This window comes from Engystomops pustulosus, chromosome 7 (assembly GCF_040894005.1).
Source record: "Engystomops pustulosus chromosome 7, aEngPut4.maternal, whole genome shotgun sequence".
NCBI lineage: Eukaryota > Metazoa > Chordata > Amphibia > Anura > Leptodactylidae > Engystomops > Engystomops pustulosus.
The window spans coordinates 155,294,850-155,573,716 of NC_092417.1; the positions used below are offsets into that span (position 1 = coordinate 155,294,850).

The 278,867-nt window shown below is 44.4% G+C and overlaps 6 protein-coding genes, 5 long non-coding RNA genes and 21 other non-coding genes across 53 annotated transcripts; 18 read left to right on the forward strand and 14 right to left on the reverse strand.

Moving 5' to 3' along the window:
- Positions 1-12,690: 12,690 nt before the first annotated feature.
- On the forward strand, positions 12,691-24,657 carry STX5 (syntaxin 5). Its single transcript, XM_072118453.1, has 11 exons — positions 12,691-12,852; positions 17,489-17,703; positions 19,219-19,289; positions 19,619-19,674; positions 20,108-20,178; positions 20,733-20,849; positions 21,656-21,712; positions 21,834-21,915; positions 22,095-22,195; positions 23,348-23,469; positions 23,578-24,657. Exons 2-11 carry the CDS (start codon positions 17,503-17,505, stop codon positions 23,735-23,737), a joined length of 1,038 nt encoding a protein of 345 aa, XP_071974554.1. The 5' UTR covers positions 12,691-12,852; positions 17,489-17,502; the 3' UTR covers positions 23,738-24,657.
- A 1,594-nt stretch (positions 24,658-26,251) lies between these two features.
- On the reverse strand, positions 26,252-34,803 carry LOC140071130 (protein RD3-like). The gene is made up of 3 exons (XM_072118454.1): positions 34,584-34,803; positions 29,619-29,932; positions 26,252-28,580 (listed from the first exon to the last, which is right to left on the reverse strand). The coding sequence occupies exons 2-3, from the start codon at positions 29,921-29,923 to the stop codon at positions 28,271-28,273; spliced, it is 615 nt and encodes a 204-aa protein (XP_071974555.1). The 5' UTR covers positions 29,924-29,932; positions 34,584-34,803; the 3' UTR covers positions 26,252-28,270.
- A 9,588-nt stretch (positions 34,804-44,391) lies between these two features.
- On the forward strand, positions 44,392-68,429 carry NXF1 (nuclear RNA export factor 1). The gene is made up of 21 exons (XM_072118455.1): positions 44,392-44,568; positions 52,309-52,516; positions 53,022-53,163; positions 53,599-53,682; positions 53,778-53,882; positions 54,233-54,310; positions 56,196-56,265; positions 56,346-56,434; positions 56,589-56,696; positions 57,639-57,748; positions 59,753-59,789; positions 59,981-60,049; positions 60,935-60,990; positions 61,471-61,581; positions 61,657-61,715; positions 61,825-61,940; positions 63,128-63,167; positions 64,059-64,131; positions 64,425-64,607; positions 64,769-64,829; positions 65,421-68,429. Exons 1-21 carry the CDS (start codon positions 44,541-44,543, stop codon positions 65,457-65,459), a joined length of 1,866 nt encoding a protein of 621 aa, XP_071974556.1. The 5' UTR covers positions 44,392-44,540; the 3' UTR covers positions 65,460-68,429.
- A 28,394-nt stretch (positions 68,430-96,823) lies between these two features.
- On the reverse strand, positions 96,824-96,895 carry LOC140071447 (small nucleolar RNA SNORD31). Its single transcript, XR_011849143.1, has one exon. It is a non-coding gene; the product is annotated as a small nucleolar RNA SNORD31 (small nucleolar RNA).
- Positions 96,896-107,413: 10,518 nt separating this feature from the next.
- On the reverse strand, positions 107,414-107,483 carry LOC140071450 (small nucleolar RNA SNORD31). The gene has a single exon (XR_011849146.1). It is a non-coding gene; the product is annotated as a small nucleolar RNA SNORD31 (small nucleolar RNA).
- A 311-nt stretch (positions 107,484-107,794) lies between these two features.
- On the reverse strand, positions 107,795-119,727 carry LOC140071133 (uncharacterized). Its single transcript, XR_011849048.1, has 9 exons — positions 119,686-119,727; positions 118,952-118,971; positions 116,204-116,228; positions 112,540-112,571; positions 110,841-110,884; positions 110,383-110,424; positions 110,164-110,223; positions 109,615-109,654; positions 107,795-109,188 (listed from the first exon to the last, which is right to left on the reverse strand). It is a non-coding gene; the product is annotated as an uncharacterized lncRNA (long non-coding RNA).
- LOC140071440 (small nucleolar RNA SNORD29) lies at positions 110,283-110,347 on the reverse strand. Its single transcript, XR_011849136.1, has one exon. It is a non-coding gene; the product is annotated as a small nucleolar RNA SNORD29 (small nucleolar RNA).
- On the reverse strand, positions 110,606-110,734 carry LOC140071460 (small nucleolar RNA SNORD22). The gene has a single exon (XR_011849155.1). It is a non-coding gene; the product is annotated as a small nucleolar RNA SNORD22 (small nucleolar RNA).
- On the reverse strand, positions 112,829-112,900 carry LOC140071444 (small nucleolar RNA SNORD26). The gene has a single exon (XR_011849140.1). It is a non-coding gene; the product is annotated as a small nucleolar RNA SNORD26 (small nucleolar RNA).
- Positions 119,728-124,900: 5,173 nt separating the features above from the next.
- LOC140071132 (uncharacterized) lies at positions 124,901-130,506 on the reverse strand. 3 transcript variants are annotated; one of them, XR_011849046.1, is made up of 8 exons: positions 130,447-130,506; positions 129,170-129,215; positions 128,708-128,749; positions 127,919-127,958; positions 127,545-127,567; positions 127,196-127,323; positions 126,515-127,000; positions 124,901-125,031 (listed from the first exon to the last, which is right to left on the reverse strand). It is a non-coding gene; the product is annotated as an uncharacterized lncRNA (long non-coding RNA). The 3 variants fall into 3 exon arrangements; XR_011849047.1 differs by lacking the exon at positions 124,901-125,031 and adding an exon at positions 125,039-125,218; XR_011849045.1 differs by lacking the exon at positions 124,901-125,031 and having other exon boundaries at positions 125,239-127,000.
- Positions 127,082-127,153, reverse strand: LOC140071451 (small nucleolar RNA SNORD31). The gene has a single exon (XR_011849147.1). It is a non-coding gene; the product is annotated as a small nucleolar RNA SNORD31 (small nucleolar RNA).
- LOC140071453 (small nucleolar RNA SNORD22) lies at positions 128,935-129,063 on the reverse strand. Its single transcript, XR_011849149.1, has one exon. It is a non-coding gene; the product is annotated as a small nucleolar RNA SNORD22 (small nucleolar RNA).
- Positions 130,507-148,662: 18,156 nt separating the features above from the next.
- Positions 148,663-152,280, forward strand: LOC140069012 (protein kinase C delta type-like). Its single transcript, XM_072114357.1, has 10 exons — positions 148,663-149,108; positions 149,461-149,567; positions 149,709-149,879; positions 150,062-150,153; positions 150,273-150,335; positions 150,670-150,808; positions 150,905-151,096; positions 151,268-151,396; positions 151,579-151,798; positions 151,952-152,280. Exons 1-9 carry the CDS (start codon positions 148,715-148,717, stop codon positions 151,714-151,716), a joined length of 1,425 nt encoding a protein of 474 aa, XP_071970458.1. The 5' UTR covers positions 148,663-148,714; the 3' UTR covers positions 151,717-151,798; positions 151,952-152,280.
- Positions 152,281-156,753: 4,473 nt separating this feature from the next.
- On the forward strand, positions 156,754-213,648 carry LOC140071134 (uncharacterized). Of its 20 annotated transcripts, none has more exons than XR_011849050.1 (26): positions 156,754-156,796; positions 157,075-157,099; positions 159,158-159,203; positions 159,382-159,414; positions 159,753-159,796; positions 160,080-160,125; positions 160,417-160,458; positions 160,964-161,005; positions 161,164-161,223; positions 161,835-161,874; positions 162,230-162,252; positions 162,472-162,609; positions 162,805-162,894; positions 164,364-164,422; positions 164,757-164,834; positions 165,053-165,142; positions 170,232-170,277; positions 170,637-171,056; positions 172,674-172,715; positions 195,431-195,490; positions 196,031-196,062; positions 196,413-196,445; positions 196,674-196,801; positions 196,903-197,362; positions 198,759-198,870; positions 198,966-199,143. It is a non-coding gene; the product is annotated as an uncharacterized lncRNA (long non-coding RNA). The 20 variants fall into 20 exon arrangements; XR_011849053.1 differs by lacking the exon at positions 170,637-171,056 and having other exon boundaries at positions 196,903-197,013; positions 197,298-197,362; XR_011849052.1 differs by lacking the exons at positions 170,637-171,056; positions 198,966-199,143 and adding an exon at positions 213,512-213,648.
- LOC140071443 (small nucleolar RNA SNORD26) lies at positions 159,006-159,077 on the forward strand. The gene has a single exon (XR_011849139.1). It is a non-coding gene; the product is annotated as a small nucleolar RNA SNORD26 (small nucleolar RNA).
- On the forward strand, positions 159,482-159,610 carry LOC140071458 (small nucleolar RNA SNORD22). Its single transcript, XR_011849153.1, has one exon. It is a non-coding gene; the product is annotated as a small nucleolar RNA SNORD22 (small nucleolar RNA).
- LOC140071461 (small nucleolar RNA SNORD22) lies at positions 159,839-159,967 on the forward strand. Its single transcript, XR_011849156.1, has one exon. It is a non-coding gene; the product is annotated as a small nucleolar RNA SNORD22 (small nucleolar RNA).
- Positions 160,167-160,295, forward strand: LOC140071452 (small nucleolar RNA SNORD22). Its single transcript, XR_011849148.1, has one exon. It is a non-coding gene; the product is annotated as a small nucleolar RNA SNORD22 (small nucleolar RNA).
- Positions 160,511-160,639, forward strand: LOC140071455 (small nucleolar RNA SNORD22). Its single transcript, XR_011849151.1, has one exon. It is a non-coding gene; the product is annotated as a small nucleolar RNA SNORD22 (small nucleolar RNA).
- LOC140071441 (small nucleolar RNA SNORD29) lies at positions 161,041-161,104 on the forward strand. Its single transcript, XR_011849137.1, has one exon. It is a non-coding gene; the product is annotated as a small nucleolar RNA SNORD29 (small nucleolar RNA).
- LOC140071449 (small nucleolar RNA SNORD31) lies at positions 162,652-162,723 on the forward strand. Its single transcript, XR_011849145.1, has one exon. It is a non-coding gene; the product is annotated as a small nucleolar RNA SNORD31 (small nucleolar RNA).
- LOC140071445 (small nucleolar RNA SNORD31) lies at positions 164,894-164,965 on the forward strand. Its single transcript, XR_011849141.1, has one exon. It is a non-coding gene; the product is annotated as a small nucleolar RNA SNORD31 (small nucleolar RNA).
- LOC140071456 (small nucleolar RNA SNORD22) lies at positions 170,384-170,512 on the forward strand. The gene has a single exon (XR_011849152.1). It is a non-coding gene; the product is annotated as a small nucleolar RNA SNORD22 (small nucleolar RNA).
- Positions 171,643-171,754, forward strand: LOC140071462 (small nucleolar RNA SNORD22). Its single transcript, XR_011849157.1, has one exon. It is a non-coding gene; the product is annotated as a small nucleolar RNA SNORD22 (small nucleolar RNA).
- Positions 194,909-195,037, forward strand: LOC140071459 (small nucleolar RNA SNORD22). Its single transcript, XR_011849154.1, has one exon. It is a non-coding gene; the product is annotated as a small nucleolar RNA SNORD22 (small nucleolar RNA).
- LOC140071442 (small nucleolar RNA SNORD29) lies at positions 195,310-195,373 on the forward strand. Its single transcript, XR_011849138.1, has one exon. It is a non-coding gene; the product is annotated as a small nucleolar RNA SNORD29 (small nucleolar RNA).
- LOC140071454 (small nucleolar RNA SNORD22) lies at positions 209,848-209,975 on the forward strand. The gene has a single exon (XR_011849150.1). It is a non-coding gene; the product is annotated as a small nucleolar RNA SNORD22 (small nucleolar RNA).
- LOC140071448 (small nucleolar RNA SNORD31) lies at positions 211,710-211,781 on the forward strand. Its single transcript, XR_011849144.1, has one exon. It is a non-coding gene; the product is annotated as a small nucleolar RNA SNORD31 (small nucleolar RNA).
- A 21,465-nt stretch (positions 213,649-235,113) lies between the features above and the next one.
- On the reverse strand, positions 235,114-239,187 carry LOC140071136 (uncharacterized). Its single transcript, XR_011849069.1, has 3 exons — positions 239,015-239,187; positions 237,695-237,801; positions 235,114-235,380 (listed from the first exon to the last, which is right to left on the reverse strand). It is a non-coding gene; the product is annotated as an uncharacterized lncRNA (long non-coding RNA).
- Positions 239,188-246,101: 6,914 nt separating this feature from the next.
- Positions 246,102-248,682, reverse strand: LOC140069013 (protein kinase C delta type-like). The gene is made up of 8 exons (XM_072114358.1): positions 248,482-248,682; positions 248,210-248,301; positions 248,028-248,090; positions 247,557-247,695; positions 247,269-247,460; positions 246,969-247,097; positions 246,568-246,786; positions 246,102-246,414 (listed from the first exon to the last, which is right to left on the reverse strand). Exons 1-7 carry the CDS (start codon positions 248,677-248,679, stop codon positions 246,649-246,651), a joined length of 951 nt encoding a protein of 316 aa, XP_071970459.1. The 5' UTR covers positions 248,680-248,682; the 3' UTR covers positions 246,102-246,414; positions 246,568-246,648.
- Positions 248,683-276,271: 27,589 nt separating this feature from the next.
- LOC140069016 (uncharacterized) lies at positions 276,272-277,276 on the reverse strand. The gene is made up of 3 exons (XR_011848675.1): positions 277,153-277,276; positions 276,752-276,970; positions 276,272-276,587 (listed from the first exon to the last, which is right to left on the reverse strand). It is a non-coding gene; the product is annotated as an uncharacterized lncRNA (long non-coding RNA).
- Positions 277,277-277,365: 89 nt separating this feature from the next.
- Positions 277,366-278,866, reverse strand: LOC140069014 (protein kinase C delta type-like). The gene is made up of 5 exons (XM_072114359.1): positions 278,666-278,866; positions 278,394-278,485; positions 278,212-278,274; positions 277,741-277,879; positions 277,366-277,644 (listed from the first exon to the last, which is right to left on the reverse strand). The coding sequence occupies exons 1-5, from the start codon at positions 278,828-278,830 to the stop codon at positions 277,405-277,407; spliced, it is 699 nt and encodes a 232-aa protein (XP_071970460.1). The 5' UTR covers positions 278,831-278,866; the 3' UTR covers positions 277,366-277,404.
- Position 278,867: the final 1 nt, after the last annotated feature.

Here is a 278,867-nt window from a genome sequence, read left to right on the forward strand (position 1 = left end):
GCACAGAATGGGAGACCTTACATCATACAGAAATATGATGCAAGGACTCCCTGCTATTCAAACAGCAGTGGCAATGCTGCAGATCATGTGGCAGACAGGGAGTCCTTGCATCATATTTCTGTATGATGTGAGGACACCTATGCACTGCACATACGTGCCCATTTCTACAGGCTGCACACTTTTCTCTGCAGCCATCATTACCCTGTTACAGCTCCTAGGTCACTTCCCGTCTTGGGTGTGGGTATTGGGGGGGGGGGGGTGTCTATTCACAGACATAAATTAATCTGAAAAATCTAGATTATGGTGAGTTACTGAAACACAAGAAACTGCAGACATTTTATTACAGAAGTTAAAATGTACTACATTCATAAAGTTGGGGAGCACCTTTAATATGTTTGTGTATGTATTGTTCACATTGTTGTCTTACCACATCCCGTCTTACATTATCTGGGATTACGGAGCTGTACACCTCGGCCGCAGGCTGATGTTTGGGAACAGGTGGCAGGGAATTTAATGCTTGCTGAATAAGCATGTCTTCCTAATCTCTTGCTAGTTACAGCACAGTGATAAGTACCATTGTGTGTATTTGTATTTATAGAGCTGGAACATTGCCTGAGCTCGGCGCTCTCATGAAGACGGCCCACGTGCGGCTTTATACTGGTGAATCATACACTTCTCCAGAGAAGTTTCTCACAGTCTGGCAACCCTGGTTTTCCATTCAGTACACTCAGGGATTAACGTATCATAGCCCTGAGTATCTTTTGTGCCTTTTCAATCCTTTACTAATATGCAACACCCCTGCCAATGCGTAGACAAGGTGGTTGTTGCAAATAGCGCCCTCTCCTTCTCAGGATCTATCTGGTGAGTCTGCACAACTCATTCAGAAGTCACTGCTAGGTAAACTTAGTAATTGCAGCTGAAGCCGCTGCCTGGTAAGGCAAGGGTTAATAATACCAAATGTTACTGTCCAATGATGTTCTTGTAAAACAAGCTGGAAGCTAACTGGAGAAGTGCTTCCATCTGACTAAAGGAGTATATAAACCCCTGGTGGGCGGGAGCATAGGGGCTAATGTCTTAGTCTTAGGGCTTAGTCTGGTTATGTCTAGTCAGAGTGAGCAGCACATGTCAGTGCTGCTACAGCCAGTGTCCACTACCAGGAACCACAGGTGCCTCAGGCCATTGCCTAGCACCCAGGGCAAGTCAGAAGACTTAAGCCCAGAGCTGAGATCCACCACCCGGACTCAGCTCCATTTCTACCAGCCCAGCCTAAAGCTACTAAAGCTACTAACTGGCTGTGAACCAGCTCTCCATGACTCTTTCAACTTGCCGAACCTGCTGCTAAATATGCTGTTATTGTTTGGCCGTTGTCTGTAGTTGAATAAAGAACTGTAAGTTGATTTGCACAACGTTGCCTCCGTCTGATCCCTGGATACAGCTGCTTACCACCACGGGCTTCCCCATCCATCACCCAGGGACTCATCCTACGTACACCTCAGGGGTTGCCCCAGGAAGAACCAGTACATCCGCCTCTCCCTCCATATTTCTTGCACACACCACTTGCTGGAGACCTGCCAGGCTGTGGGACAGGCCTCCGGTCCCCATACCAAGCACCGTGACATCAGCGTGCCCAAGGCCAATCTGGTATTCTGGGCCACAGCTGCCTCCAGCTAGATAGATCGATATGATACTTTATAGAAAGGAAATAGATAAGGAATCAATTGACATGAGCGGGGCCTATATAAAATAACCATGAGGGGGCTATTTGGGATGATAAACTAGTGAGCGTTTTAAGGAACAGGAGACTGTTTTAGTTTCTGAATTCTGACGGGTGAGTTCACTGCAAAGGGGCCCACTGTGGCTCTGTCGCCCAGGGGCCTACTGAAACCTGGAGCCGACCCTTGGTAGATAGACAGATAAATAGATATACTGTACTCTATATTCGTCCCACTGAATTCACAGACAAATCTTTAAAAAGCACCCACTCCATGATCACAAAATCCTGACAACATTACTAATAATTGACACTACACAGACATTGACGATATCTAGTGCCTTACAGGATATGATCTGCTCGCCAGTAAGAGGACTTCATTACCACTTCTGAATTCCTCATTAGATGTCGTCAATTCTATCCAGCACATTTCCACGATGGGCCCCTAAAAATACTGCAGTCACTTACAGTATCGTGTCCCCTGGATAACAGCACTTACATACCCATCATCATTATTATTATATATATGCATTGTGTTTTGAAACCAAGTGCGAACACACAAGGTAAAACAAATTACCAAATGCATTTGTGTAACTTATTTATCTATAAAAATAACAACATGTATTTTATCTTTTAACCCCTTACCGCTCTGCGCTGTAGCAGTACTGCGCTGAGTCCCGCGAATAGCGCTCAGCACAGTACAGCTACTGCGCAGAGACGATGCCGGTTCAGCGCTGCACAGCAGCCGAACCAGCATCGTTAGCCGCGGGAGTGGGCTCCGATCGCGGGTGTTTAAACCGTTAAATGCCGCGGTCAACGCGACCGCGGCATTTAACATGCCTTCCGGGGGTCTTTACCCCACGATCGCCCCCCCCCCCCCCCGCACCGTTTTCGGGGGCGATTGCTGTTTTGGCACCTCTGGGGTCCGATCGGGACCCCAGAGAAGCCTGAAGGCAGTGCCTTTAAGATGGCGTCTGTGACGTCATCTTAAAGGCAAAGTGTCAGCCTATGCATCTGCATAGGCTGGCACTGCTAATACCCTGCAATACATTAGTATTGCAGAGTATTATCAAGAACAAGCAATCAGATGATTGCTTGTTCATATCCCATGGTGGATCATGTAAAAAAATGTAAAAAAAAATGTTTTTCAATAAAAAATTACTTTATAAATCACTAAAAATGCCCATAAGCCCCAAAACATATAAAGAGACATATAACGCACAAAAAAGTCTAAATCATAACACAAACCCCACATATATAGTATCACCGCGTCCGTAACAATCCATAGAATAAAACTAAATAACTATTGAACCCATATGATGAACGCCGTAAAAAAAAAACATTAAAAACCTGCCAAAAATTATGATTTTTACCTATTATATCCCACTAAAAATGCAATAAAAAGTGATCAACAAAGCATATGTACTCCAGAATGATACCTTTGCAAAGAACAATATGTCCCGCAAAAAAACAAGCTATCAACCAGCTCTGTAGCCAAAAACGTAACAATGTTATGCCACTTGGAAGACGGCGATGCAAAAATGATAGATTTTTCCCCACATTAGGGTTTTATTTGGCAAATTTAGTAAAACATAAGAAAAAATATTCATGTCTGGTATCCCCGTAATCGTATCGACCCATAGAATAAAGATAACAGGATTATTAGGATATACAGTGAACACGGAAAAAAAAGAGTAAAAAATCCAGTACAGAATTGCTGCTTTTCTACTCATGACCTCAAAAAAAGTTCCTAAATTTTCAACAATAGGTGATACCAACCCCAAAATGGTAACAATGGAAAAAGCATCTCATCCCGCAAAAAAAATGCCGTCACATGGCCCAAATAACGGAAAAGCGAAAATTTTATAGCCTTCAAAAGGGGGCAACGAGGAAACTAAAATCCTGGCAGCTGCAGGGCGCTCCTTCCCTTCTGCACCTCGCTGTGCCCCCATAACACAAGTAATGTCCACATGTGGGGGGTCGCTGCACTCAGGAGAAATTGTAGAACAAATTTTATGGTGGGTTTTCTCTTTTTATCTTTTGGAAATGTGTAAATTTTAGGGCTAAATGAACGTATAACCGACAAAATTTGACCATTCTAAATTTCACCGCCATTTTGATTCAATTACTATGAAGATCTCAAGGGGTTAACAATCTTTGTAAATGCTGTTTCTGATAGTTTGAGGGGTGCAGATTTGAAAATGGGTTGGTTATATAGGGAGGTTTTGATGCTAAATATTTGAAATTTAATTTCAAACAGTATTTATCCCCAAAATAGTAAATTCTGAAAATACGGAAAATCGCTATTCGATTTGTAAGCCGAGCGACATCAAAATAAATTATCCAAACATTTCAGAAATTATGAAAATGTAAAGTAGACAAATGGGAAATGTTATTCGGCAAGTTATATAGGTGGTACATCTATCTGCCTGAAAACGCAGTGATTTTGAATTTCGAAAATGGCAAATTCATCATTTTTTTCCTTTTTTTGTAAATAAAAGCAAAACTTATCAGCCAAAATTTACCACTAAAATGAAGTACAACATGTGGGGAAAAAACAATCTCAGAATCACTTTGATAAGTAACAGAGTTCAAAAGTTATAACCATATAAAGAGACGCAGGTCAGAATCCAAAAAATGGAACTGAGCCTTAAGCTGTAAAATGGCTGCGTCCTTAAGGGGTTAATGTTAATAATAACAAATAATATGAAACACAAGTTCCTACCACTATAGCCCATATGTGCCTGATGCATTTCTCCCAATGCATTTCAAAACACAATAGAAACATATCATGTGACCATAGTCTTATTAGTCTTTACTAGAGATGAGCGAACATGCTCGTTCAAGCATTAGCGTACTCGAAACTGCTCGTTGCTCGGACGAATACTTCGCCCGCTCGAGAAAATGGCAGCTCCCGCCGTTTTGCTTTTTGACGGCCAGAAACAGAGCCAATCACAAGCCAGGAGACTCTGCACTCCACCCAGCATGACGTGGTACCCTTACACGTCGATAGCAGTGGTTGGCTGGCCAGATCAGGTGACCCTGGGATAGACTAGCCGCTGGCCGCGCTGCTCGGATCATTCTGTGTCTGGATGCCGCTAGGGAGAGAGCTGCTGCTGGTCAGGGTTAGCGTTAGTGTGCAGGTAGATTACTGTTAGGCAGGAGTGATTCTCCAAGAACCCAACAGCCCTTCTTAGGGCTACAATAACGTTATACTTTTTTTTTTTTGTTTGCTTGTGGCTGGGCTTGCTGGCACTAGTAGTGCAGCTAGTACCATATTGTGAGGAATTTGCAGGGGGACTTGCTACCGTTGTGTTTAGCTCTTAGTGACACACATATCCACCTCAAACACCAAAGTGGGAAAATTTATTAGGGGTTTGATTTCAATTAGGCACAGTCTGCCAGTTTCTTTTTATTTTACGTTTATTTTTTCATAACTCAGCGTCATCTCATCAGTGTGCTTTCATACTTGGCTAGAAAATAGCCATAGGAGAATCCAAACGGCTTACTTACGCCTACAGTAGCGTTATATATATTTTATTTCTGGTTGATCTGCTGGTGGCTGTCCTTGCTGCAGTGCATATACTAGCCAATTGTGAGCAATTTGTAGTGAGACTTGCGACCGCTGTGTTTAGCGCTTAGTGACGCACATATCCATTGCAAAGACCGAAGTGGGATAATTTATTAGGGGTTGGATTTCAATTAGGCACAGTCTGCCAGTTCCTTTTTATTTTACGTTTATTTTTTCATAACTCAGCGTCATCTGGCATAGCAGTGTGCTTTCATAGTTGGCTAGAAAATAGCCATAGCAATAGGATAGCATGGTTTTAAAAACTAAAAAACACAAAAAAAAAAAAAAAAAATTAAAGTTATAACTTTCATTTTCAAAATGTTTAACCCGAGGGCTAGGGGTAGAGGACGAGGGCGGGGACGTGGGCGTCCAACTACTGCAGGGGTCAGAGGCCGTGGTCCTGGGCGGGGTGAGACACCACCTGCTTATGAGGGAGCAGGGGAACGCCGCAGAGCTACACTCCCTAGGTTCATGTCTGAAGTTACTGGGACTCGTGGTAGAGCACTGTTGAGGCCAGAACAGTGCGAACAGGTGATGTCGTGGATTGCCGACAATGCTTCGAGCAATTTGTCCACCAGTCAGTCTTCCACGCAGTCCACCCATGTCACCGAAATCGGCACTCCTCCAGCTCCTGCACCTCAGCCTCCTCCCCCAGTCTGCCCCTTCCCAGGAAAATTTGGCATTTGAACCGGCATACTCTGAGGAACTGTTTTCTGGACCCTTCCCACAGTCACAAACCACTTGTCCGGTTGCTGCTGAGCAATTTTCCGATGCCCAGGTTTTCCACCAGTCGCAGTCTGTGGGTGATGATGACCTTCTTGACGTAGTGGCAGAAGTGTGTAAAGAGGTGTCCGACGATGAGGAGACACGGTTGTCAGACAGTGGTGAAGTTGATGTCAGGGCAGGAAGTCCGAGGGGGGAGCAGACTGAGGGATCGGAGGATGATGAGGTGACAGACCCAAGCTGGGTTGAGAGGCCGGGTGAACACAGTGCTTCTGAGACGGAGGAGAGTCCTCGACCAGAACAGGTTGGAAGAGGCAGTGGTGGGGCCAGACGGAGAGGCAGGGCCAGAGCAGGTGCATCAGCGCCAAATGTGTCACGTAGTGAAGCTCCCGTGGCGAGGGCTCCCGCGGCGAGGGCTAGATTTTCAGAAGTCTGGAGGTTCTTTAAGGAAACACCGGATGACCGACGGACTGTGGTGTGCAACCTTTGCCAAACCAGGATCAGCAGGGGTTCCACCACTACTAGCTTAACTACCACCAGTATGCGCAGGCATATGAATGCTAAACACCCGAATCAGTGGCACCAAGCCCGTTCACCTCCGGCCGTGCACACCACTGCTCCTTCCCCTGTGTCAGCTGATAGTCAGCCCCCTGCCCAGGACCCTGGCACAAAAACCCCATCGTTGCCTCCACGATCCTCCACAGCATCCACCAGCGTTCAGCTCTCCATACCCCAGACGCTGGAGCGGAAAAGAAAATATAGTGCAACCCACCCGCACGCCCAAGCCCTTAATGTCCACATCTCCAGATTGCTTAGCCTGGAGATGCTGCCCTATAGGCTAGTAGAGACCGAGGCCTTTCGCAACCTCATGGCGGCGGCCGCCCCTCGGTATTCGGTCCCCAGCCGCCACTACTTTTCCCGATGTGCCGTCCCAGCCCTGCACCAGCACGTGTCAGACAACATCATCTGTGCCCTGACCAACGCCGTTTCTGACAAGGTCCACCTGACCACGGACACGTGGACGAGTGCTGCCGGGCAGGGCCACTATATATCGCTGATGGCACATTGGGTTAACTTGGTGGAGGCTGGGACCGAGTCTGACCCTGGGGCTGGTCATATACTGCCGACGCCGAGGATTGCGGGGCCTACCTCGGTCCAGGTCTCAAAGGCCTACTATGCCTCCTCCTCCTCCCACCCCTCCTCCTCCGAACTACCATACGTGGGCATGGCGCCATCAGTCGCTAGCTCTAGGCACAGCAGCAGTGCCGTCGCTAAGCGACAGCAGGCGGTGCTCAAACTGCTGAGCCTAGGCGATAAAAGGCACACCGCCCAAGAACTATTACAGGGCATCACGGCGCAGACTGATCTGTGGCTGGCACCGCTGAACCTGAAGCCAGGCATGGTTGTGTGTGACAACGGCCGTAACCTGGTGGCGGCTCTGCAACTCGGCAGACTGACACATGTGCCATGCCTGGCCCATGTGTTAAATCTGATAGTTCAGCGTTTCCTCAAGACATACCCCAATCTGTCAGATTTGCTCACGAAGGTGCGCCGCATCTGTGCGCATTTCAGGAAGTCCAGCACAGATGCTGCCACTCTCAGGGCAGCGCAGCGCCGCCTCCAACTGCCCGCTCACCGACTGTTGTGTGACGTGCCCACGAGGTGGAATTCAACATTAACCATGTTATCCAGAGTTTACCAGCAGCGCAGAGCGATTGTAGACTGCCAGATGTCAACTTCCACCAGAACTGGTAGTCAGGTCAGTCAGCTTCCTCAAGTCTACAATGAGGAGTGGACGTGGATGTCTGATATCTGTCAGGTGCTGAGTAACTTTGAGGAGTCAACACAGATGGTCAGTGGCGATGCCGCCATCATCAGCCTCACCATCCCGCTGCTTGGCCTGTTGAAAAACTCTCTGATCAGCATGAAGTCGGAAGCTTTGCGCTCGTCACAAGAGACGGGGGAAGAAGATTCCCTTGTTGATAGCCAAAGCACCCTCAGGTCTGTTTCTCAGCACATATCGGAGGAGGTGGAGGAGGATGAGGAGGAGAATGTTGGCGAGACACAAGAGGGGAGCATTGCTCAGACCTTCACTGTTCAGCGTGTATGGGCAGAAGAAGAGTTGGAGGAGTTGGAGGAGGAGGAAATGGACAGTCAGGCCAGTGAGGGGAGTGAATTCTTGCGCGTTGGGACTCTGGCGCATATGGCAGATTTCATGCTAGGCTGCCTATCCCGTGACCCTCGCGTTCAAAGAATTTATTCCAGCACCGATTACTGGGTATTCACTCTCCTGGACCCACGGTACAAGCAAAATCTTTCCACTCTCATCTCCGGAGAGGAAAGGAGTGTGAGAATGCATGAATACCAGCAGGCCCTGGTGCACAAGCTGAAACAGTATTTCCCTTCTGACAGCGCTAGCGGCAGAGTGCGTAGTTCTGCGGGACAAGTAGCGAGGGAGAGTAGGCGAGCAGGCAGCTTGTCCAGCACTGGCAAGGGTACGCTTTACAAGGCTTTTGCCAGCTTTATGTCACCCCAGCAAGACACTGTCACCTGTCCCCAGTCTCGGCAGAGTAGGGCTGATCTTTACAGAAAGATGGTGAGGGAGTACGTAGCTGACCATACCATCGTCCTAAATGATCACACAGCTCCCTACAACTACTGGGTTTCAAAGCTGGACATGTGGCACGAACTGGCGCTGTACGCCTTGGAGGTTCTTGCCTGCCCTGCCGCTAGCGTCTTGTCCGAGCGGGTTTTCAGTGCAGCTGGTGGCATCATCACCGATAAGCGTACACGCCTGTCGACTGACAGCGCTGACAGGCTGACGCTTATTAAGATGAATAAAGCCTGGATTTCTCATAATTTCCAATCTCCACCAGGTGAAGGAAGCTCAACCTGAATAATTTATGCACTCCTCCTCCTCCTCATTTTCCTCCTTCTCCACCTCTTTGTACACTAAAGCAGAGGAAACTGGCTATTTTTTGACAGGGCCCACTGGCTCTAGCTATAGTACTTTATGCATTTAATTTTTCTGGAGGGCCACCTACCCGGTCCTCTGTTTTAAACAATTTTTGGGAGTGCCACATACAGGCACTCAATCTATTCAATTTTTCTGGAGGGCCACCTACCTGCTCCTCTGGTTTGAAAACTTTTTTGGACTGCCACATACAGGCACTCAATCTATTTCATTTTTCTGGAGGGCCACCTACCTGCTCCTCTGGTTTGAAAACTTTTTTGGACTGCCACATACAGGCACTATCCAAATTAAATTGTCTCCATAGCAGCCTCCACACGTTGTCTCCATTGCTACCTCCAAAAGTCGTCCATATAGCTGCCTCCATACATCGTCCCCTTATCAAACGAGGTGTGTCAGGCACAAATTTGGGTTGTTTTCATGGATTCCACATCAAAGTTGTTAACTTTGTCGCCACCCTGCTGTGTTATCCACAAAATATACTGGCAAACTTTTATCATGTACCGATATTATTTGAGCGCTTCTTGCTCACCTCCTTTGGTTCCTCTCTGCCACCCATTGGTTTGAAGCCTGAGTCCATTTAGGGTATGTCGCCATGCCACTCTCTAGCCTGCTGCCGCTGCCTCTGCATGCCGTCCCCTATAGTGTCAGGGTCAATTATTGGATGTTTTAGATGCTATCTAGCTTCATTCTGTCACTCTGTCATGGCCATGCTGTTGCCCATAATTTTGGCATAATGGTGCGATTAAGCAGCCTCAGAGGCATCCATGCATGCTGCCCCTGCTGTTTCCTGTCCATTTCCGTGGTGTTTCCATCCTTTTCTGAGGTTTCCAGGTGTTTGGCCAAGCTTCCCTGTGCAGAGCCTTGGTCCCCTTGAAAAATGCTCGAGTCTCCCATTGACTTCAATGGGGCTCGTTATTCGAGACGAGCACTCGAGCATCGGGAAAAGTTCGTCTCGAATAACGAGTACCCGAGCATTTTAGTGCTCGCTCATCTCTAGTCTTTACGCTTCCCCCCACCCTCAGTGTCTATATACAACCTCTTTCCACCACCCGCAGTGTGTATATACAGCCCCCAACCCCCATTATCTATATACAGCCCCTCAACTCGTGTCTATATACAGCCTACTTGCACCACCCCCAGTGTCTATATACAGCCTCCCCCCAACCCTAGTGTCTATATACAGCCTTCCCCATCCCCATTATCTATATACAGCCTTTCCCCAACCCCTTTATCTGTATACAGTCTCCCTACCCCTGGTATCTATATGCAGCCTCACTGCCAGTGTCTATATACAGCCCCACCAACAGCCAGTATATACAGTATATACAGTATTTGGTCCTCTTGAACTTTGCTACCTTTTGTCACATTTCAAGCTTCAAACATGAAGATACAAAATAGTGATCAACAAGTGGGACACAACTGTAAAGCGGGAAAAAAATTAATTGGATATTGGATAGTGAAGGATGAACCAGATTATCGAAAACCATGATCCAGTATTCAATAATACTTTTGATATATCTGGACCATTTTACCATGGAATTTCTGTCTTAAAAATATAAGATACAATAATTTTCCCACTTTCCCACTGAACGAACCATGGACATTGCCACTATCAGAAAAGAAAGAGGTGACAGCATGCGGCCCTTCATTTATTTCACGTGGTGAAATTTGTTCATTTGTATGAAATAGTTATGTATTATGTATTGTTTTTATTGGCTGAAAACATAGGACAGGGAGATTGTACAGAAGAGAAAAACATAAAGCCTAATGTGTCTTAATTTCTAACATTAGAGAGAAATGTCGGTGCTGGACAAAGTGGTCATGGTGGTCGGGGCCAAATGCAGAAGAAATGTGAATGCCTACAGTCAGAGGTATAACCTGTAGGACACTAAAAATAATTGTACTGTATTCACTGAAATAGTCACAAAGCTCCTGTGCAGCCATGCATTGCTGTAATATTGGTGTACATTCCTTAGGAACAAACTTCTTTATAAGGCAGTGGTGGCGAACCTATGGCACTGGTGCCAGAGGTGGCACTCGGAGCGCTCTCTGTGGGCACCCATGCCATCACCAGAGATGACTCCAGGTATCTTCCTGCAGTCCCAGACAGCCCAGGACTTGCTGTGCACAGAGCTATTTTAAAGTGACAGCACTCCCTGGGACTACTGGAGGAGTGGGAAGGTGTGGACAGATCTGGATTATCATTTTAGCTCCTGCTCCGGCCCCAGACAATTCTTCCTGCTTAGGGAACCCTAATGAGAATGTACAATGATAATCCAAATGTCTCCTATTTTCTGCTTTATTGGTGTCCTGAGGGTGCTGATATGAATGAAAGCTGTGATAGAGCAAGAAGCTATATCACAAATTAAATTTCTGTGTTGGCACTGTCCAATTAATCATTGGGTCTTTGGTTGTAGTCTGGGCACTCTGTCTCTTAAAGGTTTGCCATCACTGGGTCTTGTTAGAGAAAATATCACAGTTACCACCCAAATCCTTTGTACAGGACTCTGGACAGAATCATTGATCAAGTATTAAGCCTAGAAATATTAATAGGATTTGGACATACAGGCAGAAAGAGCTCTTTGGGGGACAGTCTGGAGGAGAAGGGTTCATGGAGTTGTTCCCTGGTCCTCTCATGCGTTTTAAAATTGTACTGCAAAATTGGATAGAGTAATGTCTAATCAGGGAACACTGGAAACCAATATTGTGACTCTTTTACGTCTTATATACCTTTATGATGTACTTTAAGACCCAGAACTGGATAGTGTTGTTCCTCATGAAGAATGCTGAAATGTAACTTCTGGTGGTATCTGGGATGGAGCCTTAGGGGACCTAGAAGGAGTCTAGTACTAAATATTTTAATTTGGGGACTGGTACAGAATTTGCATTAGTTCCCAGCAGCTTTGAGTGGGAATTGGCAGTTTACTGCCCATGATGGTCATATTGGATGTCATAATGATGTCAGAGGATGCATTATTTGGCAGCTAAGAGGCACTCGCAGTCCAACATTCTGCCAAACTTGGGCAGTCCCGGAAATTTGACCTCCCCCAATCAGGTATTTATCCCTTGCATATATTAAAGAGGGGGCACTGCATATATTACAAAGGAGGTGTTGCATATTTTAAAGAGGGAGTTCTGCATATATTTAAGAGGAGGCGCTGCATATATTAAAGAGGGAGCTCTGCATATATCAAAGAGGAGGCGCTGCATTTATTAAAGAGGGAGCTCTGCATTTATTAAAGAGGAGGAGCTGCATATATTAAAGACGGAGCTGTGCATATATTAAAGAGGAGGAGCTGTATATATTAAAGACGGAGCTGTGCATATATTAAAGAGGAGGAGCTGCATACATTAAAGATCGAGATCTGTGTATATTGAAGAGGGAGCTCCCAATATATTAAAGAGGAGGAGCTGCATATATTAAAGAACAGTATCTCCATATATTAAAGAGGGAGCTCTGCATATAATGGTTAATTTCCTAATATACTGTGCCCCACACTTAAACACCTTACAAAAAACATAAGGTAAAGTGGCCAACCCCTTTAACAGCACTGAAAGGGTCCTGGGGAGGTCTCTTTAAGTAATGGAAAACAATGTGATGTATAGGATGTGGAGACAAGGGGTGTAATAACGTCACCGCCCAACCAGAGACCGGGAGATTACACTGCGCTACGACACCACAGCTCTACTTCCGGGTTATTATATGCCCTCCCTCTTCCCCCTGCGTCATCACCCGGCGCCGTGAGCTGTACAGGAACCAGTGACGCGTGAGTACGTGGCGCTGACGTCAGCGAAACCCCCGGCATAGACTGAAACGGCGATCAGCGGCGAGCAGGGGAAACAGACGGAGAACTGTGACGCAAAATAAGAACCGTAAGTACAACTCACCGTGACTGTAGGTGTATGCGTTACAGAGCGGGGGTCACTGCTGTTCTTTAGGGCTTTCGGGGGGCTATAACGATGACGTCATAAGTAAGAGTCGGGGTCAGTAGCGGGTAGGGTGTGTGGTGATGTCATCACTGGTCGGGGGAGGTAGTGAATACAAGCAGCACGGGTGACTGGATGTTATGGACTGTACCCCTGAATACAGCTGGACTCATAGTTTTGTTTTTTTTCATGGCTTTACTTGATAATGGGAAGCTGGGAGTTTGTGTTTTATACAGGGGATTTCTTATAACACTTATCCACATGCTTGTCTACAGGGACTCGGAAATGGATTATTGAGGGGAGGGGGTTTGAAGTCTCATAATCATAAGAATGGGGGTCCTCCAGTCCCCTGAGTACATGGAGCTGTAGTTATTGCATGTTATCAGTGCTTAGCGAATGGAGTAGTGGTCACATATGTGCCAAGGCAGGAGACTCCAAATCTTGTGATCATAGGGGTCACCACACATAGGTCAGACGCTTCTCCTATCCTATGTTATCAAAGCTCCACACCGGGCTATGGGTATTGCATGGTTTTATAATTTAGCTCCTATAGTTTCTATAAATCCAAGCTGCAATACCAGCACAAACCACGGTTAGGTGTGGCGCAGTGTTTGAAATAGTGGACAACCCCATAATTACTTAAAGGGAACCTGTCACCACATTTGCACATATACAGCGAATGACGGGTTCTATAGAGCTCTAATAACTGACTGACCCCCTTCTTCTAGCTAAAAATTGTTTCGCTTACATCCACATAAATCACCTTTTATCTTATATTGTCTGCTATCAGAGGAGGCGTGTCCTGCTCATCTGGCCCCTCCCATCTTATCCTCCTTATTGGTCACAGTTCAGGTCATGTGACCAGAGTGACATCATGTCAGGTGCTTGGACTTCTACTCCTCTCCATCCTCCATTGAGGCTGCTGTGATTTCATGGAATCGCATACATGGGGTACAGTTTGCTATTATTAGAAGGCTTAAGGACCTGCGATGATGTCACTCTGGTTAAATGTTGTGAATGTAACACAAGGCACCGTTTAAAATTATTGACACAATATTTCCCTGTACATAGAGCTCTATATGTCTGTAGTTGAATATTAGCAGACGGTCCCTAAGTACAAGAAGGCAGAGCAGTGATTTGAAGAGGCACAGAGCTGTCAGTCAAAATAAGGGGGTGTGGTTCACTGCCAGCCTGAGAGAGAGGAGTCAATAACACCAGACAAGAGTCACAAAAGCTTATTTGCATATCAGAAAAATGGCTCTAATCAAGGTACAGGGCCTCACTGGCAGCTAATTTCAGGTGATATGGGGAGGACTTGTAACTCTTTATCAGCAGGTTTGGTTAGTCAGGGTGGTCAAACTCTGGTAACAGGTCCTTTTTAAATATTTTTGGCAGGGACTAAACTTGGGTTGTTAGGTAGCTCGGGGGTGGAAGCAGAGGAGAACCTTGGTGATGAGACCCTTGGTGTTTTAGTGAAAGGGCAAATGCACCAGTGACAAATGTTGACAATGCTCTGGACTGCACAGTGACCTATCACGTGTGATGTCTTTCAGTGCGATGTCTTCCCAAATAATTGCAAAAATTGGAGAGGCTGGTGTACTCTGCTACTCCATTCACTGGTCCATGTTTATCAAAACTTGTGCACATTGTCTTTTTGGTGTGCAGGGTGCGGCATATTCATCAAAACTGGTGGCATTCTTCATTAATCTGGCGTCCCCTGCACTGCTCCGGAAGTGTGCACTTTTTTTTTTTTTGGTGCAGTTTGTTCATGATGCAGAATTATGACACAAACTCCCACTAAGCAATAACGCACCCCTTTAGGTGCACATTTTTCTGTCCTGTCGAACACAGTGTAGACACTTTATAAACACATGTGTAAGCAGTTTGCACGTTCTTTCTAGTGCAAAGTCGGACAGAAAACTGGTGCAAACCCTTTAATAAATGTGGGGCCAATGTCTTTGGAACTGGCGAAAATAGCTGAATTCGGCGCTCAGCTTTCTTTGTCAATATCATAGAGCAGCAGAAGCCTGCGCTAATAACTTATCTGGGGTACAACTGTCACCTGTTGTCATGATCTGTGGGGTCCCACCGATAACTTGTGACTGAACAACCCCTTTAAGTGTATGGGATGTATGTATCATAAATCCTATGCATTACACTGTGAATAGGACTCGCAGCTAATCCACACTCAATACACAGAGTGTGCTGGTAGCCGGAGGGTCAGCTGATGCCGGATGTAATGGGGAGCCAGAAAATATACAATACATTTCAATTCAGTATTCTTGCATCATATTGTATAAGTCAAAAATAAATCAACTTTCTTGGAGCTCCTTAAAATTTCTTCAAATTCATTGAATCTTCAAAAGATTTTTTTCACTGTTGTAGCATCACGACTTAATGTCTTATTCTCACAGAAGATTCTGTCTAAGTGATTCAGGGTCCAACCACCCAAGGGACCTTAAAAAGTTTCTCCTCAGTAAGCCAGACCTACCTCTACCATCTGCACTGCAGCTTTTCCCCAAATGTTATCAATGAAATTGTCAGCTCTTCCAGCAAAACAGATGGGTCCCTACCCATTTCCATAGACTGAAGTATGAAAGTATGGTGATACAGAGAAATGTTCTTCTGTCCGCCACTTATAGAGATCCTGTATAATGTATAGTTATATCTATAGGATGAAGTGGATCCTGCCTCTGGTACCTGCTTGTGGTGTAAGAATGGGCCAGTAAACTCCATATAAATTTCACAGATGACGTCAGTCGGTGTCCTGTCTTTCCTGTGCAGGATACCATTAAGCCAGTGGGACAACAGAACAGCCCCCTAAATGTTTGCCAAATGTGTGAAGGGGTTTCTAACTTTCCCAGTGGCAGATGTATGAGATTAATGTAGCAAAGAAAATCCCGGCACTCACAAATAAATGCAAATCGTGTTTTAATGGTAAGATAAACTTACAGCATGAAGTGCAGGGACACAAAAACAGGAACGCGTTTTCGGCTCGATGCACGAGCCTTTGTCAACCACCTGTGGTTGACAAAGGCTCGTGCATCGAGCCGAAAACGCGTTCCTGTTTTTGTGTCCCTGCACTTCATGCTGTAAGTTTATCTTACCATTAAAACACGATTTGCATTTATTTGTGAGTGCCGGGATTTTCTTTGCTACTGATTCTGAGGCCCAGGCCGTACCCGGAGCACCGCACACCTACAGAGTGCCGTCCATCTCCTGTTGTGTCGTATGAGATTAATGGGCCCGCATGTTTGAGAATAATAAGCCCTGTATGTTGTTCTGAAGGAAATGAACTGCCTGTTAGTGGCTTTGTCCTGTTTGCATATTAAAGGGAACCCGTCAGGGCAATTTGGGACACTGGACAACCCCAAAATGTCCATAAGCAAAATAAAAAGTTGCCTCGTTCTAGAGCTGAATGTGCGTACTACACCCCAGCTTCGCTGAGCATGTTCTGTGGGAATGGTACTTGTGCAATGAAGCCCCAACTTAATTGAATTACTGCTAGGGGGAAACCAGAGATGGATCCAATGCGCCTCATTGGACTCTTCTCTAGGTAGATATAAAGGATTTTTATTTTTATAGCAGGCACAAAGGGACACTGTTGCGATTTGGGACACTACAGACCTGTAGTTGGTTTAGTCTCTCAAATGGCCCTGACAGGTTCTCTTTGAGTGTGTATGGAATCTGAAGGAATAGTTGGCAGCCTACAGCTACTTGCAGGGTGGTTGGCTTTAGGATAAAATGTAATTATGTAATTTACTCCCAGGAGTTTGCTGACTTGTCAGGTTTTGGGTTGTTTGAATGTCATGGGTTAAGTCTTTCCGGATTTACTTGCGGATAACATTTTTCCTAGTTTAGCGACCTAAACCAAACAGAGATTGTATTATTCTTCCACGGATATTTGCATAATGCTTCGGTATTACTTGCTGGAGGACCGAGAGACTGTCATAAATCCTTTCCAGTAATGGACAGTGAACCAGACCACCCCTCACTTCACATAATATGTATAATTATAAGTCTTAACTCTATTAACCAGTTAGTATCTGCCCGAGTGTGAAATTATTGCAATTAAGGATGAGAAGTAATTTTTACGTGCCGTCATATTAGGGGGGGTTTACTGCTGAGGGATATTTTTTAAGGTAAAAACAAGACTCCTAGGAGAGGCGGTAAGAGTCCTGATTACTCCGCCCACCCACAGGGATTGATAGGGAAAGTTCTGATTATTCTGGAAATTCAGGTTTATCATTGAAGCTTCCATCCAAACTCTGCAAAGTGTTAGTATGTTCTCTCTGTGATTGCGTGGGTTTCCTCCCACACTCCAAAACATACTGGTAGGTTGATTGGATTGTGAGCTCCATTGGGGACAGGGACTGATTTGATAAGCTCTGTGCAGCGCTGCATAATCTTTGTGTGCTATTTAAATAATTATTATTATTACGAATGCCTTAGGATCACCACCTCTGTCATAGTGAAATGACCCACTATGAACATAGTGAGAGATGAAGAACTATTAACAGACTTTGAATGGTTGGAAAACTTTGATGTTCCTGTGCCATATTAATGTAAGTTCTCTCCACAGCTGGCCCAGGACCCATGAACGCTCGTAAACGTCACGGTTCCCGAAACACTGAGAACGGAGTATACGTAGGACCCCCACAGACACAGGTCCTGCCCTCCCAAGCCTCCTCAGAAGCTTTACCTCCCCCTACTCTTGTCCCACCAGCTGATAACATGTCTTGCCGGGACCGCACTGCTGAGTTCATGTCTGCTTGCAAGTCTTTGCGTGGACGCCAGGTTAGTGATATGTTGTATGAAAGGACATTACATGATAATACCCAGAATACAGGTAAAGTTTAGGCCAAATATACAGTTATTGGTTGATGATGAATGGAAGGGAATGAGGATGTCCAGACACCTTGATATCAAGTACCTCCATTTAGCCTGTGCTGTGCAGTGGAGGAAGGAGAACATGTCTGTGACATATGAAGGTCATAAGTCATTACCATTTTAGGAGAGACCTGACAAGGAAGAGCGTAAATAAACTTAAAGGAGGGCAACGTATATGTTCACTATTAATGTTTAACATACAAGCAAACTTGTTCCATGCACTTGCAAGATTAAGGCCCCTTCCACACTTGTGTTGCAGATCACGTCAGAGTTTGATCAGGGTGCGATCAGGGTTTGGTCAGTGAAAAACGCGCATTTTGCATCAGAGTGCAATCAGTTTTCAGTCAGAGTTTGTTCAGTGTCTCAGTTTTTCACGCGCGTTTTCAATGCAATTTCAATGCGTTTTTCACGCGCAGAAAATGTGCGTGAAATGGACTCGGGACTGAGCTCTATCTTTTCTATGGCAATTGATGCGTGAAAAACACATTGCACTTGCAAGTGTCTCAGAGTGCAATGCGTTTTTGATGCATCTCCATAGACTTGTATGGTGCGTTTTTCACGCGCGTGACTTGCAAAAGTAGAGCATGTCGAGATTTAAACGCATGTTAAAAAAAATGCGCGTGTGTGCGTGAAAAAAAATGCAAGTCTGAAAAGACCCATTGATTACAATGAGTCAGAGTGCAATGCAAGTTCTGCGCATCAAAAGCACGCACAGAAAACGCGTGTGAAAAACGCAAGTGTGAATGGGGCCTTACTGGACCAAACTTAGTCCGTATACTGGATTAAGTCATGTCCGTTTAGTTTGTTGATTCTAGGTTCAGCCTGGTAAATGCTGCAATCCCACGGATATAGATTGATGAACAAAATGGTGGGCGACGGGCTTTACAAGCCAGAAATGTATGTAGAGTTGTAAATTTCCTCATTGCATCTTTTTTGGTTGCAAGGGGATCTCTGGCCCCAAAACTCCAGCTATGTGATCTTTGCCGTCATGCTTTACATTATGGTTGGAGACAAAGCAGGCTCCTCTATAATGAAGCGCCTGTTCTTCCGGACTGCAGGCATTGCAGTTATTTAATGGAACTCTCCAGTCAAAGCCGATTCATTGCATTATACCTTGTACAGCGCCTGAAGGGAGCAGCATGATTCTAGGCTCTAGGAATTCAATGGACATTAGTTCGGCTCCTCCCTTCACACCCTGCACCATGTATTATTCAATGAATTAGCTTTGACTGGACGGTTCCTTTAATTGAATAAAAGTGGTGCCTGGAGAGACGGCGGTAACCACAGATATCTTCTTCAGCTGTGACCATAGAGTAAAACCGCTGATGGGTCCTGCAACTCTCTCCAACCAAAACCGGAAATTTGTAAACCCTAAACTGACTCAAGTCCCCTATATAACAATCCCTTTTCTTTGATTCACAGAATGGTGTGCCACCGTCCAATCCCACTCTGAGTGCTGTGAAACAGAGAAGTGACTTCACTCTTATGGCCAAGTAAGAAATATATTTGAGAGTAAATCTTATACTTTTACTGAGATTATGGCCGGCTTACTAGTGCATTGGTGGGGTTACTGAGATTCCTCCAATATTTTGGCTGTGGTAGTACTCCTTTAGGATTATCATATCTAGAACAGAGAGGAGATGTTGTAAGTAGGGTATGGTGTCAGTCACTTCCTGCAGAGATACAGACCCTTATCCCACTGACAAACCCACTCCCTCCCATCTCAACAAAATGTGCAGAAGTCCAAGATAGTTGATAGTGATGTACACAGCATCGTTGCCATGTACAGCTGGTTCATCTCAAAATTCTTTCTTTCTTGCAGACGCATTGGGAAGGACCTCAGCAACACATTTACCAAACTGGAAAAGTTGACGATATGTAAGTATAGGGAAAAAATTACTTTTGACAAATCCATATCTTCTATGTATATCCCTAGTAGAAATGAGCGGATTCTGACATATTGGTGGAGAACACCCACCGGCCAATCGTAGCCATCACTAGGGGCAGCAGTTTACCACAGTGGCTGTTTGTCCGCCAATATGTCTGGGTCAGGCACCCGAACCTGACCATTGGGTACGCGCAGCTCTACTCCCTAGTACTGAGCACCAAGTGTTGTCAAAAGTAATGCAGGGTACACAGGGATCCAGTCTCCAGTCTGGGGCTATAACTTGTTTATAGTAAAAAATGTAACTTGTAACTTGTCTTGGAGCCAGCCTGACCGGCTGAAATCTCTGTAGTGCTCTGTCTATTCTACTTACAATTTTCTTGTTTTCAATTTACAAAGAATTTACCCATTTTCTCCTCCTTATAGTGGCTAAAAGGAAATCTCTTTTCGATGACAAAGCTGTGGAAATTGAGGAACTGACGTATATTATCAAGCAAGTAGGTGTCTGTATAGATAACAACTTGTATTTATAGGGAGTTTGACAGGTCATACCTGCCTTCTAAGCCAATAATATGGACTTTCATAGCCACTAATGTTTATATCTGATCACAAACAGAGGTAGTTATATGCAAATTAGGCTGTAAGTGCACCAGGGGTGGGGCCAATTTCACCAAACAACAGACAGAAGTGCTCCAGCCATGTTAGTGGGGTAGGTAGACAAATATGACAGATCAGACCTGCTTTTGGTGAACTTGCAGGCTTATTTACATATAAAAGATGATCCTTTATAGGTTTGTGGCCACTGTGGTTTATTTGGATTCTCTTTTAAAGGCGCTTTCTAGATTGCCTGGAAAAAGCTTGTCAGGCAGGGATAAAATTGTTCGTAGTTAGTTGTGTAAACATCTGGCTGAACCTGACGTCTTGGCGTTTACGTGGCATCTCCTGCAGCAGTCATGTGATCACACAAGTGAGGGTTCTAAACCTCATGACACTTTTGCTTCTAGCTGTTGTTCTGCCCTATAACACAAGATGTCTTCTTGTATATCCACAGGACATTAATAGTTTGAATCAGCAAATAGCGCAGTTACAGTCCTTTGTGAAAGCGAGGGGCAGCCAGAGCGGGCGGCATCTCCAGACTCACTCTAATACTGTGGTGGTCTCGCTACAGGTAAGAAAGTCTAATCTGGCACCATCTTGAGATAAAGCTCACAGATGTCTTCTTAAAGGGGACCTACCACCACGAATCTACCTATAAAGGTAGAACGGGTGGTAGGTGGAAAATGGGACGTAAGGATAGTGCTTTTTGGGCTAATCCTTATGTCCCGGCTATCCTTTTGTAAACTTTAATCAGTTGATATGCTAATTTAATTAAGCGGCTACTGGGGCGTGGAGTAGCCGGACATGAGGCTACTAGTTGCGGCTACTCCACGCCCCAGTAGCCTTGTTCCTCCGCCTACCATGTAATCTTCGGCGCGCAGCACCTCGTAGCTGCGCGCCCTCGTCCGAGCATCCGGCGCATGCGCAGTAGCGCCGGCCTCGGAGCTACGGCCGCGCACCCGTAGGCCTGCGTCCTGCGCAAAATGCAGGATATTCGCACGAGGGATATTCGCAGCTCCTCGTAGCTGCGCGCCGAAGATTACCCGGTAGGCGGAGGAACAAGGCTACTGGGGCGTGGAGTAGCCGCAACTAGTAGCCTCATGTCCGGCTACTCCACGCCCCAGTAGCCGCTTAATTAAATTAGCATATCAACTGATTAAAGTTTACAAAAGGATAGCCGGGACGTAAGGATTAGCCCAAAAAGGGCTATCCTTACGTCCCATTCATCCACCTACCACCCGTTCTACCTTTAGAGGTAGAATCGTGGTGGTAGGTCCCCTTTAACTGAATTTTATGTTTTACTTGCTAAATAGAAAGTGTAATAACGTCCATTGTCCCTCCTTCTTACAATATACATTCTGTTTTTTGTCTTTTCAGTCTAAACTAGCATCAATGTCTAATGATTTCAAGTCTGTATTGGAAGTAAGAACAGAGGTGAGTTACGTTTCCAAAGTTCTGTACTTTGCAATAACAATTTAAAATGAGAGAGGTAGGATTTTTTTTTTTTTCCCCCCTGTATTTTTACATTGGGTTTTTTTTCCCCCCTGTTCAATAGAATCTAAAACAGCAGCGAAGTCGCAGAGAACACTTCTCACAGGGGCAGGTTTCCTCTCTCCCGCTCCACCACAACAGTATGGGTAACTATGTCCAGATATTTTATACACCCTCTTAGCTTCTGTGTATGTTCTCCATTGCATCTTTCTGTTCTCAGCTTTCTCCAGGTTTTGGATCTTTTATATTCAACCGTCTTGTGCTGTCACTTTCACTGTGGGGTAATGAATAGTTTTTATGGTTGTGTTTTTTTTTTTTTTGTCAGGGCCATCCGTTCTCTTTCAAGATGATTCCCGTAGACCCGGTGATGTGACAATAGAGATGGACTCTAAAGTCAGTCAGCAGCTGCAACTCATAGATGAGCAGGTAAGGGCAAGAGAACATGGTGATCATTCAGCGGATTAACACTATGGGCATAGTGCTGCATCATAACATATAAATGACTTTACTTCCAGCATAATACATGGTGTTATGGGGGTATAAAGACATCTGGTTCATAATGAAATGCAACCCGCAGTTTCACATTCATTGTAGCATTTTGTTTACAAATTAAAATTTAGATTTGTGGTTAAAAGTTTTTAACCCAAGCAGAAAAAGAGATGCACAACGCTGGGGACACAACACAGGGCGACATAAAGTTTGAAATTCTTTTTCATTCTTTAGGTAGTAAGAAGAACACCCGTCCCCACCCACTGACCCCCTTAATGTGACATTTCAAGGGCACAAATCCTCTCAGATTTAAAAAAAAAAAAAATCTTACACCACACCCTGTAGCGGTCATTGGCTGTGATCTGTTTTCCGCCGGCTCATTGTTTCCAGGCTCTTGGCTCTGATCCATAAGTAGGTCTGACAGGTATCTCCACCAGGACAGATTTGTATAGACCAGGTCAGACCTTGGCAGCCTGATAATTTTCTGCAGAAATATAGTATATATGGCCAGTGGCTTTTTTTATTTATTTATTTTTTATTTTTTTTTATACACCCTTCTCGCCCTTCCCACTCCCCAATTTGAAGCGTGGGGCAGAAAAGATGGGGCTTCCTAAATGCCTTGTCTGCCAGAAAAACTTTGTGTTTTGATCCTGGTATCATTTTAAAGGGTTGTGTCTACCCACAACTGATTGTGTCTGATTGGCGGAGATTGCCATAGATTGTCCATTGTATCCCAAATGAAAGTAGTGACAGGTCAACTGCCCCACCACTTTATTCACTGTGGCACTGACAGAAATAGCAGAGTACTGCGCTCGGCCATCTCTAAGTGCCATTGAGGTGAATAAAGCAGTAGGTGAACAGTGACCAGTAACCAAAGTTATATTGGACTATTGTTTTTATGATCCATGGGGTACAACCACAGGGACCCTCACCTGTGGATAGGGGAAAATTATTAGTGTATATACCTAATTTAATTTCAGGATGTACTTATGATTTACTTGGCAGTGAAATGATAAATCATGCTGCTGATAATGTATGTTTTGCCAAGAAAAAAATTGCACATCGAAAATTTTATTCTTCTTCTTCCAGGACTCATATATTCAGAGCCGAGCAGACACCATGCAGAACATAGAATCCACTATAGTTGAACTTGGCTCCATCTTCCAACAGTTAGCTCATATGGTAAAGGAGCAGGAGGAAACTATACAAAGGTGAGGGTCTGCCAAACCCACCACATCTATATACCCCTAGCTATTAACCTCAGTAACATGGTCCTGGGCTGTTTATCACCTATCCCTCTATTATTCATCTTTTTTCAGAATCGATGGGAATGTGGAAGATACACAATTGAACGTGGAAGCTGCACACTCGGAGATCCTGAAATATTTCCAGTCCGTCACATCAAACCGCTGGCTCATGATCAAGATCTTTCTTATACTTATTGTTTTCTTCATCATCTTCGTGGTCTTCTTGGCCTGAGACTCTTGCCCAAAACAAATCGAGACTATCCGCACACTTCATGCTACCTCCAGACAGCCCAGTCCTACACAATGGAAGGAATATCGGAGACCGTCATGGCTTATGTGTTTTGTATGAGGACTGGGTGCGTGTGTGAGGGACAGCAGAGGTGTGTTATAATGTGACATCTTATGGTTGGGTCCCCCGTGGTCGTATTACATCCATGGGGTGCTCATACGTGGAATAAACTGTGCAAATATGCGATAGTGTCATAAGGAAGGATGAACGGTTGATGGCTGTGTGTGTGTGAGAGTGTATGTATAGATTTATTATACGCATTATATACATATAAATAAGTTTTAGCCTATGTAAATTTATATGCACAAAGAGTCATGGGTATAAAGTATGCAGATGTGTAGTGTGAATGGAGTATGTGTGTATGTGAACGTATCTGGGAGAGAGTATCGGGGGCAAGAGGGGGGGGCAGTTTACATCTACCCAGGCTGAGACATTTGCCAACATTATAAGAAGGGTTGTGTATGAGCAAGCGTGATGCAAGAGCGAGCGACTAACTAATCTAAAGTGTCTTACTGGAACTTGACCAGGATCGGCCGGACTCCTCTGACTTCATTGTTGTTTTAATCTCCATATTGACTTGTTTTGTTTTTTAAATTATTCAATGTCCTTTAACATTAAAAGAAAAACAAAGAAAAAATACTACTACACCAGGCAAAGATTTACCCTCTTACAGGGGACGATCCAATGGGAATGGATTGAATGACCTGTAGAGGAGGTTACTTTTAACATTCCATAAAAAACACGGATGACATTAACCCTCCTCTCCCCTGTTGATATTAGGGGTCACAGTTTTGACCTTTAAACAATGTACAGATTGTATATAGCTTGGAATGCAAGAAAATACAAAACATTTCAGCTCAAAATTGTGTCTCATATCTTTTTAATTTTTTTTAATGGTTGTGTGTGTTTATAGGATAGGCCATCATTGTACTGTATTAGGCTACATTCACAAGATGAATGCCCGCCGTACCGTAGTATGGTGGGCATACACTGGCGTTGCTCACCATTGCCCCCCTCCATAGTGATATATGGCGCAAGGCCCCATATATTCCAGGGAAAAATAGGACATGTCCAATCTTTCTCCCGGCTACGGAATGGTGCTCCACGTATGCTGCACCGTACCGCTACCATATGGTGCTGTGCGCCCATTGCCATGTATAAGGGACGTATATACGTCCCCCATATGTTTGTGTGAATGAAGCTTTAATGTGAATGTTCCACCAGGCTCAGCCATAAGCAATATGTACTTGTCTGTGGCTGTTACTGTACTGTAGGGAGCTGCCTCTTTGTCCTGCATATTTTTGGGTGTACCCAACACGGGCCAGCATTCACCGTCTCCTTCATTCTGCTGATCAATCTTAGTAATTGATCAGCAGTATTTGAACTGTCAGCAGAAATTGACCTATAAACCACTACTCGTATGTTAAGTGGCTAAACATCTTCCAAATATTGTGTGAGGTGCAGGGTGGTGACATCATCCAGAAAATAAACTGTGAAATAAGAGGTAAAGTGGTTGTATAAAGTCATGGTGGAGTGCTTAGTGCTGAAGTCAAGCTCTCCTCACCTTCCCACCTAGGAATATAACTTGTGAAATCCACAGCCATTGATGAGCCCATAGAAGTAAATGGGGACATGTGTGGTGGCTGTTGAATCAATGGCTAAAATGTCAAAAATTCATGTTCGGGTTCATTGAGGCTCAGTCTATCTTGAAAGGTGACCAGAATGTGTACAGAAGTCATTACATTAACTTGAGATGTGGGATTTCAATAAATGAGTCCTAAAAGGCTGCTGTAAAGAATATCTCTAAATAATGTTTCTGTAGTCTAGAAATACTGTAAAAAACCGGATTACATTTTTGCATACACACAGTGTGTACATCGGGAAAGATCCCGGGGTAAATATACTGTGGGGAGATTTATCAGAAGTTTCTGAGGTACAACTGTTTTAGTTTCTCAAAGAAATCGATCAGGGCTCAGCTTTAAATTTATAAACAGCTGTGGGGAAATGAAAGCTGAGCTCTGATTGGTTCCCATGAGCAACTAGAAAAGTCCTTTGACACTTCTGATAAATCTCCCCCATGTACCCATAGACATATACTGTCAGGTGGAAGCATCCCGCTTTTTTTGGTCTTTTTTCTGTTGTTCTAATCATTCACTTCTTTTGCTGTATAAAATCTACGATAAATTTAGGATAAATGGCACATATAATTCTCTAGAGTACGCTCATTCCAAGGAAAGTATTTACGTTGATATGTACATATATGAAACCTTTTTTTTTTTATTTTCTCTTTTTTTTTTGCCCCTCGACCCTGTTCACCAAGAAACTAATTTGCATAAAAGTAAAACAATTAGATTTTTGCACCCTGATATCTTACACCTTGTTTCCCTTTGAAACTGCAACCACCAGAAAACTCAGATGAAATTAATCTACACACAAGTATAGGCTACAACAAATCAATTTTTAGGAAATATATAAACCACATTTTATTAGAAAACATATTTACAAAGTTCCATTGTCACACAATATTACCTTTTGTAATACGTATTTCTATAACCAATATTTTACCCACCTTAACCCCCAAGTGACACTATTTCTAATATCATTTTTCTTTCTTTAAAAAAAGAAAAAAACATAAACAGTGGTCAATTTAATTACAATCCGAAAATAAGAATTGGACCTTTCCAAGGGGGAAAAAAAAATATTTAAATTTTTCCAACACAACATGGTTTGGCCCCATGAAAAACTTAAAGGGCATCTAGCACCAGGATGAAGGATTTTATGCAAATGAGCCTGAGGGGCTCCATTAACACATATGGAGACTGGAGCCCCTCAGGCTCATCTGCATACAGTCTTTCATCTTGGTGGAAGATGTCCTTTGAGAAGGAGCTAATTTGGTGATGGGAAGCTCCTAATTTGCTTTCCATATTAAATAAGATATTACATACAACGATTTTTCTGCATGCCCAGTCACGTGAAATACATGGATCAGGTTTGCCAGAGCTATAACCGGGGAATACTTGAGGACTAGAGGGTCATACATATATACAGCCTTCCATGGCTAATGTCCTTGTACCCTAATAGAGCTTTTGGATTGCGATGGATGAGATTAGATTTCATCTTCTTGTTGGGGTTTATTACCCTTTATTTAACAAAAAAAAATACAAAAATATGTAGATAAGCCAGATACAGCAGCATCAAAGAGCCCTACAGTGCCAAAAAGATATAGGGGGAGATTTATCATCACGTTTCTGAGGTAAAACTGTTCTAGTTGCCCAGGGAAACTAATCCGAGCTCAGATTTAATTTTATAAACAGCTGTGGGAAAATGAAAGCTGAGCTCTGATTGGTTGCCATGGGCAATAGAACACTTCTGCTCTAAGAGACTTATGATAAATCTCCCTCATAAAGTATATAGATAGCATATAATACAGATGTACTGTATGTACAGAAGGAAATATTTACATATTTATAAAGATGGGGGTAAGTAATACTGGGGTCTGACTTTTTTTTTTTTTATCCCATCCAATACTCTTGTAATAAATACAACTAGTATTGAATTTGTGGTCCAACAAATGACATTTGTCCGTTGTCCACATGGGTCACTCTTACACCCCTGTTCTTGTGATCGCTGTGGGTCCCAGTTGTCACATACCAGGATAAGTTATGTGTTAAATATCATATTTGGACAAGCAGTGGGCACATTAAGGATGTTTCAGAATATTGCAGCTGATATTGTTTGGGGAATGCATCCTGACAGGACTCCTAAGAGAGATGGTAAGAGTCCAGATAGATTAACACCTCCCCCTGTATTAATCTGTAAAGACAGATGGTTGTCAACCACTGTGTGTGGGCGGGGTAATCAGAACTATTACTGTCAATAATTGTGTGTGGGCAGGGTAATCAGGACTCTCTCCATCAATTACTCCGTGTGGGCGGGGTAATCAGGACTCTCCCCATCAATCACTGTGTGTTTGCGGGGTAATCAGGACTCTCCCCATCAATCACTGTGTGTAGGTGGGGTAATCAGAACTCTTCCCATCAATCACTATGTGTGGGCAGGGTAATCAGGACTCTCCCCATCAATCACTGTGCGTAGGAGGAGTAATCAGGAGTATTTTTGGATAAAAAAAGTAAAATTCATAAAAGGCAGTCAGCACAACACAGGAAGATGGCCTTCATCTTCCATACTGATCACAGAAAATGTTGTGGTCAGCATTTTCTATTGGGGACGTCTAAGACACATTTAGATGACCTATTTTCAGTCTATATTAGATTTTTTTTTCTGCCTAAAACAGGAGCAAGTCCCACTGGAAAAAAATTGAAAAACCTTTCTGACAAGAAAGATTTTTCTCTGATAAAATCTGCTCCTGTTAGAGGCAGGACATACAGTGATCTAACATGGACCAAAAACACTGCCATGTGAATGAGCCTGGACGGTGTACAATGGGTTAGCTGAAGACTTTGGTACACATTAAGGTTAGTCGCAATGCACTTCGCTTGTCATGGTAAACTCTGGCATACTTTTGCTTCTTGCTCTACCAGAAGACACCAGCTCACTCTCCGTATCTGAGCCATGTGCATCTTCCAGATGGAAGGGATTAACACGCAGACGGGAAGGCTTGAAGCTGAATGTGGCCAGGCTTTTGGCTCTTCTGCGCTGTGTCATGAATTTATCCTGCATCTTCCGTTGCTCCTCTTCTTGATTGACAAAGTCCTGTATCACCGACCGAAAGAGCCGTGGGATCTCCACACCATCAGGCTCAAACTCCAACATCAACCTTCGAAACCTAAAGAGGAAAACAAAGCTCAAATGTTTAAAGTGTATTGATATTTAACTATGTATTATCTTCAATAGACGTGGTGCCTGGCGTGAGCTTGGACAAACCAAACATTATGGACTGAGCTGTTGACTTCTCCATCCACAGTGTTCCTAAGGAAAATCTATTTTCAGTCTACATAACGTGCACTATACACCCTAAGGCTATATTCACACTGCCGTTGCCCGCCCGTACCATACCGTAGCGGGCAACGGCAGTGCACGGGGAGAGGAGGAGCCCCTCTCCATAGGAAGTAATGGCGCACGGCGCCGTACTACGGGTGAAGATAGGACAGGTCCTATCTTTTTCCCGGGTACGAAGCGGTACGGTGCCGCACGTGTGCTGCACCGTACCGCTCCCGTAGGGCGCCGTGCGCCCATTGCCGTATACGTCGGCCGTATATACGTCCTCCATACGTTAGTGTGAATATAGCCTTAGGGTGAAGACGCACGTGCCGTTTTTAGGCCGTTTTTAGTTAGTGCGTTTTCAGATTGTAAAAAACGCATGCGTTAAAAAACGCATCATTTTTTTTTAAATGCATGCGTTTTTGTCCGTTTTTTCGAATTTGCCCAATTAAAACCGGACAAAAACGCATGCGTTTTCAAAAAACTGACACGTTTTTAAAAAACGGATGCGTTTTTAACGATCTGAAAACGCACTAACTAAAAACGGCTCAAAAACGCTGCTCACCCCCGCCCCTCTCCATAGGCATATACAGCACACAGCGCCGTATCAAGTATAAAGATAGGATAGCACATGTCCTATCTTTCTACAGGCTATGGAGCAGTATGGTGCCGCACATGTGCTGCATCGTACCGCTCCCGTACAGGGTCGTGAGCCCATAGAAGTGTATGGGGGACGTATCGTATATCGGCCGTATGTAAACTGTCTCCGCTCTCCCTGCCAAAAATACATGTATTTTACGAGATTTATGAAAGGTATGTGTCAAATAGCCCAAGTTACTGACTAAAACATTAACATTATTCACTAGATTTACATATACATTACCTGAGTATGGCAGGACCACATTGGGAAGGACTTATTTTCGAACAAAGGTCTCTAAGATCCAGCTGTTCACCGGGGCTGATTTCGAAGCCTTGGCGAGGGATAGAAGCCAGCCATGTGTAGTCTACTCCATTCTTCACTCGTCGATACTCAATGAAACGCTCTCGCTGCTGCTTTTCAGCGCGTTTTAGGTGGGATCCCAATTCTAACATTAGAGTCTCTGTGACTAGCTCTTCACTACTCCGGGGAGCTAGCTTCACTGCAGAACCATCTGGGTCATTCCAGCCGAAGAGCCCTGCGAGGAACATTTTATACACCTAGAAAAAAACACAAATAACATGTTAATATGACAACAACATGAAAGTTGTTTTCATTGCCCCACATACAATAAATATGTTAAATCTACCACACATGTCCTACAAAGTTAACAGGATCCAACTACACCTCGGTCTACTTCGAAATAAAAGACTGAAAGAGTCACACGGTCCACTATCTTAGTGATGAGACCCCACAGATCACGAAAACGAGGGGTTTGATGTGGTCCCACGTACCTTCGTCAGACTGTTCTGCTCCATTGATCTCTATGGAGCTGATGGAAATCATGAGTGGGCGCTCGGCAATTTCCGTCAGCTCCATAGAGATTAATGGAGCAGAACAGTCATGAACGGAGTCATCAATGGAGGTACATGGGACCCCATCGGACCCCTCGTTTTTGTGATCTATGGGGGTCTTGTCACTGAGACCCCCACTGATCAGCAAGTAAGGCCCTATCCCATAGATAGGGCCTAACTTTTGTTCGTGGGAAAACCCCTTTAAGCAAACTCCAATGTCTTCTCGTAAAAGTCAACATATTAGTCAACATACAATAGTAAGATCATAATCATCACCTCAAGTGTCAAAAATACTCATTGGGGCAAATTTACTAAGGGTCCGTTGGAAGCATTTCCATCAAGTTTCGTTTTTTTGTTTTGCGCTGAATTACCCCGGGTTTTTGGCGCACACGATTGGATTGTGGCGCACCAGCGCAGGCTTTCATACGACACAAATTGCTTATTTCATGCAACTGATTCGGACAATGCGCAGAATTTAGAAATCAAATTGTGTCGCACGATCAGCACTCACATGCACCGGGAAGAAGAAGGTGAACTCCGGCGAACCACGGCCAGAAGCGACACATGCAGGAAATTGGACAACAATCTAAGTGAATCGCGGCAGCTCCGAATCCACGTTGGACATTCGGGATCGGCGGCGTCAACGAGACGGGTAAGTAAATGTGCCCCACTGTGTTCAGACTCAGTTCCTAACTCTTCTGGTGACCTTGTAATAAAGACATCTAATAGGAGGAGCAAGGTGATGGGCTATGTAAGGATACCAAATAGGCGGGCATCGGTAGGAGGGGGTTCGGTGGAAAGAATGGTACAGGGCCAGGTTTTTTACTAAAACCCTGGGACCAGATTCCTAAATAAATTTTGATAATGACTAAGGGCAGCAACAAGAATTTCATACATAGGGTGAACTGAATTCATATGTTTAGGTATTGCAGGTCCTGCATCACCATGATTAGCTGGCTGTAGACCAAACCTGTGAATATTGTCCCCACCAGATACAGATATGAATACCAAACATTTTAGATGAGTTGTGAGCTCCATTATACATCTGCTCTTGCTGTAAACATTCCCTTTTGTTCTCTTTTCCATCGCTTCCAGACCACAATGACAACTTTTCCTGATAACTGCAGTTTGTTGTCACATCCTTGACCTCCTTCTTCTACTGCTGGCAATAGACTTTATGGCAACACAAATAACAACCGACCACAAACCAGACCTCCAAAATAAAAACAGATCCACAGAGAACCAACTATACTATCACAGTACTTAGATTCCACTTGAAAAATACCGACCCAATACACTTGGGAGTTCTTGATACTCTGACACCTATGTTCTTGCATGAGGATATAATGTGACGGTAGACTCAGGGTCAGTTACTCTAACCATTAATTAACGGTGAGTAAAACCAGTCAATTATTAACTTAATTATTTATAAGGCAGGTTTTGCTTGTGGTCATTTTACAAACCAATGCTTGATAGCAGAGAAGTTTTCATAATTTTATGAGGTGTATTATACCTCCTAAGTATAGCAGAATGTTAATTATTAACAAACCCCTTATTGCCCCAGGCCTCATTTTTGTCATATTCGTCGTCCGAAGAATAAACTATGGGGCACATTTACTTACCCGTCGAGAGGAGTTCACTGAAAGTGGATTGTCCGATGATAATGGACTGTGCCGCGATTCACTAAGATCCTGCGCCCGATATCCTGCATGTGTCACTTCCCCGCTCAGGTCCGCCGGAGTTCACCTTCTTCCTCCCGGTGTATGTAAGTGCTGGATCTTGCGACACAATTTGAAAGTCAAAACCCGCGCTCAGTCCGAATCAGTCGGCCCATCCCCCAATTTGTGTCGCATGAAAGCCAGCACAGCTGCGCCCAAATCCGATCATGTGCTACACAATCCACAAATACCTATCTTAGCAGTGCAAAACCCGAAAACGTCATAAAATCCGACGAAAGTGCGGCCACGGACCCTTACTAAATAAGCCCCTATGTGTTTGAATGGGACACCAACCTGCAAAATTTTGCTAATTATGAAAATCCACTGCAAGAAATTTTTAAAACAAGAACTGTGTGATGTTAAAGGGGTTGGTCGCTTTTCAATAAATCTCACATATTAGACATGCATGTATATGTACCTGTGTCTTTGCTTCCTTTGAAAGGTGAATCCTTTCCATGTTCCCACCATGCTGCCCTCTGCATACACACACAGCTGCCTTCTCTGTCTCTTCTCCTGAACATCCATGTGACATCATCCTCTCTCTTCCCACAGTCCTCCATACATACAGAGACAGGTAGAGGGGAGGGAGCAGGATGAGTCATACTCTGCTGCTGCAGCTCATCTTTCTATTCAACATTGCTCAGAGATATAAGTAAAGAAGCATGGAGGATCTGCACACAGCACATCAGAGATTACCCACAAGGCAGTAAAGGCACATTTGCAATTTTTGTAAAAGAGTGAACAACCCCTTTAATGAAGAAATATCTGGTACCCAACCGAGTAGTCAACGCTCTGCCAGACTATCCTATTAAATGTTTAAAAAGAAGCCTCTCTACTAGCAATGCATTGAACTAAGTTGTCCATTGTGCCATGTAGAAGAATACTCTATTGCTGTTCAGTGAAAACAAAATTAGTCCCTGCATCAAAGTCCACTCCATTCTAGTTAGAAGGACAACCATGCAGCTCTTCAGGATTTTGGATTAGAGCTTGGTCAATCCTTTACTATACTTAGGGATTAGGATGTCAAGGGACTGAGGAGATTTTGATTAAATAAATCTGAGGACATAAATAAATCAGTTAAAATGTATAGTTAGGGTATAAAAAGAATTAATCTTCAGTTCCTAGGATGGAGATCCTCCCTAAGTACTTTTTGTCAAATGAACCTATTTGGATTCCCAAGTTTGGATTCAAGGCAAATTAATCGATCATATTCATGATATGAATAGAGAAAGAGTCCACATTGGGCAGAAGGAAGGAGGGCAGATTTGTATAATTATTTCAGTCTAATACTTAAAGAGGTTTTCCCACAAGCAAAAGTTAGGCCCTATCCACGGGATAATCTCTATGGAGCTGACGGAAATTGCCGAGCGCCGCGGTCCGATGGACGCCTCATTTTCGTCATCTGTGGTGGTCTCATCACTGAGACCCCCACTGATCAGCAGGTTAGGCTTTATCCCATGGATTCATGTGTAGTGTTATAAAAGACTAATGGAAAACTTTTAACTCACAGAAATCATCTACATATTTCTAAAAAAAGAAGGGTAAAACTATATAAGATGTAATAAAAATAAAGAATAAATAGGATTTGAGACAAATCAATGAACAAAAATTTAGGACAACTGTAAAATCTGTGCCAGTGTCATCATCCTCCGTCAGTCTCTATCAGTAGAGTACTTCTGAGGATGCGCAGAACGTGTCCTTATGATTCCTGCAGATCTGCTCCGGTTCATCAATAGTTAACCTGCTTTTACTGAAAGACTCTTGCTCCCGTCATATCACCCCCCTGCTGCGCTGTGTTGTCTAGATTTCAGAGCTCTAATCAATCATATCCTGGGGCTCGGGACTCTGAAATCACATGATAAGTCTGCCTGCCCTTAGTTCTCTGCCTGCTGTAGACTTAGTTCTTAGTAAGCTCCTGTTATCCTATTTTTTCTTTACTCTGTATTCTGGTATTCTGACCCTCTTCCTGTATTCAGACTAACCTTCTGCCTTGTGATTTTGTACCGAGATTGTCCTCTTGGCTTTGATTCAGCTCCGGAGACTATTCTTCTGTTGATGTCCATATTTCGCACTTCTGGTACAGAAAGGGAACATTGACTAGTTGTCCCTTACTGCACAGAGTAGGCAATCAGGTAGGGACAGCCGGTAAGGCGATTTAGTGTCAGGGCCCACTGTCTCTGTCACCTGTGTTCCCACATCCTGTATTATAACAACCTTTAGAAAGGATTCAATATTACTAAACTTCTCCCACAGGTCATTTTTTATATAATACATAAAATCTCTATTTCAGGGGTCGATTTTGTTCAGTTCTCTTTCTCTGCCTTAGATTGTATAGGTACTGGTGTGAAGTATTTATGTTGGTGCTGAATCCCTACTGATCTGAAGGGTTTCTTGAGGGAATTTCTGAATCAAAAATGAAAAAACCCTAAATGCAAAATATATACCTTCTGTTTTTATCTCATCTATTACTACTTTGGAGTAGATTGCATGGTATTGTTTTATAAACAATTTAAAGGTTAAAAAATTTAAGGTTGTAAAATTCAAATGAGATACTTAGATTGTGAACATATTGAATATATGTCTCCAGGAGACACTATATTATCTTATACTAAAAAAACCAAAATGTAAAAATTCACTACCTGGATTGGGCTTCGGCCAAGTTCTCCTTCCCTGTCTGGTGACTTCTTCCTTCTTCAGGTGTAATAGTTCCTTATCGAATCTTTTTCTTCCCTTTGTGTTGCTTTTTTTTCTGAATCCTTTGTTATGTTCTGGTATAGAATCCCAATGTGTATCTCTCCTATTTGCAGTCTTGTTTTTCCCTTTAATCTTCTCTTCTTCCTCCTCCTCTCCGATCTCCCTCACTACTGTCATTTCACCAGCTCTACTTTTAAAGCTCCATTTAATACTTTGTAATCTGGGGATTCCACCCAGTCAGCACAATAGACAGTGAGAGACACTGGACTTGTTATATAACCAGTGTATATTGGGGCATGTACCTCTCATGTCTATGGAATACCGCAGAATATACCATCAATGCCAGGGAATTGGTAATACTGGGTCATTACAGATATGACAAAGATTAAAAACATCTTAAGGACAGGGATACTTTCCATTATTTATATTATTTTTCATTGTAGCCTTTAAAGAGCCATCATTTTTTTATTGTTACATTTGTTAAACATTTTTAAAATGTGAAGTCAATGGGGCACATTTACTAAGGGGCATGCGCCAGTTTTCTGTCAGACTTTGCACATTCTTTCTAGTGCAAACTGCTTGCACAGGTATTTAGGGGACACATATGTGAAACACGTGACCCTTTTGTGGCGCAGCTGCACTATTCTTCGCGAGACACAAAATTTCGGCACTGAACGGGGCGTTGCGTTGCTCAGTCGGACCGTGCAACATGCAAAGTCCCACCATGTTAAAGGTGCACTATAAAAAAAAAAAGTGGGGCACTCTGTTGGGGCAGCACAGAGGGAGCCAGATTCATGAAGAATGGGCACCCGAAATCCTGAATCTGGCGCCCCCTGCACATAGTGCAGTTTGCACTGTTCTTAGTAAATGTACCCCAGTATATCCAGATCGGAGCAACTTTTTATGGGATAAGCCACAAATTTGGGTTACACAGAAATCACTTGAGGTTTGGGTTTGATCAGTTCCATAGAAGGAGTCCTATCTTACTCCTAGGGTTTATTCACATATCCATTTTTTTTCTAAATATGCTAGGAAAATACACGGATAGAATACTGATCCATTATTTTCTATTTGCTGTTTCACACTTTAATTTTTTTCAACTAATTTTAAACCATCAGGGTTTTTTTGCAATTGTGAAAAAAAAAAACGGAACAACAGATGTCATACAGACAAGGGAAAAAATCCTGAAAGGAAATGAGAACCAAAGTAATCTTTTTATAACGGACAAACATCTGTGAATAAATCAGTTCTTGCTCAGATGCAGTGGTTGACAAACACTATTGTTTCTTTAGTTGCCTTTTTGTTTTTAATGCAAAAATAATTACCCGTATATACTCAAGTATAAGCCAACCCAAGTATAAGCCGTATAAACCCCCAATTTTAACACAAAAAACTGGAAAAACCTATTGACTTGAGTATAAGCCGAGGATGGGAAATGCATTGGTAACAGCCTCCCAAATATATAGCCTACCAGCCCCCTGTAGTATATAGCCTGCCAGCCCCATGTAGTATATAGCCTGCCAGCCGCCTGTAGTATATAGCCTTCCAGCCCCCTGTAGTATATAGCCTTCAAGCCCCCTGTAGTATATAGCCTGCCCCCTGTAGTATATAACCTGCCAGCCCCCTGTAGTACATAGCCTGCAAGCCCCTGAAGTATATAGCCTGCCAGCCCCTGTAGTATATAGCCTGCCAGCCCCTGCAGTATATAGCCAGCCAGCCCCTGGTTGTATATAGCCAGCTAGCCCCCAGTAGTATACAGCCAGCACCCAGTAGTATATAGCCAGTCCCTGTAGTATATAGTCTGCCAGCCCCTGTAGTATATAGCCTGCCAGCCCCCTGTAGTATATAGCCAAAAAACAAACAGTGTACTCACACTGTATGGGGGACGTATATACGGCCGGCGTATATGCGGCCGATATACGTCCCCCATACACTTCTACGGGCTCACGGCACCCTACGGGAGAGGTACGGTGCAGCACACGTGCGGCACCGTACCACTCCGTAGCCCGGGAAAAGATAGGACATGTCCTATCTTTTCCCGTATTACGGCGCCGCGGCCATGTATCGCGCTGCCGTGTGCCCGCCGTGCTACAGTGCGGGAGGCACACGGCAGTGTGCATGTAGCCTTAAAAGGATATGCATGTGTATCTTTAATTTTAAAAAAAAGCTCTGTGGAAACCCAACATTTAGTGGAACCAAAAAAAAAAATTGATAAATGAACTGTGATATAATATTGTTTCAGCGTGCATTTACAATTTTAGATTTTCAGACATAATTTTGGAGGACAAAATCAGCATTGGATTGAAAATAAAAATAAAAGGAATAGCGTTGGATATTTATAATCTCTCTTTCGTTGGGACACACCTGGCTTTGGCTTGCAAAATCCTGAACATGTCAATGTGTCTGCTGATTGTTGAGCCAAGTGCCTGTTATGTGATCCTATCAGGGAGACCAAGCAGTAGTGATATGTCTTACCATGTGCGGACTGAAAGTCATGTGGATCAGTAATGTAATCCCTGGTGTCATTGGCGCACAATCATATCTACAGCTGCCAAGAGCTTGGGAGCCTTACGCAGGGCACCTGAGCACAACATGTGTCTCCTAAGCCATTGGCTATAAAACCTTGATGTGGGCAAAATATACAGCAATAGATTTATCCAACCGATTGTCACACCATTAACATGGAGTATCTAGTAACTATTATAAGAACTCATTTTTGCTATTACGTTTTTTTAACATTCCCCCACACACACCTCAATATTAATAACTACTAACCTACAGAGCTGTACAAGGGCTTGTGTTTAGGGATAATTGGAGCCGGTGGTCAGGTTTAACCTCCTGACCCCGAAATATTGATCCATCTAACCAGGGTGGGTTCAAGGTTTCAGCAGGCCCCTGGGCGGCAGAGCCTCAGTGGGCCCTTTGGCAGTGAACTCAAATGGCAGCATTACAAATTTAGAAACTAAAATAATCTCCTGTTCCCTAAAATATTCCTTAGTTTATAATACCAAACAGCCCCCTCATGGTTATTTTATATAAGCCCCCTCATTGTGGGCTCCTCAGCAGCACTTGCCTAGGTATGCCTAGTGCTGGCATCGGGCCTGCCCCTAGCAGCTAGCCATGGCAATGATTGGCCATTTTTAGAAATGTAAAGTAAAGCCCCTGGTTAGATATGTCTTTTACCTTATCAGCTGTCATTCCTGTCCACAAAATGGCCGGAGATGGAGGGTCATGTGATCCTAACTGTCCATGACCAATCTTCCTTCCAGGACCTTATGATAATATTCATGAATACAATATTAAGATCCTAAAAGATAGACATGTCATGGGCAGTAAGAGACATGACCCTCCATCTTATGGCTTTTTATGGACAGGAATGACAGCTGATGAAGGAAAAGTCATTTTCTGAACCAGGGGCTTTACTTTACATTTACATCTATTAATAGATATATATTGTATATTAGATATATACAGGTGGTCCCCTACTTAAGAACACTCTACTTACAGACGACCCCTAGTTACAAACGGACCTCTGGATGTTGGTAACTTACTATACTTTAGCCCTAGGCTACAATAAACAGCTATAACAGTTATCACAGGTGTCTGTAATGAAGTTTTAGTGTTAATCCTGATTCTTATGACAACCCAACATTTTTAAAATCCAATTGTCACAGAGACCAAAAAAGTTCTGGCTGGGATTACAATGATAAAATATACAGTTCCGACTTACATACAAATTCAACCTAAGAACAAACCTACAGACCCTATCTTGTATGTAACCAGGGGACTGCCTGTATTATATATAGATGTATATTGGTAAGTTACCTAATAACACAAAGTAAAATGGTCTAAATGCTCTATTCATCTCTATGGCGCTGACAGATATAACTGAGTGCATGTCCGGCCTGACGCTCCATTCATTTGGAGTACAACAAAGCCCCATTATAGTGATCTGTGGGTAATCCATGACTTTGCTACCCACCTATCAGCAATGTATATCCTTTCCTGTGAATAGAAAAAAAAACTAGATGTGTCTGGACAATCCCTTTGGTTTAAACAAAGTACCTTAAAAATAAAAAAATAAAAATATTTTAAACATAATCAAAAATACATAAAAAGGCAAAGTGCATAATTTCCTTGCTGGCAAGAGAGAATTCAGCAGAAACTTCAAGTATTATCGGAAATGTCAGATATAAAAGGAATATTACCATTTGGAATATTTATGGCAAAACTACAGTATTTCCATAGATAAAAGCCCCATTAGTAGGGAAGCTCAGCTAATTCAAGGAGACATATACAGGTGGAGACAGAGCCACACGTGAACGACCACCTCTCTGTACTTGGTAGTGGCAATACAGAGCTCGGAGGACCCCTTCAGACATACTGGTGTGCCCCCACTGGCAAGATCTGCTGTTCTTTTAGCTTCTTATGCCCTGGTTTCTTAGAAAAAAGGGTTGTAAAAATTATGCAAATGAGCCTGGGGGGCTCCAGGCTCCATTAACTCCTATGGAGCCTGGAGCCCCTCAGGCTCATTTACATAATTGTAAAAACCAGGGCACAAGAAGCTAAAAGAAGAGCAGATCCTGCCAGAGGGGGCACACACCAGTATGTAACTGTGCTTGCTTTACAATCCTTCATCTGGTGATAGATGTCCTGTGTAAGAATTAAATCCTGCTAATATATAATAACAGTACTGTGGCCATATTAATACAAAAGCCACATTTCCATTACATACTAAATGCAGTGATATAAAATTGAATACAAATTTGTTCCAGTGGAGAGGGTAACTATTTGGTTTGTTTACTGAAGATGACCTTAATCTAGCGAGAAAACGTATTAAACTGCTAATGAAGTGATATAAGACGTGGCTTTCCTATTACTGCAGCGATTAAGGAGTATAATCCCAGCCAGAGTCACAGGGAGGGCAGCTCTCCATCCTATTATACAGTAAATGAAATGAACACCAACACGTAGAAGCCAAGCATCAGGGAGACGCAGTTAATTAGATTTGTCTTCCATAATTAACCCTCTTTTACTACTCTTCATCCGGATTGGAGCCAATTTTCATATCACATTAAGTGCTGGTTTTATTTTCTACTTTTTTAAATACAGTGGATTGTTTTTCTTCAATTATTTTTGGGAAGACCACTTTAAAAAAAAAAATTAGGGTTTCAGTTTTTGTGACATTTCTTATTTTTGGGCAAATAACATTTTTTTATTGGAAATCGGATAGAAGTTTTCCATTTTTGGATATTTAAACAAACCCATCCCCCCCTCCCCTCCTCTGCTTGGTGGGTAGAATCTCCGGGTATCCTTATAGAGCAAGTGTTCATATTACTCGGATCCAGTGTTCGTCTGATTGTGAGGCCCGAGAAAAAGTCCATTCAGAAAACCCAGAATCTTTTCAGGCTTCGCATATTATACATTATACAGTGGTTCAAATAGTAATATTCATGGGTAAAAAAAGAAACATTTTTATTTTTAACATCTAGTAGCGTTTGTCGGAGAGTCATAGATCTACACCCACGTAAGTTTTTGTGACATTTCTAATACTGTAAAACTACTGTATATACTGGAGTATAAGCCGAGGCCTCTAATTTTACCACCAAAAACTGTGAAAACCTATTGACTTGAGTATAAGCCGAGGGTGGGAAATCCATTGGTCACAGCCTCCCAGTATAGCCTGCCAGCCCCCAGTAGTATATAGCCTGCCAGCCCCCCAGTAGTATATAGCCTGCCAGCCCCCAGTAGTATATAGCCTGCCAGCCCCCCAGTAGTATACAGCCAACCCCCTTTAGTATACAGAAGCCGGCCCCATGTAGTATACAGCCAGCCCCCAGTAGTATATAGCCAGCCACCAATAGTATACAGCCAGCCCCCTGTAGTAAACAGCCAGCCCCATGTAGTATATAGCCAGCCTTCCCCCTGTAGTATACAGCCAGCGCCCTGTGATGTACAGCCAGCCCCATTTAGTATATAGCCAGCCAGCCCCATGTAGTATATAGCCAGCCAGCCCCCTGTAGTATACAGCCAGCGCCCTGTGGTATACAGCCAGCCCCCTTTAGTATATAGCCAGCCATCCCCCTGTGGTATACAACCAGCCAGCCCCCAGTTTGCCCAGCAAACTTACATACTCCCCTTCGGGGGAAAAACGCTTATACATGAATATATACGGTACATGTTTTTTTGTAGGTGTGGGGATTAATATAATTATGGTAATACCAAATTTATATACTTTTTTCAGGCAGTCCCTGACCTAAAGGGGATGTCCATTTTCAGCAAATCATTAATATTGTTTGTGCGGTGAAAAAGTTATACAATTTTCCGATATACTTTCTGTATCAATTACTCACAGTTTTTTTAGATCTCTGCTTACTGTCATTCCATAGGAAGCTTCATTGTTTACTTCCTCTAGATAAACACCGGTCCCTGGTCAGGTGATGTCACACAGGTGAACGGCTTGTTATATCTTTGGTCATATATAAGGTCTTTTGAGAAGAAAAAGAAAACTTGTGCACTCACCACGAACTGTGAATATCTTTTATTTATGCCATACAGGGAGCAAAAACGTGCCAGACACCAGCGAATTACGGACCATTTTGCGCGCTGATCTAGCAGTTCTGGGACTTGTGGTACTCCAAAAGTAAAAAGTCTGCTTTTTCTCTTGTGTGGCGGCTGTGCCAGTTCGATTTCTTCTTTTTTACCTCTTTGGTCATACAATGTCACACAGGTCAACGGCTCGTTATAACCCTGGTCATGTGATGTCACACAGGTGCACAGCTCGTTATATCCCAGGTCATGTGAGGTCACACAGGTCAACGGCTCGTTATATCCCTTGGTCATGTGATGTCACACAGGTGCACAGCTCGTTATATCCCTGGTCATGTGATATCACACAGGTACACGGCTTGTTAGATCCCTAGTCATGTGATGTCACACAGGTGCACGGCTTGTTATATCCCTGGCCATGTGATGTCACACAGGTGCAAGAGCCATTATTATCATAGAGAGAAACCAGTGTAGTGTGATAATAATGGCTTGTGCACCTGTGTGACATCACATGACCATGGCCAGATTTCTATCCACTTGAAGTAAACTTAGAAGCTTTCTTTAGCATGACAGCAAGCAGAGATGTAGAAAAGTGTGAGGAATTGATACAGAAACTATATTGAAATATTGTATTACTTTTCATCACAAACAATATCAATAATTTGCTGCAAGTGGACAAAACCTTTAAGTGGTTAAACATCTTTACTTCAATTATGTGAACGTTGCTGTTTCTTATAAATGCCAAAGTTTACTTCCACTCTCACAGACATATTCAGCATCTGATTGGTAAGGGTTATTCCTGCTTCTTACATGAGAAATTCTCACTTCTCACTAGATCTTACTTTTACTTCGCTTTTCCAATTCCCAAGAACAAAAAGGGAAATTGTAAAGTTACAGGTAGTGGCTGGACCTCCATGCTGGTGCTTCTTCAGTTCAGTGTCACATTTTTTCTTCAGTTGCAGCAGGACCCGTCCTCGATGGGAAACAACTTGACAGTACTATGAAATCACAGCATCTTGCAGCAGGAGCCTGTCAACAGATTTGACAAGGAAAAACTGGAGTATTAAGTAGCAGTCTTGGAGAGTTGTATGATCATATATGTTTTAGCAGCAGGACTGTGAAAAAATACTTTAGTATATAAAGAGTGTAGCTGGACTTGGAATATTCACACTAGAATACACCCATGTATAAGATCCATGGCAAAAGTCTGGGTCGTAATGTTCAGACCCAAGAAATATCATATGCTCCATATACACCCCTTTATATGCCCATGGAATGCACGCCCTACAATTTACAAAACTAAAACCTATCACTGCATCCCCTTGAGTTGGGCTCCTTTACTCTCTACTATCACAAACTTTGAGCAACAGGCACAATGTGACAGTCATTGCTGCTGCCTGCAACTACAGCAGTTCCTTGCTACAGCAGCGGTTGCAGGCTGAGGCTGGTTCATGGAGAGGACAGTGTTATATATTTAAAAACCTCTGATCCGAGGCAACCACTTTTAAGGAAACCTACCACTACGGATCTACCAATTAAGGTAGATCCGGTGTTAGGTGCATCTAACGAATGTAAGGATAGTCCTTTTTAGGGATAATCCTTTACTCCCCTCTATTTTTCCTAGTCCTTAATCAGGGTAATATTCAGATTTTCTAAAGAGGCTACTGGGGTGTGGAGTACTCAGAGCTGAGGCTAATCCATGCCCCAGTAGCCTCTGATCATCCTATCCAGACATCTTCAGCGCGCATCTACAAGGAGCTGAACATACTTGTCCGTGAAGCCAGAATTCTGTGCATGCGCAGAACACAGGACATCAGCTGCGCAATATTGGCTCCAAAGCCGGAGCTACTGCGCATGTGCAGAATTCCGACTTCACGGACGTGTGCAGCTCCTTGTAGCTCTGCGCTGAAGATGTCTGGGTAGGAGGATCAAAGAGGCTACTGGGGCGTGGAGTAGCCACCCCGTGTAGCCTCAGCTCCGGCTACTCCACACCCCAGTAGCCTCTTTAGAAAATTTGCATATTACTCTGATTAAAGATTAGAAAAAATAGAGGGGAGTAAAGGATTAGCCCTACAAAGGGCTATCCTTACATACGTTAGATGCACCTACCAGTGGTAGGTTTCCTTTAAGATGAGGATCCTGTAGCAGGTGATACGACACATAATGGCTTCACAACGGCTCTATAACATGCTGCTTGAATATGGAACTTAATTTCTAATACATCAAGTTCCCTTTAACTTTGTGACCCGGACCTTCATTGTTTGGGTCAGTGCTGAACATTGCATGTTCTGGACCCAGAAACCAGACTTCAGTTTCTGAAGTTAACACATTAAATGCAAAGTTGACATGTAGACACCATATGCGCATCCCCTAAATTACCTGTGGTGCATGTGTGGCACCATTTTCTTGAGGATTGAAGCTCCGCCATAACATCACAAGGAGTCACAATCACTGGGAAAATGCGGTGTGCACATGAACTCCAGATTGCAGGATCTTGATGGTGGCCATTTAGTTATGTAGCCGGAAAGAAATTCAAAGGGTCCGCTCATCCCTATGGTCTAGTTGCTCTAAAAAAAACTTTGTAGAGCAACTTAGTTTTTAAACTGTACAAAAACTTTTTGATAACATTTTGAAAGACAACAATTAGACAACTTCTTACAGAGAAAGTCCCTTTATTCCGTTCTGGCTCAATTCTGTTTGTGCACTTAAATAGCTGCACTATATAGTTGACCACTGCACCCAAACACCACATTGAACTATGAAGACACAGAAGTATGGCAACAACTTTTGTTGCAAGTTCATTTCATAGTTCATTTATTTATGTCCTCCTTGTTCACACTACAGAAAAAAAAATTACAAATATACTTAGAGGCCAAATGACACCCCCCGATAATTTGCAATGGACCGATCAAACAAGGCGCCAGACCACGTGGTTACTATAGCGTTTCCCGAACTCCGAGCGGCGCGTGGGTCATACCACTCTACTGGCAGGGGAGCACCGCGTGAGTGACTGCTCTCCAATGCCAGGCGATTGTTCTTCATGCGTCACGTCCGCTGGGGGTTCGGCCCGGTTGCTACGGTGATTGGTGGGGAGGTGTATGCGGGCTCTTCGCAGGAGGAAGTGACGTTGGTTCTCCAGAAGTAACAATCTCTTCTTCAGAAAAAAATTTCTGCTCTTCCCCGTGACCGGCAGATAGCCATCCTACGACCCCCGCTCCTACACAACCGTGCGGGGGCGCGCTCTATATAGAGAAGACCGAGTCACGTGACCCCCGCAGTGCACGTGACCGCCGACGTCACTGACATCCCGATCGCATTCTAGCTTCTACCGTGCGGGCGAGTGAGAGCTAGAGATGGCGGACGGCGGCCGCTCCTATGTCGGTAAGTGCCGTAGATGGGAGCGTCCTTCTAGTGGCTGATGTGACTCATCCGGGGGGTTTATTGGGCGATCTACGATGATGGAGCCGCGGAGGGTGAGGGGCGGCAGGGCCTGGACTGGAGGGGGAGGGGGTCATTATGGCGGCGGCCTGGGGATCTGTATACACTAACAGGTGGCTGTCTACAAGTAATGTTGTGGTGTCACAGAGTTACTGTATCTGTGTCATGGGGGTGCACAAGAAACTGAGTTACCCTAATGACTGTGAGGGAGAGGGCCGTGGGGACTGGATATTTGGGGGGAGCGACTGTGGGGACCTGGTAATTGGGGGGGGGGGGGGGAGCGACTGTGGGGACCTGGTATTTGGGGGGGAGCGACTGTGGGGACCTGGTATTTGGGGGGGGGGAGCGACTGTGGGGACCTGGTATTTGGGGGGGGGGAGCGACTGTGGGGACCTGGTATTTGGGGGGGGGAGCGACTGTGGGGACCTGGTATTTGGGGGGGGGGGGGAGCAACTGTGGGGACCTGGTATTTGGGGGGGGGGGGAGCGACTGTGGGGACCTGGTATTTGGGGGGGGGGAGCGACTGTGGGGACCTGGTATTTGGGGGGGGGAGCGACTGTGGGGACCTGGTATTTGGGGGGGGGGGGGAGCGACTGTGGGGACCTGGTATTTGGGGGGGGGGGGGAGCGACTGTGGGGACCTGGTATTTGGGGGGGGGGAGCGACTGTGGGGACCTGGTATTTGGGGGGGGGGGGGGAGCGACTGTGGGGACCTGGTATTTGGGGGGGCGGAGCGACTGTGGGGACCTGGTATTTGGGGGGGGGGGAGCGACTGTGGGGACCTGGTATTTGGGGGGGGGGGAGCGACTGTGGGGACCTGATATTTGGGGGGGGGAGCGACTGTGGGGACCTGGTATTTGGGGGGGGGGAGCGACTGTGGGGACCTGGTATTTGGGGGGGAGCAGCGACTGTGGGGACCTGGTATTTGGGGGGGAGCAGCGACTGTGGGGACCTGGTATTTGGGGGGGAGCAGCGACTGTGGGGACCTGGTATTTGGGGGGGGGGGAGCGACTGTGGGGACCTGGTATTTGGGGGGGGGAGCGACTGTGGGGACCTGGTATTTGGGGGGGGGAGCGACTGTGGGGACCTGGTATTTAGGGGGGGGGGGAGCGACTGTGGGGACCTGGTATTTAGGGGGGGGGGGGAGCGACTGTGGGGACCTGGTATTTGGGGGGGAGCAGCGACTGTGGGGACCTGGTATTTGGGGGGGGGGGGAGCGACTGTGGGGACCTGGTTTTTTTATGGGGGGGGGGGAGCAGCGACTGTGGGGACCTGGTATGTGGGGGTGGGGGAGCAGCGACTGTGGGGACCTGGTATTTGGGTTCTTCATGTACAGCTGCCTTGCCACAACTCCATATGTGTTACAAACGCTGGCACTGCCATGTGTTCAGTAGATATTGCTCCCCTGCTACACACCCAACTCTGTGTTCCAGGATACTTTATGTTCTGGGGGACACCATATCCTTGTATATAGGGAAGTGTGTGTCACCATTCAACTGTATATTGTACAGTATGTGTGTGTGTTGGGGGGTTATATGTCTTGTATATACTGCAGTATGTGGTGGTCACCATATCTCCTATATATTATATGGGGGGCATATCTCCTGTATATAGTGCAGTATGTCGGGGGGCACCATATCTCCTGTATATAGTGCAGCATGTCGGGGGGCACCAGATCTCCTGTATATAGTGCAGCATGTCAGGGGGCACCAGATCTCCTGTATATAGTGCAGCATGTCGGGGGGGGGGCACCAGATCTCCTGTATATAGTGCAGCATGTCGGGGGGCACCAGATCTCCTGTATATAGTGCAGCATGTCGGGGGGGGGCACCAGATCTCCTGTATATAGTGCAGCATGTCGGGGGGGGGGGGCACCAGATCTCCTGTATATAGTGCAGCATGTCGGGGGGGGGGGCACCAGATCTCCTGTATATAGTGCAGCATGTCGGGGGGGGGGCACCAGATCTCCTGTATATAGTGCAGCATGTCGGGGGGGGGGGCACCAGATCTCCTGTATATAGTGCAGCATGTCGGGGGGCACCAGATCTCCTGTATATAGTGCAGCATGTCGGGGGGCACCAGATCTCCTGTATATAGTGCAGCATGTCGGGGGGCACCAGATCTCCTGTATATAGTGCAGCATGTCGGGGGGGGCACCAGATCTCCTGTATATAGTGCAGCATGTCGGGGGGGCACCAGATCTCCTGTATATAGTGCAGCATGTCGGGGGGGCACCAGATCTCCTGTATATAGTGCAGCATGTCGGGGGGCACCAGATCTCCTGTATATAGTGCAGCATGTCGGGGGGCACCAGATCTCCTGTATATAGTGCAGCATGTCGGGGGGCACCAGATCTCCTGTATATAGTGCAGCATGTCGGGGGGCACCAGATCTCCTGTATATAGTGCAGCATGTCGGGGGGCACCAGATCTCCTGTATATAGTGCAGCATGTCGGGGGGCACCAGATCTCCTGTATATAGTGCAGCATGTCGGGGGGCACCAGATCTCCTGTATATAGTGCAGCATGTCGGGGGGCACCAGATCTCCTGTATATAGTGCAGCATGTCGGGGGGCACCAGATCTCCTGTGCATGTATATGATGCTGGTGATAAATGTACAGTGACTCTGATTTCCTAGTAGAACTATTGGTGACTTCTGGGAATATACACAGCCCCCGGGTTCCTGCTCCGCTGGGACGTGTTGTTTTGTCACTCTGCTGCACTGAGTATATAATAATCCACACACATAAAATCGGGAGGATCCCAGGGAACATTGGATACATAGTGATGACCTATCCTTATGGTGGGTCATCAGTGCTAGATGTGTGGGGGTCATCTGCTTCCCCCAATAATAAGCTGTAAGAACCAGCGGTGGCTTTGAGACGTCACTGCAATTCTTCTTTCAATATGGCTTATGTTAGCAAAGCGCAAACGTTTTCTAAAAACCTGAAGAACCACATGATATAGGACAGTGATGGCGAACCTATGGCACTGGTGCCAGAGGTGGCACTCTGAGCCCTTTCTGTGGGCACTCAGGCCATCACCAGAGAGGACTCCAGGTATCTTCCTGCAGTCCCAGACAGCCCAGTACTTGATGTGCACATAGCTATTTTAAAGTGCCAGCTGTACCTGGGACTATTTCTGCTTTATTGGTGTCCTCAGGGGCTGGTATCAATGAAAACTGTGACAGAGAAGGGAGTATAAATCACAAATTAAATTTCTGTGTTGGCACTTTGCGATAAATAAGCGGGTCTTTGTTGTAGTTTGGGCACTCGGTCTCTAAAAGGTTCACCATCACTGATATAGGATATGACATTGTGGCTGCTGCCAAGCCCTCAGCCCGGTGCCAATCCTGCCTGAGTCATGTGTTAGACTGGTTGCACTTCCTACTGGTTTATCAGCTCTGTGACCCGATGGCATTCCCCGGTGTCGGCTCATAGTACAGAGAAGGGACTTTTAGGATATCTTACACTTAGCACCTACTCTGTAGCAGTTGTGATTTATCAGAGTGGGAAAAAGCTTCAGGGAGCAGTGAGAGTCCAGCTAGTCCAGCAGTGTGCCAGTCCTCGTGCCAGTCCTCGTGTGTATAAGCTGAGGCATTACGTCAGGCCAAGCACTTAGACAGATAAAGCCGCAGTCACAGCCCATTACACTGAGCCGGGCTGTAACTAGTTCTAGCTGCTCCTCGCCATGACGCCGGTGACTCTCATTACTATGGTTTTATAATTGACTGCATTCTGAAGAGAAGACAATGCGTGCTCCTGAGCCAGCGCCGTATCATTATATCTCATGGTTACCTTCATGTCATGTCATCTCAGTGAATGGGAAATCTGCAGAAAAATATGATTTTTATTGATGAAGAATTTTTATACACTGTCAGCTTCTTATCCTCTGCTATATACTAAATAGTGGTGATTGTCCCAGTTGTTTTCCAGAATCCTGGCCCCTTCAACCAGCTGATTGTAGCAATACTCTAAGTCCCTTATGATGCATAACAGTGGTCCCAAATCGTGCGGATCAGCTACTAACAGTTAAATAGAACAGGCCTATATTACCCTGATGATTACACACATGCCCTGGGGGTGAGGGACATGCAACCCCTTTAAGATGGACCTTCATTCTGTTATCCAGGATCATTGTCACGTACTATACACTTTTCATTGGTTTCAGGTTGTTTTATACTTGTAAACCCTGTAATGTATGGTAATCTAACATCACAATGAAACCCGATAAACCAGGGACACTTACTCATAGATCCTGACATAGATCCATGACTGTGGTAATCTGCTTATATTTGTTACCCATGACCTCCTTCTTTCTAAAATCAACTTTTCAAATTATGCTAATGAAATGTAGCCATATGGGCTGTTACAATGATCAGAACACGTCTGTTTTCCGCCTGCGTATTCAAGCAGCAGAAAGTGCAAGGGGGGAGTTTAAAAGTGCTCCTGCACAGTGTAACAGCCTGTAAATCTACAGCAACGAGGGTCTCTGGTAACGCCCACCACCCCCAGGAGCTCATTTTAAAAATTGATTTTAGATGGAAGGACTCCATGGATAATAAATATAAGAGGATTACCAGAGTCACGGTGCCTGGATCTATGAGTAATGTCCCTGGTTTATCATGATGGATTTTGATAGTATTAGTGATTCAAATTTTTAATTCTTGGCATATCTGCTCGCAGTCCTTCTTACAAGATGAGTTTATCAGCTGTTTTTTTAGCTGCACAATCTGTTGGTAATCGGCCCCCCGTTGTGTGAAGTTGCCATAGAGATGAATAGACGACATCTATGGGGATATGATGAGTAGCAGGGGACGGTGACGTGCAGTGTTAAACTAGTAGTGCACGTGCCTTGTAGACATAACCGTACATAAACATACAGGATATTAATAAAATACGTGAATGCATTTGATTGACTTGGGTTTTGCTTTTTCAGCACTTAACAAGTTAGATAAAGTTTTGTGACTTTTCTGCAGCAAAGAAACCTGTACAGGTGGACTGGGTCACAGCAGCCGTATTCTGGGAATCAGTGTTACAGCGCGCTTCATGTTTCTAGATGTTCTGCAAAGTAACATATGGCAAAAAATGTTAGGGGTAAAGGGGAACACGATCCTTATGAAGGGACAGTGATCACCATATATTTGGTATCGGCTGCAATGTACCAGAACTGTTGTATTCGAAGGATTAAAGACAGCAGGCAGTATGTGCCACATGTACCGTGCCTATATAATGGTGCGTGCAGGTCCTGCGAGGTATCAATGCCAGCGTATTCCTTTAATTCTCTGACCTATGAAACCTTAGCCGCTGCGCTGTGTACACTTTGTGTTATTAATATTTGCAAGGTAAACTTTGGGAGATCAGCTGCTGCCTGGTATCATTTGGGGTTATTACTGGCCGCGGCCATGAATGGGGGTTTTATACTGTCTATAGATCTAGGGTTGTGATCACATTTGCAGCAGACATTTAAAGGGTTTGTCAAGTGCCAGTAGTGAGACCCCCCACAGATACAGAGAACAGGGGACCGTACCCCAAATGAATGAAGTGACAGGTCGATCATGTTCACTCTCTGTGGCACTGACAGAATAAGACTAGCACTTGGTTCCGCTATCTCCATCAGCGCCATAGACCTTTGTGACCAGCGACACGTTTCATTTGGGTTACAGTGGAACCCATTTTTGGAAACCATAGGTGCAGCTATATGTCACTATAAAACTGGTGTCCGCTCTCATGTACTGAAACTGTGCTGTAATGAGCTGCATGTTCTATTAGGACGTATAACGACAACATCCAATATCCAGCATATTCTATCTTATCCTACTATATAATGGTGTGTGCAGGTCCTGTGAGGCATCGAGGCATTCCTGCCCAATCTGCTCCCTGTTCCTCCACTGCTTCCAATTTTTGGCCTGTGCTAGACTACAAGTTCCCTGGGTGGTGGATGGTTTGGGGTTCACTGAATTTGCTTCATCCAATCAGTTACCTCCATGGACCAGTGGAGGTCCACTACCTATACTCAGGAGAGCCAGTTACTATAGTCCCTGAAAGTAACTCCAGATGAGCGGACCCACAGTCAGATTCGACCCAGACCTGGACCTCCCTGGCCGATCATAGCCTTGGCTATTTGCTAAGGGGTGTCAGTTTGCTGAATTGGCTGGTCGACTGGGAACCTGGCATTATGCCCTGGTCAGGTGGCAGAACCCAACTATCGGGTCCACTCACCTCTTATGACATCCATAAATCTGTAAAGCTCTGATTCCCGGCGCCCCATTGTTTGTTCCCGTCCCTGGCAAAGGAATGAACACAGCATAAAAATGGAAGTCTAGCTCCGTTTTCTGTGTAGTGGGCTAGTCTGGTAACTGCAGGTCATCTCACATTGAAGTTAGGCTAAATTCAGACGAAGGCGTGACCTCCATACCATAGCACGGCGGTCACAAGGGGCCTGGAAGAGGAGCTGCCCACCCCCGCCCCTCTCCACAGCAATGTATGGCGCATGGCGTCGTATTCTGGGGAAAGATGAGACAAGTGCCATCTTTTTTCCGGGTACAGAACGAGAAACACGTGCGGCACTGTACCGCTCCATACGGTGCTGTGCCCGTATTGCCGGCCTGTGGGGGATGCATATGCGACGTATATAATTCCCCCAATGGACGTCTGAATAGGAATAGAGGTGCAGTATCCCAAGTTTATTCTGTGATACTTACAGAACTGGAGGCAGCTGTAGTGGGGGGGGGGGGGGGGACGCATCTGAACCATATTGATCAGGTATTGAAAACCTATAAAACGTAACACTTGTTTAGGGATCCTTTACTGATGACCGGTATACCACTTGTACAGTGTATGGACACCTTCAATGGGTGGGAAGAGATGTATTTTTGATTCGCTACCCCACTCCTTCTGCGCAGTGACTTTCTATCTTTCCGATGTCTTTTGGGTGTCCGGTTAAGTTACACTTTGTTTAACCAAAATAGAAGCACGCTCATCGTTGACAGGAGGATATGTGGATGTAATTGCTTTGGTTTCTTTTAGTTTGTTTTGTAACACATGCAAACTTTTTTACAAATTTGTCCAAGCCGTCCCATGTAATGTCTGTCGCCACAGCCAAAATAAACCTTGCATATATTTTAGGTCTTCTGGTTTGAAGTGAACCCATCACTGAGAAAATGAAATCTGCAGGGAGCATCTTGCAGAGCAGGGGAAGCTAAGACTGTGCAAGCTATGTACAATCTGCTCAGCTCCTCCTGCTCTATAACATGCTGCCTGCAGATAGGACATTATGTACAATCTGCTCAGCTCCTCCTGCTCTATAACATGCTACCTGCAGATAGGACACTGTGTACAATATGCTCAGCTCCTCCTGCTCTATAACATGCTACCTGCAGATAGGATACTATGTACAATCTGCTCAGCTCCTCCTGCTCTATAACATGCTGCCTGTAGAAAGGGCATTATGTACAATCTGCTCAGCTCCTCCTGCTCTATAACATGCTGCCTGCACATTGTACAGTGAAAATGGAGTGGAGAAGGCCTGATTCACTGTGAGAGAGACCTTTTTGGTTTTTGAGCGATGGTCTTACGTGTGCACAACTTTGTATAGGGGATAAAATACTAACCAGTTAGCCTTGTATTATTATATCTTTGCTACCATAACCAGATAAATTTTAATAAAAATGTTTTTCCTCCAGATCATGATGACCGGTTTGGTGGAGGCCATTTCATGAAAAAACGGAAAGGACGTGGCCCCTTCCGGGTCAAAATGTACAGTGAAGGTCCAGAGTCCAGGTCAAAGTTTCAGAGCCGAGGTGGATACGCACCCAATCCTCGTTCCAGGTTGGATGATGAAGATGGAGATATTCCTATGAGTGAGGCACATGACTCCGGTCGCTCAAGATTGTAAGTAGACAAAGAAGGGTGAGCTGATATTTGGGGTATCAGGGGTAACTAAAAGAAACTTACCACCCACCCATTGAACTTGCTGAAATTCCTTTTCTTTGTGCCAAAACAACCCAATAAGATCTGCCACGTGTTAATCCACCTCTATGGATTTCTGACAACCACTTTAATCAAGATAATAATTATTAATATCAGTTCATTGGAGGTCTGACAACCACCAATCTGCTATTGAGTCCTACTGCCTAGAAGAAACACAGAACAAAACCACAAGAACGGCTCCGTTCTCTGTTTAGTGACCAAGCTGCCTTACTGCGGCTTAATTTCCATTAATTTAAGATAGTTACCTGATCCGGCCACAACAGAGAGAAAAGAGCTTCTCTTCCAGCATTGTTCTCTGTTTTGGCTTTGTATGCTGAAAGCAGGCAGAATCATTCAAAGGTTTGGGGCCGTTCCTGGGTAGTAAGATATGTCCACAATAACCTGATTGTATCCTGGATCCTTCCAGCAATCCTTACAGTCGTGGAGGGAGGAAAAAGGATGACAGACAAGCAAGAGACAGAATCAATGCCCATGGAAACTCTTCTAGAGACATGTCTCATCACCCAAGAAACGAACCTAGAGAGGATAAAAGCTGGTTCAAGGTCACGGTAAGTCAGGTGGCTAAAGGTTAAAAAAAACTGGGCCTGAATTATGGACCATGCAGATAGATGAGAGCTTGCTGATCAGTAGGGGGTCTGCTTACTAGAGGTTTCCTTAGTCTCTAAATACACTTCCACTTTATTCATTCATTGAATGCTGGAGGTATCAATGCTGTTCCAAAGCCCCATAAGACAATGGAACATGTGCTTTAATTTTTAGTTAGGGGAATCGTGACCCCACGCCCAAGTCATTGTTGGAATACCTACTGGTTCTATCTCAACAATCAACAAGTTCTACTTTTTTCCTGGATGGGAGACAATTCATTGAAACAACCGCAATGCTTCTCTCAGTCCAATGATTTGTTCATAAAAGCACATAATATAATCTAGAGTTTTCTTCATTTAAGGAAAGCTATAATCCATTTTTGTTTCTTCCAAAATCAGATTCCTCATGGGAAAAAATACGATAAGGGCTGGTTAATCGGTCTTCTGCAAAGTGCCTGTACCCTACCATTCACTCCTGTTGGTGTAAGTTGTCTCTCTCTTTTTTTTTTTTTTATTTTAACTAAAATAAATGCCAAAAATCATTTGTCATATTTTCATGTTACATTTTCTTTCTTTAGTATTTTTGCGATCATTCCCGGGCTCATTTTTATGTGGAGGACTCTGCGGTGGCCAAAGCTTTAAGACAGATTTCCCGGACGTTCACAGACCGAGAAAACTTCAAGGTAAGAATTTTGTAGTAAATGTTCACCAATACTACACTGGTGGCAACAAAAAAGTGGAGGTTATGCCAGTTGGGTCACTTCTTTTCTTTGCACCAGCTTTCCTACTGCCCATGCATAGTCTGCAGCTGATGGCATGTCCATGAGTAGCAGTTTTTGAAGTGGACCTGCATCTGTCACACGTTTATGGCATAGCCCGTGATTATGTCTCCCCTTAAGATTTCCAATGGTCTTCTAGGAGTGGAACAATAAAGTTCGGTAGCAAAATTCCCATATGCAGTAATACAGTTGTATTGCAGTATATGGTAGGAGTGATCAGACGCGCTGCAGTAATTTTCATGTATCTATTTCAGGTTACAATTTTGACACGTCCATGTCCACCACCTGAGATGCCAAAGAATTTGGCAGATGAAGAAATCCTACATTTAAAGGTATGTCACATAACAGTAATTGCTTGTTATCTGGACTGTTTAGAGGTAGCACTGGAATTTATTAAAGGGAACCTGTCACCAGGGGCCTCATTTTCACTATAGACAGGTTGCAGAATCCCATCAAACCTGCAATGCAAATCTGCCTTTTTCAAGCATTTGAATTAAAATATAATTGTGTGTTTTAACTTAACCTGGCTTCCTGACAAAATCCTCTGTGTAGTGCCAGGGGTTGAGCCTTGGTTTGGATGCATCTAAAAAAAAAAAAAACAAAAAAAAAACATGTGACTTACCTGTGCTGCAGACTCCTCAGCTTGGCCCCCACCTTTGTGCTTTTTTACAGCCAGCTCCTGCCTCCCCACTGATGTCAGCTTACCAGGCTGTGAGCTCTGCTCCTGTGAAGGAGCACAAAGGGGCGGGGGGTGGCTGAATGCTGAGGAGTTAACGGCACAGACAAGTCATGTGGTGTTCTTGGAAATGCATCCAAAGCAAAGCCAACCCCTAGGACTTCACAAAGGATTTTGTCAGGAAGCTAGGTAAAATTAAACATTACTGACAGTCTTTTTTTTTTTTTTTAGACTGTTTTAGTTGAAAGTAATGAATGGTACCTTGGAGTCTTTTATATAAGAGACTATGGGTGTTGTGGTCCCCCATCACTGGTTATGACCAGCTGGTCAGGTCTGGGTCCAAGAGAAATCTGTGAAAGTGAAACATTTTATTCCATCGCACCACTCCCCCCCCAAACATGATTAAACTTGTCTGGGAAGTTTCTGTGTTTAAATATTAAGGATATGTATGGTAGCATCAGATTTCCACATCCTCACAATGGGCGTAATGAAATTGTACCATTTTGAAGCGATACACTTTCTGGGCTTAAATAGCGATTCCTGTAGGAAGGTTTTATGGTAGTGAGTCATGGTAGGCATCATCCAGTAGTAACCAGAGAAATAATTTTTACTTACTAAAAACTAATTGCAAGGCAAGAAAACCGGGTGCAACACTAGATCTCTTAAAAGCAAGATCCCACCTATAAACCACCCAGTATATGGAAATAAGATCCTTTCATCTAGACATACTATGAAATCTCTCTAACCTCTCAGCTGATCCTGCCATACCTCACCCCTCCACCTTCTGCCCTGTATCTCTTCTAAACAGAGAGATAATCTTTTAACTAGGATTTTAAAATATATATATTTATAATAAAGCCATACTATCCTGGTTGGGAGGAATAGTGAAAGAATAGCGACATATTTTGGTAAATACACATTTTAGATCTATTTTTATTCAGAACTATCCCCATGAAAATACTAAAACCCTTCTATAATAAACGTAATGCCCGACTCAGGAAATTTACCTAAATGTCGCAGAATCTCCTTGGATATAATGACCAATACTAAAGACGCAGGTGGTTTGGGAGTACCCAACATGTATTAATAGACCAACTAATCCACCAATGGAAAAACTCCACATATAAAGCCTGGATAAAACTATAAACCAGACCTCAAAAACAGAATAATCTCCTAAATGTGGAGCCTCAGACTGTAGCTCTTGCAAGCAAGGCCCTCACTCTGATTGTTGCATATGACTGTTTGTTTGTGCTCTATAATGTCTTATTTCAACTTAGACATTACTAGCAACAATACTTCACCTTGCATATAACCACAAATATAGACGAGAAAAGCCATATATGATCATATCATCATATGCTCCAGTGGTTTCCGGAGTTTAAATGTAAAACATTTGAATGTATATTACCTCTTTTTGTGTACTGTATAACAAAAATGTTCAAAAAATTATTAAAAATGTAACATATGGAGGTATTGGAGATTTTGGGCCCCCTCTGTGCCATAGGCCATTAACCTGTATAATTGCCTCTCTGATGTTGTAGAACTGTATGCAGAAACGATATGATGGTGCCCAACAAGCTCTGAACATGAGATCCATTCGATTAGATCCAGGTAACCAGAAAATCATCTTTCTTCCCCCACACTTCTTTCCCACACCACACATCGCTTAATTCCCTTGCCTTTTGTTATAGACCTGATTGAAAACAAGGTAGACATCATCCTGAACCGGAAGAATTGTATGACCGCCATGCTGCAAATCATAGAAGAGAACGTACCAGAGGTGAGTTTCTGTCTTTTGTATGTGGACCATTTTATACCCAAAGCTGTGAGGCTTATGTGTGGATAGACGGCGAAATGCATACAACTTCAAAGTCATTGGTTTCTAATAATCTGGTTAATATGTAACTGACCATCTTGTTTTTCCATGTAACCAGCTGCTGTCCCTGGATCTCAGTAACAACAAACTCTATAAACTGGATCATCTGACAGATATTCACCTTAAAGCCCCAAATCTCAAGCTTATTAACCTGTCGGACAACTTGGTGAGTGCATTTTTTGAAGACTTTGTGTTACTATCCATTACAATTCCTTTTGTTTCAGTCCCATTGATGTGTTAAAAAAAACATATCAATTGGCAAAAACATTGCTCCTTACTGGATTCTTTCCTTCACTTTCCAGGGGGGTTCTTCCCAACTTATGAAATTATGAATAGGGGTTGACAAGCTTATTGGTGAAAATCTGACTGTTTGGACCCTCTGGTATAGCGATAATGGGATCCAGAGAATAGGATTTGATGTACATCCTCTTTAAAGGGGTTGTACCAACCATTTAAGTTGTCCTCTATCCACAGTGTAGGGGCTTATGAGCTGGTCAGTGAGGGTCCGTCTCCTGAGACTGGGATAATGGGAATCCTGTTCTTATAATGGGTGGAGTCATGGTCGCTCTGCTGCTCCACTCAGTGTGTTTTTTTTTTTTTTTTTTTTTTTTTTAATTTATTATTTTTTTTAAATTGCTTTATTGGCACAGAAATGAAACGGTACAGCATCACACAACAAGGAACATTAGCTGAGGGACATCAGAGATAAAATCATACATCACTATGCAATTATTCATCAAGTGTGATAGATGGCTGCTTTTGTGCAGAATTTAATAAACCCCTCCCCAACATATACATAGAACAGTAACCAGCCTGGTCGAGTGGTGTCACGGGAGCAATAAAGTTAAAGGGCTCCATTCAGTTCTATGAAAATGGCTGAGCACAGCGCTCGGGTTACTCCAGAACTGTTGTAGACGGTGGATAGAGCAGCAGGGCACACATATTCCCGTCCACTCCACCTCTCAGTCACTAGTGACAACAGGATCTTAATTCTTTGGATCACTGGAGGCCCCATTCCTGTGATTGATGGGAGACCAACTTCTGGAACCCTTGAATTACCTTTCATGGAGGTAGTGAAAATAACCCCCCTCCTCTTTCCTATGTACAGCTGAGGTCCGAAAAGGATCTGGATAAGATTAAAGGACTCAAACTGGAGATGCTTTGGCTAGATGGAAACCCACTCTGCAAATTCTTCAAAGACCAAAACCTATACATCAGGTCAGTCTGGCACTTGGCCCCAATCTGAAGAAACTGTGGTTGTAGTTTTTGTTGTAATTTACTGAGGTTGGGACCACTGTCTCTTCTCACCACACACACCCGGGGCAGACGTACATGTATCAGTCCATATCACCCATGTGTGTGGATCCCATTGACTACCAGTTGGCCCTCACATGTTTAGTCAAGTCTTATCCTGATAAAATTACTATGATTGATAAGATGTGCTAATATGTTTACCTATACCCAAGGCAGCATGTCACTTGCGGAGAGAAAGAGCTGCTCCTTATTTATGGTACTGAGATGTCAGCTTACGAAAGGGCATCATCAAACCTCCCGTGGCTTTGTATGCTGAGCCGCCTACATGATGAGACTCCAGCAGGGAGGGGGCACAGTTACTGGAGGCTTCTTACTACATATTATTTGGTATAATTAGTCTCTTGAGGCATACTGTAGTGTCCCCCATGGTATATGACCCTTCTATATATAGAACTGATCAGCCATATTGGCATAGAGCTACCTAATGTGATATTAACATTGCCTCATTTCTATAGCATAGTGTTTTAAACACACCTGCAACACCCCTATGTATTCCTTCCTGATGACAATCCTCAGTTATTCCTTCTTTTCCTCATTCCTTTGATCATCCATCTTCCATTGTATGTGACTCCTACCATGACACCTTCCTTCCTCGCTCCACATGATACAGCCTTTATCAGTCCGCTAAATTCTTTCCGGCTGCTCTATCCGGGTCTTCCTCCGGCTCCTCCCAATGCTCAATTTTCGCCTTTCGATCAAGATCACTTGTAGACCCGGTGTCCGCCAGTAAAGAACTCGCACTCTCCTCCCTCTTTTAAATTTTTTCGTATCGCACAGAGGCTGTCTGGTCTATGACGGGTAAGATTCCCCAGGCGGGAGCAACCTAAGGCAGACCTAACCACAGCCCAGAGAAGATGAAGACTGAAGCAGGAGGGCGGAGAGTTAAGCCCAAAGTGCGTCCTTGTGTATGTGTGTTAACCCTTGTGTGTCTGGAACCCTCCCTGCCAGGAGGGTGGGCTGTATGCCCTTAAAGACCTAAAGGGGTGGAAAATAATTCCTACAGATGGGCCTGGTAGTCCAGGCAGTAGCGCTCCCGTGCGGAGGAGCCGTAAAATGAAGTAACCCGTTTTTGAATGTGGAGCAAAGACCCTTATAATAGGGAGGAGCTGGAGGTGGATGGCGCCAGATGCAGCGTATGGTTTCCTAGTACTGGCACAGGCTGTACCCGTGGTCATCACCCCTCTCTCTTCCCTACTGGCATCTGCCACCTTCTTGCCATCCCATGCCACACATTGCCACATGCATATACATCCTCTTTCCATTGTCCTTCCTTATTTTATGTTTTTTGTTTTTCTGTATCATCACTTCTATATCTACTTCTTTTTTTATTATTTATTAGGATTGCCTCGAGGGTTTGCTTTTCACTGTGTTTGTATGGTAGCTCACTCTGATCAATGAGAACACCAAGGTGGTCAGAGTAATATGTCCCGGCCGGCCACGTACTTGTGCTCCCTCTCTCTTTGTCGTACTCTCTATATGACCCTGGCATTATCATGCCCTGCCCGCGCTGTGAGCTGACCTCCTTAGTATGACCACAGAGATTCTTCTCCTTGTTGCATATCAATACCGTTATCCACAGCAGATTTGTCACTGTGTTACATTTTACAGTCTGCTCTTGCATATTGTATCTGTGTGTGACAGTAGCCTGTATATGACGGATAAATAAACCCACAAATCCGATGGCTTTTATTCCCCACCTCGCACATAAGTGTGTCCTCCAGCAGAGACATGGCAGAGGGCAAGGCTGCAATTCTCCCTTCCCATTGCAGAGACCAGGGGTTCACCAGCACCTGCTGTCAGGGTATTGTAGAGGCTGTGGTGGGGTCTGGGTTTATGGTTTGCCGGAACTAATGTTCTCTGTGTTCCTGTTTTTGTCCGTGGACCTGCGGATTTTGCCCTGGATGACAGTGCCATGCGAGAACGATTTCCCAAACTCCTGCAACTGGTGAGATCAACGTGTATTATCTATGTAGGCATGTGATGCCTTGTCTATAGGCAGCTAAGTCAGTAAAATTAACTTCTTCTACTTCTTTTCTTATTCCTCTTAACTCTTCTACCTTCTTTTATCTTCTATTTTCTATTCCTTCTATTTTTTTTTTCTTTTTTCCACTCTTTTGTATTTATGTTCTTGAACAGGATGGACACGACCTTCCTCCACCGATCACATTTGATGTAGAAACCCCAACCACGCTCCCTCCTTGCAAGGTAAGATTTTGCTCAAAACTTAGGTAAGGTCCAGTTTCAGCAAATAATTGATATTGATTGTGTTTCTGTATGAATTCCTCATGGGTTTCTAGATCTTTGCTTGCTGTCATTCTATAGGAAGCTTCTTTGGTTACTTACAGTGGATACTGTCACATGCGTGCACGGCTTGTGATATCCCTGGTCATGTGATGTCACACAGGTGCACGGCTCGTTATACCCTTGGTCATGTGATGTCACACAGGTGCACGACTTGTGATTTCCCTGGTCATGTGATGTCACACAAGTGCACGGCTCTTTATATTCCCGGTCATGTGATTAGTCTCTTATATACCAAGCGATGCACCTATGTGACATTTATATAAAGGAAAAAGAAGCAAAGTCCAGCTCACCACTCAGACGAGATGTTCCCAGCGCACGGACACAAAATCCCCCATAGACTCAGGGCAGCAACGAAAATGTAGAAAAGATCCTATTGTTGTGCACTGTCTGCCTTGATTCAAGTTTTTAAAGAGGAACGAATAAAGAATATCAGCTATTTTTATACCTTACGTGTTTCCTGAAGCGCTGGTCTTTTCTACATTTTCGTTACCTATGTGACATTACATCACTAAGGAAACACACACAGTGAACAATGCTGTAATTCAATAAGAAGCTTCAAGCAGAGAAAGAAAAAAACCACAAGGAATAGATCTAGAAAGTATATTGGAAATTGTATAACTCTTCACTACACAAACATCGATTATTTGCTGAAAGTGGACGACCCCTTTAAGTTCACATACGTGCTTGAAAGTTGACCATAAAATGGAAAGCGTAATGAAAAGTAGAGATGGTTATGAACTGGGCTTTACTGATCAATGTCTTATAAGTGTCCATGTCTATTTTCAGGGAAGTTATCTTGCCACAGATGATATCAAAGCATTGATTTTGCGATTTCTTCAACAGTAAGTAGATCTGGACCTTCTTGTTAGACTTTCTTTAGCAATACATCACATCACTTAGACTTGAACAAACAGTGAGGGCCATTCCTGTATTCATTCTTGATGAAACCATTTGTGGCCCTTGCACTAAAGTTTTGCAGCATTGGGGATACTGGAGTGTAGTATCATATTTTCTGGACTTTATCATTCACACATTGGAGATTTAGGTTTGTTGTGACCTTTTATCTGGGGCTTCTATTTACACCACTCTTGTACCGGAGAGCCTCAAGACAAGAAAAGGAGGTACCTACAGACTGCCGAAAGATTAAGATCTTGCCCCCCCTTTTTCAGTGTTTTCTATTATATTTTGGTGGGGAAGACGATACAAGGTGCTTTGAAAGATTGTAGTCTGATCACTGCCATGACCAATTCCATCAAACTTTTTTTTATTACTTTTCTTCTTCTGCCTCCAATCCTGTATTTTATACACTTGAATCCCTGTAGATATTACGCCTGCTATGATGGTGACGATCGCCAGGGTCTCCTAAACGTTTATCACGATGAAGCTTGCTGCTCGCTCAGCATTCCTGGCCCGATTGGACAGAATCCCTCCAGGTCAGTAATTTTCCTTCCCCGCAGAATTTTTTTTTTTCCTCTGTGTTCTCTCTAATGTGACGTCTCTCTACATAGGAGCAGTCTTGGAGATTATTTTAACAGCAGCAGAAATATTAAAAGATTGCGTGATCCTGGTAAGAATTGAGATTTCTATTATTATTGTTGTTCAGCTATTTCTGCAGGATGAGAATTACTGGTGTTAAAGCAAAGCTGCTCAATTCTGGTCTTACTTTTCCCCCCTAGCATTGCGCTATAAGCTGCTAAAGCACAAACGCCTTAGTGTTGTCAGCTTCCTGAATGAGCTGCCTCGTACACAGCACGACCTCAACTCCTTTGTTGTGGACGTCACTGCTCAGACCGTAAGTTTAAGTTTTTTATACCTTTATTTATTTTATTTTTTTAAATGATATATTTCTTTATAATTTTCAGCATAATGCAATAACTTGTACATTAACTTTAAAGTATTTAATTGACTGTAACTCGCCTGTTACCCTTCCTTCTAAAAGGGAAGATCAATTCTCTCAACATAGCCCATATGGAGGGGGTCCCCAACTTACATACGACCCCTAGTTACAAATGGACCTCTGGATGTTGGTAATTTACTGTACATTAGCCCTAGGTTACGATGATTATCTGTAACTTTAATCAAAGGTGTTTGCAATTAAGCGTTATTGTTAATCCTGGTTCTTATGACAACCCAAAAGTTTTAAAATCCAATTGTCACAGAGACCAAAAAAATTTTGTCTTGAGTTACAATTATAAAATCTACAGTTCCGACTTGCATACAACCGAATTAAGAACAAACCTAAAGAACCTTTCTTGTATGTAACACATATATGTATAGGCAGCCCCTGGGTTACGTATAAGACGTTCTCTAGGTTTGTTCTTAATTAGAATTTGTATGTAAATCGGAACTGTATATTTTATAACTGTAAACCCAGACAAAATCATTTTTTTTTTTTCTCTGTGACACTTGGATTTTAAAACGTTTTATTGTCATAAGAACCAGGATTAACAAATCTTAAATGCAAACACCTTTGATAATTCTGGCTGCATCCACACGTCTGGTGCGGTGGAGAGGAGGAATAGTATCATTCTCCCCGTAGAGAATAGTAGCGCATGCTGTGCTTACGGCAAAAAGATAGAGCAAGTTCTATCTTTTTTGCGCCCACAGCGGAGCCCGGGCACCATAGACAACTATGGGGGACGTATATGTGGGACGTTTGTGCATAGGTCCTTACAGCTGATCATTGTAGCATGGGACTAAAGTACAGTTTATTACCAACATTCAGAGGGCTGTTAGTAACTAGGGGTCGTCTATAAGATGGGGACCACCTGTATATATGTAGTATGGCCGTCCGCTGCACATAACACTGCCACTGTGTAATGGCCACATGATTTTGTAGGGAAGTCTGAAGTGTTGCGTTAAAATACCCTTGGCAATTTTGGGTGGAAATGGTTAGGGCCTCTTGCAGTGACCATAACTCTGCACTCTTGATATCATCAGTTACATATCACTAATGGGGTGTTTTTTCTTTCTTTTCAGCCTACGCTACTGAGTTTTGTTGTGAATGGGGTATTTAAAGGTGAGAGACTTGAAGTGGAAAGGTGACCTGTCCCGTAATATAACATAATGTCTCATTCTGCTGCGAAAATCTGTGCTGAATTCCACCTAGCAGTGAGATCATTAAGTGGTCATCAGGACCTTTTATCAAAAACGTGTCTACATTTTGGGTCTCACTACAAACATTCATACGGCTGTGTAGAATAATGAATACATATGCAGCAAGCTCCCCCCGTGTGGTGCCAACATACGGAATTAATTCTTCATACTTAATGGGGCTTCAAAAACCTGGCTGCTTTCTTTCAGAAACTGCGCCGCACCTGACCATGGTATTGTAGATCAGCTGTATATAGATGAATGAAGATTAACTGCAATACCAATAACTACGCCACCTGTGGACATGAAAGGGGATGTTTTTGGAAGAAAGCAGCCATGTTTTTCATCCTCTGAACAAACCCTGTGTTTGTGACCATAAAGAAGTCGTAATGGAAAAGTGATTATGTTGGTTCTTGCTTGTCAAACCATAAGGGGACTGTGCCAAAATAGACTCTTCTCCCCTTCCCATAATGTCTAGTACGACCCAGACAACCACAAGCATGATGTGGATTGGGGTGAAAGGCTACCTACACCTGAACATTGTCTTTCTTTGGCCTCTCATGCACGTATATGAAGTTACAGCCCAGGCTGCAATTTTTTTGGAGCTGGTCCTATTCCTGCCCATTTTCGCAGTCTTTTCTGCCGTTATCGGCGGAGGAGCGGACCACACAGACCACGTGTTACCAGGAGGCGTACATGGATGCTCAGGAGCCAGAGCCGACCTGCGGATAAGAATCTGTTATGGCACATGTCATTGCAGTTTTAGAATAACTAGGGGCCACTTGCACTGAAACACATATTTTCTTACTCCTTTTAGTTGAGGGGCAATCAAATGATCCTGTTCGTGCATTCTCACGGGTCTTCATAGCTGTGCCAGGTCCTGATGGAGGGTAAGTCAGAATTTATCTCTTCATTTTTCTATTACAGAACTGCTGGCTGCAGTAAAGTGTTGTATGTGCATCCTCAGACACTTTGAGCCCAAATCTTTTTACCTTTTGACCTCTCTTAAGTGACCCTTTCTCATTAAGCCATAACCACCTCCCCTGCGGGAAGTGACAGACAGGATTGTATATGTCTCTCTGGAAGGGCTCTACTTCTAGGGAAGTTAATTGTAACTTTTACGGAATCTATCCTATTATATGTCATATAACTTTTTTCATAACCCTTTATTTGTAATCCTCAGGCTCCTCCTAGTGAACGACGAGCAGTTTATCAGGAATGCCAGTACAGAGGAGATTAGGAAGGCATTTGCCACACCAGCGCCCACCCCTTCCAGCAGCCCCGTACCCGTGCTGGCACCAGCGCCCCAAGAAATAGTGCAAGCGTTCTCCGTGTTCTCCGGGATGAATGCGGAATGGGCTCAGAAGTAAGATTTTACATCTCTGTCCAGCAAATGTGTCAAAAGGAGCGAATCCTATCAAAGCCTCTTGGGCGGAATCACTCTTGATACATTGTATGAGCCATATTATAGCAGTCAGAAAATGTTCAGTACATTATCCTTCTATAATCCTACATCTTCTCTATCAGGTGTCTTCAAGACAATGGATGGGACTTCGACCAGGCAGCAAATATTTTTTTGAAGCTAAAGGTAAGAAAATTAGAAGAACTTGGGTGCAGAACAGTCCGGATGTTGTCTGGTATTAAAGAGGTTGTCCCATTATATAAGTTATTAGAGTAGATAAGGCTGATAAGGGTAGAGCTGTTGGGACCCCCCACGTATCCCCAGCAGGGAAGAAGCAGCAGGGCGAGCATACACTCCACTTGTATGGCAAAGATGAAAAGCGCCGAGCACAGCTCCCATTGACATGGAATAGCAGGGAATCGATCTAGACATTAGTGAGAAAGGGATCACCATTTTCTAGATTGCTAGGGGTTGTTGTGAATGGTGAGGGTCCAACTGCTGGGGACCCCCCTTACCAATCAGCTAGTTATCCCTTATACTGCAAGGGCAATCCCCTTTCAAACTGAAAGGGTCCACTCACAACTTAGGAATAGGTACAGTGCTGTATGTTAGGGGGGGAGCAGCCATGCTGATCTAATAATGTTCACCCCCCTTAAAGAACGCATAGAGTAAGTAGAAGTGGTGCACATTTGGGTACGAGACACTTCTTGATATCTTTTTTTTATGGAAATGTACAAAGTTTTTAGATCCGTAACCTGTTTTATTTCCCATTTGCAGACAGAGGGTAAAATCCCTGAAGTTGCCTTCATCAAGTGAACTCTCCACCTTCAGTCCTTCCTTGGTCGTTTTTAAAAAGGTTTCATGTAAATGCCATAAAAACTATTTCGGGATACAAGGACACGAGTGTTTTAATTCCCGTCTGACTGGGGCCCGATACCAGTTGTTCTTATACCAACCAACCTCCAACAACAGGACAATCTACACTTGTACATATATTTTGTTGCCCCCCCATACCCCAATATAAGGATCAGATGAAGAATACTAATGCCGTGCTCCATGCAATGTGTCACATTTTTCCTGGATCTTTCCAGTTGCCAGTAATTGTTATTTTTCAAGGTGCGACAATGAATGATTCGCAATATTTGGCATTTGATGGACACGTGATGCCCAAATATTCCAGGAGGGGGGGGGGGGCGTTATACAGCATCATGAATTGGTTTACTGACATCACAGAATTGGCCCCAAAGAATAAGCCCATAGGAACTCGTCAGACTCCTGCGCGTTGGAAGCCGCCGGCTGATTCCTTTCTGTAGGTTTATTTTTGTGGGGCTGACACGCTGCTCATACCCCAATCTTACACAACTGACCCTCCCCTGTGTATAGCAACGGGGGGGGGGGGGGGGGGGTCACAATGTACAGTGCTCCCACTGAAGATTTCCATGTAGTTTTTTTAAGTTTTTTTTTTTTTCTTTTATTACAATAAATCTGTTTATTTATATTGACAAACGGAACGCAAAAAAAAAAAAAAAATGTATTTCAGAAAACAACAAACACTGAACGCGGCGCTTTGTATTTTGTAGGTTTCGTTGCTGCGATGCTTTACACATATCCGTTCAATCCACACCCAATATATTTGTGTCCTATAGTTTTATTACCTGTAATCTAGTTTTAATTGGCTTGTGTTTTTTTTTTTTTTTTTTTTTTATTTATATGTTTTGGGGGTTTTTTAGTATTTTTTTTTTTTTTCTTCTTTTACTATAACTTGTCTATAAGAAGTATTTTTCACAGAACCACTTACGGGAAAGTTACAGTTCTCGGGCTGGGTTGAAAGGGTGAGGGGCTCTCTTGACAGTGAGTGATGTGTGTGTGCTGATTGGGGGAGGTCAGGGGTCAAATGGGGGATTATTTGGGATGTGCAAAGTTCTGTATTTTATGTGGTTGAGAGTTGCGTGTGGATATGTATGTCTGCGCTGATACTAATCTATCTATGATTCCACATCACTGTGATCAGATAAGGCAATTATTAATCATTTAGTTCATTTTCTTAAAAAAAAAAAAAACCAAAAATTCTACATGAAACCCCGAGAACGAGGGCTAAATTTAGTTACTATGAATTCATTTTTCTATATGTAAATTGCCATCTCTGTGTCCCAGTGATTGCTGAGATGTTCCTTCTATGTGTGCACCCAGCTTTTAGGGTGCCTTTACATACATCGGGGATCTATAGATTGTTGGTTGCAACATCTTTTGCTCCAGCATGAAGCTATGGAGCCCCGGATGGGTGCTGGGTGCTACCTCCAGCATGGCTCCACCTCATTAGAGCTATGTAAAGGCGCCCTAGCAGTAGTGATGTGTAATATCCTAATGTAAACCTTGTACTCAGACTGGACACAATGGAGATCTCCTCCTTATCCTTCCTTTCTAGTATACACCAAGCCTGTGCGAGTCTATGAAATGGAATATCTCGTGTACAGAAGCCTCCGTTATCTTGTCAATTTATCTTTGTGTTTTTGCAAATCCTGGGTTGTCTGGTTTTAGGCAAAATGGGTCAAAATGATGGAAGATGCAGAAATGGGTGGTTTATATTTTGGTTTGGGGCTGGGGGTGACTTGAATGGGGCCGGGTGTATGTCTGCATGAATGTGTAGTTCTGGAGTGCAATCTGGACGTGTCTGTGGTGGGTGGGCTGCAATCTGGACGTGTCTGTGGTGGGTGTGCTGCAATCTTGGACGTGTCTGTTGTGGGTGGGCTGCAATCTGGACGTGTGTAATGGTGGGTGGGCTGCAATCTGGACGTGTGTTTGTGTGTGTGATGGAGGGTGGGCTGCAATCTGGACGTGTGTGTGTGTAATGGAGGGTGGGCTGCAATCTGGACGTGTGTGTGTAATGGAGGGTGGGCTGCAATCTGGACGTGTGTGTGTGTGTAATGAAGGGTGGGCTGCAATCGTGGACGTGTCTGGTAGGTGGGCTGCAATCGTGGACGTGTGATGGAGGGTGGGCTGCAATCTGGACACGTGTGTAATGGGTGGTCATCCGCTCGGTCCCTTCTCTGCCCATCGTTCCAGTAATTTTGGCAGTGGATGGTTTGAGCTTTTTCTATACAGTTTTCAACAGAATGTACAGAATTAGATAAACACGGCTGCTGCCTTCCACAAACTGTGAGACCCCCAGCGCAGGTTTGGTGTGATGTCACAGTAGAAGTCTGCACTAATCCTGTTTTTTGGAAGAGGTCGGCCTTGCTTTTCTAATTTAGTAGAACTCCTTTAACTTTGTAGCTTGGGTTGTGTCATCTACATTCCCCATGAATGATATTTATGTGTCCGATATTGTGGCATTAATGTTCATTGACCTGTATTATGTATGATTTATAGCGCTACACAATGCAGTGCCCCCTACTGGTCATACTGTAGCACTGCACTGGTCATATCTCACAGACAACTCAACGTCATTTCCCAAACATTAACTAACCAAGACCTTGCATTGCCGTTTACTCTCCAGATCCGAGCTCTGGTTTCTGTCGGCAGGAATGATTATTTTTGGTTGGCCCTTCTAGTGCCTCTATTTTGTTGGAAACTCCTCTTGTTCCTTTCAGAGCAGACACTACCAATAACTTTGTGTATGATTCTTCCTCCCTAATGGAAATGTTCATAATTTGTATCTGCCTTCCCCCGAGTCCGTCACATTGTAACAAATTCTGATTTATTTTGTATCGCAACATTGACCTGTATAAAGTAAACGAGCTCACTGTGAAATGTTTCAATAAATGTTATTTTTTCTTTGATAAAAAAGTGGGTTTTTCTGTTTTGTTTCCTTTCTTAATTTTTGGTTCACAGGTTTTATTTGCATGGAAGAACCTGAAACATGTAAAGGCCTCCTGGAGTCTGGTTAATTGGTCAGCTGCTCACATCTCCACTAGTAAATTCTGATTCTTCTCCCCAACCACAGTGTATGAGTTGTACCTAATGTACCTACGTTTCTGCAGGTAGGTTCACACCGGACACAGATGTTACAAATCTGAAATTTTAAGGGATCTTCCAGCCAAATACTACCGCGTCATCCTTGTCCTATTCTTCACTGACCCCTGCTCATCAGCTGATTTCAGCACCGAGAGAACAGAGAGAAATAGAACTTTGTTCTCTGTGTAGTGGCTGACCATGGAATAATAATAATAGTTATTTATATAGCGCCATCATATGCCGTAGCGCTTTATAATTCATAGGGGGCATGTGCAAATATATTACATTAGAGTACAAATATTCATATGGAACGGTAGGAGTGAGGGCCCAGAGCTTAGTCTAAGGGGGGGGGGACACAAGAGCTATAACGGCTTGAGTAATGGTCCATCCATTCTTTATAAGGGTACACTATTACATTTAATAAATGACAATTCAGCCACTTACCCCACTGTTATCAGCTGCTATCTTTAATGTGCAGCATGTTGTAGAGCAGTGATGGCGAACCTATGACACGCGTGTCAGCACTGACACGCGTAGTCATTTTTGCTGACACGCGGCCGCCCAGCGCCCGCTGTCCCCCCCCCTCCCTGTGTAATGTGCTGCCACAGTGTAATGTGCTACCCCTATGTTAATGTCCCGCCCCCGTCCTTGTGTTTCTGTCCCTGTGTAATGTGCTGCCCCTGTGGTAATGTCCCGCCCCCGTCCCTGTGTTTCTGCCCCCTGCTTACCTGTCCGGCGCCGCGTTGGTCCGCCCACCTTCTGCAACTCCTCCGGCTCCTCCAGGCTGCAATGCGCGCTGCTCGTCACGTGACTGAGGTGACCTGACGTCAGGTCACGTCAGTCACGTGACCCGAGGCGCGCGGTGCAACCTGGAGGAGCCGAGCCGCCTGCAGTAAAGCTACAGGGAAGAAGACATCACTGGGTAAGTATGTAAGTTTATTATTATATTATATTTAAAGGGAGGGTGCTATGGGTAATTTAGTAGTAAAGGGAGGGCGCTAGGGGTGTTTTAGTAGTAAAGGGAGGCCGCTAGGGGTATTGTAGTAGTAAAGGGAGGCCGCTAGGGGTATTGTAGTAGTAAAGGGAGGCCGCTAGGTGTATTGTAGTAGTAAAGGGAGGCCGCTAGGGGTATTGTAGTAGTAAAGGGAGGCCGCTAGGGGTATTGTAGTAGTAAAGGGAGGCCGCTAGGGGTATTGTAGTAGTAAAGGGAGGCCGCTAGGGGTATTGTAGTAGTAAAGGGAGGCCGCTGCTGGACATGTTATTACAAAATTAGGTTTTTCCTAAAGGTGACACAGCACCCGAGTTATGCTCGTTTTTTTGGCGAATTTTGACACACCTAGCTCAAAAGGTTGCCCATCACTGTTGTAGAGCATGAGGAGCAGAGCAGATGATACGATACAACTAGAGATGAGCGAGCACTAAAATTCTCGGGTACTCGTCATTCGAGACGAACTTTTCCCGATGCTCGAGTGCTCGTCTCGAATAACGAACCCCATTGAAGTCAATGGGAGACCCGAGCATTTTTCAAGGGGACCAAGGCTCTGCACAGGGAAGCTTGGCCAAACACCTGGGAACCTCAGAAAAGGATGGAAACACCACGGAAATGGACAGGAAACAGCAGGGGCAGCATGCATGGATGCCTCTGAGGCTGCATAATCGCACCATTATGCCAAAATTATGGGCAACAGCATGGCCATGACAGAGTGACAGAATGAAGCTAGATAGCATCTAAAACATCCAATAATTGACCCTGACACTATAGGGGACGGCATGCAGAGGCAGCGGCAGCAGGCTAGAGAGTGTCATGGCGACATACCCTAAATGGACTCAGGCTTCAAACCAATGGGTGGCAGAGAGGAACCAAAGGAGGTGAGCAAGAAGCGCTGAAATGATTTCCTCTGTGAACAAAAGGTTGACAGTATATTTAGTCGATAACACAGCATGGTGGCGACATAGTGACCAAGTTCCATAACGTATCTGGTGAAACACCCGAAAAATGAGCCTGACACAGCTCGTTTGATAAGGGGACGACATTTGGAGGCAGCCATGGAGAGGACTTCCATTATTAAGAGCGACAGTATGGGGCATCCATATTGCGCTTCTATGATTGCAACTGCAGGTCTCCAGCATGGCGGCGACAGACGCGCCGAGTTCCACTATGTATGTGGTGAAACACCTGAAAATTCTGCCTGACACAGCTCGTTTGATAAGGGGACCATGTATGGAGGCAGTGAACTAGTAGTAGATTAAAGGTGCTGCAGTTAAAACTATGTTAGTTGGATCTTGGGATGGAGCTGGCGCTCCGCTGCCAGGCGAGCTTTCGCCAATCCAAGCCCCTGTCTCTAGGCTACTCCCCAAACAGCACTTCTAAGAACCTTTTGTATAAGATCAAGTGTAGTAGCGTTCTTATAAGTTTAGGATATGGCGGGTGAGGGGAATGTAAACAGATGCGCAAGAAGCGCTGAAATAATATCGGTAAATGGTAAAAGTTTGGCAGTATATTTTGTGGATTACACAGCAGGGTGGCGACAAAGTTAACAAGTTTGATGTGGAATGCCCTGTAATAGCTCTTGGGCGGTGTGCCTTTTATCGCCTAGGCTCAGCAGTTTGCACACCGCCTGCTGTCGCTTAGCGACGGCACTGCTGCTGTGCCTAGAGCTAGCGACTGATGGCGCCATGCCCACGGATGGTAATTCGGAGGAGGTGGAGGAGGGGTGGGAGGAGGAGGAGGTATAGTAGGCCTTTGAGACCTGGACCGAGGTAGGCCCCGCAATCCTCGGCGTCGGCAGTATATGACCAGCCCCAGGGTCAGACTCGGTCCCAGCCTCCACCAAGTTAAGTGTAGTAGCGTTCTTATAAGTTTGGGATATGGCGGGTGAGGGGAATGTAAACAGATGCGCAAGAAGCGCTGAAATAATATCGGTTAATCATAAAAGTTTGCCAGTATATTTTGTGGATAACACAGCAGGGTGGCGACAAAGTTAACAACTTTGATGTGGAATCCATGAAAACAACCCAAATTTCATGCCTGACACACCTCGTTTGATAAGTTGACGATGTATGGAGGCAGCTATATGGACGACTTTTGGAGGTAGCAATGGAGACAACGTGTGGAGGCTGCTATGGAGACAATTTAATTTGGATAGTGCCTGTATGTGGCAGTCCAAAAAAGTTTTCAAACCAGAGGAGCAGGTAGGTGGCCCTCCAGAAAAATGAAATAGATTGAGTGCCTGTATGTGGCACTCCCAAAAATTGTTTAAAACAGAGGACCGGGTAGGTGGCCCTCCAGAAAAATTAAATGCATAGAGTACTATAGCTAGAGCCAGTGGGCCCTGTGAAAAAATAGCCAGTTTCCTCTGCTTTAGTGTACAAAGAGGAGGAGAAGGAGGAAAATGAGGAGGAGGAGTGCATAAATTATTCAGGTTGAGCTTCCTTCACCTGGTGGAGATTGGAAATTATGAGAAATCCAGGCTTTATTCATCTTAATAAGCGTCAGCCTGTCAGCGCTGTCAGTCGACAGGCGTGTATGCTTATCGGTGATGATGCCACCAGCTGCACTGAAAACCCGCTCGGACAACACGGTAGCGGCAGGGCAGGCAAGAACCTCCAAGGCGTACAGCGCCAGTTCGTGCCACATGTCCAGCTTTGAAACCCAGTAGTTGTAGGGAGCTGTGTGATCATTTAGGACGATGGTATGGTCAGCTACGTACTTCCTCACCATCTTTCTGTAAAGATCAGCCCTACTCTGCCGAGACTGGGGACAGGTGACAGTGTCTTGCTGGGGTGACATAAAACTGGCAAAAGCCTTGTAAAGCGTACCCTTGCCAGTGCTGGACAAGCTGCCTGCTCGCCTACTCTCCCTCGCTACTTGTCCCGCAGAACTACGCACTCTGCCGCTAGCGCTGTCAGAAGGGAAATACTGTTTCAGCTTGTGCACCAGGGCCTGCTGGTATTCATGCATTCTCACACTCCTTTCCTCTCCAGGGATGAAAGTGGAAAGATTTTGCTTGTACCGTGGGTCCAGGAGAGTGAATACCCAGTAATCGGTGCTGGAATAAATTCTTTGAACGCGAGGGTCACGGGATAGGCAGCCTAGCATGAAATCTGCCATATGCTCCAGAGTCCCAACACGCAAGAATTCACTCCCCTCACTGGCCTGACTGTCCATTTCCTCCTCCTCCAACTCCTCCAACTCCTCTTCTTCTGCCCATACACGCTGAACAGTGAAGGACTCAACAATGGTCCCCTCTTGTGTCTCGCCAACATTCTCCTCCTCTTCCTCCTCATCCTCCTCCACCTCCTCCGATATGCGCTGAGAAACAGACCTGAGGGTGCTTTTGCTATCAACAAGGGAATCTTCTTCCCCCGTCTCTTGTGACGAGCGCAAAGCTTCCGACTTCATGCTGACCAGAGAGTTTTTCAACAGGCCAAGCAGCGGGATGGTGAGGCTGATGATGGAGGCATCGCCACTGACCATCTGTGTTGACTCCTCGAAGTTACTCAGCACCTGATAGATCAGACATCCACGTCCACTCCTCATTGTAGACTTGAGGAAGCTGACTGACCTGACTACCAGTTCTGGTGGAAGTTGACATCTGGCAGTCTACAATCGCTCTGCGCTGCTGGTAAACTCTGGATAACATGGTTAATGTTGAATTCCACCTCGTGGGCACGTCGCACAACAGTCGGTGAGCGGGCAGTTGGAGGCGGCGCTGCGCTGCCCTGCCCTGAGAGTGGCAGCATCTGTGCTGGACTTCCTGAAATGCGCACAGATGCGGCGCACCTTCGTGAGCAAATCTGACAGATTGGGGTATGTCTTGAGGAAACGCTGAACTATCAGATTTAACACATGGGCCAGGCATGGCACATGTGTCAGTCTGCCGAGTTGCAGAGCCGCCACCAGGTTACGGCCGTTGTCACACACAACCATGCCTGGCTTTAGGTTCAGCGGTGCCAGCCACAGATCAGTCTGCGCCGTGATGCCCTGTAATAGTTCTTGGGCGGTGTGCACTGCTGCTGTGCCTAGAGCTAGCAACTGATGGCGCCATGCCTACGGATGGTAGTTCGGATGAGGAGGTGGAGGAGGGGTGGGAGGAGGAGGAGGCATAGTAGGCCTGAAAGACCTGGACCGAGGTAGGCCCCGCAATCCTCGGCGTCGGCAGTATATGACCAGCCGCAGGGTCAGACTCGGTCCCAGCCTCCACCAAGTTAACCCAATGTGCCGTCAGCGATATATAGTGGCCCTGCCCGGCAGCACTCATCCACGTGTCCGTGGTCAGGTGGACCTTGTCAGAAACGGCGTTGGTCAGGGCACGGATGATGTTGTCTGACACGTGCTGGTGCAGGGCTGGGACGGCACATCGGGAAAAGTAGTGGCGGCTGGGGACCGAATACCGAGGGGCGGCCGCCGCCATGAGGTTGCGAAAGGCCTCGGTATCTACCAGCCTATAGGGCAGCATCTCCAGGCTAAGCAATCTGGAGATGTGGACATTGAGGGCTTGGGCGTGCGGGTGGGTTGCACTATATTTCCTTTTCCGCTCCAGCGTCTGGGGTATGGAGAGCTGAACGCTGGTGGATGCTGTGGAGGATCGTGGAGGCGACGATGGGGTTTTTGTGGCAGGGTCCTGGGCAGGGGGCTGACTATCAGCTGACACAGGGGAAGGAGCAGTGGTGTGCACGGCCGGAGGTGAACGGGCTTGTTGCCACTGAGTGGGGTGTTTAGCATTCATATGCCTGCGCATACTGGTGGTAGTTAAGCTAGTAGTGGTGGAACCCCTGCTGATCCTGGTTTGGCAAAGGTTGCACACCACAGTCCGTCGGTCATCCGGTGTTTCCTTAAAGAACCTCCAGACTTCTGAAAATCTAGCCCTCGCCGCGGGAGCCCTCACCACGGGAGCTTCACTACGTGACACATTTGGCGCTGATGCACCAGCTCTGGCCCTGCCTCTCCGTCTGGCCCCACCACTGCCTCTTCCAACCTGTTCTGGTCGAGGACTCTCCTCCGTCTCAGAAGCACTGTGTTCACCCGGCCTCTCAACCCAGCTTGGGTCTGTCACCTCATCATCCTCCGATCCCTCAGTCTGCTCCCCCCTCGGACTTCCTGCCCTGACAACAACTTCCCCACTGTCTGACAACCGTGTCTCCTCATCGTCGGACACCTCTTTACACACTTCTTCCACTACGTCAAGAAGGTCATCATCACCCACAGACTGCGACTGGTGGAAAACCTGGGCATCGGAAAATTGCTCAGCAGCAACCGGACAAGTGGTTTGTGACTGTGGGAAGGGTCCAGAAAACAGTTCCTCAGAGTATGCCGGTTCAAATGCCAAATTTTCCTGGGAGGGGGCAGACTGGGGGGGAGGAGGCTGAGGTGCAGGAGCTGGAGGAGTGCCGATTTCGGTGACATGGGTGGACTGCGTGGAAGACTGACTGGTGGACAAATTGCTCGAAGCATTGTCGGCAATCCACAACATCACCTGTTCGCACTGTTCTGGCCTCAACAGTGCTCTACCACGAGTCCCAGTAACTTCAGACATGAACCTAGGGAGTGTAGCTCTGCGGCGTTCCCCTGCTCCCTCATCAGCAGGTGGTGTCTCACCCCACCCAGGACCACGACCTCTGATCCCTGCAGTAGTTGGACGCCCACGTCCCCGCCCTCGTCCTCTACCCCTAGCCCTCGGGTTAAACATTTTGAAAATGAAAGTTATAACTTTCATTTTTTTTAACTTTTTTTTTGTTTTTTTTTTTGTTTTTTTTTTGTGTTTTTTAGTTTTTAAAACCAAACGATGCTATCCTATTGCTATGGCTATTTTCTAGCCAACTATGAAAGCACACTGCTATGCCAGATGAGATGACGCTGCGTTATCAAAAAATAAACGTAAAATAAAAAGTAAATGGCAGACTGTGCCTAATTGAAATCCAACCCCTAATAAATTGTCCCACTTCGGTCTTTGCGATGGATATGTGCGTCACTAAGCGCTAAACACAACGGTCGCAAGTCTCACTGCAAATTCCTCACAATATGGTAGTAGATGCACTGCAGCAAGGCCAGCCACCAGCAGATCAACCAGAAATAAAATATATAACGCTATTGTAGGCCTAAGTAAGCCGTTTGGATTCTCCTATGGCTATTTTCTAGCCAAGTATGAAAGCACACTGATGAGATGACGCTGAGTTATGAAAAAATAAACGTAAAATAAAAAGAAACTGGCAGACTGTGCCTAATTGAAATCAAACCCCTAATAAATTGTCCCACTTTGGTGTTTGAGGTGGATATGTGCGTCACTAAGAGCTAAACACAACGGTAGCAAGTCCCCCTGCAAATTCCTCACAATATGGTACTAGCTGCACTACTAGTGCCAGCAAGCCCAGCCACAAGCAAACAAAAAAAAAAAAAAGTATAACGTTATTGTAGCCCTAAGAAGGGCTGTTGGGTTCTTGTAGAATCACTCCTGCCTAACACTATTCTAATAGAACAGCCTAACGCTTTCCCTGACTAGCAGCAGTTCTCTCCCTAGCGGCATCCAGACACAGAATGATCCGAGCAGCGCAGGCAGGGGCTAGTCTATTCCAGGGTCACCTGATCTGGCCAGCCAACCACTGCTATCAATGTGTAAGGGTACCACGTCATGCTGGGTGGAGTGCAGAGTCTCCTGGCTTGTGATTGGCTCTGTTTCTGGCCGCCAAAAAGCAAAACGGCGGGAGATGCCATTTTCTCGAGCGGGCAAAGCATCAAGCTCGGACGAGTATGTTCGCTCATCTCTAGATACAACTTTATTGATCCACTGTTGGAAATAATTTTGTATATAGTGTTCCAGCGATTGTTACACAAAGACCGTTTTAACAATACAAATACAGAAATACTTTGAGAGGCCCGTTCTTACATGTTGCTAGTTCCTTGGTTGCATACATAGTTACAGGACATTGCACTATAGCACAATACAAGCTACATGAACACATTACATTATATATGTGGAAACAATTACACTTTACAACAAATAGAGCCAGACACGTATAGGGGATACTACACCAGGGCTGCTGGTGCGACCATAACCTGGTTGCGACCGATGTCTGGTTGTGGCTGCCACTGGAGCCTTGGTGCAGTGCCCCCCTGACTTGCGGTAAGGCTCTGGTTTTTATCACTTACATTTTAGGTGCTCTGATGAAGCTGCTACTGGTGCTCTGGTGCAACCAGGTGTGCAACATGGAGCCCCCGCTGCTGATGATCCGCTTAGTGGGGAAAGGGGGGAAGAGACCAAAGTGGTGCTGCAGGCGTTTCAAAAGTCAGAGCCAATCAAAGTGCAAGTCCACAAGATTCGAAGTGGGAAGGAGATGGAGGAAAGGAGTTATTGTGCTTTTCGGATAACATTTTGAAAGACTAGAGTTAGGCATCTTCTTACAGATAAAGTCCCTTTGTTCCCTTCTGGTTCAAATCTGGTATAATTCTTGTGCACTTAGAAAAGTTGCACATTGTTGTCGCCACTCTTGTTTGCACTGGCGATTGAGCTCTTAGCCTGTATGGTCCGTCAAAGTGAGGAGTTGTCGGGATTTCAGTATGGGGCAAGGGAAGACCGTATAGCGTTGTACGCGGATGACATCTTACTGTTTCTGACCGAAGCGGACTATATCTTGCCAGTGGTGCTGGATATGATTGTACGGTTTGGGAGATATTCTGGACTGATGATTAACTGGACTAAGTCTGCTCTTATGAAGATTGACCAGGTGACTTTGCCGGCCCTCTCAGTGTGAGATATTCCTAATAGTAACGGAATTTAGGTATCTAGGGATCCAGATTACCGGGAAGGTAGAGGATTATATTGAGTTAAATTTGCAACCATTACTAGGGATTTTTAAAAATAAGATTTTAGTTTGGAATAGGTTACCCTTATCAGCCCTTGGTAGAACGAACCTAATTAAAATGATTCTAATGCCACAGTTCTATATTCTGCACAATGCCCCAATTTGTTTCGGGATTTGGTGTGAAAGAAGGGGGTTCCACGCATCAGGTTAGAAAAATTGCAGCTCCCCAATCACCAGGGTGGTCTGGCACTGCCAAACGCATGGTTGTATTATTTAGCAGCCCAGTGTCAGCATATGAGTGGCTGGGCCAGGGAGGAAAGGGTGACTGACTGCCTGAAAACGCTGTTGCACTTGGGAGGAGACATGGGCCTGCTAGCTGCCCTGGAAGCAAGGAGGTTTCAGGGGATGGCTAGGGCTAGACTGACGTTGGGGTTGCTGCAAAAGGTGTGGAAAGTATAAAAAGGTTTGCTGGGAGTAGAAAACTATACTAAATACACGCCCTTGTGGGACAACCCCGTCTTGGGGGAAGTATTTATGCTGGAGGATATGCAAAGGTGGGGTAGCTAAGGGGTGTGCTTTCTATACCAGCTGTACTCTGATGGGGTATTGAAGTCTTTCCAGCAATAAAGGGAGGATTTTGAATTGCCGCAGTCCTGGTTTTTTCAATATTTGCGGTTGACACATGCTCTACAGACACAACCCCAATCCGGTTAATTGGAAATCAGCTCTATGGGAGTGTTGGAAGGCATAGTCAAGGCTCAAGGGACTAAAGGGGTAATTTCCCTGTTGTATGGTTTCCTTCTCTCCAAAGTATTGGGGGTTCCTATGGCCGAGACTAAAAGGAGATGGGAGGTGGAAGTTGGGGAACTATCAGAGGAAGAGTGGGCGGAGGCGACGGGTTCTCGTAGTGTCTTATCCATGAATGTTGCACAAAGGAGGTCTCAGTTGTTTTTACTGAACAGAGTATATAGGACGCCATAAGTCCTATGGAAAATGGGATTGAGGGAGGATGCAAGGTGTCCCCGGTGTCAAGAAGAGAGGGCAGACGGATGGCATATGTTTTGGTCGTGTGCAGCACTAGAGAGCCTGTGGAAGGAGGCAGAGGATTTGATGGATCAGATATACACTCACCGGCCACTTTATTAGGTACACCATGCTAGTAACGGGTTGGACCCCCTTTTGCCTTCAGAACTGCCTCAATTCTTCGTGGCATAGATTCAACAAGGTGCTGGAAGCATTCCTCAGAGATTTTGGTCCATATTGACATGATGGCATCACACAGTTGCCGCAGATTTGTCGGCTGCACATCCATGATGCGAATCTCCCGTTCCACCACATCCCAAAGATGCTCTATTGGATTGAGATCTGGTGACTGTGGAGGCCATTTGAGTCCAGTGACCTCATTGTCATGTTCAAGAAACCAGTCTGAGATGATTCCAGCTTTATGACATGGCGCATTATCCTGCTGAAAGTAGCCATCAGATGTTGGGTACATTGTGGTCATAAAGGGATGGACATGGTCAGCAACAATACTCAGGTAGGCTGTGGCGTTGCAACGATGCTCAATTGGTACCAAGGGGCCCAAACAGTGCCAAGAAAATATTCCCCACACCATGACACCACCACCACCAGCCTGAACCGTTCATACAAGGCAGGGTGGATCCATGCTTTCATGTTGTTGACGCCAAATTCTGACCCTACCATCCGAATGTCGCAGCAGAAATCAAGACTCATCAGACCAGGCAACGTTTTTCCAATCTTCTACTGTCCAATTTCGATGAGCTTGTGCAAATTGTAGCCTCAGTTTCCTGTTCTTAGCTGAAAGGAGTGGCACCCAGTGTGGTCTTCTGCTGCTGTAGCCCATCTGCCTCAAAGTTCGACGTACTGTGCGTTCAGAGATGCTCTTCTGTCTACCTTGGTTGTAATGGGTGGCGATTTGAGTCACTGTTGCCTTTCTATCAGCTCGAACCAGTCTGCCCATTCTCCTCTGACATCAACAAGGCATTTCCGCCCACAGAACTGCTGCTCACTGGATGTTTCTTCTTTTTCGGACCATTCTCTGTAAACCCTAGAGATGGTTGTGCGTGAAAATCCCAGTAGATCAGCAGTTTCTGAAATACTCAGACCAGCCCTTCTGGCACCATCAACCATGCCACGTTCAAAGGCGCTCAAATCACCTTTCTTCCCCATACTGATGCTCGGTTTGAACTGCAGGAGATTGTCTTGACCATGTCTACATGCCTAAATGTACTGAGTTGCCGCCATGTGATTGGCTGATTAGAAATTAAGTGTTAACGAGCAGTTGGACAGGTGTACCTAATAAAGTGGCCGGTGAGTGTATAAGATAAGGCTTCCTCATGATCCTAAGGTTGGTCTACTGAGCTGTATGGATGGACAACAGGGGACTCAGAATGAATGCTTGGCTGTGGCAAAATTTCTTTACCAAGTCAGGAAAAGCATAGCTAGGCACTGGTTAGATGCGGATCCTCCAGGGTTGGAAAAGGCGATAAATATGACAAACAAAACTATATGGATGGAAATGAAGGTTTACCAGAAAAGGGGTAATCTCAAAAAATTTGAGAAACAGTAGCTTGACTGGGTGGAGTTTCCACGATTGGCAACTGAGGAATTGCGGAGAGGTTGTTCCAGGTTAAATTTGGGGAGTATACTGGGGCAGTAAGAGTTATCCTAGTATATCGAGGGCTGTATTGGATGCGTGATGACTAGATGGATTAAGGGATGGGTGGCAGACCAGAGAGTTGTTGGGTGGGGGAGGGGGGGGTTGGAGGATCTGGGGATTGTTATATATGTTTATACTGAATATACATTTGCATTAATGTGCACTGACTACTGGCAATTTTTGTATTGTGCATATTTATGCTATAAGTGAAAGCAATAAAATTTTCTGATTTAAAAAAAAAAAAAGAAAAGTTGCACTGGATAAGACCACGGTCACGTATGACTTGTATTCTGCAATTTATACTCCCATTAGTTACTACCTGGGGTTAATTAAGTGCGCAGAGAAAGGAGTTGGGAAATCTCCAGGGAGAACAGGGAAACAGAACACTTTCATGTTTATGTGTAAATGTTTATCTGCAGGCAGCATGTTATAGAGCAGGAGGAGCTGAGTAGATTGTACATAGTGCCCTATCTGCAGGCAGCATGTTATAGAGCAGGAGGAGCTGAGTGGATTGTACATAGTGCCCTATCTGCAGGCAGCATGTTATAGAGCAGGAGGAGCTGAGTAAATTGTACATAGTGTCCTATCTACAGGCAGCATGTTATAGAGCAGGAGGAGCTGAGTAGATTGTACATAGGGTCTTCTCTCCAGGCAGCAGATATGTTATAGTGGCCCTCAGTCTACTCACCGAGCCCTGCATGGGTCATGCAGCTCACAAGAGTATTGTGACCCACCATGTCTACCAGGTGGGAACCACTGCATTGGTCATGCATCCTGCACAATACCCCCTGCCTTAGGGCACAGAATCGTGGACATGCTCTCAGCTCAATGCCAACCACAGGGATGCATCAGCATTAGACTGGTTACCTTTCCGAGTGCAACAGATTGGGCAGCCAATGGTGTGTCAGAAATGGGTGTCACCAAGAATCAGTAAGTTGGTGTATCCCCGGCAAACTTTTGCCGGTGTCATAGCTTGATGGGTGCCAACGCCCTTGGCACCAAAGAACTATCTACAGCGCACACCCAGTCAAAGCGATCTACACTGCGGTACCCCAGCCCCCAACAACCAAATGTATGTCTGCAAACTGTGTACTAAGATGTAACATCACATTTGTATTTGTTTTGTTGGGTAATTTTCGTGTATAATGTAATGTCTGTCTGTGTGGGGGGGGGGGGGGAGGGGTATGGGGCTCTGGTGCCCCTCTTCTAGCTGGGCCCGTGACTGGAACGCCAGTATCCCCCTATGATGGCCCAGTGTTCAATAGGATGAATAACAGTGCAACACATTTGACCGTATCATTTACTCATCTCTTTATTATAGCGACACAAAAACACAGTAATAAAGCGGCTAATGTCACCTACAATACTTAGCATATTATCTCCTCTATTATACAAAAACATAACCTTCGCATAGCAAAATATATTATATCACTGGAAAATAATTGGTCCAAAAATACTAAAAAAAACTGCATTTGATGACAAACTGCCATAAAGGCAGTCGTTGACTGCTGGATTGTTGGAGAACGTAGAACCATCACTTTATGTTCCCATGAGTGTTACGTTACGTGCGTTACCCTTGAACAGTGAATGTGCCATGCCATGTGTATAGGCCACCGCTGAGGCCAATGATTGTCTACAGCAATGACCTATTCCGTACCTTATGTCATCTGACAACCAATGTACCAGAGCTTTTATGATCTGACGTTAGGCCACTGGTACTGAGACGTAGGATGCAAGTAAGTTCATTTTAATTCATGTTTAACAGCTTTATATACCTGGAGAACCACTAAAGAGAGCTACAAGGGATATTTGGTTATAACAAGTTATATCCAACTCAATGTATAGGTGATAAATGCTCAATGGGGGGGGGGGGGAGCTGGGGGGGGGTGTCCAACCACTGATCACCAGCCCTTCTCTGTTCACCCTGATCATGGTCTTGAAAACCAAGAAACATGGTGGAGATCCACTAGCATTTGACCTATAGTTAAAGGACAGATCATAGTCCCACCCGTTGGACCAGCATGTGTGTTTTGGGGAAGCTCACTTTAGATTTAGGCTAGAAGCACAAGACCCCAGTTGGTCTCTGAATCATGGACCATGCACTTTCTGGCTTTCACGGGACGATCGCCAGGGCCGGAGAGACTCTAAGCATCATACTGATCCATGATATAAGGATACAGCACTATGGTCGGTCCATGTTATTTGGCCTGCGCATGGTCCCTGATTAGTAGACTGACCACAGTTGTGTGCCTCTGGTCTTATACAGTGATGAACATCCCTAGAATAGGTCAGTAAAAGGGTTTTCCCTACCAAGCAAGTTAGGTTGTATCCCCGGGGATGGTATGGGATGGTATCTCAGTGACGGAGCCTTGCCGCTCTGCAAGATGAATGGAACAGACGTATAAGGATGTCCATTCTGCTCCATTCATCTCTACGGAGCTGACACAGAGATTGCCAAGTGTTACCCCGTTGGACCCCCTGTTCTCGTGATCTGTGGGGGTCTCTTCATTGTGGATAGGGCCTAACTTGCTTGATGGGAAAACCCCTTTAATATCAAATCAGTGGCGTTACAACCCCACACACCACCAATGATCATCTGGTTCTATGCAGTGGACTCTTCTTCCTGATGTCACGTCCATCAGTGATCTGGTAATGTATGTCCAGTCTATGGGATAGGGAATAAGTGTGTGATCCGATAAGTGTTCAACTGCCTGGACCTCCAGTGATCCGGTCAACTAGTTTGTCTCATTTGAATGGAGTCGGGGTGGACATGGTTGGACAGAACTCCTCTATGGGACTTACTAGATAGCTACTGTTGAGAAAATTGGTTGAGAAGGTCTTCTACTGCTTCATTGGCGTGAGGTACATCCAGACAATTGTTCTCATGATTGCTGGGGTCTCAGAGGTGGGATTCCCCCCCAAAATTTCATTTATCCCCTATATTAAATTTAGGTGATTCTCCGTATTTCCATGCTCTGTATTGTCCACTATCCACAGCTTCCGGATCTTCACGCTCCAGGCTGTGTGTACCATAAGGTAACCAGAAACGGGGGACAGAGTTTTGACGCTGCTTCCTCTACATTCTCCGTCCCTTTATCAGGACACACGGGTTGTATGCAAAATTCTGCTGCATTTTGTGCTTTCTGGAATGGCAAAGTCACATCAAATCTCTGCCCGCATAGTGGGCTCAGGAGCTTGCGCTCTTTCACGTCTGCGTTGAGCTGCTGTTGGTCAGAACCATGAGGATTAATAATGATTTGGCAGAATAAGAGACTGGCATCCAACATCACGAAAGCCATTTCCAGGATTTCCTCATCTTGGCACTTTTGAGACAGGAACCAGCAATAATATTCTGAATCTGCCGGAGAAAAGTAATAAAATGTGTTATTTATAGCACCGATGGCTGCTACTAAAATATGTGTACGTGTAATGTTAACATTTTAAAGGGGTTGGCCGGTTTACCTCATGTACCTCATGTGCGTGTGTAACAAATGATTATGGGAGTGGGGGGTCCCTGCTTAAAGGATTATTATGGGAGGGTGGTACCTGCCTAAAGGATGATTATAGGAGGGGGGGTTAAATGCCTAAAGCATGATTATAGGAGGGGAGTTCATGACTAAAGGATAATTATGGGAGGGGGCTACCTAAAGGACTGCACTTGTAAGGGCAGGAGTCAATCCTGTGGGGTTAGGTACCAGACCGGACCAAGGGTCTTCACTTCAAGTGGAGGAATCCTGCCATGGAACCTTCTGCACTTCATGTCACACTTAAGGGCTTATTTAATAAGGGTCCGCGGACGCAATGTTTTTGGGTTTTGCACGGCTATGACAGGTATTTAACAGGTGTCTGTGCTGGAATTGTGTCGCACACAATTGTATTGTGGTGCAGCGGCGCTGGCTTTCACGCGACAGAAATCGAGGGGCGGGCCGTTGGACAATCCGACGAATTCGGACTGAGCCCTGGATTAAACTTTCAAATTGTGTCACAATCGCCATGTGTGACCGCACCCTTTGTGTTTTGGAGTGACGGGGCTCGGTTGCTTTTCAGTTGCTTCTTGTCTTGCGCTGGTTGTTCTTACGAGCCAATTACCGATTTGAACATATTTTGCAGTAAAGTTTCTGCTTGAATTTAATCCCTTTTGAGCAGTTCTTGGATTGTCTTATAGGTGATAATAGTCTATTGATGTCTGCAGCTGCTCAGCATTTATGATTTCTAATTGCATCGGCTTCTTTTCGCAGGGTCATAAGCTCAACCATGCCGCAAACATGAGAAGGCATTGGCCTCCAAAATTTGAGATCCCAATTAAACTACTGGTAAGCATCTGTGAAATGTGCTGGAAAAACAAGTATGATCCATAGAGGGTTCAGCACTCATCTGACACAGATTAAAGGGGTTTTCCCACAAACAAAAGTTAGGCCCTATCCACGGGATAGGGCCTAACTTGCTGATCAGATCAGGTCTCAGTGATGAGACCCCACAGATAACAAAACAAGGAGTCAGTTGTACCTCTCAACGCTCTGTCAGACTAAGGCCGGTGGCACACGTGGCGTTTTGAACCCGTTTTTGGGCCGTTTTTAAGCAGTCTGTTAAAAACCGCATGCGTTATTTGAAAACACATCCGGTTTTACAAACTATCTTAATTAAAATGGGTCAAAAACAGATGCGTTTTTTAACTGACTGCTTAAAAACGGCCCAAAAACGGGTTCAAAACGGCACGCGTGCCACCGGCCTAATTGGGCAGCTCGGCAATTTCTGTCAGCTCCATGAAGATTAATGGAGCAGAACGGTCATGCACGGCCATCTTCTCCATTAGTCTGATGGAGCGATGAGGGGTCCGGCACTGGGCCCCTCGATTTTTGTATTCTGTGGGGGTCTGTGGATAGGGCCTAACTTTTGTTAGTTGGAAAACCTCTTTAAGGAGGATGGCCTCAATTATACAGTCATCCCCATCCACAGAATACCAGGTTTCCAGCAACTGTGAACATCACTGATCACAAGAACAAGTGAGCAGGAGGTTGAACATATAGACTACCACTTCATTCATTTTTTTATGGGACTGACTGGCACGGTGGGGGTATTAGTGGGGATCCCAATCCTGGGTGCTGTGCTTGGTTATCAGTGGAGGCTGGCCTAAATTATTCAGTCATCCCAGATCCACAGAATACAGGGTTTTTAGCAGCTGTGATCACCATTGATCATAAAAACCGGTGAACAGCAGGTCAAGCAAATGGACTGCCACTCCATTCCTTCTTTATGGATCTGTACCTGGCAATCATTGAGGGCTCCAGCAGTCATACGCACACAATCAGCAAGTTATCTCCTGTCCTATGGATAACTTTACATCCTATGCTAACATCTTGGTTCCAGATATCAAAAGACATCACACTGGGGCACATTTACTTACGCGGTTCGCTGTAGTTCACAGAAAGTGCATTGTCCGACGAGAATGCACTGTGCCGCGATTCACTAAGATCGTGCGCCCGATATCCTGCCTGTGTCGCTTCCCCGCTCAGGTCCAACAAGAGTTCACTTCTTTATGGTTCATGTACTGTATGTGCATGGCTTGCGACACAATTTAAAAGTTAAATCCCACACAATTAGCACGCCCCCGAAACTGTGTCGCATGGAAGCCAGCGCAGCTGTGCCAAAATCCGATCAAGTACACCAAAATCCCAGCGTAGCCACTTGCTAAATACCTGTACAAGCCGTGCAATCCCGAAAAAGGCGCACAGTCTGGTGAAAGTGCGCTCGGCGACCCTTAGTAAATGAGCTCCACTATGATGCAGGTGGTTTCACTGTTCCTTTATATATGATATTAGTTGCTCTTTTCTGCTGTACATATGCTCATGCTGCGAACTCGACCCTCAAATATCTTCTATGCAAACCCGATATTCTACCAACACAGCACAAGATCCAGTGGAAACTCTGTAATACTTCCAGCCTACATTACCTGGAATATGTATGTTACATTAATTCATTGCACAACTAAGGCATGGAAAATCCCAGGACAAGTTAGAATCTGGGTCACTCGGAACTTTTACCAATTGTTCCAAGTTCTAGTACATGATGTTCTGACCAGACATCCGCTCCTCCGACAGAGACCTGATAGACATGCAGCCTGGAGAAGGCACATAAACACAGGGATAGTACATGCAGAGCCCTACTTTTGGTGGCTTCAGTAAACAGCACGCTGCCTCTTCGCTCTCCAGCAAGGAGTCTGTAGTAAGTCAGGGTGGCACAACGCAACGAGCACACACTTGGCCGTGGTGGATTAAAACCTCTGGGGCCCAATAGAGGGTTCCCACACTTTTCTCTCCCTTGAACCCCACAAACCTGGGCCCACAGTGTTATGAGGGCCCACCATAAGCAGATTGCTATCATTCTATGAAGAGCCCCCCCAAATGTGCCTTCCCTCTGAAGCACCATATTAATAACCTTGGCATGGTCCCAAGTAAGAACTGGCAGGCGTAACACATGCAGTGCCAGGTGGCATATTAACCCTTGCTATAGTTATATATTTTTTAATTATTAAAAGATAAGACTGTAGCCTAAAAAAAAAAATTGCTAACTTGTGAATGACCCTCATACAGCACTGGATTTTTCTTTCTGTTTGGAAACATATTTAAAGGAAATCTATCATCAGTAGATCTGGTGGTAGATTCCTCCTGGCCACCTCTGCCCTATTCTATAATTAAATAATCCTGGAACCAAATCTAACCTGTTACAAACTTTATTTTAGTAATATGTAAATTAACTGCAGAGGCTACTGGGCGGGGTGTAGCCTTAGCCCCCAGTGCCCAGCCAAGCTATTACAAGCCCCTGTGGCCTCTGTGGTTCATTTGCATATTACTAAAATAAAGGTTTTAATAAATTAGGTTAGGGTTCCAGGTTATTAAATTACAGATTAGGGCAGAGACAGACAGGAGGAATCTATGCCAATGCCTCATCTACTCAATTTCTCATGATTTTGCATATGACTGAGCTGTACCCAGTGTCCAACTGGCGCACCAGAGGAAGCTCCAAACCAATACTGAGCTGAAAACCCAATTTGTAAACTGTAGAAATATCCAGAGACTATAAAAGTTTGCTCAAGGAACACCAGTTTAACATTGCTGGTGCCTGGCAAAACCCATTCGTAAATTATTTAGCAACTCCAAGGTGGAGCTTCAAAGATTTTTAATTTATTTTGTACTATATTTAAAGATTCCACACGTTTGGTAATATTTTCAAACAAGTCAATTCCCTCCATGAACACTATAGTTTCCGGGTCCATCTAACAAATACCTTATATACTGGAATATAAGACGACCTGACTATAAGCCGAGGCACCTAATTTTACCACCAAAAACTGGGAAAACCTGTTGACTGGAGTATAAACTGAGGGTGGGAAATGCATTGGTCACAGGCTCCCAGTATATAGCCAGCCAACCCCTTTCAGTATATAGCCAGCCCCCTTTAGTATATAGCCAGCAAGCCCCCTGTGGTATATAGACAGCCCCCTTTAGTATGTAGCCAGGCAGCCATCTGTGTTATATAGCCAGCCAGCCCCCGTGTAGTATATAGCCAGCCCCTGTGTAGTATATAGCCAGCCCCCGTGTAGTATATAGCCAGCCAGCCAGCCAGCCCCCGTGTAGTATATAGCCAGCCAGCCCCCGTGTAGTATATAGCCAGCCAGCCAGCCCCCGTGTAGTATATAGCCAGCCAGCCAGGCCCTGTGTAGTATATAGCCAGCCAGCCAGCCCCCGTGTAGTATATAGCCAGCCCCCGTGTAGTATATGGAAGGCCCCCTTAAATATATGGCTTGCCAGCCCCCAGTTTGCGCGGCACAAAAAAATAAATTAAGTTCTCCCTTTTCGGACGCCACAACGCCACTCTCTACTTTCTGCAGCTCCAGATCAGCGTCGGATCCGGGCACGTGGCCCAGTGGCTCACACTATGATGTCAGCAACGGCATAAGTCATAGCTGGGTGGTCGCTGCATGTGGACCCGCCGCTGGCAACCGAAAAAAAGAAGACCTGTGGGGGACGCTGAACTCGCCATACTCTTTCTCTAGACTCGAGTATACATATTGTGTGCTGAAAAACTCGGCTTATACTCCAGTATGTAATATATATGGTATATACTTTTTTTTTAAATGGTTCTGAACCTTGTTTTAACCTAGAAGACACTTTTTAGTTTTAGAGATCTTGTAAGCTTCACTGATTTATACCTAATATCCACCAGACGGAAAGAGCAATACCTGAATTTTTGGAAGAGACTTACTGCAAGTGTATTGCCCTGTAGCACAGAGAATGTGCATTTTGCTTAGTAATCATACTGGCTTATGTTTCTTGGAAAAATAGTTCTAATAGGAGTCAGCTGGCCAATCGAAGATACAAGAGCTCAAGCTTTTGGAACATTATTACCTGGTATTGCTGAAATAAATTTGCTCTTCACGAGTGACTCCATTTTCTGATCTTTGGGTCAATGAGGAATATTTCTCTGCTAGATAAATTTCACACAACATCCTAATAAGAAAAAACTTTATGGGGGGCGGAGCTGACCGCTGCGGAAGATGGCAGCATAGATCCGGAGCTCCGTGCGCTACACATGTGACAAGCATTTCACAAGCAGTGCTACAAAAAACGATCACGGCAGCGTTGGCCCCGGTCATGAAGGAGCTCTCGGAGATCAAAGCAGAGGTACGCCACGTGGGGCACAGGGTGGAAACTCTGGAGTCAGGGCAGGAAGAACTAGTGGGCTTTGCTGAGGCGGTAAGGAGCAAATTGACAGCCAAGGACAACCAGATAAATCATACCTTCCTGATGCTGGAAGACCAAGAAAACAGGAGTCGCCGCAAAAACGTCAGGCTAAAAGGCCTCCCTGAATCCTGGGCTACAGAAGCGCTGCCAAGCATCATGCAGCAGATATTCACTATGCTATTAGGGGCAGACCGCTCTGGAAAAGTGACAATCGAGAGAGTGCACAGAGCCCTTAGGCCCAAGCCAGCCCCATCAGACCCACCTAGAGACATAATCTGCGGGCTCCTGAGCTATGTCGACACGGCAGCCATCCTCAGCAAAGCGAGAGAACATGGCGACTTAGAATATGAAGGCGCTAAAGTGGCCCTCTTTCAGGACTTAGCAGCCACCACTCTGGCTAAAAGACGCCTTTTCAGGCCACTTTTGACCAAACTGCGCGACCTCAACCTACAGTACAAGTGGCTTTTCCCGTTTGGCCTGCAATTCTCTAAAGGGAACCAGCAAGTAGTGATCAAACACCCGAGAGACCTGGAGAAAACCTGGAAGCTTCTAGGAATTAACCCCATCAACATTCCCTCCTGGCTACCGGCAGCTGACGAGATAGAGCTACCTCTGCTGAAAACACCTACTCCCTGGCAGTTAGTGGCGGCGCCGAAACCTGTGAGAGAGAAGAAGAAGAGATCAACTTGGAAAGAGGACACTTGAATTACTCGCATCGGACAGGTTCAACTTACCTTTCATCTTACTCCCAATGTGTCCAAACAGTTTTTCACTGGTTCTTATCTCGTTTATGTAGTAAGATGCTCAGCCGCCATGCGGTATTTTGTTTAAGCGTTATTCCCTCATTAATAAGTTAAACACTTGTATAGCTTAGTATTTCATTCACCATTTGCCTCAGTCTGTATATGTGACGGTCAACAAGCCCAAGCTGGCACGAAATTTCGGTAAAACACCTGTGACCGTTGCTACACTATCCAGCCCAAAATCCAGTTTTATTTTTTAGCAGATAGCTTAAGCAGATAATAGGTCTCGCCTAAAATGGCGACGCGACTACCTAGTCCAGTAGTGCCCCCCAGCGCATTCAGGCGCATTGTCGCAGGTTGTACAGACCACTCTCCAAAAGTGGGAGCTCTATGCACCTGTACCGCGAAACACCCACGGAGAGATCATGGGTTTGTTTCATTTGTTCACGTGTTCTTTTCATTGTTTTATGTACGTCTTTCTCTAGATTATGTTCATGGTAACAATGTGGTAGCTTCCCCCCATCCCTCCCCTCCCCCTTTTTCCTGGTCTTACCTTCCCCCCCCAGGCAACACAACCGAGTAGAGCAAAGAGGTGCAATTCGCAACCGGACTCCACACCCATGATACGTATGTGATGGCGACCCTCCAGATTACCTCCTGGAACATGAAAGATCTCAACTCCCCTGGTAAGAGATCTCAACTTTGGCTCTTATTACGGCGCTTTAACACTGAAGTAATTTTACTTCAGGAAACCCACTTTAAAGAAAATAGGATACCAAAACTACCGCTTAAGATGTATGATCAGTGGTTCCATAGCGGCAGTTCTTCTGCATCTTCTAAAGGAGTCTCCATAGGGATCCATAGGAATACACCCTTCACATTAAAAGATACATACAAAGATGCTGAGGGACGGGTCAATCTAGTAAAAGGTCTATTAGGAGGAATGATGTTTACTTTTGTTTCACTGTACGGGCCAAATAGGGGCCAATGTGCGTGGCTGTGTAATGTATTAGAAAAAATTAAACTATTCACAGAAGGAATCCTTATAGTAGGTGACCTGAATGTCACGCTGAATCCACTAGAGGACTCCTCCACTGGACACTCTGCTTGCTCTTTTAGGGCTATAAAGCGAATTAAGGTGGCTTTGGGGGATCTCTCACTGTTGGACTCCTGGAGAAGTTTACACCCAGGAGATAGATCTTACACCTTCCACTCTGTCCCTCATAATACATGGCAGAGATTAGACTACCTCTTCGTACAATCAGACCATATTGAACAGGCCTTGTCGGTGGAGATAGGACCAAGCACGATATCTGACCATGCGCCTCTTTTGATGTCCTTCCTCTTACCGCATATCCCGGCTAAAGAGTGGACATGGCGACTAAACGAGACGCTTCTTGGAGACGAATCTCTAGTAGCGGAATTAATAACTAAGATGTCCAAATCTTTTACTGACAACGCCGATACTGAATTAGATCCAGTAACCCTGTGGGAGGGTCAGAAAGTTGTCGCTAGAGGGTTCCTAATGGAAATGGGAGCAAGGGTAAAGAAAAGAAGGTACGCGAAAATAGAGGGGCTGCTAAAAAGAATCTCAGACCTAGAAAGACAACATAAGCGATCTAAGGCCCTGCAGGTGGAAGATGATCTGAAATTGGCCAGAGACCAACTGAAGGACCACCTTAACATCACTATATCAAAGATTTATTTAAAAGCCCAACATAAATTTTACGCTCACGGGGACAAGTGTAGTAGAACCATGACCAGTCTCTTGAAAAAGGCACAGGCATGTACATTCGTCTCTACAATCAAAACATCAAAAGGGGATAGAGTACACAAAACGGAAGACATAGCCCAGGCTTTCCAAGAATATTATACAGGCCTATATAATTTGAGACAACGAGAGACTAGCCAGGATAGAGGAGTGAGACTGGAAAATATTCGAGAGTTCCTGGGGAAGGTTCAGCTCCCACATTTGGGTGAGGCGGACATGGGTCCATTAACACAACCGATAACAGAACAAGAACTGGGAGAGATCATTGCGTCTATACCAGGGGGAAAGAGCCCGGGCCCAGATGGGTTCACAATACTTTATTACAAGAAACTAGGCTCCTTATTGACTCCCCACTTTACGAACATGTGCAATGCATTGCTCAAAGGGCAACATTCACTTCCATCTATGCTTTCAGCTCATATTACCATTTTACACAAAGCGGGCAAAGACCCTGAACAGCCTGGGAGTTATCGCCCAATTTCCCTACTGAACGTAGATTTAAAGGTATGGGCTAAATTACTGGCCAGCAGACTAACATCACTGCTTCCACGTCTTATAGCGGATGATCAGGCAGGATTTGTCAAAGGGAGGGAAGGCAAAGATAATGTATCCAAAGTAATCAGAGCCATACACTCAGCTAATTCCTGGAAGACCCCTCTAATCCTTCTCGGCACGGATGCCGAGAAGGCATTTGATAGGGTAGATTGGCTCTTTATGAAGGAGGTCCTCCTAAAGTATGGCCTCCCGAGTAGCTTTGTGGAAGCTATCTTCTCGTTGTACAACGGGCCCTCTGCACTTATTAGAGTCAACGGGATCTTGTCACCCACCTTCCATATACGAAATGGAACGAGGCAGGGTTGTCCCTTATCCCCCTCCCTCTTTATACTCTGCCTAGAAGCTATGATTCAATATGTACATCAAGACAAACGCATTAAAGGGCTTAAGATGGGAAATTCCACATGTTTACTGGCGGCCTTCGCCGATGACTTAATTTTCCTGATTACCAATCCATCTGAAGCCTTACCGATTCTCTGCAAACACTTTGAGTACTTTAATCAGATTGCTAACTTTAAAGTGAATATGAGCAAGTCAAATTTTAAATATATCCCTACCAGCACATCAAGTCAAAAAGATCAAACCAACGTCCGCTTTTATTTGGCAAAATGACTATTAAATATCTGGGAGTCCAGCTGTCTAGAGACCCACGTAATCTTTATAAACTAAACTTTACTCCACTTCTAGACACCATACAACAAAAGCTAACAGACTATAATCTGCCAAACATCTCGTGGATGGGTAGGAAGAACGTGTTAAAAGCTTATGTGTTACCCAAGATACTCTACCCCCCCTTTTGATGCTCCCAATAACAGTACCAGGATGTTTTTTTTCCAAAATTAAGAAAATGTTTTCGAATTATCTATGGAGAGGGAAACGTCCTAGGTTGGCACACTCTGCTGATGCGGAAAAAGGGGAGAGGAGGTCTGGGGGTACCGGACGCAAGATTCTACTACTGGGCTGCACAGGCGGTGAGAGGGTTAGCATATAGAACACAAGAGAGCTCCTCAGTAATTCCCAAGTCAATGGGGCAGAGAGAGATCACTGACGCTAGGAGGGGCGTGGATTCCACCTCCCTGGAGACAGAACTTAGACTGCCTGGACAAACTGACGAGACACACTCCAGATGTGGCATGCAGTAAACAAGAGATTTGAAGTATCCCCTTTCCCATCCCCTTTAATGCCAGCTAGTCTCCTACCTTACACAATATCTAAGAAGTGGTCTGACGTGCCTACCTGGTGGGCGGGATTTGAGGACCTCACACTAGGGGAATTTCTTAAAAAAGCCGACACTATGAAAGACTAGGAAATTAAAGATAGAACAAAAGGGAAGGGATGTTTGCCACTCATCAAGATGCAGCTCAAGTCAGTGTGTAGGGAGTTCCTAAAGAACCACGGTGCTGTGAGAGAGGCAACAACTCTAGAAATATCTTTAGCGGTAGGCGCCCCCACGGCTACAAAGGTGTCATTTCTACATGACATCTTGTTATCTAAGAAAGCACCAGATTACCCACTTTACATTTCAGCTTGGGAAAAGGAGCTGGGCCTTACCCTCACAGATAAGCAAAAAAATTGGGTACTGAGACACTCCTACGGTTTCTCGTTGTGTTAGGCTACAAGAAAATCATTAAACTATTATCGAGGTGGTACAAAACACCAGAATCATTGTTCCACTGGGGCCTGCACCCTTCAGGGGTATGCTGGAGATGCGGACTAGAACTAGGCTCTTACACGCATTTGTGGTGGTCCTGCTCTCCAATTAAAACTTTTTGGCTGGAGATCCAAAGCAGAATTCGCACCATATGCTCTGCTTCCCCCCAAATAACACTACCCTTAATTTGTATGGGATGGGCGTCAGATGATACTAAATTAGATGGGAAGTCTTTTTACACACCTTATCGCGGCAGCAAAGGCGCTGATACCCACTTACTGGTTACAACTAGAGATGAGCGAGCACTAAAATGCTCGGGTGCTCGTTATTCGAGACGAACTTTTCCAGATGCTCGAGTGCTCGTCTCGAATAACGAGCCCCATTGAAGTCAATGGGAGACCCGAGCATTTTTTTAATAAAACTGAACAGTAAAAGAACAGTGCAAAAAAAAAAATTCCAGATGTTTGCAGATGTTTTACTTGTAAGAACACATTGAAATAACACTATTCTTCACTTTGCAGGTGTTCGCGCGTGTCTCCCGCCAAGTTAGGAGATGTGCACGAACATCTGGAATGTGAAGAATAGTGTTCTTTCAATGTGTTCTGCACTTAAATGGTCCTGTATTCACTGTTTTTAATGTTTTAATTCTATTCTTCACATTGCAGGTGTTTGCGCGTGTCTTCCGATAGGTTCGGAAATACGCGCGCACAGCTGCAAAGTGAAGAATAGAATTAAAAAACATTAAAAACCGTGAACACAGGAGCATTTAAGTGCAGAACACATTGAAAGAACAATATTCTTCACATTCCAGATGTTCCGAACATCTCTGAACCTAGCGGGAGACACGCGAACACCTGGAAAGTGAAGAATAGTGTTCTTTCAATGTGTTCTTACAAGTAAAACATCTGCAAACATGTGTAATATTTTTTTTTACAATAAAAATACATTCAATTTATTTTATTAATTTACTGCTCGATCTCGAGCCGGCGAGATACTCGTCCGAGTAACGAGCCGGTCCGAGTATGCTAATACTCGACCGAGCAGTATACTCGGACGAGTATACTCGCTCATCTCTAGTTACAACCCATTGCACCACCCATCTCAGCTTGGGAGGAGAAAGTGGCTCAGATTTGTCGGATGGAGGAACTTTCGAGCTGGGCGTCTCACACTCACGAGCAATTTGTCACAACATGGCAACCATGGATAGATTACAGAACCAATGCTAATAAAAGATAATGGCTGTGATTGTAGCGTGAGCACACACCCTCCGAATAGCAAAAAACTAAGCAACATACCCTTTTCTCCCCCCAAGCAATGGACAGTACTATAACACAACACACTTTCCCTCTGACCTACCTTCCCCATGACCTCTCCCCTCCCCCCATGTACAAAAGCTACCATAAGATTAGATCCTACCATCACGATCTGGTTATATTTGTTCACGATATTTTGTTGTTACATTTGCTTTGTTACTAATTCCTTGCAATGTCATGAGCTCAAAAAGGTATCGTGCAGGTATGGAGTATGACTTTCTGTTGCACAAACGCTTAGTTTATCTGTAAATGCCCGCGAACCTGATGGAGATAATACTGAATATATATGTTCAATTGTTATAGTAGAACCATTACGGGGTATGCTATGTATTCTTGCATTGAACAAACAGACATTGTACATTGTATGAATCCTGTTTTTACAAAATTCTTTAATAAAAAGAGAATTGATAAAAAAGAAAAAAAACTTTATTACCGCTCTAGTTTAACCCCTTTGCGTTGTAGTTTTTAGTTCATTTTTTTGCCCCCCATGTTCATAAATCAACTTTTTCATTTTTCAGCGTACAGAGCTGTGTGAGGGCTTATTTTCTGCGTACCAAAATTTTACTTCTCAGTGATGTCATTTATTAGTTCATGTCATGTACAGAGAAGCTGTAATAAAAATTCCAAGTGTGGGAAAATTGGCAGAAAAAAACCCCCCACTTTTGCAGCACTTTCTTGTGGGCTCAATTTTTATGTCTTTCCCTGTGTGCACCAAATGATACATTTTTTAATTGATAATTTTGTGCTTTTTGAAACAAGGTTACACGTAGACAGCACATACACTTATCCAATTACACCATAGGTACATAGTAAAATAGATCATCCGTACATCTGGCATGACACTCCCAGCCAGCGATCTCCCCTTCTCCCCCAGTCCGGTGTCTTACATTTCATGGGATATACATTCAATGGATGCCATTACCAAATCTTATAGGACTTCCCTTAGTGCGACCTCTGGCCATGTGTGAATGCAGCCCAAATTTGTTCCAGAAGAGCAACACTCTTGCCAATTTTTTACATGTTTTGCCGAGTATAGAATTTTCAGCAATACAAATTAATAACTCAAAATTTTATTCACTGGCAATTACTCTTTATATAGCACCATTCTGCAGCACTTTACAAATCAAAGGGACATATACAAATATTACAGAGTACAGTCAGTCATATGGAACTATAGGAGTGAGGGCCCTGCTCACAAGAGCTTACAGTCTATGAGGAAGGACACAAGCTATAAGCTTATAAAGAATGGCTGGGCCATTATACAAAGGAGCAGGATACAATAATTTAATAAGAGAATCGCTAGTGTTCTGGATAAAGGCAGGGGTGACACCCAGCTATATACTTCTGTACAAAAAGACAATACCAAAAACCAAATCTGCTGATGGGGTCCTCTTTCCCCTCTATACTACCCCCAACAGAGAAAAAAAAAAAAAAAAAAAAAAAACACCCCAAGAGCGCAGTGTCCTTCAGGGTAATGGAGCAAAGCATCCTAAGGAGGAGCTGGTGGTCCACAGTATCGGATGGTGCTGTGAGAATAACCACCTTTGGATTTAGCAATGAGGAGATCATTGGAGACTAAGCAGTTTCAGTTGAGGGCATAGAGGGGAAAACAGATTGTAGGGGTCAAGGAGGGAGTTAGTAGCACCAACTAGTAGTTTAGTTTCTAATCTGTAATCTCCCTTTCATCTCCAAACTCTTGATACACTTGGTCTAGTCACAACTAAACCGCTAACTACCACCTAAAGTTTCATACGAGCACAAGACATCCTGCAGCTTCAGCTGAATTCATCAAGTTCACTATTCGGCTTCTGTCCCTGGGATACATGGACTCCATGTCTGGGAATATCAGCTGATACCAGAGCAATGATTTAAGCATCAGGAAAGCTATGAAGAAAAAAAAAAAACAAAAAAAACAAGAGTCACTCCATAAGATCAAATGTTCATTTAACAAGATATTGGACAAGTGATGTTATAATAGCTCAGAGAGTACCATTCAGTCACAGATCTCAGACTGGGGCGGTACATGGAGGATCATCACAGCCATCACTGACACTCACCCAAATGTTGTCACCACCTCATCCTGCAAAGAGAAAAGAATCCATTAGACAAGAATATTAAGAATGTTCCTTATTCTCATTAAAGGGATCTCTTCAGGATAGAGACGATCCATGTCACTGCCAACACAAGTGCCAGCTCAGGGTATAGTGGATTATTCATCACTGGAGACCCCCTTTCACATACCCTACTACCCAACTAATACTGTCTTGTATCTTCTGATACAAGTCACTTGCCAACTAGGATTTTGATCATGTAGTTTATACTGAATACAAGGTCTTGTCATTAAGAGTAGGTTTACAGCCCCTTTCATGCTGCTGTTGTGGGGACATATATGACCCCTTAGACACTTATGGTGCCCAGCTGCAGTATGGTACACATGTGTCACCATACTGTGCAAGGGAAAAGGGCTTGCTCTTTTTGTGTTTACTGCCGGGCACCATGCCTTGCTATAGAGGGGCAAGCAGCGTTCATTGCTCTTCTCCAGTGAGAATACAGCAGTGTGAAAGCGGCCGATCCTATAGCATTACACATATGGCAGACCTCTTGTACAGAACTTTCAGAGTGTATTCACAGAATGTAGTAGCTCGGAGTAGTCACCCAAACATGTAGGCCACTAAAAGCCTTACACCATTATGAGGCAATATGAACAGTCCTTACCTGTAAGTTGCTCCAGTTACCAGGAACCCTGAAAGATGGAACCAGTCATTACCAGTGCAACACAAAGGCACAACATCCTACCCCAAGCTGTCAGGATCCTTGTTTCTCATCAGCATTATTCAGACGAACGAGATTCTCTGATCATCATGTCAGCTAGATGGGCGATCCAATAACTAGACTACTACACAGCTTTGTCTTTAGTTTGTATACGGTCACTTTCATACGTCTGTATACCCCTAATTTTGAATTACTAGGTTCTGTAGGTTTGTTGTTGAGTTTGTATGCAAGTCGGAACTGTACACTTTATTATTGTAACCCCAGACAAAAATTTTTTGGTCGGACAATTAGATTTTTTTTTTTTAAATGTTGGATTGTCATAAGACCCAGGATTAACAATAAATCTTAATCCTAGGCTAAAATAAGCAGCTGTAACAGTTATCAATGGTGCCTGTGATTAAAGTACAGTAAATTACCAAAATCCAGAGGTCTGTAACTAGGTCGTATGCAAGTCAGGTGTTCTTAAGTAGGGGACTGCCTGTATTTGTTTGGCACATAAAGGAGAACTAAGATGCAAAGAACTCCTTGTTTGACCCACTCCAGATCTTTGCTTGCAGATACAGATGGATACTGAGCAGAATACGGCCATGTGAAGGACACTGGCAGCCGCCTGATGCATCAGTTCAGCTGTAGAGGTTTTATATTAGGGATTACAGTAATCATTTATATTGGGGCCATTGTATACTGCTAAGTGCAAGATAAAAACTGATCCAAACCCAGTGCAGCTGAAACATGTTGGAATCAGACTGGGAGGTAGTAAACATTACCCATTTAACTCCACATTAAGGCACTTTAGTAAAGATACATATTCCTACCTGTAACATTAACCCCATAAACCAGTTATAACTAAACTTAAGAAATGATGACATGAGGCTTCCTGTTGGGCAGAAAAGGTCACAGCTATTTATTGCTGATAAACACAATTATTATTATTTTAATATTCTCAAAATCAACCGCAATCTGTTCGTTTCTTTGGAAACCATAGCTGCCGAAGTGGTTTGTTCATCCGGACTCCCGAACCACCACTTCGACTTCCGAAAAAATCCACATCAATTCTCTTTTCCGCCAGCTGTGACTTGAGATGATCACCGAAAACCATTATTACTTTAATACTCAAAATTAACCTTACAATCTCCGTCCGTCTCTTTGTAAACCATAGCTGCCCGAAGCGGTTTGCTCAACCGGACTCCCGAATTAGCACTTCGACTTCCGGGCAAATTCCATATATCAATTCTTATATTCCTTCAGCTTATTACTTAATACTTTTAAAAAATTAACCACAATTTTCATCCATCTCTTTGTAAACCATAGCTGCCCGAAGCGGTTTGCTCAACCGGACTCCCGAATTAGCACTTCGACTACCGGGCAAAATCCACATCAATTCACATTTTCCGTCAGCTGTGACTTGAGATGATCACTGAAAACTGAAAACATCAAAACACAAAAACCAAGTAACAGTAGGAAGGGAGGGAGGGACAGCTTGAAGATGGTGCAGGCAAGAGGAAGTGCAGGCCCAGTGCCCGCCCTATAAAGGCTCAGCTATGGGAGGGACTGAGCAGCAGCAGCAGGGAGGAGAAAGGAAGCAAATACCACCCCTATTTAAAGTGCAAACGTCCCATGTAATAAATTGCAACACTAGGACACTCCCAGTCAGTGGGCGCCCTCCTTATGCAGTCGGGGGCACCCTTCAGACTGGGAGGTAGTAAACATTACCCATTTAACTCCACATTAAGGCACTTTAGTAAAGATACATATTCCTACCCGTAACATTAACCCCATAAACCAGTTATAACCAAACAACTAAGAAATGATGACATGAGGCTTCCTGTTGGGCAGAAAAGGTCACTGCTATTTATTGCTGATAAACACAATTATTATTATTTTAATATTCTCAAAATCAACCGCAATCTCTGTTAGTTTCTTTGGAAACCATAGCTGCCGAAGTGGTTTGTTCATCCGGACTCCCGAACCACCACTTCGACTTCCAAAAAAATCCACATCAATTCTCTTTTCCGCCACTAGGAGCTCCGAGTACTCCTACTCGGAGCTCCGACCCCCACCCAACAGGAATAGGGCTCGCTCAAAGCCAAAAACAAGCAACCTACAAGAAAGGACATAAGCCTCAGTAACAGTAACAAAGGACAAACCAGCCTCGAGCCTGCACATAAGCAGACCCAGGCTCTCCTCCCATAAAACTTACAACGGGAGATTTCAGTCTGCCACCCTACAGGACTAATACCATCTCCAGCCGTGAGAAACCCCAGAGGAAGTAGCCCCTGTAACAGGCACCTAAAGGACCCAACAAAGCAAAGAACACCCTGCGACGTTACTCAGCAGTCCAGCCCCTGCACGGCCCTCCCTGATCACACAGTACGCTGCTTTATCTGTAAGAAATCTCTGATATGTCTCTTGAAAAGACCAGAGGGCCTTACAGGAGACGACTACCTAAATCCTTGCCTATGATGTACAGCGCTACAGCGCACGTTGTAAATACAGTATAGATATAAATGCTATACAATGAGCCTGCTGGTCTGAATACAGACAGACAACGCCCTTCTGTTATATATACAAGCACAGCATTACAGGCTATAGTCATATCCATTATTTAACTGTTATCTGCATGTGGTAACAACTACAATTCTTGTATACAATATAGTGGGGACAGGTAAGACACTATATAAAATGCACAAAGGACCTGACTATATCCATACGGTCCGTTTATCTGCAGAAATAACTGGGTTTGTACTGGAAAATCCACTGCACATGGCACAGACAAAGCCTGGTGCAATCACCAGTAGTCTGCTATAAGCTTACCATATATTACATGTCCACTCGTGTGTAGTGATCTCACAGCATATCTGATAAAGTCAGTGTGATAACTTACTTTTTTCCCAGTAATGATGACTACATAAAGCAAATCCACACCTCACAGTAACAGCCCCACCCACCAATATAGTGTAGAAATATATTTTTATTTAAAAGAATGAATATACAAAGAAAGTTGTACAGAACTACAAAGACACAGCAAGTAACAGTGGCAGGGAAGTTTTTAGTTTACTAGACAACCCCTTTAAATCTCCATCAGAACTCCAGCATGCTAAGAGGATTCTTCACTGTAGTTCAGATGAACGAGATTAATGAAGTCATCACTTGGAGATATAATATACACAGCCCCAGCTATTCTACGGCTTCTCACTAGTGGGAATAAGGGGGAAATAGCACTCACCTTTTAAGAGAGACCTTGATCAATGAAGTGGATGTTTCTTGGATTGTTCCCATTCCCTATAAAAACCATTCACAGTATTTGAGGTCCCATACATTAGATGTGATTGTATTTTGTCTTATACCAGGCTTTAGTGCAGCATTACCAAAATCAGGTATATGCTTGTTTATAGAAGAAGTCACCACTTATAAGGCAAGTTGACAAAGATCAATACAAGGTTTCACAGCATATAATTCAAAGAACTAAAAAGCTATTAGATTATACAAGTCAGAAAACACAACACACTCAGAACCATTTTAGTTCCATGCCCCAGTCAGTTCCCAAGTTCTCTTCAGAAAATGATCACCAGTCTGGACATGATATCACTGGCTTCATTAGTGTCTATTTGCACCACTTCTGTCCGATGAGTTATTGGAGACTAAACTATTGCTACAAGCCAATTTTTGCAAAAAGGAATTGAAAATTTAATGGAAATAAAACTTAGCTGAAATATAATGTTACCAAAATTCTACCATTACTGCACTTTACACAGGACTGAACTGGCAAGTATATACCTACAGATAAGGTAAAGAGATCCATGAACCATACAGGGATTTGAGTCTCTGGATAGTCTTTCCAGTCTGCACTTTCTAATCTTGATGTACAGGCACAAGTATTTGTGGACACATAGGTAGTGTTTTAATGACTTTTTGCACAATATTAAAAAGATTTTAAGTATTGAGGGGAATATCCAGATTTATTGAATAAAGATGGTTAAGAATAGAGATGAGCGAGCACTAAAATGCTCGGGTACTCGTTATTCGAGACGAACTTTTCCCGATGCTCGAGTGCTCGTCTCGAATAACGAGCCCCATTGAAGTCAATGGGAGACTCGAGCATTTTTCAAGGGGACCAAGGATCTGCACAGGGAAGCTTGGCCAAACACCTGGGAACCTCAGAAAAGGATGGAAACACCACGGAAATGGACAGGAAACAGCAGGGGCAGCATGCATGGATGCCTCTGAGGCTGCTTAAACGCACCATTATGCCAAAAGTATGGGCAACAGCATGGCAATGACAGAGTGACTGAATGAGGCTAGATAGCATCTAAAACATCCAATAATTGACCCTGACACTATAGGGGACTATGCATAGGCAGCGGCAGCAGCGGCAGGCTAGAGTGTCTTGGCAACATACCCCAAATGGACTCAGGCTTAAAACCAATGGGTGGCAGAGAGGAACCAAAGGAGGTGAGCAAGAAGCGCTCAAATAATATCGGGACATGATAAAAGTTTGCCAGTATATTTTGTGGATTACACAGCAGGGTGGCGACAAAGTTAACATGGAAGCCATGAAAACAATCCAAAATTCTGCCTGACACAGCTCGTTTGATAAGGGGACCATGTATGGAGGCAGCTATATGGACTACTTTTGGAGACAGCTATGGCGATGACGTGTGGAGGTAGCAATGGAGACAACGTGTGAAGGCAGCTAAAAAGACGACGTGTGGAGGCTGCTATGGAGACAATTTAATTTGGATAGTGCCTGTATGTGGCAGTCCAAAAAAGTTTTCAAACCAGAGGAGCAGGTAGCTGGTCCTCCAGAAAAATTACATAGATTGAGTGCCTGTATGTGGCAGTCCCAAAAATTGTTTAAAACAGGACAGGGTAGTTGGCCCTCCAGAAAAATTAAATACATAGAGTACTATAGCCAGAGCCAGTTGGCCCTGGCAAAAAAATAGCCAGTTTCCTCTGCTTTAGTGTACAAAGAGGAGGAGAAGGAGGACAATGAGGAGGAGGAGTGCATACATTATTCAGGTTCAGCTTTTTTCACCTGGTGGAGAATGGAAATGCGGAGAAATCCAGGCTTTATTCATCTGGATAAGCGTCAGCCTGTCAGTCGACAGGCGTGTACGCTTATCGGTGATGATGCCATCAGCTGCACTGAAAACCCGCTCGGACAACACGCTAGCGGCAGGGCAGGCAAGAACCTCCAAGGCGTACAGCGCCAGTTCGTGCCACATGTCCAGCTTTGAAACCCAGTAGTTGTAGGGAGCTGTGTGATCATTTAGGACGATGGTATGGTCAGCTACGTACTCCCTCACCATCTTTCTGTAAAGATCAGCCCTACTCTGCCGAGACTGGGGACAGGTGACAGTGTCTTGCTGGGGTGACATAAAACTGGCAAAGGCCTTGTAAAGCGTACGCCTGCCAGTGCTCGACAAGCTGCCTGGTCGCCTACTCTCCCTCGCTACTTGTCCCGCAGAAGTACGCCCTCTGCCGCTAGCGCTGTCAGAAGGGAAATACTGTTTCAGCTTGTGCACCAGGGCCTGCTGGTATTCATGCATTCTCACACTCCTTTCCTCTCCAGGGATGAGAGTGGAAAGATTTTGCTTGTACCGTGGGTCCAGGAGAGTGAATACCCAGTAATCGGTGCTGGAATAAAATTCTTTGAACGCGAGGGTCACGGGATAGGCAGCTTCGCATGAAATCTGCCATATGCGCCAGAGTCCCAACGCGCAAGAATTCACTCCCCTCACTGGCCTGACTGTCCATTTCCTCCTCCAACTCCTCTTCTTCTGCCCATACACGCTGAACAGTGAAGGACTGAACAATGGTCCCCTCTTCTGTCTCGCCAACATTCTCCTCCTCCTCATCCTCCTCCACCGATATGCGCTGAGAAACAGACCTAAGGGTGCTTTGGCTATCAACAAGGGAATCTTCTTCCCCCGTCTCTTGTGACGAGCGCAAAGCTTCCGACTTCATGCTGACCAGAGAGTTTTTCAACAGGCCAAGCAGCGGGATGGTGAGGCTGATGATGGCGGCATCGCCACTGACCATCTGTGTTGACTCCTCAAAGTTACTCAGCACCTGACAGATATCAGACATCCACTCCTCATTGTAGACTTGAGGAAGCTGACTGACCTGACTACCAGTTCTGGTGGAAGTTGACATCTGGCAGTCTACAAATCGCTCTGCGCTGCTGGTAAACTCTGGATAACATGGTTAGTGTTGAATTCCACCTCGTGGGCACGTCGCACAACAGTCGGTGAGCGGGCAGTTGGAGGCGGCGCTGCGCTGCCCTGAGAGTGGCAGCATCTGTGCTGGACTTCCTGAAATGCGCACAGATGCGGCGCACCTTCGTGAGCAAATCAGACAGATTGGGGTATGTCTTGAGGAAACGCTGAACTATGAGATTTAACACATGGGCCAGGCATGGCACGTGTCAGTCTGCCGAGTTGCAGAGCTGCCACCACGTTACGGCCGTTGTCACACACAACCATGCCTGGCTTCAGGTTCAGCGGTGTCAGCCACAGATCAGTCTGCGCCGTGATGCCCTGTAATAGCTCTTGGGCTGTGTGCCTTTTATCGCCTAGGCTCAGCAGTTTGAGCACCGCCTGCTGTTGCTTAGCGATGGCACTGCTGCTGTGGCTAGAGCTACCGACTGATGGCGCCATGCCCAAGGATGGTAATTCAGAGGAGGTGGAGGAGGGGTGGGAGGAGGAGGCATAGTAGGCCTTTGAAACCTGGACCGAGGTAGGCCCCGCAATCCTCGGCGTCGGCAGTATATGACCAGCCCCAGGGTCAGACTCGGTCCCAGCCTCCACCAAGTTAACCCAATGTGCCGTCAGCGATATATAGTGGCCCTGCCCGGCAGCACTCGTCCACGTATCCATAGTCAGGTGGACCTTGTCAGAAACGGCGTTGGTCAGGGCACAGAGGATGTTCTCTGACACGTGCTTGTGCAGGGCTGGGACGGCACATCGGGAAAAGTAGTGGCGGTTGGGGACCGAATACCGAGGGGCGGCCGCCGCCATGAGGTTTCGAAAGGCCTCGGTCTCTACCAGCCTATAGGGCAGCATCTCCAGGCTAAGCAACTTGGAGATGTGGACGTTGAGGGCTTGGGCATGTGCGTGGGTTGCGCTATACCTCCTTTTGCGCTCCAGCGTCTGGGGTATGGAGAGCTGAACGCTGGTGGATGCTGTGGAGGGTCGTGGAGGCGAAGATGGGGTTTTCGCACGGGAGGTGTTTGGGCCGGGGTCCTGGGCAGGGGGCTGACTAGCAGATGACACAGGGGAAGGAGCAGTGGTGTGCCCGGCCGGAGGTGAACAGGCTTGGTGCCATTGAGTGGGGTGTTTAGCATTCAGATGCCTGCGCATACTGGTGGTAGTTAAGCTAGTAGTGGTGGAACCCCTGCTGATCCTGGTTTGGCAAAGGTTGCACACCACAACCCGTTGGTCATCCGGTGTTTCCTTAAAGAACCTCCAGACTTCTGAAAATATAGCCCTCGCCACGGGAGCTTGACTACGGGCAACATTTGGCGCTGATGCACCAGCTCTGGCCCTGCCTCTCCGTCTGGCCCCACCACTGCCTCTTCCAACCTGTTCTGCTATAGGACTCGCCTCCGTCTCAGAAGCACTGTGTTCACCCGGCCTATCAACCCAGCTTGGGTCTGTCACCTCATCATCCTCCGATCCCTCAGTCTGCTCCCCCCTCGGACTTCCTGCCCTGACAACAACTTCCCCACTGTCTGACAACCGTGTCTCCTCATCGTCCGACACCTCTTTACACACTTCTTCCACTACGTGAATAATGTCATCACCCACAGACTGCGACTGGTGGAAAACCTGGGCTGGGTGGAAGACTGACTGGTGGACAAATGGCTAGAAGCATTGTCCGCAATCCACGACATCACCTCTTCGCACTGTTCTGGCCTCAACAGTGCTCTACCACGAGTCCCAGTAACTTCAGACATGAACCTAGGGAGTGTACCTCTGCGGCGTTCCCCTGCTCCCCCATCAGCAGGTGGTGTCTCACCCCGCCCAGGACCACGGCCTCTGACCCCTGCAGTAGTTGGACGCCCACACCCTCGTCCTCTAGCCCTCGGGTTAAACATTTTCCAAATTAAAGTGTAAACTTGAAAAAAAATAAATTTTGTGTTTATTTATTTAGTTTATTTTTTTTAACAAAACGATGCTATCCTATTGCTATGGCTAGTTTCTAACCTACACTGACAGCACACAACTGGATTTTGTGCTTTGCAAGATGAGTTTGAGCTATAAAATGAAATACAGCTAAAAAAAAAAAAAAAAAAATCAGCAGACTGCCTAATTCTACTCAAACCCCTAATAAACCCCACTTTGGCGTTTGAGGTGGATATGTGTGTCACTAAGAGCTAAACACAACGGTCGCAGGTCTCCCAGCAAATTCCTCACAATATGGTACTAGCTGCACTACTAGTGCCAGCAAGCCCAGCCACAAGCAAATAAAAAAAAAAAAAAAAAAAAAAAAAAAAGTATAACGTTATTGTAGCCCTAAGAAGGGCTGTTGGGTTCTTGTAGAATCACTCCTGCCTAACACTATTCTAAAAGAACAGCCTAACGCTTTCCCTGACTAGCAGCAGCTCTCTCCCTAGCGGCATCCAGACACAGAATGATCTGAGCAGCGTGGGCAGGGGCTAGTCTATTCCAGGGTCACCTGATCTGGCCAGCCAACCACTGCTATCGACGTGTAAGGGTACCACGTCATGCTGGGTGGAGTGCAGCGTCTCCTGGCTTGTGATTGGCTCTGTTTCTGGCCGCCAAAAAGCAAAACGGCGGGAGATGCCATTTTCTCGAGCGGGCAAAGTATTCGTCCGAGCAACGAGCAGTTTCGAGTACGCTAATGCTTGAACGAGCATCAAGCTCGGACGAGTATGTTCGCTCATCTCTAGTTAAGAATAATGGTTGTAGAATTTATGGCATTAGCAATTTCACAAGCATCAGAAACAGTTTGATGCATTCAGGCTGCTGTCACACATTTGCATTTTGATTCCATTCTGTAATTGTACCAAAATGCACTGGGCCAGGCTGTGGCTGATTCCATATGCGTTTGTTTGTAAACGCATGCAATCAGGAACAAGCATTAAGTGTAAATGCAAGACACTGGGTGCCGATTGTATCCAAACATATGCGATCGGCTGCGGCCCGGCTTAGTACATTTTAATTCCATTACACATTTGCATTTTGATTCCATTTTGTGACAGCAGCTTAAATGCATTAACATGTTTAAGTTTCTGCTTGAGGCTGAGCCCCTTCCCATTCCATCTGGTTTGTGTTTTGAAATGAACATGTGAATACAGCCTTAAACTCCATGATGATTCAGCAATTTTATGACAGGTTATTACTATGGAACACAATTCTCCAACACTTTTATAAGATTGTCAAAATTCCAATGCATTTAAACTGCATGGAAAGGTCATTTGCCAATCCTGCAGGTAATATGCAACATGTATAGGTAGCCTTAGACTGCAGGATTGATAAGCTGCCCCATTGTAGACCAAAGATGCAGCTACACATTTATAAGCAAGTCAATTACAAGGAAGTTGCAAGTTTTAGATTAAATTTATGGGGGGAAGTTAGACACAGGCACATGACACTAACATTTGTCATCTTGAAATCCTATCCAAGGGTTCTCCATTACTGAACACTGGCCATTCCAAGGCTTGGAAGACCAGAAAAGCTACAAGGAAAAAAAAAAACACAAGTTACTCTGAAGTATAATGTGCGAATGGCAAAAGCTAAGAAACTTGATGAGCTTTTACAATACAGAAGCTCAGAGAGTACCATTCAGTCACAGATCTCAGACTGGGGCGGTACATGGAGGATCATCATAGCGCAGTATAATATATTACTAATACTGTTCTATTGTGGCAAAACTCACCCAGGATCTGCTCACAACAGGCAGAGTCATTACACGTATTCTCCATCGCTAAATTCTTGTCAGATTGAAGCCTTGTGACTAGCAGTTTTGCCAGAAAATCCTGATATGCTGCAAGAATCTGCAAAAAAATAAAAAAAATAACAAAAGGTTTGCTACATGCAAGATCGTAGTCAGCCCTTTAAAATTTAGAAGCTCAGCTGAGCACTTGCCAGACTTCCAAATAGAGATTTGCCAAGATTTGGTCCCCATGGATTGATTTCTGCAGCACTGCCAAGTTTGGCCCTTGGGTGACCAACTTTAATATCTATAATACACCTGGTGTGGATAACTTGTTACCTCTTCCTTATAAGGTGAAAGACAAGAGGACCAGCGTCGTGAATGTTTGCATCTTAGCATCTCTATAGTTTCCCCTTTACTCTTGTTGCTTCCTTATGTTTCTTATTGTCCTAGAGCTCAGGATGGTACCAGTCATCAGGTCTCAGACTGGGGCGGTACAAGGAAGGATCATCACAGCCCAGAATAATAGTGTTTTATCACCATTACTTATATTGTGCAATAGTTTAGCTACTTTACTATTCTAGAAGGGACACTTACCTCAATGTTGTCAGTCTTTTGGCCTGTGCAGTGACCTGGACATGCCCAGTATACATCTGGCAGTCTGTCACTATATGTTTGGTCACCTGCATAGCTTAAACCCCTGTTTTCTCATATATGTATTCCCTTACCTAGTCTTTCATGCATCTTTTGTAAGCACATGTGAAGGTATAGGCCCAAGCCTAGTGTGGGAGTAGTTCATTCTCCATTTTAGATTTCCATGTGGTAAATATTGCTAATTGCATCTGCCATTGACACTAATGTTAGTGCCCTCCCTTCTATATTATGCAATATTACTGTAATATTACATCATCTGCACATGGTCAAGCTGTGGGAGTGGATCTTCTGAATCACCTGACCTCCAGGGCCAGTCAAGGCTTTGATTGCTCTGGAAGGAGGAGTCCCAGGAGCAGCCCTCTGGATAGAGGGTCTGTAACCCTGTAGTTTTTGGGGAGACACACTTCAGTGTGTGGTCAAGTAGGTCTGTGAGGAGAAAGAGCCATAGGCCATATCCTTTGCAAGCCTGTTCATCACCCGTTTACCCAAGTTAGCAGGGATTACTACGTGCATCCTCTTTAACCGTCTGTGGGACAATACATAATATATATACAGAGCCCATAGCAAGCTGTCTTGGAAGTTTGAGGGTCATCCCGCCAGCAGCGCCAAAGTTTGTTCGTATTTAAGCACGTACCCTGTCTAATAGGAAGTAAAGTCATTGGGAGCAGGTATTCTACTCAGCTCAAGCAAGCATAGTTATTGCTAGTCCAAGCCTCTGTGAAAAGACTCCGCTCATCTGCTTCAGAAGACCACTTACCATCAGCTACACCATCCAAAACGACTGTGATCTGGATTTCTCGTGTCCTGCCAATAAAGAGCAACGGTTACCCCCGAGACTGGGCGTCTGAAGTCTTCATTGCTACAGGTACCTACGTGGGGGCGGGTAATCGGGACACACAAGGAGTGTGAGTGCCACCTGGGATTGGGGCCCATGTATTCCCTCGGATATAGACTACCACCGTGTGACACCTTAAAGGCCCAGCACCCCAAATACAATCCCGGGTCACCACACCTGCAAAGAGGAGAGAACAAGCCATTAGACAGCTCAATGTTAGGCATGTTCCTTATGGACATTAAGGGGATCTCTTCAGGATAGCGACGATCCTTTTCACAGCCAACACGAGTGCCAGCTCAGGGTATAGTGGATTATTCATCACTGGAGACCCCTTTATATACCTTCAGACAACAACAGTACAGGGACAATAAGTCCCTTATTTGCCTACCAAGATATGGCACCATTATATACACCCACCATGTAGTTATTGCTACTTCAGGGTGACGTCATTCAGAGTAGACATCCTATAGCAATTTACACATAGGAAACCTGTTCTACAAGAATTTGGCCAGTGAGTATTCAAGGCTATGATTCCATGTTGTATTGTAACCTAAAGTCACCCAAACATCTTCCCCTTTAAGATTCAGTATAAACCCTCCTTACCATAATGATGTTCTAGCCATGGCAGCAGTCACCTGTAACCCTGAAAGATGGAACCAGTCATTACCAGGGCAACATAACAGTAATTATAATGTACAATATCCTCCAAGCTGTCAGGATACAGATTTTTCATCAATGTCAGACGAACGAGATTCACTGATCATCATGTCAGCTGGATGAACAATATCTTGGTACATATATGACGACTATTCTCCCTACCCAGGACATAGTACCCAAATACAAAGTTAGAAAAGAACAATTTTTTAGGTACTGCTCATTTCATTAGCAGCAGTCTAAGGCTATATTCACACGTATTGGGGGGGGGGGGGGGGGGGGAAGATTGCCTTGTATGGGGGACACATGCGTCCAATGGATGTATGGTGCACTATAGGAGTGGTACGCACCATACAGTTCCGTAGCCGGTGCCAACGTTTGCCAGCCATGCTACGGTACGACAGGCACCGTCTGTTTAAGAGCGCTTGGTTTACAATCCTTCATCCTGGTGGTAGATTTCTACAAAAAACTGCAGTCTATGTTTTAGCCAAGACTTACCAGAAAGTTAGGCCACGTAGAGATGTAATCTTCATTCTGCATTACTTTTGTATCCACCTGCTGGAGGCAGACTATGGTCAGATTTATACTGCATACAGCAAAGGCTTCAGAGAACAGATGCTGCTCAGTTGTTCATACATTTTCAGTGTTCATCAAAGTGAGCTAGTTATTTTCATCATCACAGCCCTATAGTCTGCAGGACACTATACAGCTACATACCTGCAATACTTTGCCTATATAGCTCCATGTTCTCCAGTAAACCTGCAAGGAAAGGCAAGAGGTTAGAGTTACACAAGAGATTTTATCTTAAGATTCTGTTTAACTAGTTGGCATTTCACAGCATTTTTTTTGTTGGAGCTTAGCTATACAGTCACATTAAATTCACAAAATTATAGTAATGCAGATTAAGCTGCGAATCACAGGGGCACTAAAGTAAACTCCAACCCTGATCAGACTGTCCCAGCTGGAACGTGGCCTCCTTCCTCTCCTCCTGAGGTAACCAGTGGGTTCAACCTTTTCAGGCTCTGGCACCGTACAGGAGGTCGGACGGGTGAAGGTTTCATCATTTGGGCTGAGGCTTGGTAAGTTATCCATGGCCAGCGCCTACTAGAACTTGCCTCACATAAATACCCATTTCTACTATGACCCACCACTTGTGCCATTACTAGCATACCCACCCATCCTGTGCAAGTCATTGTCTTCTAGACTGATAACGGGCGTCCTGTGGAAAGAAAAGCTGTTTAGTACAAGATTTGTGGGAACAAGGCGCTATAACAATGGCTGCCTCATCTCAGAATTAAAAGAAACATCACTAAACCAGTCAGATATACACTCACCAGCCACTTTATTAGGTACACCATGCTAGTAACGGGTTGGACCCCCTTTTGCCTTCAGAACTGCCTCAATTCTTCGTGGCATAGATTCAACAAGGTGCTGGAAGCATTCCTCAGAGATTTTGGTCCATATTGACATGATGGCATCACAGTTTCCGCAGATTTGTCGGCTGCACATCCATGATGCGAATCTCCCGTTCCACCACATCCCAAAGATGCTCTATTGGATTGAGATCTGGTGACTGTGGAGGCCATTTGAGTACAGTGAACTCATTGTCATGTACAAGAAACCAGTCTGAGATGATTCCAGCTTTATGACATGGCACATTATCCTGCTGAAAGATGTTGGGTACATTGTGGTCATAAAGGGATGGACATGGTCAGCAACAATACTCAGGTAGGCTGTGGCGTTGCAACGATGCTCAATTGGTACCAAGGGGCCCAAAGAGTGCCAAGAAAATATTCCCCACACCATGACACCACCACCACCAGCCTGAACCGTTGATACAAAGCAGGATGGATCCATGCTTTCATGTTGACGCCAAATTCTGACCCTACCATCCGAATGTCGCAGCAGAAATCGAGACTCATCAGACCAGGCAACGTTTTTCCAATCTTCTACTGTCCAATTTCGATGAGCTTGTGCAAATTGTAGCCTCAGTTTCCTGTTCTTAGCTGAAAGGAGTGGCACCCGGTGTGGTCTTCTGCTGCTGTAGCCCATCTGCCTCAAAATTCGACGTACTGTGCGTTCAGAGATGCTCTTCTGCCTACCTTGGTTGTAACGGGTGGCGATTTGAGTCACTGTTGCCTTTCCATCAGCTCGAACCAGTCTGCCCATTCTCCTCTGACCTCTGGCATCAACAAGGCATTTCCACCCACAGAACTGCCGCTCACTGGATGTTCTTTTTTGGACCATTCTCTGTAAACCCTAGAGATGGTTGTGCATGAAAATCCCAGTAGATCAGCAGTTTCTGAAATACTCAGTCCAGCCCTTCTGGCACCAACAACCATGCCACGTTCAAAGGCACTCAAATCACCTTTCTTCCCCATACTGATGCTCGGTTTGAACTGCAGGAGATTGTCTTGACCATGTCTACATGCCGCCATGTGATTGGCTGATTAGAAATTAAGTGTTAACGAGCAGTTAGCCGGTGAGTGTGCTTGTTTCTTGTCATTCATCAGCAATAGTGCAACATGCTTAAGGAAAGCAAAATCCATCATGATAAACCAGGGGTAATCAGATCCAGGCACCGGGGATATATTTGTTATCAATTATTGCAAATGAGTCAGAAGGGATCCATCTACCACTCCCACTACTGCTATCTAATCTTACACTAGGAGAGGGAACTGCACCTACACAGTGTAATAGCCTATGAAGCTACAGCACTATGGGGCTCTAGCAACACCCATAAAGCCCTTATGACCCATTAGAAATTTTTAAAATATTGATTTTTAGAAGGAAGCAGTGAACAAAGATTAGTGTCAGTGCAGCTCTATACCTGCTTGATTTTGATGGATTTTCTTAGACATATTTAAGACTCACCTAAAGTCACATCTTCCAACATCCTTGGACACCTGAAGATAAAGGATTTAGTATAAAACTCAGGGGAACAAGATGCAATGTATAACAAGGGCAACCTTATCTCAGAATTAGAGGTGGCCTCACTAGTCAGTAGGATATATGTTTGTCCAAATTCTTCATCATTGATAAAGCACATAACTACCAATTATATTTTCAGAAAAGAGCATCTAAAAAAAAAAAATAAATGAAGCGAAGCAACTGATACCATCAAATACCAATTCCCTAAAAGAAGACCTGTATTACAAGTATCACCACTCAGCCAGGTAGGTTCTCTCCATGGTAAGCTCAGAAAGAGAGAGTTCAAAGGTTCTCATCTCTGTGGCTCATGTACAGGAAGGAGTCTACATATAATCCATCAATACTGGGAGAAGGTTACACTCATGGCATCAGACTCCTCCATTCTGGAAGTTACTCATGAGAGAAGCTCATACAAAGTTACATCTGGTCATTTTAAGTATTCACTAAACTGCTCTGATTACAGGTCAGATTTACAGAAAAGTGACTGGGTCTATGGGAAGGAATTCCTAAAAGACTAAAAGATACAATCATAGCCCAAAAGAAGAGCCATGATAGGAAACTATCAAATCTGTAATCTGGATAACAGTGGGGCACCAAGGGTAGACTTCTGCTCATATCCAAAACAGAACAAGTGTATTGATAATCTATGCTATGGACCACACAAGTGAAGTTAATATAATGTACAGGATTTAGAAGACAGAATATGCGTCACACTTGAGGGGGCCACCTCTACATCATGGGGGTCCTGCAGATAAATTGTATGCCCTATGGATCTCACTGGCATCAAATATGATTATTTTGTTAAATCAGCAACACCCCTGCCAACGCATAGACAGGATGGAGTCATGGTCCCTTTAGGACAGCGATGGCGAACCTTTAGCGGCCGAGTGCCCAAACTGCAACCCAAACCCCCCTTATTTATCGCGAGGTGCCAACCAAAAATTAAAGCAGTAACTTATTGCTCCCTGTTCTTCAATAACTTTCAATCATATTGGCCTCCTGAGGACAGCAACATTGTAGAAAGATGGAAAATTTGCATCACTTTAGCTTCTTTCCAGTTTCCCTCTGTACACAGAGAATCCTCCAAAGATAATTGGGCCCTGTCTACTCATTCTCCCTATTCCTGCAGTTTGAAGTAGAAAAGCAAGTATCAAAATATGACTGAAAGCAGCATCTTTTAAGTGGCTTTCAACTGCAGGAAGATTCTTTGAGTCCTGTCAGGTGTGCTGGGGCGATGGCTTGGGTGCCCACAGAAAAGGCTCCGAGTGCCACCTCTGGCACCCATGCCATAGGTTCACCACCACTGCTTTAGGATTTTCCAAAACCTAGGATTGTAATTTCAGCTGTAGCAACAGTTAACATTGTGCAACATCCACCACCGGGGCTTAGCCTTTTCTTTTGGTGTGGAGGCAGCTGGGGCCCAGAATACCGGAGTGGCTGACTAGTGAAACCTTGGGCACACTGTAGTCACAGTGCTTGGTATGGGAATCATCAGGGGTGTCCCACAGCCTGGCAGGTCTCCAGCAGGTGGTGTGTGCAAGAAATATGGAGGGAGAGGCTGATGTACTGGTTCTCCCTGGGGCAACCCCTGAGATGTCTGGATCCAGGGATCAGACGGAGGCAAGTTGTGCAAATCAACTTAGTTCTTTATTGAACAGCAGGCAACGGCCAGAAACGGGTAACAGTCTTTATGCTGGAAAGGTCATGGAGAGTTGGTCCACAGGAAAGATACACGCAGCCTGATAGTAGATACAGGCTGGGCAGGTTCCCGATGGAATGGAGTCCAAGTGGTGGAAGCTCCAGTTCTGGGCTTAAGTCTCCAGACATGCCCTGTGTGCCAGGCAGAAGGCCTGAGGCTCTAGAAGTTCCTGGGATTAAAGGCTGTGGCAGCACCGAATATGTGCTGCTCCCTTTGGCTCCTGACTGAGACCTGACTGAACCATGTGCTTCCACCCAGCATGAGTTTTTATACCCCCTCTGGTCAGGTGGCACCTCTCCAGTCACCTTTCATAAGAAAAACACATTGGATAATTACGCTGTTAATTGTTGCCTTTCCTGGAAGTATCTACAGCTGCAGTTACACAATACCCAGGTTCCAGAACCTTCCCAGGAGGTGATCAGTCTCCCTAACAGCTCCTGACTTGGAGAGGGCGCTATATGCAACTACAAGCCTGCCTATGCATTGGCAGAGGTGTTGCAATTCTGATGTGATTGTCCATTGATGTTCTTGCAATGCGAGCTGGAAGGTGATTGAGAGGTGCTACCACCTGACCAGGGAATATATAAACCTCTGCTCAGCGAAAGTACATAGTCCTTGGATAGAGTCTGCAAACAGAACCAGATCTCAAGGTCTGTCTGCCACAACTAGAGTCCCAATCCCAGGAACCTCAGGCCTACTGCCTAGCACACAGGGCAAGTCTGGAGATTTAAGCCCAGAACTGAGCTCCACTGCCCTGACTCACATGCGGGCTGGTTTAGATGGAACTACTACCAGGCTGCATGCAACCTTCCTGCGGACCGGCTCACCATGACTTCCAGTTGAGAATCTGCTGTTATTTGGCCGTTGCCTGCTGTTCCATAAAGAACCAAGTTGATCTACACAATGTCACCTCCGTCTGATCCCTGGATCTAGGCTGCTACAGACACCTCAGTAGTTTCCCCAGGGAGAAACCATTGCATCAGCCTCTCCCTCCATTTCTTGCACACCCCACCTGCTGGAGACCTGCCAGTCTGTAGGTCAGCCCTCTGGTTCCCATACCAAGCACTGACATCAGCATGCCCAAGGCTGCACTATCCGTACTCTGGGCCCCAGCTGCCTCCAGGCCCACAAGAAAAGGCTAGGCCCCAGTGGGGGATGTTGCACGTCATTTGAAGGAAATCTACCACCAGGATTGTAAACCAGTCACACTTGCATGCTGGTATGTGCCGGCTCTTTCAGCTCCTTAGGCTTTAAAAGTTATGCAGATGAACTTGGGGGGCTCCTAAGCCATCATTTGTACTATGAGCCCCTGGCTTACTTGCCCAATTTTTAAAGCTTCTTTGTAAAAACAAGGAAATAAGCTAAAAGCCAGCACACATCCGATTGGATTGTAAACCAAATCCTGGTGGTAGATTTTTTTTAAAGGATCAATGAGCATTAGTGGTCTCTAACAGCAAGAGAAGCCCACTCAACTTGAGAAATGCCAAGAACTTATTGTAGGAATTTCTGGCACTCAAGAGGGACATATACAGAATTGGATCAACAGGACAAATGCACATCCTATAGAACAGGGCTGAGAAGACCATAGCCATCACTCTTATGAGATGTTTCTGCAAAAGACAGCAAATATTACATAATCTTTATATAGCACTGTACTATACGGTATACTATAGCAACTATATAGTAGACAACACTTTGTTGATGTCCCCTATAAGTTGTAACACACAGTAAGACTTTGCAGAGCCATCACATGGAATAAAGGGAGGGAACATAACTGGACTCAGTCCAACACTCTGGCCATGTGCTATGGGGCCTGTAGCAGAGGCCATTAGTGCACCACAGTATGTAGAGATCTGTAATGCATTTAATAAAATTGCATTTCAATACATACAATGAGTGGGCACTTACCAGCCTGACAGTCTATGTCCTGCACCTAAAGGATCAAACAAAACACAATACACACATTAGCATCATGAAAAAGCTTCTTACTACAATATACATCAGGCCTATGAGCCACGTGCGCATGCGCCTCAGATTTAGCTGTCCTCACAGTACTCAGAACAGGTCTGTGAAAATCTCATCCTAGAAGCCACAGCTTCAATATAGTGTAAGCCATGTACCAGAGATGCCCCTCTATGCCAGCGGGCAGCTGCACCGAGGATGCCGCCAGATTACAACTCACCAACCCGAGAGGAGGTCGTCCAAAATGGCCTGACACCCAGCTGACTGTAGGGCAGCTGGCTGTGAGTACAGAGGGGATTAGGATGCTGCTGGGTCCAGAAACTGGACAATGGAACCCCGAACGGTCATAGGGAGGGTCATCCGCCGGTTCCCAGAGGCCTACGTGTGCCTGAGCAGTGAGTGATCTACCTTTTTTATGTGAATGGGCGCTGGCGCTCGCTCAAGCTGCGGCCTCAGGCGGTCATTGGCAAACCAAGCCTCCATAGGCGGCTCTTTTAAACCATTAAAGGTTTTGTCCTAGGGTACATAAACCCTTGGGTGGCCGGGATGAGGCAGATTGAGAAAAAAAACCAAACACTTCCTTACTTCTGCGGCCCCTCCCAGTATCCAATGCTGCGATCTCTCTGGTCCATGCCCCATGTAAACAAACCGGAGCACGAAAGCCACGTTGCATTCAGCTTCCGTATGGCTATTCCCAGCGTTGTATCATGCAGGATGGGTGGGTGTAGAGACGGGTGGGCATGGCCGACCAGAACCTGAATGCATTGCAGCTTCCATACCCCATTTTACATGGGGTTTGGACCAGAGAGATCGCAGCACTGTTCACTGGGATGGACTACAGAGGTAAGGAAGCGTTTATTTTTTTAACCCAGCCACACAAGGACTTGTTTTATACCCTCGGACAACCCCTATAACAGTGATGGCGAACCTTTAAGAGGCCGAGTGCCCAAACTGCAAACCAAAGGCGACGTTTCTAGTGCAAGGTGCCAACACAGCAATTTAGCCCAATAGTGCCACAATACCACTATACAAGAGACAAATAACACTTTGACATCATGAGGCCACCATTACAACCACATAAATAGCATAATTCTGGTTATAAAGAGCACTATAGAAATGCCTACATTACCAATAATAACACTATACTAGAAGCTAATATGGTGATGAATACTGTATTACTGCCATCAGTGTCGAACTGGTGTACCTTGGGCCCACCAGAGAAAAATTTTGGGGGGCTCCTGTAGTTCCATGTATGGCTGTGTACTGCGGCTGTAGCTCCATGTACGGCTGTGTACTGTGGCTGTAGCTTCATGTATGGCTGTGTACTGTGGCTGTAGCTCCATGTATGGCTGTGTACTGTGGCTGTAGCTCCATGTATGGCTGTGTACTGTGCCTGTAGCTCCATGTATGGCTGTGTACTGCGGCTGTAGCCCCATGTGTGGCTGTGTACTGCGGCTCTAGCTCCGTGTGGGGCTGTGTACTGCGGCTGTAGCCCCGTGTGGGGCTGTGTACTGCGGCTGTAGCCCCGTGTGGGGCTGTGTACTGCGGCTGTAGCCCCGTGTGGGGCTGTGTACTGCGGCTGTAGCCCCGTGTGGGGCTGTGTACTGCGGCTGTAGCCCCGTGTGGGGCTGTGTACTGTGGCTGTTGCTCCATGTATGGCTGTGTAGTGCGGCTGTAGCTCCATGTATGGTTGTGTACTGCGGCTCTAGCTCCGTGTATGGCTGTGTACTGCTGCTGTAGCTCCGTGTATGGCTGTGTACTGCGGCTGTAGCTCTGTGTATGGCTGTGTACTGCGGCTGTAGCTCTTTAAGTAAAAGTTTTATTTTCTCCGAAAATAACATACACAACACGGAGAAATGCTGCAGCATTGTGAGTTTAGGGGTAATACCCAGTCCCTCCAGTAGCCAGTATATAGACAGGGCCTTACCCCCACCTCAGTATAGAAATAGGGCCTCACCCCCCAACCACCCACCACAGGATAGAAATAGGGCCTCACCCCCACCTCAGTATAGAAATAGGGCCTCACCCCCCACCCACCCACCGCAGGATAGAAATAGGGCCTCACCCCCCACCCCAATATAGACAGACAAACACAGAGGCCTTACCAAGTGCCGGCGAGGTTGCGGTGACATCACCGCCACAGCACAGGAGCAGGCATCGGGCGTCGGGACCCCGCAGGCAGCAGGACGGGGCTAAGTAGATGTCAGCGCGCTGGGCCCCCGCGAACCGCATGCAGTGGGACGGGGCTTCGCAGACATCAGCGCACTGGGACCCCGCGACCCCACAGGCAGCGGGCCGGGGCCGCGCAGACATCGGCGCGCTGTTACCATGGGACTCCACAGGCAGCGCGCCGTGAACGAGCAGGCAGCAGGACGCCGGGGCCGCGCAGGCAGTAGAGCGCTGTGACCCGGCAGGCGTCGGAGTTCAACGGGGCCGCGCAGGTATCGGAGCGCAGGTACCCAGCAGGTGTCGGTGCCCACTTTGATGGGATTGGGGAGATGGTACGCGTGCCAGCAGAGAGGGCTCTGCGTGCCCTCTCTGGCACGCGTGCCATAGGTTCGCCACCACTGCCCTATAAGATTCAGAAGCCCAGAATGGCACCAGTCATCAGGTCTCATACTGAGGTCTTCCTTTTACCACCCCAGTCTATCACTGATTATAGCATCAATTTATTATTCTAGAATTGACACTTACCCCAATGTCAGTCCCAAAACCTGCAAAGAGGAGAACAATCCATTAGACAGCTCAGTGTTAATGGAAATAAGGAACTTAAAGGGAATCAGTTCAGGATAGCGACAATCCATGTCAGCCAACACAAGTGCCAGCTCAGGATATAGTGGATTATTCATCACGGGAGAACCCATTTCAGGTTCCCCTCTGTCCAATAGTAGCATTGCTTACATTAATAGGGCAGAGCCACTATAATATAGGATCAGGATTGTTTCTAGTTCAGAAGTTAAAAGAAGTGATTCAGCTCTTTAAGTGATACCAAAACCATTTCACATTTGTACCTTAGGCTAATTTTTGGGTTAAGGCTTATATTTATCACACTTCAGAGTATGGCATAGTCAAGTCGCTTTTTATGCAGCCCCCAATAACATAAGGAATCAAATTTTGGGCTTGTGTATGATTTGTCATTACAATGCTTATAGGATTTGGCCCGCTATATACCATAATCTATAATTATATGAGCCTGCGAGGATGAGAGGGTGCCCCAAGAGCTTACAGTCTCATGTAGTTATTCTGATGACACTACAAAGAAGAGTAGACTTATCCCACAGCAATACACATATGGGGGTCTGTACAAGAACCTGCCTAGTGTGTGCAAAGCAGCGATACTACTTTGTATTTTAAGTACTATAAAGCAACTTCAACTCTTTGGCATCTTAAAGGACCTTTAAAGTATTTTATAGCAACATGAACATTACTTATCTAAATGACGTTCTCCTGTCCACCGCAGCAGGAAACCTGAAAGTTGGAACCAGTCATTACCAAACAAGACTGAGCATTTATAAGGCACAATATCCCCCAAGCTGTCAGATCCATATGTCTAATCATTACTACTCAGACTAACGAGATTCTCTGATCTCATCATGGCAGCTGGATGCTGATGTGTAGGTGTAGACCTGACAGCAGTGGAAGCCCAATATCAGCAGAACCACCATTGAGAGGTTTAGTTGTTGCACCATTACTGCAATCCCATTGTTATGGGCTCCATAATATCTGGGGGCCGTTGTATTGAGCCACATACTTATTCATCTAAGAACATACCCAAAAGAGAAGGAACGGGCTACTGCCTAAAATTAGGTGTACCAAGGAACCCCAGGTAATGAATGACATGCTATGTGGTGGTGCACTTATTGATCTAAACCCGGGTTATCTGAACCAACAAGCTGCATTCTCTCCCACTGGATTGGGTTTGGGCCAACAAGTCGGTCACAAGCAAAACAGTAGATCGCCATGAAAGCAACACATCCCTTCATACAAATGAGGGAATCCACCCCAGGTCTGTAGCAGGACGCAGGGCATTACAGGTAGTCCCTGGGTTACGTACAAGATAGGTTCCTTGGATTTGTACGCAAGTCGGAATAATATTTCATAATTGTAACTCCAGACAAAATTTTTTTTTGTCCGAGTGACAATTAGATAAGCAAAATTTTTTGCTGTAATGGGATCAATAAATCTTCATTACAGACACCTTACAGCTGATCATTGCAGTCTGGGACTATAGTAACATCCAGAGACTTCACCAGTGGTCACAGTGGGCAGAGGGGTCCATCTGCAAGTTGCGTGTCCTTAAGTAGGGGACCACCTGTACTGACAGTAAATGCAGGTGTCAGCTAAAGCCAAAAGTCAGTCAGGAATGACACAAGTTACTTTTATGCAAAGTAAATAAAAAAGGTATAAAACTTAGTAACTGCCCATTTACATGGAGGCAGTTCAGTAAAACCCCAATCCTAGCCAGGGAAATCCCTCTAATCTCTATCAAGACTCCAATGAACAAGACTTTATAAAGTGCAACACAACACCAAGTTATATACAGTACAAGGAACAAGCTCAACTGATAACTTGTATACAAAACCATATACTCCAGGTAAAAAATGTCCAACACATTGCTGAGCCATTGGGGAGAACTACACCCCCATATCATTACTAGTAATAAGGCCCACCACAAAAGCACAGGATGTGCTCTCTGACCTTCCTCTAGGGCCTGTTACATAGGGTCACACTGCACTCCCATACATCTTACCTCTGTGCAGGCTGGAAAACTAGTGATGGGATATAGGAGGGGTAGGGGGTTTATATTTGCCACTGCAGCCAATGAAATAGCTCTGCATAATCAAGAGGGTGTGGCCGGAACATCATTATAGGGAGGAGACAAGACCAGTGACATCACTGGAGAGTGGGAATGAGGCCGCGGTCACACGGGGAGAATCAGATTTGATGCATTTATATAGCTGTTCCGTTCCTGTTAAATGCATGTGGGAAGCAGTTTCCTTAGGGTGATGGCACACATTCAGTTTTTTCAGATGCCCAAACCAGGAATGGAGTGAAAGTAGGAGGAGCAGCACCTTTCAATTATTCGTCTCGCCCATTATGATCCACACCCGTTTTTGGCTTCAAAAACTGCATCTGAAAAACTGAACGTGTGCCATCACCCTGAGGGCGCGTTCACACGTTGCGTTTTGGTTGCGTTTGAAATGCATATACAATAGCTGATGAGAGGTGATTTGCCTAATTACATTACCGTGTATGTTTGTAAACGCAATGTTAATGCATGCGTTAACAAAACGTGTGCGTTAACATCGCGTTTACGATGCATTTTGTAAACGGAAACGTTAACAGTGACGTAATTAGGCAAATCACCTCTCCTCAGCTGTTGTATATGCATTTCAAACGCAATGAAAACGCAGGTCAAAACGCAACGTGTGAACGCGCCCTCAGGGTGATGCCACATATGGCGTTCTTAAACCGTTTTTGGTCCATTTTTAAGCAGTCCGTTAAAAATTGCATGCGTTTTTTTGTCCTTTTTTAATTGCGTAAATTCGGAAAACCTGTCAAAAACTTATGCGTTTTCAAAAACGTATGCGTTTTCAAAAAGCGCATGCGTTTTTTAACAGATTGATTAAAAACGGACCAAAAATGGTTTCAAAACGCTATGTGTGGCATCACCCTTAGGCCTGTAACACAAGTGGCGTTTTAGTTGCGTTTCTGCTGCGATTTTGAAAACATATGCATTTTTCACATGTTTTGCTTGTGTTTGCATTTTTAAATACACAACGCTTGATGTGCGGGAATTGCAGGCAGCGGTGTCTCTTGGAATTTGTTAAACTGCAGTCATTTTCTGCATGCTGTTTGTACATGTAATCGTATGCGTTCCTAAATGCAGTCCACGAACGCATGCGTGAAAAAAATGCAGGGGTGAAAACGCCAGCTTAAGACACTTAAGTTCCCAACTGCGTTTTGGCTTCCATACCGTATATACAGTATAAGCTGAGTTTTTCAGCACAATTTACTTGATTAATTAATTTACCATATTTTTCGGACTAAAAGGCGCACAAAAAATCCTTTGATTTTCTCAGAAATCAAAGGTGCGCCTTATATATGAACCTTACAGACAACAGCTGCCTTGAACTGTGCACAGGTCTGCCACCTGCTGGTCATTCATCCTTATAATCAGGTGCGCCTTATATATGAACCTAGACATTTTAGCAGGCATTTATTGATGGTACGCCTTATAGTCCGAAAAATACTGTAATACATGTTTGGATGGATACATTAATAGTAAAAGTATCAGTTTTTTTATCCAATATTTAACTGGTCCATTTAATATAAAAAAAATTAAAAAAAAAGACGTTGCTTTCTGTATCAGTTTTTCGATAATCATTATTTAATAGCCATCCGTTTCTCTTTCCCCTCAAATAATGGAAGATGTAAAACAGATACTACCAGACATTATTGCAAGTCTATTAAAAAACAAAGGGGAAAAAACTGATCTGTTTATCATGTGTAAGGGATGAGGTCACACGTTGCGTTTTGGTTACATTTTCATTGCGTTTTGAAATGTATTACTACAGCTGAGGAGAGGTGATTTGCCTAATTACATTACCGTTAACAAAAATGCAATGTATACGTGCTGTTAATGCATGTGTATTAACAGTGTTAACATTGCATTTAAATGGTGTTTTGTAAATGCAAATGTTAACCGTAATGTAATTAGGCAAATCACCTCTCCTCAGCTGTAGTAATGTGTATGAAAACGCAACGTGTGACTGCACCTTTAAGCAAAAAAATGTAACGTGGAAACCTGAGTCCTGGTGGGAACTGTCCCTTATTGTCTCCTTCCTGACAACTATAGTGATGAATCTCCCTTCATTTGCATCACAGTTTAAACTCCACATTTTTGAGACCAAAATCTCTCACTTTTGTCCTTTTGGCAGAAACCCAGGAGGTGGCCTTTGCTTTCGACATTTAACCCGCCTCTTGGCTACGATAGAATTGTACAAGTCAGTGACCGGAAACCAGGACACTATAGCCATAGGTTTAGTCTGCCACATACGGATCTGCCCTGCTGAATGCCCAGTTTTTGGCACAGGCTGCATGACTAGAAATAGACAAAAAAAAAAAAGACTTGAATTGGGTTTTCACTTTATGAAATGTTGGTTTCATCATTTAGACACCTAAGACTTTCTTATTAGGATTTTTTACGTTGTTCCATCAGAAGAATTTGCAGGAAATCACATCCTGCAGGAGCCGCTGCTGTGATATCAAACCATTATCTCAACCAATTATTAGAACCCAAAAAGATTTGGGGCTCTTACAGCACTTGCCAACCCCTCGGAGAAGTACAACAGAAAATACATGAAGAACTGACATCCGAGACATCTGCATCCAAGGGTTTCATCATTTCTTCTCCATAGCCGATCATAGAACCCAGAGTCGTGTCCATTCCTGTGCGGATTGTATGAAAAACAAATTGATTTAAGGGTGAGAAGTGCCCAGGGGTTGGGTTATGCCCCGAGGATAGGGATGTACAGTCCAGGGGCAGTCCTGCTGATCAAGTATTATACATCCCATTGATCCAGCCAATCTTATAGAAGGGTTGCAAATTTCAAAACACCCCACAGGTACCTCTAGCCATTGACAATGAATGGGCGCGCTATTACTGCCATTTGTCAGGACAGACCATTCACATCATCTGTGGGGGTCCCAGCACTGATTAGATATCCATTATCCTGTAGAAAGGTGATAACTTTATTTAATGGGAATGTTATTAGTTTAAGTGTTACTCTGCAAGGTTGTAAGTAGGGATGAGCAAACCCAAAGGCAAAGTTGAGGACCAGCTCAACTCCCCCACACACAACCAGCACTGGCACAGGAGGGTCTGAGGAGCTGACATTTGCCCCATACATGTCTATGGAGCCGACGGACATTGCCTATTACTGTGCTCCAGCCATCTCTACATTTAATGGGTGTCTGACCCCTGTTCTCGTGATACATAGAGGATGTTTGACTGAGTCCACCCTTCTAATCAGCAAATCAGGCCTTAGCACTTGCTTTGTGGGACAACCCCTTTAAGGAAACTGGTACTATGGGTCTATGAGAAGCTGTCCTGCATTCATTTTTACCATCAAATGTGATCAGATTATTCCAATGAGTAGCAAACAATCATATGGGCAGCATAAGATACAGGCAAGATATCATGATAGGATGTGCCATTCATAAGGGCAGCATGGTTGCTTAGAATTACAGCTTTGCAGTGCTGAGGACTTAGGTTCAAGTTCTAGGGTCAACATCTGCAAATAGTTTGTATGTTCTTTCAGTGTTTGGTGTGGGAGGATCCAGAGGAAACCTATACAAAATATATCGGTAGGCTGATTAGATTGTGAGCCCCATTGGGACAGATTTGGCAAGCTCTGTGCACCACTGTGTAATCTGTGTGCGCTATATGAAGTTATTATCCATAGTTGCCTCCAGGAGACCATCAATGTAACAGGATGATACAACAACCTGAATATATATTGTAACCATAAGCTGCAGATTGTGATCCCAGGGGACCAACTATGTATCGCCCTAAACTAGAATTGCACAAATCACAAGTTTGATATTTGCTTTATTAGAACACAAGTTTATTCTGCAAAGTTTTATACAAGCACAAGACATCCGGCATGTTCAGCAAATTCACCATTAGGCTTCTATGTCTCTCGGATACATGGACTCCATGTCTGGGAATATCAGCCGATACCAAAGCAATGATTTAAGCATCAGGAAAGCTATGAAGAAAACAAAACCAAGTGTTACTCCACAGGGTCCAATGTTCAGATAAAGATATACAAGATAAGTGACATTATAGTAGCTCATGGTTCTCAGACTGGGGAAGTACATGGAGGATCATCATAGCCCGGTATATTGCATCATTACTTTAGTGAGAACAGACTCAAGTGTAGTCACCACCTCATCCTGCAAAGAAGAGAATCCATTAGACAACTCAATATCAAGAATGTTCCTTAGTCTCATTAAAGGAATCTCTTCAGGATAGCGACGATCCATGTCACAGCCAACATGAGAGCCAGCTCAGGGTATAGTGAATTATTCATCACTGGAGACCTCCTTTCATATACCTACCAGTCCATCTTCTGCTACAGGTCACTTGCCTACCACTGAGCCAGTTCATTATGTAGTTTATACTGAATACAAAGTCCTGTAATGAAGAGTAGGTTTACGACCCTTTCCACAATGTTGTTGTGGGGGACATAGACAGCTGCAAATTTACTGTTATGCATGTCCCCCAGCCACTACACATGTGCCACCATACCATGCAAGGGAAAGACCGTGCTCTTCCCTTTACATTGGGGAGCCGTGCTCATCTGTCTCCAGTGCGAGGCTGTATACTCACCCGGGAGAGAATACAGCAGTGTGAAAGGTCTATCCCATAGCAATACACATATGGGAGGCCTGTTGTACAGAACTTTCCTAATGTGTATTCACAGAATGTAGTAACTCTACAGAGAAGCATCTAGTAGCAGCCACCCAGACATCTAGGCTACTAAAGCTGGATGGGTGATATCTAGTAACACAACTAGAATACTACACAGCTTTGTCTTTAGCAATATACAGACAGGAGTGAATGAACTTGTACAAACCAATATTGACTTTTGTACATGTTGTTCACATGTTGTACTCCTTGTTCACAGCTCACTTCAGGACTTTGCTTGCTAATACAGAGGATACTGAGCAGAATACGGCTATGTGAGGGACACTGGAATCTGCCTGATGCATCAGTTCAGCTGCAGAAGCTTTATATTAGGAAATTACAGTAATCAGTTATATTGGGGCCATCGTATTCTGCCAAATGCAAGATATTTACTGATCAGCTAAAGTAGTCTGCTATATGCTTACCATATATCACATGTCCACTAGTGTTTAGTGATAAAGTCACTTACGTCATCATTACGGACACCAACTGGAAAAACAGTTGAGCAAGCAAAGCAGATTCACAACTTGCAATAACAGCCCCCAACCACCAATAAAGGAAGACCAACACCTATCAGGGATCTTTGTATATTTTAAAAAAATGTGATAAAGCCTTTGAAAAGAACACAAATTTAGCTTTAAATCTCCATCAGAACTCCAGCATGCTAAGAGGATTCTTCACTGTAGATCAGATGAACGAGATTAATGAAGTCATCACTTGGAGATGTATAATATACACAGCCCCAACTATTCTACTGGGAATAAGGGGGAAATAGGACTCACCACTCAATGAGTAATCTTAATCACTGGCAGGTACAGTAGATGTTCTTCAGATTGTTCATTGCCTATTAAAAAACATTAGTTATTGTTTCAGTATTTGAGGTCCCATATATTAGAGATCTGATTATATTTTGCCTTATATCAGGCTTTAGGGTGGCATCACCAAAATCAGGTACATGCTTGTCTATAGGAGTCATTGTACAATAGGTACAATAGGTACAACTCCTATAGACTCCTTGTCTATAGGAGTCACAATACAAGGTTTCACAGCACAATTCAAATAACTATAAAGCTATAAGATTTAAAGAAGTCAGAAAACATTTCGAACTCCTGATTAAATGTTGTGGTAATAGAACCATTTTAGTTCAGTGCCCCTACACAGGCACATGACGCAAACATTTGTCATCTTCAAATCCAGTCCAAGGGTTCTCCATGAAGGTCTGAATGCTGAACACCGGCCACCCCAAGGCTTGAAACACTAGGAAAAAGCTACAAGGAAAAGAAATCACAAGTTACTCCAAAGTCTAATGTATGAAAGGCAAAACTAAGAAACTTGATATTTTACAATACAGAAGCTCAGAGAGTACCATTCAGTCACAGATCTCAGACTGGGGCCGTACATGGAGGATCATCATAGCCCAGTATAATATATTACTAATACTGTTCTATTGTGGCAAAACTCACCTAGAATCGGCTTATGACAGGCAGAGTCTCCATCGCTAAATGGTCTTGTCAAATTGAAGCCCAGTGACTTTCCATTCAGCCAGAATCTATGGCAGTTTTGCTAAAGGCTGATCGCATGTGGCCAGAATCTGCAAAATAAACCAGTGGGACATTATGACTGGTACCATCCTGAGCTTCTACATCTTAATGGGCTACAATAACTGCTTATGGATTGTTGCATGCAAAATAAGGTCTCAGACTGGGGCGGTACAAGGAAGGATCATCACAGCCCAGTATAATAGTGTTTTATCACCATTACTTATATTGTGCAATAGTTTAGCCACTATACTATTCTAGAATGGACACTTACCTCAATGTTGTCAGCCCTTTGGCCTGCAAAGAGGAGAGAACAAGCAATTAGACAGCTCAATGTTATGCATGTTCCTTATGGACATTAAGGGGATCTCTTCAGGATAGCGACGATCCTTGTCACGGCCAACACGAGTGCCAGCTCAGGGTATAGTGGATTATTCATCACTGGAGACCCCTTCAATCATTTACATGTAGCTATGACTACTTCAGGGTAAATTCAGAGTAGACATCCTATAGCAATTTACACAGGAAAGTTCTTGTGTAACAGGTTTCCTAACGAGTATTCAAGGCTATGATTCCATGCTGTATTTAATTCTAAAAACACCCAAACATCTTCCTTCCTCTTTAAGATTCAGTATAAGCCCTCCTTACCATAATGATGTTCTGGCCATGGCAGCAGTCACCTGTAACCCTGAAAGATGGAACCAGTCATTACTAGTGCAACATAACAGTAATTATAATGTACAATATCCTCCAAGCTGTCAGGATCCATATTTCTCATCAATGTCAGACGAACGAGATTCACTGATCATCATGTCAGCTGGATGAACAATATCTTGTAACATAAATGATGACAATTCTCCCTACCCAGGTCATAGTGCCCAAATACAAAGTTAGACTGCTGCTAATGAAATGAGCAGTACCTAAAAATTTCTCTTTTCTAAGGCTATATTCACACACGTATGAGGGGGGGGGGGAATGCATGTGTCCCCCTACAGTTCCGTAGCCTGGAGAAACCCCCCCCCCCCCCCCAAAAAAAAAAACAAAAACATGTCCTATCCTTCTCCCGTAATATGGCACCGCGGCCATATATCTAATGGCACTCACCCCCTCTCCCCGGCGCCGACGTTCTATGGTACGACAGGCAACATCTGTGTTTAAGAGTGCTCGGTTTACAATCCTTCATCCTGGTGGTAGATTTCTACAATAAACTGCAGTCTTTATATGTTTTAGCCAAGACTAAGAGATGTAATCTTCATTCTGCATTACTTTTGTATCCACCTGCTGGAGGCAGACTATGGTCAGATTTATACTGCACACAGCAAAGGCTTCAGAGAACAGATGCTGCTCAGTTCATACATTTTCAGTGTTCATCAAAGTGAGCTAGTTGTTTTCATCATCACAGCCCTATAGTCTACAGGACACTATATAGTTACATACCTGCAATTTTGTGCCTATATAGCGCCATGTTCTCCTGTAAGCCTGCAAGGAAAGGCAAGAAGTTAGTTACACAAGATATTTTATCTTAAGATTCTATTTAACTAGCTGACATTGTACAGTTTTTTTTTTTTGGGGGGGGGGGGCTTAGCTATACAGTCACATTGCATTACTATAATTTTGTAAATGCAGATTAAGCTGTGAATAAGAGGGGCACTAAATTAACTCCAACCCTGATCAGACTGTCCCAGCTGGAACATGGCCTCCTTCCTCTCCTCCTGAGGTAACCAGTGGGTTCAACCTTTTCAGGCTCTGGCACCGTACAGGAGGTCAGACGGGTGAAGGTTTCATCATTTGGGCTGAGGCTTGGGAAATTATCCATGGCCAGTGTCTACTAGAACTTGCCTCACATAAATACCCATTTCTACTATGACCCACCACTTGTGCCATTACTAGCATACCCACCCATCTTGTGCAAGTCATTGTCTTCTAGACGGAGATAAAGGGCGTCCTGTGGGAAGAAAAGCTGTTTAGTACAAGATTTGTGGGAACAAGGCGGTATAACAATGGCTGCCTCATCTCAGAATTAAAAGAAACATCACCAAACCAGTCAGATATATGCTTGTTCCTTGTCATATTACATCAGTGATAAATGCAACATTCTTAAGGAAAGCAAAATCAACAATGATAAACCAGAGACAAATCAGATACATTTCACTCCGATTATAGGTTATTAGATTTACAGAAAAAAAAAAAAATAACCATGTGGCTCTATGGGAAGGAATTCCTAAATACTAAGATATACGATCATCGCCCAATAGAGGAGCCATGAATGGAAACTATCAAATCGCTAAACATGATAACAGTGGGACACCAAGGATAGACTTCTCAGGGGCACAGCTAGGAGTGGTCGGGTCCCATACAGTAGCTGATTTTTTGCATGGAGGCCCCCACTTACCCTTTAAAAGATATATGCAAATTTGTACAGACATACACCCACATGCAAGTTCTACACATACATGCACTTCTATACTCGCACCCACATACATACACCTACTATTACTGTATATACAGTAATATATTGAGTATACACAAAATCATACAGTATATACACATCAAATTTGCACACATACTGTATTGTACATACATATAGTATATGTACACCCTTATATAGTATCAACACCATATGCACATATACCGTGTTTACATACAGTACATGCAGCATTTACACACAACACAAATACAGCAAATGCACACATTCACATACATACAGTATATGCAGCATATACACATACCTCCCAACTTTTGGACAAGAGAAAGAGGGACAGAAGCCCCTCCCTCTAAACCACGCCCATTGTGTCCCACCCACAAGCATAGTATAATATTGACCTTGCTTTGGCCCCCCCCCATGGACCCATTTAATACCCCCTAATGCAAATCTGCAACATAAAACCCCTCTTTAATTTTATCCTCCCTTTACATTTAGTTTTCCACTTTTATTTATCTCCCCAAACTTACACATAATTCTCTCTGTACTCCTATCCCCACATGGTTTGGTCCCTGTTCTCTATCCTCATAATGTAGCCTCCTGTCCTCCAGCCTTCTCCAGTCCCACAGGCCCCTCCAGAATCCTCCTGTCCCACGGCCCTATCCTCCTGTAGACTCTAGCCTCCCCCCCCCCCCGACCTCTATCCTCCTCCTGGCTCCTCTTCCTGCGGCCCCCTGTCCCCTCAGTCTCTTACCTGCAGTCACTCCATAATCTCCCAGGCTGGAGTCAGAATGACTCGTGCAGGGGGTGTGGCCAACCAGGGGTGGAGCTACCTCACATGACTGGTGCAGACATGTGAGGAGGTAGTAGGGGCTGGTCCTGCCTCCTCCCAGCCCCCATGCCTCGGCTGCTCCAAGCTACGGGGTCTGGACAAAATCGGGAAAAGTGGGCAGGGCCCAGGACATCCTCATCCCAAAAACGGGACTGTCATGCTGAAACCGGGATGGTTGGGTATACATACACAAAAACACATATGCATATATGTGTACAGAGAAACATGTCAATAGTACTTGCTTTTTTGACGTCCAGCATGGTGGCTGTGTGGGTCAGCAGGCAGGTGGTAAGATCGGTGGGCGGTCAATGCGCACAGGAAGTTCTGTGAGCGGACGGGCATGAGGGAGGTTTGGTGGGCGGTTCTTTGTGCGGGCTTGGAGTGCCATACACTGCCAGTCACTGGGTGGGCCGTTGCCTGTGTCGGCCGGAAGATGGGAGGCAATGGACGGGTCAGGCACATAAGCTTATGAGCTCGTCAGGGACAAAGCGGGGGGGGGGGGGGGGGGTCCAGCATTATGACTCGGCCATGGGTCACAGGCCCCATAGCAACTGCCATGGCAGTAGTTACGCCACTGCTTCTGCTCATATCCAAAACAGGACAAGCATTTTTATAATCTATGCTATGACCACACAGATGACATCAGAGGTCCTGCAGATAAATATTTGATATATGCCATATGAATCTCAGTGGCATCTACGTTATGATTATTCGGTCAAAGTCTGCAACACCAAAGCCAATGCATAGGCAGGCTAGAGTCATGAACCCTTTAGGATGTTTCTAGGATATTGTGCAATTGCAGTTGTAGCTACTGCCTGGCAAGTCAACAAGTCAATAACAATATTAGCAGCCAGGGGCGGACTGGGAATTTAAAGTGGCCCTGGAAAAAACTGTAAAAGTGGCCCCATTCTGTGGGCGGAGTCAAAACAAGTAGGTGTGGCCTTGTGATGTGGATGGAGTTACTAAACTTCATACAAACTGTTAATAGATGGTCTAAATCAACATGTACACTGCAGAGAAAGAGACTCATATCCTCCCTTATACAGGAATAATACTTCTATTTTAAGAACACACAACTTAATACTGCCATATATGTACACTAAAAACATACTACAATACCTTCTCCAATAAACAAGAATGTAACTACTATAATACTACTGCCCCTAAGTAAAATATATTGTAATACTGCCCCCTATGTACAAGAATATAACTCCTATAATACTGCCCCTACGTACAGGAATATAGCTACTATTACTAGTAGCCAGCACCCCACCTCCCCCAGTATATAGCCAGCCAACCCCCCGGTATACAGTCAGCGTGCCACCCCAGTATACATCCAGCCCACTGTAATATATATATATATATATATATATATATATATATATATATATATATATTATATAGCCAGCCCCCCAGTCCTCCTAGTATATTCAGTCCGACGAGTATACAACAAGACGGCCCCTGCCCCAGTATACAGCCTGCCAGCCCAGAGCCCCAGTACACAGCCCCTGCCCCAGGTACACAGCGCCAGCACAGTACATAAAAATAAAAACACATCAACTCACCTTTCCGATGCCCCGACACTGCTCCCCTGCTTGATTCAGTCCGGCTGCGGTGACAGCTCCGTACGGGCCGGCGTCGCACAGACCATGACGTCGGCAAGCGGCTGACGTCATTATCTGCGCGACGCCGGCCCGTACGGAGCTGTCACCGCGGCCGGACTGAATCAAGCAGGGGAGCAGTGTCGGGGCATCGGAAAGGTGAGTTCATGTGTTTATTTTTTTCCACCGGCCCCACCAGTCCCAGACCGGCCCAAAACCAATCGGCCCACCGGGAGAAATCCCTGGTCCTATGGCCAGTCCGCCCCGGTTAGCAGCATATTCCTTAAACTGGAAAGGTCATGGAGAGCCGGTCCACAGGAAAGGTACACGCAGCCTGATAGTTGATGCAGGTTGGACTGTCCCATCTGAACCAGCCCAAGTGGCGGAATCTGCAGTTCTGGGCTTAAGCCTCCAGACTTGCCCTGTGTGCCAGGCAGCAGACCTTAGGCATTAGAAGTTCCTGGGATTAAAGGCTGCAATTACACAGAACCTGCCTATAGAGGTGATCAGTCTCCCCCAACAGCTCCTGACCTGGAGAGGGTGCTATTTGCAACTATCAGCCTGCCTATGCATTGGCAGGGGTGTTGCAATTGTGATGATTGTCTAATATGTTCTTGCAATGCAAGCTGGAAGGTGAATGGGGTGGTGCTACCACCTGCTCATAAAAAGCACATGGTCCTTGTATAGAGTCTGCAGAGAGAACCAGATCTCATGGTCTGTCTGCCACAACTAGTGTCCTAATCCCAGGTACTTCAGGCCTACTGCCTAGCACCCAGGGCAAGTCCTTAGACTTAAGCCCAGAACTGAGCTCCACCACCCAGACTCAGTTTCATCTGCACCAACCCAGCCTGCAACTACTATCAGGCTGTGTTTAACCTTCCTGTGGACCGGCTCTCCACAACTGTCCCAGCTTGAGAATCTGCTGTTATTTTTGCTGTTGCCCACTGTTCAGTAAAGAACTGCAAGTTGATTTGCACAATGTCGCCTCTGTGATCCCTGGATCCAGGCTGCTCACCACCATGGGCTTCCCCTTCCATCACCAAGGGATTCATCCTACAGACACTCAGGGGTTGCCCCAGGAAGAACTTATTGCAGGAATTTCTGGCATGCAAGAGGGCCATATACAGAATGGGATCAGCAGGACAAATGCACATCCAGTAGAACAGGGATCTAATTGGAGAAGGCCACAGCAGAGACCCTCAGCCATCACTCTTATTTGCTGTCTTTTGCAGTAACATCCCATTACATAATCTGTATATAGCACCATTACTATGCAACTATATAGTACATAACACTTTACAACTTATTGTGTTTGTAGATGTCTCCTATAAGACTTTGCAGATCCATCACATAAAATAATGGAAGGGAGCATAACTGGACTATCAGTCCAACAAACTGGCCATGTGCTATAGGACCTGTAGTGGAGGCCATTAGTGTGCCACATGCATGTAGAGATCTAATGCATTTAATAAAATTGGATCTTGATACATACAATGAGCGGACACTTACCAGTCTGACAGTGTCCTGCACCTAAAGGATCAAATATATTAGCATCTTGAAAAAGCTTCTGACACAGCTATAATATACATCAGGCCTATGAGCCACGTGCGCCTCAGAGATGTAGCTGTCCTCACAGTACTCAGAACAGGTCTGCGAGAATCTCATCCTAGACGTCACAGCTTTCATATAATAAACCATGTACCAGAGATGCCCCTCTATGGCACCCCACAGCAGGCAGCAGCAACATGCACTGCTACACCCAGGATGGCACCAGATTCCAACTCACCATCCCGAGAGGAGGTCGTTCAAAATGGCCTCTGACACCAAGTTGACTCTCAGGCAGCTGGCTGTGAGTACTGGACAATGGAACCATGAACTGCCTCACAAAGGGTCATCCGCCGGTTCCTGGGGGCCTACGTGTGCCTGAGCAGTGAGTGATCTGCCATTTTTTATGTGATGTAGTGAATGGGCGCCAGAGCTCGTTTAAGCTGCGGCCTCAGACAGCAAACCCAGACTCCATAGGCGGCTCTTTTAAACCATTAAAGGGGTTGTCCGAGGATACAAAAAACCCTTGGGTGCCCGGGATGGAGCAGATTAAAAGAAAGCAAACACTTCCTTACCTCTATGGCCCCTCCCAGCATCCAGTGCTGCGATCTATCTGGTCCATTTGGCCACTCACCCATCCTGTGTGACAACACTGGAAATAGAGACAACGGGTGGGCATGGAACACAGAGGTAAGGAAGGTTTTATTTTTTTAATCCAGCCACCCAAGGTTTTTTTTTTTTTTAAATACCCTTGGACAACCCCTATAAGATTCAGAAGCCCAGAATGGTACCAGTCATCAGGTCTGTGAGGTCTTCCTTTTACTCCCCCAGTCTCAGTGTTTTATTACCAATAATAGCATCAATTATTCTAGGATAGACACTTACCCCAATGTTGTCAGTCCCATAGCCTGCAAAAAGGAGAACAATCCATTAGACAGCTCAGTGTTAATGGAAATAAGGAACTTTAAGGGAATCAGTTCAGGATAGCGACAATCCATGTCAGCCAACAGAAGTGCCAGCTCAGGATATAGTGGATTATTCATCACTGGAGAACCCATTTCAGGTTCCCCTCTGTCCAATAGTAGCATTGCTCAAGTTAATAGTAGGGCAGAGCCACTATAACTTCTGAACTAGAAGCAATCCTGATCCTATTTTAAATGATACCAGAACTGTTTCAGAATATCCAGATTTGTACCCTAGGCTAATTTTTGGGTTAATATATTTTATTTTTATATTTATCTCACACTTCAGATTATGGCATAGTCAAGTCCCTTTTTACGCAGCCCCAATAACTTAAGGAATCAAATTCTGGGTTTGTGTATGATTTGTCATTACAATGCTCATAGGATTTGGCCTGCTATATACCATAGTCTTTATATTTACAAATCATAGGGGACATATATTTGTTATAAATTGCTTTAAAAGGTCCTTTAAGATGCCAACATGAACATTACTTAGCTAAATGACGTTCTCTGTCCACCGCAGCAGGAAACCTGAAAGATGGAACCAGTCATTACTAGAGATGAGCGAACATGCTCGTCCGAGCTTGATGCTCGGTCGAGCATTAGGGTACTCGAAACTGCTCGTTACTCGGACGAATACTTCGCCCGCTCGAGAAAATGGCAGCTCCCGCCGTTTTGCTTTTTGGCGGCCAGAAACAGAGCCAATCACAAGCCAGGAGACTCTGCACTCCACCCAGCATGACGTGGTACCCTTACACGTCGATAGCAGTGGTTGGCTGGCCAGATCAGGTGACCCTGGGATAGACTAGCCGCTGGCCGCACTGCTCGGATCATTCTGTCTCTGGATGCCGCTAGGGAGAGAGCTGCTGCTGGTCAGGGAAAGCGTTAGGGTGTTCTATTAGCTTACTGTTAGGCAGGAGTGATTCTCAAAGAACCCAACAGCCCTTCTTAGGGCTACAATAACGTTCTACTTTTTTTATTTTAATTTGCATCTATTACCATTTTGTGAGGAATTAGCAGGGGGACTTGCTACCGTTGTGTTTAGCTCTTAGTGGCACACATATCCATAGCAAAGACCGAAGTGGGAAAATTCAGTAGGGGTTGGATTTCTATTAGGCAATAACTCAGTGTCATCTCATCTGGCATAGTAGTGTGCTTCCTTTGATACTTGGCTAGAAAATAGCCATAGGAGAATACAAACAGCTTCTTGAAGCCTACAGTAGCGTTCTATATATTTGATTTCTGGTTGATCTGCTGGTGGCTGTAGTTTCTGCAGTGCATGTACTTGCCAATTCTGAGCAATTTGTAGTGAGACTTGCGACCGCTGTGTTCTGCGCTTAGTGGCGCACATATCCATAGCAAAGGCCGAAGTGGCAAAATTCAGTAGGGGTTGGATTTCTATTAGGCACTAACTCAGTGTCATCTCATCTGGCATAGTAGTGTGCTTCCTTTGATACTTGGCTAGAAAATAGCCATAGCAATAGGATAGGATTGTTTGGTTTTAAAAACTCAAAAAAAAACAAAAAGAAGTAAAAAAAAAAAAAAAGTTATAACTCTCATTTTAAAAATGTTTAACCCGAGGGCTAGGGGTAGAGGACGAGGGCGGGGACGTGGGCGTCCAACTACTGCAGGGGTCAGAGGCCGTGGTCCTGGGCGGGGTGAGACACCACCTGCTGATGAGGGAGCAGGGGAACGCCGCAGAGCTACACTCCCTAGGTTCATGTCTGAAGTTACTGGGACTCGTGGTAGAGCACTGTTGAGGCCAGAACAGTGCGAACAGGTGATGTCGTGGATTGCTGACAATGCTTCGAGCAATTTGTCCACCACCAGTCAGTCTTCCACGCAGTCCACCCATGTCACCGAAATCCCCACTCCTCCAGCTCCTGCACCTCAGCCTCCTCCCCCCCAGTCTGCCCCCTCCCAGGAAAATTTGCCATTTGAACCGGCATACTCTGAGGAACTGTTTTCTGGACCCTTCCCACAGTCACAAACCACTTGTCCGGTTGCTGCTGAGCAATTTTCCGATGCCCAGGTTTTCCACCAGTCACAGTCTGTGGGTGATGATGACCTTCTTGACGTAGTGGAAGTGTGTAAAGAGGTGTCCGACGATGAGGAGACACGGTTGTCAGACAGTGGGGAAGTTGTTGTCAGGGCAGGAAGTCCGAGGGGGGAGCAGACTGAGGGATCGGAGGATGATGAGGTGACAGACCCAAGCTGGGTTGAGAGGCCGGGTGAACACAGTGCTTCTGAGACGGAGGAGAGTCCTCGACCTGAACAGGTTGGAAGAGGCAGTGGTGGGGCCAGACGGAGAGGCAGGGCCAGAGCTGGTGCATCAGCGCCACTGTCAACTAGTGAAGCTCCCGTGGTGAGGGCTCTTGCGGCGAGGGCTAGATCTTCAGAAGTGTGGAGGTTCTTTAAGGAAACACCGGATGACCGACGGACTGTGGTGTGCAACATTTGCCAAACCAGGCTCAGCAGGGGTTCCACCACTACTAGCTTAACTACCACCAGTATGCGCAGGCATATGAATGCTAAGCACCCCACTCAGTGGCAACAAGCCCGTTCACCTCCGGCCGTGCACACCACTGCTCCTTCCCCTGTGTCAGCTGCTAGTCAGCCCCCTGCCCAGGACCCTGCCACAAAAACCCCATCGTCGCCTCCACGATCCTCCACAGCATCCACCAGCGTTCAGCTCTCCATACCCCAGACGCTGGAGCGGAAACGCAAATATAGTGCAACCCACCCGCACGCCCAAGCCCTTAATGTGCACATCTCCAGATTGCTTAGCCTGGAGATGCTGCCCTATAGGCTAGTAGAGACCGAGGCCTTTCGCAACCTCATGGCGGCGGCCGCCCCTCGGTATTCGGTCCCCAGCCGCCACTACTTTTCCCGATGTGCCGTCCCAGCCCTGCACCAGCACGTGTCAGACAACATCATCCGTGCCCTGACCAACGCCGTTTCTGACAAGGTCCACCTGACCACGGACACGTGGACGAGTGCTGCCGGGCAGGGCCACTATATATCGCTGACGGCACATTGGGTTAACTTGGTGGAGGCTGGGACCGAGTCTGACCCTGGGGCTGCTCATATACTGCCGACGCCGAGGATTGCGGGGCCTACCTCGGTCCAGGTGTTTCAGGCCTACTATGCCTCCTCCTCCTCCCACCCCTCCTCCACCTCCTCCTCCGAACTACCATCCGTGGGCACGGCGCCATCAGTCGGTAGCTCTAGGCACAGCAGCAGTGCCGTCGCTAAGCGACAGCAGGCGGTGCTCAAACTGCTGAGCCTAGGCGACAAAAGGCACACCGCCCAAGAGCTATTACAGGGCATCACGGCGCAGACTGATCTGTGGCTGGCACCGCTGAACCTCAAGCCGGGAATGGTTGTGTGTGACAACGGCCGTAACCTGGTGGCGGCTCTGCAACTCGGCAGACTGACACATGTGCCATGCCTGGCCCATGTGTTAAATCTGATAGTGCAGCGTTTCCTCAAGACATACCCCAATCTGTCTGATTTGCTCACGAAGGTGCGCCGCATCTGTGCGCATTTCAGGAAGTCCAGCCCAGATGCTGCCACTCTCAGGGCAGCGCAGCGCCGCCTCCAACTGCCCGCTCACCGACTGTTGTGCGACGTGCCCACGAGGTGGAATTCAACACTGACCATGTTATCCAGAGTTTACCAGCAGCGCAGAGCGATTGTAGACTGCCAGATGTCAACTTCCACCAGAACTGGTAGTCAGGTCAGTCAGCTTCCTCAAGTCTACAATGAGGAGTGGACGTGGATGTCTGATATCTGTCAGGTGCTGAGTAACTTTGAGGAGTCAACACAGATGGTCAGTGGCGATGCCGCCATCATCAGCCTCACCATCCCGCTGCTTGGCCTGTTGAAAAACTCTCTGGTCAGCATGAAGTCGGAAGCTTTGCGCTCGTCACAAGAGACGGGGGAAGAATATTCCCTTGTTGATAGCCAAAGCACCCTGAGGTCTGTTTCTCAGCGCATATCGGAGGAGGTGGAGGTGGAGGAGGATGAGGAGGAAGAGGAGGAGAATGTTGGCGAGACACAAGAGGGGACCATTGTTGAGTCCTTCACTGTTCAGCGTGTATGGGCAGAAGAAGAGGAGTTGGAGGAGTTGGAGGAGGAGGAAATGGACAGTCAGGCCAGTGAGGGGAGTGAATTCTTACGCGTTGGTACTCTGGCGCATATGGCAGATTTCATGCTAGGCTGCCTATCCCGTGACCCTCGCGTTCAAAGAATTTATTCCAGCACCGATTACTGGGTGTTCACTCTCCTGGACCCACGGTACAAGCAAAATCTTGCCACTCTCATCCCTGCAGAGGAAAGGAGTGTGAGAATGCATGAATACCAGCAGGCCCTGGTGCACAAGCTGAAACAGTATTTCCCTTCTGACAGCGCTAGCGGCAGAGTGCGTAGTTCTGCGGGACAAGTAGCGAGGGAGAGTAGGCGAGCAGGCAGCTTGTCCAGCACTGGCAAGGGTACGCTTTACAAGGCTTTTGCCAGCTTTATGTCACCCCAGCAAGACACTGTCACCTGTCCCCAGTCTCGGCAGAGTAGGGCTGATCTTTACAGAAAGATGGTGAGGGAGTACGTAGCTGACCATACCATCGTCCTAAATGATCACACAGCTCCCTACAACTACTGGGTTTCAAAGCTGGACATGTGGCACGAACTGGCGCTGTACGCCTTGGAGGTTCTTGCCTGCCCTGCCGCTAGCGTCTTGTCCGAGCGGGTTTTCAGTGCAGCTGGTGGCATCATCACCGATAAGCGTACACGCCTGTCGACTGACAGCGCTGACAGGCTGACGCTTATTAAAATGAATAAAGGCTGGATTTCTCAGAATTTCCAATCTCCACCAGGTGAAGGAAGCTCAACCTGAATAATTGATCCACTCCTCCTCCTCCTCCTCATTTTCCTCCTTCTCCTCCTCTTTGTACAGTAAAGCAGAGGAAAATGGCTATTTTTTGACAGGGCCCACTGGTTCTTGCTATAGTACTTCATGCATTTAATTTTTCTGGAGGGCCACCTACCCGGTCCTCTGTTTGAAACAATTTTTGTGAGTGCCACATACAGGCACTCAATCTATTCCATTTTTCTGGAGGGCCACCTACCCGGTCCTCTGGTTTGAACAATTTTTGGGACTGCCACATACAGGCACTCAATCTATTCCATTTTACTGGAGGGCCACCTACCTGCTCCTCTGGTTTGAAGAATTTTTGGGACTGCCACATACAGGCACTCAATCTATTCCATTTTACTGGAGGGCCACCTACCTGCTCCTCTGGTTTGAACAATTTTTGGGACTGCCACATACAGGCACTCAATCTATTCCATTTTACTGGAGGGCCACCTACCTGCTCCTCTGGTTTGAACAATTTTTGGGACTGCCACATACAGGCACTCAATCTATTCCATTTTACTGGAGGGCCACCTACCTGCTCCTCTGGTTTGAACAATTTTTTGGACTGCCACATACAGGCACTCAATCTATTCCATTTTACTGGAGGGCCACCTACCTGCTCCTCTGGTTTGAACAATTTTTGGGACTGCCACATACAGGCACTCAATCTATTCCATTTTACTGGAGGGCCACCTACCTGCTCCTCTGGTTTGAACAATTTTTGGGACTGCCACATACAGGCACTCAATCTATTCCATTTTACTGGAGGGCCACCTACCTGCTCCTCTGGTTTGAACAATTTTTGGGACTGCCACATACAGGCACTCAATCTATCCCATTTTACTGGAGGGCCACCTACCTGCTCCTCTGGTTTGAAAAATGTTTGGGACTGCCACATACAGGCACTATCCAAATTAAATTGTCTCCATAGCAGCCTCCACACGTTGTCTCCATTGCTACCTCCAAAAGTCGTCCATATAGCTGCCTCCATACATCGTCCCTTTATCAAACGAGGTGTGTCAGGCAGAAATTTGGGTTGTTTTCATGGATTCCACATCAAAGTTGTTAACTTTGTCGCCACCCTGCTGTGTTATCCACAAAATATACTGGCAAACTTTTACCATTTAGGGATATTATTTCAGCGCTTCTTGCGCATCTGTTTACATTCCCCTCACCCGGCATATCCTAAACTTATAAGAACGCTACTACACTTGATCTTATACAAAAGGTTCTTAGAAGTGCTGTTTGGGGAGTAGCCTAGAGACAGGGGCTTGGATTGGCGAAAGCTCGCCTGGCAGCGGAACGCCAGCTCCATGCGCATCATGCGCTTCTTGCGCATCTGTTTACATTCCCCTAACCCGCCATATCCCAAACTTATAAGAACGCTACTACACTTAACTTGGTGCAGGCTGGGACCGAGTCTGACCCTGGGGCTGGTCATATACTGCCGACGCAGAGAATTGCGGGGCCTACCTCGGTCCAGGTCTCAAAGGCCTACTATACCTCCTCCCACCCCTCCTCCACCTCCTCCTCCTCCGAATTACCATCCGTGGGCATGGCGCCATCAGTCGGTAGCTCTAGGCACAGCAGCAGTGCCGTCGCTAAGCGACAGCAGGCGGTGCTGAAACTGCTGAGCCTAGGCGATAAAAGGCACACCGCCCAAGAGCTATTACAGGGCATTCCACATCAAAGTTGTTAACTTTGTCGCCACCCTGCTGTGTAATCCACAAAATATACTTGCAAACTTTTACCATTTAGGGATATTATTTCAGCGCTTCTTGCGCATCTGTTTACATTCCCCTCACCCGCCATATCCTAAACTTATAAGAACGCTACTACACTTGATCTTATACAAAAGTGCTGTTTGGGGAGTAGCCTAGAGACAGGGGCTTGGATTTGCGAAAGCTCGCCTGGCAGCGGAGCGCCAGCTCCATGCGCATCATGCGCTTCTTGCGCATCTGTTTACATTCCCCTCACCCGGCATATCCTAAACTTATAAGAACGCTACTACACTTGATCTTATACAAAAGTGCTGTTTGGGGAGTAGCCTAGAGACAGGGGCTTGGATTGGCGAAAGCTCGCCTGGCAGCGGAGCGCCAGCTCCATGCGCATCATGCGCTTCTTGCGTATCTGTTTACATTCCCCTCACCCGGCATATCCTAAACTTATAAGAACGCTACTACACTTGATCTTATACAAAAGTGCTGTTTGGGGAGTAGCCTAGAGACAGGGGCTTGGATTGGCGAAAGCTCGCCTGGCAGCGGAGCGCCAGCTCCATGCCAAGATCCAACTAACATAGTTTTAACTGCAGCACCTTTAATCTACTACTAGTTCACTGCCTCCATACATGGTCCCCTTATCAAACGAGCTGTGTCAGGCAGAATTTTGGGTTGTTTTCATGGCTTCCATGTTAACTTTGTCGCCACCCTGCTGTGTAATCCACAAAATATACTGGCAAACTTTTATCATGTACCGATATTATTTGAGCACTTCTTGCTCACCTCCTTTGGTTCCTCTCTGCCACCCATTGGTTTGAAGCCTGAGTCCATTTAGGGTATGTCGCCATGACACTCTCTAGCCTGCTGCCGCTGCCTCTGCATGCCGTCCCCTATAGTGTCAGGGTCAATTATTGCATGTTTTAGATGCTATCTAGCTTCATTCTGTCACTCTGTCATGGCCATGCTGTTGCCCATAATTTTGGCATAATGGTGCGTTTAAGCAGCCTCAGAGGCATCCATGCATGCTGCCCCTGCTGTTTCCTGTCCATTTCCGTGGTGTTTCCATCCTTTTCTGAGGTTCCCAGGTGTTTGGCCAAGCTTCCCTGTGCAGAGCCTTGGTCCCCTTGAAAAATGCTCGAGTCTCCCATTGACTTCAATGGGGTTCGTTATTCGAGACGAGCACTCGAGCATCGGGAAAAGTTCGTCTCGAATAACGAGTACCCGAGCATTTTAGTGTTCGCTCATCTCTAATGCCGACTGGTGGGAGCGGCGCGCGCCACAATCTAGATTTGGCGCATGCGCACGGGAGAATCGAAATTTGGCGCATGCGCACAGGAGAATCTAACCAGAAAGATGTCTGCCATCTAGTGGGGCCACATAGTATGATTACTAGGTATGTAGTGAATGCAGGACAGTGTGGCAAAGCTACACTGTGGCAAAGCTGCACTGAGGAGGGAAAAAACAAAACAAAACAATGACTGGGAGAACAATTTAGATTACAATTAAATTGAGAAATAAAAGAAGTTTTTTTAAAAAAACATATACATATTGATGGTGAAGAATAATATCAATATTAATAGTATTGGTTCGCTAAAGGGGGGGGACTGTGTGGTGGGTTGGGTTGACTGGGGGAGGGGGGGGGGGAAAGTGGAGGGTATGGGTTGTGGGGAAATGATTTCTTTTTAAATGAAGAATTAAAAGTTGTTTTCTAATGACTCATTTAGGCCACTGGGGGTGAGGCAGTTCATTTTAAAAATCCAGAACATTTCTCTTTTGCGCAAAAGATTAAAACGATCATTCCCATCAGGGATATGTTCGATCGGGGTGACTGAAAAGGCTGAAAAATCCTTTTGGTGGTGTGTATAACCATGTCTTGAGACACTATGTTTAATGTACCCATTCGTTGTGTTACACCTATGACTGTTCATTCTTGTTTTAAGTTGTTGGGTTGTGCGGCCCACGTACTGGAGGCCGCATGGGCATTCTATTAAATAAATAACGAAGGCCGAGGAGCAGTTCATGAAGCTTTTGAATTCAGGGTCGCAATATCATTTTTGATATATGCATGCGGCACAGAGTGGTTTAAATTTGGGGGTATATTTGATAATGGAGGGGGCAGTGTGGTCACTTTGGTTATGGGGATAAATATTATCTAGGAGCACAGTGTGGGACATTTCTGTTAGCCAGGTGACATTATATATACTGTAAGTGACTGTGGTATTTTTAGTCGCACAGTGTGGAGATGTGCTGACAGAATCTGAATATTCTGCATCCTTAAGTCATGGCACTTCTGGACATAAAGTAGAAGTCCTGTATTTTGTCAGATAAGAGATCAGATTTCTGCCTCTTTCTGATTATTCATGTAGTCACTGACTACCTTTTATTGCGAGAAAGCTCTTATCATGTGTAGTGCTTTATCCATAGAGTCAGTAAGCCAAGTCTGATTGGGTGACTCATACAAAGCAGCTGGGAGTTTGTGCAGTGATTGATTACTCCTGCCTGTCAGGTACAACACTGTGAATACAACGTTCTCTGGGAGCACTCAGTTCAGGGATTTAATAAGATATGTTTCTGCATCAATGTAGCTACAGCATTCTCAAGGTATGTTTGGCCCATAATGCATCAAATCAAATGGTTGATTTCCTTTAGTGTGATCCCTGCAGCCTCAGTTTACAAACCAAGAACCGTGCATTAGCAGAGAGGGAAGGAGAAATCAGAACTTTATATTATATTATATCCTAGAGCGAGAGAGGTGGATACTCCTGGCTGCTAGAGACTGTCCATTCGTGTCTCAACTCAGTGCCTCACTGAAGTCTAAGCGCCATATGTATTTCATCCTGGAGTATCTGTCCGGCGGCAGCCTCGAGTCACTGATTATTCGGAGGGGCAAGCTTAGCATCGAGCTTGTACGCATCCAGTTCCTCCATGGGCATGGCATCGCCCATCAGTAAGAGAAACTACATTTATGTGATTTTGGGACACCACTGATATCCATGGGCTGTGTCCGTTTTTGGAGATGTCAGTACCATATACATCCATGGACACTAGTGGTGCAGTTTCTAACAAGATATTCTTCTTTCTTCATGACACCTATTATAACAAGTATTAATGTTGTTTTTTCATTGCAGAGACATCAAACCAGCCAACATCATGCAGGATGAAGATGGTCATATCCGGATTATAGACCTGGGGCTGGCGCAGGACGGTCTGACTGCTTCCACTAAGATCTGCGGACAGACTGGAACATACCGCTACATGGCCCCAGAGGTGCACCTGGATAAACCTTACACTGTAGCAGTGGACTGGTGGGGTCTTGGGATCGTTGTTTCCAAAATGTCATCTGGAAATCCCCCTTTTATGACCTCAACCAGATGCAAAAGGTCTTTCTCTCGATCACCAGAAAGAAGCCAAAGATTCCATCATGGCTTGATGAAGACCTAAAACATCTTATACTGAACCTGCTACAGAAGGATCCAGAGATGCGCTTGGGTGTGTCCGGTAACATCAGAGACCACCCATTTTTCCGAACCATCTGCTGGGAGGAACTGGAGACTAGGAGAGCACAGCCACCCATTCCATCTTGTTCTGGTGACAAACCATCGGGTTAGGCCGGGGGGTAACCCCTATGCCTCCTTCCCAGAACTTTGTGCCTCCTCCCCCCACTGCTTGTAGACCTGACCCTGACTTGCCCCGCACATGACCTCTCTCTGCTGCTTTACTGCCGTTTGTCATCATATTGCTGCCCCAGTCTCTTGGCTCTAATTCTTCTGACCTCTGGCCGACCCGACGACCCTTCAAGCCTGCGTTTTCTTAGACCACCCTGAGACCACAGATTTCCATCTTTATGGTGAGTATCAGGTGAGTATGGGCACTTGATCCAGGGAATATTTCCCGCCATCTTTGGCGCCAGGAAGGAATGTTTTTTCGCTTAAATCAGGACAAATTGTCTTAAAGGGGTTTTTTCTTTTCTTCCTCTGGATCAACACAAATGCCCCAAAACAAATTAATTTTCGCCCTCAAAATTTTAAATAAAATTTAGCTCACTTTCCAGAAACAAATTATTTAGTATATGATTCAGGGACTAGTCTGACTGCCATGCATGGGGTCGGGAAGGAATTTTTCCTCATGTAAAGCTAATTGGCTGAATGAGGTTTTTTCGCCTTCCCCTGGATTAAGGAAAAGTTATTCCAGGGATCTAGTCTGACTGCCCTAGGTGGAGTCGGGAAGGAATTTTTCCCCTTATTTAAGGGTTTTTTCGCCTTCCCCTCAATCAACAAAAGTCAGTGGATTTAAAATATCCTTGACTTTTATTTGGAAATTATCAAATCAATCGCCCCCCTCATCAATAAAATTGCTATTTCAATAAAATTCTCTATTTTCACCCTTATATCTTGTGTACTTTCATTATTTTTATTGTCTTGCTGTGTATTTTTTTGGTTCCCCTGGTCTTGTAATACTACAGTGATATATGATAACATAGTACATGGTAAGAATTAATAACCAATAGCCATCGGTATTCAGCTATTGGAAAACTAAGGATATGAATAGACACATTCACACATTTACAAACACAACGCTAGGGTCTGTGGGCGGGACTTGGCCCCATCCCATATGAGCTCATTCACATGTCATCAGGTCGAGGCCCTTCCCTATACACTAGCGCTGCATTTGTAAACGCAACCAAAGACCTGTCCCTTTTTTGTTTTTTCATTTCCATTTTTCACTCCCCACAATCAAAAATCTATAACTTTTATTTTAGCACCGACCGCAGGTGTTACCGGTAAGTGTTTTCTGAGATATGCAGCAAAGAATTACCGGCTATGGAGAGGGCTCAGCCCGTGAGCCCTCTCCATGCATCCGCTGCCGACCTGTGATGTGCTCTTAAGTCACAAGTCGTTAAAGGGTTAAAAGGTTTTATCTGCCAATGAATGATTTCTGCGAAGAGTAATATTTATATACAAAAGACATTATAATAATCTGAGAATATCAGTGACCTCGTGTCACCTGTACAAAATTATTTATCATGTAAAAAAAAACTGAAAAAACCTAAAATACAAAAAGAAAGTGAATATCTGTGGGTAGGTTCTTTTTATGATGGTTCCATTTTTATTAAAGGTTGAACATGTTTAGCCACATATAAGAGATTACATATATTCAGTGAAGATAAATAAGATACCAATATGATAAGAATCATATAGGTATAGTAATAAGAAAAAAGTGAAGTTATTATGAAGTAATATAGTAGTATAGAATAGTGATAGAAAATATTATAGAAGATAAACCTAAGAATAATATAGATTATAGTTAGAAACAAGTATAGAAGAAAAGAAGATGAAAACCCTAAAGTTAATATATTATATACCACCCTTAATTATTTTAGATACAGCGCCAATATATATACATCCCCCCCCACACACACACACACACACACACACACACACACCCTCCCATGTAGTGCCTCAGGGCTCTGCTATCTACCACATGAGGTGAGATGCTCATCTCGCTTCATGGCAGATGTGGCCCTGTAAAATAAGATTTGTACTACTGGAATAAGATTATTATAGATACCACAGAGTCAAGATAAGATAAGAATAATATAGTTATAGAAGAGTAAATTAGATATAAAATAACACACTGTATAAGGTCGGCTGCACACATTGTTGGTTTATCCACATCCTGGATGGATTTTAGGACCAACCACATTGCAGAGGAGGGAACTTTGTGCTTTGTAGTCATATATGATGCAGGGAGTCCCATCCCCTGGACTGTGCTACATCCTGAAATCCATCCAGTGTATAGTCCGTTTTTCATAGAGCGTCCACGTGTGCAGCCGGCCTGAGTGTGACAGGGCACCATCCAGCGCTATCACTGCAGGGAACCAGGGAGCAGCCGATCGCCAGCTCTTGGGGTCAGGAAGGAATTTTTTCCCCCTCACATGGGGGTTATTTTCGCCTTCAAAAGCGTGTTCAAAATTTATTCGAAAATATCAATACATCCACAGTGTAAATGCTGTCCACCAACACGTTTCAGACGGTGTGACCGTCCTTAGTCCTGAGACCATGACTAAAGGACGGTCACACCGTCTGAAACACGTTGGTGGACAGGATTTACACTGTGGATGTATTGATATTTTCGAATAAATTTTGAACACGCTTTAGAACCTGGCTGGACCATTGGATTATTTTGCCAGTTGCTTTGCCTTCCCAAACGAGGTGGGTCCTTTGCCGGCTCCGCGTATGATCAATAATGCGCTGGAGGTGAGCTGCAGCTTTGCCCTTTTTTTTTTCTTATTTTCGCCTTCCTCTGCTTTACGCCTTTTTATGCAGTAAATCCTATAAATTACACTGGATAGTTTGATAGTTCGAATTAAAACTATATTAAAAATATATTATAGCAATAAAAACTAATTGTAATTTATTTATTGTGCCCGTGTCTTCTTTAGTAAACCTCTAGAACACAAGACCACAGACATCACATCAGAAAATATGATTATATAGTCTTAGGGGACAATGGGGCAGATTTACTTACCCGGTCCATTCGCGATCCAGCGGCGCGTTCTCTGCGCTGTATTCGGGTCCGGCCGGGATTTATTAAGGTAGTTCATCCTCCGTCCACCAGGTGGCGCTGCTGCGCTGAAAAGCATCGGAACACACTGGAGTTCACCGGCTCGGGCTGAGTGAAGGTAAGTGCAAGCTCCGCGACAGATTTTTTGTTTTAAATGCGGCTGTTTTTCCGAATCCGTCGGGTTTTCGTTCGGCCACGACCCCCGATTTCCGTCGCGTGCATGCCAGCGCCGATGCGCCACAATCCGATCGCGTGCGCCAAAATCCCGGGGCAATTCAGGGGAAATCGGCGCAAATCGGAAATATTCGGGTAACACGTCGGGAAAACGCGAATCGGGCCCTTAGTAAATTACCCCCAATATGTCCATCATGGGCAGTAACCTAACTATTCGATCATAAAGCCGCTGGGACCTAATGTAAAATCTGTAACAGTCTGTAAATTAAGATGTTTAGTATGAGACTCCATGTGCGGGCCCAATAAGGCTCCAACCCAGTCACCTACCCCCAGAAGTTACATCCCAGCATTCTGCATGAGCAACAACATTTCCATTCAGTTCTGGGTCTTGTCCCATACAACACAAACATTACAGCATGGCGGTGTGTATAGTAACTGACTGCCAATTATATGCAATATCAAGGTTATAATTATATGAATTCTCCATGGTAACGCTCTGATCACTTTATTATCTATACACATAGAGTTGTGGTTTGTGGATAGTTTGAATATGTAAATAAGTTCATGATGTCACACGGAATCCCATGAGGTCACATTGCTTTATGATATCACGTTGTCACCGGCTTCATGGAAATAGAATGCAAAAATCATTTGTGTTTCTTCACCAAATACTGGGAAGAGGCGATTTTTTTTGCTGTGTTCATAGCGAATATGAAGCGCGCAAAAAAGAGAAAGTGTAAGGTGTGGAGTGATAGTGAGAGCGAGGATGGACCACCACCTCGCAAGAGGAAGGCTCCAGTGAGCATCTTGGAGCGTAATGATGAGGTTAGGAAGCCCCCAACCACATATCAGGCCTATAAGACCCTAAAGAGGAGGAGACCCCAAAACTCATCCGGGTCTGAACACCCAAAGGCCAAAAGGCAAAAGCTGAACCCCGAATTGGAAGCCGGAATCAGCTTCCAGGATCAGACTCCCCATAGGATCCTGAAGAGAAGGAGACCCCAAAATTCATCCGGGTCTGAACATCCACTGGCCAAAAGACAAAGGCTGAGCCGTGACCACCCAATAGGTGACAGACCAAAACAAAGTCTGATGATGGAAGCAGGTAGGAGCTGCCAGGATGTAGATATAAGGACTAAGTGATGGCTACTTAGCTGTGTTTTTATTAAACAGCGCCATGACAGGTCACTGGTTGTGTCTGGTATTGAGGCTCAGCTCTGTTTAAGTGAATACGGCTGAGTTGCAATACCACACACAACCTGCAGATCACAGTGGCGCTGCTTCTGAACAAAATCAGCCTAGTTTCTATAATCTATTACTATCACTAAATAAAACTGTGGCCGAATTTATATAAACTGTCCTATAGTAAAACTGTCTTAGTGGTAAGTAGGAACATTACTCTTGGAGACTGTTTTACCCATTTCACCCAATATAATTTAATATTTTCGCTCCTCAAGGAGACTGTGACTCCCGATCATCAAGAGGTATAGCCAGAGTGCCCACCCATATCAGAATGGAAGAGCTGACATTCCATAAATTGCTGGGATCAGGAAGTTATGGGAAGGTAAGTGATTGCTGACCATACATCGCTCCTTGGAGGTAGCTTTATGGATTTTGGATTATTTCCTGTCCTATAACTCTAAATAAAAGCTCCTTGACCTCATGGTAGATCAGACCCATGTTCACAGCCCTCTGTCTCCTCCAGGTGGTGATGGCCTCGCACCCCTCCAGCAGACAAGACCTTGCTGTGAAGATAATAAAGAAGCGAGTCTTACTAGAAGATGATAGAGATGCCATCTTCATTGAGCGCCAGGTCCTTGAGATCACCTCCCAGTGTCACCTTTTTACCCACTGCTTTGGAGCCACCCAGAATCAGGTAGGAATCTTCTATGTGTCTCCATAGATGGTCTCATCCAACACATGAGTAGAGACATCAGTAGACCCCTCCTCGCAGCTTGTAAGACTTGTAAAACTACTACATGTAGACATATCTAGGCTGCCAGAACGGAGAATGTCCCCATCATGTCCTGTAGTATATTTTTTCTGTATCTTCTCCAGGATTACATATTTTTCGTAATGGAGTGCGTCACCGGAGGAGAACTCCTACACTTTATTAACAGTAGAGCCCCCTGTGATATCCAGACCACCAGGTACCTGCACGTTGTGTATTATATGTCATGTATTTACCATTGTCCAGTAGATGTTGGGTTTGTAGCCGATTACTTTGCTGGTGTTTGATGAGGATCAATGTTTTCTTCTTTCTCATTAGATTTATTACAGCGGAGATCATCTGCGGCTTGAAGTACCTGCACGCAAGAGGCATAATACACAGGTATCTAGAGCATGTAATAATATCAGAGGGGTTAACACACTACATAGTGCAGATATCTTATAGGACACATTGCATGGAGCCATAGGATGGTCTCTATACAGGTCCATAAGTCCTCTGCTCTATCTGGGAATGCCTCCAAATTTATACATGGAGATAGACGGAGGTGTCATCTGCTTCGCTATGTCGGATGATGTATGGAAGCATTGTTCATAGAGGAGATTATCTCTGTTCCTATAAGTAACTATCCATAGAGATGGAGGCTTCATGTAACCGTCCACTACTCCATCCATAATCCTTCCATGACTCTGCTTATTGCCAAACCTTGTCTTCATAGAGACCTTAAGCCAGAAAATATTCTGATGGACAGCACGGGTCACATTAAAATAGCTGACTTCGGCCTCGCTGCAGTTGATGTCTACTCCTCGGAAACCATCACAGAGTATGCAGGAACTCCCGGCTACATGGCCCCAGAGGTGAGGAATACAGGTCTTGTGCCCTCAGTATGGCGTCTATGATACATCCAGGTTATTTCTTTACCATGTGATTAATCTTCCATGATGCTTCCACAGATTCATCTAAATAAGCCGTACAATAACAGTGTGGACTTTTACTCCTTGGGTGTCATCCTTTATGAACTGGCCACAGGGCATTTCCCTTTCTACGAGGGTGAAAGCTCGAATAAAATCTTGGAGTCCATCGCCAGTTTCAGTTTGGAGTATCCCTGTAACCTGCATCACCAAATACGTAACATCTTAAAAGGGGTGAGTATATGCAGTCATATCTCAATGAGACCCAAAAAGGTCAAATAGGATTATTATTGGGCTATGCTAATTATTTGATTGTAATAGATGTAGCAAATGTTTACCTGACATTAATGATTCTATAATCAGTGTTCCATCCAGTAACTACAATTTCCAATTATTTTATCATAGGTCTTCCGTAAGTCACCTAAGAAGAGGCAGAAGTTCTGCAAAACTATTAGCAGACACCCATTTTTTGCAGATGTCGACTGGTCGGACATTTGGACAGGAAGAGCTCGCCCTCCATATGTAATGCTACCAGTAAGTACATGGAAACGATAGGAACCAACAGTGCGACACATAGATCTGTCAGATGTAGGATTTCTATGGGCACTCAATGTCAGTAAGATCTCACTACAGCTCTGCTCCTGCACAGATACCACCTACACTTAGGACAAGTCCTGTTCTCATTATTCATCTCATGTCTGTATCTTCTCTCCTAGAGTGAAGCAGTGACGTCCCATCACACGGTCCCTCTGTCCGCCCTACTATCATCTGCAGAAGCCAGAAAGACCCCAATAACATCAGAGGACAGAGAACTATTCCAGGGGTTCTCCTACACCAGCCACATGTGGAGGTGATTGCAGAGACGGCCATACATGAAGCCGGCCAGGTCCTAGGATCTCCACCCAGTGCACAACACATTCTTACTTATGGATAAAGGTGAGTTTATCTACATGAGTAGTGACCCGGCTGCTCTCTCACAGGACGCCCCGAACTCTGGACTTTTTACTTGTTTACAGGATTCATTCACAAATAGTTACCCCTCGGGAATCTCCTGGTTTATGATACATTGTCCCTGGTTGTATCTTGTAGAATGAAGAAATTCCATCTACACATCTGAGGAGAATGATGCGGCTGATAAGGCAAGAAACCAGCGACCCAGTTACCTCCCGTCTCCTGCCCTGTTGCTGGACTTTACTGCAGTCATCAGTATTTTAACCAAAAGAATCAGGATACTGCCCCCTACAGCTAATCTGCAGGAGCTACATCTGCAATTTACTCTTTATGTACATGTGGCACCACCAGACCACAAAGCCCCGAATACTAAACCCTCAGCCACATCATAAAGGGGAGAAGAAGAGGCAGAGAGGGACAAAAAAACTAATAGAGGGGCATTTACCCATTATCTACCCCGGCTATATCATCACATCATCATAGCCTGAGAATAAATAATCTTCTCTCCTAATTATAGTTCTCTGTTTTATTCTGATATCTTCTTCTTTAAGTAAGGTGTAAGTTATTGGGGTGACATGAGGTTTTAAGTACTAATGTAAATCATTTCTAACAAACAACTGAAAATTGTGGAGAGCGTTTCCTAACCCGTCGTGGAGTTATTTAGTTTTACAATATAACTCTTCTTTGTAGCTGAAAGAGAGCTCCATGAACCCCCCTCCTTCATGCTGTACTCTCTTCTACCACTATTTTCCTAACTTTGCTCCCATTCCATACATTTGGCACCATCGAGAGGAGGAGGGTTGACCCCTCCCCTCTCCACAGAGATACACAGCGTACGGGCGTGCACACGGGGAAAGATAGGACATGTCCCCTTGTATGGCATGTGTGCATCACCGTATCGCTCCGTGCACCCATTGCCGGCCTGTGGGGGATGTATGTGCAGCCGCAAGCTTTCAGCCGTACATACCCCCCTTCCTCCTACGGTCGTGTTTATATACCTTAGAAGTTTTACACAGGCGCTTTGTAGACTCTTCAATGGAAAACAGTACAAGGAAAATCTTGTGACTTACATTTCTTGTCCAAGTTGTCCAGACCACCATGACCACTTCTGGAAGCTATGACAATATGCTGTTAAAAATGCATTTAAGACATATTAGGCTTTGAGTACATCAAGCCATCCAACCTTCAGTTTCCTCATATACAATAAATTATAAATCTACAAATTAAGGATACTTTCACACAATCGTTAAAGGCAGCCGTAAGGTAGCCGAATGAATTACAGTGATATATGTTGTGCTCACAGTAGCGGGCACAATCCACTTCTATGGCAGACGTATGCTAGCCGCTCATCATACAGTTAACTTACGGCTATGTTACACTCAGGTTCCGGCCCAGGCGTAATAATAATAATAATTCTTTATTTATATAGCGCACACAGATTACGCAGCGCTGCACACAGCTTGTCACATCAGTCCCTGTCCCCAATGGGGCTCACAATCTATTCCCAATCTTATCAGGCGAAGCATACTTGTGTGTGATAGGGGCCTTATGTGTACAAAAACTATAACAGCAGACACAGAGGGGCAGATTTACTTACCCGGTCCCTTCGCGATCCAGCGGTGTGTTCTCTGCGGTGGATTTGGGTCCGGCCGGGATTCACTAAGGTAGTTCCTCCGACGTCCACCAGGTGGCGCTGCCCCGCTGAAGTCCGCCGGAATGGAGTTCACTGGCCTATTCCTGGTGAAGGTAAGCGCGAGTCCAGCGACACTTTTTTTTTTTTAAATGCGGAGGTTTTTCCGAACCTGTCGGGTTTTCGTTCGGCCACGCCCCCTGATTTCCATATTGTGCATGCCGGCGCCGATGCGACACAATCCGATCGCGTGCAGCAAAATACCGGAAATATCCGGTTAATACGTCGGGAAAACGCGAATCGGGCCCTTAGTAAATGACCCCCAAAATGTAGGAGGGGAGAGGGATGCATGAAAGAGATATTGCCCCATACTGCCATTGACAGGATTAGAGAGGACCTGTCACCTGTAAAAACTTAGAGCGCGGTCCAGCGTTTTCCATTGTATAGCAATGCAGTGTTTGTTAGCGTTATCGGAGCTTTCCGATAACGCTAGCAGTGTAACACTGCAGCGTCTGTTCTAGCACTAAGAGCTGCTTATTTTATTAAGCAGTTCCTAGAGCAGTTTTTAGAGGTGACAGGTCCTCTTTCATTATATACAAAATGTTAGGGGATAACAATCGGTGGGGTCTGACTTCAGGGTCCCCCACCCTCACAAAAAGGAATGTCTCTATTTTACAAATTTCCTGAACAACAGGTCAAACATGAGTCTTTACGCTCCATTCAACACAAATGGAATCCTAGAAATAAGAAACAGGCTAATGCCAAAGTCAGTGCTTGGTGTCTGGTAACAACTTAGCTCCTCAGGATCTGGCCTTGTCTGTGCCCTTACCCCAGATCCACAAGTAGATGGCAGGAGCCAAAGGTGCAGATCCTCTGTGTTTAAAGGACCTGATGTTGTTTCCCATGTACTTATGCTCAACACATGGTCAGCACCGCCATGTCCTCCCTCTCCTCACACATCCAGCACCTCCATTAGTAATGTGTCGTTCACGAACGAGACGGCTCTAACCGACAGCTTTTGTTTGTGAACGACGGGAGCTGGCTCCTGTCAGTGAGCCACACCAGTGGTGTGGGGTGATTGACTGGCCTGTGGCTCCCTGTTATATGTTTCATAGGAAGCAGTTCAGGAGCCAGCTCACTCGATCTCCTCACACATCCTACACCTACATGTCCTCCCTCTCCTCACACATCCTGCACCTCCATGTCCTCCCTCTCCTCACACATCCTGCACCTCCATATCCTCCCTCTCCTCACACCTCCATGTCCTCCCTTTCCTCACACATCCTGCACCTCCATGTCCTCCCTCTCCTCACACCTCCATGTCCTCCCTTTCCTCACACATCCTACACCTCCATGTCCTCCCTCTCCTCACACATCCTGCACCTCCATGTCCTCCCTCTCCTCACACATCCTGCACCTCCATATCCTCCCTCTCCTCACACCTCCATGTCCTCCCTTTCCTCACACATCCTGCACCTCCATGTCCTCCCTCTCCTCACACCTCCATGTCCTCCCTTTCCTCACACATCCTACACCTCCATGTCCTCCCTCTCCTCACACATCCTGCACCTCCATGTCCTCACTATCATCACACATTCTGCACCTACATGTCCTCCCTCTCCTCACACATCCTGCACCTCCATGTCCTCCCTCTCCTCACTCATCCTGCACCTCCATGTCCTCCCTCTCCTCACTCATCCTGCACCTCCATGTCCTCCCTCTCCTCACACATTCTGCACCTCCATGTCCTCCCTCTCCTCACACATCCTGCACCTCCATGTCCTCCCTCTCCTCACACATCCTGCACCTCCATGTCCTCCCTCTCCTCACACATCCTGCACCTCCATGTCCTCCCTCTCCTCACACATCCTGCACCTCCATGTCCTCCCTCTCCTCACACATCCTGCACCTCCATGTCCTCCCTCTCCTCACACATCCTGCACCTCCATGTCCTCACTATCATCACACATTCTGCACCTCCATGTCCTCCCTCTCCTCACACATCCTGCACCTCCATGTCCTCCCTCTCCTCACACATCCTGCTCCTCCATGTCCTCCCTCTCCTCACACATCAGCACCTCCATGTCCTCACTATCATCACACATTCTGCACCTCCATGTCCTCCCTCTCCTCACACATCAGCACCTCCATGTCCTCACTATCATCACACATTCTGCACCTCCATGTCCTCCCTCTCCTCACACATCAGCACCTCCATGTCCTCACTATCATCACACATTCTGCACCTCCATGTCCTCCCTCTCCTCACACATCATGCTCCTCCCTCTCCTCACACATCCTGCACCTCCATGTCCTCCTCTCCTCACACATCCTGCACCTCCATGTCCTCCCTCTCCTCACACATCCTGCTCCTCCATGTCCTCCCTCTCCTCACACATCAGCACCTCCATGTCCTCACTATCATCACACATTCTGCACCTCCATGTCCTCCCTCTCCTCACACATCAGCACCTCCATGTCCTCACTATCATCACACATTCTGCACCTCCATGTCCTCCCTCTCCTCACACATCCTGCACCTTCATGTCCTCCCTCTCCTCACACATCCTGCTCCTCCATCTCCTCACACATCCTGCACCTCCATGTCCTCCCTCTCCTCACACATCCTGCTCATCCATGTCCTCCCTCTCCTCACACATCCTGCACCTCCATGTCCTCCCTCTCCTCACACATTCTGCACCTCCATGTCCTCCCTCTCCTCACACATTCTGCACCTCCATGTCCTCCCTCTCCTCACACATCCTGCACCTCCATGTCCTCCCTCTCCTCACACATTCTGCACCTCTATGTCATCCCTCTCCTCACACATCCTGCTCCTCCATGTCCTCCCTCTCCTCACACATCCTGCACCTCCATGTCCTCCCTCTCCTCACACATCCTGCTCCTCCATGTCCTTCCTCTCCTCACAAATCAGCACCTGCATGCTCTACAGGCCTTTCCAGAGAAGTATTTGTATCGCTCTTCGTAAACAAGCACATTTCAAAAATCACAGATAACGAAACATTAACCTTTCTGTCGAAAAAACATTTTATATAAATTCACTTTTAAACTGACCACCTAGAACACGTAGAGTTTTGGAGAATGAACACGTTATTAGTGCCGTGAAGCAAGTCTATAATTTACATTATAGACATTGCACAAGTGAAGTCCGGCTGCAGCACGAGTGTGCACACTGCTGTCGATAAAGCTTATTGCAGAAGACAAAGACAAAAAAAAAACTTTTGGAGTCTGCGCACTGCAAAATAGTACCATCATGCCTTGCGACGTCCTTTGCTATATAAAGCGCCCGCCTTCTTGCACTCGGCCATTTCGGACGACCTCCTCTCAGCATGGTGAGTTGGAATCTGGTGCCATCCTCAGTGTATCAGTGCCCAGAGCTGCTGCCCGCTGTGGGGTGACATAGAGGGGCATCTTTGGTATATCGTTTACACTATATGGAAGCTGTGGCATCTAGGATGAGATTTTCACAGACCTGTTCTGAGTACTGTGAGGACAGCTAAATCTCTGAGGCGCATGCGCACGTGGCACATAGGCCTAATGTGTATTGTAGCTGTGTAAGAAGCTTATTCCAGATGCTAATGTGTGTATTGTGTTTTATTTGATCCTTTAGGTGCAGGGCATGGCCTGGCAGACTGGTAAGTGCCCACTCATATGTATTGAGATGCAGATTTATTTAATGCATTAAAGGAGATCTCTACATACTGTCTATTCCAGAAGTAGCCCCTACTTTGTGTACATGTAGCTGACCTCTACATACGTACATGTGGCCTCCTCTACAGGCCCAATAGCACATGGCCTGAGTGTTGGACTGATAGTCCAGTTATGCTCCCTGCTATTATTCCATGTGATGGCTCTGCAAAGTCTTATTGTGCTTGCTGAAGTCCACTACAACTTCTTTAAAGTGATACACAATGTGTTGCTATATAGATGTTATATAGGATGTTGCTGCAAAAGATGGCAAATAAGCCTAATGGCTGAGGGTCTCTGCTGTGGTCCCCTCTAATTACAGAACCCTGTTCTATAGGATGTACATTTGTCCTGCTGGTTCCATTCTGTATGAGTGCTGAGCATGTTGCTCAGTTCTTCCTGGCTCTTAAATGCTGCAAAAAGTCCTTGCCGTTTTTTCTAAAGTTGAATGGCCTTATGTTTCTGGTAGACTACTATTGGGCCCTCATCCATTAATGCTAAAATACCACCAGGATTTGGATTGTAAACACAGGCTGGTGTGTTGGCTCTGGGAAATCTATCACCAGGTCAAGGATTGTAACCCAAGCACTCACCTACTGGTGTCACCTCTGGCCATTTGCTGTTCTTAGCTTCTTATGTGCTAAGGAAAAAAGGCTTTAAAATTCTGCACATGAGCCTGGTGGTCTTGGTTGCACAATTTTAAAGGCCTTTTTATTCCCCTTAAACCAGTATGTCAGTGTGCTTGGTCAATCATTGTTCTGGTTATAAATGTCCTTTAACTTGTCCTTGTTTTATACAAAAATTTTAAAAATTAGCCGGGTGGGGATAAAAGTTAATGGCTATGGTGGCTCTCGGGCTCATATGCATAACCTTTAAATCATTTTTACGTAAAGGCAAGAGCTTAAAGGAAACCTACCACTTGAAGTGGCAGGTTTCCGATGGCAATACCGGGCACCAGCTCAGGGTGAGCTGGTGCCGGAGCTTATTTTAGTTAGTGTTTTAAACCGCGGTTTAAAACACTTTTTAAACTTTATAGCCGGCGCAGGCAGGTACGCGCTCGGCGCTTACCATGCGCGCGGCTCTCATTCACTTCCTATGTAGCCGCGCGTACCTGCCTGCGCCGGCTATAAAGTTTAAAAAGTGTTTTAAACCGCGGTTTAAAACACTAACTAAAATAAGCTCCGGCACCAGCTCACCCTGAGCTGGTGCCCGGTATTGCCATCGGAAACCTGCCACTTCAAGTGGTAGGTTTCCTTTAAAGAGCAAATCCTGCCAGAGGGGTACACACCAGAAAGTGACTGGTGGTAGGTTTCCTTCAAATGTGTAAGTTGAGACCACATGAGATGTATTCTATGATCCCTGAATACACAAATAAACATATTTTAGTACACAGTGGGTTCTGTATGGCATACAAGTATCTGCAGGACCCCTGATTTGGAGGTGGTCCTCTCAAGTGACATATTCTGTCTTCTAAATCCTCTATTATAAAACCCTCTTAGGTTTCAGTGATGTGATGCATATCATAGATCATTGATACTTGTCGAGTTTAGGATATGAACAGAAGTCTCTCCTTGGTGCCCACTGTTACCCAGATCGGAGACTTAGTCGTGCCTCTTCTGTTATTGGGCTATGACTTCTCTAGGAATTTCTTCCCATAGATCCACTTGCTCATCTTCTATAAATACAATGAACAGTAATCCAGAAATGTGAGCAGTTTAGTGAATACTTACAATGACCAGATGTAACTTTGTATGAGCTTCTCTCATGAGTTCCAGAATGGAGAAGTCTGATGCCATGAATGTAACCTTCTCCCAGTATTGATGGATTATATGTAGACTCCTTCCTGTACATGAGCCACAGAGATGAGAACCTTTGAACTCTCTCTTTCTGAGCTTACAATGGAGAGAACCTACCTGGCTGAGTGGTGAAATTTGTAATACGGGTCTTCTTTTAGGTAATTTGTACTTGAAGCTACCAGTTGCTTTACTTTGACTTTTTTTTTCCAGGAGATCTTTTCTCTACATCTAAGGATGTCGGATGATGAGACTTCAGGTGAGTTGAGAAAATGTGTATCTTCTTGTGGTGGTCCTTATCGCTGATGTCTAACAAAAAACAAGCATATATCCTACTGGCTAGTGAGGTCAACCTTAATTCTGAGATAAGGCTGCCCTTGTTATACATTGCATGTTGTTCCCCTGAGTTTTATACTAAATCGCTTATCTATCTGCAGGTGTCCAAGGATGTTGGAAGATGTGATTTTTAGGTAGGTCTTCAAATGTCAAAGCAAATCCATTAAAATCAAGCGTTATAAAGCAGCAGCACTTGATGAGCCCAAATGATGAAACCTTCACCCGTCCGACCTCCTGTACGGTGCCAGAGCCTGAAAAGGTTGAACCCACTGGTTACCTCAGGAGGAGAGGAAGGAGGCCATGTTCCAGCTGGGACAGTCTGATCAGGGTTGCATCTCTTGTACTTTATACTAGAACAGGATGGAAGGACACAGCAAGGCCTCTCCATCCTGCAGATGAATATATATAATTGCTTCAGGCCCCATAAGCTAATTATTGCTAGTTGGATTTTTAATACATAATCTTGTTGCAGATGTTGAACATTGAGGAAGATCTACAGTGGACATATAGTTACAGGTAAATGGCTCCATTCAGTTGAATTGTTTGACAGGTTTCCTACCCAAATGATGAAACCATCACTCGTCCGACCTCCTGTACGGTGCCAGAGCCTGAAAAGGTTGAACCCACTGGTTACCTCAGGAGGAGAGGAAGGAGGCCACGTTCCAGCTGGGACAGTCTGATCAGGGTTGCATCTCTTGCACTTCACACTACAACAGGATGGAAAGATGCAGCAAGGCCTCTCCATTCTGCAGATCTGTATAATTCCTAGCTGGATCTCTAATACATAATCTTGTTGCAGATGTTGAACATTGAGGAAGATCTACAGTGGACATATTGTGTTACAGGTAAATGCCTCCATTCAGTTATTGTTTTGACAGATTTCCTACCCAAATGATGAAACCATCACCTGTCTGACCTCCTGTACGGTGCCAGAGCCTGAAAAGGTTGAACCCACTGGTTACCTCAGGAGGAGAGGAAGGATACAATGTTCCAGCTGGGACAGTCTGATCAGGGTTGGATTTCTTACACATTGGAACAGGATGGAAAGATGTAGCAAGCTCTCCAAAATGCAAATTGATGTATAATTTGTTCAGGAAAATTGTTAGCCAGATTTTTAATACATACTCTTATTGCAGATGTTGAACCTAAAGATCTGCAATGGACCTCTCCAGTTTCAGGTAAATTCCTCTGTTCAGTCTAATGGATGAATTGGGTTTGACAGATTTCCTACCCAAATGATGAAACCATCACCCGTCCGACCTCCTGCACGGTGCCAGAGCCTGAAAAGGTTGAACCCACTGGTTACCTCAGAAGGAGAGGAAGGATACAATGTTCCAGCTGGAACAGTCTGATCAGGGTTGGGTTTACTTTAGTGCCCCTTTTATTCACATCTTAAAGGGAACCTGTCACCAAGGATCTAATTTTCACTAAAGACAGGTTACAGAAGCCCATAATACCTGCAGTGCAAAAATGCCTCTGCCTTTTATCAGCAGTTGCATTACAATAAAAGTGTTTTGCCCTGGTGATGGGTTCCCTTTAATCTGCAATACTATAATTTTGTGAATTCAATATGACTGTATTGCTAAGCCCTTAAAAAAATGCTGTTAAATGGCAGCTATTTAAATATATTTTCTATCTTAACCAGATTCTTATGTAACTCTAACCTATTGTATCTCCTTGCAGGTTTACTGGAGAACATGGAGCTATATAGGCACAGTATTGCAGGTATGTAACTATATAGTGTCCTGCAGACTATAGGGCTGTGATGATGAAAAAACTAGCTCACTTTGATAAACAATGAAAATGTATGAACAACTGAGCAGCATCTGTTCTCTGAAGCCTTTGCTGTATGCAGTATAAATCTGACCATAGTCTGTCTCCAGCAGGTGGATCCAAAAGTAATGCAGAATGAAGATTACATCTCTACGTGGCCTAACTTTCTGGTAAGTCTTGGCTAAAACATAGACTTCAGTTTATTGTAGAAATCTACCACCAGGATGAAGGATTGTAAACCAAGCACACTTGTATGTTGCTGTGAGCTCCCTCTGGCACAATCTCTTCTTTCAGGTTCCTATGCCCTTGTTATGAAAAGCTTAAATTGTGCAAATGAACTTGTGGGGCTTCGAGCTCAGTTAATATTCAGCCCAGAGCCCCACTTGAGCGCATAATTTTTTTTTATAGCCGCTTTTTTGTTTTTACAGAAATGGGCTAAGTGGATCTTGCCGGAGGGAGACGCCAGCATGTTAGCACACTTGGTTTACATACTTTGATTCTGATGGTAGATGTCCTTTAAGCATTGTCTGAACAGGGCCAATAGTTTCTTGCTGCATGACTGTTACTAATGAGAACCAAAACCTTTTCAAATGTTTCACATTTGAGTACCAGAACTAAGTAGTCATGTAACAAGACCTCGCCCATCCAGCTGACATGATGATCAGTGAATCTCGTTCGTCTGAAATTATTGATGAGAAATCTGGATCCTGACAGCTTGGAGGATATTGTACATTATAATTACTGTTATGTTGCACTAGTAATGACTGGTTCCATCTTTCAGGGTTACAGGTGACTGCTGCCATGGCCAGAACATCATTATGGTAAGGAGGGCTTATAATGAATCTTAAAGGGGAAGGAAGATGTTTGGGTGTTTTTAGAATTAAATACAATATGGAATCATGGCCTTGAATACTCGTTAGGAAACCTGTTACACAAGAACTTTCCTGTGTAAATTGCTATAGGATGTCTACTCAGCATGACTTTAGCTTGAAGTAGCCATAACTACATGTAAATGATTGAAGGGGTCTCCAGTGATGAATAATCCACTATACCCTGAGCTGGCACTCGTGTTGGCTGTGACATGGATCGTCGCTATCCTGAAGAGATCCCATTAATGTCCATAAGGAACACGCCTAACATTGAGCTGTCTAATTGCTTGTTCTCTCCTCTTTGCAGGCCAAAAGACTGACAACATTGAGGTAAGTGTCCGTTCTAGAATAGAAGTAGCTAAACTATTACCACAATATAAGTAATGGTGATAAAACACTATTATACTGGGCTGTGATGATCTTCCTTGTACCGCCCCAGTCTGAGACCTGATGACTGGTACCCTTCTGAGCTTCTACATATTAATGGGCTACAATAACTGCTTATGGATTGTTGCATGCAAAATAATGTCCCACTGGTTTATTTTGCAGATTCTGGCCACATGCGATCAGCCTTTAGCAAAACAGCCATAGATTCTGGCTGAACAAAGTCAAAAGCTTCAATCTGACAAGACAATTTAGCGATGGAGAATACGTGTAATGACTCTGCCTGTCGAGAGCGGATCCTGGGTGAGTTTTGCCACAATAGAACAGTATTAGTAATATATTATACCGGGCTATGATGATCCTCCATGTACCGCCCCAGTCTGAGATCTGTGACTGAATGGTACTCTCTGAGCTTCTGTATTGTAAAATATCAAGTTTCTTAGTTTTGCCTTTCGTACATTAGACTTTGGAGTAACTTGTGATTTCTTTTCCTTGTAGCTTTTCTGATGTTTAAAGCCTTGGAATGACCTGTGTACAGCGGACCGACCTTCATGGAGATCCATTGGACTGGATTTCAAGATGACAAATGTTAGTGTCATGTGCCTGTATCCAACCCAATAAATTGTAATCTTAAACTTGCAACTTCTGTTGACTTGCTTATCAATTTAAAACTGCATCAATTGTCCTCAATGGTGGCTTAGGTCTACATTCACATGAACATGGCTGCTTAAGCTTGCCCAGTTGAGCACATGTAGAGGAGCTGCATAGGAGGGAGGAGCACTGTTCTCCCCTCAGACAACACTACAGAATATGTACAGTGGCACCATACTGCTGCCAGATCTCTGGGGACAGATGTACAGCGGAGAACTTGCAGGTATGTCCCCAAGCCTGTCATGCAACATGTAGCCTTAGGCCTCATTCACATATTAGCTGCAGGATTGGCACATGACCTTTCCATGCAGTAAATTCAGTGTATTGGAAGTCATGATAATCCTATAAATTTGCAGACTTGTGATCCATAGTAAGCACCTGTCATGTAATTGTTGTGAATCGTTTTTAGGCTGCATTCACATGTTCCCTCAATTGCATTTCAAATCACAATCTAGCCAGAATGGGAAGGGGCTCAGCCTGATTGCATATGCAGTTTAACAAACGCCTGATCAGTATTAAGCACATGGTGTTTTGCATGAAAACCATTGCATCGGTTTCTGTTAGTTTACTTTACAATCTTTTTATTAAATAAAATCTGGATATTTACTTCAATCCTCAATTTAAGTTTTTTAAAATTGTGCAAAACGTCCTATTTAAACACTATATGTGACCCCAAATACTTGTGCCTGTACATCAAGATTAGAATATACAGGCTGTGGAAAGACAATCCAGAGACTCAAATCTCTGGTCAAACCTTTATACCAATCTTTAGATTTGTCTGTTCTTGCTACATTACCGCACTGGCAAGTGCAGATAGCCGTATACATGCTCCAGCCACACCCCCACCATTTTGTAGGGCTGTAATTTGCTGCAGTTGAAATACAAAGCAACATGTATAAAGGCAGGGTTTATATTCAAGGTGCAGAGGTAAATCCCTGATCACACCTGTATGCTGACCTGTTCTTCAGTCACTTAAAGAATAACACTTGTTAGCCAGAATAGGAGCTATTAATAGAATTCAGTTTGCAAAATTAGCTTCAGTCTCCAATAACACATTTGATGGAGGTCGTGCAAATATACTCTGAGGCCAGTGATGTCATATACAGACTGGTTGGGCACTGTACTAAAAGGTTCTATTACCACAACATATGAAGATATGATTGTAGTGGTTTCTGACTTAAAAGCTATTAGATGGTGTTTTTTTGTTTTTGTTCTTTGAATTATGTGCTGTGAAACCTTGTATTGATTTCTTAAACTTGCCTTAAGTGATGACTTCTATAAACAAGCATATACCTGATTTTGGTGATGCCACACTAAAGCCTGATATAAGGCACAATGCAATCAGCTGTCAAATGTATGGGAACTCAAATACTGTGGAAATAGAATTAACAATGTGTTTTTAATAGGGAATGAACAATCCAAAGCGCATCCGCTGTACCTGCTGGAGCCAGTGATGAAGAGGATGGTGAGTCCTATTCCTACTAGAAGCCGTAGAATAGCTGGGGCTGTGTATATTATACATCTCCAAGTGATGACTTCATTAATCTCGTTCATCTGATCTACAGTGAAGAATCCTCTTCGCATGCTGGAGTTCTGATGGAGATTTAAAGGGGTTGTCTAGTAAACTAAATTCCCTGCCATTGTTTCTTGCAGTGTCTGTACTTCTTTTCAAAGGCTTTATCACTTCTTAAAATGTGTAAATCCCTGATTGTCGTCGTCCTTTATTGGTGGGTGGGGGCTATTTTTGCAAGTTGAATCGGCTTTGTTTGCGCATAACTTTTCCCTCCCTGTTTTTCCAGTTGGCTTCCTTAATGACAAGTGACTTTGTATTAGACAAGCTGTGGGATCACTACACACGAGTGGACACGTGATATATGGTAAGCTTATAGCAGACTACTTTCATTCTATGACAATAGTAAAGTAATGATATATTATACCTGGCTGTGATGATCCTCCTTGTACCGCCCCAGTCTGAGATCTGTGACTGAATGGTACTCTCTGAGCTATTATAACATCACTTATCTTATTGATATCTTTAGGCTTTCTATGAATATTGGACCCTATGGAATAACTTTGGTCTTTGTTTCCTTCATAGCTTTCCGGATGAGTCCATATATCTGAGGGACACAGAATCCAAATGGAGAATTTGCTGAAATCAGCTGAACATGCCGGATGTCTTGTGCCTGTATGAAACTTTACAGAATAAACTTTTCTAATAAACAAAATATCAAACTTGTGATTTCAGTGTAGTTTAGGGTGATACATGGTTGGGTCTCTGGGATCAATCTGCAGATGATGGTTACAATATGTATTTAAGAGGACCTGTCACCCAAAAATAAACCTCCCACCAAATGGGCCCCTCATAACCCTCTCCCTAGCCCCTTTCTCCCCAGTAATTTTTTTTTAAAATCTGACCATAAACGTGGTTTTAACAAATCCGACCCCTTACAAAATAAGAGGTCGGATCCTCGTATCTGGTGGGCTGCAGTTGGCGTTATTCATAAGGGGGCTGGCCGACACTCCCCCAGCATGCCCCCCTAGGACCTATAGGAGAAGCCGGCAGCATGTATTGCGTAATCGCTGCCGACTCTCCGCTATGTGGCCGTGCCGATGCTGTTTCATTAACAGCGGGGCTTATTCACATGGCCTGCCATGCTGCACTGACTGCAGCAGGCTTATTGACCATGCCGTCCGAATGATTGATATATAGGATAGCCGACAGCGATTAAGCAATACATGCTGCTAGGAAGAGGGTTGTGGGGGGCTATTTCGGCATGACAGGTCCTCTTTAAGTTCTCATCCTGTTAGACATTGGTCCCCTGGAGGAAACTGGATAATTTCACTTGTATAGTGCACACAGATTATGTAGCGCTACAGAGCTTTCCAAATCTGTTCCAATGTGGCTCACAATCTAATCCTTATACCAGTATGTTTTGGATTGTGGGAGGAAACCCATGTAAACACAGAAAAACAAACTTTTCAGATGTTGACCCTGGGACTTGACTCCAGGTCCCCAGCACTGCAAGGCTGTAATTCTAACCACTAAACATGCTGCCCTTGTGAATGGCACCCTCATGATGACCCTGCATCTTGTGCTGCCCATATGGTTGTGAATTGTTGCATAAATCAGATCACTATTTGATGTTAAAAATCAGTGGGGCTACTTCTCATGTTCCTATTTTACCAGTTTCCTTGAAGCGGTTGTCCTACAAAGCAAGTGCTAGAGCCTAATTTGCTGGTCAGGTCAGTCATGCATCCTCCATAGATCACAAACTGGTCAATGTACCCGTTACACCCAGAGATGGCTGGTGTGCATTATAAGTCAATTTTTGTGAGCTACATAGATATGTATGGGGCGACTGGCAGCTCTTCAGACCACCTGAGTGAAGTTGGCCCCCCACCTTGTTCAAATCAAACAAAATTGGTGTCAAACATTTTGTGCTGGTTTGTGCAGCAAAAATTTTCGTTTGTGCCGCATTTGTAAGATTTTAATGAAAGCTTCCAGAGGTCAACCAGCCCCCCCACATTGCCCAAACAAAACTGGTGCCGATCAATTCTGCTGTTTGTGCTGCTCAATTTTTTGTTTGTACTGCTTTTGTTTTGAATATATGAACAAAAAATTAAATGTCAAAAGTTCAAGCAGCCCCCACATTAACCAAATCAAACACTGTTGTCAAACGTTAGTGCTATGTTTGTGCAGCAAAAATTTTCATTTGCCGTTATGATTTTTAAGGTATGTTCAGGTGTTTAGGATGAACTGGTAAAAAACAAGCCTGGTGACACTTCCCTGATTTGATCAACAGGGGGAGCTAGCAAACACATTGCAATTTGGAAGAAATGAACTCTGACCTCTGGAATAAGTATGAATATATTAAAAATAACTGTACAAATGTAGCACTAACGTTTGACACCAGTTTTGTTCAATTCGGTTAATGTGGGGGGCTGCTTGAACTTTTGACCTTTAATTTTTTTGTTCATATATTCAAAACAAAAGCGGCACAAACAATTTGAGCAGCACAAACGTAGCAGAATTGATAGGCACCAGCAATGTGGGGGGGCTGGTTGACCTCTGGAAACTTTCATTAAAATCTTAAACAATAGCAGCACAAACATTTTTGCTGCACAAACGTTTTGACACCAGTTTTGTTTGATTTGAACAAGGTGGGGGGGCCAACTTCACTCAGGTCTTCAGACCCCCTGTTCTTATCTGTAGGGGTCTAACACCGAGATCCCTACCAATCAGCAAGTTGGCTTTGGATAGGGCATAACTTGCCTCGTGGGTAAACAAATAAATGTTTGGATTTGCCTTCCTGCAAGCAATTGACCACAACCTTCCTTCTAGTATCTGCTGCTAAACACTAATCTGTGGTTTGGCCACCTGCCTGCCCATGTAATGGTGCCTCATGCTGTATCCACATTGGGCTGTAACGTGATAGATCTGAAGCAGGCACCACAAATATTGGATGATGACCCTCGTTCCTGCTGTGCTGTGTACAACTAGGGATGAGCAGACCTGCTTAATTCAGTGTTGAGCTGGACCAGAACTTAGGCCACGGTCACACGTACCGCTAGGCGTCTGTTCATAACACGACACTAGCGCACAGGGGGAGGTCTTCAACCCGAACGCACATGCGTTTCCAGAGAAACGCATGTGCGTTCAGGCCGAGGACCTCCCCCTGTGTGCTAGCGTCGCGTTATGAACGGACGCCTAGCGGTACGTGTGACTGCGGCCTCAAAATTCCTGTTTGGGTTCCAGACTAGGACCACGTCCCCCAGTAACACCTGAGAAGTTCTGGCACCAATTGTGGGTGTGAGGGCGCGTTCACACATTCCGCTATCGTCGCGTCCCGGGAAACGCATGCGATTAACAACCCGATCGCATGCGTTTCTCTGGAAACGCATATGCGATCGTCCCAAACTCCCCCCTGTGTGCTAGCGTCGCGTTATGAACGCGCCCTTAAACTTTTTAAATGCTGCTGGATGCAATTTTGGGGAGGATTGGCATATACCATGGTGTGTAAGTGGTTAACACCCACAATTTGTGCCAGTGCTTCTTGTGTGTGGGGGAGTTGAGCTGGACCTGAACTTTGCCATTGGGTTTGCTCATCCCTACTTGCCACCTTGCAGAGTAACACTTGACTTTATTTAAACAGGGAATTCTAAAGTTTTACCTTTCTACAGGATAATGGATAACTAATCAGTGCTGGGATCCTCACAGATGATGTGAATGGTCTGTTCTGACAAATTATACTAATGGCGCACCCATTTATTGTCGAGGACTTGAGATATCCGTGGGGTGTTTTGAAATTTCCAGCCCTTCCATAAGATTGGCTGGATTAATGGGATGTATAATACTTGAGCATAAATTGATCAGCAGGACTGCCCCCGGACTGTACATTTCCTCAGGGCATAACCCAACCCCTGGGCACTTTATATCAATTTGTTTTCCATACAATCAGCACAGGGATTTACACATCTCTGGGTTCTATGATCAGCTGTGGAGAAGAAATGATGAAACCCTTGGATGCAGATGTCTTGGATGTCAGTTCTTCGTGTATTTTCTGTTGTACTTCTCCGAGGGGTTGGCAACTGCAAATGCTCCAAGAGTCCCAAACGTTTTGGGCTCTTCTAATTGGTTGAGATAATGGTTTAATATCACAGCAGCGGCTCCTGCAGGATGTGATTTGCTAATTCTTCTAATAAGGTGGTCTTAGAGGAGTCCAAATGATGAAAGCTTCTTTAACACCTATGGAGCCCCTGAGGCTCGTTTGCATACAGTACTTCACCCTGGTGGTAGATGCCCTTCAAGTGTCCTAACTTGGCATTTTCTCCCCTGCATCTTTTTGTCTTCATTTTTCAAAATGCATGCTATTACATGCATAAACAACAGGGAGAAGATTTTACAAATTCCAAGAGACACCGCTGCCTGCAATTCCCACACATCAAGTGTTGCAGATTTAATAAATGCAAACGCAAGCAAACATTTGAAAAACGCATCACAACTGAAACTTCCTGTGTGAACGCGGCCTCATTCCCCGTCTCCAGTGATGTCACTGGTCTTGTCTCCTCCCTATAATGATGTTCCGGCCACACCCTCTTGATTATGCAGAGCTCCTTCATTGGCTGCAGTGGCAAATATAAACCTCCTACTCCTCCTACAGCCCTTCACTAGTCTCCCAGCCTGCACAGAGGTACGATGTATGTGGGTGCAGTGTGACCCTATGTAACAGGCCCTGAGGTAGGTCAGAGATGACATCTTGCACTATTGTGGGGTCTCTGTTACTAGTAAGGATATGGGGGTGTAGTTCTCTCCAATGTGTAGACTCAGCAATGTGTTGGACATTTTTTTACCTGGACTTTATTATTTTGTATAGAAGTTATCAGATGAGCTTGGTGCATGTACTGTATATAACTTGGTGTTTATGATGGACTTTATAAAGTCTTGTTCATTGGAGTCTTTTACATGAGATAAAGATGTCGGATGATGAGGCTTCATGTGATTCAATAAAATCTAATTTTCTAGTGTTGTGCCTTATCCATGATGACTATAACAAGAAACAAGCATATATCCTACTGGCTAGTGAGGTCACCCTTAATTCTGAGATGAGGCTGCCTTTGTTATACATTGCATGTTCCGCTGAGTTTTAGTTTATATTAAAACCTTCTTTCCTCAGGTGTCCAAGGATGTTGGAAGATGTGACTGTAGGCAAGTCTTGAAAATGTCAAAGGAAATCCATCAAAATCAAGCGTGATAGAGCAGTAGCACTTATAAATCCATACATTTGTGACAATAGTAATAATATCCACTGCCTCCTAAAATCTGTTTTTGAAATTGAGGTAATTGAGTCAGAAGGGCTTTGGGGTGTTGCCAGAGCACTACAGTCCTCTAGCTTCACGGGCTATTATACTGTGTAAACACAGTTCCCTCTCCCAGTGTGAGATTACAGCAGGTGTGGTGAGTGGTAGATGGGGCCCTTTTGACATGTTTGCATAATTTGAACTGCTTACTTTATAAGGAAGGAGGCCATGGATAACAAATATAAGATTACCACAGCCCCCGTGCCTGGATCTAGAAGTGTCCCTGGTTTATCATGATGGATTTCGATGGTAGATTTCCTTAAAGGGTGTTGCATTTATCACTGATGTAATATGACAAGGAACAAGCATATATCTGACTGGTTTAGTGATGTTTCTTTTGATTCTAAGACGAGGCAGCCATTGTTATACCGCCTTGTTCCCACAAGTCTTGTACTTAACAGCTTTTCTTTCCACAGGACGCCCTTTATCTCCGTCTAGAAGACAATGACTTGCACAAGATGGGTGGGTATGCTAGTAATGGCACAAGTGGTGGGTCATGGTAGAAATGGGTATTTATGTGAGGCAAGTTCTAGTAGACACTGGCCATGGATAATTTCCCATGCCTCAGCCCAAATGATGAAACCTTCACCTGTCCGACCTCCTGTACGGTGCCAGAGCCTGAAAAGGTTGAACCCACTGGTTACCTCAGGAGGAGAGGAAGGAGGCCATGTTCCAGCTGGGACAGTCTGATCAGGGTTGGGTTTGTTACACATTAGAACAGGATGGAAAGGTGCAGCAAGCTCTCTGCAAAATGCAGATTGATGTATAATTCTGACAGGCTAATTATTGAGCCAAATTTCTAATGCATACTCTTATTACAGGTAACTATAGGGTAATTACAAACTTTGTTGAAATATGTGGCATCCATTGAAGTGTCCAGGCTTCTTTACAACATCCTGGAGATCCTTACAACCTGAAACTCTGACCTGCAGAATGTTCTCTGGTGACCTCAAAAGCCATTTGGTCACCTCTCCTCTGCACCTACCCCACCCCTGCATCTAGGGATTTGGAAACAAAGAACTGTTTAATATTCCTGGACTCTCCCCCCTCATAACACTTTACCCAATCCTGAATGACCCACTGGACTAATTAATGAATGGAGGTTCTGAAACCTGAACCAAACTGAGATATAAAACAATATGAAATCTAGGAAATGGTGTTCACGTTTTGGGGGCTGCTTGACAAGCTGAGTGTGTTCCTTATTTCTCCCACCTCCAGGGAATCAGGATTTACTTTAAGTTGTAAGTTTCTGTTGTTTTTCTCCCTTTTTATTTTATAACTGTTTTGCCGTGTTGTGTGTCATTTTATTTTGTAATTCTTTTGTTTTTAATATCTTTTATGCACTGATCAATTTTTTGTAATTAAAGGTTTTCACTTTAATTTTGGTCCCTGTATGCTCTGCGAACTCATAGCCTTGTGAAGTGTGACTACTAGAGTGCTGAGTGTGCATGTGTAGTGGTGTGACAAGGTGACTGCTTGAGAGCAAGAGTTGTTGTAGAGTGGGATACTTATTGGTCCCAGTATAAATGCAATAAGTGGTGGTAGCGGGGGGGGGGGGGGGGGTGCTGGAGCTGTATCAGGTGTTATTTATGCTCAATTTGTGTCCTGAGTAAAAGGTGAGTGCAAGTTTGAGTAGGCTAAATTAACTCATACAGTTGCACCCCAAGTCACGTGACGAGGCGGCAGTGTCCTCGCCGTGACACTAATTATTGAGCCAAATTTCGAATACATACTCTTATTAGATGTTGAACATAAAGATCTGCAGTGGACATCTCCAGTTACAGGTTTGTTCAGTCTAATGGGTGAATTGGGTTTGACTGGTTTCCTACCCAAATGATGAAACCTTCACCCATCCGACCTCATGTACGGTGCCAGAGCCTGAAAAGGTTGAACTCTCTGGTTACCTCAGGAGGAGAGGAAGGATGCCAGTCTGAGGGTTGGAGTTTGCTTTAATGCCCCTCTGATTCACAGCTTAAAGGGAACCTGTCACCAGGGACCTTATTTTCAAATAAAGACCAGTTGCAGAAGTCCCTCACCTGCAGTGCAAAAAAAGCCTCTGCCTTTAAAGAGAACCCATCAGGCAAAATAACCCCCCCTAAACTAAATATATTTTCATAAACTGCCATTAGAAATCATTGTCCCTATCCCTTTGTCCCTCTACATGCCTGTAAACCTAAGCAATGAGGTCCTAAAGCTGTATGCAAATGACCTGTGAAATGTCCAATGAGTCATTAGCATATTCAAGCCGTCCAGCTTATTCATGAGTGGGAGGTACAGCCACACCCCCAGTGCTTGACTGACAGCTGCTCCATGTGATGGCTGCTACATGTGCTTGCTGGTGGCCACGCTCCACCATGTGACCAGGCTCATTTGCATAATAAAGAATAGATGATTTTATGATGTATGAAATATCTAGATAAAAGCTGGGATACTCGTGAGCTGCTCTAAAAGATAGTAGTGACAGACCTGATGACAGGTGTCCTTTAAGCATTTGCATTATAATATAAGTGTTATAACTTGCCTTTCACCCTGACAGAATTCTGGGGTAGTCATAGGGGTTGGGCTTTGATGCATTTCAAATATGTGACTTGTCTGTTACTCACTGCTCAGCTCCCAGCCCCTACCTTTGTGCTCCTGTACAGCTCATCACTCCCCCACTCTTGTGTGTTTTTTTTTTTTGCACTGCAGGTGTGATGGCCTTCTGCAATCTGTCCTTAGTGAAAATTGGCTACCGTTATAATTTATTAAAGTCAATGACTGTATTGTTAAGCCCTTCAGAAAATTCTGTAAAATGTCAGCTAGTTAAATAGAATCTGAAGATAAAATGTGTAACTCTAACCTCTTGCCTTTCCTTGCAGGCTTACTGGAGAACATGGCACTATATAGGCACAGTATTGCAGGTATGTAACTATATAGTGTCCTGTAGACTATAGGGCTGTGATGATGAAAATAACTAGAACAATAGAACTTGATGAACAATGAAAATGTATGAACAACTGAGCAGCATCTGTTCTCTGAAGCCTTTGCTGTATGCAGTATAAATCTGACCATAGTCTCTGCAGCAGGTGGATCCAAAAGTAATGCAGAATGAAGATTACATCTCTACGTGGCCTAACTTACTGGTAAGGGAGGAGGAACTCCGGCTCAAGAGTAAACTTCAATAGAGGTGAGCGAACATACTCGTCCGAGCTTGATGCTCGTTCGAGCATTAGCGTACTCGAAACTGCTCGTTGCTAGGACGAATACTTCGCCTGCTCGAGAAAATGGCAGCTCCCGCCGTTTTGCTTTTTGGCGGCCAGAAACAGAGCCAATCACAAGCCAGGAGACTCTGCACTCCACCCAGCATGACGTGGTACCCTTACACGTTGATAGCAGTGGTTGGCTGGCCAGATCAGGTGACCCTGGGATAGACTAGCCCCTGCCTGCGCTGCTCGGATCATTCTGTGTCTGGATGCCGCTAGGGAGAGAGCTGCTGCTGGTCAGGGAAAGCGTTAGGCTGTTCTATTAGAATAGTGTTAGGCAGGAGTGATTCAACAAGAACCCAACAGCCCTTCTTAGGCCTACAATAGCGTTATATTTTCCTTTTTTTTTGTTTGCTTGTGGCTGGGCTTGCTGGCACTAGTAGTGCAGCTAGTACCATATTGTGAGGAATTTGCAGGGGGACTTGCTACCGTTGTGTTTAGCTCTTAGTGACGCACATATCCACCTCAAACACCAAAGTGGGACAATTTATTAGGGGTTTGATTTCAATTAGGCACAGTCTGGCAGTTTCTTTTTATTTTACGTTTATTTTTTCATAACTCAGCGTCATCTCATCTGGCATAGCAGTGTGCTTTCATACTTGGCTAGAAAATAGCCATAGCAATAGGATAGCATCGTTTGGTTTTAAAAACTAAAAAACACCACAAAAAAAGTAAAAAAAAAATTAAAGTTATAACTTTCATTTTCAAAATGTTTAACCCGAGGGCTAGGGGTAGAGGACGAGGGCGGGGACGTGGGCGTCCAACTACTGCAGGGGTCAGAGGCCGTGGTCCTGGGCGGGGTGAGACACCACCTGCTTATGAGGGAGCAGGGGAACGCCGCAGAGCTACACTCCCTAGGTTCATGTCTGAAGTTACTGGGACTCGTGGTAGAGCACTGTTGAGGCCAGAACAGTGCGAACAGGTGATGTCGTGGATTGCCGACAATGCTTCGAGCAATTTGTCCACCAGTCAGTCTTCCACGCAGTCCACCCATGTCACCGAAATCGGCACTCCTCCAGCTCCTGCACCTCAGCCTCCTCCCCCCCAGTCTGCCCCCTCCCAGGAAAATTTGGCATTTGAACCGGCATACTCTGAGGAACTGTTTTCTGGACCCTTTCCACAGTCCCAAACCACTTGTCCGGTTGCTGCTGAGCAATTTTCCGATGCCCAGGTTTTCCACCAGTCGCAGTCTGTGGGTGATGATGACCTTCTTGACGTAGTGGAAGAAGTGTGTAAAGAGGTGTCCGACGATGAGGAGACACGGTTGTCAGACAGTGGGGAAGTTGTTGTCAGGGCAGGAAGTCCGAGGGGGGAGCAGACTGAGGGATCGGAGGATGATGAGGTGACAGACCCAAGCTGGGTTGAGAGGCCGGGTGAACACAGTGCTTCTGAGACGGAGGAGAGTCCTCGACCAGAACAGGTTGGAAGAGGCAGTGGTGGGGCCAGACGGAGAGGCAGGGCCAGAGCTGGTGCATCAGCGCCAAATGTGTCACGTAGTGAAGCTCCCGTGGCGAGGGCTAGATTTTCAGAAGTCTGGAGGTTCTTTAAGGAAACACCGGATGACCGACGGACTGTGGTGTGCAACCTTTGCCAAACCAGGATCAGCAGGGGTTCCACCACTACTAGCTTAACTACCACCAGTATGCGCAGGCATATGAATGCTAAACACCCCACTCAGTGGCACCAAGCCCGTTCACCTCCGGTCGTGCACACCACTGCTCCTTCCCCTGTGTCAGCTGCTAGTCAGCCCCCTGCCCAGGACCCTGGCACAAAAACCCCATTGTCGCCTCCACGATCCTCCACAGCATCCACCAGCGTTCAGCTCTCCATACCCCAGACGCTGGAGCGGAAAAGAAAATATAGTGCAACCCACCCGCACGCCCAAGCCCTCAATGTCCACATCTCCAGATTGCTTAGCCTGGAGATGCTGCCCTATAGGCTAGTAGAGACCGAGGCCTTTCGCAACCTCATGGCGGCGGCCGCCCCTCGGTATTTGGTCCCCAGCCGCCACTACTTTTCCCGATGTGCCGTCCCAGCCCTGCACCAGCACGTGTCAGACAACATCATCCGTGCCCTGACCAACGCCGTTTCTGACAAGGTCCACCTGACCACGGACACGTGGATGAGTGCTGCCGGGCAGGGCCACTATATATCGCTGACGGCACATTGGGTTAACTTGGTGGAGGCTGGGACCGAGTCTGACCCTGGGGCTGGTCATATACTGCTGACACCGAGGATTGCGGGGCCTACCTCGGTCCAGGTCTCAAAGGCCTACTATGCCTCCTCCTCCTCCCACCCCTCCTCCACCTCCTCCTCCGAACTACCATCCGTGGGCATGGCGCCATCAGTCGCTAGCTCTAGGCACAGCAGCAGTGCCGTCGCTAAGCGACAGCAGGCGGTGCTCAAACTGCTGAGCCTAGGCGATAAAAGGCACACCGCCCAAGAGCTATTACAGGGCATCACGGCGCAGACTGATCTGTGGCTGGCACCGCTGAACCTGAAGCCAGGCATGGTTGTGTGTGACAACGGCCGTAACCTGGTGGCGGCTCTGCAACTCGGCAGACTGACACATGTGCCATGCCTGGCCCATGTGTTAAATCTGATAGTTCAGCGTTTCCTCAAGACATACCCCAATCTGTCAGATTTGCTCACGAAGGTGCGCCGCATCTGTGCGCATTTCAGGGCAGCGCAGCGCCGCCTCCAACTGCCCGCTCACCGACTGTTGTGCGACGTGCCCACGAGGTGGAATTCAACACTGACCATGTTATCCAGAGTTTACCAGCAGCGCCGAGCGATTGTAGACTGCCAGATGTCAACTTCCACCAGAACTGGTAGTCAGGTCAGTCAGCTTCCTCAAGTCTACAATGAGGAGTGGATGTCTGATATCTGTCAGGTGCTGAGTAACTTTGAGGAGTCAACACAGATGGTCAGTGGCGATGCCGCCATCATCAGCCTCACCATCCCGCTGCTTGGCCTGTTGAAAAACTCTCTGATCAGCATGAAGTCGGAAGCTTTGCGCTCGTCACAAGAGACGGGGGAAGAAGATTCCCTTGTTGATAGCCAAAGCACCCTTAGGTCTGTTTCTCAGCGCATATCGGAGGAGGTGGAGGTGGAGGAGGATGAGGAGGAAGAGGAGGAGAATGTTGGCGAGACAGAAGAGGGGAGCATTGCTCAGACCTTCACTGTTCAGCGTGTATGGGCAGAAGAAGAGGAGTTGGAGGAGGAGGAGGAAATGGACAGTCAGGCCAGTGAGGGGAGTGAATTCTTGCGCGTTGGGACTCTGGCGCATATGGCAGATTTCATGCTAGGCTGCCTATCCCGTGACCCTCGCGTTCAAAGAATTTATTCCAGCACCGATTACTGGGTATTCACTCTCCTGGACCCACGGTACAAGCAAAATCTTTCCACTCTCATCCCTGGAGAGGAAAGGAGTGTGAGAATGCATGAATACCAGCAGGCCCTGGTGCACAAGCTGAAACAGTATTTCCCTTCTGACAGCGCTAGCGGCAGAGTGCGTAGTTCTGCGGGACAAGTAGCGAGGGAGAGTAGGCGAGCAGGCAGCTTGTCCAGCACTGGCAAGGGTACGCTTTACAAGGCTTTTGCCAGCTTTATGTCACCCCAGCAAGACACTGTCACCTGTCCCCAGTCTCGGCAGAGTAGGGCTGATCTTTGCAGAAAGATGGTGAGGGAGTACGTAGCTGACCATACCATCGTCCTAAATGATCACACAGCTCCCTACAGCTACTGGGTTTCAAAGCTGGACATGTGGCACGAACTGGCGCTGTACGCCTTGGAGGTTCTTGCCTGCCCTGCCGCTAGCGTGTTGTCCGAGCGGGTTTTCAGTGCAGCTGGTGGCATCATCACCGATAAGCGTACACGCCTGTCGACTGACGCTTATTAAGATGAATAAAGCCTGGATTTCTCATAATTTCCAATCTCCACCAGGTGAAGGAAGCTCAACCTGAATAATTTATGCACTCCTCCTCCTCCTCATTTTCCTCCTTCTCCTCCTCTTTGTACACTAAAGCAGAGGAAACTGGCTATTTTTTGACAGGGCCCACTGGCTCTAGCTATAGTACTCTATGCATTTAATTTTTCTGGAGGGCCACCTACCCGGTCCTCTGTTTTAAACAATTTTTGGGAGTGCCACATACAGGCACTCCATCTATTCCATTTTTCTGGAGGGCCACCTACCTGCTCCTCTGGTTTGAAAACTTTTTTGGACTGCCACATACAGGCACTATCCAAATTAAATTGTCTCCATAGCAGCCTCCACACGTTGTCTCCATTGCTACCTCCAAAAGTCGTCCATATAGCTGCCTCCATACATCGTCCCCTTATCAAACGAGGTGTGTCAGGCACAAATTTGGGTTGTTTTCATGGCTTCCATGTTAACTTTGTCGCCACCCTGCTGTGTAATCCACAAAATATACTGGCAAACTTTTATCATGTACCGATATTATTTGAGCGCTTCTTGCTCACCTCCTTTGGTTCCTCTCTGCCACCCATTGGTTTGAAGCCTGAGTCCATTTAGGGTATGTCGCCATGACACTCTCTAGCCTGCTGCCTCTGCATGCCGTCCCCTATAGTGTCAGGGTCAATTATTGGATGTTTTAGATGCTATCTAGCTTCATTCTGTCACTCTGTCATGGCCATGCTGTTGCCCATAATTTTGGCATAATGGTGCGATTAAGCAGCCTCAGAGGCATCCATGCATGCTGCCCCTGCTGTTTCCTGTCCATTTCCGTGGTGTTTCCATCCTTTTCTGAGGTTCCCAGGTGTTTGGCCAAGCTTCCCTGTACAGAGCCTTGGTCCCCTTGAAAAATGCTCGAGTCTCCCATTGACTTCAATGGGGCTCGTTATTCGAGACGAGCACTCGAGCATCGGGAAAAGTTCGTCTCGAATAACGAGTACCCGAGCATTTTAGTGCTCGCTCATCTCTAAACTTCAATCCAGGTAGGTAAAATCGAAGAGACTTTTATTGAAGATATACAAACAACATGATAAAACGGATTGGCATGGGTAGCGGGAAGGGTCCCTGGAATGCCTACGCGTTTCGGATAAACTCTGTATCCTTATTCATGTCTATTCCAGCCATGAATAAGGATACAGAGTTTATCCGAAACGCGTAGGCATTCCAGGGACCCTTCCCGCTACCCATGCCAATCCGTTTTATCATGTTGTTTGTATATCTTCAATAAAAGTCTCTTCGATTTTACCTACCTGGATTGAAGTTTACTCTTGAGCCGGAGTTCCTCCTCCCTTTCCTTGATTGAGTGCCTCCTGTGAAGCGGGCGATATTCGAGCTTGAGTTCACTTCTCCACTAATCCACTGCGTCCCAGGTGAGCTGACAGAACTGTTTCTTTGAACTTTCTGGTAAGTCTTGGTTCAAACAGTGAGACTGCAGTTTCTTATAGAAATCTGCCACCAGGATGAAGGTTTGTAAACAAAGTGCACTCACACGCTGCTGTGAGCTCCCTCTGGCACCATCTGCTTTTTTCTTTTGTAACTTTGTTATGAAAAGTTTAAATTGGGCAAATGAGCCTGTGGTGCTTTGAGCTGATTAACCTTTATTCAGCCCAGAGCCCCACTTGGGCTCATTTGCATAGACTTTTTATAGCCTATTTTTGTAAAAACAAAAGCTCAGTGGATCTTTCCAGAGGGGGAACACCAGTATGTAAGCACGCTTGGTTTACAAACCTTGATCCTGATGGTAGATGTCCTTTAAGCATTGTCTGAACGGGGCCTATAGGTTCTTGCCCTTAGATTGCTGATAATAAGAGACACAAAAGCTTTTCAAACTTCTCATATTTGGGTGCAATGACCTGAGTAAAGTAGTCGTGTAACAAGACCTCGCCCATCCAGCTGACATGATGATCAGTGAATCTCGTTCGTCTGAAATTATTGATGAGAAATCTGGATCCTGACAGCTTGGAGGATATTGTACATTATAATTACTGTTATGTTGCCCTGGTAATGACTGGTTCCATCTTTCAGGGTTACAGGTGACTGCTGCCATGGCCAGAACATCATTATGGTAAGGAGGGCTTATAAATGAATATTAAAGGGGATATGTTTGGGTGAATTTAGATTACATTACAACATGGAATCATAGCCTTGAATACTCATTAGCGAAGTTCTCGTATAACAGGTTTCCTATGTGTAAATTGCTATAGGACAGTGGTGGCGAACCTATGGCACAGGTGGCACTCGGAGCACTCTGTGGGCACCCAGGCCATCGCCCGATCAGTTTCCAGGCAGGACTCCTGTAGTCCCTGGCCACCCAGAATGTGCTGTGATCAGTGCCATTTTAAATACACATCCATACCATGCTCTTGGCCCTGCAATTCTTAAGGGCACCCTGGAAAGAAGCTACAATGATAATCCGAATTTCTTCTTTCAACTCTATTGCTGTCCTCAGGACACCAATACAATTAAAAGCCATGACAAAACAGGTAGCAACATGTTACTGCTTAAATTGCCATGTTGGCACTTTGCCTTTAAGTGGGTTTGGTGGTAGTTTTGGCATTCAGTCTCCAAAAGTTTCACCATCGCTGCTATAGGATGTCTACTCTCACTGGCTTTACCCTGAAGTAGCCATAATTACATGGGGTGTATATATTAGTGCCAAATTTTGGTAGGCAAATAAGGGGCTTGTACTCAGCACTGTACTGTTAATGATTGAAGGTCTCCAGTGATGAATAATCCACTATACCCTGAGCTGGCACTTGTGTTGGCCGTGACAAGGATCGTCGCTATCCTGAAGAGATCCCCTTAATGTCCATAAGGAACACGCCTAACATTAAGCTGTCTAATTGCTTGTTCTCTCCTCTTTGCAGGCCAAAGGACTGATAACATTGAGGTAAGTGTCTGTTCTAGAATAGTATAGTGGCTAAACTATTAGCACAATATAAGTAATGGTGATAAAACACTATTATACTGGGCTGTGATGATCTTCCTTGTACCACCCCAGTCTGAGACCTGATGACTGGTACCATTCTGAGCTTCTACATCTTAATGGGCTACAATAACTGCTTATGGATTGTTGCAAAATAATGTCCCATTGGGTTTTTCAGATTCTGGCCACATTCAGTCTTCTCTAGCAAAACTGCCATAGATTCTGGTTGAATGGAAAGTCACTGGGCTTCAATCTGACAAGACAATTTAGCGATGGAGACTCTGCCTGTCATCAGCGGATCCTAGGTGAGTTTTGCCACGATAAAACAGTATTAGTGTTAAAGATAAGTGATATCTTTATGCTTTCTATGAACTTTGGACCCTATCGAATAACTTGGTCTTTGTTTCCTCCGTAGCTTCTAATTCTTTCTAATTCTTTATTTATATAGCGCACACAGATTACGCAGCGCTGCACAAAGCATGGCAAATAGGTCCCTGTCCCCATGGGGCTCAGAATCTAAACAACCTAACAGTATGTTTTGGAGTGTGGGAGGAAACCGGAGGACTCGGAGGAAACCCACGCAAACACTGAGAGAACATACAAACTCTTTGCAGATGTTGACCTGGGTAGGATTCGAAACCTGAGTGAAGTTGGCCCCCCCACCTTGTTCAAATCAAACAAAATTGGTGTTAAACGTTTGTGCTACATTTGTGCTGGTTTGTGCAGCAGAAATTTTTGTTTGTGCCGCTATCGTTTTTGAGATTTTAATGAATGTTTCCAGAGGTCAACCAGCCCCCCCCCCCCCACATTGCCCAACTCGAACAAAACTGGGACTGAACAATTCTGCTACGTTTGTGTTGGTTTGTGCTGCGCAAATTTTTGTTTGTGCTGCTTTTGTTTTGAATATACGAACAAAAAATGAAAGTTCAAAAGTTCAAGCAGCCCCCCCCCCCCCCCCCATTAACCGAATCAAACAAAACTGGTGTCAAACATTAGTGCTAGTTTGTGCAGCAAAAATTTTCGTTTGTGCCACTATAATTTTTAAGGTATGTTCAGGTGTTCAAGGTGTTTAGGATGAACTGGTAAAAAACAAACCTAGAGACACTTCCCTGGTTTGATCACCAGGGGGAGCTAGCAAACACATTGTACTTTGGAAGAAATGAACTCTAATGACCTTTGCAAAAAAGTATGAATATATTAAAAATGATAGCGGCAGAAATGAAAATTTTTGCTGCACTAACGTTTGACACCAGTTTTGTTTGATTAGGTTAATGTGGGGGGGCTGCTTGAACTTTAATTTTTTGTTCATATATTCAAAACAAAAGCAGCACAAACAAAAATTTGAGCAGCACAAACGTAGCAGAATTGTTCGGTCCCAGTTTTGTTTCATTTGGGCAATGTGGGGGGGCTGGTTGACCTCTGATGACCTCTGGAAACTTTCATTAAAATCTTAAACGATAGCGGCACAAACGAAAATTTCTGCTGCACAAACATAGCACAAACGTTTGACACCAATTTTGCTTGATTTGAACAAGGTGGGGGGGGCCAACTTCACTCAGGTGGATTCGAACCCAGGACCCCAATGTTGCAAGGCAGAAGTGCTACCCACTCAGCCACCGTGCCGCCATAGCTTTCCTGGATGAGTCCATATATCCGAGGGACACAGAATCCGAATGGAGAATTTGCTGAAATCAGCTGAAGATGCCGGATGTTTTGTGCTTGTATGAAACTTTACAGAATAATCTTGTGTTCTAATAAAGCAAATATCAAACTTGTGATTTCTGTGTAATTCTAGTTTAGGGTGATACATAGTTGGTTCTCTGGGATCACAATCTACAGCTTATGGTTACAATATGTATTAAGTTGTTCTATCATCCTGTTGATGGTCTCCTGGAAGCAACTTCGATAATAACTTTATTCATATAGCGCACACAGATTATGTAGCGCTACACAGAGCTTTCCAAATCTGTTCCAATGGGGCTCACAATCTAATCCCTATACCAGTATATTTTTTTTAGTGTGGGAGGAAACCCATGTAAAAGCAGAAGATAAAACTATTTTCAGAAGTTGACCCTGGGACTTGAACCCAGGTCCCCAGCGCTGCAAGGCTGTAATTCTAACCACCAAACAACCATGCTGCCATTATGAATGGCACCATCATGATGACCCTTCATCTTGTGCTGCCCATATGATTGTTTGCCACTTATTGCATAAATCAGAACAATTTGATGTTAAAATCAATGTGGGGCTACTTCTCATGTTCCTATGTTACCAGTTTCCTTAAAGGGGTTGTCCTACAAAGCAAGTGCTAGAGCCTAATTTGCTGATCAGTAGGTCAGTCATGCATCCTCCACAGATCACGAGAATGGGTCAGATGTACCTGTTACACCCAGTTACAGTGCAGCACTAGGCAATTTTCGTGAGCTCCATAGACATGTATGGTGCAACTGTCAGGTCTTCAGACCCCCTGTTCTTATCTGTGGGGGTCTAACACAGAGACCCACCAATCAAGTTGGGCCATAGCCTGTGGATAGGGGATAACTTTAGAGATGAGCGAACATGCTCGTCCGAGCTTGATGCTCGGTCGAGCATTAGGGTACTCGAGACGGCTCGTTGCTCGGACGAGTATTTCCCCTGCTCGAGATCGAGCATTTAATTAAAAAAAACACAGTGAAGAACAATGAAGAATAGGATAAAAACAGTGAACACAGGATCATTTAAGATAAAAACACAGTGCAGAACACAGTGCAGAATAGATTACAGATGTTCGGCACGTCTGCTTACTTGTCGGGAGATACGCGCGGAACGGCGCGAACAAAATAGCATGTGAAGAACAATATATATGTGTGAAGAAGACATTGCAGATGTATGGAAACATCTGCAATGTGTTCTTTACACACATATATATTGTTCTTCACATGCTATTTTGTTCGCGCCGTTCCGCGCGTATCTCCCGACAAGTAAGCAGATGTGCCGAACATCTGTAATCTATTCTGCACTGTGTTCTGCACTGTGTTTTTATCTTAAATGATCCTGTGTTCACTGTGTTCAATGTTTTTATTCTATTCTTCACTGTTCTTTACATCTGCTAACTTGTCGGGAGATAATATACGCGCGGAACAGTGAAGAATAGATCGCAGATGTTTGCAAATTATCAGAAGACATTATTTTTCAATTAAATAACACATTTTTATTCCTGAACCATGGTCCCTTTGAAAAATGCTCGGGTCTCCCATTGACTTCAATGGGGCTCGTTACTCGAAACGAGCACTCGAGCATCTGGAAATGTTCGGCTCGAGTAACGAGCACCCGAGCATTTTAGTGCTCGCTCATCTCTAGATAACTTGCTTTGTGGGTAAACAAATTGTTTGGATTTGCCTTCCTGCAAGCAATTGAATACAACCTTTCTTCTAGTATCTGCTGCTAAACACTAATCCACGTGTGGTGTGGCCATCCGCCTGCACATGTAGTGGCATCTCATGCTGTATCCACATTGGGCTGTAATGTGACAACTGAAGCAGACACCACAAATATTGGATGATGACCCCAATTCCTGCTGTGCTGCTTACAACTAGGGATGAGCAGACCTGCTTAATTTGGTGTTGCGCTGGACCAGAACCTAAAACTCCTGTTTGGGTTCCATATTAGGACCACATCCCCCCAGTAATATCTGAGAAGTTCTGGCACTAATTGTCTTAAACTGTTTAAAAGGCAATTTTGGGGAGGACTGGCATATACCATGGTGTGTAAGTGGTTAACACCCACAATTTGTGCCAGTTCTGGTTGTGTGTGGGGGAGTTGAGCTGGACCTGAACTTTGCCATTGGGTTTGCTCATCCCTTCTTACAACCTTGCAGAGTAACACTTGACTTTATTTAATGGGAAATTTTATTAGTTCATCACTCTTCCACAGGATAATGGATACCTAATTGGTGCTGGGATCCTCACAGATGATGTTGAATGGTCTGTTCTGACAAATGGCACTAATAGTGCGCCCATTCATTGTCGAGGGCTAGAGATACCCGTGGGGTGTTTTGAAATTTCCAGCCCTTCCATAAGATTGGCTGGATCAATGGGATGTATAATACTTGAGCATCAATTGATCAGCAGGACTGTACATCCTTATCCTCAGGGCATAACCCAACCCCTGGGCACTTCTCACCCTTAATTCAATTTGTTTTTCATACAATCCGCACAGGAATTGACACATCTCTGGGTTCCCTGGTCAGCTATGGAGAAGAAATGATCAAACCCTTGGATGCAGATGTCTCGGATGCCAGTTCTTCATGTATTTTCTCTTGTATTTCTCCGAGGGGTTGGCAACTGCAAGTGCTCCAAGAGTCCCAAACCTTTTGGGTTGTAATAATTGGTTGAAAAAATGGTTTGACATCACAGCCAGCACCGGCTCCTGCAGGATGTGATTTGCCGATTCTTCTGATGGAACAATGTAAAATCCTAATAAGAAGGTCTTGGGTGTCCAAATGATCCTAAAACATTACATAAATGCAAGTATAAACTCAATTCAAGTCTATTTGTAATTCTGCAGCCTGTGCCAAAAACTGGGCATTCAGCAGGGCAGATCCATATGTGGCATATAAACCTATGGCTATAGTGTCCTAGTTTCTGGTCACTGACTTGTACAATTACATCGTAGCCAAGAGACGGGTTCAATGTCGAAGACAAAGGCCACCTCCTGGGTTTCTTGCCAAATTGACAAAAGTGAGAGAGATTTTAGGCTCAAAAAATGTGGGGTTAAACCTGTGATGCAAATGAATGTAGATTCATCGCTATAGTTGTCAGGAAGGAGACAATAAGGGCCAGTTTCCACGTTGCATTTTTTTTGCTTAAAGGTGCAGTCACACGTTGCGTTTTCATACACATTACTACAGCTGAGGAGAGGTGATTTGCCTAATTACATTATGGTTAACATTTGCATTTACAAAACACAATTTAAATGCAGTGTTAACACAAGTTAACACTGTTAATACACATGCATTAATATCACATAAACATTACTTTTTTGTAAACATTAATGTTAACAGTAATATAATTAGGCAAATCACCTCTCATCCTCTGTAGTAATGTGTTTCAAAATGCAATGAAAACGCAACGTGTGACCGCGCCCTTACAAATGATAAACGGATCAGTTTTTTTCCCCATTGTTTTTTAATAGACTTACAATAATGTCTGTTAGTATCTTCTTTACATCTTCCGTTAGACCTTCTATTATTTGCAGGGAAAGAAAAACGGATGGCTATGAAATAATAAAAATCGAAAAACTGAGGGCGCGTTCACACGTTGCGTTTTGACCTGCGTTTTCATTGCGTTTGAAACGCATATACAACAGCTGAGGAGAGGTGATTTGCCTAATTTCATCACTGTTAACGCATGCGTTAACAAAACGCATCGTAAACGCGATGTTAACGCATGCGTTAACAAAGCATTAACGCATGCGTTTTGTTAACGCATGTGTTAACATTGCGTTTACAAACGTAAACGGTAATGTAATTAGGCAAATTACCTCACATCAGCTGTTGTATATGCGTTCCAAACGCAATGAAAACGCAACCAAAACGCAACGTGTGAACGGCGCCCTGACACTGAGGGCGCGTTCACACGTTGCGTTTTGGTCGCGTTTCCATTGCGTTTGAAATGCATATACAACAGCTGATGAGAGGTGATTTGCCTAATTACATTACCGTTTACGTTTGTAAATGCAATGTTAACGCATGTGTTAACTCGTTGTTAACGTATGCGTTAACATCGCGTTTGCGATGTGTTTTGTAAACGGAAATGTTAACAGTGATGTAATTAGGCAAATCACCCCTCCTCAGCTGTTGTATATGCGTTTCAAACGCAATGAAAACGCAGGTCAAAACGCAATGTGTGAACGCGCCCTAACAGAAAACAACATATCTGTTTTTTTTTTATTAAGGGCGCTGTCACACGTTGCGTTTGCAGACGCAGACGCAGACCAAACCGCGCCCACCGGGCGGTCCGCGGTCCAATCGCATCGGCGTTTCTCTATGTTTCTATTGAAAACGCCGATGCGATTGGACCGCGGACCGCCCGGTGGGCGCGGTTTGGTCTGCGTCTGCGTTTGCAAACGCAACGTGTGACAGCGCCCTAAATGGGCCGTGTGACCGCGCCCTCATTCCCCTCTCCAGTGATGTCACTGGTCTTGTCTCCTCCCTATAATGATGTTCTGGCCACACCCTCTTGATTATGCAGAGCTCCTTCATTGGCTGCAGTGGCAAATATAAACCTCCTACTCCTCCTGTAGCCTTTCACTAGTCTCCCAGCCTGCACAGAGGTAAGATGTATGTGGGTGCTGTGTGACCCTATGTAACAGGCCCTGAGGGAGGTCAGAGAGCACATCCTGTACTATTGTGGGGGTCCCTGTTACTTGTAACTGGAGTATATGATTTTGTATACAAGTTATCAGATGAGCTTGGTGCATGTACTGTATATAACTTGGTGTTTATGAAGGACTTTATAAAGTCTTGTTCATTGGAGTCTTGATTGAGATTAAAGGGATTTCCTTGACTAGGATTGGGGTTTTACTGAACTGCCTCTATGTAAATGGGCAGTTACTAAGTTTTATGCAAAGTAAATAAAAAGGTAACTTGTGTCATTCCTGACTGACTTTTGGCTTTACCTGACACCTGCATTTACTGTCAGTACAGGTGGTCTCCCTACTTAAGGACACCTGACTTACAGACAGACCCCACTGTGATCTCTGGGTCCTGCATCTTGCTACAGACCTGGGGTGGATTCCCTCATTTGTATGAAGAGATCTGAGATGTGTTAAGTTCATGGTGAACTACTCTTAGCTTCAGCAGGGATAATGTGACACTTGTTGGCCCAAACCCAGTCCAGCGGGAGAGAATGCAGCATGTTGGTTTAGATCAATAAGTGCACCATCACATAGCATGTCATTCATTACCTGGGGTTCCTTTGTACCCCTAATTTTTGGCAGTAGCACGTTTTCTTCTCTTTTGGTTATGTTCTCTTAGATGATTAAGTATTTGGCTCAATACAATGACCCCCAATATATTATGGAGCCCATAACAATGGACTTGCAGTAATGGTGCCACAGCTAAACCCCTCAATGGTGGTTCTGCTGATATTGGGCTTCCACTACTGTCAGGTCTACACCTACACATCAGCATCCAGCTGCCATGATGATCAGAGAATCTCGTACGTCTGAGTAGTAATGATGAGATATCTGACAGCTCGGGGGATATTGTGCCTTATAAATGCTTGGTTTTTATGGGTAATGACTGGCTCCATCTTTCAGGTTTCCTGCTGCGGTGGACAGAGAACGTCATTTAGATAAGTAATGTACATGTTGGCATCTTAAAGCAATTTATAACAAATATATGTCCCCTATGATTTGTAAATTGGTGCAATATAAAGACCATGGTATATAGCAGGTCAAATCCTTTAAGCATTGTAATGACAAATCATACACAAACCCATAATTTGATTTCTTAAGTTTTTTGGGCTGCATAAAAAGGGACTTGGCTATGCCATACTCTGAAGTGTGAGATAAATATAAGCCTTAACCCAAAATTGGCCTAAGGTACAAATATGGATATTCTGAAACGGTTCTGGTATCATTTTAAGAGCGGAATCGCCCCTTTAAAATAGGATCAGGATTGTTTCTAGTTCAGAAGTTATAGTGGCTCTGCCCTACTATTAACTTGAGCAATGCTACTATTGGACAGAGGGGAACCTGAAATGGGGGGGGGGGGGGGGGGGGTGTTCTCCAGTGATGAATAATCCACTATATCCTGAGCTGGCACTTCTGTTGGCTGACATGGATTGTCGCTATCCTGAACTGATTCCCTTAAAGTTCCTTATTTCCATTAACACTGAGCTGTCTAATGGATTGTTCTCCTTTTTGCAGGCTATGGGACTGACAACATTGGGGTAAGTGTCTATCCTAGAATAATTGATGCTATTATTGGTAATAAAACACTGAGACTGGGGGAGTAAAAGGAAGACCTCACAGCCCAGTATGAGACCTGATAACTGGTACCATTCTGGACTTGTGAATCTTATAGGGGTTGTCCAAGGGTATTAAAAAAAAAAAAAAAAACCTTGGGTGGCTGGGTTAAAAAAAAAACCTTCCTTACCTCTGTGTTCCATGCCCACCCGTTGTCTCTATTTCCAGTGTTGTCACACAGGATGGGTGAGTGGCCAAACGGACCAGAGAGATCGCAGCACTGGATGCTGGGAGGGGCCATAGAGGTAAGGAAGTGTTTGCTTTCTTTTAATCTGCTCCATCCCGGGCACCCAAGGGTTTTTGTATCCTCGCACAACCCCTTTAATGGTTTAAAAGAGCCGCCTATGGAGTCTGGGTTTGCTGTCTGAGGCCGCAGCTTGAGCGAGCTCTGGCGCCCATTCACTACATCACATAAAAAACGGCAGATCACTCACTGCTCAGGCACACGTAGGCCCCCAGGAACCGGCGGATGACCCTTTGTGAGGCAGTTCATGGTTCCATTGTCCAGTACTCACAGCCAGCTGCCTGAGAGTCAACTTGGTGTCAGAGGCCATTTTGAACGACCTCCTCTCGGGATGGTGAGTTGGAATCTGGTGCCATCCTCGGTGTAGCAGTGCATGTTGCTGCTGCCTGCTGTGGGGTGGCATAGAGGGGCATCTCTGGTACATGGTTTATATTATATTGAAAATACCAACAAGAAGCATATGAGACCATGTATCATACTGCAAGTACCAATAAATACAAAATATAAATCTTTATTAATGCATATAGACAATCAAAAATTGGACATTAAAACCACAAGAACAAACAGCATGGTGGTGGTCAATGCATTAGCCATAGTATATAATAATACATCATAACAATCTACAAAATTAATCCATAAGTGTAAAAATAAGGGCTGTACCGAGCACAAAAAAAATATAAACTACATCACAATTAAATCACAAGTGTCAAAGTATTATACCTGTGCCTCAGGTCAAATTAGCCCCAGACCACCACCACAGCACCCCGACGCGTTTCGCCGTCGCTTCCTCAAGGGGGTGTGCTGTGGCAAGGCGGGGGGGAGGATATATCTACCCTCACACACAAGACCAGCTGACTGATATGAGCCTATAAAAATGTCTTACCCAAGATATGTGATGAGGCAGGTGTATACTAATGGCGCATCGCCCCGGCCGCCAGGCACGTGACCGGAAGACAGGCCCGAGTTCCGGAGAGCGAATGACGCGCAACCTGATTTGGAAAAGCTAGCCCGACTCAAACCTGTACCGAAACATTTTTTGGAATATCATGATGGTAGATGGCAGGATCTTCGAGCATACGGTATTGACAAGATTATTCTGGGAGCCCGTGGAGGAGACACTTTCAAAAGATTGGAGAGGATTGAATTGAAATGGATTGTGAAATTGGATACTGTGTCCCCTTCAGGATTGAATGAGAAGCTCTCCTTTTCCCCATATATTTAAGTAGAAATGGGCAGTGAGTCGCTAATTTTATGGTTTAGTGTGTATCTATTGGTTTTATATTTCATTCGTAACTTTTGGCGGTAGGGTGAGGTGCATTGAGGGTAGATCATATTTATTGGTTGGCTCGAGGCTTTTCACCTTCCCCCTTAGGTGGGGTGATGAAGTGACATACATTGCCCACTGGATGTGCGGTTGGGCATGTGTATTGCCGTAATGTTGGCCATTCATGGATCGGATCCATAAAATATGATACGGTCTCTTCCTTCTGGGGGTGAACTATTTAATACATGACACCATTCAAGCTATTACATTTTAATATTATAACATAACTCATGCACTTTTCAGCACATGACACTTTAGATCTCCCCTCGGTTATCCAAGTGAGGGATTCAGCAAGGCACATTCACAAGTATTCACCTTACAATTTAATGTGGTTGTGATTGTTGCACTTTATCAATAAGCACATCACACTTTATTCACATAGCACTTTATGTAGAGTTAGACCATTATTTCACTGATAATTATTAGGTTAGTCCAACTTCTCACTAACCACATTATGCCACAATATATTCGGGCTACAAATAATCAAATTATCACTCGGCCTATTTCACATGTATATCAATATTATTATAGTTCAATAAATGGCACAATCACATAGATTTGGACACAGCATATACAATTGGATTCAATATATTTTTTCATATATTAGTTTTAAATTTTTTTTGTTTTTCCCTTCACGTCTTTTTTTAATTGCACATGATGAATTAATAAATAATTAATAGTCCAAGGTATACATGTATAATAATTTATACTATCTATGCATTAAAATAAGTTAATTATAAATACAATTATGGTAGCTTTTCATGTATGTCTAATGACATCACATTCTGACCTCCGGCACATATTATAACTTTCTGTTACTCTGCTTTGTATACTCACCTCTTATAATCTCTGGTATATCTTGAGCCCACACTCCTTGCCAGCATCCAACATGGCGGTTGATGCGCATCTCTCCGGCGCATGCTCTGTGCCCGGCGACGGACCCGAACTTCCGGTCTGCGATGACGCGCATGTTTGCGCGTCATTCGCTCTCCGGAACTCGGGCCTGTCTTCCAGTCACGTGCCTGGCGGCCGGAGCGATGCGCCATTAGTATACACCTGCCTCATCACATATCTTGGGTAAGAGACATTTTTTTATAGGCTCATATCAGTCAGCTGGTCTTGTGTGTGAGGGTAGATATATCCTCCCCCCCGCCTTGCCACAGCACACCCCCTTGAGGAAGCGACGGCGAAACGCGCGTTGGGGTGCTGTGGTAGTGGTCTGGGGCTAATTTGACCTGAGGCACAGGTATAATACTTTGACACTTGTGATTTAATTGTGATGTAGTTTATATTTTTTTGTGCTCGGTACAGCCCTTATTTTTACACTTATGGATTAATTTTGTAGATTGTTATGATGTATTATTATATACTATGGCTAATGCATTGACCACCACCATGCTGTTTGTTCTTGTGGTTTTAATGTGTATGGCTTTAATGTCCAATTTTTGATTGTCTATATGCATTAATAAAGATTTATATTTTGTATTTATTGGTACTTGCAGTATGATACATGGTCTCATATGCTTCTTGTTGGTATTCTGTTTGCATAGCATAGGGGCCTGTTACCTAGAAGTGGGCACGATTATTGGTATTTAATATTTATATTATATGAAAGCTGTGACGTCTAGGATGAGATTCTCGCAGACCTGTTCTGAGTACTGTGAGGACAGCTACATCTGAGGCGCACGTGGCTCATAGGCCTGATGTATATTATAGCTGTGTCAGAAGCTTTTTCAAGATGCTAATATATTTGATCCTTTAGGTGCAGGACACTGTCAGACTGGTAAGTGTCCGCTCATTGTATGTATCAAGATCCAATTTTATTAAATGCATTAGATCTCTACATGCATGTGGCACACTAATGGCCTCCACTACAGGTCCTATAGCACATGGCCAGTTTGTTGGACTGATAGTCCAGTTATGCTCCCTTCCATTATTCCATGTGATGGATCTGCAAAGTCTTATAGGAGACATCTACAAACACAATAAGTTGTAAAGTGTTATGTACTATATAGTTGCATAGTAATGGTGCTATATTCAGATTATGTAATGGGATGTTACTGCAAAAGACAGCAAATAAGAGTCTGATGGCTGAGGGTCTCTGCTGTGGTCTTCTCCAATTAGATCCCTGTTCTACTGGATGTGCATTTGTCCTGCTGATCCCATTCTGTATATGGCCCTCTTGCATGCCAGAAATTCCTGCAATAAGTTCTTCCTGGGGCAACCCCTGAGTGTCTGTAGGATGAATCCCTTGGTGATGGATGGGGAATCCCATGGTGGTAAGCAGCCTCGATCCAGGGATCACAGAGGCGACATTGTGCAAATCAACTTGCAGTTCTTTACTGAACAGTGGGCAACAGCAAAAATAACAGCAGATTCTCAAGCTGGGACAGTTGTGGAGAGCCGGCCTACAGGAAGGTTAAACACAGCCTGATAGTAGTTGCAGGCTGGGTTGGTGCAGATGAAACTGAGTCTGGGTGGTGGAGCTCAGTTCTGGGCTTAAGTCTAAGGACTTGCCCTGGGTGCTAGGCAGTAGGCCTGAGGCACCTGAAGTACCTGGGATTAGGACACTAGTTGTGGCAGACAGACCATGAGATCTGGTTCTCTCTGCAGACTCTATACAAGGACCATGTGCTTTTTATGAGCAGGTGGTAGCACCACCCCATTCACCTTCCAGCTTGCATTGCAGGAACATATTAGACAATCAATTATCACAATTGCAACACCCCTGCCGATGCATAGGCAGGCAGATAGTTGCAAATAGTACCCTCTCCAGGTCAGGAGCTGTTGGGGAGACAGAACCTGCCTAGAGAGGTGATCGGTGTAATTGCAGCCTTTAATCCCAGGTCTGCTGCCTGGCACACAGGGCAAGTCTGGAGACTTAATCCCAGAACTGCAGATTCCACCACTTGGGCTGGTTCAGATGGGACAGAGTCCAACCTGCATCAACTATCAGGCTGCGTGTACCTTTCCTGTGGACCGGCTCTCCATGACCTTTGCAGCTTAAGGAATATGCTGCTAACATTGTTATTGAACAACCTGCAACAGCCAGAAATGGTTAACGGTTGACTTGCCAGGCAGTAGCTACAGCTGCAATTGCACAATATCCTAGGTTCTAGAAACGTCCTAAAGGGTTCATGACTCTGGCCTGCCTGTGCATTGGCTTTGGTGTTGCAGACCTTGACCGAATAATCATAACGTAGATGCCACTGAGATTCATAGGGCATACATCAAATATTTATCTGCAGGACTCCCTGATGTCTTCTGTGTGGTCATAGCATAGATTATAAAAACACTTGTCCTGTTTTGGATATGAGCAGAAGCAGTGGCGTAACTACTGCCATAGCAGTTGCTATGGGGCCCGTGAGGTTAAGGGGCCTGGTGACACATGGCCGAGTCATAATGCTGGGCCCCCTTTGTCCCTGCCAAGCTCATAGGCTTATGTCCTTGACCCGCCCATTTCATCCCATCTTCCAGCCGACACAGGTGACGGCCCACCCAGTGACTGAAACAGTGCATGGCACTCCAAGCCCGCACAAAGAACCGCCCACAACCTCCCTCATGCCCGTCCGCTCATAGAACTTCCTGTGTGTTGACCGCCCACCGATCTTACTACCTGCCTGTTGGCTCCCCAGAGCACCCACCTGCTGACCCACACAGCCACCATGCTGGACGTCAAAAAAGCAAGTACTATTTACATGTTTCTGTGTACACATATATGCATGTGTGCATGCATGTGTTTTTGTATATGGTGTGTATGTATACCCAACCGTCCCAGTTTCAGCGTGACAGTCCCGGTTTTTTTTTTTTTGGGCTCTGGCACACTGCCACGGGCAGATGAGAGTATGTTCTGGGCCCTGCCCACTTTTCCCAATTTGTCCTGCCTCCTTCAGACCCTGTAGCTTAGAGCTGCAAAGCAGCTGAGGCATGGGGGCCGGGAGGAGGCGGGACCAACCCCTGCTACCTCCTCACCTGATGTCTGCACCATTGAGTGATTCAGACTCAAGCCCAGGAGATTATGGAATGACTGCAGGTAAGAGACTGAGGGGACATGGGGCTGCAGGAAGAGGAGCCAGGAGGATAGAGGACAGGGGGGCTGGAGGCTACAGAAGGATTCTGGAGGAGACTGAAGGGGGAGGCTGCAGGACAGGAGGCTACAGAAGGATTCTGGAGGAGACTGGGACTGGAGGAGGAGACTGAAGGGGGAGGCTGCAGGACAGGAGGCTACATTATGAGGATAGAGAACAGGGACCAAACCATGTGATTGGTGATAGGAGTACAGAGAATTATGTAAGTTTGGGGAGATAAGTAAAAGTGGAAAACAAAATGTAAATGGAGGGTAAAATTAAAGAGGGGGTTATATATGTTGCACATTTGCATTAGGGGGTATTAAATGGGTCCATGGGGGGGGGGGACAAAGTAAGGGGCATTGTACTATGTGGGGACCGTGGTTTAGAAAAGTGGGAGGGGATCTGTCTCTTTCTCTTGTCCAAAAGTTGGGAGGTATGTGTATATGCTGCATATACTGTATGTATGTGAATGTGTGCATTTGTTGTATTTGTGTTGTGTGTAAATGCTGCATGTACTGTATGTAAACACGGTATATGTGCATATGGTGTTGATACTATATAAGGGTATATATACTGTATGTGTGCAAATTTGGTGTATATACTCAATATATTACTGTATATACAGTGAGTAGTTGTATGTATGTGGGTGCATGTATGAGTGTAGAACTTTATGTGGGTGTATATATCTGTACAAATTTGCATATATCTTTTAAAGGGTAAGTGGGGGGCCTCCATGCAAAAATCAGCTACTGTATGGGACCCGACCACTCCTAGCTGTGCCCCTGAGAAGTCTATCCTTGGTGTCCCACTGTTATCATGTTTAGCGATTTGATAGTTTCCATTCATGGCTCCTCTATTGGGCGATGATCGTATATCTTAGTATTTAGGAATTCCTTCCCATAGAGCCACATGGTCATTTTTTCTGTAAATCTAATAACCTGTAATCGGAGTGAAATGTATCTGATTTGTCTCTGGTTTATCATTGTTGATTTTGCTTTCCTTAAGAATGTTGCATTATCACTGATGAATGACAAGAAACAAGCATATATCTGACTGGTTTAGTGATGTTTCTTTTAATTCTGAGATGAGGCAGCCATTGTTATACCGCCTTGTTCCCACAAATCTTGTACTAAACGGCTTTTCTTTCCACAGGACGCCCTTTATCTCCGTCTAGAAGACAATGACTTGCACAAGATGGGTGGGTATGCTAGTAATGGCACAAGTGGTGGGTCATAGTAGAAATGGGTATTTATGTGAGGCAAGTTCTAGTAGACACTGGCCATGGATAATTTACCAAGCCTCAGCCCAAATGATGAAACCTTCACCCGTCCGACCTCCTGTACGGTGCCAGAGCCTGAAAAGGTTGAACCCACTGGTTACCTCAGGAGGAGAGGAAGGAGGCCATGTTCCAGCTGGGACAGTCTGATCAGGGTTGGAGTTAATTTAGTGCCCCTGTGATTCACAGCTTAATCTGCATTTACAAAATTATAGTAATGCAATGTGACTGTATAGCTAAGCTTCCCCCCCCCCCCCCCCAAAAAAAAAAAAACGTACAATGGCAGCTAGTTAAATAGAATCTTTTTAAGATAAAATATCTTGTTACTCTAACCTCTTGCCTTTCCTTGCAGGTTTACTGGAGAACATGGCGCTATATAGGCACAGTATTGCAGGTATGTAACTATATAGTGTCCTGTAGACTATAGGGCTGTGATGATGAAAAAACTAGCTCACTTTGATGAACAATGAAAATGTATGAACAACTGAGCAGCATCTGTTCTCTGAAGCCTTTGCTGTATGCAGTATAAATCTGACCATAGTCTCTCCAGCAGGTGGATCCAAAAGTAATGCAGAATGAAGATTACATCTCTACGTGGCCTAACTTTCTGGTAAGTCTTGGCTAAAACATATAAAGACTTCAGTTTATTGTAGAAATCTACCACCAGGATGAAGGATTGTAAACAAAGCACTCTTAAACACAGATGTTGCCCGTCGTACCATAGAACGACGGGCACACGTCCGGGCCGGGGAAAGGGGGTGAGTGCCATTAGATATATGGCCGCGGTGCCATATTACGGGAGAAGGATAGAACATGTTTTGTTTTTTTTTTCTCGGATACGGAACTGTATGGTGCAGCACTGTACCACTCCTGTAGGGCACCATACATCCATTGCCATGTATGGGGGACACATGCGTTCCCCCCCCCCCCCCCTCATACGTGTGTGAATACAGCCATAGACTGCTGCTAATGAAATGAGCAGTACCTAAAAATTGTTACAAGATATTGTTCATCCAGCTGACATGATGATCAGTGAATCTCGTTCGGCTGATATTATTGATGAAAAATATGGATCCTGACAGCTTGGAGGATATTGTAATTACTGTTATGTTACCCTGGTAATTATTGGTTCCATCTTTCAGGGTTACAGGTGACTGCTGCCATGGTCAGAACATCATTATGGTAAGGAGGGCTTATACTGAATCTTAAAGGGGAAGGAAGATGTTTGGGTGACTTTAGAATACAATATGGAATCATGGCCTTGAATACTCATTAGGAAACCTGTTACACAAGAACTTTCCTGTGTAAATTGCTATAGGATGTCTACTCTGCATGACTTTAGCCTGAAGTAGCCATAGCTACATGTAAATGATTGAAGGGGTCTCCAGTGATGAATAATCCACTATACCCTGAGCTGGCACTTGTGTTGGCTGTGACAAGGATCGTCGCTATCCTGAAGAGATCCCCTTAATGTCCATAAGGAACATGCATAACATTAAGCTGTCTAATGGCTTGTTCTCTCCTCTTTGCAGGCCAAAAGACTGCAAAGAGGTGAGTGGTAAGAGGTAAGTGAGGTAAGTGTCCGTTCTAGAATAGTATAGTGGCTTAACTATTAGCACAATATAAGTAATGGTGATAAAACACTATTATACTGGGCTGTGATGATCCTTCCTTGTACCGCCCCAGTCTGAGACCTGATGACTGGTACCATCCTGAGCTTCTACATCTTAATGGCCTACAATAACTGCTTATGGATTGTTGCATGCAAAATGTCCCACTGGTTTATTTTGCAGATTCTGGCCACATGCGATCAGCCTTTAGCAAAACTGCCATAGATTCTGGCTGAATGGAAAGTCACTGGGCTTCAATTTGACAAGACCATTTAGCGATGGAGAATACATCTGAGATCTGTGACTGAATGGTACTCTCTGAGCTTCTGTATTGTAAAATATCATCAAGTTTCTTAGTTTTGCCTTTCACTCATTACACTTTGGAGTAACTTGTGATTTCTTTTCCTTGTAGCTCTTTCCTAGTGTTTCAAGCCTTGGAGTGGCCGGTGTTCAGCATCCAGACCTTCATGGAGAACCCTTGGACTGGATTTGAAGATGACAAATGTTTGCGTCATGTGCCTGTGTAGGGGCACTGAACTAAAATGGTTCTATTACCACAACATTTAATCAGGAGTTTGAAATGTTTTCTGACTTGTCAAAAATCAATACAAGGTTTCACAGCACATAATTCAAAGGACTAAAAAGCTATTAGATCTAACCAACTTGCTTTAAGCAATGACTCCTATAGACAAGCATGTACCTGATTTTGGTGATGCCACCCTAAAGCCTGATATAAGGCAAAATATAATCAGATCTCTAATATATGGGACCTCAAATACTGAAACAATAACTAATGTTTTTTAATAGGCAATGAACAATCTGAAGAACATCATCTACTGTACCTGCCAGTGATTAAGATTACTCATTGAGTGGTGAGTCCTATTTCCCCCTTATTCCCAGTAGAATAGTTGGGGCTGTGTATATTATACATCTCCAAGTGATGACTTCATTAATCTCGTTCATCTGATCTACAGTGAAGAATCCTCTTAGCATGCTGGAGTTCTGATGGAGATTTAAAGCTAAATTTGTGTTCTTTTCAAAGGCTTTATCACATTTTTTAAAATATACAAAGATCCCTGATAGGTGTTGGTCTTCCTTTATTGGTGGTTGGGGGCTGTTATTGCAAGTTGTGAATCTGCTTTGCTTGCTCAACTGTTTTTCCAGTTGGTGTCCATAATGATGGCATAAATGACTCACTACACACTAGTAGTGGACATGTGATATATGGTAAGCCTATAGTAGACTACTTTAGCTGATGGTGATTGCACCTGGCACAGACAGAGCTTGTTATAGTGGACTTGCCAGTCCAAACCCAGTACAGCAAGACTGATTCCAACATGTTTCAGCTGCACTGGGTTTGGATCAGTAAATATCTTGCATTTGGCAGAATACAATGGCCCCAATATAACTGATTACTGTAATTTCCTAATATAAAGCTTCTGCAGCTGAACTGATGCATTGGGCAGATGCCAGTGTCCCTCACATGGACATATTCTGCTCAGTATCCTCTGTATTAGCAAGCAAAATCCTGAAGTTAGCTGAGAACAAGGAGTTCCTCATGTATTGTAGTCAATATTGGTTTGTACAAGTTCATTCACTCCTGTCTGTATATTGCTAAAGACAAAGCTGTGTAGTATTCTAGTTGTGTTACTAGATATCACCCATCCAGCTTTAGTAGCCTAGATGTCTGGGTGGCTGCTACTAGATGCTACTCTGTAGAGTTCTACATTCTGTGAATACACATTAGGAAAGTTCTGTACAACAGGCCTCCCATATGTGTATTGCTATGGGATAGACCTTTCACACTGCTGTATTCTCTCCTGGGTGAGTATACAGCCTTGCGCTGGAGACGGATGAACACGGCTCCCGGATGTAAACCGGAAGAGCATGGTCTTTCCCTTGCATGGTATGGAGGCACATGTGTAGTGGCTGGGGGACATGCATAACAGTAAATTTGCAGCTGGCTATATGTCCCCCACAACGGCAGTGATTAAAGGGCCATAAACCTACTCTTCATTACAGGACTTTGTATTCAGTATAAACTACATAATGATCTGGCTCAGTGGTAGGCAAGTGACCTGTAGCAGAAGATGGACTGGAAGGTATATGAAATGGGTTCTCCAGTGATGAATAATCCACTATACCCTGAGCTGGCTCTCATGTTGGCTGTGACATGGATTGTCGCTATCCTGAAGAGATTCCTTTAATGAGACTAAGGAACATTCTTGATATTGAGTTGTCTAATGGAATCTTCTCTTCTCTTTGCAGGATGAGGTGGTGACTACACTTGAGTCTGTTCTATCACTAAAGTAATGATGCAATATACCGGGCTATGACGATCCTCCATGTACTTCCCCAGTCTGAGAACCATGAGTGAATGGTACGCTCTGAGCTATTATAATGTCACTTATCTTGTATATCTTTATTTGAACATTGGAGCTTATGGAGTAACACTTGGTTTTGTTTTATTCATAGCTCTCCTGATGCGTAAATCATTGCTTTGGTATCGGCTGATATTCCCAGACATGGAGTCCATGTATCCGAGAGACTTAGAAGCCTAATGTTGAATTTGCTGAACATGCCGGATGTCTTGTGCTTGTATAAAACTTTGCAGAATAAACTTGTGTTCTAATAAAGAAAATATCAAACTTGTGATTTCTGTGTAATTCTGGTTTGGGGCGATACATAGTTGGTCCTCTGGGATCACAATCTGCAGCTGATGGTTACAATATATATTCAAGTTGTTGTATCATCCTGTTGGACATTGATGGTCTCCTGGAGGCAACTATGAATAATTTCATATAACGCACACAGATTACACAGTGGTGCACAGAGCTTGCCAAATCTGTCCCAATGGGGCTCACAATCTATTCATGTATATTTTGGTGTGGGAGGAAACTGGAGTACCTGGAGGAAACCCATGCAAACACCAAAAGAACATACAAACTATTTGCAGATCCTGACCCTAGAACCCAAGTCCCCAGCGCTGCAAGGCTGTAATTCTAAGCAACCATGCTGCCCTTATAAATGGCACATCCTATCATGATATCTTGCCTGTATCTTGTGCTGCCCATATGATTTGTTTGCTACTCATTGGAATAATTTGATCACATTTGATGGTAAAAATGAATGCAGGGCAGCTTCTCACAGACCCATAGTACCAGTTTCCTTAAAGGGGTTGTCCCACAAAGCCAGTGCTAAGGCCTGATTTGCTCATCAGAAGGGTGGACTCAGTCAAACATCCTCTATGTATCACGAGAACAGGGGTCAGACACCCATTAAATGTAGATGGCTGGAGCACAGTAATAGGCAATGTCCATCAGCTCCATAGACATGTATGGGGCAAATGGCAGCTCCTCAGACCCTCCTGTGCTGGTTGTGTGTGGGGGAGTTGAGCTGGTCCTCAACTTTGCCTTTGGGTTTGCTCATCCCTACTTACAACCTTGCAGAGTAACACTTAACTTTATTTAATGGGAATTTTATTAGTTTATCACCTTTCTACAGGATAATGGATACCTAATTGGTGCTGGGACCCTCACAGATCATGTCAATGGTCTGTTCTGACAAATGGCACTAATAGTGCGCCCATTCATTGTCGAGGGCTAGAGATACCCGTGGGGTGTTTTAAAATTTCCAGCCCTTCCATAAGATTGGCTGGATCAATGGGATGTATAATACTTGAGCATCAATTGATCAGCAGGACTGTACATCCTTATCCTCAGGGCATAACCCAACCCCTGGGCACTTCTCACCCTTAAATCAATTTGTTTTTCATACAATCAGGACAGGAATTGTCACAACTCTGGGTTCTCTGGTCAGCTATGGAGAAGAAATGATCAAACCCTTGGATGCAGATGTCTCGGATGCCAGTTCATGTATTTTCTGTTGTATTTCTCCGAGGGGTTGGTAACTGCAAGTGCTCCAAGAGTCCCAAACCTTTTGGGTTGTAATACTTGGTTGAGATAATGGTTTGATATCACAGCAGCGGCTCCTGCAGGATGTGATCTCCTGCAAATTCTTCTGATGGAACAATGTAAAAAAATCCTTAGGTGTCCAAATGATGAAACCAACATTTCATAAAGTAAAAACTCAATTCCAGTCTATTTGTAATTATGCAGCCTGTGCCAAAAACTGGGCATTCAGCAGGGCAGATCCATATGTGGCATATAAACCTATGGCTATAGTGTCCTAGTTTCCAGTCACTGACTTGTACAATTCCATCGTAGCCAAGAGACGGGTTCAATGTCAAAAGCAAAGGCCACCTCCTGGGTTTCTTGCCAAAAGTACAAGTGAGAGAGATTTTAGGCTCAAAAATGTGGAGTTTAAACTGTGATGCAAATGAAGGGAGATTCATCACTATAGTTGTCAGTAAGGAGACAATAAGGGACAGTTCCCACCAGGACTCAGGTTTCCACGTTACATTTTTTTGCTAAAAGGTGCAGTCACATGTTGCGTTTTCATACACATTACTACAGCTGAGGAGAGGTGATTTGCCTAATTACATTACGGTTAACATTTGCATTTACACAACACAATGTAATGTAATGTTAACACTGTTAATACACATGCATTAACATCACGTATACATTGCATTTTTGTTAACAGTAATGTAATTAGGCAAATCACCTCTCCTCAGCTGTAGTAATGCGTTTCAAAATGCAATGTAACCAAAACACAACGTGTGACCTCGCCCCTTACACATGATAAACAGATCAGTTTTTTCCCCATTGTTTTTTAACCCTTTAACGCTCTGCGCCGTAGCTCTACGGCGCAGAGGTATAAGGAGTGTATGAAGAGGGCTCACGGGCTGAGTCCTCTTCATACAGAGGTGGGGTTTTTGCATATTGCAGAAAACCCCCACCGCTAATAACTGCGGTCGGTGCTTGCACCGATCACGGCTATTAACCTGTCCGTTGCCGGCGGCATTTAAAAGACGGCGGCATCTTTGTTGCGATCGCCGCGCACCCGAACGTCATCGGGGGGCGGCGATTGGTTGCCATGGTAGCCTCGGGTCTTCGTTTGACCCGAGACTATTTGGCATCTGCAGATTCGTTACAATGAGCCAGTGGCTCATTGTAATGAATGTGCTGCAAAAATGCCATATATTGCAATACAGAAGTATTGCAGTATATGGTAGGAGCGATCTGACCATCTAGGGTTAATGTACCCTAGATGGTCTAAAAAATAGTGAAAAAAAAGTTTAAAAAAAATTAATAAAATATTAAAAATTCAAATCACCCCCCTTTTCCTAGAACTGATATAAAACATAATAAACAGTAAAAATCACAGACACATTAGGTATCGCCGCGTCCCAAAATGCCCGATCTACCAAAATATAAAAATGGTTACGGCCGGCGGTGACCTCCGAGGCGGGAAATGGCGCCCAAATGTCCGAAATGCGACTTTTACACCTTTTTACATCACATAAAAAATGGAATAAAAAATTATCAAAATATCGCACAGACCTCAAAATGGTAGCAATGAAAACGTCGCCTCATTTCTTTTTTGTACACATTCGTTTAATTTTTGAAAATGTATTAAAACACAATAAAACCTGTATAAATTTGGTATCACCGCGATCGCACCGAAGAATAAAGCTGAGGTGTTTTGAGTGCACAGTCAAAGTCGTAAAAAGTGAGCCCACAAGAACGTGACGTGATGTTTTTTCAATTTTTCCACATTTGGAAATTTTTTTCAGTTTTGCAGTACACGGCATGTTAAAATAAATAACATTACGGGAAAGTAAAATTTGTTACGCACAAAATAAGCCCTCACACAGGTCTGTACACGTAAAAATGAAAAAGTTATGGATTTTTGAATGTGGAGAGCGAGAAATGAGCGGAAAAACCCTCCGTCCTTAAGGGGTTAATATACTTGCAATAATGTCTGGTAGTATCTTCTGTTAGATCTTCGATTATTTGAGGGGAAAGGGAAATGGATGGCTATTAAATAATGAAAATCGAAAAACTGACGCTAACAGAAAGCAACGTTTTTTTTTTATTAAATGGACCAGTTAAATGTATTGGATAAAAAAAACTGATACTTTTACTATTAATGTATCCATCCAAACATGTATTAAATTCAATAATCAAGTAAATTGTGCTGAAAAACTCATTTAGGAACGCATACGATTACATGTACAAACAGCAGGCTGAAAATGCAAACGCAAGCAAAACATGTGAAAAATGCATATGTTTTCAAAATCGCAGCAGAAACGCAACTAAAACGCCACTTGTGTTACAGGCCTAAGGGTGATGCCACACATGGCGTTTTGAAACCGTTTTTGGTCCGTTTTTAATCTGTTAAAAAAACGCATGCGTTTTTTAAAAACTTATACGTTTTTGAAAACGCATGAGTTTTTTGAAAACGCATACGTTTTTGACAGGTTTTCCGAATTTACGCAATTAAAAAAGGACAAAAACGCATGCGTTTTCAAAAAACGCATGCGTTTTTTAACGGACTGCTTAAAAACGGACAAAAACGGTTTCAAACCGCTTGACCTGCGTTTCCATTGCGTTTGAAACGCATATACAACAGCTGAGGAGAGGTGATTTGCCTAATTACATCACTGTTAACGTTTCCGTTTACAAAACGCATTGTAAACACGATGTTAACACACACGTTTTGTTAACGCATGCATTAACATTGCGTTTACAAACATACACGGTAATGTGTACCTCACATCAGCTGTTGTATATGCATTTCAAACGCAATGAAAACGCAACGTGTGAACGCGCCCTTAGGGTGATGGCACATGTTCAGTTTTTCAGATGCAGTTTTTGAAGCCAAAAACGGGTGTGGATCATAATGGGTGAGACGAATAATTGAAAGGTGCTGCTCCTCCTCCTACTTTCACTCCATTCCTGGTTTGGGTATCTGAAAAAACTGAATGTGTGCCATCACCCTAAGGAAACTGCTTCCCACATGCATTTAACAGGAACGGAACAGCTATATAAATGCATCAAAACTGATTCTCCCCGTGTAACCGCGGCCTCATTCCCCGTCTCCAGTGATGTCACTGGTCTTGTCTCCTCCCTATAATGATGGTCCGGCCACACCCTCTTGATTATGCAGAGCTATTTCATTGGCTGCAGTGGCAAATATAAACCCCCTACCCCCTCCTACAGCCCTTCACTAGTTTTCCAGCCTGCACAGAGGTAAGATGTATGTGGGTGCTGTGTGACCCTATGTAACAGGCCCTGAGGAAGGTCAGAGAGCACATCCTGTGCTTTTGTGGTGGTCCTTATTACTAGAAATGATATGGGGTGTAGTTCTCCCCAATGTAGGCTCAGTGATGTGTTGGCCTTTTTTTACCTGGAGTATATGATTTTGTATACAAGTTATCAGTTGAGATTGGTGCATGTACTGTATATAACTTGGTGTTTGTGTTGCACTTTTATAAAGTCTTGTTCATTGGAGTCTTGATGGAGATTAAAGGGATCTCCCTGACTAGGATTGGGGTTTTACTGAACTGCCTCCATGTAAATGGGCAGTTGCTAAGTTTTTTTTATACCTTTTTACCTACTTTGCATAAAAGTAACTTGTGTCATTCCTGGCTGACTTTTGGCTTTAGCTGCCACCTGCATTTACTGTCAGTACAGGCGGGCCCCTACTTAAGCACACGCAACTTGCAGATGGACCCCTCTGCCCACTGTGACCTCTGGTGAAGCTCTCTGGATGTTACTATAGTCCCAGACTGCAATGATCAGCTGTAAGGTGTCTGTAACAAAGCTTTATTGATTATTCTTTGTCCCATTAAAGCAAAAAATTTTGCTAATGTAATTGTCACTCAGACAGCAAAAATTTCTTGTCTGTAGCTAAAATGATAAAATGTACAGTTCTGACCTGCATACAAATTCAACTTAAGTACAAATCCAAGGACCCTATCTTGTATGTAACCCGGAAACTGCCTGTAATGACCTATATCTTGCTACATGCCTGGGGTGGATTCCCTCATTTGTATGTAGAGATATCGGAGATGTGGTACGTTCATGGTGAACTACTCTTAGCTTTAGCAGGGATAATGTGACTGTTTTGCTTGTGACAGACTTGTTGGCCCAAACCCAGTCCAGCGGGAGAGAATGCAGCATGTTGGTTCAGATAATCTGGGTTTGGATCAATAAGTGCACCATCACATAGCATGTCATTCATCACCTGGGGTTCCTTGGTACACCTAATTTTTGGCAGTAGCACGTTCTTTCTTTAGTGGTTATGTTCTCTTAGATGAATAAGTATTTTTGGCTCAATACAATGGCCCCAAGATATTATGAAGCCCATAACAATGGGATTGCAGTAATGGTGCCACAACTAAACCCCTCAATGGTGGTTCTGCTGATATTAGGCTCCCACTGCTGTCAGGTCTACACCTGCACATCACCATCCAGCTGACATGATGATCAGAGAATCTCGTTAGTCTGAGTAGTGATGAGACATATGGATCTGACAGCTCGGGGGATATTGTGCCTTATAAATGCTCAGTCTTGTTTGGTAATGACTGGTTCCAACTTTCAGGTTTCCTGCTGCGGTGGACAGGAGAACGTCACTTAGATAAGTAATGTTCATGTTGGCATCTTAAAGGACCTTTAAAGCTATATATATGTATATCTGTCACCTTTGATTTGTAAATATAAAGACTATGGTATATAGCAGGCCAAATCCTATAAGCATTGTAATGACAAATCATACACAAACCCAGAATTTGATTCCTTAAGTTATTGGGGGCTGCATAAAAAGGACTTGACCATGCCATACTCTGAAGTGTGAGATAAATATAAAAATAAAATATATTAACCCAAAAATTAGCCAGGGTACAAATCTGGATATTCTGAAACAGTTCTGGTATCATTTAAAATAGGATCAGGATTGTTTCTAGTTCAGAAGTTATAGTGGCTCTGCCCTATTATGAACTTGAGCAATGCTACTATTGGACAGAGGGGAACCTGAAATGGGGGGGGGGAGGGGGGGGGGGGGAGGGGCGGTTCTCCAGTGATGAATAATCCACTATATCCTGAGCTGGCACTTGTGTTGGCTGACATGGATTGTCGCTATCCTGAACTGATTCCCTTAAAGTTCCTTATTTCCATTAATACGGAGCTGTCTAATGGATTGTTCTCCTTTTTGCAGGCTATGGGACTGACAACATTGGGGTAAGTGTCTATCCTAGAATAATTGATGCTATTATTGGTAATAAAACACTGAGACTAGGGTGGTAAAAGGAAGACCTCACAGACCTGATGACTGGTACCATTCTGGGCTTCTGAATCTTGTAGGGGTTGTCCAAGGGTATTTAAAAAAAAAAAAAAAAAAAAAAAAAAACCTTGGGTGGCTGAGTTAAAAAAATAAAACCTTCCTTACCTCTGTGTTCCATGCCCACCCGTTGTCTCTATTTCCAGTATTGTCACACATAATGGATGAGTGGCCAAACGGACCAGATAGATCGCAGCACTGGATGCTGGGAGGGGCCGTAGAGGTAAGGAAGTGTTTGCTTTCTTTTAATCTGCTCCATCCCGGGCACCCAAGGGTTTTTGTATCCTCGGACAACCCCTTTAATGGTTTAAAAGAGCCCGCCTATGGAGTCTGGGTTTGCTGTGTGAGGCCGCAGCTTGAGCGAGCTCTGGCGCCCATTCACTACATCACATAAAAAAATGGCAGATCACTCACTGCTCAGGCACACGTAGGCCCCCAGGAACCGGCGGATGACCCTTCGTGAGGCAGTTCATGGTTCCATTGTCCAGTACTCACAGCCAGCTGCCTGAGTCGACTTGGTTTCAGAGGCCATTTTGAACGACCTCCTCTCGGGATGGTGAGTTGGAAACTGGTGCCATCCTCGGTGTAGCAGTGCATGTTGCTGCTGCCTGCTGTGGGGTGCCATAGAGGGGCATCTCTGGTCCATGGTTTATACGATATGGAAGCTGTGGCGTCTAGGATGAGATTCTCACAGACCTGTTCTGAGTACTGTGAGGACAGATAAATCTCTGAGGCGCACGTGGCACATAGGCCTGATGTATATTATAGCTGTGTCAGAAGCTTTTTCAAGATGCTAATATATTTGATCCTTTAGGTGCAGGACACGGCCCGGCAGACTGGTAAGTGTCCACTCATTGTATGTATCAAGATGCAATTTTATTAAATGCATTTGAGATCTCTACATACTGTGGCACACTAATGGCCTCTGGCCATGTGCTATAAGGCCTGTAGCAGAGTGTTGGACTGATAGTCCAGTTATGCTCCCTCCAATTATTCCATATGATGGCTCTGCAAAGTCTTATAGGAAACACAATAAGTTGTAAAGTGTAATGTATTATATAGTTGCATAGTAATGGTGCTATATTCAGATTATGTAATGGGATGTTACTGCAAAAGACAGCAAATAAGAGTCTGATGGCTGAGGGTCTCTGCTGTGGTCTTCTCCAATTAGATCCCTGTTCTACTGGATGTGCATTTGTCCTGCTGATCACATTCTGTATATGGCCCTCTTGCATGCCAGAAATTCCTGCAATAAGTTCTTCCTGGGGCAACCCCTGAGGTCTGTAGGATGAATCCCTTGGTGATAGATGGGGAAGCCCATGGTGGTGAGCAGCCTGGATCCAGGGATCAGAGGCGACATTGTGCAAATCAACTTGCAGTTCTTTACTGAACAGTGGGCAACAGCAAAAATAACAGCAGATTCTCAAGCTGGGACAGTTGTGGAGAGCCGGTCCACAGGAAGGTTAAATGCAGCCTGATAGTAGTTGCAGGCTGGGTTGGTGCAGATGAAACTGAGTCTGGGTGGTGGAGCTCAGTTCTGGGCTTAAGTCTAAGGACTTGCCCTGGGTGCTAGGCAGTAGGCCTGAGGCACCTGAAGTACCTGGGATTAGGACACTAGTTGTGGCACAGACCATGAGATCTGGTTCTCTCTGCAGACTATACAAGGACCATGTGCTTTTTATGAGCAGGTGGTAGCACCACCCCATTCACCTTCCAGCTTGCATTGCAAGAACATATTAGACAATCATCACAATTGCAACACCCCTGCCAATGCATAGGCAGGCTGGTAGCTGCAAATAGCACCCGCTCCAGGTCAGGAGCTGTTGGGGAGACCACCTCTCTAGGCAGGTTCTGTGTAATTGCAGCCTTTATCCCAGGAACTTCTAATGCCTAAGGTCTGCTGCCTGGCACACAGGGCAAGTCTGGAGGCTTAAGCCCAGAACTGCAGATTCCACTACTTGGGCTGGTTCAGATGGGACAGTCCAACCTGCATCAACTATCAGGCTGCGTGTACTTTTCCTGTGGACCGGCTCTCCATGACCTTTCCAGCTTAAGGAATATGCTGCTAATATTGTTGTTGAGCAACCTGCAACGGCCAGAAATGGTTAACTGTTGACTTGCCAGGCAGTAGCTACAGCTGCAATTGCACAATATCCTAAAGGGTTCATGACTCTGGCCTGCCTATGCATTGGCTTTGGTGTTGCAGACCTTGACCGAATAATCATAACTTAGATGCCACTGAGATTCATAGGGCATACATCAAAAATTTATCTGCAGGACCCCTGATGTCTTCTGTGTGGTCATGGCATAGATTATAAAAACACTTGTCCTGTTTTGGATATAAGCAGAAGCAGTGGCGTAACTACTGCCATGGCAGTTGCTACGGGGCCCGTGAGGTTAAGGGGCCTAGTGACACATGGCTGAGTCATAATGCTTTTTGTCCCTGCCGAGCTCATAAGTTTGTGCCTGACCCGCCCATTGCCTCCCATCTTCCGGCCGACACAGGCAACGGCCCACCCAGTGACTGACACAGTGCATGGCACTCCAATCCCGCCCGCACAAAGAACTGCCCACCAAACCTCTCATGCCCGTCCGCTCACAGAACTTCCTGTGCATGTTGACCGCCCACCGATCTTACCACCTGCCTGCTGACCCACACAGCCACATGCTGGACGTCAAAAAAGCAAGTACTATTTACATGTTTCTGTGTACACATATATGCATGTGTTTTTGTATATGGTGTGTATGTATACCCAACCATCCCGGTTTCAGCGTGAGTCCTGTTTTTTGGGATGAGGATGTCCTGGGCCCCGCCCACTTTTCCCAATTTGTCCAGCCTCCTCCAGTCCCCATAGTTTAGAGCAGCCGAGGCATGGGGGCTGAGAGGAGGCGGGACCAGCCCCTGCTACCTCCTCAATGTCTGCACCAGTCATGTGAGGTAGCTCCACCCCCGGTTGGCCACACCCCCTTCATGAGTCATCCGGACTCCAGCCCAGGAAATTATGGAGAGACTGAGGGGGCTGCAGGAAGAGGAGCCAGGAGGAGGATAGAGGTTGGGGGGGGAGGCTAGAGGCTACAGGAGGAGGACTTGAGGATGGGGCTGTGGGACAGGAGGATTCTGGAGGGGCCTGTGGGACTGGAGGAGGAGACTGAAGGGGGAGGTCGAAGGAGAAGGCTGGAGGACAGGAGGCTACATTATGAGGAGGATAGAGAACAGGGACCAAACCATGTGGGGATAGGAGTACAGAGAATTGTGTAAGTTTGGGGAGATAAATAAAAGTGGAAAACAAAATGTGTATTTGTGTTGTGTGTAAATGCTGCATGTACTGTATGTAAACACGGTATATGTGCATATGGTGTTGATACTATATAAGGGTGTATATATACTATATGTATGTACTATACAGTATGTGTGCAAATTTGATGGGTGTGTATACTCAATATATTACTGTATATACAGTATGAGTAGTTGTATGTATGTGGGTGCGAGTATAGAAGTGCATGTATGAGTGTAGAACTTTATGTGGGGGGGCCCCCATGCAGAAATCAGCTACTCTATGGGGCCTGACCACTCCTAGCTGTGCCCCTGAGAAGTCTATCCTTGGTGTCCCACTATTATCATGATTAGCGATTTGATAGTTTCCATTCATGGTTCTTCTATTGGGCGATGATCATATATCTTAGTATTTTAGGAATTCCTTCCCATAGAGCCACATGGTCATTTTTTCTGTAAATCTAATAACCTGTAATCGGAGTGAAATGTATCTGATTTGTCTCTGGTTTATCATTGTTGATTTTGCTTTCCTTAAAGGGTGTTGCATTTATCACTGATGAATGACAAGAAACAAGCATATATCTGATTGGTTTAGTGATGTTTCTTTTAATTCTGAGATGAGGCAGCCATTGTTATATCGCCTTGTTCCCACAAGTCTTGTACTTAACAGCTTTTCTTTCCACAGGACGCCCTTTATCTCCGTCTAGAAGACAATGACTTGCACAGGATGGGTGGGTATGCTAGTAATGGCACAAGTGGTGGGTCATGGTAGAAATGGGTATTTATGTGAGGCAAGTTCTAGTAGACACTGGCCATGGATAATTTACCAAGCCTCAGCCCAAATGATGAAACCTTCACCCGTCCGACCTCCTGTACGGTGCCAGAGCCTGAAAAGGTTGAACCCACTGGTTGCCTCAGGAGGAGAGGAAGGAGGCCATGTTCCAGCTGGGACAGTCTGATTGGGGTTGGAGTTTAATTTTGTAAATTCAGATTAGTGCCCTTGTGATTCACAGCTTAAAGTATAGTAATGCAATGTGATTGTATAGCTAAGCTCCGCCCCCCCCAATAAAAAAAAACTGTACAATGTCAGCTAGTTAATTAGAATCTTAAGGTAAAATATCTTGTTACTCTAATATCTTGCCTCTCCTTGCAGGTTTACTGTCAGTTATGAATAACTGAGCAGCATCTGTTCTCTGAAGCCTTTTCTGTATGCAGTATAAATCTGACCATAGTCTCTCCAGCAGGTGGATACAAAAGTAATGCAGAATAAAGATTACATCTCTACGTGGCCTAACTTTCTGGTAAGTCTTGGCTAAAACATATAAAGACTTCAGTTTATTGTAGAAATCTACCACCAGGATGAAGGATTGTAAACCAAGCACTCTTAAACAGATGTTGCCTGTTGTACCATAGAACGGCGGGGACACGTCGGTGCCGGGGAGAGGGTGAGTGCCATTAGATATACAGCGGCGGTGCCATATTACGGGAGAAGGATAGAACATGTTTTTTTTTTCTCGGCTACAGAACTGTACGGTGCAGCACTGTACCACTCCCATAGGGCATCATACATCCATCGCCATGTATGGGGGACACATGCATTCCCCCCCCCCCATATGTGTGAATATAGCCTTAGACTGCTGCTAATGAAATGAGCAGTACCTAAAAATTGTTCTCTTCCAACTTTGTATTTGGGCACTATGACCTGGGTAGGGAGAATAGTCATCATATATGTAACAAGATATTGTTCATCCAGCTGACATGATGATCAGTGAATCTCGTTCGTCTGAAATTATTGATGAGAAATCTGTATCCTGACAGCTTGGAGGATATTGTACATTATAATTACTTATGTTGCCCTGGTAATGACTGGTTCCATCTTTCAGGGTTACACGTGACTGCTGCCATGGCCAGAACATCATTATGGTAAGGAGGGCTTATACTGAAATCTTAAAGGGGAAGGAAGATGTTTGGGTGACTTTAGAATACAATATGGAATCATGGCCTTGAATACTCATTAGGAAACCTGTTACACAAGAACTTTCCTGTGTAAATTGCTATAGGATGTCTACTCTGCATGACTTTAGCCTGAAGTAGCCATAACTACATGTAAATGATTGAAGGGGTCTCCAGTGATGAATAATCCACTATACCCGGAGCTGGCACTTGTGTTGGCTGTGACAAGGATTGTCGCTATCCTGAAGAGATCCCTTGATGTCCATAAGGAACATGCCTAACAATGAGCTGTCTAATAGCTTGTTCTCTCCTCTTTGCAGGCCAAAGGGCTGACAACATTGAGGTAAGTGTCTGTTCTGGAATAGTAAAGTAGCTAAACTATTAGCACAATATAAGTAATGGTGATAAAACACTATTATACTGGGCTGTGATGATCCTTCCTTGTACAGCCCCAGTCTGAGGCCTGATGACTGGTACCATTCTGAGCTTCTACATCTTAATGGGCTACAATAACTGCTTATGGATTGTTGCATGCAAAATAATGTCCCACTGGTTTATTTTGCAGATTCTGGCCACATGCGATCAGCCTTTAGCAAAACTGCCATAGATTCTGGCTGAATGGAAAGTCACTGGGCTTCAATTTGACAAGACAATTTAGCGATGGAGAATATGTTTAATGACTGTCTGTCGTGAGCAGATCCTGGGTGAGTTTTGCCACAATGGAACAGTATTAGTAATATATTATACTGGGCTATGATGATCCTCCATGTACCGCCCCAGTCTGAGATCTGTGACTGAATGGTACTCTCTGAGCTTCTGTATTGTAAAATATCATCAAGTTTCTTAGTTTTGCCTTTCGTACATTAGACTTTGGAGTAACTTGTGATTTCTTTTCCTTGTAGCTTTTTCCTAGTGTTTCAAGCCTTGGAATGACCTGTGTACAGCAGACCGACCTTCATGGAGAACCCTTGGACTGGATTTGAAGATGACAAATGTTTGCGTCATGTGCCTGTGTAGGGGCACTGGACTAAAATGGTTCTATTACCACAACATTTAATCAGGAGTTTGAAATGTTTTCTGACTTCTTTAAATCTTATAGCTTTATAGTTCTTTGAATTGTGCTGTGAAACCTTGTATTGATTTTTGACAACTTGCTTTAAGCAATGACTCCTATAGACAAGCATGTACCTGATTTTGGTGATGCCACACTAAAGCCTGATAGAAGGTAAAATATAATCAGATCTCTAATATATGGGACCTCAAATACTGAAACAATAACTAATGTTATTGTTATCACTACATACTAGTGGACATGTGATATATGGTAAGCCTATAGCAGACTACTTTAGCAGATAGTGATTGCACCTTGCACAGACAGAGCTTGGTATAGTGGACTTGCCAGTCCAAACCCAGTACAGCAAGACTGATTCCAACATGTTTCAGCTGCACTGGGTTTGGATCAGTAAATATCTTTCATTTGGCAGAATACGATGGCCCCAATATAACTGATTACTGTAATTTCCTAATATAAAGCTTCTGCAGCTGAACTGATGCATCAAGCAGATTCCAGTGTCCCTCACATGGCCGTATTCTGCTCAGTATCCTCTGTATTAGCAAGCAAAGTCCTGAAGTGAGCTGAGAACAAGGAGTTCTTCATGTATTGTAGTCAATATTGGTTTGTACAAGTTCATTCACTCCTGTCTGTATATTGCTAAAGACAAAGCTGTGTAGTATTCTAGTTGTGTTACTAGACATCACCCGTCCAGCTTTAGTAGCCTAGATGTCTGGGTGGCTGCTACTAGATGCTACTCTGTAGAGTTACTACATTCTGTGAATACACATTAGGAAAGTTCTGTACAACAGGCCTCCCATATGTGTATTGCTATGGGATAGACCTTTCACACTGCTGTATTCTCTCCTGGGTGAGTATACAGCCTTGCGCTGGAGACGGATGAGCATAGCTCCTGGATGTAAACCGGAAGAGCACGGTCTTTCCCTTGCATGGTATGGTGGCACATGTGTAGTGGCTGGGGGACATGCATAACAGTAAATTTGCAGCTGTCTGTCCCCCACAACAGTGTGGAGAGGGTCGTAAACCTACTCTTCATTACAGGACTTTGTATTCAGTATAAACTACATAATGGTCTGGCTCAGTGGTAGGCAAGTGACCTGTAGCAGAAGATGGACTGGTAGGTATATGGAAGGAGGTCTCCAGTGATGAATAATCCATTATACCCTGAGCTGGCTCTCATGTTGGCTGTGACATGGATCGTCGCTATCCTGAAGAGATTCCTTTAATGAGACTAAGGAACATTCTTGATATTGAGTTGTCTAATGGAATCTTCTCTTCTCTTTGCAGGATGAGGTGGTGACTACACTTGATTCTGTTCTATCACTAAAGTAATGATGCAATATACCGGGCTATGATGATCCTCCATGTACTTCCCCAGTCTGAGAACCATGAGCTACTATAATGTCACTTATCTTGTATATCTTTATCTGAACATTGGAGCTTATGGAGTAACACTTGGTTTTGTTTTATTCATAGCTTTCCTGATGCTTAAATCATTGCTTTGGTATCGGCTGATATTCCCAGACATGGAGTCCATGTATCCGAGAGACATAGAAGCCTAATGTTGAATTTGCTGAACATGCCGGATGTCTTGTGCTTGTATAAAACTTTGCAGAATAAACTTGTGTTCTAATAAAGCAAATATCAAACTTGTGATTTCTGTGTAATTCTAGTTTAGGGCGATACATAGTTGGTCCTCTGGGATCCCAATCTGCAGCTGATGGTTTCAATATATATTTAAGTTGTTGTATCATCCTGTTAGACATTGATGGTCTCCTGGAGGCAACTATGGATAATAACTTCATAGACCCATAGTACCAGTTTCCTTTAAAGGGGTTGTCCCACAAAGCAAGTGCTAGGGCCTAGTTTGTTGATCAGTAGGGTGGAGTCAGTCAAGCATCTTCCATGTATCACGAACAGGGGTCAGACCCCCATTAAACGAAGAGATGGCTGGAGCGCAGTAATAGGCAATGTCCGTCAGCTCCATAGACATGTATGGGGCAACTGGCAGCTCTTTAAACCCTCTGTTCTTATCTGTGGGGGTCCAACACCCACCAACTTGCTTTGTAGGTAAACCCCTTAATGTTTGGATTTTCCTTGCTGCAAGCAATTGAGCCCAACCCTTCAAGTATCTGCTGGTGCACAATCTTGCTGTTCTAAACGTAAAAAGTCCTAAGGTCTTAGGTGTCCAAATTATGAAAGCGGCTCTAAAAAATTTAAGAAATAATGCAATTAAAAACCCAATTCAAGTCTATTTGTAATCATGCAGCCTGTGCCAAAAGCTGGACACTCAAAGACAGGTTTTTATTCCACATATGGATCTATGGCTATAGTGTCTTAGTTTCTGGTCACTGACTTGTACAATTCCATCATATCCATGAGACGGGTTCAATGTCGGAGACAAAGGCCACCTCCTGGGTTTCTTGCCAAATTGACAAAAGTGAGAGAGTTTAGTCAAAAAAATTTGGAGTTTAAACTGTGATGCAAATGAAGGTAGATGCATCGCTATAGTTGTCAGTAAGGAGATAATAAGGGTCAGTTCCCACCAGGAACTGGTGCAGGTTTTCACGTTGCATTTTTTTTTGGCTTAAAGGTGCAGTCACACGTTGCGTTTTCATACACATTACTACAGCTGAGGAGAGGTGATTTGCCTAATTACATTACTGTTAACATTTGCATTTACAAAACACAATTTAAATGCAATGTTAACAATGTTAATACACATGCATTAACATCACGTATACATTGCGTTTTTGTAAACTCTAATGTTAACAGTAAAGTATTTAGGCAAATCACCAGTTATGCGTTTCAAAACGCAACATATGACCGTGCCCGTTTGTTTTTTTTAACAGACTTGCAATAATGTCTGTTAGTATCTGTTTTACATCTTCCGTTAGACCTTCCATTATTTGAGGGGAAAGAAAAACGGATGGCTATGAAATAATGAGAACTAAGTGCGCTATCACATCGGACGTTTTGCCTGAGTTTGCAAACGCAGACCAAGCCGCACCCACCAGGGCGGGCCGTGGCCCGATCGCATCGGCGTTTCTATGAAAACGTTTGCAATCGGGAACGAGCCCCCGGTGTTTTGCATTTTCGTTCCAGAAAACGCCAATGCGATCTGGCCACGGCCTGCCCTAGTGGGTGCGGCTTGGTCTGCGTACGCAAATGCAGCCAAAATGTCCGTTGTGACATCGTCCTAACAGAAAGCAACGTATCTGTTTTTTTTTAAATTAAATGGACCAGTTAAATGATAAAAAAAACATACATTTGCTAATCTATCCATCCAAACATGGTATTAAATTACCGTATATTCCGGCGTATAAGACGACTTTTGAAGACAAAAAAAATCTTCTGTCTTCTCTGGGGTCGTCTTATACGCCGGTAATCCCGACCGCCCGCCGTGTATTCACGGCGGCGGTCGGGTCGCGCTGCATGGAGAGGGCTCACGGGCTGAGCCCTCTCCATAGCCGGTAAGTCTTTGCTGCATATTGCAGCAAAGGCTTACCGGTAACACCCGCGAGCAGTGCTAGCACCGATCGCGGGTGTCTTTACAGCGTGGGCTGCCGGCAAAGCTGCCGGCAGCCTCAAAAAGATAGCGGCGCATGGGCGCCGCCATCTTACCTGGGGTCGCCGCTCCCCGTGACGTCATCGGGGGCGGTGATCCATCTCCATGGTAGCCTCGGGTCTTCCGAAGACCTGAGGCTATTTCGTTGTAACCCCTTCATTACAATGTGCTGATAGCACATTGTACTGAATGAGGAGGAAAATCCCCATATACTGCCATACTGTAGTATGGCAGTATATGGTAGGATCGATCAGACAACCTAGGGTTAAAGTACCCTAGGGAGTCTGAAAAATAGTATAAATAAAAATAAAAAAATGTAAAAAAAAATGATAATAAAAAAACCTAAAATTTCAAATCACCCCCTTCCCTAGAACTGACATAAATATAAATAAACAGTAAAAATCATAAACACATTAGGTATCAACTCGTCCAAAAATGCCCGATCTATCAAAATATGATAACGGTTTTTCAATGCGTTTAACCACGTAACGGAAAATAGCGCCCAAAGTCGAAAATGGCCCTTTTTTGCCATTTTGAAAAATATAAAAAAATCTATAAAAAGTGATCAAAAGGTCGTACAGTCCTAAAAATGATATCATTGAAAATATTATCAAATTTCGCAAAAAAAGACACCACCCAGAGCTCCGTACACCAAAGTATAAAAAAGTTATTAGCGCCAGAAGTTGGCAAAATAAAAAAAATAATTTTTGTACAGGAGGTTTTCATTTTTGTAAATGTATGAAAACATTATAAAACCTATACAAATTTGGTATCCCCTTAATCGTACCGACCCAAAGAATAAAGTAGACATGTCATTTGGGGCGCTCAGTGATAGACGGAATATCCAAGCCCACAAGAAAATGGCGCAAATGCGTTTTTTCACCATTTTCAATTTTTCTGAGTACATGGCATGGAATATTTAATAAAATAAAAATGTAAGGTACAGTATGGTAACATTTACAGTAAAATGGACGATGGTAATCTTATGTTGTTTTATGCCTTATGTTTATGAGCGACAGTTTTCCTGCTATATACCTGCATGTCATAAGAATTTAAATTAAAAAAAGGACCATGTTAAATTCAAATCTGTTTTTTTAAAAAATTTTTACCTGTGTTTTGTATGCGTTGGAAAAGGGGTAGTCTTATACGGCGAATATATCTTAAACTCTATATTTTAAACAGGAAAGTAGGGGGGTCGTCTTATACACCAGGTCGTCTTATACGCCGGAATATACTTTATATACTCAAGTAAATTGTGCTGAAAAACTGCTTATACTCCAGTATACACGGTACAATTTTTTGTAGCAAAACCGAAGCCAAAATGCAGTTGCGAACTTAAGTGTCTCTTGGCGTTTTCTCCCCTGCAATTTTTTTGTCTGCATTTTTCAAAATTCATGTGATTTCATGCACAAACAGCAGGGAGGAGATGACTGCGGTTTTACAAATGTGTCACTGGCCTAAGGAAACTGCTTCCCACATGCATTTAACAGGCACGTCTTTATAAATGCATCAAAACTGAAACTCCCCGTGTGAACGCGGCCTCATTCCCACTCTCCAGTGATGTCACTGGTCTTGTCTCCTCCCTATGATGTTCCGGCCACACCCTCTTGATTATGCAGATCTCCTTCATTGGCTGCAGTGGCAAATATAAACCCCCTACCCCTCCTGTAGCCCTTCACTAGTCTTCCAGCCTGCACGGAGGTAAGATGTATGTGGCTGCTGTATGACCCTATGTAACAGGCCCTAAGGAAGGTCAGAGAGCACATCCTGTACTGTTGTGGGGTTTCTGTTACTAGATTATCTGGAGTATATGATTTTGTGTACAAGTTATCAGATGAACTTGGTGTTTATGATGGACCTTATAAAGTCTTGTTCATTGGAGTCTTCATGGAGGTTAAAGGGGATGTCCCTGACTAGGATTGGGGTTTTATTGAACCTGCTCTATGTTAATGGGCAGTTGCTAAATTTTTTTTATTTACTTTGCATAAAAGTAACTTGTGTCATTCCTGACTGACTTTTGGCTTTAGCTGACACCTGCATTTACTGTCAGTACAGGTGGTCCCCTACTTAAGGACACCTGACTTACAGACAGACCCCTCTGCCCACCGTGACCTCTGGTGAAGCTCTCTGGATGCTTTACTATGGCCCCAGACTGCAATGATCAGCTGTAAGGAGTCTAATGAAGCTATATTGATAGTTCTTGGTCCCATTACAGCAAACATTTTGAAAATCTAAAAAAAATTGTCTGGAGCTACAATTATAAAATATAAAGTTCCGATTTGCATACAAATTCAACTTGAGTACATAACCTTGGGACTACCTGTAATGACCTGCTACAGACCTGGGGTGGATTCCCTCATTTGTATGAACGGATGTGTTGTGTGTCCATGACGAACTACTCTTCGCTTTAGCAGGGATAATGTGACGACTTATTGGCCCAAACCCAGTCCAGCGGGAGAGAATAACCTGGGTTTAGATTAATAAGTGCACCATCACATAGCATGTCATTACCTGGGGTTCCTTTGTACACCTAATTTTGGCAGTAGAGGATGTAGTTTCCAGTTTCTTCTCTTTTGGTTATGTTCTCTTAGATGAATAAATATTTGGCTCAATACAACGGCTCCCAGATATTATGAAGCCCATAACAATGGCATTGCAGTAATGGTGCAACAACTAAACCTCTCAATGGTGGTTCTGCTGATATTAGGCTTCCACTGCTGTCAGGTCCACACCTACACATCACCATCCAGCTGACATGATGATCAGAGAATCTCGTTCGTCTGAGTAGTAATGAGACATATGGATCTGACCGCTTGGGGGATATTGTGCCTTATAAATGCTTGGTTTTTATGGGTAATGACTAGAGATGAGCGAACACTAAAATGCTCGGGTACTCGTTATTCGAGACGAACTTTTCCCGATGCTCGAGTGCTCGTCTCGAATAACGAACCCCATTGAAGTCAATGGGAGACTCGAGCATTTTTCAAGGGGACCAAGGCTCTGCACAGGGAAGCTTGGCCAAACACCTGGGAACCTCAGAAAAGGATGGAAACACCACGGAAATGGACAGGAAACAGCAGGGGCAGCATGCATGGATGCCTCTGAGGCTGCCTAATCGCACCATTATGCCAAAATTATGGGCAACAGCATGGCCATGACAGAGTGACAGAATGAAGCTAGATAGCATCTAAAACATCCAATAATTGACCCTGACACTATAGGGGACGGCATGCAGAGGCAGCGGCAGCAGGCTAGAGAGTGTCATGGCGACATACCCTAAATGGACTCAGGCTTCAAACCAATGGGTGGCAGAGAGGAACCAAAGGAGGTGAGCAAGAAGCGCTCAAATAATATCGCTACATGATAAAAGTTTGCCAGTATATTTTGTGGATTACACAGCAGGGTGGCGACAAAGTTAACATGGAAGCCATGAAAACAACCCCAAATTCTGCCTGACACAGCTCGTTTGATAAGGGGACCATGTATGCTTACAGTTCATGCCAGTCGCTGCACTTGCTGCCAGTCTCCTTTCGAATAGTTTAAAATAATAATAACCCTCATCCATAAAGCTCTGTATAATGCTGCACCCCCCTACCTCTCCTCTCTTATCTCAGTCTATCGCCCAACCCGTGCTCTTAGATCCGCCAGTGATCTTAGATTAACCTCTACCCTAGTGCGGACCTCCCACTCGCGTCTCCAAGACTTCTCTAGAGCTGCACCAATTCTATGGAATGCTCTGCCCCGGACTATCAGACTAATACCTAACCTCCAAAGTTTCAAACGTGCTCTTAAAACCCATTTCTTTAGGCAAGCCTATAACACTCATTAACTGCATGAAGTTTTAACTCTTCTACTAACCCGTCCTGTGTCGTCCTCCCATCTGTTATCCAGCAACCAACAGGCACCAGACTTCTCTGCAGTCCCATTCACCCTGGACCTGGTATATAAGATGACGGCTGAGTGTTTCAAGCGACAGCAATTCCATTTATTATATTTTTTTCTATTCCCTAAGAAGAATGGCTTGACCATTAAATATTCTTTTACCTCGTGTTACCCCATCATCTTCATAATCCGTAAGCTCTGGCGAGCAGGGACCTCACTCCTGTTGTTCCATACAAATGTTGTGCTCTGTTACATTACATTTGTATTTGTTTCCTATGATTTGTAAAGCGCTGCAGAATATGATGACGCTATATAAATAAAGATTATTATTATTATGGAGGCAGTGAACTAGTAGTAGATTAAAGGTGCTGCAACTATGTTAGTTGGATCTTGTGATGGAGCTGGCGCTCTGCAGCCAGGCGAGCTTTCGCCAATCCAAGCCCCTGTTTCTAGGCTACTCCCCAAACAGCACTTCTAAGAACCTTTTGTATAAGATCAAGTGTAGTAGCGTTCTTATAAGTTTAGGATATGCCGGGTGAGGGGAATGTAAACAGATGCGCAAGAAGCGCTGAAATAATATCCCTAAATGGTAAAAGTTTGCCAGTATATTTTGTGGATAACACAGCAGGGTGGCGACAAAGTTAACAACTTTGATGTGGAATCCATGAAAACAACCCAAATTTCTGCCTGACACACCTCGTTTGATAAAGGGACGATGTATGGAGGCAGCTATATGGACGACTTTTGGAGGTAGCAATGGAGACAACGTGTGGAGGCTGCTATGGAGACAATTTAATTTGGATAGTGCCTGTATGTGGCAGTCCCAAAAATGTTTCAAACCAGAGGAGCAGGTAGGTGGCCCTCCAGTAAAATGGAATAGATTGAGTGCCTGTATGTGGCAGTCCCAAAAATGTTTCAAACCAGAGGAGCAGGTAGGTGGCCCTCCAGTAAAATGGAATAGATTGAGTGCCTGTATGTGGCAGTCCCAAAAATTGTTCAAACCAGAGGAGCAGGTAGGTGGCCCTCCAGTAAAATGGAATAGATTGAGTGCCTGTATGTGGCAGTCCCAAACATTTTTCAAACCAGAGGAGCAGGTAGGTGGCCCTCCAGTAAAATGGAATAGATTGAGTGCCTGTATGTGGCAGTCCCAAAAATGTTTCAAACCAGAGGAGCAGGTAGGTGGCCCTCCAGTAAAATGGAATAGATTGAGTGCCTGTATGTGGCACTCACAAAAATTGTTTCAAACAGAGGACCGGGTAGGTGGCCCTCCAGAAAAATTAAATGCATGAAGTACTATAGCAAGAGCCAGTGGGCCCTGTCAAAAAATAGCCATTTTCCTCTGCTTTACTGTACAAAGAGGAGGAGAAGGAGGAAAATGAGGAGGAGGAGTGGATCAATTATTCAGGTTGAGCTTCCTTCACCTGGTGGAGATTGGAAATTCTGAGAAATCCAGCCTTTATTCATTTTAATAAGCGTCAGCCTGTCAGCGCTGTCAGTCGACAGGCGTGTACGCTTATCGGTGATGATGCCACCAGCTGCACTGAAAACCCGCTCGGACAAGACGCTAGCGGCAGGGCAGGCAAGAACCTCCAAGGCGTACAGCGCCAGTTCGTGCCACATGTCCAGCTTTGAAACCCAGTAGTTGTAGGGAGCTGTGTGATCATTTAGGACGATGGTATGGTCAGCTACGTACTCCCTCACCATCTTTCTGTAAAGATCAGCCCTACTCTGCCGAGACTGGGGACAGGTGACAGTGTCTTGCTGGGGTGACATAAAGCTGGCAAAAGCCTTGTAAAGCGTACCCTTGCCAGTGCTGGACAAGCTGCCTGCTCGCCTACTCTCCCTCGCTACTTGTCCCGCAGAACTACGCACTCTGCCGCTACCGCTGTCAGAAGGGAAATACTGTTTCAGCTTGTGCACCAGGGCCTGCTGGTATTCATGCATTCTCACACTCCTTTCCTCTGCAGGGATGAGAGTGGAAAGATTTTGCTTGTACCGTGGGTCCAGGAGAGTGAACACCCAGTAATCGGTGCTGGAATAAATTCTTTGAACGCGAGGGTCACGGGATAGGCAGCCTAGCATGAAATCTGCCATATGCGCCAGAGTACCAACGCGTAAGAATTCACTCCCCTCACTGGCCTGACTGTCCATTTCCTCCTCCTCCAACTCCTCCAACTCCTCTTCTTCTGCCCATACACGCTGAACAGTGAAGGACTCAACAATGGTCCCCTCTTGTGTCTCGCCAACATTCTCCTCCTCTTCCTCCTCATCCTCCTCCACCTCCACCTCCTCCGATATGCGCTGAGAAACAGACCTCAGGGTGCTTTGGCTATCAACAAGGGAATATTCTTCCCCCGTCTCTTGTGACGAGCGCAAAGCTTCCGACTTCATGCTGACCAGAGAGTTTTTCAACAGGCCAAGCAGCGGGATGGTGAGGCTGATGATGGCGGCATCGCCACTGACCATCTGTGTTGACTCCTCAAAGTTACTCAGCACCTGACAGATATCAGACATCCACGTCCACTCCTCATTGTAGACTTGAGGAAGCTGACTGACCTGACTACCAGTTCTGGTGGAAGTTGACATCTGGCAGTCTACAATCGCTCTGCGCTGCTGGTAAACTCTGGATAACATGGTCAGTGTTGAATTCCACCTCGTGGGCACGTCGCACAACAGTCGGTGAGCGGGCAGTTGGAGGCGGCGCTGCGCTGCCCTGAGAGTGGCAGCATCTGGGCTGGACTTCCTGAAATGCGCACAGATGCGGCGCACCTTCGTGAGCAAATCAGACAGATTGGGGTATGTCTTGAGGAAACGCTGCACTATCAGATTTAACACATGGGCCAGGCATGGCACATGTGTCAGTCTGCCGAGTTGCAGAGCCGCCACCAGGTTACGGCCGTTGTCACACACAACCATTCCCGGCTTGAGGTTCAGCGGTGCCAGCCACAGATCAGTCTGCGCCGTGATGCCCTGTAATAGCTCTTGGGCGGTGTGCCTTTTGTCGCCTAGGCTCAGCAGTTTGAGCACCGCCTGCTGTCGCTTAGCGACGGCACTGCTGCTGTGCCTAGAGCTACCGACTGATGGCGCCGTGCCCACGGATGGTAGTTCGGAGGAGGAGGTGGAGGAGGGGTGGGAGGAGGAGGAGGCATAGTAGGCCTGAAACACCTGGACCGAGGTAGGCCCCGCAATCCTCGGCGTCGGCAGTATATGAGCAGCCCCAGGGTCAGACTCGGTCCCAGCCTCCACCAAGTTAACCCAATGTGCCGTCAGCGATATATAGTGGCCCTGCCCGGCAGCACTCGTCCACGTATCCGTGGTCAGGTGGACCTTGTCAGAAACGGCGTTGGTCAGGGCACGGATGATGTTGTCTGACACGTGCTGGTGCAGGGCTGGGACGGCACATCGGGAAAAGTAGTGGCGGCTGGGGACCGAATACCGAGGGGCGGCCGCCGCCATGAGGTTGCGAAAGGCCTCGGTCTCTACTAGCCTATAGGGCAGCATCTCCAGGCTAAGCAATCTGGAGATGTGCACATTAAGGGCTTGGGCGTGCGGGTGGGTTGCACTATATTTGCGTTTCCGCTCCAGCGTCTGGGGTATGGAGAGCTGAACGCTGGTGGATGCTGTGGAGGATCGTGGAGGCGACGATGGGGTTTTTGTGGCAGGGTCCTGGGCAGGGGGCTGACTAGCAGCTGACACAGGGGAAGGAGCAGTGGTGTGCACGGCCGGAGGTGAACGGGCTTGTTGCCACTGAGTGGGGTGCTTAGCATTCATATGCCTGCGCATACTGGTGGTAGTTAAGCTAGTAGTGGTGGAACCCCTGCTGAGCCTGGTTTGGCAAATGTTGCACACCACAGTCCGTCGGTCATCCGGTGTTTCCTTAAAGAACCTCCACACTTCTGAAGATCTAGCCCTCGCCGCAAGAGCCCTCACCACGGGAGCTTCACTAGTTGACAGTGGCGCTGATGCACCAGCTCTGGCCCTGCCTCTCCGTCTGGCCCCACCACTGCCTCTTCCAACCTGTTCAGGTCGAGGACTCTCCTCCGTCTCAGAAGCACTGTGTTCACCCGGCCTCTCAACCCAGCTTGGGTCTGTCACCTCATCATCCTCCGATCCCTCAGTCTGCTCCCCCCTCGGACTTCCTGCCCTGACAACAACTTCCCCACTGTCTGACAACCGTGTCTCCTCATCGTCGGACACCTCTTTACACACTTCCACTACGTCAAGAAGGTCATCATCACCCACAGACTGTGACTGGTGGAAAACCTGGGCATCGGAAAATTGCTCAGCAGCAACCGGACAAGTGGTTTGTGACTGTGGGAAGGGTCCAGAAAACAGTTCCTCAGAGTATGCCGGTTCAAATGGCAAATTTTCCTGGGAGGGGGCAGACTGGGGGGGAGGAGGCTGAGGTGCAGGAGCTGGAGGAGTGGGGATTTCGGTGACATGGGTGGACTGCGTGGAAGACTGACTGGTGGTGGACAAATTGCTCGAAGCATTGTCAGCAATCCACGACATCACCTGTTCGCACTGTTCTGGCCTCAACAGTGCTCTACCACGAGTCCCAGTAACTTCAGACATGAACCTAGGGAGTGTAGCTCTGCGGCGTTCCCCTGCTCCCTCATCAGCAGGTGGTGTCTCACCCCGCCCAGGACCACGGCCTCTGACCCCTGCAGTAGTTGGACGCCCACGTCCCCGCCCTCGTCCTCTACCCCTAGCCCTGGGGTTAAACATTTTTAAAATGAGAGTTATAACTTTTTTTTTTTTTTTACTTGTGTTTTTTGTGTTTTTTGTTTTTTTTTGTGTTTTTTGTTTTTTTTTGAGTTTTTAGAACCAAACAATCCTATCCTATTGCTATGGCTATTTTCTAGCCAAGTATCAAAGGAAGCACACTACTATGCCAGATGAGATGACACTGAGTTAGTGCCTAATAGAAATCCAACCCCTACTGAATTTTGCCACTTCAGCCTTTGCTATGGATATGTGCGCCACTAAGCGCAGAACACAGCGGTCGCAAGTCTCACTACAAATTGCTCAGAATTGGCAAGTACATGCACTGCAGAAACTACAGCCACCAGCAGATCAACCAGAAATCAAATATATAGAACGCTACTGTAGGCTTCAAGAAGCTATTTGTATTCTCCTATGGCTATTTTCTAGCCAAGTATCAAAGGAAGCACACTACTATGCCAGATGAGATGACACTGAGTTAGTGCCTAATAGAAATCCAACCCCTACTGAATTTTCCCACTTCAGCCTTTGCTATGGATATGTGCGCCACTAAGCGCAGAACACAGCGGTCGCAAGTCTCACTACAAATTGCTCAGAATTGGCAAGTACATGCACTGCAGAAACTAAAGCCACCAGCAGATCAACCAGAAATCAAATATATAGAACGCTACTGTAGGCTTCAAGAAGCTGTTTGTATTCTCCTATGGCTATTTTCTAGCCAAGTATCAAAGGAAGCACACTACTATGCCAGATGAGATGACACTGAGTTATTGCCTAATAGAAATCCAACCCCTACTGAATTTTCCCACTTCGGTCTTTGCTATGGATATGTGTGCCACTAAGAGCTAAACACAACGGTAGCAAGTCCCCCTGCTAATTCCTCACAAAATGGTAAAAGATGCAAATTAAAATAAAAAAAGTAGAACGTTATTGTAGCCCTAAGAAGGGCTGTTGGGTTCTTTGAGAATCACTCCTGCCTAACAGTAAGCTAATAGAACACCCTAACGCTTTCCCTGACCAGCAGCAGCTCTCTCCCTAGCGGCATCCAGAGACAGAATGATCCGAGCAGCGCGGCCAGCGGCTAGTCTATCCCAGGGTCACCTGATCTGGCCAGCCAACCACTGCTATCGACGTGTAAGGGTACCACGTCATGCTGGGTGGAGTGCAGAGTCTCCTGGCTTGTGATTGGCTCTGTTTCTGGCCGCCAAAAAGCAAAACGGCGGGAGCTGCCATTTTCTCGAGCGGGCGAAGTATTCGTCCGAGCAACGAGCAGTTTCGAGTACCCTAATGCTCGACCGAGCATCAAGCTCGGACGAGCATGTTCGCTCATCTCTAGTCGGCATCTATATTTAACAACAAAGCCAACGCTGCCTGACAGCTTCGGGGAATCGGTCCTTCACCCGCGGTGCATGTAAGCTCTCACGCTCTCCCTATGTTAATTATATCTGCTCATCCATCTATTTATTCATTTAATTTCGCTTCCCATAAGCCACCGCTAACTCATTTATGCTATTTACATCAAAATATAGAGGCTTTACAGTTTAATTTATATATAAATAACAGACTGTCCACTTGTGCCATAGCTACATTTATTTATTTATTTAATTATTCAATTAGTTTATTTATATATGCATTATATTATTCAAGTTTACTCAGTGATTTACATTAAGAGCATATAGGTTTCATTATATACGAACCTGTCTCATGTACCATGCATTGAACTATGTATTGAATTATTCATTTATCTATTTATTCATTATTTTAATCACGCACAATTAGTACTCAATCATGTATTCAATTTTGTAATAATAGATGAATTTACGTATTCTTAATTTGTTTTATGCATCTATTACCACTCATATTACTGTTTTTATTCATTTGTGTTTGCATAGAGTTCTTTTAAAACACAAATAATTCATTTTTACCAACTTTCTGTACTATATATGTACTTCTCCCCTCCCCAAAACCCTTTTTTATGTTCCCCCAGTATCTATCCACTTGATAAAGGAGTCATTGTAGACTCCGAAACGCGTTGTGTTCCAGAGATACAAAATAAAATACCCCCTTTTTTGGATTCATCTTGTGTATGTCCCCTATCTGTGTGCGCCGAACTGAGACAAGTACCCTTCCTGCTCTACCCCGTACATGGCATGGAATAATAATTAACGTCTCTGATAAAATTCATTATGCAGAAAATAAGCCCTCGCACAGCTCTGTACACGGAAAAATGAAAAAGTTATAGCTTTTTGAGGCTGGGGAGCAAAAATTTAATGTAAAAACGATGCAACAGGCAAAGAGGTTTATTGTTTAGTTTACATATACTGCCCCTTACATTTTATTTATTGTCCCCCACCCCTTTGCAATTTATTTACTGTGCCCTCTTCCTCACTGTATTTTTAATCCTGGGCACCTTTCTTCCTTCAGTATTTTCTATACTGCCCACACTGTGTGTTCCTGAATACCCCATCCCCGGTCTCCCTGTATTTTCCATACTGCCCCTCCGCATCTCTTCCCACAGCTATTTTCCTTACTGGACTAATCCCCCCTCTCCCAGTATTGCTCCTTCACTTTGCATTTTCCATCCTGCCCCCCCACAGTCCCCCTGTATTTTCCATACCCCCCTCCTCTGTCACCATGTATTTTTGAAACTGCGCCCCATTACTTCCCACCTGTTTTACTTTACTGGAATAATCCACCTCTTGTTCCCCTGCATGTTGACTACTTCCCCCTCACCCTTTGCAACTTCCATCCTGCATTTTTTATACTGGGCCCCTTCCCCCTCCCTGGTCCCTCTGTATTTTTCATGCTGTCCCCCTCCCATCTGTACTTTCCATACTGGGCCCCCTGACACTACATTTTGTATCCTGCCCTTCCCCCTTGCATTTTCGATACAGGAGGTCCCCAGCATTTTCTGTACTGCCCCCTTCACCTCGGCATTCAAATAAAAAAAACAGTAACTTACCCACCTATCGCTGACACGTCCTTGCTCCCTTCTTCTTGCTTCTGCTGCAGCCGCCCGCGCAGACTGGCAAGAGATGCGCAGCAGCGTGATGATGCTGCCGCGTATCCAGGGGCAGAGTGCGGCGTGCGCTGGGAAATTCTCCCGGCCACGTATCACTTACACAGACGGCAGGTAACAATGCCAGTCAGTGTTAGCGGCCGTAATAGAATTCAAGCGCCCGGTTCCTGGCCGCATTGAGTTCTATTGCGATCGCCGGCAGGGGCCTCCTATGGATAAGAAGGGAGGCCCCAAACATGATGGCAGGTGTCGGGGCCCACCAGGGGATTCACCGGTCCCCCGGCGGGCCAGACCGACGCTGGTAGTTACCATGACATTCACCGTGACCATGTACAATAGAAATGTATGGGGGTCATTAGCTAGACACTATTTGTGCTTGACTCCCAATACTGTTGTGTACATATATTAAGCCCTGACCTGTATATAACCAGATATATTACCCATATTACCTTGTGACACAACATCTCTTATGTGTTTTTCCATTCCCCACGTTACAAAAGCCATAACTTCTTCTATTTTTGTATTTACAGATACGTATGAAACAAATTGCACCGATCGTAATGGCACCAGATATTCTTTGCTTTGCAGCGAAAACGTTGAATAAAATTCCAATTACTTTGAAATTGACAGGGAAAACGTATTTGCGACATTTTTTCTTACAGGTTTAGTTTTTGTGGCTTTAACTTTACGGTCCAAATGACACTTCCCATTTATTCTTTGGGTAGGTATGGTCACAGGAATACAAAATGTACTTTGAAAATGAACTTTTGGAATTTTTTTATGCTGTATTGCCATTTTTTGACACCCATTTGTTCAAAATTTTATCTGTGGCAAAATGGCAAAAAAAAAAAAAAAAACAGCAATTGGAAATTTGTATGTGTCTTTTTTCATGACAGCTCGGCAGCATGGGATAATTCTTAGGCCCCTTTCACACTTGCGTTTTTCACGTGCGTTTTCTGCGCGTGCTTTTGACGCGCAGAACTTGCATTGCACTCTGACCCATTGTAACCAATGGGTCTTTTCAGACTTGCATTTTTTTTCACGCACACACTCGAATTTTTTTTAACGCGCGTTTAAATCTCGACATGATCTACTTGCAAGTCACGTGCGTGAAAAACCCACTATACAAGTCTATGGAGATGCATCAAAAACGCATTGCACTCTGAGACACATGCCAGTGCAATGCAAATGCAATGCGTTTTTCACGCATCAATTGCCATAGAACAAACTCTGACTGAAAACTGATTGCACTCTGATGCAAAATGTGCGTTTTTCACTGACCAAACCCTGATCGCACCCTGATCAAACTCTGACGTGAAATGCAACGCGAGTGTGGAAGGGGCCTTAGATTTTGATATATTGGGCATTTTGGTAAGTGCAGCATTTTGATACCTTACATCTTTATGATTTTTATGATTTTATTGATGACAGCAGAGGGGTCCGGGGGTCTATAATGAAGGACACCACACAGTAAGGAAGACACAGACACAATGAATAAATTACAATTAGTTTTTATTACTGTAATTTTTTGTTTTGTTTTAATTTTGAACCATCCAGTGTAAATTATAGGATTTACTGCATAAAAAGGTGTGAACCAGAGGAAGGTGAAAATAACCCCCATGTGAGGGGGAAAAAATTCCTTCCTGACCCCAAGAGCTGGCGATCGGCTGCTCCCTGGTTCACTGCAGTGATAACGCTGGATGGGGCCCTGTCACACTCAGGCCGGCTGCACACGTGGACGGTCCATGAAAATCGGACTATACATTGGATGGATTTCAGGATGTAGCACAGTCCAGGGGATGGGACTCCCTTCATCACATATGACTACAATGCACAAAGTCACCTCCTCTGCAATGTGCTCAGGGAATCCCTTCAGCGTACTGTCTATTTTTCACAGACCGACCACAGATGTGTACAGCCGACCTTATACAGTGCGTTATCTTATATCTAACTTATTCTTCTATAACTATATTATTCTTATATAATTCTTATCTACCTTATATCTCTCTCTATATTATTCTTATCATACACACTATCACTGCTGACAGGTTCCCTTTAAAAGAGTTTTCTGAGCTACAAATACTGATGACTGATCCTATGATTTCCCATTCTCTGTCTATCAGCTGCTGAGTACAGCTGATATGTGGGGGTGCTGGGTGCTGCCCCAATCTGATATTGAGGACCCATATTTCATATATATGTTATCCATAGCCCAGAAAACCCATTTGAACTACAATTTACTTAACTTTAGGGTTTTTATTTTTTTCTTCTATACTTATCACTATGATCTATATCAGTGGTGGCGAACCTATGGCACTGGTGCCAGAGATGGCACACGAAGGCATCTCTGTGGGCACACGGCTGTCTCCCAGGCATGGAGTTTGCCAGACATGGCATCTTCCTGCAGTCTCAAGCAGTCCAAGTAGTGCCCTGCTATTTTAAAGTGACCCATCTTGTGCTGCTTGGTCCTATCCGAAGAGTGAAAAGGTGTCGGATTGGAGCTCAAAGATTCTGGTAGCAATAAGTTTGTTGCTGCCTAAATTACTGTGTTGGCACTTTGGGAAAAGCTAATGGTTTTTGGGTCTCATTTTGGGCACTCGATCTCTAAAAGGTTTGCCATCACTGATCTGTATAATTCTTATATGTTTTGTTCCTAACATTTTCTATAATACTTTGTATGACTATTACATACTACTTTATCTACTACACGTTATATCTACTTCATAATAACTTAATTTATATCTTATTACTATACCTATGTTATTCTTAGCATATTGATATCTTATTTATCTTAACGAGATATCTCTTATACCAGTCATATTTATATTTCCTATTTCTAATTTTTTTTCTCACATTTTTCTTGTATTTCACTATACAGTACTACTATACTTACTAGTTGTATCTACTGCTTATCTAGGGTTTATCTTATATCTTGCCCTTAACACACTATGTCATACATTTTATATTCTATTACTAGCTTATAGTATATGTAATTACTAAATTATTCATATCACTTTTATTTTATACATCTAACACTATAATATCTATAATGTTTTCTGTTTATACAGCTTTAAATAATGGAACTGGGGGGTCTATGTATGGGGAGCTGCATATAATAGTATTTGGAGGGGTCTGTGTATAACGTAATGGGGGGGGGGGGGGGGGTTTATACAGCTGCATATAATGAAACGGGGGTCTATGTATGGGAAGCTTTATAGAATATGTAATGGGGGTCTGTGTATGGGGTCTGTATATAATGGAGCTGGAGGGTCTATGTATGGGAGGCTGTATAGAATAGTATTTAGAGGGGTTTGTGTATGGGGTTTGTATATAATAGAACTGGAGGGGTCTGTGTATGGGGTCTGTATGTTATGGAACTGGGGGTCTGTGTATGGGGAGCTGTATATAATAATAAAAGGGGGGGTCTTTGTATGGGAAGCTGTATATAAAAGTATTGGAGGGGTCTATAGGGTGTATGGGGTCTGAATATAATGTAAAGAGGGGTCTGTGTATGGGGTCTGTATATAATGCAGCTGGGGGGGGTCTATGTATAGGAGGCTGTATATAATGTAATGGGGGTCTGTGTATGGGGTCTGTATATAATGTAATGGGGGTCTGTGTATGAGACGGTGTGTATATTGGAACTGGGGGGTCTATGTATGGGGAGCTGTATACAATAAAACTGGAGTGGTCTGTGTATGGGAGTTGTATATAATGGAAATGTGGGAAATCTGTGCATGGGGAGCTGCGTATATTTGTACTGGGGGGAATCTAAATCTGTGGGGGGCTCTATAAAATGAAACTTGGGGGAATCTGTATATAAGAGGCCATATTTACTTCTATATGGGGGTGTTCTGTATATAGGGGCAGGATTTTAATTAAACTGGGAGCTGTATATGGAATATGTATATAATGCAATTGGGGGTTCTGTATATTAGGGCTGAATATTATGATAATATGAGGCCTTTATATTCTTGGGGGTTACATGATGCGTTTGCTTTGTGTTTTGAAACACATTGTAAGCGCAGTGGAAAAAACTCGTCACCAAACACTTAAGTGTTGGGTAAGTAGCAACGATAAGGAGAAACCCCCATTGTTACTGATATAAATAACTTACACATTTGCCTTTTTGGCTTTTGGTGATGAGTTTTTTCTGACGCGTTTGAACTGGATTTGAAAACACAATGAAAACTCATCATGTGAACCTGGGCGAGCACACGTCAGCGCGTTGTAGAGGAGGAGGGATTACGCTGCTCACCTCTTCCCTCTCCATAGCAAATAGCGCCGCACGGACGCAAACATGAGGAAAAATAAAGCATGTTCTATCTACTCCCATGTATAGTTTGGTGCTACACGTGTATGGGGATGTATATATGTCCACAAACCTGTGGCCAGATATACGTCCTCCCACGGCTTGTGTGAATGGGGCCTAAGGCTGATCTGTGGGGTTGCTGGGTGCTGCACCAATCTGATACTGAAGACCTATGTTGTGTATATATATTATCCATAGCCCAGAAAACCCATTTAAACTATAATTTACTTAACTTTAGGGTTTTTCTTTTTTCTCTTCTATACTAATAACTATAATCTATATTATTCTTATACTTATGACCCATAACATTTTCTATAATACTATCACTATTACATACAACTATATCTAATATACTATGTTTCTTCTTCATAATAACCTAAAGGGGTTTTCCCATTTCAGCAAATCAATGTTATTGTTTGTATTATAAAAAGTTCTACAATTTTCCAATATACTTTCTGTATCACTATCACTATTACTAAATATAAGTAATAACAATACAAACAATAACTTTAATTTTCTGAAATGGGAAAACCCCTTTAATTCTTTTTATCACTATAACCTAGAGTATTCTTTTCATATTGCTCTTACTAATCATCTAAATATCTATTATACCAGTGATATTTATCTATTTTCTACACCTATTTCTAACGTTTTAAATAATTTTTTTACACATTTTTCTTCTATTTAACTCTATTACTATACTTACTGGTTGTATCTACTTCTTATATATTGCCCCTATCACACTGTCATATATATCATATTCTATAGTTACTAAATTATTCTTATCACTTTTATATTATGCTTCTAATTCTATAGTATCTATAATACTTTTTATTTCATATTTGACCATTTTTCAAGCCTCAAAACAATGTTAGTATCAATAAAAGCTCAAACAAAGCTTTGCTGCGATGATGACGTCACATACTAATGTGGCCCCGTACCATACATAGTTTTGGAGGCCAGAAAAACCTCTAATTCTATATCAATCTTAAAGTTAGTTTGGGTTCGCATGGTGTTTTTGCCATACATTGATAGGATATATCGGGAGGACTCCATGTATGGCTAGGACATACCCGCTGTATGCCGATACCGTGAGATCCGTCCCCTGGTCCCTCCTCCTCCCCCCTGAATGCGGGGACAGAAGGGGGGCCGTGAACATCGTCAGAAGCCAGTGATAGGCTGCTACCGATGTTCAGGATATTTAACCAGTGATGTTACTGTGGACTCCCTGTGCGTATGCTCAGTGGAGGCAGGGAGGACGCATAATGCTGCATCCGCCCCCCCTAAAGATTCTATTGGCTTCCACTGATTGTAAGTGTCGCTCAGCAGGAGGGAGCAGGATGGAAACATGTATGTATGTATGTATGTATGTATGTACATGAAATGTATTTCTCTGTCTGTCAGTATATATCTATGTATATGGAGGGAGTTTTTCCGGTGTATAAAAAAAAACACTATGTGACCCTAACCTTAACAGCGTCTTCATACAAAATTTCTGGGGAGCAGTGAGACCTATAATGAGTTGCATTATTTTTTTCTACCTATCTTCACACTTTATGATTTGTAAAGCGCTACAGAATATGATGGGGCCAATGCCAGCACACCCGGGCAAGTGCCGGGGCGCAGAGCTGCTTGGAGGGCCCACTAGAGGCAAGAGAGGTGTCCAGGGATTCAGTTGAATAGAATAATATTGCCTTGGGGCACTTTCTCTGCTGCAAAACTTGGGAGGTACAGTACAGTAAAAGGTCTCGCAGACGCTCTGTTTCCAGGGGCCTACTTATACCTGGAGCCAGCCCTGCATGGCGCTATATGGATAAAGGTTATCATTACTATTCCTCTATTTCAGTGCTGATTCTGGTCTCCATCGCACCGGAAGTGATGCCACATGACTGCTCATGAATTACCTGTAATAGCTGAAGAGGCCTGGACTGACAGCACTGGAATGGAGGAATGTATGAAGGTGAATTTTGCTGAATGTCTTACTCTTATGTGCTCCCCAGAAATTTTAAACAATGCAATAAGACCCCCTAATATATTCTATATGCTAACAATACATTTTTTATGTGTTTTAATATGACTGGTGCTAAGTTATACTTACTGTACCTTAACTTACCTAAAGAGCATAGAGATCCTGGCCCTTACTCTGTCCATGAACCTTCTTACAGGGATGCAGGACCCGGTGCAGCAGGATGTTTCCTCTTCCTCCTCTGCTGCCTCCTCTGCAGGTTCTTCTTCAGGTACTTCTGAAGTCTCAGCTTCAGGCTCTTCTGAAGTCTCCTCTGCAGGATCTTCTTCAGGTACTTCTGAAGTCTCCGCTTCAGGCTCTTCTGAAGTCTCCTCTGCAGATGTGTCCATCGCTGACTCCTCGTCCAGGATCCTCACGCCGTCATCAAGTTTCATGTAGATCGGCTGCAATAGATCAGAAAATGGTCAATTTGATGGAATAATCTGAGAATTGTGTGTGAGATTTATGTCTATATTTTATAAGTCTCTTACCCCGTCCTGGGAATCTTCATTGGAGTCTTCATCCTTGGAGAAGTAAAGAGAAAACATTGTATTAATTATAAGGAATCCTGGATCTGATCCATCCAAGTCCAGCATCTCCATAGTTTGTATGTTCTCACTGTCTTTACATTGTGATACAGTCACATCTATGATGACATTTCTGGGTTTTCTTCCATTACAGGAACAGAGAAGTAAATGTAAGTGTTGTCTCTGTGTGCAGCGCTACAGAACATGTGAGCGCTATATATGTAACTGGATGTACATTGTATAATTGTATCACATTGTCCTCAGTGGAGAACAGGCAGTGAAGTGAATGTGTCACCTTCTAGCATTGGGAATAGCAGCTATAGACATTCATGTGATGATATGAGGATTATATTATGTTGTATGTTCTGGGGGTTTGCTGGAAGGACTTACATAGCTCTCAAGGATCCGCAGTCCAATGGCTCTCGCCTGTTATAAGAATATTAAATATAAAAATCATAAATTATTAGTCATTTTCTTCTCCTGCAACTTAAGATAAATCTCTAGAAATATTTGGAAATGATAATAACATAAGACACTGATGTTCAGGGGTCTCTGGTCTTGTGTACAGTAGGTAATGGCTTGTTCCCATCTCTCCCCCCTCCATGTGATAGACGTCTTGTTATGATGACAGTATAATATGACATGTAACATAAGAAGACGTGTACATGTACATATGTGTAAGAAGCGGGAAAGATCTGAGCTCATGTTCTCACCTTCTCGAAGGTGAACTCTTCCTCCCGGAGATCCCTGAAGAACTGGACAGAGGACACTTCATGGTTAGTACAGGGTATAAAGTTATTACCATAAAGGATGAGGATTGACATTTTGTGGAAGGGATTTTAGGATATAAATAATATCTAGACATCACTGGTCCTTCTCCTGTGACCCCTGAAGACAATGACTGACCCCAGGCACATCCAGCCTTGGCCCCATGTATGCAATGAGACAAGGGGACAAAACTGCTCTAAGGATCAGCCATGGGCTCCAGGTATTAAAGAACCTAGAGATCCTATTAACATCTCCTGAATTGGTCTCTCCCAGGTGGCTCATGGAGGGGTAGCCTGGGTTTTCTAGAGAACAGAGATCCCAGTGATTGTGTCCTGACTGATTGGCAGGTTTATACAGAAACATGGCTGATTGGTGAATATCCACTTTGTGTCTTTTCGGCAGGGCAGGTGCTATGGGTTGTGTATAATCTAACTCTGACAAGTTACACTTAGGTCTAGTGTGATGTAGGACCCAGTAGTATCACTTACATGGTCCTCGGCGGTCCTCAGGATATGCTCCATGATGAATAGAGGTGGAGGCTACAATAAAACTTCTTATTTTAGTTTAGAAAAAAAAATACATAAAATTCTGGTATTTAAAAAAATTGATAATTATATAAATTGGAACTTTATAGAAACATCAGATCCCAGCTGTTGGATGGAAGTCCCATAGTATGTTAATTAGATGATTGCCAAGTCCATCAATTATATATACACCATTTATATTAAGTTATATAGATACATTCTTTTCTATGTCTACCACATCCACCGAGCGTTATTATCTTCTATTAGCACGTTGTAGACTCGAGGAATGTTTTAATTTTCAAATAAGCTTTATAATTTCTATCCATTATACCAGATATTCCCAAGATAATTTAAGTTTAATATGCTAATGAGGTACTTTGTACACCAAGGTTCCTGTCTGGACCATTCCTGTCTTCTCCCAGTACTGCCCCATGCTTCTTACATGACAAATCTCCTGTGTGATGTATGGAGATGGTAGTGGTGTACATAGGCAGGAATGACAGTTCTCCAGGTGCTGAGGTCATGACATTGGACTGCCTCATTTACATACAGATTCAACTGGGAATAACTTGGAATTGACATATTGGGCACAAATAAAAGTAAGTACAGTATTTTTTAAAATCATATTTCTATAACATGCTACCAGCTGATTATAATCCTACCTACCAGGTGGTGTGTGGTTTGTGACCCGTGTGTAATCGGCATCTGATGTTCCTTCACATGACAATAAAACTACAAAACACTGTCCGAGCCACAAACCTGGGGCAGGAATAGGAATAATTTGGGACCCAGGCACTTGGTTCGTAGAGGGATCATGGAAACCACAGGTGTGTTTGTGTGCCCATAGATACACACATTTAACTTTATATACGTTACTCCTATGGAGATAATGGTGCACGAGTAGGGTACCATCCCTTTCAGCAAAATATATATTAACTGGGCACTCAGTTGTATAAAAAGATCACAATTTTTTTATTGAAACATCAGAAAGCAATCCACGTCAAATTAAAGGGGTTTTCCCACAAAGGAAAGTTAGGCCCTAGTGCTGAGACCCCCGCAGATCGCGAAAACAAGGGGTCCGTCGGATTAATGGGGCAGACAGCCACACATGACCTTCTACTCATTAATCTCTATGGCTTTGACAGAAATTGCCGAGTGTGGCGCTCACCGATCTCCATCAGCTACATAGAGGTAAATGGAGCAGAACGGTCATGCACGACCATCTGCTCCATTAGTCTGAGGAGCGACAAGCGGTCAGACGGACCCCTCGTTTTTTACAATCTGCAGGGGGTCTCAGCACTGAGACCCCACTGATCAGCAAGTTAGGGCCTATCCTGTGGACTTTCCTCTGTAGGAAGACCCTTAATGTTTCGGTCTGGCTACCTTTCTCAGAAACGGATTGCTGGAGGGTGAAGAGAGGAAGAATGAAGAGACCGGTCTATGGCCATGGTGTATAGCCTCATATGGAATTGTGTATGATGACCGCCATAGGCAGCGTTTGTTTTCTATGGGGATCATCATACCACAATTCCATATGAGGCTATACACCATGGCCATAGACCGGTCTCTTCTATCTCTCTCTCTTTACCCTCCAGCAATCCGTTTCTGAGGAAGATCACCAGACCAAAACATTACATTGATGTGGATTGCTTTCTGTTGTTTCAATAAAGAAATTGTGATCTTTTTGCACAAGAATTGAGCGCCGGGTTCTTATATATTTTTACATAGAAACGCATATGTCTGTATACGAGTTGAGTCAATGGAGAGAACATAGACAAATTGTACATTTTATAGTTACTTTAAACCAGAATATTGGTCCAGTGTTGGCCCACATTGACACATCAGGACCCTTTCCCACAATATATAATCCCCTGATTCCTGTACATTTACCTTGTGCCCCATTATTCACACTGTTCCCTGTTAATAGAATGTGCCCCATCCATATACACCCTTTATACCCCTAATACTGTATAACCTGCACACCCCTTCTATACATTATCCCCCAGCAGTATGTATTATATATACCCCCCCCCCCCCCCCCAGTGCCCGCACTAGTAAAGTCAGGGGCGGCCGTATGAAGGATACACAGTTTATTCCATATGAGGGGAGTTTTAGGCTATAACTGTCCCCTGATGAAACTGCCCATATTATCCATTATTTGCAGGACATATTATACATAGAACTTTATAACCTTTTTATTCAATCTGTTTTACAAGATGATACAATACAAAGTAAACATCAGAGTACAATAGAAAACAAAGTAACATAAAATGAAACATTTCTCTATTCCTGATAAGCTTAGTACAGAGATTATGTAGGTAACACTGACAGCATTGGTGGAGCAGGCCAGAAGTGCCGACGCCATCATTGTCGACACATCATAGGCCTGCTCGTCCTCCGGCAGTCGCTCCAGATCTTCTCCCCACATGGCGGCTCCTGAAGAGAAGGGAACATGATAAAGACCTGGAGCTGTGATTGCATCTGTTACTACGTCTGTACATTTACTACACTCCTGTATTGAGGCCCATTTTGTATACCTTATTTTTTCACTGTAGTGAAAAATGTAATAAAAATCTTAAAACAAAAAAGATCTGGAGCTATTATATGGAGGTTATCAGGAGTATAACTAGAAGGGCGAGGAGAATGCAGATGTAACCAGGCCCAGGAGCCTTAGAAGGCCCATACAGCGTCTATTCACTATAGGAAGGGACCAGCACTATACACGATACATAATAGGGGGTCCCAGCAGGTGGACCCCCAGTAATCATGAGCTTGTAACTTATGCTGTACATAGGGGATTAGTGTCTATAATGGCAAAACTCTATAAAAGTTTAACTTAGACTTATTATTTAAACCCATTTTCAAGATTTTTGGGGGTAAAATGAAAACATGGCATAAATCTTATTCATTGGATGGAAACCATCAGGGAGATTGATCCATAGATTGATCCAGTTTCCAGGACCATAGATGTGTCAGGCATTTTATACTGGAATATAAGTAAAAGGCTTCTTATATATAATGTTGTTGGTTACTTTTAGTGTTTTCCTAGTTTTGTGTCCAAGGATGACCCTCAATGGCCGAGTGATATCAGTTATAGATGATAATGGACGTCCTCCCTCCATCACCCGTCATCCTGGGACCAGAAAACAGGGAAGACGCTGCCCAAAGCGGAAGAAGATCAATGATGGATCCAGTACAAGATATCTGTATCCATCCCCATGTGTAACAGCGAGTCTACAGAGGCCGCACCTTTACATGGTGTACTGCCTATATACTACCTCATATACTGTCCTGTGGGTAGTATATACATTGCCGTATACTGTCCTGTGTGTAGAGTATACACTGTGTACTGCCCGTATACTTTCCTGTGTGCAGTGTATACACTGGGTACTACCCGTATACTGCCCTGTGTGTAGTGTATACACTGTGTATTCCCCGTATACTGTCCTGTATGTAGTGTATACACTGTGTATTCCCTGTATACTGTCCTGTGTGTAGTGTATACACTGTGTATTGCCCGTATGCTGCCCTGTGTGTAGTGTATACACTGTGTACTGCCTGTATACTACCCTGTATATAGTGTATACACTGTGTATTGTCCGTATACTGTCCTGTGTGTATATAGTATATATATATGACTAGGACTTACCAACTGATGATGAGGAAAGTGCCACCTGCAATCAAACAGAAAAACAGCAACAAAGAAGCACAAAAACACAGAAATACACACAGACACAGAACAACAGATAAGACAAGACAGACAAAAATAATTCCCTCTGTGGCTCAGAAGAAGGAAATCCCAAATCGTTCCTCGCAGAAGACGAGACGCTGTGGACGCTCCAAATACTGACTGGCAGTTGGTCAGTTGCTGAGCAGGTGCCAGGTAGTGACCAATCACACGCCAGGCACCTGCCAGTCACATGACCTCTCAGCAATGTATCCAGGTGAGTGACAAGTTACATATTACTATCACTGATTCTGACCCTTCTGTTCTCCTTGGATAGAGAAATAAATTGCAAGGAGGCCCCCAGCTGCCACAACCAACATGGTGCCCCCTTCTTTACTGTATCTAGGGGTCTGAAAGCTACAACCTATCACACACTAGGTCTCACAATACATAAACCCAAGGGACACCAGGAAGACAAGCAACAGGGTCATTGTTTGCCCTTGAGCTTCATCCATTTATAAAAGAAAAGCCCCCAACCTGCAGCTCCTGTATACACTAGACTCAATGTGGCAAGTATTAGATCAGGGGTCCCCAAACTACGGCCCGCGGGCCACATGCGGCCCGCGGACCGTTTCTATGCGGCCCCCATCGCATCCGGCCGCGGCCACCGGCAGTCGGGCAGGGTCCTCCGTCCACTATTATTGCAGGTGGAGCGATGTGGCCGGAAAACCACCCCGGCGCACATCGCTCTTTGAACCTGCATGCGCGGCCGTGTGATGACGTCATCACGCAGCCGCGCACCTTTTTCTCTCCGACAGCCGCAAGAAGAAAGAAGACGCAGGAGCCAGAGGTGAGTATAGGATTTTTAATTTTTTTAAACAGCAGTAAAATTATTGTGCCGGCCGGGGGACCCTAATATATGAAACAATGCATTATGGGAGCAACATATAAAACAACTAATGATGGGGGGTATATAAATTAACTAATGGTGCGGGGGGGACATATAAAATCACTAATGGTGGGGGGACATATAAAACAACTAATAGTGGGGGGGTATATAAAGTAACTAGTGGGGGGGCATATAAAACAACTAATAGTGGGGGGGTATATAAAGTAACTAGTGGGGGGGCATATAAAACAACTAATAGTGGGGGGGTATATTAAGTAACTAGTGGGGGGACATATAAAACAACTAATGGTGGGGGGAGAAATATAAAACAACTAATGGGGGGCATATAAAACAACTAATGATGCGGGGGGACATATAAAACAACTAATGGTGGGGGGTTATATAAAATAACTAATGGTGGCGGGGGACATATAAAATAATTAATGGTGGGGGGACATATAAAACAACTAATGGTGGGGGGACATATAAAACAACTAATGGTGGCGGGGGACATATAAAATAACTAATGGTGGGGGGACACATAAAACAACTAATGGTGGGGGACAGTCTGGTAATTAATGGGGGGGCAGCATGGGAAATAATTAATGGAGAGGCGTCCCAGTATATTTAATAATTAATTGATAAATAATTAATTGGGCCAATATATAAAATAGTTCACAAGGGGGTGCAGTATATTAAATAATTAATCGAGGGGTGGCCCAGTGTATTACGGATGCGGTCACATGTACCGCTATTTATCCGGCCCTCCAATGGTCTGAGAGGGACAGTGAACGGCCCCCTATGCAAAAAGTTTGGGGACCCCTGTATTAGATAATCATTATGTAGACAATTTATACAGACATTTATGGATTTACAAACACCTCATCTGTGAGGAGCTTCCAGTGGAGCATCGGGTACGAGGAATAGTAACTGTAGTACTTGCTCCTCCAATTGTGTGAATTCTGTGAATCCCCTTTAACTTACCCAATACGTCCAAAAAAGTTTTGTTCTTCGTCTTACACATCACTTTCAGAAGTTTTTCTGTTACACTGGCTGCAGTGGCGTAACTAGAAGCTGATGGGCTCCAGTGCAAAGATTTACATCATTTAAAGGGGTAGTCTGGTCACAACATGTCACCCCTATCCTGTTAACAGGACTTATTGTCACTGGACATCTCCTTTAAAAAAGGTACATGGAGAGATAGCATAATAGGGCTCATTTACTAAGAGTCGCGGATCGCACTTTTGTCGGACTGTTCGCCTTTTTTGGGGATTGCACGACTTTATTTAACAAGTATTTAACAGGTGTCTGCACTGGGATTGTGTCGCACACGATCGTTTTTTGGCACAGCTGCGCTGCTTCCATGCGACACAAATTGTGGGCCGTGCCGTCCGACGATCAGACTAATTCGGAATGAACGCGGGATTTAACTTTCAAATTGTGTTGCAAGACAATGCACCACTTAATAGATGGTGAACTCTGTCGGACCAGAGCGGGAAAGCGACACATGCAGGATATCGGGCGCACAATCTTAGTGAATGGCGGCACAGTGCATTATCGTCGGACAATGCACTTTCGATGAACTCCAGCGGGAATGCAAGTTAATGGGGTTCATTTACTAAGGGCCCGATTCGCGTTTTTGTGACGGGTTAACCGAATTTTTCCGTTTTGCGCCGATTTTCCCTGTATTACCCCGGGATTTTGGCTCAAGCGATCGGATTGTGGCGCATGTGGTGTACTCCTGACCAATTAGGGAAGGTGCACCTGGACTGGTGAATGCTGTTTTTAGGTTAGTCTCTGCACTACAGGGTTAACTTGGCACTTTATTGAGCTGGGTGTTGCTAGAGTGTTTTCTCCTCCCCTCTGCTTCCTGTTTCCTGGTTTTATAAGGGGCTGTCAGCTACTCCTCTACCTCTTTGATCTGCGGCACCAAAGCAGTCCCACCTTCCCTCCCTACAAGTTGCAGTTTTATTTTGTACTGTTAATATTTTCCATGTTTTATAGCCCTGAAGTCCCAGATGGCGGAATGAAATGGAGAGAGGATGGATGTGCTGCTCATCTGGCCGACTTGTCATCTGGGAGTCCAGATGGGCATAGTGCAGTACGAGCCATTTTTCTTACAGAGATTTACCTAAAAATGTGTATGATGAGATTTCCAGGTTTTATAAAGAAGTGAGAAATGGAGAGATAATGGAATACTGCTTTGCTCGTCTGGCTGACTTGTCATCTGGGAGTCCGGATGGGCATAGTGCAGTACGAGCCGTTTTTCTTATGGAGATTTACCTAAGAATGTATATGCTGTTGAGATTACCGCTTTTATAAGTAAGTGAGAAATGGAGAAATAATGGTGTCATCTGGGAGTCCAGATGTGCATTTGAGCCATGTGTTTCACTGTGGAGATTTACTTTGGAAGGTATATGATGAGATTTCCGTGTTTCATAACGAAGTCGCAGCTGGCGGAGAGAAATGGAGAAATAATGGAATGCTTCTTTGCTCGTCTGGTCGACTTGTCATCTGGGAGTGCTATGAGTGCAGTCGAGCCGTTTTCTTCGCTGTGGAGATTTACATTAAAATGTGTATAATGCTGAAATTTGAGTTTTATAACTATTTATATCAAGATATGTGATAGTAAAGCTGTGACCGGTTTCCACCACCTAACATGAGCCTCAGTGTCAATTATTTCAGGAAAATGGTGTTTTATGTGGGTTATTCAAGAAAGTGCCCCGGGAGTATAAGGAGAAGGTGGTTATGCATTTCGCCAGTCTGCACGTGATGGAAACACGCGCTTACCTTCACCCACGATGGATCGGTGAACTTCAGTGCATTCCGATGGTCTTCAGCGCAGCAGCGACACCTGGTGGACGTCGGAGGAACTGCCTTAGTGAATCCCGGCAGGACCCGAATCCACGGCAGAAAACGCGCCGCTGGATCGCGAATGGACCGGGTAATTAAATCTGCCCCAATGAGTCCCAATAGGTCAACATTTGCATAGAGTAAGGTGACAGTAAGTTGCTAATTTTTAAGATGAACTACTTAAAAAAACAAACTTTTCACAGTCACTTGTCAGCTACATAGTAATACCGCAGACATCTCTCTGCTCTCATGAAGTCCGGGTTATCTTGTTTCTTGTTTATCGTTCCCATTTTCCCAAAAAGTAGAGGGCAAAACAGGTTAGAACCAAAAAAAATTCTAATTCTATTGCATGTGTGTGTATGGGGGTGTGAGGTTATCGCTGTTAGCAAAATTAACCTTTGACCAGCTCATCATCTGCTGATGTGTAATCCACTTTCGTAACACTAGGTGGCAGGCAAGTGCACAGGGAACCCATTGCTATAGCACAGGGGTAGGGACCCTATGGCTGGGGAGACAGATATGGCTCTTTTGTTGGCTGCATCTGGCTCTCAGACAGATCTTTAATAAATAGTGATGGCTTCTGTGTGTGTCCCTAGACTGATGACTGGACACAGCAGCAATGTTACCGCTGCCTATGTCCTTTGTACGACCCAGGCACCAGAGGAGCAATGAGGAGCTGGCTGCAGGGAGCGCTGGTAAGTGAATATTCTTTTTTTTTTTTTGTGACTAAATATCTACTGGGATGCATGTGGTGGGTGTCAGGATTTGGAGTAGTGAACCACCTGGACCACCCCGGACAATGATGTAAGCAGACACCTGGGACCGGAATCTAAGTGGCCCCCGGTCTTCACCAGGGCCCCCCGCAAAGCAGGATGGTCTTGCTGCAGTGTGGTACCATCAGGTTGTTTCACAGGCATGACTTGTCCATGGTGGCAGCCAAGGTCGATGTTCAGGATCACTAGGCAGTCTCATGGTCAAGAACAGGCAGACGGTCAAGGCAGGCGGCAATGACGCAAGGTCGGGCATGGAGCAAGAGGTCAGGGCTGGCAGCGAAGGAGTAGAATCAGGAACAGGTTCGGGGTCACACTGAAAGGTCAACACTTGGGAAGGAAACAATGTGGAAAGCTCCCTCATAGGCATGAAGCACTTAGATCCGTCGGGGAATGCCAGGAGCCGCCGGTCTTTATAGAAACCAGGTGGGAAGTGGAAGTGGGAAGTGCCAATCAGCAGCGCACTGGCCCTTTTAATCTGTGAGTGCCAGCGCATGCGCTGGCCGGCCGGGATGGGACAGGAGCCGGAACGTGGTAAGTTGAGTGAGCTCAGAAAGGGAAGCCGCCACAGAGAGGGGCACGGGTGTGCCTGCGATCCGAGACGTAGATCACAGGGGCACCCATGACACTGGGACACTGGACTACCTATCTACTGGGGGGCATGTGCATATTGTACGGCTCTTACAGAATAACATTTAAAAATATGTGGCGTTCATGGCTCTCTCAGCCAAAAAGGTTCCTGACCCCTGCTATAGCAGAATACCAAATTTTGTTATAAATTGTGACTGGGGTCCAGGTATTGTTAAGGACGACCAATATTTTATATGACATAGCACACCTATCATACAAATAAAGTAGTTCAGGATTTTTTGGATCCATTAACAAATTTACTTTTATGGGTGCTAAATACAGAAAGCAGAATCACGACATTTACTGTATTCTCATTATAGTGAGTATCCTCTGGTTAACAGATAAATGCTAGATCGCCACTGCAGGGCTTGAGTTTAGGGCTAAACTCCCTCCTGCCTGAGCTTGAATTGTGTTTCTAAGCACAATTCAAACGTAATGTGTGAACAAACCTCAAAGTTACATCTATGTGCGGCATTAATTTAAGAGGTTTTGTAAGAAAGAAATATTTGGATAACAGATGCCCCAGCAGTAGCGGATTATGATACAGGCGGTTTGGACAGCAGCCCGGGGCCCAAGGCTTCTAAGGGGCCCATGATCATCTGAACCAATCACCATGTTTGATACTGTCCTATAGAGATAGTAAAGAGAAGGACTCGCCAATACATGATGAACAATGATACCTTCACAAATCCTTTGAATAATAAAAGTTATAAACTGAGGGACTCAGAAGTCAGAATGTTATTTATGCCATTCATTGTCCCTGTTCGAAGGTCTATGTTGGACTGACGACTCAACAACAGGACCCAGCAGCTCTGATTAACCCCTTTAGACCCAGCGGTCACGTGACTGCTGAGTCGATAGAGCCGGCGGCCGCCCCGACTCTGCTCCTCCGCGCATTACGTTACTTCAGCGCGATGCTGTAAGGAGCGGAGAAGGGAGAAGCAGTAATGAACCGCATCTCCCTTCTCCCTAGGGTCTTTGGGTGTCTCTGATACCTGGAGACCCAGTCCTGCACCAGCTGCTAGCACAGGAGCAGTAGACGTTTTACCTTTCTTTCTATCCTTCTTTTATAACAAATATCTATCACTATGTAGAACTTTTGGTATTGTTGAGTAGCCCTTGGTGCTTAATGTTAGTTCTCATAGAATGTGTTTGTCATATTGTGTGGCAATAGGATGTCAGGTTATTATAGCTTTACCAGGCAATAACAGGAGAGGGGAAGTTCAGTGACCATTGCAGAATTCTAGCATACTTATATTTTTATGGATCTGAACGAGGATGTTAGTGGTTTATAATTGGTTTTTACAACTTTTGATGCACAGAACATGAATTCAAATAAAGAATATGTGAATTTTTTTTATATATCATGGCATTTATCGGTACCTTTGCACATCACATTGTTGTTTCTTTATGATGGATACAGAAAAGGGGGAAGCTGTAGGAAAGGGGGATTTTAGATCTGGGGCTGTGATAATTGGGACATTATATGGGTTGGTTTAGATGGAGCATTTGCAGGGCTTGCAAACCCAGGGTAAGGAGGTAATACTGAAATAAAAATTGGATGCAGCTGGTCCCAGGATATAAAAAGGTTGGGGACCACTGGCCTGGAGGAGAGGGGTTCATGGAGCTGTTATATGGTCCTCTCATTAGTTTTAGCTTTCCTCTGTCAGCTACAATGAAGAGTTATCCTATAAAACCGAATATCTCCATGTCTGGTTAGGGAACACACTACACAAAATTCAGATGCTTGTTAGGAAACACAGATAGCGGCTACTACTGTTTTACTTGGATGGTAAAAACCTCATGTTACCAAAATAACTTACAACTTACATGTAATAGAAGATATCAGAACAAAACATAGAACTACAATTAGGAGAGAAGATTATTTATTCCCAGGCTGTGATGATGTGATGATATAGCCGGGGTAGATAATGGGTAAATGCCCCTCTATTAGTTTTTTTGTCCCTCTCTGCCTCTTCTTCTCCCCTTTATGATGTGGCAGAGGGTTTAGTTTTTGGGGCTTTGTGGTCTGGTGGTGCCACATGTACAAATTGTTAATTGCAGATGAAGCTCCTGCAGATTAGCTGTAGGGGGCAGTATCCTGATTCTTCTGGTAAAGATGCTGATGACTGCAGAAAATTCCAGCGACAGGGCAGGAGACGGGAGGTAACTGGGTCGCTGGTTTCTTGCCTTATCAGCCGCATCATTCTCCTCAGATGTGTAGATGGAATTTCTTTATTCTACAAGATACAACCAGGGACAATGTATCATAAACCAGTAGATTCCCGAGGGGTAACTATTTGTGAATGAATCCTGTAAACAAGTAACAGGTCCAGAGTTCGGGGCGTCATGTGAGAGAGCAGCCGGGTCACTACTCATGTAGATAAACTCACCTTTATCCATAAGTAAGAATGTGTGTGCACTGGGCGGAGATCCTAGGACCTGGCCGGCTTCATGTATGGCAGTCTCTGCAGTCACCTCCACATGTGGCTGGTGTAGGAGAACCCCCGGAATAGTTCTCTGTCCTCTGATGTTATTGGGGTCTTTCTGGCCTCTGCAGATGATAGTAGGGCGGACAGAGGGACCGTGTGATGGGACGTCACTGCTTCGCTCTAGGAGAGAAGATACAGACATGAGATGAATAATGAGGACAGGACTTGTCCTAAGTGTAGGTGGTATCTGTGCAGGAGCAGAGCTGTAGTGAGATCTTACTGACATTGAGTGCACATAGAAATCCTACATCTGACAGATCAATGTGTCGCACTGTTGGTTCCTATCGTTTCCATGTACTTACTGGTAGCATTACATATGGAGGGCGAGCTCTTCCGGTCCAAATGTCCGACCAGTCGACATCTGCAAAAAATGGGTGTCTGCTAATAGTTTTGCAGAACTTCTGCCTCTTCTTAGGTGACTTACGGAAAACCTATGATAAAATAATTGGAAATTGTAGTTACTGGATGGAACACTGATTATAGAATCATTAATGTCAAGTAAACATTTGCTACATCTATTACAATCAAATAATTAGCATAGCCCAATAATAATCCTATTTGACCTTTTTGGGTCTCATTGAGATATGACTGCATATACTCACCCCTTTTAAGATGTTACGTATTTGGTGATGCAGGTTACAGGGATACTCCAAACTGAAACTGGCGATGGACTCCAAGATTTTATTCGAGCTTTCACCCTCGTAGAAAGGGAAATGCCCTGTGGCCAGTTCATAAAGGATGACACCCAAGGAGTAAAAGTCCACGCTGTTATTATAGGGCTTATTTAGATGAATCTGTGGAAGCATCATGGAAGATTAATCACATGGAAAAGAAATAACCTGGATGTATCATAGACGCCATACTGAGGGCACAAGACCTGTAATCCTCACCTCTGGGGCCATGTAGCCAGGAGTTCCTGCATACTCTGTGATGGTATCTGAGTTGTAGACGTCAACTGCAGCGAGGCCGAAGTCAGCTATTTTAATGTGACCCGTGCTGTCCATCAGAATATTTTCTGGCTTAAGGTCTCTATGAAGACAAGGTTTGGCAATAAGCAGAGTCATGGAAGGATTATGGATGGAGTAGTGGACGGTTACATGAAGCCTCCATCTCTATGGATAGGAACTGATAGGAACAGAGATAATCTCCTCTATGAACAATGTTTCCATTCATCATCCGACATAGCGAAGCAGATGGCACCTCCGTCTATCTCCATGTATAAAATTGGAGGCATGCCCAGATAGAGCAGAGGCCTCATGGACTTGTATAGAGACCATGCTATGGCTCCATGCAATGTGTCCTATAAGATATCTGCACTATGTAGTGTGTTAACCCCTGATATTATTACATGCTCTAGATACCTGTGTATTATGCCTCTTGCGTGCAGGTACTTCAAGCCGCAGATGATCTCCGCTGTAATAAATCTAATGAGAAAGAAGAAAATATTGATCCTCAACAAACACCAGAAAAGTAATCGGCTACAAACCCAACATCTACTGGACAATGGTAAATACATGACATATAATACACAAAGTGCAGGTACCTGGTGGTCTGGATATCACAGGGGGCTCTACTGTTAATAAAGTGTAGGAGTTCTCCTCCGGTGACGCACTCCATTACGAAAAATATGTAATCCTGGAGAAAATACAGAAAATATTCTACAGGACATGATGGGGACATTCTCCGTTCTGGCAGCCTAGATATGTCTACCTTTAGTAGTCTTACAAGTCTTACAAGCTGCGAGGAGGGGTCTACTGATGTCTCTACTCATGTGTTGGATGAGACCATCTATGGAGACACATAGAAGATTCCTACCTGATTTTGGGTGGCTCCAAAGCAGTGGGTAAAAAGGTGACACTGGGAGGTGATCTCAAGGACCTGGCGCTCAATGAAGATGGCATCTCTATCATCCTCTAGTAAGACTCGCTTCTTTACCATCTTCACAGCAAGGTCTTGTCTGCTGGAGGGGTGCGAGGCCATCACCACCTGGAGGAGACAGAGGGCTGTGAACATGGGTCTGATCTACCATGAGGTCAAGGAGCTTTTATTTAGAGTTATAGGACAGGAAATATTTAAAAACCTAAAAATCTACCACCGAGGGGTGATGTGTGATCACTTACCTTTCCATAACTCCCTGATCCCAGCATTTTATGGAATGTCAGCTCTTCCATTCTGATATGGGTGGGCACTCTGGCTACACCTCTTGATGGTCGGGGGTCACAGTCTCCTTGAGGAGCGAAAATATTAAATTATATTGGGTGAAATAGGTAAGTCTCAAAAAGTAACTTTCCTAGGTGCCATATTACAACCAATTACATTTCCTTTTCATTTTTCCAATCAGTTTAATCATGTTAGGATCTAGATAGTTCAAATTAGAGAGTTTTACTATAGGACAGTCTAGATAAATCGGCCACAGTTTTATTTAGTGATAGTAATAGATTATAGAAACTAGGCTGATTTTGTTCAAAAGCAACTCAGCCATATTCACTTAAACAGAGCTGAGCTTCAATACCAGACACAATCAGTGACCTGTCATGGCGCTGTTTAATAAAACACAGCTAAGTAGCCATCACTTTATACTTATATCTACATCCTGGCAGCTCCTACCTGCTTCCATCAACAGAGTTTGTTTTGGTCTGTCGGATTCCTGCACGCTCCGCTTCTTCAGGATCTTATCCTGGCAGATGATTCCTTCTTCCAGGTCACAGCTCAGCTTTTGTCTTTTGGCCAGTGGATGTTCAGACCCGGATGAATTTTGGGGTCTCCTTCTCTTCAGGATCCTATGGGGTGTCTGATCCTGGAAGCTGATTCCGGCTTCCAAGTTGGGGTTCAGCTTTTGCCTTTTGGCCTTTGGGTGTTCAGACCCGGATGAGTTTTGGGGTCTCCTCCTCTTTAGGGTCTTATAGGCCTGATATGTGGTTGGGGGCTTCCTAACCTCATCATTACGCTCCAAGATGCTCACTGGAGCCTTCCTCTTGCGAGGTGGTGGTCCATCCTCGCTCTCACTTTCACTCCACACCTTACACTTTCTCTTTTTTGCGCGCTTCATATTCGCTATGAACACAGCAAAAAAATCGCCTCTTCCCAATATTTGGTGAAGAAACACAAATGATTTTTGCATTCTATTTCCATGAAGCCGGTGACAACGTGATATCATAAAGCAATGTGACCTCATGGGATTCCGTGTGACATCATGAACTTATTTACATATTCAAACTATCCACAAACCACAACTCTATGTGTATAGATACTAAAGTGATCAGAGTGTTACCATGGAGAATTCATATAATTATAACCTTGATATTGCATATAATTGGCAGTCAGTTACTATACACACCGCCATGCTGTAATGTTTGTGTTGTATGGGACAAGACCCAGAACGGAATGGAAATGTTGTTGCTCATGCAGAATGCTGGGATGTAACTTCTGGGGATCGGTGACTGGGTTGGAGCCTTATTGGGCCCATACATGGAGTCTTGTCCTATACATCTTAATTTAGAGACTGTTACAGATTTTACATTAGGTCCCAGTGGCTTTATGATGGAATAGGTAGGTTACTGCCCATGATGGACATATTGGACCCTGATACTATATAATCATATTTTCTGATGTGATGTCTGTAGTCTTATGTTCTAGAGGTTTAGTAAAGAAGACACGGGCACAATAAATAAATTACAATTAGTTTTTATTGCTATAATATATTTTTAATATAGTTGTAATTTGAACCATCCAGTGTAATTTATAGGATTTACTGCATAAAAAGGCGTAAACCAGAGGAAGGCGAAAATAACCCCCATGTGAGGGGGAAAAAAGAGCTGGCGATCGGCTGCTCCCTGGTTCCCTGCAGTGATGGCGCTGGGTGGGGCCCTGTCACACTCAGGCCGGCTGCACACGTGGTCGCTCTATGAATAGTAAACTGTACGCTGGATGGATTTCAGGATGGAGCACAGTCCAGGGGATGGGACTCCCTGCATCATATATGACTACAAAGCACAAAGTTCCCTCCTCTGCAATGTGGTTGGTCCTAAAATCCATCCAGGATGTGGATAAACCAACAATGTGTGCAGCCGACCTTATACAGTGTGTTATTTTATATCTAACTTATTCTTATATAACTATATTATTCTTCTATAACTATATTATTTATATCTTATCTTGACTCTGTGGTATCTATAATAATCTTATTCCAGTAGTACAAATCTTATTTTACAGGGCCACATCTGCCATGAAGCAAGATGAGCATCTCACCTCATGTGGTAGATAGCAGAGCCCTGAGGCACTACATGGGAGTTGTATATAATTTAATTGGGGGTTCTGTATTTGGGGGCTGAATATTGGGGCCTTTAAATAAATTCTAAGGATCTCTTTATAAAAAACTAAATTAGAAATGGCCTGTATATAAATAAGGGTGTGTGTGTGTGTGTGTGGGGGGGGTATATATATTGGCGCTGTATCTAAAATAATTAGGGGTGGTATATAATATATTAACTTTAGGGTTTTCATCTTTTTTTCTTCTATACTTGTTTTTAACTATAATCTATATTATTCTTAGGTTTATCTTCTATAATATTTTCTATCACTATTCTATACTACTATATTACTTCATAATAACTTCACTTTTTTCTTATTACTATACCTATATGATTCTTATCATACTGGTATCTTATTTATCTTCACTGAATATATGTAATCTCTTATATGTGGCTAAACATGTTCAACCTTTAATAAAATGGAACCATCATAAAAAGAACCTACCCACAGATATTCACTTTCTTTTTGTATTTTAGGTTTTTTCTGTTTTTTTTTACATGATAAATAATTCTGTACAGGTGACACGAGGTCACTGATATTCTCAGATTATTATAATGTCTTTTGTATATAAATATTACTCTTCGCAGAAATCATTCATTGGCAGATAAAACCTTTTAACCCTTTAACGACTTGTGACTTAAGAGCACATCACAGGTCGGCAGCGGATGCATGGAGAGGGCTCACGGGCTGAGCCCTCTCCATAGCCGGTAATTCTTTGCTGCATATCTCAGAAAACACTTACCGGTAACACCTGCGGTCGGTGCTAAAATAAAAGTTATAGAATTTTGATTGTGGGGAGTGAAAAATGGAAATGAAAAAACAAAAAAGGGACAGGTCTTTAGTTGCGTTTACAAATGTAGCGCTAGTGTATAGGGAAGGGCCTCGACCTGATGACATGTGAATGAGCTCATATGGGATCGGGCCAAGGGCCGCCCACAGACCCTAGCGTTGTGTTTGTAAAAGTGTGAATGTGTCTATTCATATCCTTAGTTTTCCAATAGCTGAATACCGATGGCTATTGGTTATTAATTCTTACCATGTACTATGTTATCATATATCACTGTAGTATTACAAGACCAGGGGAACCAAAAAAATACACAGCAAGACAATAAAAATAATGAAAGTACACAAGATATAAGGGTGAAAATAGAGAATTTTATTGAAATAGCAATTTTATTGATGAGGGAGGCGATTGATTTGATAATTTCCAAATAAAAGTCAAGGATATTTTAAATCCACTGACTTTTGTTGATTCAGGGGAAGGCGAAAAACCCTTAAATAAGGGGAAAAATTCCTTCCCGACTCCACCTAGGGCAGTCAGACTAGATCCCTGGAATAACTTTTCCTTAATCCAGGGGAAGGCGAAAAAACCTCATTCAGCCAATTAGCTTTACATGAGGAAAAATTCCTTCCCAACCCCATGCATGGCAGTCAGACTAGTCCCTGAATCATATACTAAATAATTTGTTTCTGGAAAGTGAGCTAAATTTTATTTAAAATTTTGAGGGCGAAAATTAATTTGTTTTGGGGCATTTGTGTTGATCCAGAGGAAGAAAAGAAAAAACCCCTTTAAGACAATTTGTCCTGATTTAAGGGGAAAAACATTCCTTCCTGGCGCCAAAGATGGCGGGAAATATTTCCTGGATAAAGTGCCCATACTCACCCGATACTCACCATAAAGGGGGAAATCTGTGGTCTCAGGGTGGTCTTTGGAGCCGAAGAAAACGCAGGCTTGAAGGGTCGTCGGGTCGGGCCAGAGGTCAGAAGAATCAGAGCCAAGAGACTGGGGCAGCAATATGATGACAAACGGCAGTAAAGCAGCAGAGAGAGGTCATGTGCGGGGCAAGCCAGGGTCAGGTCTACAAGCAGTGGGGGGAGGAGGCACAAAGTTCTGGGAAGGAGGCACAGGGGTTACCCCCCGGCCTAACCCGATGGTTTGTCACCAGAACAAGATGGAATGGGTGGCTGTGCTCTCCTCGTCTCCAGTTCCTCCCAGCAGATGGTTCGGAAAAATGGGTGGTCTCTGAAGTTACCGGACACACCCAAGCGCATCTCTGGATCCTTCTGTAGCAGGTTCAGTATAAGATGTTTCAGGTCTTCATCAAGCCATGATGGAATCTTTGGCTTCTTTCTGGTGATCGAGAGAAAGACCTTTTGCATCTGGTTGAGGTCATAAAAGGGGGATTTCCAGATGACATTTTGGAAACAACAATCCCAAGACCCCACCAGTCCACTGCTACAGTGTAAGGTTTATCCAGGTGCACCTCTGGGGCCATGTAGCGGTATGTCCCAGTCTGTCCGCAGATCTTAGTGGAAGCAGTCAGACCGTCCTGCGCCAGCCCCAGGTCTATAATCCGGATATGACCATCTTCATCCTGCATGATGTTGGCTGGTTTGATGTCTCTGCAATGAAAAAACAACATTAATACTTGTTATAATAGGTGTCATGAAGAAAGAAGAATATCTTGTTAGAAACTGCACCACTAGTGTCCATGGATGTATATGGTACTGACATCTCCAAAAACGGACACAGCCCATGGATATCAGTGGTGTCCCAAAATCACATAAATATAGTTTCTCTTACTGATGGGCGATGCCATGCCCATGGAGGAACTGGATGCGTACAAGCTCGATGTTAAGCTTGCCGCTCCGAATAATCAGAGACTCGAGGCTGCCGCCGGACAGATACTCCAGGATGAAATACATATGGCGCTTAGACTTCAGTGAGGTACTGAGTTGAGACACGAATGGACAGTCTCTAGCAGCCATGAGTATCCGCCTCTGTCGCTCTAGGGCTTCCGCATTGTTCCCAATGTTGATGATCTTAATGGCCTTGTAGATGTTTTCAGGGTCGGACTGGGGTACCAAGGGCCCACAGGGGAAAATGATTCTGGGGGCCCACCCTACTACAGCATAGAAATACGACCTATATCAAGGGTGTCTAGAAATGCATAGGCATTGGAGGGGGAAGTAGCAGAATATAATATAAAGTTCTGATTTCTCCTTCCCTCTCTGCTAATGCACGGTTCTTGGTTTGTAAACTGAGGCTGCAGGGATCACACTAAAGGAAATCAACCATTTGATTTGATGCATTATGGGCCAAACATACCTTGAGAATGCTGTAGCTACATTGATGCAGAAACATATCTTATTAAATCCCTGAACTGAGTGCTCCCAGAGAACGTTGTATACACTGTGTTGTACCTGACAGGCAGGAGTAATCAATCACTGCACAAACTCCCAGCTGCTTTGTATGAGTCACCCAATCAGACTTGGCTTACTGACTCTATGGATAAAGCACTACACATGATAAGAGCTTTCTCGCAATAAAAGGTAGTCAGTGACTACAGGAATAATCAGAAAGAGGCAGAAATCTGATCTCTTATCTGACAAAATACAGGACTTCTACTTTATGTCCAGAAGTGCCATGACTTAAGGATGCAGAATATTCCAACAGATGTTTTCAGATTCTGTCAGCACATCTCCACACTGTGCGACTAGAAATACCACAGTCACTTACAGTATATATAATGTCACCTGGCTAACAGAAATGTCCCACACTGTGCTCCTAGATAATATTTATCCCCATAACCAAAGTGACCACACTGCCCCCTCCATTATCAAATATACCCCCAAATTTAAACCACTCTGTGCCGCATGCATATATCAAAAATGATATTGCGACCCTGAATTTATCAATACTCTATAGCCCTTAAATAAATGATACTGTACCTCTAATAAATTAAAATGTGGTGCCCTCCAATCACCTATTTATTAATTTCTATATAATTTCCTGACATTATTTGATTCTATTATTACATAGAGCCCACAAATTATGAAAGGTATCTTGACACATTTGACCCGTTCTTAAGTATAATCCATGTGGTAAGGAGCATGACAAAGTATAACACTGTGATCGTACCAAACCAAAGAAAAAAGCAGAGGTGTTATTTGGAGCTCACAGTTAAAGTCGTAAAAACTGAGCCCACAAGAATGTGACGCAAATTCAGGGTTTTTTTGCCAATTTCACCACATTTGGAATTTTTTTCCAGTTTCCCAGTACATGGCATGGAATAATAATTAACGTCTCTGATAAAATTTGTTATGCAGAAAATAAGCCCTCGCACAGCTCTGTACACGGAAAAATGAAAAGTTATAGCTTTTTGAGGCTGGGGAGCAAAAATTTTATGTAAAAACGATGCAACAGGCAAAGGGGTTTATTGTTTAGTTTACATATACTGCCCCTTACATTTTATTTATTGTCCCCCACCCCTTTGCAATTTATTTACTGTGCCCTCTTCCTCACTGTATTTTTAATCCTGGGCACCTTTCTTCCTTCAGTATTTTCTATACTGCCCACACTGTGTGTTCCTGAATACCCCATCCCCGGTCTCCCTGTATTTTCCATACTGCCCCTCCGCATCTCTTCCCACAGCTATTTTCCTTACTGGACTAATCCCCCCTCTCCCAGTATTGCTCCTTCACTTTGCATTTTTCCATCCTGCCCCTTCCCCCCCACAGTCCCCCTGTATTTTCCATACCCCCCTCCTCAGCCCCCCTCCTCTGTCACCATGTATTTTTGAAACTGCGCCCCTTTACTTCCCACCTGTATTACTTTACTGGAATAATCCACCTCTTGTTCCCCTGCATGTTGACTACTCCCCCCTCACCCTTTGCAACTTCCATCCTGCATTTTTTATACTGGGCCCCTTCCCCCTCCCTGGTCCCTCTGTATTTTTCATGCTGTCCCCCTCCCATCTGTACTTTCCATACTGGGCCCCCTGACACTACATTTTGTATCCTGCCCTTCCCCCTTGCATTTTCGATACAGGAGGTCCCCAGCATTTTCTGTACTGCCCCCTTCACCTCGGCATTCATATAAAAAAACAGTAACTTACCCACTTATCGCTGACACGTCCTTGCTCCCTTCTTCTTGCTTCTGCTGCAGCCGCCCGCGCAGACTGGCAAGGGATGCGCAGCAGTGTGATGACGTCACCGCGCTGCCGCGTATCTAGGGGCAGAGTGCGGCGTGCGCTGGGAAATTCTCCCGGCCACGTCTCACTTACACAGACGGCAGGTAACAATGCCAGTCAGTGTTAGCGGCCGCAATAGAATTCAAGCGGCCGGTTCCTGGCCGCATTGAGTTCTATTGTGATCGCCGGCAGGGGCCTCCTATGGATAAGAAGGGAGGCCCCGAACATGATGGCAGGTGTCGGGGCCCACCGGGGGATTCACAGGTCCCCCGGCGGGCCAGACCGACGCTGGTAGTTACCATGACATTCACTGTGACCATGTACAATAGAAATCTATGGGGGTCATTAGCTAGACACTATTTGTGCATGATTCCCAATACTGTTGTGTGCATGAGGCCTTAATACATATATTAAGCCCTGACCAGATAACCAGATATATTACCCAATGACCTTGTGACACAACATCTCTTATCTGTTTTTTCATTCCCCACGTTACAAAAGCCATAACTTCTTTATTTTTGTATTAACAGATACGTATGAAACAATTTGCACCGATTGTAATGGCACCAGATATTCTTTGCTTTGCAGTGAAAACGTTGAATAAAATTCCAATTACTTTGAAATTGCAAGGGAAAACGGATTTGCGACATTTTTTCTTACAGGTTTAGTTTTTGTGGCTTTAACTTTACGGTCCAAATGACACTTCCCATTTATTCTTTGGGTAAGTATGGTCACAGGAATACAAAATGTACTTTGAAAATGAACTTTTGGAAATTTTTTATGCTGTATTGCCATTTTTTGACACCCATTTGTTCCAAATTTTATCTGTGGCAAAAAAAACAAACAAAACAGCAATTGGAAATTTGTATGTTTCTTTTTTCATGACAGCTCGGCAGCATGGGATAATTCTTAGACCCCTTTCACACATGCGTTTTTCACGCGCGTTTTCTGCGCGTGCTTTTGACGCGCAGAACTTGCATGGCACTCTGACCCATTGTAACCAATGGGTCTTTTCAGACTTGCATTTTTTTTCACGCACACACGCGCGTTTTTTTTAACGCGCATTTAAATCTCGACATGCTCTACTTTTGCAAGTCACGCGCGTGAAAAACGCACCATACAAGTCTATGGAGATGCATCAAAAACGCATTGCACTCTGAGACACACGCAAGTGCAATGCGTTTTTCACGCATCAATTGCCATAGAAAAGATAGAGCCCAGTCCTGAGTCCATTTCACGTGCATTTTCTGCGCGTGAAAAACGCATTGAAATTGCATTGAAATTGCATTGAAAACGCGCGTGAAAAACTGAGACACTGAACAAATTGTGACTGAAAACTGATTGCACTCTGATGCAAAATGTGCGTTTTTCACTGACCAAACCCTGATCGCACCCTGATCAAACTCTGACGTGAAATGCAACGCAAGTGTGGAAGGGGCCTTAGGCCCCTTTCACACTTGCGTTTTTCACGCACGTTTTCTGCGCGTGCTTTTGACGCGCAGAACTTACATTGCACTCTGACCCATTGTAATCAATGGGTCTTTTCAGACTTGCATTTTTTTTCACACACACACTCACGTTTTTTTTTAACGCACGTTTAAATCTCAACATGCTTTACTTTTGCAAGTCACGCGCGTGAAAAACGCACCATACAAGTCTATGGAGATGCATCAAAAACGCATTGCACTCTGAGATAACATGCCAGTGCAATGCAAGTGCAATGCGTTTTTCACGCATCAATTGCCATAGAAAAGATAGAGATCAGTCCTGAGTCCATTTCACGCGCATTTTCTGCGCATGAAAAACGCATTGAAATTGCACTGAAATTGCATTGAAAATGCGCGTGAAAAACTGAGACACTGAACAAACTCTGACTGAAAACTGATTGCACTCTGATGCAAAATGTGCGTTTTTCACTGACCAAACCCTGATCGCACCCTGATCAAACTCTGACGTGATCTGCAACACAAGTGTGGAAGGGGCCTTAAATTTTGATATATTAGGGGATTTTGGTAAGTGCAGCATTTTGATACCTTACATCTTTATGATTTTTATGATTTTATTGATGACAGCAGTCATTTATCAGCAGAGGGGTCCAGGGGGCTATAATGAAGGACACCACACAGTAAGGAAGACACAGACACAATGAATAAATTCTAATTAGTTTTTATTACTGTAATTTTTTGTTTTGTTTTAATTTTGAACCATCCAGTGTAATTTATAGGATTTACTGCATAAAAAGGTGTGAACCAGAGGAAGGCAAAAATAACCCTCATGTGAGGGGGAAAAAATTCCTTCCTGACCCCAAGAGCTGGCGATCGGCTGCTCCCTGGTTCCCTGCAGTGATAGCGCTGGATGGGGCCCTGTCACACTCAGGCCGGCTGCACACGTGGACGGTCCATGAAAATCGGACTATACATTGGATGGATTTCAGGATGGAGCACAGTCCAGGGGATGGGACTCCCTGCATCACATATGAATATGATGCACAAAGTTCCCTCCTCTGCAATGTGCTCAGTGAATCCCTTCAGCATACTGTTCATTTTTCACAGACCGACCACAGATGTGTACAGCCGACCTTATACAGTGCGTTATCTTATATCTAACTTATTCTTCTATAACTATATAATTCTTCTATAACTCTTATCTACCTTATATCTCTCTCTATATTATTCTTATCATACACACTATCACTACTGACAGGTTCCCTTTAAAAGAGTTTTCTGAGCTAAAAATATTGATGACTGATCCTATGATTTCCCATTCTCTGTCTATCAGCGGCTGAGTACAGCTGATATGTGGGGGTGCTGGGTGCTGCCCCAATATGATATTGAGGACCCATATTTCATATATATGTTATCCATAGCCCAGAAAACCCATTTGAACTACAATTTACTTAACTTTAGGGTTTTTATTTTTTTCTTCTATACTTATCACTATGATCTATATCAGTGGTGGCGAACCTATGGCACTGGTGCCAGAGATGGCACACGAAGGCATCTCTGTGGGCACACGGCTGTCTCCCAGGCATGGAGTTTGCCAGACATGGCATCTTCCTGCAGTCTCAGGCAGTCCAAGTAGTGCCCTGCTATTTTAAAGTGACCCATCTTGTGCTGCTTGGTCCTATCCGAAGAGTGAAAAGGTGTTGGATTGGAGCTCAAAGATTCTGGTGGCAATACGTTTGTTACTGCCTAAATTACCGTGTTGGCACTTTGGGAAAAGCTAATGGTTTTTGGGTCTCATTTTGGGCACTCGATCTCTAAAAGGTTTGCCATCACTGATCTGTATAATTCTTATATGTTTTGTTCCTAACATTTTCTATAATACTTTGTATGACTATTACATACTACTTTATCTACTACACGTTATATCTACTTCATAAAAACTTAATTTATATCTTATTACTATACCTATGTTATTCTTAGCATATTGATATCTTATTTATCTTAACGAGATATCTCTTATACCAGTCATATTTATATTTCCTATTTCTAATTTTCACACATTTTGCTTCTGTTTCACTATACTACTATACTTACTAGCTGTATCTACTGCTTATCGAGGGTTTATCTTATATCTTGCCCCTAACACACTATGTCATACATTGTATATCCTATTACTAGCTTATAGTATATGTAATTACTAAATTATTCATATCACTTTTATTTTATGCTTGTAATACCATAATATCTATAATATTTTCTGTTTATACAGCTGTAAATAATGGAACTGGAAGTCTGTGTATGGGGAGCTGTATATAATAGTATTTGGAGGGGTCTGTGTATAACGTAATGGGGGGAGGGGGGTCTGTGTATGGGGAGCTGCATATAATGAAACAGGAGGGTCTATGTATGGGAAGCTTTATAGAATATGTAATGGGGGTCTGTGTATGGGGTCTGTATATAATGGAGCTGGAGGGTCTATGTATGGGAGGCTGTATAGAATAGTATTTAGAGGGGTCTGTGTATGGGGTTTGTATATAATAGAACTGGAGGGGTCTGTGTATGGGGTGCGTATGTTATGGAACTGGGGGTCTGTGTATGGGGAGCTGTATATAATAATAAAAGGGGGAGTCTTTGTATGGGAAGCTGTATATAAAAGTATTGGAGGGGTCTATAGGGTGTATGGGGTCTGTATATAATGTAAAGAGGGGTCTGTGTATGGGGTCTGTATATAATGGAGCTGGGGGGGGTCTATGTATAGGAGGCTGTATATAATGTAATAGGGATCTGTGTATGGGGACTGTATATAATGGAGCTGGGGGGTCTATGTATGGGAGGCTGTATATAATGTAATGGGGGTCTGTGTATAGGGTCTGTATATAATGGAGCTGGGGGGTCTGTGTATGAGACGGTATATATATTGGAACTGGGGGTCTATGTATAGGGAGCTGTATATAATAAAACTGGAGGGGTCTATGTATGGGGAGCTGTATATAATGGAACTGGAGGAGGATCTGTGTATGTGATTTGTATATAATGGAAATGTGGGAAATCTGTGTATGGGGAGCTGCATATATTTGTACTGGGGGGAATCTAAATCTGGGGGGGGGCTCTATAAAATGAAACTTGGGGGAATCTGTATATAAGGGGCCATATTTACTTCAATATGGGTGTGTTCTTTATATAGGGGCAGGATTTTAATTAAACTGGGAGCTGTATATGGAAGATGTATATAATGTAATTGGGGGTTCTGTATATTAGGGCTGAATATTATGATAATATGAGGCCTTTATATTCTTGGGGGTTACATGATGCGTTTGCTTTGTGTTTTGAAACACATTGTAAGCGCAGTGGAAAAAACTCGTCACCAAACGCTTAAGTGTTGGGTAAGTAGCAACGATAAGTGTTGATCATTAGTTTTAAAATTAAAAGGAGAAACACCCATTGTTACTGATATAAATAACTTACACATTTGCCTTTTTGGCTTTTGGTGATGAGTTTTTCCTGACGCGTTTGAACTGGATTTGAAAACACAATGAAAACTCATCATGTGAACCTGGGCGAGCACGCGTCAGCGCGTTGGAGAGGAGGAGGGATTACGCTGCTCACCTCTTCCCTCTCCATAGCAAATAGCGCCACACGGAGGCAAACATGAGGAAAAATAAAGCATGTTCTATCTACTCCCATGTATAGTTCGGTGCTACACGTGTATGGGGATGTATATATGTCCACAAACCTGTGGCCAGATATACGCCCCCCCTTCCCCTCACGGCTTGTGTGAATGGGGCCTAAGGCTGATCTGTGGGGTTGCTGGGTGCTGCACCAATCTGATACTGAAGACCTTTGTTTTGTATATATATGTTATCCATAGCTCAGAAAACCCATTTGAACTATAATTTACTTAACTTTAGGGTTTTTCTTTTTTCTCTTCTATACTTATAACTATAATCTATATTATTCTTATACTTATGACTCATAACATTTTCTATAATACGTTCACTATTACATACAACTATATCTAATATACTATGTATCTACTTCATAATAACCTAAAGGGGTTTTCCCATTTCAGCAAATCAATGTTATTGTTTGTATTATAAAAAGTTCTACAATTTTCCAATATACTTTCTGTATCACTATCACTATTACTAAATATAAGTAATAACAATACAAACAATAACTTTAATTTTCTGAAATGGGAAAACCCCTTTAATTCTTTTTATCACTATACCTAGAGTATTCTTTTCATATTGCTCTTACTAATCATCTAAATATCTATTATACCAGTGATATTTATCTATTTTCTACACCTATTTCTAACGTTTTAAATAATTTTTTTACACATTTTTCTTCTATTTAACTATATTACTATACTTACTGGTTGTATCTACTTCTTATATATTACCCCTATCACACTGTCATATATATCATATCCTATACTTACTAAGTTATTCTTATCACTTTTATATTATGCTTCTAATTCTATAGTATCTATAATACTTTTTATTTCATATTTGACCATTTTTCAAGCCTCAAAACAATGTTAGTATCAATAAAAGCTCAAACAAAGCTTTGCTGCGATGATGACGTCACATACTAATGTGGCCCCGTACCATACATAGTTTTGGAGGCCAGAAAAACCTCTAATTCTATATCAATCTTAAAGTTAGTTTGGGTTCACATGGTGTTTTTGCCATACATTGTTAGGATATATAGGGAGGACTCCATGTATGGCTAGGACATACCCACTGTATGCCGATACCGTGAGATCCGTCCCCTGGTCCCTCCTCCCCCCTGAATGTGGGGGCAGAAGGGGGGCCGTGAACATCGGCAGAAGCCAGTGATAGGCTGCTACCGATGTTCAGGATATTTAACCAGTGATGTTACTGTGGTCTCCCTGTGCGTATGCTCAGTGGAGGCAGGGAGGACGCACAATGCTGCATCCGCCCCCCCTAAAAATTCTATTGGCTTCCACTGATTGTAAGTGTCGCTCAGCAGGATGGAAACATGTATGTATGTACATGAAATGTATTTCTCTGTCTGCCAGTATATATCTATGTATATGGAGGGAGTTTTTCCATTGTATAAAAAAAACACTATGTGACCCTAACCTTAACAGCGTCTTCATACAAAATTTCTGGGGAGCAGTGAAACCTATAATAGGTAGAAAAAAATAACGCAACTCATCTTCACACATTATGATTTTCACACACTTTATGATTTGTAAAGCGCTACAGAATATGTTGGGGCCAATGCCAGCATACCCGGGCAAGTGCCGGGGCCCAGAGCTGCTTGGAGGGCCCACTAGAGGCGAGAGAGGTGTCCAGGGATTCAGTTGAATAGAATAATATTACTTTGGGGCACTTTCTCTGCTGCAAAACTTGGGAGGTACAGTACAGTAAAGGGGCTCGCAGAGGCTCTGTTCCCAGGGGCCTACTTACACCTGGAGCCAGCCCTGAATGGCGCTATATGGATACAGATTATCATTACTATTCCTCTATTTCAGTGCTGATTCTGGTCTCCATCGCACCGGAAGTGATGCCACATGACTGCTCATGAATTACCTGTAATAGCTGATGAGGCCTGGACTGACTGCACTGGAATGGAGGAATGTATGGAGGTGAATTTTGCTGAATGTCTTACTCTTATGTGCTCCCCAGAAATTTTAAACAATTTTATATGACCCCCTAATATATTCTATATGCTAACAATACATTTTTTATGTGTTTTAATATGACTGGTCCTAAGTTATACTTACTGTACCTTAACTTACCTAAAGAGCCTAGAGATCCTGGCCCTTACTCTGTCCATGAACCTTCTTACAGGGATGCAGGACCCGGTGCAGCAGGATGTTTCCTCTTCCTCCTCTGCTGCTGCCTCCTCTGCAGGATCTTCTTCAGGTACTTCTGAAGTCTCAGCTTCAGGCTCTTCTGAAGTCTCCTCTGCAGGATCTTCTTCAGGTACTTCTGAAGTCTCAGCTTCAGGCTCTTCTGAAGTCTCCTCTGCAGATGTGTCCATCGCTGACTCCTCGTCCAGGATCCTCACGCCGTCATCAAGCTTCATGTAGATCGGCTGCAATAGATCAGAAAATGGTCAGTTTGATGGAATAATCTGAGAATTGTGTGTGAGATTTCAGTCTATATTTTATAAGTCTCTTACCCCGTCCTGGGAATCTTCATTGGAGTCTTCATCCTTGGAGAAGTAAAGAGAAAACATTGTATTAATTATAAGGAATCCTGGATCTGATCCATCCAAGTCCAGCATCTCCATAGTTTGTATGTTCTCACTGTCTTTACATTGTGATACAGTCACATCTATGATGACATTTCTGGGTCTCTCTTCCATTACAGGAACAGAGAAGTAAATGTAAGTGTTGTCTCTGTGTGCAGCGCTACAGAACATGTGAGCGCTATATATGTAACTGGATGTACATTGTATAATTGTATCACATTGTCCTCGGTGGAGAACAGGCAGTGAAGTGAATGTGTCACCTTCTAGCATTGGGAATAGCAGCTATAGACATTCATGTGATGATATGAGGATTATATTATGTTGTATGTTCTGGGGGTTTGCGGGAAGGACTTACATAGCGCTCAAGGATCCGCAGTCCAATGGCTCTCGCCTGTTATAAGAATATTAAATATACAAATCATAAATTATTAGTCACTTTTAAATAATTCAACTTTAGATAAATCTCTAGAAATATTTGGAAATGATAATAACATAAGACACTGATGTTCAGGGGTCTCTGGTCTTGTGTACAGTAGGTAATGGCTTGTTCCCATCTCTCCCCCATGTGTGACCCCCCCCCCCCCCCCCCATGTGATAGACATCTTGTTATGATGACAGTATAATATGACATATAACATAAGAAGACGTGTACATGTACATATGTGTAAGAAGCGGGAAAGATCTGAGCTCATGTTCTCACCTTCTCGAAGGTGAACTCTTCCTCCCGGAGATTCCTGAAGAACTGGACAGAGGACACTTCATGGTTAGTACAGGGTATAAAGTTATTACAATAAAGGATGAGGATTGACATGACATTTTGTGGAAGATTTTTTAGAATATAAATGATATCTAGACATCACTGGTCCTTCTCCTGTGACCCCTGAAGACAATGACTGACCCCAGGCACATCCAGCCTTGGCCCCATGTATGCAATGAGACAAGGGGACAACACTGCTCTAAAGACCAGCCATGGGCTCCAGGTATTGAAGAACCTTGAGATCCTATTATCATCTCCTGAATTGGTCTCTCCCAGGTGGTTCATGGAGGGGTAGCCTGGTTTTCCAGAGAACAGAGATCCCAGTGATTGTGTCCTGACTGATTGGCAGTTTTATACAGAAATATGGCAGATTGGTGAATATCCACTTTCTGTTTTTTCGGCAGGGCAGGTGCTATGGGTTGTGTATATCTAACTCTGACTAGTGTGATATAGGACCTAGTAGTATCACTTACATGGTCCTCGGCGGTCCTCAGGATATGCTCCATGATGAATAGAGGTGGAGGCTACAATAAAACTTCTTATTTTAGTTTAGAAAATTACATAAAATTCAGCTATTTTAAAAAATTGATAATTATATAAATTGGAACTTTATGGAAAGATCGGATCCCAGCTGTTGGATGGAAGTCCCACAGTATGTTAATTATATGATTGCCAAGTCCATCAATTATATATACACCATTTATATTAAGGTATACAGATACATTCTTTTATATGTAGTCTACCACATCCAACGAGCGTTATTATCTTCTATTAGCATGTTGTAGAGGTATGTTTTAATTTCCAAATAAGCTTTATAATTTCTATCCATTATACCATATATTCCCAAGATAATTTAAGTTTAATATGCTAATGAGGTAGTTGGTACACCGAGGTTCCTGCCTGGACCATTCCTGTCTTCTCCCAGTACTGCCCCATGCTTCTTACATGACACATCTGCTGTGTGATGTATGGAGATGGTAGTGGTATATATAGGCAGGAATGATAGTTCTCCAGGTGCTGAGGTCATGACATTGGACTGCCTCATTTACATACACATTCAACTGAGAATATCTTGGAATTGACATATTGCGCACAAATAAAAGTAAGTACAGTATTTTTTAAAATCATATTTCTATAACATGCTGCCAGCAGATTATAATCCTACCTACCAGGTGGTGTGTGGTTTGTGGCTGGTGTGTAATCGGCATCAGATGTTCCTTCACATGACAATAACACTACAAAACACTGCCCGAGCCACAAACCTGGGGAAGGAATAGGACCCAATGTATAATTTGGAACCCAGGCACTTGGTTCGTAGAGGGATCATGGAAACCATAGGTGTGTTTGTGTGCCCATCTTTATATACATTACCCCTATGGAGATAATGGTGTACAAGAATGGTGTACCACCCCTTTCAGCAAAATATATATTAACTGGGCACTCAGTTGTGCAAAAAGATCACAATTTCTTTATTGAAACATCAGAAAGCAATCTACATCAATTTAAAGGGGTTTTCCCACAAAGGAAAGTTAGGCCCTAGTGCTGAGACCCCCGCAGATCGCGAAAACAAGGGGTCCGTCGGATTAATGGAGCAGACAGCCACACATGACCTTTTGCTCCATTAATCTCTATGGATTTGACAGAAATTGCTGAGTGCGGCGCTCACCGATCTCCATCAGCTACATAGAGATAAATGGTGCAGAACGGTCATGTGCGGCCATCTGCTCCAACAGTCTGAGGAGCGACAAGCGGTCAGACGGATCCCTCGTTTTTTACAATCTGCAGGGGTCTCAGCACTGAGACCCCACTGATCAGGAAATTAGGCCCTATCCCGTGGATTGCTGGAGGGTAAAGAGAGGAAGAAAGAAGAGACCGGTCTATGGCCATGGTGTATAGCTTCATATGGAATTGCGCTATGATGACCGCCATAGGCAGCGTTTGTTTTCTATGGGGATCATCATACCACAATTCCACATGAGGCTATACACCATGGCCATAGACCGGTCTCTTCTATCTCTCTCTCTTTACCCTCCAGCAATCCGTTTCTGAGGAAGATCACCAGACCAAAACATTACATTGATGTGGATTGCTTTCTGTTGTTTCAATAAAGAAATTGTGATCTTTTTGCACAAGAATTGAGTGCAGAGTTATTATATATTTTTACATAGAAACGCATTTGTCTGTATACAAGTTGAATCAATGGAGAGCACATAGACAAATTCTACATTTTATAGTAACTTTAAACCAGAATATTGGTCCAGTGTTGGCCCACATTGACACATCAGGACCCTTTCCCACTTTCCCACAATATATAAACTCCTGCTTCCTATACATTTGCCTTGTGCCCCATTATTCAGACTGTTCCCTGTTAATAGAATGTGCCCCATCCATATACACCCTGTATACCCCTAATACTGTATAACCTGCACACCCCTTCTATACGTTATCCCCCAGCAGTATGTATTATATATACCCCCCCAGTGCCCGCACTAGTAAAGTCAGGGGCGGCCGTATGAAGGATGTGCAGTTTATTCCATATGAGGGAAGTTTTAGGCTATAATTGTCCCCTGACGAAACTGCCCATATTATATCCATTATTTGCAGGACACATTATACATAGAACTTTATAACCTTTTTATTCAATCTGTTTTACAAGATGATACAATACAAAGTAAAGGGCGGCACGGTGGGTACTCCGGTTTCCTCCCACACTTCAAAACATACTGGTAGATTGTTTAGATTGTGAGCCCCATGGGGACAGGGACCAATTTGATATGCTTTGTGCAGCGCTGCGTAATCTGTGTGTGCTATATAAATATAGAATTATTATTATTATTAACATCAGAGTACAATACATAACCCAGTAACATAGGATGACACATTTCTCTATTCCTGATAAGCTTAGTACAGAGATTATGTAGGTAACACTGACAGCATTGGTGGAGCAGGCCAGAAGTGCCGATGCCATCATTGTCGACACATCATAGGCCTGCTCGTCCTCCGGCAGTCGCTTCACATCTTCTCCCCACATGGCGGCTCCTGAAGAGAAGGGAACATGATAAAGACCTGGAGCTGTGATTGCATCTGTTACTACGTCTGTACATTTACTAAACTCCTGTATTATGGCCCATTTTGTATGCCTTTTTTTTCACTGTAGTGAAAAATGTAATAAAAATCTTAAAACAAAAAAGATCTGGAGCTTTTATATGGAGGTTATCAGGAGTATAACTAGAGGGGCGAGGAGAATGCAGATGTAACCAGGCCCAGGAGCCTTAGAAGGCCCATACAGCGTCTATTCTCTATAGGAAGGGACCAGCACTATACAAAATACATTATAGGGCAGTGGTGGCGAACCTATGGCACTGGTGCCAGAGGTGGCACTCCGAGCTCTCTATATGGGCACCCGTGCCATCACCCCACCGCAGAAATCAGCAGACAGAAAGCTACAATGATAATCCAAACTTCTTCTCCTTATTTCTACTGTATTGGGGTCCTCAGGTGCCTATACAATTTAAACCTGTGACAGAGCAGGGAGCAGGGAAGTTACTGCTTAAATTGTCATGTTGGCACTTTACGACATAAAAGTGGGTTTTGTTTGTAGTTTGGGCACTCCGTGTCTAAAAGGTTCGCCATCACTGTTATAGGGGGTCCCAGCAGGTGGACCCCCAGTAATCATGAGCTTATAACTTATGCTGTACATAGGGGATTAGTGTCTATAATGGCAAAACTCTATAAAAGTTTAACTTAGACTTATTATTTAAACCCATTTCCAAGATTTTTGGGGGGTAAAATGAAAACATGGCATAAATCTTATTCATTGGATGGAAACCATCAGGGAGATTGATCCATAGATATTAGAACCAGTTTCCAGGACCATAGATGTGTCAGGCATTGTATACTGGAATATAAGTAAAAGGCTTCTTATATATAATGTTGTTGGTTACTTTTAGCGTTTTCCTAGTTTTGTGTCCCAGGATGACCCTCAATGGCCGAGTGATATCAGTTTTAGATGATAATGGACGTCCTCCCTCCATCACCCGTCATCCTGGGACCAGAAAACAGGGAAGACGCTGCCCAAAGCGGAAGAAGATCAATGATGGATCCAGTACAAGATATCTGTGTCCATCCCCATGTGTAACAGCGACTCTACAGAGGCCGCACCTTTACATGGTGTACTGCCTATATACTACCTCATATACTGTCCTGTGTGTAGTGTATACACTGTGTACTGGATATATACTACCTCATATACTGTCCTGTGTGTAGTGTATACAATGTTTACTGCCTGTATACTGTCCTGTGTGCAGTGTATACACTATGTACTGCCTGTATACTGTCTTGTGTGTAGAGTATACACTGTGTACTGCCCGTATACTGTCCTGTGGGTAATATATACATTGCCCCTATACTGTCCTATGTGTAGTGTATACACTGTGTACTGCCCGTATACTGTCCTGTGTGTAGAGTATACACTGTGTATTCCCCGTATACTGTCCTGTATGTAGTGTATACACTGTACTGCCCGTATACTGTCCTGTGTGTGTATATAATATATATATGACTAGGACTTACCAGCTGATGAAGAGGAAAGTGCCACCTGCAATCAAACAGAAAAACAGCAACAAAGAAGCACAAAAGCACAGAAATACACACAGACACAGAACAACAGATAAGACAAGACAGACAAAAATAATTCCCTCTGTGGCTCAGAAGAAGAAATCCCAAATCGCTCCTCGCAGAACACGAGACGCTGTGGACGCTCCAAATACTGACTGGCAGTTGGTCAGTTGCTGAGCAGGTGCCAGGCAGTGACCAATCACACGCCAGGCACCTGCCAGTCACATGACCTCTCAGCAATGTATCCAGGTGAGTGACAAGTTACATATTACTGTCAGTGATTCTGACCCCCAATGTTCTCCTTGGATAGAGAAATAAATTGCAATGAGGCCCCCAGCTGCCACAACCAACATGGTGCCCCCTTCTTTACTGTATCTAGGGATCTCGAAGCTACAACCTATCACACACTAGGTCTCACAATACATAAACCCAAGGGACACCAGGAAGACAAGCAACAGGGTCATTGTTTGCCCTTGAGCTTCATCCATTTATAAAAGACAAGCCCCCAACCTGCAGCTCCTGTATACACTAGACTCAATGTGGCAAGTATTAGATAATCATTATGTAGACAAATTATACAGACATTTATGGATTTACAAACACCTCATCTGTGAGGAGCTTCCAGTGGAGCATCGGGTATGAGGAATAGTAACTGTAGTACTTGCTCCTCCAATTGTGTGAATTCTGTGAATCCCCTTTAACTTACCCAATACGTCCAAAAAAGTTTTGTTCGTCTTACATATCACTTTCAGAAGTTTTTCTGTTACACTGGCTGCAGTGGTGTAACTAGAAGCTGATGGGCCCCAGTGCAAAGATTTACATCATTTAAAGGGGAAGTCTGGTCACAACATGTCACCCCTATCCTGTTAACAGGACTTATTGTCACTGGACATCTCCTTTAAAAAAGGTACATGGAGAGATAGCATAATGGGGCTCATTTACTAAGGGTCACACTTTTGTCGGACTGTTCTTCTTTTTTGGGGATTGCACGACTTGGACAGGTATTTCACAGGTGTCTGCACTGGGATTTTATCGCACACGATCGTTTTTTGGCACAGCTGCGCTGCTTCCATGCGACACAAATTGCGGGGCGTGCCGTCCGACGATCAGATTAATTCGGAATGAACACAGGATTTAACTTTAAAATTGTGTTGCAAGACAATGCACCACTTAATAGATGGTGAACTCTGTTGGACCTGAGCGGGAAAGCGACACATGCAGGATATCGGGCTCACGATCTTAGTGAATGGCGGCACAGTGCATTATTGTCGGAGAATGCACTTTCGATGAACTCCAGCAGGAATGCAAGTTAATGGGGTTCATTTACTAAGGGCCCGATTCGCGTTTTTGTGACGGGTTAACCGAATTTTTCCATTTTGCACCGATTTTCCCTGTATTACCCCGGGATTTTGGTACAAGCGATCGGATTGTGGCGCATGCACGCGACTTAAACACGCACTTACCTTCACCCACGATGGATTGGTGAACTTCAGTGCATTCCGATGGTCTTCAGCGCAGCAGCGACACCTGGTGGACGTCGGAGGAACTGCCATAGTGAATCCCGGCCGGCCCCGAATCCACGGCAGAGAACGTGCCGCTGGATCGCGAATGGACTGGGTAAGTAAATCTGCCCCAATGAGTCCCAATAGGTCAACATTTGCATAGAGTAAGGTAACAGTAAGTTGCTAATTTTTAAGATGAATTACTTAAAAAAACAAACTTTTCACAGTCACTTGTCAGCTACATAGTAATACCGCAGACATCTCTCTGCTCTCATGAAGTCAGGTTATCTTGTTTCTTGTTTATCGTTCCCATTTTCCCAAAAATTAGAGGGCAAAACAGAGTTAGAACATAAAAAAGTAGATTCAAAATCTATTGCATGTGTGTGTATGGGGGTGTGAGGTTATCGCTGTTAGCAAAATTAACCTTTGACCAGCTCATCATCTGCTGATGTGTAATCCACTTTCGTAACACTAGGTGGCAGGCAAGTGCACAGGGAGCCCATTGCTATAGCACAGGGGTAGGGACCCTATGGCTGGGGAGACAGATATGGCTCTTTTGTTGGCTGCATCTGGCTCTCAGACAGATCTTTAATAAATAGTGATGGCTGCTGTGTGTGTCCCTAGACTGATGACTGGACACAGCAGCAATTTTACCGCTGCCTATGTCCTTTGTACGACCCAGGCACCTTGGGAGCAATGAGGAGCTGGCTGCAGGGAGCGCTGGTAAGTGAATATTTTTTTTTTTTTTTTGTGACTAAATATCTACTGGGATGCATGTGGTGGGTGTCAGGATTTGGAGTAGTTGAACCCCCTGGACCACCCCGGACAATGATGTAAGCAGACACCTGGGACCGGAATCTAAGTGGCCCCCGGTCTTCACCAGAGCCCCCCGCAAAGCAGGATGGTCTTGCTGCAGTGTGGTACCATCAGGTTGTTTCACAGGCATGACTTGTCCATGGTGGCAGCCAAGGTCGATGTACAGGATCACTAGGCAGTCTCATGGTCAAGAACAGGCAGACGGTCAAGGCAGGCGGCAATGACGCAAGGTCGGGCATGGAGCAAGAGGTCAGGGCTGGCAGCGAAGGAGCAGAATCAGGAACAGGTTGGGGGTCACACTGAAAGGTCAACACTTGGGAAGGAAACAATGTGGAAAGCTTCCTCATAGGCATGAAGCACTAAGATCCGGCGGGGAATGCCAGGAGCCGCCGGTCTTTGTAGAAACCAGGTGGGAAGTTGAAGTGGGAAGTGCCAATCAGCAGCACACTGGCCCTTTTAATCTGTGAGAGCCAGCGCATGCGCTGGCCGGCCGGGATGGGACAGGAGCCGGGAAGTGGCAAGTTGAGTGAGCTCAGAAAGGGAAGCCGCCACAGAGAGGGGCAGGGGTGTGCCTGCGATCCGAGACGTAGATCACAGTGGCACCCGTGACACTGGGACACTGGACTACCTATCTACTTGGGGGCATGTGCATATTGTACGGCTCTTACAGAATAACATTTAAAAATATGTGGCGTTCATGGCTCTCTCAGCCAAAAAGGTTCCTGACCCCTGCTATAGCAGAATACCAAATTTTGTTATAAATTGTGACTGAGGTCCAGGTCTTGTTAAGGAGGACCTATATTTGAGCATTATGAAAATTTTTATTAAGTCAAAAAAATATATACATAAAAACAATTAAAAAGCACTACATGTGCTAAAGTCCAGCAACCATCCCTGAGCTCAATGCAGAAAAGTAGACAAATATGGTATACGTTCCAGGATGCCTACCTCCCCTATTCCACCTTTTATTCCTTATGCCATTGCTTCTAGTAAACGCCAGGCCTTTTTTATATAACCATGCCCTTCTCTTCTATTTATTATTCACTTTTTTGCACTTTTGATTCTTAGGAGCCTGTTACAATAGCATCTTGTGCAGCGAGTGGGACGCATAGGTTAAGGTATATCTCTTGGGGCTTAGTACCCCACACTCTTTTATCTCCCTTAGATTGGATTGGTTCCTATTTTGCCCATCCAATCCACCATCTTTATTGCTGTTCACAATTGTTGGCTTTCATAATGTCATAATAATACTTATTATGTCTTTTTACGCACAGTTTATGCTCACACAATACTTTATAATATTCTCTATCATTATTTATACAAGGAAACCCTTTTCACAATACCTACATTGTCTTTACCTTATATATATACTTACCTTTCTGTATTTTGGTCACCCACTATTTTTGCGGCAAAGAATAATCTATTCTTGTAAGTCGGCACTCCTTACTCTTTGTGCCGCGATTGATGCTGTGGGGGCCACGCACCCCTTTGTACATATTCTTTCACCATGGCATGCCTACATCAAATGCCTATATAAACCAGTAGTCATGAATTTGACAACAGCGGAGCCATAGGCGAAGCAGGAACATGACGGTGGTAAGGGGGGACCTATAACGACTGAATTTAGATGATAGTATTGATGTAAGATGATGGTCCTTGTTAAAAGTACAGAGTGGGTGGGATAGTGTAGTGATGTAAGAGGGGAGGAGCTCAGGAGGAGATGTCACTCCCTGTCCTGTATCTCTCTTTCTCTTTCTCTCTCTAGAAGCACAGAAAGAAACATGTCCCTCCCACCCGCCCTTTACTATCATTAATTTACAACTGGTTATTTACCAATTACATGTATAATTCTATGAAAATGATTGTCTGTTTGTTTTTTGAACTTTGACACTGTTTATCTTGTATCATGTAAATTTCTTAATTGACTGTTGATGAGATGAAGTTGGCGTTATCCTCCTAAGCCCAGGGGAAGGGCAATTCTTCAGCCATGGTTCCCTAGAGGTTTCCTCCACAGGGGGTTTTTCCTCTCCTGAGCGCTGTGGGATGACTCTTTGTGAGTCGGAGGTTGCACATATTTAAAGTTTCTGCCTGGAGATTAAAAATTCTCAATGTTATGCTCCTGGTTTTAAAATGGAAGAAGAAAGAAATATCTAAATAAAAATGTAGATATAAAATTAAAAACAAATAAATAAAAGAATATGTATTTAAAAAAAATAGAATGGGAGTCAAAGTATGGCATTTTGTTATCTGTCGCAGCTTTTATTTTGCGGTGGAGGAGTCAGGTGGAAGGTGCAGGCAAGTTATTGGTGGACTAATTTAACTTATAGAGGATGTAAAAGCTCATGGTGGTCAACAGCCTGAGCTTTGGAAGTGGCCAGCCTCAAGGCTCTGGTAATGGTAAAAGCAGCCAGGGGCGGGCACGGTGTTGAAGCACACAATGGATAATCTTCACCAGGGTCATTGGTGCCCTTAAAGTGTACTGGCTCTGCTAGAATGGCAAGCCCCCCTTTGTTGATGTCTGGCCGGGGGCTGTATGTCAGGCAACTTTAGATTGGGGTATTGGGGAATCCCACCCCTAGCATGTCACCTGACTCCTCCTCTGATTGTTTTATTCCTGTGATTCAAATAAAGCTGTGGCCATTTCACCCATTACGTTATGTGGTTGTGTATTTTTTCCATACACCGTGTTCCATACACTGTTTAAAATAAAGTGGGGGTCCATCCCATATCCACACGTCATGTATCCTATACCTTATACTTATAGTCTGACGTATAGTTGATATCCGTCATAGGGTTTATACTTTGGCATATTCGCCAATTACCGATGCGCCGAAAAATAATTTCCTCTTTGCAAGTTGATATCTTTTATCCTCTATGCCGCGACTGATGCTATAGGGGCCATTTACCCCTCTGTGCATATTCCTTTATTTAGGCATGGACACATCTGGCACCTGTATAAGTATGCTCTCTGATGTTACACATCGGATACTTACAGTCTGGTTCACAATATATACCTGCATTTACTTTTTGGCGCATGCGCTGCTAATATTTCATTGTCTCCTGTGCACTCCATTTAGAACAAATACTTGGCACTGCGCATGCGCGCCCCGCGACTTCCGGTAGTTGGAACGCGACTTCCGGTAGTTGGAACGCACGCCGACAGCTGATCCGGGAGGCATGCAGGATCATTGGGGTTGGACCTGGAGGTGGGTCTCTCCTATATATACTAGATCTGTGTATTACTCACACTTACCCCTGAGGAAGCCTGCTTGGACGGGCGATACGCGTGGGGAATCGTTCCTCCAGCTCCTTCCCTGTTTGCACTATGCACTTTAGGTAATCATTCTTTTTGTCTTTTTGTCTTCTTTATGGTCAAACTACTTAAATCTATATTGTATCCCATACTCTGCACTTTGAATATGGTAGTACCTAATTGTTGGTGGTTTTGAGCCATACCAGGTTTTAAATCCTGGAACGTATACCATATTTGTCTACTTTTCTGCATTGAGCTCAGGGATGGTTGCTGGACTTTAGCACATGTAGTGCTTTTTAATTGTTTTTATGTATATATTTTTTTGACTTAATAAAAATTTTCATAATGCTCGCATACATCCTGTCTTGCTTCTGTGGTTTATAACTTATACCTTGCGATGTTTATATGCTAGGGGCCCTTCGGCCTAGTTATACCTCTTAGACCCCCTTTTTGCTTGTTGGAGGACCAATATTTTATATGACATAGCACACCTATCATACAAATAAAGTAGTTCAGGATTTTTTGGATCCATTAACAAATTTACTTTTATGGGTGCTAAATACAGAAAGCAGAATCACAACATTTACTGTATTCTCATTATAGTGAGTATCCTCTGGTTAACAGATAAATGCTAGATCGCCACTGCAGGGCTTAAGATTAGATCTAAACTCCCTCCTGCCTGAGCTTGAAATGTGTTTCTAAGCACAATTCAAACGTAATGTGAGAACAAACCTCAAAGTTCCATCTATGTGCGGCATTAATTTAAGAGGTTTTGTAAGAAAGAAATATTTGGATAACAGATGCCCCAGCAGTAGTGGATTATGATACAGGCGGTTTGGACAGCAGCCCAGGGCCCAAGGCTTCTAAGGGGCCCATGATCATCTGAACCAATCACCATGTTTGATACTGTCCTATAGAGATAGTAAAGAGAAGGACTCGCCAATAGATGATGAACAATGATACCTTCACAAATCCTTTGAATAATAAAAGTTATAAACTGAGGGACTCAGAAGTCAGAATGTTATTTATGCCATTCATTGTCCCTGTTCGAAGGTCTATGTTGGACTGACGACTCAACAACTGGACCCAGCATCTCTGATTAACCCCTTTAGACCCAGCGGTCACGTGACTGCTGAGTCGATAGAGCCGGCGGCCGTCCCAGCTCTGCTCCTCCGCGCATTACGTTACTTCAGCGCGATGCTGTAAGGAGCGGAGAAGGGAGAAGCTGTAGGAAAGGGGGATTTTAGATCTGGGGCTGTGATAATTGGGACATTATATGGGTTGGTTTAGATGGAGCATTTGCAGGGCTTGCAAACCCAGGGTAAGGAGGTAACACTGAAATAAAAATTGGATGCAGCCGGTCCCAGGATATAAAAAGGTTGGGGACCACTGGCCTGGAGGAGAGGGGTTCATGGAGCTGTTATATGGTCCTCTCATTAGTTTTAGCTTTCCTCCTTCAGCTACAATGAAGAGTTATCCTATAAAACCGAATATCTCCATGTCTGGTTAGAGAACACACTCCACAAAATTCAGATGCTTGTTAGGAAACAAAGATAGCGGCTACTACTGTTTTACTTGGACGGTAAAAACCTCATGTCACCCAAATAATTTACAACTTACATGTAATAGAAGATATCAGAACAAAACATAGAACTACAATTAGGAGAGAAGATATTTTATTCCCAGGCTGTGATGATATAGCCGGGGTAGATAATGGGTAAATGCCCCTATATTTTTTTTGTCCCTCTCTGCCTCTTCTTCTCCCCTTTATAATGTGGCAGAGGGTTTAGTATTTGGGGCTTTGTGGTCTGGTGGTGCCACATGTACACAGTGTAAATTGCAGATGTAGCTCCTACAGATTAGCTGTAGGGGGCAGTATCCTGATTCTTCTGGTAAAGATGCTGAAGACTGCAGAAAATTCCAGCAACTGGGCAGGAGACGGGAGGTAACTGGGTCGCTGGTTTCTTGCCTTATCAGCCACATCATTCTCCTCAGATGTGTAGATGGAATTTCTTCATTCTACAAGATACAACCAGTGACAATGTATCATAAACCAGGAGATTCACAAGGGGTAACTATTTGTGAATGAATCCTGTAAACAAGTAACAGGTCCAGTGTTTGGGGCGTCCTGTGAGACAGCAGCCGGGTCACTACTCAGCAGAACCTCATGTAGATAAACTCACCTTTATCCATAAGTAAGAATGTGTGTGCACTGGGCGGAGATCCTAGGACCTGGCCGGCTTCATGTATGGCCGTCTCTGCAGTCACCTCCACATGTGGCTGGTGTAGGAGAACCCCTGGAATAGTTCTCTGTCCTCTGATGTTATTGGGGTCTTTCTGGCCTCTGCAGATGATAGTAGGGCGGACAGAGGGACTGTGTGATGGGACGTCACTGCTTCACTCTAGGAGAGAAGATACAGACATGAGATGAATAATGAGAACAGGACTTGTCCTAAGTGTAGGTGGTATCTGTGCAGGAGCAGAGCTGTAGTGAGATCTTACTGACATTGAGTGCCCATAGAAATCCTACATCTGACAGATCAATGTGTCCCACTGTTGGTTCCTATCGTTTCCATGTACTTACTGGTAGCATTACATATGGAGGGCGAGCTCTTCCTGTCCAAATGTCCGACCAGTCGACATCTGCAAAAAATGGGTGTCTGCTAATAGTTTTGCAGAACTTCTGCCTCTTCGTAGGTGACTTACGGAAAACCTATGATAAAATAATTGGAAATTGTAGTTACTGGATGGAACACTGATTATAGAATCATTAATGTCAAGTAAACATTTGCCACATCTATTACAATAAAATAATTAGCATAGCCCAATAATAATCCTATTTGACCTTCTTGGGTCTCATTGAGATATGACTGCATATACTCACCCCTTTTAAGATGTTACGTATTTGGTGATGCAGGTTACAGGGATACTCCAAACTGAAACTGGCGATGGACTCCAAGATTTTATTCGAGCTTTCACCCTCGTAGAAAGGGAAATGCCCTGTGGCCAGTTCATAAAGGATGACACCCAAGGAGTAAAAGTCCACGCTGTTATTATAGGGCTTATTTAGATGAATCTGTGGAAGCATCATGGAAGATTAATCACATGGTCAAGAAATAACCTGAATGTATCATAGATGCCATACTGAGGGCACAAGACCTGTATTCCTCACCTCTGGGGCCATGTAGCCAGGAGTTCCTGCATACTCTGTGATGGTTTCTGAGTTGTAGACGTCAACTGCAGCAAGGCCGAAGTCAGCTATTTTTATGTGACCCATGCTGTCCATCAGAATATTTTCCGGCTTAAGGTCTCTATAAAGACAAAGTTTAGCAATAACCAGTGTCATGGGAGGATTATGGATGGAGAAGTGGACGGTTACATGAAGCCTCCATCTCTATGGATAGTTACTTATAGGAACAGAGATAATCTCCTCTATGAACAATGTTTCCATTCATCATCTGACATAGCAGCAGAAGGCACCTTCCTCTATCTCCATGTATAAAATTGGAGGCATGCCCAGATAGAGCAGAGGACTTATGGACCTGTATAGAGACCATACTATGGCTCCATGCAATGTGTCCTATAAGATATCTGCACTATGTAGTGTGTTAACCCCTCTGATATTATTACATGCTCTAGATACCTGTGTATTATGCCTCTTGCGTGCAGGTACTTCAAGCCGCAGATGATCTCCGCTGTAATAAATCTAATGAGAAAGAAGAAAACATTGATCCTCAACAAACACCAGCAAAGTAATCGGCTACAAACCCAACATCTACTGGACAATGGTAAATACATGACATATAATACACAACGTGCAGGTACCTGGTGGTCTGGATATCACAGGGGGCTCTACTGTTAATAAAGTGTAGGAGTTCTCCTCCGGTGACGCACTCCATTACGAAAAATATGTAATCCTGGAGAAAATACAGAAAATATACTACAGGACATGATGGGGACATTCTCCGTTCTGGCAGCCTAGATGTGGCTACATGTAGTAGTCTTACAAGTCTTACAAGCTGCGAGGAGGAGTCTACTGATGTCTCTACTCATGTGTTGGATGAGACCATCTATGGAGACACATAGAAGATTCCTACCTGATTCTGGGTGGCTCCAAAGCAGTGGGTAAAAAGGTGACACTGGGAGGTGATCTCAAGGACCTGGCGCTCAATGAAGATGGCATCTCTATCATCCTCTAGTAAGACTCGCTTCTTTATTATCTTCACAGCAAGATCTTGTCTGCTGGAGGGGTGCGAGGCCATCACCACCTGGAGGAGACAGAGGGCTGTGAACACGGGT

Coding starts and splice junctions, on each gene's coding strand:
- STX5 (XM_072118453.1), top strand. CDS start 17,503: ATGAACGCTCGTAAACGTCACGGTTCCCGAAACACTGAGAACGGAGTA. Junction 20,850..21,655: donor CTGTGGTGGTCTCGCTACAG/GTAAGAAAGTCT, acceptor TTGTCTTTTCAG/TCTAAACTAGCATCAATGTC. Junction 22,196..23,347: donor TGCAACTCATAGATGAGCAG/GTAAGGGCAAGA, acceptor TTCTTCTTCCAG/GACTCATATATTCAGAGCCG.
- LOC140071130 (XM_072118454.1), bottom strand. CDS start 29,923: ATGTTCCTCGCAGGGCTCTTCGGCTGGAATGACCCAGATGGTTCTGCA. Junction 28,581..29,618: donor TGTGGTCCTGCCATACTCAG/GTAATGTATATG, acceptor TTTCCTCTTTAG/GTTTCGAAGGTTGATGTTGG.
- NXF1 (XM_072118455.1), top strand. CDS start 44,541: ATGGCGGACGGCGGCCGCTCCTATGTCG. Junction 53,164..53,598: donor AAAGCTGGTTCAAGGTCACG/GTAAGTCAGGTG, acceptor TTCCAAAATCAG/ATTCCTCATGGGAAAAAATA. Junction 59,790..59,980: donor TTCCCAAACTCCTGCAACTG/GTGAGATCAACG, acceptor GTTCTTGAACAG/GATGGACACGACCTTCCTCC.
- LOC140069012 (XM_072114357.1), top strand. CDS start 148,715: ATGAAGCGCGCAAAAAAGAGAAAGTGTAAGGTGTGGAGTGATAGTGAG. Junction 149,109..149,460: donor AAGTCTGATGATGGAAGCAG/GTAGGAGCTGCC, acceptor TCGCTCCTCAAG/GAGACTGTGACTCCCGATCA. Junction 151,397..151,578: donor CTCCATATGTAATGCTACCA/GTAAGTACATGG, acceptor CTTCTCTCCTAG/AGTGAAGCAGTGACGTCCCA.
- LOC140069013 (XM_072114358.1), bottom strand. CDS start 248,679: ATGTTCACAGCCCTCTGTCTCCTCCAGGTGGTGATGGCCTCGCACCCC. Junction 247,461..247,556: donor CTGGCTACATGGCCCCAGAG/GTGAGGATTACA, acceptor ATGCTTCCACAG/ATTCATCTAAATAAGCCCTA. Junction 247,098..247,268: donor TACGTAACATCTTAAAAGGG/GTGAGTATATGC, acceptor ATTTTATCATAG/GTTTTCCGTAAGTCACCTAA.
- LOC140069014 (XM_072114359.1), bottom strand. CDS start 278,830: ATGGCCTCGCACCCCTCCAGCAGACAAGATCTTGCTGTGAAGATAATA. Junction 278,486..278,665: donor TTGGAGCCACCCAGAATCAG/GTAGGAATCTTC, acceptor TATTTTCTCCAG/GATTACATATTTTTCGTAAT. Junction 278,275..278,393: donor TGTGATATCCAGACCACCAG/GTACCTGCACGT, acceptor CTTTCTCATTAG/ATTTATTACAGCGGAGATCA.